This window comes from Heterodontus francisci, chromosome 19 (genome assembly GCF_036365525.1).
Source record: "Heterodontus francisci isolate sHetFra1 chromosome 19, sHetFra1.hap1, whole genome shotgun sequence".
Lineage (NCBI taxonomy): Eukaryota > Metazoa > Chordata > Chondrichthyes > Heterodontiformes > Heterodontidae > Heterodontus > Heterodontus francisci.
Window position 1 is genome coordinate 76208894 of NC_090389.1, and position 288358 is coordinate 76497251.

The 288358-nt window shown below is 43.8% G+C and overlaps 2 protein-coding genes across 2 annotated transcripts; one reads left to right on the forward strand and one right to left on the reverse strand.

The window, feature by feature from the left end:
• The first annotated feature begins 25369 nt into the window (after window positions 1-25369).
• LOC137380217 (monocarboxylate transporter 5-like) lies at window positions 25370-85668 on the forward strand. The gene is made up of 9 exons (XM_068052032.1): window positions 25370-25946; window positions 60401-60533; window positions 63815-63958; window positions 64992-65153; window positions 66256-66945; window positions 72793-73004; window positions 74273-74366; window positions 77409-77594; window positions 79581-85668. The coding sequence occupies exons 1-9, from the start codon at window positions 25857-25859 to the stop codon at window positions 79748-79750; spliced, it is 1881 nt and encodes a 626-aa protein (XP_067908133.1). The 5' UTR covers window positions 25370-25856; the 3' UTR covers window positions 79751-85668.
• A 3973-nt stretch (window positions 85669-89641) lies between these two features.
• On the reverse strand, window positions 89642-234123 carry slc38a3a (solute carrier family 38 member 3a). The gene is made up of 16 exons (XM_068052033.1): window positions 233888-234123; window positions 198184-198328; window positions 192109-192196; window positions 191802-191917; window positions 162716-162789; window positions 160871-160963; window positions 157169-157250; window positions 144654-144736; window positions 138923-138981; window positions 137958-138122; window positions 137519-137598; window positions 135773-135873; window positions 133373-133497; window positions 130844-130988; window positions 101762-101865; window positions 89642-94218 (listed from the first exon to the last, which is right to left on the reverse strand). Exons 2-16 carry the CDS (start codon window positions 198291-198293, stop codon window positions 94114-94116), a joined length of 1530 nt encoding a protein of 509 aa, XP_067908134.1. The 5' UTR covers window positions 198294-198328; window positions 233888-234123; the 3' UTR covers window positions 89642-94113.
• Window positions 234124-288358: the final 54235 nt, after the last annotated feature.

The window sequence follows — 288358 nt, forward strand, 5'->3', positions numbered from 1 at the left end:
TATATTCTGTGTAGGCCAGTGAACCATTGCAATTGAGCTGAGGCACTAGTGCAAATAAGAAAAACTCACTGCCTGTATTGCCAGGGAGATTACTTCCTCTGGAGCTATCTGCTTATGTGGACTTCAAAGCCAACAGCAGAAGCAGTTCTGTCTCAATACCATCACTGTAGCAGCAACAAGCTAAATGCAGCATAATTTATCAAGGTCCATTCAGATGAAGAGGTAATCCTACAGTCTTCTCATTTAAGCTTGTAGTTTTTCCTTGAATTAATCCAGAATGTTGACCTTCGTCATGTTCTGCCAACCTAATCTAGCTTCTTGACCTTCCTCTGGATAAAGAAATACTTCTAGATTTCGTCATTATTTGGGTGAGGAGCGGAAATATTTACCATGAGGGAGTGGAAGATTCTCTTTGGAGACAGGAATTAAGGTATATTGTTGCGGCAAAGCGACTTGACCTTGCACCTGATCTTGGACCCGTTGTTGCTAACGCTGCATGCCAAAATATAAAAGTTTTCCATTCCCCAATACTGACAATTATCACCTTGACACTTTCAAAAATGGCCAGAAAGGTATTTAAAAAGATGAATCTTTTCAGTAGAATAAAATAATGTACTGCATGATGCTTGCTTCTAAGGTCTTGGTGGAGGGCCACAGCTGGGTGTGGAAATTGTTGGCCATAAATGCTGAAGAAATGAACAATTAAAATAAAGATAAATTTTGGTACAAATAAACATAAAACCTTTTTCTAAGATATTTATAGCATCATAACGATGCATTACAATAATGAAACCAAATGTACACCCTTTTTCATGCGCTCTTGGCTTAATGTGAACACTGCAGTTGGTCATCCCTCTTTACAATGGCACCAAAGTCCGGTGTCATTCTCATTGTGGAAATCCGCAATAAGGAGCTGAGATGCTGGTCAGTTAGCTAATCACTGAGATGCCCCTCTCAAAATGTTAAATAATCTTTAAGTAATGCTTTAGGAACCATCAATTACACGACAGCCAAAACAGCATTTGAGTTCTAATCTAATCAAGTATTTGATTATGAATACTTAAAAGCTATTTGCTAAGGGGTATTTGATCACTTGAATTTTGGAAAATACCGGCAAACATTTCTTACTGCTACATTACAGTATTTATAAACAGACTTCCTCCAATGCCAGTTTAAGCATATTTTTCAAGCCAATTGGATTTTATGACATTCATGATATTTACAGCAATTTAGAAAATGATTGCATTTCAAATTTAACTTTAAAAAAACTCATATTACCTTGCAAATAGACCCATTTACTGATTATGATCCAGGAGAGCCCGGTTTTGATCTTTGAGGTCTAAAAATTGGATGTTTGTAAACCCTTGCCCTCCCCAAGTAATTCCAAAGGAGATCAGACTAAATTACCTTATAATGCAGGCCATCAAATCCAGTCCAGCTCTGTCACTTCCAGATCAACAATATGTCCTACCCTTGGACCATTGTCCTCGACAAACTGTACCAAGTCAGCAGAAATCAGAGGGTTTACTTACATCATACTGTTTAGTTTAGTTTAGTTTAGAGATACAGCACTGAAACAGGCCCTTCGGCCCACCGAGTCTGTGCCGACCATCAACCACCCATTTATACTAATCCTACACTAATCCCGTATTCCTATCACATCCCCACCTGTCGCTGTATATTTCCCTACCACCTACCTATACTAGGGTCAATTTATAATGGCCAATTAACCTATCAACCTGCAAGTCTTTGGCATGTGGGAGGAAACCGGAGCACCCGGAGGAAACCCACGCAGACACAGGGAGAACTTGCAAACTCCGCACAGGCAGTACCCAGAATCGAACCCGGGTCCCTGGAGCTGTGAGGCTGCAGTGCTAACCACTGCGCCACTGTGCCGCCCAGTGTTCCTCCACGTGCACCCCCTTCCTCTCACATGGCGGCCACACTCCTCTAGAAACACCCGCCCCTGTGCTAACTTAACCACTGAAAGGCCAGATCAGAATCAAATACATCTTTATACTGTTACCTTGGAAGCCATACAAGAATTGTCGGACATATTAAAATGGATATTGGATCTCTGCTAATTCATGTCAAACTAATCATGACGTCTAATAGAGCAACAGAAGGCAATTAACTAGGTAGATGTCCCTCCTTCCCTTCTACATCCCAATGAGGAAAACTCTTTCCATGAACTAGGGCTACAGGTGAATAGAGATTATACTATAATCATTGGCACTATGCCATCAACAGTGATTGTGTCCCCTGATTTAGATTTGAGGGGGGACAATCTTCTTGATGGTTGGCCCAAAAGCTCTCTTAATGCCATCATACATTCCTCTGATATTTCCTGTGTCAGAGGCCAGCTGGGTGGAACACTACCTAGAACTGTACTCCAGGGAGAATTTTTTATTTTTATTTATTTTATTTAGAGATACAGCACTGAAACAGGCCCTTTGGCCCACCAAGTCTGTGCCGACCAACAACCACCCATTTATACTAATCCTATAGGAATCTCATATTCCCTACCATCTACTAGGGGCAATTTACAATGGCCAATTTACCTATCACCTGCAAGTCTTTGGCTGTGGGAGGAAACCCACGCGGTCACAGGGAGAACTTGCAAACTCCCCACAGGCAGTACCCAGAATCGAATCCAGGTCCCTGGAGCTGTGAGGCTGCGGTGCTAACCACTGCGCCACTGTGCCGCCCTGTTGTCACTGAGACCACCCCTCAATGCAGCCCCGTCTTTGCCAGTCATGGATGAGCTGGTCGTACAGCCAACAAAATCGGAACTCTGTGATGCCATTGATTCTCTAGCCAGCGGAAAAGCCCCTGGGAAGGACGACATTACCCCTGAAATCATCAAGAGTGCCAAGCCTGCTATACTTTCAGCACTGCACTAACTGCTTTGCCTGTGCTGGGACGAAAGTGCAGTACCACAGGACATGCGCGATGCCAATATTATCACCCTCTATAAGAACGAGGGTGACCGCGGTGACTGCAACAACGACCGTGGAATCTCCCTGCTCAGCATAGTCTTCGCTCGTGTCGTTTTAAACAGGCTCCAGAAGCTGGCTGCGCGTGTCTATCCTGAGGCACAGTGTGGCTTTCGAGCAAAGAGATCCACCATTAACATGCCGTTCTCCCTTCGCCAGCTAAAGGAGAAATGCCATAAACAACAGATGCCCCTCTATGTTGCTTTCATTGATCTCACCAAAGCCTTTGACCTCGTCAGCAGATGTGGTCTCTTCAGACTACTAGAAAAGTTTGGATGCCCACCAAAGCTACTAAGTATCATCATCTCATTCCATGACAATATGAAAGGCACAATTCAGCATAGCGGCGCCTCATCAGACCCCTTTCCTATCCTGAGTGGCGTGAAACAGGGCTGTGTTCACGCACCTACACTGTTTGGGATCATCTTCTCACTGCTGCTCTCACATGCGTTCAAGTCTTCAGAAGAAGGAATTTTCCTCCACACAAGATCAGATGGCAGGTTGTTCAACCTTGCCCTTCTAAGAGCGAAGACCAAAGTACGGAAAGTCCTTATCAGGGAACTCCTCTTTGCTGATGATGCTGCATTAACATCCCACACTGAAGGGTGTCTGCAGAGACTCATCGACAGGTTTGCGGCTGCCTGCAATGAATTTGGCCTAACCATCAGCCTCAAGAAAATGAAATTCATGGGACAGGACGTCAGTGATGCCCCATCCATCAATATCGGCGACCACACTCTGGAAGTGGTTCAAGGGTTCACCTACCTAGGCTCAACTATCACCAGTAACCTGTCTCTCGATGCAGAATTAAAGAAGCGCTTGGGAAAGGCTTCCTCTGCTATGTCCAGACTGGCCAAGAGAGTGTGGGAAAATGGCGCACTGACACAGAACACAAAGGTCCAAGTGTATCAGGCCTGTGTCCTCAGTACCTTGCTCTATGGCAGCGAGGCCTGGACAATGTATGTCAGCCAAGAGCGACGTCTCAATTCATTCCATCTTCGCTGCATCCGGAGAATCCTTGGCATCAGGTGGCAGGACCATATCTCCAACACAGAAGTCCTCGAGGCAGCCAACATCCCCAGCATATACACCCTACTAAGCCAGCGGCGCCTGCGATGGCTTGGCCATGTGAGCCGCATGGAAGATGGCAGGATCCCCAAAGACAGCGAGCTCGCCACTGGTACCAGACCCACCGGTCGTCCATGTCTCTGCTTTAAAGATGTCTACAAACGCGACATGAAGTCCTGTGACATTGATCACAAGTCGTGGGAGTCAGTTGCCAGCGATCGCCAGAGCTGGCGGGCAACCATAAAGGCGGGGCTAAAGCATAGCGAGTCGAAGAGACTTAGCAGTTGGCAGGAAAAAAGACAGAAGCGCAAGGGGAGAGCCAACTGTGTAACAGCCCCGACAACCAATTTTATCTGCAGCACCTGTGGAAGAGTCTGTCACTCGAGAATTGACCTTTATAGCCACTCCAGGCGCTGCTTCACAAACCACTGACCACCTCCGGCGCTTACCCATTGTCTCTCGAGACAAGGAGGCCAAAGAAGAATACCATCAACAGCTCCTTTATCTCTGCCTTTCTCTTACCTTTCACTTGTGCCAGTCTACCTTTGAATCCTGAAGTCCAAACAGCAGACTTGAATCCATCACTGACTGCTCTCGTCAACCGCACCTGGCTGGACTGTCAAATATTATTGTGAGGGTTTCCTTACATTGTGATGGTCTCAGTACTCCTCCACGTATGCACTCCTCCCCTCATGTGGCGGCTGCACTTCTTGAGAAACATCCACCTCCGTCCACGTATCATTGGCTATCTTACCTTCAACTGTTTCCTGTGGTTGTTGGCCCCCCTGTACGGCCATGGGCTGCATCAAAAGCTCCTGCGGGCTGTAGTGTGCTCACCTCTGTTCTAAGGAGTGTCAACATCTGGATCACTTTTATCTCATAAATATATCAGAATCAAGATTTTTTTTTATATAGTGAATACAGCTACCAATATTAGGAATGAATAAGATCTAGAGACTGAGAAAGGTGAAAAATCACCAGGTTAATGACTATGGTATTGTTAACAGTTCTCACTCAAGTACTGTTCCCCTCCTCAAAAAAAAATTCATGACTTCCTCTATCCTTGCAAACTACTGCCTCACCTTTAACCTCCCGTTCCTCTCAAGTTCTTAAACGTGTTTTCACCTCCCAAATCCTTGCCCATGGTTCCTGGAACTCCATATTTAAATCCCTCCAATCAGGTTTCCATCCTGCAACAGTACCAAAAAGGCTCTTATCAATATCTCAAATGACACCCTATGTGATTGTGACAAAGATAAACTATTCCTTCTCATCCTTCTCGACCTGGCTGCAGCCTTTGACCCTGTTGTCCGCACCCTCCTCCAATGCAAGAGAGATGGGCACAGAGAGGGGATAGGGTTTGACACACTTCTAGCTGACTGGGTCTGCATTCTGCCGGTTCCATTCTTATCTATCCAGCTGTAGCCAGAGAATTACCCCCAATAGCTTCTCTTCCCGCTCCCACACTGTTACCTCTGGTGTCCCACAAGGATCTATTCTTGGGCCGCCTCCTATTTCTCATGTACAAGCTGTCCCTCGGAGACATCATCCGAAAAGACATCAGCTTCCATATGTACACTGTTGACACCAGCTCTACCTTGCCACCAACTGTCTCATGTCCCCACCCGCCCTCCCCCCGCCCCACCACTATCTCTAAATTGTCATACTGCTTGTCTGACATCCTATATACTGAATGAGCAGAAATTTCCTCCAACGAAGTACTGGGAAGACCGAAACCATTGCCTTCGGTACCTGCAGCAAACTCCGTTCCCTAGTCTGTCTCCCTGGCAACATGGTGTCATATTTGACCCTGAGATGAGCTTCTGATCCACATATCTGCACCATCACTAAGACCGCTTATTTCCAACTCCTTAACATCACCTGACTCTGCCTCTTCCTAAGCTCATCTGCTGCTGAAGCTCTCATCTAAGCCATTGTTATCTCTAGACTTGACTGTTTCAATGCTCTCCTGGCTGGCTTCCCACTTTCTACCCTCACAGATTCTCACAGGGAATCAAGGGATGTGGGGAACGGGCACGAAAATGCAATTGAAGTCCAAGATCAGCCATGAGCATATTGAATGGCGGGACAGGTTCGATGGCCATATGGTCTACTTCTGCTCCTAGTTCTTGTGTACCCTGTGAGGTCATCCAAAATGCTGCTGCCCTTGCCTTAACTCGCATCAAGCCCTGTTCACCTGTCACCCCTATGCTTACTGACCTACATTGGCTCCCAGTTAAGCAACACCTTGATTTAAAAATTCTCATCCTTGCTTTAAAATCCCGCCGTGGTCTTACCCCTTCCCATCTCTGTAATCTCCAGCCCTACAGCCCTCTAAGATATCATTGCTCCTCCAAATCTGGCTGCTTGAGCATCCCCAATTTTAATCGTTGGACCATTGAGAGCCAAGGCCCTGAACTCTTGAATTCCCTCTCTAAATGTCTCCTCCTCTTATCTCTCTTTGCTTCTTTATGATGCTTCTTAAAACTTACCTCTTTAACCATGCATTTGGTCAACTGCCCTAATATCTCCTTATGTGGTGTGGTGTCAAGTTTTGTTAATTTTTTGAAGTGTCTTGGGATGTTTTACGACATTAAAGGTGCTATGTAAACACAAGTTGTTATTGTGTGGCTGGGTTCTTCCCATGTACCATAGCATTTGTGTACTATTGGCACTCAACAGAAAAACATTTAGCTGTAAAATCTACTTTGAATGGGAGAATTCCTTGATGGCTGAGTTGGTAAGTGCACTGTCCAGTGCAGATCTGAATTAACTGATCTGAACTGGAGTGATTGCATTGATCTCAGTGCCCCTGGACTAGGGGGAAAGAAATCAGCTGAAGTTAGCTCATTGCTTGCCAGTAGGGCTCCCTGGTTTGCATAGATGACAGATAGGGTATGGGCTCGGCTGTGTTGCATCCCATTGACAGTCTGAGCTCACCCATCAAGATTGGCAGTTTATTTAAGTTACAGAGGATGGCTAGCAGCTGTGTAATTGTACCTGACCATGAGTCAGAGGAGGTGGGGGAAAACTGGAATTCAAAACAAAGAGTATTTGTTACCATTAATTTAGCACTGATTTAATCTTCACTATTAGGCATTGCAAGCTATACCATGTATTATCTTACATATGTAGGTGATACTTTGAAAAGAAAACTTTTCTTATTATATTTGAAAAACAAGAAGAGTGCTGATTAACTATAATGAGAATTACATAGAATATACAGTACAGAAACAGGCCATTTGGCCCAACTGATATTTATACCCCACACAAGTCTCCTCCCATTCCATCTGTCTCATCTCAGCCTCTCAGCTTATTCTTTTTATTCCTTATATCTCAAGTACTCATCTAGTTTCCTTTTGAAAGCATTAAGCCATTTGCCTCAACCACTTCCTGTGGTAGAAAGTTCCACATTCTAATCACTCTGAGTAAAGAAATTTCTCCTTATTTCCCTAATGAATTTATTAGTAATTTCCTTGTATTTATGGCCCGTAGTTTTGGATTCTCTCACAAGTGGGAAGGTTTTCTCCACATCTGCCCTGCCCAACACATTAATAATTTTAATGCCCTCTATCAGGTTATTTCTAAGCCATCTCTTTTCTAAAGAAAAAAGCCCCAACCTGTCCAATAGCTATAATCTCTCAATTCTGGTACCATGCTTGTAAATCCTTTTGCATTTTTTCCAGTGCTTCCATGTCCTTTTTGCAATGTGGAGATCTCCAAGCAAGTGTGTGCAGAATATTAAAATATGGTTGTAGAGATTGTGGATGCATTGGTTGGAATCTTCCAAAATTCCCTATATTCTGGAAAGATTCCAGTGGATTGGAAAACCGCAAGTGTAACACCTCCATTCAAGAAAGGCGGGCAACAGAAAGCAGGAAACTATAGGCCAGTTAGCCTAACATCTGTCATTGGGAAAATGCTAGATTTCATTATTGAGGAAGTAGTAGCGGGACATTTAGAAAAACATAACGCAATCAGGCAGAGTCAACATGGTTTTATGAAAGGAAAAACGTGTTTGACAAATTTATTAGAGTTCTTTGAGGATGTAACAAGCAGGATGGACAAAGGGGAACCAGTGGATGTAGTACATTTGGATTTCCAAAAATCATTCGATAAGGTGCCACATAAGGTTACTGCACAAGATAAGATGGTGTTGGGGTAATATATAAGCATGGATAGAGGATTGGCTAAACAACAGAAAACTGAGAGCTGGGATAAATGGGGCAATTTCAGGTTAGCAAACTGTAACTATTGGAATGCCATGGGATCAGTGCTGGGGCCTCAATCATTTATGATCTATATTAATGACCTGGATGAAGGGACTGAGTGTATTATAGCCAAATTTGTGGGTGATACAAAGTTAGGTAGGAAAGCAAGTTGTGAGGTCAACATAAAGTATCTGCAAAGAGATATAAGTAGGTTAAGTGAGTGGGCAAAAATTTGGCACATGCAGTATAATGTGGGACAATGTAAGGTTGTCCACTTTGGCAGGGAGAATAGAACAGCAGAATATTATTTACACAGAGAGAGATTGCAGAATACTGCGGTACAGAGGGATCTGGGTGTCCTTGTAAATTAATCACAAAAAGTTAGTTTGCAGGTACAGCAAGTAATTAGGAAGGCAAATTGAATGTTGGCATTTATTGCAAGAGGAATGAAGTATAAAAGTAGGGAAGTCTTGCTACAACTGTACAGGGCAGTGGTGAGACCGCACCTAGAGTACTGTGTACAGTATTGGTCTTCTTACTTAAGGAGGGATATATTTACATTGGAAGCAGAGAAGGTTCACTAGACTGATATAAAAGCAAAATACTGCGGATGCTGGAAATCTGAAATAAAAACAAGAAATACTGGAACCACTCAGCAGGTCTGGCAGCATCTGTGGAAAGAGAAGCAGAGTTAACGTTTCGGATCAGTGACCCTTCTTTGGAACTGACAAATACCTCACTTGCTTATAACCTGTGACATTTTTAATATTTGTCAGTTCCGAAGAAGGGTCACTGACCCGAAACGTTAACTCTGCTTCTCTTTCCACAGATGCTGCCAGACCTGCTGAGTGGTTCCAGCATTTCTTGTTTTTATTTCACTAGACTGATTCCTGGGATGAAGTCAAATTCTGCATGTCGATGGTGGAATACTGTTTTGTACAAGCTGCAGTGTTTCGTTGGACCACACACGGCGGGCAACGGCTCAGCACCACTTAGAGTCCGAAAGCCATTGCAACAGAAAGCGAGCATCCAACACTGCACTGCTGGAAAACGAACACACAAAAAAATAGCAACGATTTCATCTCTTTTTAAGAAATCCACCATCGACATGCAGAATCTGACTTCCAAATTCTTTCACTCGATGTGCTGCAGTAATGGTTGTGGCCATTTTTGATTTGCTCATTCTGGCATTCTCACTTGTCTGCTAATACTTGAGACTGCTTCTCTCAAAACTGCACCGGAAGGCGTCCCTCATCTACCAATCAGGGAGTTGAGCCTTGTGTCAATCAGACATGCAGAATTTGAGTCACCAGGGCAGCCTTACTGATTATCTGTTCAATGTTGGAAATAACATTGTGAGAAATATAACCTTTATAGTTAAATATGGAGTACTAATATTTTAAAAAACTGTAGCATTCCCTAGCCTTCACCTCCTCTGAGAAGTCACACATATGGTATTAATATGAAGAACTGTTGCAATCAATAACCTTCACCTCCATCCCAGCAACCGCCAGAAAGTCAACACAACCATACAAACAAAGTGAATGAAAAGATATTTTTCAGCTCTATTAGGAGAGACAACAACAGCAACTAGCATTTGTATACTAACATTAATGTAGATAAGATGTTCCAAGCCACTTCACAGAGTTGTGCATCCCCGACTTCCTTCACTACACCATTGTGGTCCTTGCCTTCAGATGCCGAGGCCCAAAGCTCCGGAATTTTCTTTCCAAACCTCTTTACCTCTCCACTTCTCTCCTCCATTAAGACACTATTTAAAACTGACCTCCTTGGCCAAGCTTTGGGCACCTGTCCAAATGTCTCCTTCTTTGGCTCGGTGTCCATCATAGAGTCATTACAGCACTGAAGGAGGCCATTTGGTCCATCCAGTCTATGCCAGTTCTCTGTAAGGCGACCCAGTCAGTCCCACTCCCCCACTCTAACCCCGTAGCCCTGCAAGTTTATTTCCTTCATGTGCCCATCCAATTTCCTTTTGAAATTATTGATCATGTCCTCTTCCGCCACCCTCATTAAAGGCACTATATAATGCAAATTGTTGTTGGTATAAGTGGAAAAATGATAGCCAAGGCAGAGAAAGAGATACTAGAAGTGGGGGAGGTGGGTGGGTCACCAAATACTTGGTCAATGAAGTGGATCTTAAGGATGGTCTTAAAGGAGAATAAGGAGGTTGAAGGGTTTAGACAGCAAATGCTATACAGCAGAATCCAGTGAACTTAAGGCATAGCCACCAATGGTGGGGAAAGAGGAAATGCATGCTGAAGAGACTGGAGTTGGAGATTCCCTTCCCTACTGAAGTTCTTTCCCTTCTTCCCTTTCCTATTACCCCCTTCCCCCCAAGCCCCAGTCCTCAACTCTCCCCACTCCCTGCCAGAGTTGATGATCTGGATAAAAAAGCAAAATATTGCGGATGCTGGAAATCTGAAATAAAAAGAGAAAATGCTGGAAATATTCAGCAGGTCTGGCAGCATCTGTGGAGAGAGAAACAGAAATAATGTTTCAGGTCTGTGACCCTTCATCAGAAATTCACAGATCACAGACCTGAAACATTAACTCCGTTTCTCTCTCTACAGATGCTGCCAGACCTGCTGAAAGTCAACAGAAAATGCTGGAAACAATCTGGATACATGCGTTAAAGGGCCATATGTGACTAGTGACGGTAAATGATGACTGTCTTGGACTTGTTTCAAATGGCATAAATTGGTGGGAGGTGAGAGTGACTGATTACTAGGTTGTGAAGTGGCAAGCTTGGTGTCATGCTGGAAAGCTGCTTCATCTGCTCCTGTTTGCTGATCACGCAGCTGCCTCAATCACCTGGATCGAGACTGTCCCCATTCAAGTAAGCTATTAACCTATAAACACTCTCTCCTGTTTAAGCAGCTTTCACTGCACTTTAATCCCTTTGTAAATGACAATGGTGTTTTTGCTTTTGTTTTAACACAGATACTGAAAGTGGCCTCTTCCAGTTCATTTAGATCCTCAATGCAGAGTGACAGTGACCTGCACGAAATTGAGCTCCATGTTGTGGAGTCCATTAATGACCTACATCGCACCAACTCCAACCTTGAGGTCACTAGGTCTTACTCAGGTAACTGCTGTGTTGACAGTCTGTGTATTAGATAAGTCTTCAGTTCAAATCAACATATCTGATTCTTCTTCTTCTTCTTTTGGGCCTCCTTATCTCGAGAGACAATGGATACGCGCCTGGAGGTGGTCAGTGGTTTGTATGGAGTGACCTCTCCATGGCGCATAAAGTGCTGCATAAAGGATTTGGTTCAAAGATTAAGACCCAAGTTAAGGTGACAACATGGATTGATGGTGACAGAGAGTAAAATTGACAAAATATAGCTAGGGGACATAGAAAACTGTGAGGGAGATTGCAAGCGGACATAGACGGGTTAGTGGAGTGGCCAGAGAAATGACAAATGTAGATACTTAGGTAGTACACTTTGCGGGGGGAAAAGAGAAATGAAGTATATCCAAAATGGTACTCAGATATTTCAATGGAGTGGTGGAATAAAGAGCTCTAAGGATACAGAAAACTATATTAAAAAGGGTAAATGACATTCTAACTTTTATGTACAATGGTACTGAGTACAAAAGCAAGGAAATGATGATGAAATTGTGTAAGCTATTTATGATAACACAGTTGGAGCACCAGATTATAGACAGGTTATTGGAACCAAGGGCAAGGTATAATATAGATTTATTAGGTGATACCAGGGATTAAAGGGTATAGTTATGGTAAAAGACCTGAAAACTGGGACTATATTTTCCAAAGCACAGAAGACTATTTGGGGCAGCAGGGCAGGGGATCTAATTGAAATATTCAAAGGCTTGAAATGGTTTGAGAGGGTAATCAGTGAAAGCCGAGGAGACATATCTTTCCCCCTTTCCCCTTTTGTATTTTATTAGCTATCCTGGAACATTTAAAAAAAAATAGATTATCTAATGCCAAACAGAATAGATTTTGAATGCCCATAAGGCAATTTCATAAAAGTAGTTGCTCATGTCTTCACACTAAACCATTTGCCTACATAAAAAAATCTATTTTTTAAAGATATTTTTCTTTCCAGTTTATGGGGAGTGAGAGCTTCCTTATGGATTTGAACTTTTGCATTGGACATGAGTAAAAAATGAATGGCCCCAAACGTGGCAGTGATACTAGGAATTGTTTTGCTTACTTTCCAATTTCATTTCAACCAAGACCCTTATAATCTTCCAAATGGTCTAGGTTGCATTTGAACTCAGGATAGTGGTAAAAGGACAGTATTGCAAACCCACTGACCACCCAGTTGTCTTTCATGACCTGTCTATTATTTTGTATCCACAGCCATGCCTCACTCAGCTTTGCAACCTACTTCAGAAATATATACCAGTATGTGAAAAAGAAAAAGACTTGCATTTAGATAGCACCTTTCATGAACTCAGGACATTCCAAATTGCTTTATGAAGGGTCTTTGAAGTGTAGGCACTGTTGTAATGCAGAAGCAAATTTATACACAGCAAGGTCCCACAAACAGCAATGTGCCAATGACCAGGACACCAGGAAGAACTTCACTGCTCTTTTTCAAGATAATGCAAAGGGTCTTTTGTGTCCACCTGAGAAGGCAGATGGTGCCTTGTTTAATGTCTCAACTGAAACACAGCACTTCCTCAGTGATGCACTGAAGTATCAGTCTAGATTATGTGCTCTGGACTAGGTCTTGAACCTACAACCATCTGACTCATGTGCCCTCTGTTTCGCTGACTCTGGACAACTGTGCACCTCCCTCCATTCCACTTCTGTATTGGAGCCTTTAGCTCTCTTGGCCCTATGATCTGGCTCTCTTGCCTCTGCCCTGTTAGCTTTCTCACTTTCAAAAGCCTGTCTTTCTGACCATGTCTCCAGTCACTTCCCCGGATGCTACTACTAAAGATCATTCCTTTGTTTAGAACCTTGGCAATGTTGAAGGAGCTATATAAAGGCAAGCTACCACTTTATGATTTCCACAGAAATTCCCAAAAAAGTCTATCGGAAAGCGTTTCATTCAACAGGCAGATTTCAGATCAATGCATCACGCAGCTGTTTAGAGAAGATGATCGCTACTCTTAAATTTTGTTGCAATATTCGCATTGCAGGTCGAATCCGTTCGCGGCCTTCAACCATCTTTATTGGTCAGGAAACCTCTGCTAATGGGCTGGTGACTGCTCCTTTGCTGGAACAGAGACAGTGTGAGCCAGCCTTCAGTCTTGCGGCTGATTCAGTCCAAGAAACCCGAGATCGATGTGAGTGCAGCTGCATCTGCTGCCAGCCGACTTGCTATGATAAAGTTTTCTATGTAGTATTAATCCTGCTGGTGCTGGCCAGCATTGCTATTGGCGTGTTCACTGTGTACTCCACAGGTAAGCTTGAATTGTCTAATCATTTTCTTTCAAACCTGATGCATGCCTTGACTATTATTGCAAGCTGTGTGTTGCCTTGCTTTGCCAACTTTATACACCTCTGGAGGATTGTGTTTGTTTTTGATGTGGCCTTCAAGGAGTCACGACTACTGCTCAGTTGTTGTCTCATATCAAATAATTAGCAGCTACAATGATCAAATTCAGAGAATTTATAAATATTTACATTAAACAGAAAGAAAGAACTTTCATTTGTATGTGCCTTTCCCATTATCAGGTGGTCCCAAATTGCTTAACAACCAATTAAGTACTTTCAAAGTGTAGTCACCATTGTTATGCAGGAAAACACAACAGCCAACTTAAGCACAAGGTCTCACAAACAGCAGAGATAAATGACCAGATAATCAGTGTTGGTAGTTTTGGTTGAGGGGTGCCAGCAGAGCTCCCCTGATATTCAAAAGTACCATGGGATCTTTTACACCTTGTACAGTGGGTAGATAGGGCTTGATTTAACATCCCATGCAAAATTCGGCATCTCTGACAGTACATCATTCCCTCAAGCACTTACTGTAATTAGACTGATGCTCTTGTTTTTTCTCCCCATGACTAAGTCCTCACCTACCCTCCCTCTCCCATCTCAGTGGCAGCTACTAGGTATCAAGAGAGTGTAAATAGTGTGAAGTCAAACATGTAACTTCAAGTCAGATGATGAGTATCGATGCTAACAAAAACAAGAAATGCTGGAATCACTCAGCAGGTCTGGCAGCATCTGTGGAAAGAGAAGCAGAGTTAACGTTTCGGGTCAGTGACCCTTCTTCGGAAGTATCGATGCTAAATTCAGTGACATAGAGCTCCTGGAACAAATAGTATGCTTCGGGTGGCTTTAAACGTATTCTGTGTGTAAAATAGAGTTTTTTTAAAAACTGGATACAAATTGCTTTGCTTTAAAAATTTGAAGACTTCATGAAAAAAAAGGTATTTCCCAAATTTGTATTTGAAGTCAAAACTACATAACCTGAATGGTGAAGAACATGGACAGCGGTGTTTGATGGTCACAAACTAATGACATGAAGAAAGTGTTCGGTTTCTGACATCCCCATGCCCTCTATCAGGAGCTGTTGGCACTCATGGTGAACACCGAGCCCTAGTCTTAAAATATGCTTCTCCAGTGAGAGTTGCACATTCATTTATGCTGATTTGAGATTGGAGCCTAATTAGTACTGCGGAATGCAACAGATGCTCACATCAGTAGCATATCCTGATTAGAAATAGATTTTCTTGGTGTCAGCACTTAGGTCTGAGTTGAAAGTGTTGCAGCCTCTGCAGGTAGATTTAGTCAAAAATGTTCTTATTGAGGGGTAGCATGTTGGGTTTGAAGTTTCAATGTGCTCTGGCCAGTGTGGTAGGATGTTGGGTTTGTGCTAGTAATCCCTTACAAGGCTCAGTTCCCAAACTCAGCTGTTGGCACGGGGGAAGAATTTAACAAGTGATTAGATACTTTCTCACAAGAAGGAAGGAAAAGTTCAAGAGGGGAGTGACTCTAGCCCACTCCCACGCATCCTCGGCCCAACAGTACCAAACAGCATTAGCAAAGTCTTGGGAACAGGTTGGCTAGTCCATCCTTTATGCCCAGGGATGGCACATCATGCAGGAGGACTCCAGACAGGAATGAAAGAACTTTTCTAATTTCCAAGAAGAAATTCTGAACGTGCATCTCAGTTGAGACCTATGCTAATATTTTTTATTAACCTTAACAGAAAAAATGAACAAAGAACTTGGGGAGATTTCCCATCGGCTGGGCTCCTTGGACCAGAGTGTGAGACAGATGAAATTTACAAGCTACATACTACAAAACCCGATGAACATCACAGAGAGCATGGACACACTCAACAATAATACATGAACAACCTTTCAAATGGGAGCAAACATCTCTTGGAAGCATGATTATGGTGTGTTTTGATTGCAGCAAGGGATTCTTTTAATGAATATTTTGGCTACGGCATGTGTGCTGGAGCTGCACATTAAACAAACAGAATCATTACACTGATGTTCATCCTGCTCTGCTTCAATCACGTGATGTCAGTGAGGTTGGTGAATATGAGCGAAACATAGAAGCATCGTAGGAAGACTTCAATAATAAAAACAAAGTGCTGGAATTACTCAGCCGGTCTGGCAGCATCTGCGGAGAGAGAAACAGAGTTAACGTTTCAGACCTGTGACATTTCATCAGAACTTCACTTCGTGACGTCACTTTGTTTTCCACTTAACATGGAAAGCAGGACCATCACTTGTTTCTGCACATGGCTCCAACAAGTGTAGATTATTAAAAATAAAAAAAAAAACAGAAAATGCTGGAAATACTCAGTAGGTCAGACAGCATCAATGAAGAGAGAAACTGGAGTTAATGCTTCAGATTGATGACCTTTCTTCAGAACTGGAAGACGTCAAAAGAGTAACAGTTTTTAAGCAAGTACAGAGCCAGGGATGGGGGTGTGTGGGGGGAGAACAAAGGGGGAGGTATGTGATAAGGTGGAGTGCAGAAGTGATTAAATGACAAAAGAGATCATAGTGTATGGCAAAAGTGGGTGATAATGGCACCTGTAAAGAAACAAATGATGGGTCCAGCAGAGGTATAAATGGTTATAGCAGAATAGCAGAAGCAAAGGGAGGGATGCAAGGGAAATCTGGCAAACATTGTTCTGCAACCAGCCTCATTCCCCCACCTCTCTCCTCTTTTTGCTGGCTGTTTACTTGCTTATAAACAGTTAAATCACGTACATCTTCCAATTCTGATGAAAGGCCACAGACCTGAAACGTTAACTCTGTTTCTCTCTTCATAGATGTTGCCTGACCTACTGAGTATTTCCAGCATTTTCTGTTTTTATTTCAGATTTCCAGCAATGCAGTATTTTGTTTCTGTTTCTAGATCATTAAACACGTGTATAATATCTTTTTAGAAATTATTACATTTTTTGTCAATGCAGTGCAGCTTTGTTACTGGTTAACAGGTTGATGTTCTGTAACCTTTAGTTAATGTAAAATAAAGTGCACAAATTGTGCTTCAGTGTGCACTTCTGAATCTTGTAAGAGCAAAAGCAATGTGACCCATGGGGCAGAGTCTTGTCCCTTTAAAGGGGATGGCATCCCAATGGTGGGCAGTTAATTGCCTGCCCATCATTGAATTTGCCCAGGGGTCCAATAAAGAGCTAAGACAGAGATTCCCCCCATCCCCCCCCCCCCCCCCCACCCCACCTTCCAATCCGTTGCCAGGACCCCTGCCACTGGTGGCATGCCCATTGGAGTTAGACTGTGTAGAAGCTCTGGAGGGTATAGACTTTTGTCATCTTCGTCCATAGAATCAATGTTGATGTATTCTTTTAGTTCACCTGACAGCTCATATATACCATTTTTCATTCAAGTCTAGTGAATCTTCATTATTAGCACAAAAAATAGCTTTCAAATAATAAGTTGTATCAAATAATTGTACCTGCCATTTTGCCACTGTGACGGAAACCACACCTGCCAAAATGAGACATACTGATTTCGTCATGTGGAACATTATTTTTGAACTGTTACTGGACATTGACATAACTTGTTTTAAAAGACCACAGAACAGTGACTGAAAACATGGCTGCACGTTTGCCTTCTAAAAGACAGTGACATGGAGAGACAATGGGAGTACTCTTGGGCTCAATTAGCCAGATGGGTTTTGTCAATAGTGATGATCAAAAGACATTGAAGGTCATTGAATGCGTAAGAGCCAGCATTCCAACAGCCAACCCCCCACCCATCCGCACTGAGAGTGTCTGGTAAGCTTGAAGGAATCCACAAATCTTGCAGGCGAGACTGCTCCAAACAGGGAGCTAGTCACGTGACTAACCTGCTGGCCAACTGGAGTTAATTGAATTGTGCTCACAGAACAGTTTTTGGAAGAGATTGCAATTGAACTTCAACAAGAGAGCACTCCCCCTCCGTGTCTCTCCCACTCTCACGCAAGTGCCAGGGACCCACGGAAGTAACTTAAGCCTCAAGACAGAAGACCAGTGAAACAAGTTTGAAAGTGTCCAACGAGAACTGCAAGACTTAACTTCAATCAAAGACTTTACATTCAACCCAAAACCAGTAACTGAATTTCCATCTACTACTTCAAACCCCACCCCCCCCCCCACCCCACCTTTTAATTCTTTCTCCTCCTCTGTATCTATTTGTGTATGTTTATCGCTTATGCATGCTACCATGGTCGTGTCACGTATTCTTATTAGTTTTAACAGAGTTAGAGATTTAAGGCTAATAAACTTGTTTAAAATCTGAGAAAACCTGTCTGGTTGATTTCTTTACATTTACAATTAGAGAGCAGTGAGCAAGGACTCACTGAGGGGAAGCTAAAAACACTGTGTTTTAGAAGTTAAACCCTGTTATGGCCAAACCAGGAAAAGGCTGAGAGGGGAGACCTAGACCCCTTCCTAAAGGCCTACTTGGGTCTGCAAATGAGACCCGACCCGAGCCCGACTGAACCCCATCCGAGCCTGAGGCCGACCCGGCCCGAGTCCTTCCATTTTTTTCCACACCCGACCTGACCCGACCCAACCATCAGTTTATCTACCTTCCGTTTTTCACTTTTTCCCTTACCTGCACAAGCGTAAAACAACTGTAACAAAACCACCTTTAAAGTCCAAAACGTAAATTAACATTAGAGTCACTGACCTGAAGTGGTGATAGAGCACGTCCGATCCGGCTTGGCCTGACCTGAACCCAAATGCTGGCCCCGGAAGTGCGCCCTGACCCGAACCCCACACATGTCGGGTCCCGTCGGGTTCGGGTCGGGTAGCAGGCCTTTACCCCTTCCTCACCTGGCTGTAATGCCACACTTAACCAATTCATCATCTCACCCACCCCTCCCATGCCACGCCTCCCATGCCATTCCATTCTTCCCATGCTAACCCCATCTCTTACGTCAATCCCATCCCCTCCCTCATGGAAACAATCTCTCTAGCCAGGGTAACTTGGTTGTTGGGCACCCCTTACCTTCCACTGTTTTTGTTCTCCACCAACACCCCCACCGTGCCACCACCAATTGTTGACAGCCGCACTTGTGTCACACGCTCCAGTCCTCCGTGTGCCCCACATGCCTCAGTGTGCGCTAGGCACCACCCACCAAATAAACACACCGACAGACGCACCCCTTAAACTGACAAATCAAAACAGTCAGGACAGAAAAAAACTGAACATTATTATTATAATTAGAAATTTTGAAAATGTAGGGTTTCTGGATGTTGATGTACATTGTTTGTCAGCAACAAAGTTACCTGGCTAGAGAGATTGTTTCCATGAGGGATGGGGATGGCATGGGAAGGGTGGAAATGGCATGGGCGGGGTGGATGGAATTGGTTAAGTGTGGCAAAATGGCAGGTACAATTATTTGATACAACATATTCGTTAACTATTCTTTGTGCTAATAATGAAGATTCACTAGACTTGAATGAAAAAAGTTTTAGAAAAACTGTCAGGTGAATTAAAAGAATACATCAGCATTGATTCTATAGATGAAGAAGATGACAACAGTCTATACCGTCCAGAGATTCTACATAGTCTAACTCCAATGGGCATGCCACTGCACAAACTTTGGGCTGGATTTTATTTCAGTGACGGGGGTCCCGACAACGGATTGGAAGGGCGGGTGGGGGGGATGGAAATCTCTGCCTCATATCTTTATCGGACCCCTGGCCGAATTCAACGGTGGTCTGGCAATTACCTGCCCGCTGTTGGGGATGCTATCCCCTTTAAAGGGACAGGATTCTGCCCCAAGAGCTGCTGGTCAATCATAGGGCCAGTAGCTCAGCAGTCCTACCAGGAGTGAAGAGGTCCTTGGGACCAAGGTAAGTGGGGTTGGGGTCACCAAGGCTGTCAGGCAGCCCTTAGCAAGGGTGTGGTTGGTGAGGGCAGGGGCCATGGATGTTCCCTAGAGGAGGGACTGCCCCCCCCCCCCCACTGAGCCCGCTAGGAAGCTGCAAGGTCTCACCTGACAGTGTCTCCATGTGGTGGAAGGCCCCCCTAATGTTGGCCAAATGCCAGTGGAGGCAGAAGGCAGCCCTTAATTGGCCATTTAAGTGGCTTAATTAGCCTCCCTGCGGACTTCCTGCCCACCACAGTGCCCGCTGTGGACAAAATGGAATGGGGGCAGGAGAATGGGGAGCACATCACCTGATGCCACCCCATGGCATTTTGTCTGCCCACCACCACCCCCACCCCCCCCCCCCCCCCAACCTCCCAGCCCATCTACAAGGGCCGGATAAAATCCAGCAAGAAAGGAGCAGTTATAATGTTGCCATGAAAGCTGAATCCTAAACAAAGACTTTGTCATGGAACAAGATTGGTTTCTTTGTTTTCTTTGATGACAGATGCTGAAATTATAATAGGCAAATTTCAAGGTAATAGTTTATTCCTTGAATAATGTTGAGCCCATCATTTGTAAATCTGCCTTTTCAACTCAAGAGAAAACAGTTCCCAATTAGACTTCCATATTCTAAGACTATAAACGAGTCACAGGGTTAGACACTTAAAATTTGTATTTATATTCCTAGGCCTGCTTTTACACATGAACTGCTTGATGTAGCTTTTTCTAGAGTGAGAAGTTTCTGTTAAAGTCTTTGGTGAAAGATGACTAGAAATCCTGTATTTAAAGACGTACAGTTGCAATAAAGATACTAATTTGACTGCAAATGTTGTGCAGGTCTCTGTTAGTTCAGATGTAACGCCCTGTGCCATGGAACTCTTCTGTACCAGTTTCTACATGGCATTTTCTCCATTTCATCCATGCCAGCTGAATGAAAGATGGGCACTTCTCCGAATATACAGCGATGAATTTAGCCAATAAGTAATCGTGGTATACAGCACCAGTGGTTGTGACATGGAGGTGAGTCTGGATTTTCTTTTTGATATTGGAAATCTGTTTCAGTTAGTTATGGTCTGAAATCTATTTCTGTATCTACTATTAAGATAGGAAATAGCTCAGTGTGTTTGGTACTGGTGCACTGCACCACACATAACAAGTTTCTAATCTCAGATTTGTCATTGAGAGAAGGCTGAAGGTGGGAACCAGGGGGTGTTTATACCTCATAGTTTGTAAGGGCGGTATGTTGACGCACCAAGTTGGAGCATGAATACAGTGATTGTGTGCCCCGATTTGGCTTTGCGCTCATAATCCTCCACATTTAAGATCCTGATCTCAATCATGACTGCAATAATAAATGTCAAGTCAATGTAGGGTTTTGCTACACATTGAGGGATGGGAGAAATTGTAGAGTCATCTCTGGGTTGTTTTCCGGTATGTGCTGGTTTATTAGACTCCTCCTGTCAACAAGGGATGAAGTTACTCAGTCACAGTCTTATGGAGTTGGTGTAATCTCACAAGAATGTAGAATAGGGCCAAAAATAAAAAATTTATCCTTGTATATTTATTTTTTGAAGTGGTATTGTAAAGGCCTTTTTAGTGGGTAGCCTGCCTATTCTCTGAGCATGAGAATGGTTAATTGACCAGAGAAGAAAGAATCATTGATTAGTTCTGAGGATAAATGTTCTCAGTCTACTATCACCGTGCTCACGTGACGTTATCTAGTCTGCTCTGCCCAGCTAGATGCAAAACAGCAACCTTGGTCTAATTGTGAAGGTATTAATCACAATATATAATTTAATTTAAAATAAATTAGCAGTTGTCCCATCAGCGCTGAAATTAACAATAGCACACATAATCCCTTTGATAGAGGTGCAGTAATATACATACAACAAAGATCTGAGTTCATTATATTTTAGTCACCAAGGGGCACTCTATTGTAAGTAAACATCTCCATACAAAACTGTGTTCTCTATCCTTTGTAAAAAGTGCACTTGTCAGTTTTAGTCCTTGTATCCTGGGTGAATCATTGCCTGCTTTTTCTTGCCAAATTTATTTGCCAGTTTTTCTCTGTTAATCTGAGGGCATTGTATATGCAATTACTTCTGACAATGAGTGAAATGTCATGTGCAGATTATGTTGGCTGCAGTTTTGCACCTCTAACGTAGGAAGTTTGTCTCCTGCATTTAATGTCTACAAGGTCCATTGTTGTTCGTGTAGAATTCATAATGGTGGAACTGGCAAACATTAAGCAAAGAATTCAGTGCAGCCTTCAGCAAAGCACAGAATTGAAAGTACAAAATATTTCCTACAAATATCCACTTTTCAATCCTAAATTTTCATTGAAGGACAAGGAAAAAGTATTCCATGAGTAAAATGTGAGGACAATTTGGTCTGGGTGTGTAATGTTATGTTATTGTAAACATATCATTTTTGAATCCAGTTACGATATTGCTGACAGAGGAAATCTTTCCCCAAGATTGGGAACATATTGCAGATGTGCGCTGAACTTAACCATTCAGCAAAGAAGGAAGCAGCACAAGCAGTAAACAAAAACTACACTCATCACACTAAAACCGTGTGTGGATTGCTGTGGGTATGGCAGTTAGTTGTCTTCTGCTTAACATTGACAACCAGGCTGAGGTCAAGATTGCAGAGAATGAGGATTCATGCAGCTCCAATGCACCATTTCACCTCAGTATCCATGATAATGTGTTATGAAACTATAGAAATTCAAAGGAGTTTTTGTCACCAGGTCATCAAGGGAAGGCGAACAAATAGCTGAAGCTCTTTACAGCTGACTTAATTGTATATTGTGGTGCTTCCACCACTGAGTTACGCTAAGAGTATTTGAGGAGGTAGGAGGCAGGGGCACTGATTAATAGTCAAAACTAGAATTTAGAAAGTTTGTGTGTGTGGAAAGAAGGTGCTTTTAGTAACTTAATAAGTGCACTGAATCACCATCAAACCATATAGAATGGGAAGGTCAAAATTAAAATACTGCAGATGCTGGAAATCTGAAACAAAAACCGAAAATGCTGGAAATACTCAGCAGGCCAGGCAGCATCTGTGGAGAGAAAAACCCAGTTAACGTTTCAGGTCTGTGCGACCTTTCATCAGAACCGGAATCCAAGAATAGGAAGGTTCTGGGTTCAATCCATGATCTATTGCCGATCTTAGTTAGGTAAATGATGGGCATGATACTATTTGCTTCAGCACTCACCATCAGGGAGGGGGAAATCAGCCAGGATTACTGCTCCTAATTTCTGCACATTGCTGGAAAATCTTAACATTAGGTGAGAAAAGAATTGAGCTGAGAATCTAATGTGCAGCATCATGTAAGTTTTAAAAACTTTGAGTTAGAGTCATAGAGTAATACAGCACAGAAACAGGCCCTTCAGCCCATCGTGCCTGTGCCGGCCATCAAGCACCTATCTATTCTAATCCCATTTTCCAGCACTTGGCCAAAGCCTTGTACGCTATGGCGTTTCAAGTGCTCATCTAAATACTTCTTAAATGTTATGAGGATTCCTGCCTCTACCACCTCTTCAGGCAGTGTGTTCCAGATTCCAACCACCCTCTGGGTGAAAACAGTTTTCCTCAAATCTACTCTAAATCTCCTACCCCTTACCTTAAATCTATGCCCCCTGGTTACTGATCCTTCTGCTAAGGGAAAAAGTTTCTTCCTATCTGTCCGATCAATGCCCTTCATAATTTTGTATACCTCAATCAGGTCCCATCTCAGCCTTCTCTGCTCTAAGGAAAACAACCCTAGCCTATCCAGACTCTCTTCATAGCTGAAATGCTCCAGCCCAAGCAACATCCTGGTGAATCTCCTCTGCATCCTCTCCAGTGCAATCACATCCTTCCTATAGTGTGGCGACCAGAACTGTTCACAATACTCCAGCTGTGGCCTAACTAGCATTTTATACCGCTCCATCATAACCTCCCTGCTCTTATATTCTGTGCCTCGGCTAATAAAGGCAAGTATCCCATATGCCTTTCTAACCACCTTATCTACCTGTGCTGCTGCCTTCAGTGATCTATGGACAAATACACCCAGGTCCATCTGACACTCTGTACTTCCTAGTGTCCTACCATCCATTGCATATTCCCTTGCCTTGTTACTCCTCCCAAAATGCATCACCTGACACTTCTCAGAATTAAATTCCATTTGCTACTGCTCTGCCCATCTTACCAGCCCATCTATATCGTCCTGTAATCTAAGGCTTTCCTCCTCACTATTTACAATACTTAATCCCATTTGTACTGTCAGGCATAAGTGGAGGAAGTGGTGGGAGGGATCGGATGTGTTTTCTTCCAATTTTTGGCATGGAGTCACGTTCCACTCTTCCACCCATGACAAATCTTTATATTTCCACTAATGTCCCACCCCCAACTCTTTAGCTAGATTGCATCTCTGCTGTCAAGTGAAATCATACAATTCACCAACAAGCAGGGAGGCTAAAATTGCCAAACTGATGAATCCAACCTGCTCTTAGAGGCCAAACGACTGTGCTGAGTGTGACATTGGGACACATCAAATTACCCATGCAACAGTGAGGAAATGGTGCATGCTAGACCTAAAAAAAAAAATGTTTTTAAATGCCAAGAATAGTTAGGGAGAGATGGAAAAGGCAGACAAAAAATATCTGTTATGACAAGACAGAGCAAGTGACTGATGTGTGAGCTAAGCAAGTTTTTATTGGGATTGATGGGCTAATAGTTACAGAAAGCTTTTCTGGAACAATAATTTAAGAATATAGGGTGCACCTTGTATGTTGTTCCCCAACTAGGCTCCGCCAACTCTGTTTGGTCATATTCTTGGAGCTGTTTTTTTCCTTCATTCGTTCATAGGATGTGGGCATCACTGGCAAGGCCAGCATTTGTTGCCCATCCCGAATTGCCCATGAGAAGGTGGTGGTGAGCTGCCTTCCTTAACTGCTGCAGTCCATGTGCTGCTAGGGAGGCAGTTCCAGGATTTTGACAAAGTAACAGTGAAGGAACGGCGATATATTTTCAAGTCAGGATGGTGTGTGACTTGGAGGGGAACTTGCAGATGGTGTTCCCATGCGCCTACAGTCTTTGTTCTTTTAGGTGGTAGAGGTCACAGTTATGAAAGGTGCTGTTGAGAAAACATTGGCGAGTTGCACTGCATCGTGCATATGGTACACACTGCTGCCACTTTGTGCCAGTGGTGGAGGGAATGAATGTTTAAGATGGTGGATGGGGCAACAATCAAGTGGGCTGTTTCGTCCTGGATGAAGTCGAGCTTCTTGAGCGTTGTTGGAGCTGCATTCATCCATCACACTCCTGACTTGTGCTTGTAGATGGTGGACAGGCTTTAGGGAGTCAGGAAGTGAGTTACTCAATGCAGAATACCCAGCCATTGACCTGCTCTTGTAGCCACAGTAGTTATGTGGCTGGTCCAGTTAATTTCTGGCAAACGATGACCCCCAGGATGTGATTGGTGGGGAATTCAGTGATGGTAATCCTGTTGAACGTCAAGGGGGGAGGTGGCTTGTTGGGAGATGGTCAGTGCCTGGCACTTGTGTGGTGTGAATGTGGCTTATCACTTATCAGTCCAAACCTGAATGCTGTTTTAGTTTGGCTGCATGCCAGCACAGACTGCTTTATCACATGACATTCCACCTCCAACTTCCCTGCCACCACACTCCTTCCATTGGTCAGCCAACAGGCCCATATTTGCATTACCCCACCTTCTTAGTCAAACAGAAAGCAAATAGACTCCATTGCCTATAATAAAAACAAGAAATGCTGGAACCACTCAGCAGGTCTGGCAGCATCTGTGAAAAGAGAAGCAGAGTTAACGTTTCGGGTCAGTGACCCTTCATCGGAACCATTGCCTAGTTGGATGATTCTTGACTGATAGTCAAAGAGCCTTTTCTTTCCGCCGCTAATATTTTAATAACTAATAAACAAAAATGTTAAAAGAAAATTTTAAAACTATAATATTTCTAATGCCCCTATGATTATTCTCCTGGGTTTTCTTATAGCAGTGTCCTGGAAATTAATAATTAGTTCCCAGAGACTCCAGGGCAAACCTGGATGGTAACTGTACACCCCAACTAGTATCCTGACAGTTTTAGGAAACCGAGTGATTTCCCATTTGGTTTGAGCTGGACTTGTCAACCTCAGCCACTAGGGGTGGTTTATGCCTGTGTAGAAGCTGGAGAAGTCATTCCGGAGAGGGACACGGAGGTGGAACAGAAAGAGAATCGGCGACACAGAGGAAAACAAATCAATCGACATTAAACAAGAACTAACACAATGTGCGGTCCAAGCAGAGTCCAACGTCGGATAGTGTCGGAATCTCCGGAGGGAGGCTGGGGCTGGGTTATCGTCTTCTTTCTGTTTGTGGTGAGTGAAAAGTTTCACAGCAAGAGAGGAAAACAAGGATGAATTGCAACAACTACCTGTTGCAATCTCAGCAGTGAGTTGCAAGGCAACTGTGTTAATGGGTTGAACAAGTCCATCAGTCAGTTTCTGCGCTAGTGGGCAGCCAATTGCCTTTGCGGAGAATTTATTCCAAGTCAGTGTGCCGGGAATAAATAGGAAAAGCCTGGTGGAGATTGCGGGAGTTTCCATATTTAACATAGTGAAAGTTTGAAAATAAGTAAGATTCCCGATTTTAGGGTCGGATTGGAGAATTACCAGAAGATGATGAATTCTAAAATGAGGGTTAGGGTAAAATTTCATCTGTGGTTTTTTCTGGGTTTGGGCTTTGTGAGTTTGGTGCACAGAGCAGATCGCTCCCTCACATTGATGTAGTTTCGGCTCCCATGTAGGAGGAGCAGAGGAAATACAATAATATAAATAATAATTAATGGTGCACATCCGTTCTTTTAGCATTATAGGTTGTAAAGACTGTTATGCGCGTTTTTTTAATTTGTTCTCTGGCGTGTAGAAAAATTGGCAAGGCCACACTTAATGTCTCTCCTTCAGTTACCTCCAGAAGGTGGTGGGCCTTCTTCTGGTGGTTGTTTTACAGCTGAGTGGTTTGTTAGGTGTTAAGAGGACATTAAGAGTTAATGGCCACAAAATCTGGCTCCGGAAGGCCCATTGTTTCAGTGCTACAGATAGCATTTGGTTCCAAAATGGTAAATCCGCTGCGCTGTATGTTCACACCGAACACCAAATTGGGAAGATCAGTCGCATAGGCATTAGGAAAGTACACCAGAATATACAGCTTGGGACCTCAGTCATTGTGTAACGCTGATTTGACTGTAGTCTTGCCATTTTCGACCTCGCCACTCCAGCTAATGTACCTCTCTTAAATGTGCACAATTGAACATGTGTTCAGCAGCAGGAAGGAAACCCCACCAGCGCTATTTGAAGGGATCATCAACCATTCTTGTAGTGGCTGATTATTTTCTGCTGACTCTGTCTGAGTTTGCAGAAGTGCTTGGTGATTGCAGAGCTGTTTCAAGTCGGTGAAGCCGACAGGGAGTGGTGCTGCACGTGGAGAGGACATGAGGGCATGGTTCCTACTTCAAGGATTCTGGTCAGACCGCTTGCTCCCCAGGCATGGGTGCTGTAGTTACCATCCCCCTTAGCCCGCAGCATGACAGGCAGACTGAGCAAAGGCAACCCAGAGGAGGACAAGCTGCTCACAGAGGGAGGAGGGGGAGAAGGACTGTCAGCAGAAGGCCTTATCCACCCAGCATCTTCCACAGGGGTTGGCAACGTGACGCCAGTCTCCATGGTAAAAGAGTTTGAGGTCCGCGACTGGTAATTTCAGGGACTTCTACTTTCCGAGCAGAGCCGCTGTAAAAAAAAAAATTACAGCTGTCAGTTTCACAGCTGACAGGCCTGGGAGCGGGAACAGCAGTTTCTGAACCTCGGACAGCTTTGGGGTTTTCCAGTTTTCCGGTGGCTTCCGATTTTTTTTAAAAAGTCCGCCAGAAAACCCTGAATCTGTCCGAAGTTCGGAAACTGCTGTTCCCGTTTGCAGCAACTGTTACAGAGGGGGGAGAAGTGGGGGGGGGGGGGGGGAGAGAGAGATGGGGGAGAAAGGAGGGTGAGAGAGGGAGAGAGATGGACACAGAGGGGAGAGAGAGAGGGGTAAGAGATGGACACAGAGGGAGAAAGATGGATACAAAGAGGGGACGGGGATTGACACAGAGAGGGAGAGAGAGCGAGAGGGGAGAGAAAGACATTACAATCACTCCTGACAGATGGACATCTATCCGGATCCTCTGCATTGCTACATCATGTGTGTGGGCAGACAGTGACTACTTGTGCAAGCAAAAACAATGCCAGGTATCTCACTAAATGGGGAGAAATGTGTTTTTAATCGGACTGTGTTTTGATGGCATTAGGTGGGCTATACACTTCATATACATTAATTGCCCCATGTCCATGGCTGAGTTAATAATTTTGTCAAATGTCCATGGTGTAACATGTTGGTGCCTATCCCTGGTCTTCTGCAAGCATTTCTCTGACCTTAACCTAAGCCAGGAGCAGTGAGTGCATTGTCTCCGTTTTATGCTCACGGGAATCTGCCACCTCTTGGAAGTCGATCTGCAGCCTCACAACAGGGCAAGTATAGCACTGCCAGTGGCTGTGAAGATGACTGCAGCCATGAATTTGTTCATGTCAGGATCCTTCCAGACTGGAGCAGGTGACATTGTAATAACTCCTAATTCACCGTCCACTGCTTCATAAGGGAGCTGACTGATACTCTTTATGACAGGAGAGGGGAATACATCCTTTTCTCTCTGACCAGAGAGAAGAAGGCAGAGCCTGCTTTCCCAGGATAGTGGGCTTCCCCATGGTATAGGATGCCATCAGTTGCACGCATGTAGCTTTGCGGGTGCTGCATCTAAATGTAGAGATGTACTGCAGCCACAAAGGGCTCCACTTCCTGAATGTTCAGTTGGTATGTGACCATGCTCAGCACGGCATACAGATGAATGCCCGCTATCCTGACAGCAGTCATGATTCATTTATTCTGCAGCAGTCCACTGTTCCCTCAGTATTTGAGTCACCATGCCAAACCAGAAGGTGGCTGCTGGACAACAAGGGCTATCCATCTGGTGAGCAATCCAACCACATGCATACAATGAGAGCCATGTTGACACACAAAGCATCATAAAGTAGACCATTGGGGTTTTCAAGCAACCATTCCCCTGGAGGAGACCTGTAATACTTGCCAAAGCACGTGTCCCAATTTGTCATGGTCTGTTGTGTCCTGGACAATCTCGCCATCGTGAGTGTACAGCCCTTTCCACCAGGTATACGGTGGGCAGCTGAGGAACAGGAGGAGGGAAAGGAAAAGGAGGAGCAGTGGGGAGGGAACTAACACATTCTGTTTCCAGCTGGGCTGTCTGTGTTTGCCTCATCAGACTACAATGCCACTGAACACAACCCCAAATCCCCATTCTACAACAGTCTTACACTTTAACTTCCCTCTTGCCCACAGTGTTGAAATAAAAGCCACTAGAAAAACAACCACTCCAAACCAACTTTATCAAGCAAACCATCCAATATTCCATACAAACTAATCACACATGCCTGTCTTGCGGGTGCTTTTGCCTGGCCTCGAGCTCCTACACAGTGCGACCTCAGTGACTGCAGCATAGCTGTTGGAAGGCTGCTGACTTTCACTGGAGGAGACTACAGATGGCTTTGCAGGACGACCTCGCACGACTCTGGGCCTAGAAGGCCCGCTTCTGACTACATCAGCTCAGAATAAGTTGCAGCAGTCTGGACTGGCTGGCTGACAAGCAACAGCAAGAGCACTGGCAGAGTGGCAGCGGTGGGAGGACAAATGCTATCATCCTGAGAGGGGACAGCTGGTTTGTGTTCAATGGACCCACTGCCACTCCCCTGCCTCAGCAATCCCAGTAATTTGCTGGAGGACAGATTGCTGGATTGCCCTGAGACCCTGCAAGCCCCTTTGAGCACTGTTGCTATGTTGGCAGCAGATTGATCCTGCATGGGAGCAAGCTGGGCTTGCATGGCAACTAGCTGAGATTTCACGTCCTCAGTCTGAGCTTCCACTGCAGCACTCAGACATTGCGTGGATTCTGCTTGTGGTGCAATGGATGCTGAGACATCGGCCATCACACAGTGCATCATGGTCAGGTTTGCAAGTGCTGTCTTGGAGTTGACCACTACTTCCATGCTGGAAAGGACGGACTTCAAGCTCTGTGCAAAGGGAAGGGGGGAAAGCAAGAGGTACATGCTGACATCGTCTGCAGCTTGTATATCAGAAGAGATTGTGGCATGAGGGGGAAATAGGATGTGAGAAGGTGGATTAGGGTAGGAACGTACCGTCATCTTTAATGGTTTCCCTGGCCTCAGTCATGGCCGTTTTAATATTAGTTTTAGTTTTAGCTTTAGAGATACAGCACTGAAACAGGCCCTTCGGCCCACCGAGTCTGTGCCGACCATCAACCACCCATTTATACTAATCCTACACTAATCCCATATTCCTACCACATCCCCACCTGTCCCTATATTTCCCTACCACCTACCTATACTAGGGGCAATTTATAATGGCCAATTTACCTACCAACCTGCAAGTCTTTTTGGCGTGGGAGAAAACCCACGCAGACACAGGGAGAACTTGCAAACTCCACACAGGCAGTACCGTCTCCTTCATGGGGGAAAGGGTATTCAACCATGCCTGACGTCACCAGTTAGGCACTGCTGCCTCCGGTTATGCGCCTCCGTGTCCTGCAAGAGACGGAAGTGTGTCAATGAGTGTAGTGCAGTGTGTTTGGGTAATGTGCCTGTCATAGTTGCTTAACTGGCAGTGTGTGTAAGCTGAGAGATTTGGGTATGAGGCTTGTAGCAGTGCTAAGCATGTGAGGGTGAGGTAAATCTATGAATATTAGGTATGAGTCCTCCTTGATAAACAATGCTGATAGATAAGTGATGGGTCGTGGTGCATTGAGCAGTGTGTGAGGCTAATGGTGCAGTTGGTGGGATGCGGCATTTGAAGATTCATTCACTGACCTTGATCATTTGTGTGAGGTCACTAAACTTCTTCCTGCATTCAGGTCTTCCGGGCTACACTGCTGGCATTGACAGTGATAGCTATCTCCTCCTACTGCCTTCCGAGTGTCTGTCTGGAGAGACTCCTTCCCTGAGGAAAGAGGACCTCTCTCCTCCTGTCTAATTCCTGCACCAAAGCCTCCAGTGCTGCCTCAGAGAACCTTGGAGCAACACTCTCTGCCCTTTTGAGCTATTTTCATTCTTCTTCTTGCTCAGAGACTTCTTCAGCCACTTCTAGGCCTGTTGCAGGCAGAATGCACCTTCTATTTAAGAGGTGCAGACTGGCTTTAGGTAGGTCAGGCTGGTTTTAAGTGATGGTAGCCTTGCATGAACCTGGACCCCCTGCTGAGGCGTTCAGCCACTCAGCAGGACACTTAGTGCTGGGCTGCACGCTAGGATCATATAAATTAGCAGGCAGCACAAAGTTTGCAGGCTGCCTGCACATCAATGAACGGGCACGGGTTAATCACGCATCACAATTCCCTGGGCCTTTTCGAACCTTATCCAAGTTTTCCCCCAATGTGTAGTACATCTGCAGCTTGTGATAATCCAGGCAATGTGTGCTTGAGCAGAGGTAGTTCCAGGACCAGTGTCAGGAGCCACTCCATTTTAGGAGACATGAAAAGCCACCATATAAATTCAAGTTCTGTTTTTTCTACTATATTATATGGGTTCTTGATGGTACCTTGTTGCTGAAGATTGATTGTGCACCTAATCTATGCTATATTTGGTCAGGGAGTGCTTGAAGCTGACAATGGATATAAAGTGGAGAAGCATTCCATTCCCTAGCATGCCCAGTCCGCAATATGATGAGTACATTTTGTTCTTGAACGACTTCAGCTTTGTGGGAAAAAAAACTGCAGAACAGAAGATATAAGGATAACCATGAATCTGTTTTAATTGCTTTGAAGTCATGTTGATAGCTCCACTGGTAACCAATGCAGAAGCAATGGGTTGATGGGCTTCCTTCTTTACTGAAATTCCTATGGCTTTATACCTTGTATATTTATAAGTTTGACCTTAGCTATGTAGTATTTTGAGTTTCACTCCAGTTGCATCACAATGGGCTCAGTTAAACCATTTTGAGAGCTTGACCATGATTCACAGGTTGGCCTCTTGCCTCACAAGTTGCTTAGCCAATCTCACCCATTGAAGCAGAAAACTTTCTGGGTGTGGTTTTTGGCATTCTCTATTACTCAGAATTATGGACATTTTACATTATATCAGTGTAGGAGGGAATATTACAGAGAGAGTGTATTAAAAAATAAGGCATAAATATGAGTCATCTCAGTGGAATGTTAGACTGTGTTTCATATGGTTTCCCTAGTGAAGAAAGATCCACAAACAGTGCATTTATATTGAACAGTGTTATCGTGAGGGATGTGTTGTTGAGACTGTTTTATGGTTCCAGGAATGTGTACTCCTAGGGTGAAAGGAGTTGAAGGATGCATATAGAAGAGGACATTGAACATTTTTATATGTTGCAATTTGCCATATTGCCTCCGTATAAAGTTAATGAACTACAAATAATGTGGAAATTTACATAAGGTGAATGATATAACTGAAGCTGAGGAGTCGGTGCCTGCAGTCGCCACTTGTCAAATCATTCCTATCCTTTGTTAAGTAGCAGTCTTTTTCTAGGTGTCAAATTTCCTACCTTATCCTTTTATTCTGAATTTATTGTGGACAAACTTTAACTGTATCATGTTTGGAGGCCATTCAGCTTTTTTTATGTTGCTTAGCAGCCTCATAATATGGAATAGATTTATTGTTCAGATTCTCTTAGCCAAGCCCCAGGGAATCCGAGATTGGATTTAGAGTCATAAATTGTTGGACCAATAAATGCAATTTTCTCTGTGGATAGCAGTGTTTTAAAAATTAAACCCTATTACGGTAAGACCAGGTGAAGGCTGCGAGGGAACCCTAGACACCTTTCTCACCTGGTCGTAACACTGAGGCAGAGTGTCTGCATTCTGTCACTGTGGGGTTATAGGGAGTTTTGTGAGATCCAGAGTGGCGCCAAAATATCTACAGCTTTGAGTTTAGACACTGCTTAATGGCAATTTTCTGCCTGTTTGGAACAAGTCAGATTTGTCAAGTGCATTCTGTCATAACTCATCATTTCACTGATGGTGGAAAATTTGCATGCATTATTTAAGGTTACAGATTGGTGGCAGTTATATACTGCAGTTAATATAAAATCTTATTTAAAAAACATACTCGAGATGATCTCAACCAGGCTTGAACAGCTAACTGAGAGAGTCAGTAACTTGTTTCGTGCTTCAGGGCATAAAAAGTTCCATATTTCTAAATGAGTTGATTCGCTGGGAAGATGCATCTTTGGATGAAACATTAGCTGTGTTAACTAAATTTCTGCTAAGCATTTCCAGTTGTAGCTGGGGTAAAAATAAAAGAGACTGTAGGTATTTTGGCGCCACTCTGGATCTCTCAATCCTCCCTATATCCCCGCAGTGACAGAATGCAAAGACACTGTGGCCCAGTGTTACGGCCAGGTGAGAAAGTTTTCTAGGGTTCCCTCTCAGTTCTTACCTGGTCTTACCGTAACAGGGTTTAATTTTTAAAACACTGTATTTTAGCTCCCCCTTGGTGAATCCTTGTTCACCGCTTTCCAATTATAAGGCAAAGAAACCAGTGCAAACAGGTTTTCTTAGGTTTAAAGAAGAAAGGTTGAAATTTATTAAACTTAAACTCTAATTCGGTTAACGCCTACAGATACATGACGTGCCCACCCTAGCATGCATACACGATACACACATGCAGATAGAGACAGAAAAGAGCGGAAGAAAAATAAAGTGGAAAAGTTTGAGGCAATCTCTGAAGAGGGTTTTTGCTACGGTTCTTCGAGCTCATTGTAGAATCCTTGATTGTAGGTAGATCTTGCTTTTCGTTGGGGCCCAGTATCCTATTAAACCTTGTTCGCTGTAGGAGACTTTTATCTTTTGGGGTTCATGTGTCTTCAGTGGATTTGGAGTTCTGTGAGAAAAAGATGGGGAGCAGCAAGAAGAGGCTGTGGCGAGCCAGCCAGGTGAAGTCTTTTCAGTCCAGGAAGTTCAAACTCTTTGTGCAGTTCGGAAAAGCCGGGTTGCCAAGCAGGCTAGTCACGTGACCAGCTGTTCTGGAAATCAATGGAATTGACAACAACTTCCACTTATATGCAGTCTCATTGCAAAATACCCTTAAAAAAGTTACGTCTTGTTGAATGAAGTATAACTGAGTTTTTAGCGGCTTACTAACTAATTACTGCTAAACACTCTCAGTGAAAAACCAATTTTATATTTGTGGAATGTTCAATTTCTCCATAATAAAATTCCACATATTGTAAAAAGAATTTAAAAAATCTTTTTTCTAAAGGTTTATTTGTCTTATTTTAAATTTAATCTCAATCAAATCATAATCATTTATTTTTCTATCTAAAAATATAAATTAAAAGTGAAGGATTTTAAGTGTTTTTCCCTTCCTGGTTGGCTGTGTGTGAATATTTCAATGTGATTGGCTGCCTGACTGCTTGCAGACGTCACTGCTGCTGCACACCAAGACATCCGCTTGACTTGGTGCCAGATTTAAACTGCTGGCAGGAAAGAGGGAAAACACACCACAGAGATTACTAAATCTTTGTGGGAAGCTTCCTTTGAGGACAGCAGCAAGCGCCCTTGCTTTGCCGCTGACCTTATTGGATGGGGTACTTAAGGAAAGTTTGAGTAACTGAGATCAAGCGATGTCATAGAGTCAGAGAGAGATACAGCACCGAAACAGGCCCTTCGGCCCACTGAGTCTGTGCTGACCATCTTTATCCACAACTGATAAGTGCCTGATAGTGGCTGCCTAGCCCACGGAGAAACTGTGCATAGTGTAACTGTGATGGTGTTCCTCAGCAGAAGTGAAAGCGGGTCATTCAGATGATTGGTCATCCACTGAAGGCTGTAGTTGTCAGTCTTATAGTAACACATACTCTTTGTATCTGTGCCATACCCGGTAGGATGATCTCTGATAGCCTCAGGCTACTCAGGGTTACAATTGCCTATGTACAGGACAGGAGGGTGGACACCTGCTTCATCAGCTTGGAACAGGAGAAGACCTTTAATAGAATATCGCACTTGTACATGATGCATGTCCTGTCCAAAATGGTGTTTGGGGAGGGAATCCGTAATTGGATCCAACTGCTCTACACAAATATCTGTAGTGCAGTTTTAATCAATGGGTGGGAATCGGAAAGCTTTTCTGATCAAATCTGGAGTCAGGCATGGCTGTTCTCTCTCTTATGAATTGTTTGTTTGTTATATTAAACCTTTTGCTGTGCCCATCAGGAAATATGTAGCGTAAGAGAGGTGATGATTCCAGGTAGCAGATGTGCTCAGGTCAAAGCTTCCCTGTAACATGGACATCGTCCCCGCCTTCTGCTCGGATTCGCTGTCAGTCTGCAGACTGATAGCATCTATGACCAGGTTGAACTGGCCTCAGGAGTTAAGCAGAGGCAAGAGTGAGGCCATGTACTTTGGGAACTGGGCTGACTGATCTTTTGTCTCCTTCACTGTCAGGTCAGGATAACTGAAGATGCTTGGAATATGGTTCAAAGGTAAAAAAAAACTGGAAAGAGTGAATATAGCCAAAGTAAACAGAAACTGGACATGTGGAAGTGATGCTTTTTTTTTATTCATTCATGGGATGTGGGCGTCGCTGGCCAGGCCAGCATTTATTGCCCATCCCTAATTGCCCTTGAGAAGGTGGTGGTGAGCTGCCTTCTTGAACCGCTGCAGTCCATGTGGGGTAGGTACACCCACAGTGCTGTTAGGAAGGGAATTCCAGGATTTTGACCCAGCGACAGCGAAGGAACGGCGATATAGTTCCAAGTCAGGATGGTGTGTGACTTGGAGGGAAAATTGCAGGTGGTGGTGTTCCCATGTATTTGCTACCCTTGTCCTAGTTGGTAGAGGTCGCGGGTTTGGAAAATGCCGTCTAAGGAGCCTTGGTGCGTTGTTGCAGTGCATCTTGTAGATGGTACACACTGCTGCCACTGTGCATCGGTGGTGGAGGGAGTGAATGTTTGTAGATGGGGTGCCAATCAAGCGGGCTGCTTTGTCCTGGATGGTGTCGAGCTTCTTGAGTGTTGTTGGAGCTGCACCCATCCAGGCAAGTGGAGAGTATTCCATCACACTCCCGACTTGTGCCTTGTAGATGGTGGACGGGCATTGGGGAATCAGAAGGTGAGTTACTCGCTGCAGGATTCCTAGCCTCTGACCTGCTGTTGTTGCCACGGTATTTATGTGGCTACTGCAGTTCAATTTCTGATCAATGGTAGCCCCTAGGGTGTTGATAGTGGGGGATTCAGCGATGGTAATGCCATTGAATGTCAAGGGGAGATGGTTAGATTCTCTCTTGTTGGAGATGGTCATTGCCTGGCACTTGTGTGGCACGAATGTTACTTGCCACTTCTGGCCCAATCCTGGATATTGTCCAAGTCTTGCTGCATTTCTCCACGGACTGCTTCAGTATCTGAGGAGTCACAAATGGTGCTGAACATTGTGCAATCATCAGCGAACATCCCCACTTCTGACCTTATGATTGAAGGAAGGTCATTGTTGAAGCAGCTGAAGATGGTTGGGCCTAGGACACTAGCCTGAGGAACTTCTGCAGTGATAACCTGGAGCTCAGTTGATTGACCTCCAACAACCACAACCATCTTCCTTTACGCTAGGTATGACTCCAACCAGCGGAGGGTATTCCCCCGATTCCCATTGACCTCAGTTTTGCTAGGGCTCCTTGATGCCATACTCAGTCAAATGCTGCCTTGATGTCAAGGGCAGTCACTCTCACCTCCCCTCTGGAGTTCACCTCTTTTGTCCATGTTTGAACCAAGGCTGTAATGAGGTCAGGAGCTGAGTGGCCCTGGCGGAACCCAAACTGAGTGTCACTGAGCAGGTTATTGCTAAGCAAGTGCCGCTTGATGGCACTGTTGTTGACACCTTCCATCATTTTACTGATGATTGAGAGTAAGCTGATGGGGCGGTAATTGGCCGGGTTGGACTTGTCCTGCTTTTTGTGTACAGGACATACCTGGGCAATTTTCCACATTGCAGGGTAGATGCCAGTGTTGTAGCTGTACTGGAACGGCTTGGCTAGGAACGCGGCAAGTTCTGGAGCACAGGTCTTCAGTATTATTGCTGGAATATTGTCAGGGCCCATAGCCTTTGCAGTATCCAGGGCCTTCAGTTGTTTCTTGATGTCACGTGGAGTGAATCGAATTGGCTGAAGTCTGGCATCTGTGATGCTGGGGACTTCAGGAGGAGGCCGAGATGGATCATCAACTTGGCACTTCTGGCTGAAGATTGTTGCAAATGCTTCAGTCTTACCTTTCACACTGATGTGCTGGGCTCCCCCATCATTGAGGATGGGGATATTTGTGGAGCTCCCTCTCCTTTATGGACAGAAACCTAGTCATCAGGTGCGAGGTACTTTCGATGTTGCTGCAGTCACCCGTGCCATTTTCCACTTTATCCGGAGATTGAAAATGAACCGTGTGGCAAAGGAAGCATCCGATGTACAAATCTCTAGATGAAGGGGGGAAACATACCCAATGTCACCCTTGTCCTGATGGCCACCTGTCTGTGTGGCTGCACCTGGCACACTCGGTACACAAACACCAAATGTTGAGTTTTTGTCTGTCCCCAGTGTTGTGAAGAATGGGTCTGGTCATGTTGCTGTGGAATATTCCATCCAGTTGGACTGTGTTGTACCACCAATTCCTCATGGAAATGTTTGTGTGGAAAAACACCTTTAACCACAGGTCCATCAGGCAGTGGACCACACAAAATGTATTCGAGGCTCTAGGGAATAGGAGATGGTGGATCCTGTTGGATGTTTCCCTGAGCGGAAAGTCATTTGGCAGAATGCCTCATTGCCAGAACTTTCAAACAAGCAACTTTCAAACAAGATGTAGGTTGGCTGGTGGTGAGAAGGGCCCTCTCTGTCAGATCCATCCTGCACCTTCCGGAGTTTCAGCACCATCACACACTGTTCTCGAGGTGGCTGTGGTGGAGAAGAGACTGTCGCTGACCTATTTTTGGAATGTGCCTTTGCAAAGACAGTCTGGAAAGAGATGCAGTGGTTTTTGATGAGGTTCATCCCGAGCAGCTCCTTAAAGCAGAACTCTGTACTGTATGGGCTGTTCCCAGGGACACACACCCCCGAGACAAACATCAACTACTGCCGAAGAACCATCAACTCGGCAAAAGATGCTCTTTGGTCTGCCCAAAACTTGTTGGTCTTCTGGTGCAAGGAACTGTCCATGACAGTGTTGTAGACTGGCCCATTCCAAGGTCCAGGACCACGTGTTGAGGGATGCAGTGACGCTTGGTGCAGCTGGCACAAAGACCCAATGAAGGCCACCGTTTTGGCCTTCCTATCATAGCATACTGAGGCTGGGAGCCTGTGTAAAATCCCTCCGGCTGCATGTATCAGGAAATATTTAAATGAAATGGAAATATAGATGCAATCAGCAATGTAAGTGGTGTAAGGCACCTGAAATTTCCATATACTGTATTTAGCCAAAGTGATCTGTATTGGACTTAATGTACAGAATTGATTTGCAAAGTACCTTTAGAAATTTTATGAATAACGTTTATTTTTGGGAAAAAATGCAGATACTCTCTGGAGAGGAATGCGGGAGGTGGAAAGAATCAAGAAATAGGACATGGAAATAATAATAACCGGAGTCTGAGTAGCTGTTCAGAGACAACCTGTCCGGAGTGATGATGTCTCAGACACCTCCTCCCGAGGTGTTCGGCAAAGGTCTGGTGGCAAGGGTTGCACCCTCAAGAGATTCAGGTTGTGTCATACGCAGCAGATCACCACAAAGTTGGAGACACGCTGTGGCAAGTGTTATCGGGCCCCCCCTCCCCCTTCCCCACTCCCGATTCCCAGTGGCCCAGAAAGCAGAACCACTGGTTAGAACACAAATGGTTTGCTTCATGATATTCCTGGAAGCAGCAAGGCTCTCGGTGTCGCGGGCTGCCCCCGTGTGGTCAGGTAGCGAAGGGGAGTCATGAGCCACGTGTCGAGCAGGTATCCCTTGTCACCAACCAGCCACCCTGTAGCTCATCATGGCAGCTTAGATACGGTTTGAATGGTTGGATGGCGCAAGATCAAGCTATTGGTATTCACTGACATAATGCAGTGTGCATGGTCACACACCAACTGCACGTTATGTGAGTGGAAGCCTTTATGGTTCTGGTGCAGCTCCCCGTGGAGATGCAGCACCCGCAGGTTCTCGTTCGAGCAGTCTGCACCATTGGGAATCCAGCTATCCTTGCAAAGCCACATGCCCACTCCTCCTGCTTCTCTCTGCTTAGAGAAAGCTATGAAGTCCCCTCTCTTTGTGTACAAGGCCTCTGTGACCTCCCAATATATGGCAAACTGTGAGATGTTGGCAATGTCTCACGCCTGAAGGGATCCTGACTTGGAGAAATTTAGGACGACGGTGACCTTGCCAACAGCTGGCAGTGCCACCCTGTCCCTGTTCTATGGCACCAGGTCCGGTTGGAGGTGGTGGCACAGTTCAGGGACAATCACTGCTACTTGCTGAGGTGGAGGTAGGAGATGTGCTCTCTGAAGACACTAGGTGTGTACAGCCTTCTGTTGAAAGCCCTCTTTCTCCTCCCTCTGCACGCAACTTCCCCCCTCTGCTGCCTGTGCTCCATCTCCCTGTCATGCTGCAGCCCAAGAGGGACTGCAGCTGTAGCTCCCACGAGTGATAGCAGGCTTTCTGCTTAGAGGCCTTCAAACTCCACTGAACTCCTTGGAATAGTTCAGCATCACTTCCTTCTAACTCCAACAACATTTGAAAGCATCTCTAACAGCACAGAACACAGTGCTTCTACTAACTCTGCAGTAGCAAAACAAAAGTCAAAAGCGCCTCACCTGAAAGTCTCACGCTGATGCCTTTAGTGTTAGTGGAGCATCCTCATGGGTTCAGCTTGGAGTGTGTAAAAGAGACTGTTGACAGCACCTGTGAGGTCAAAAATGTCATGTCTGCTGCCAACTCATCGTTAGACGCTGAGCGACATCACCATCTGCCCGCTCTGTGTGTTTCCAGTGCATATACAGCACTAAAGCCATTCCAAGCATGCAGGCTGTGCTGGAAGGGGATCGCCCACTATTTTCAGCACCTCCGGGCTCCCACCGTGCCAACACCTGCAGTGCTACAGAGCCCAACTTTATGACCCCTGTGCCTACCCCCAAACCACCACCCGCCCCCCAGGGTTAATCCTTTCTCATCAAATGCAAGCAATGGTTAACGTAACTGAATAATAACTAGTGATGGAACTGATTTATTAATTAGCAACCCAATGCCACAATTGCATTTTTTTTTGTAGGCAGTGTTTACTTTTTGACAGTACAGCGCAGATTGTTTAAAGCTCCATATGAACAATTTAGTAGCAGACCAGGAGGAGCTGGTGCCCAGCAGGAGACAAAACATCCACAGAGATCAGCACATCGACACAAAATTCATTGCAGTTTTGCCCTCTCTTAGACAGCAGCCTGGGGGCGGCCTGTTAATTGGCGACCGCTGGCAATATGCCACCCCAGGCCCTGCTGCCCACTGCAGCGGAGTCGCCTCCTGCTTTCAGCCCCAGTGGTGGGACTTGCCAGTATGTGACAAAATTCAGACCATTCTTTCTGTATCCATTCAAAACCTTTCATAGTTTAAAGACTTCTATTTAGTCACCCCTCAGCCTTCTTTTCTCACAAGAGATAATTGCTTTCTCTTCAGAGAGATATTGGTTATTTCCAAAGATTAAGTGAACTCTTCATTATAAATCGGTTTGATAGTGTGTAGCCAGACACAGGGAAGTGATTAATTTACCATTTAATTTTTTCATGTATAGCATTACATACATGGCATATAAACAGGCCATTCGGCCCAACCAATCCATGCCAGTTTTTATGCTCCATGAGCCTCTTTCTATCTTTCGTCACCTAAATCTATCAGTGTAACCCTCTCTTCCCTTTGCCTTCATACGTTTGTCTAGCTTCCCCTTAAATGCATCTATACTATTCACTTCAACCATTCGCTGTGATAGCGAGTTCCACATTCTCACCAGACTTTGATGAAAGAAGTTTCTTCTGAATTCCCTATTGGATTTCTTGGTCAATATCTTATATTGATGACCTCTAGTTCTACTGTTCCCCACAAGTGGAAACATTGGGCTGCATTTTCCCGGCCCATTGGCGACAGGCTGGGAAGCGGGAGGGCTGGCAAATTGCGGAGGAAGGCATTAGGAGGGGATCTCGACATCTTCTCACTGCCATACCATATTATCAGCAGCGGGAAAGTGGCAGCTCAGCTGTCCACCGGGTGGCCAGTTGAGCCACGTATGGCCAATTAGGGGCCACTTCCTGCCTCCATGGGCATTTTGCAGGCATCAAGAGGGCCCGTCGTCGTGTTGGGAGACCACCCAGTGAAACCTGGCAGCCTCCCAGTGGGCCCGGGTGAGGGGGTGCAGGGAGGGGAGGTTGGTGGGGGGCCCTCCTTTATGGAGACTCCACGGCCCACGGAGGGGCTCCCTCACAGCAATGGCACTGCCGGTGCTTCACAACCACACCCCCCACCGCCCCCACTGATTGCCAGGGCCTGATGTAAGGCCTGGGCTTCCCCCAACCTACCTCAGCTCCCTCGTGGCATCCTGCCATTGAGGCACCCTCTCCCTGGAACTGCACCCACTGCTAGTGGTGGAGCTGCTGAGCTGTCCGCTTTCTGATTGGGCCAGCTGCTGTTGAGGGAGGGCCGCTGTCCTTAATTGGACAGCAGCCTGGGGGCGGCCTGTTAATAGGCGACCGCTGGCAATATGCCACCCCAGGCCCTGCTGCCCACTGAAGCGGAGTCGCCTCCTGCTTTCGGCCCCAGTGTTGGGACTTGCCAGTATGTGACAAAATTCAGACCATTCTTTCTGTATCCACTCAAAACCTTTCATTGTTTAAAGACTTCTATTTAGTCACCCCTCAGCCTTCTTTTCTCACAAGAAAAGAGACACAGCCTGTTCATTCTTTTCTGATATGTATATCCACGCATTCCTGGCATCATTCTTGTAAATTGTCTCTGCACCCTCTCCACTGCCTCTATTTGCTTTATATAATATGGTGACCAGAACTGCAAGCAGTACTCTGGATGTACTTTAACCAAGGTTTGATGCAGGTTTAACATAACTTCCCTACTTTTCAATTCTATCCCTCTAAATATAAAACCTAGTGCTTGCTTTGCTTTTTTGCTAACCTGTGGTGCAACTTCTTGTGATTCCAGTACTCTGAGACCCCTTTGTTCCTCTACTTTCCCCCCCTGTGGGCGGCGCAGTGGTTAGCACTGCAGCCTCACAGCTCCAGCGACCGGGGTTCAGTTCTGGGTACTGCCTGTGCAGAGTTTGCACGTTCTCCCTGTGACCGCGTGGGTTTCTGCCAGGTGCTCTGGTTTCCTCCCACAGCCAAAGACTTGCAGGTTGATAGGTAAATTGGTCATTGTAAATTGCCCCTCGTGTAGCTAGGTGGTAGGAGAATGGTGAGGATGTGGTAGGGAATATGGGATTAATGTAGGATTAGTATAAATGGGTGGTTGTTGGTTGGCACAGACTTGGTGGGCCAAAGGGCCTGTTTCAGTGCTGTATCTCTAAATAAATAAGACTTGCACCTTCCAAGTAATAAGTGACCTCCCTATTCATCCTACCAAAATGTACTACCTCACATTTATCTGTGTTGCACTTCATTTACCAATAATTTGCCTATTCTGCAAGTTTATTAATATCCTTCTGCATTTTGTTGCAGTCCTCCTCAGTATTGACTGTCCCCATCCAATTTGGTGTCATCTGCAAATTTAGAAATAGTGTCTTTTTTTATTTGTTCAAGGGATGTGAGTGTCGCTGGCAAGGCCACATATATTGCCCATCCCTAATTGCCCTTGACAACTGAGTGGTTTGCTAGACCATTTCAGAGGACAGTTAAGAGTCAACCACATTGCTGTGGGTCTGGAGTCACATGTAGGCCAGAACAAGTCAGGACAGCAGATTTCCTTCCCTAAAGGACATGAGTGAACCAGATGGGTTTTTACAACAATCGACAAAGGCTTCATGGTCACTATTAGGACTAGTCCAGATTGTAAATGTAAATTGTGAACAGCAGTGGTTCCAGCACTAATCATTGTGGAACACCACTTACCACCTTCTGCCACTCTGAATAACCACCCTTTACTCCCATGCTCTGCTTTCTGTCTTGAAATCAACTAGCAATCCATTCTGCCACTTTTCCCCTGACTCTGCATTCTCTGACCTTATTCATTAGTCTATTATGGGGCGCCTTATCACAGACCTTTTGAAATTCCATATAAATTACATCTACTGCATTACCATTGTCTACTCTTTCTGTTACCTCCTTAAAAAATTCAACGTAGTTGGTCAAGCAAGATTTTCCCTTTTGAAATCCATGCTGACTATTCATTATTATATTCCCCCCTTCTTAAATATAGGAATTATGTTAGCTATCCACCACCTTTTTCTAATGAATTATTAAACATGTGTACTAATGCCTCTGCTATCTCTTCCCTAGATTCTTTTAAAATGTGTGGATGCAATCCATCCATACCAGGGGCTTTATCCTCTTTGAGTTTGATTAGTTTATTCAATACATCCCCTTTTTTATTTTAAATGTGCTTATCTCATTAGGCAACTCATCATTCCATGTCATATCTACCTGTTCTATCTCCCTGGTAAATACCAAAGCAAAATAATTATTTAATATTTATGCCATCTCTCAATCATTACCTGTGGTATTATTCTGACTGTCCCTTAATGGTTGTAATCCCACCCCGCCTCCCTTTGTTTTATTGAGGTGCCTGTAAAATATATTTTTCTATTTTATTTTATATTGCTTGATAATTTAATTTCATAGTTCATCTTTGCCTTCCTAATCTCTTTGTATTCTCTTTTATCATGCAATCCTCTGCTCCCTATGTACTTAATATATGTCTCTTTCCTAACTCTCAGTTGTTCCCTTATGTCTTTATTCATCCATGAAGTCTCACTCGTGTTTAGTTTGTTCTTTCCTTTTAGCCGAATATATTTTTCCTGCACCCTGTTGAACACCGTTTTAATGTTTCCCATTGTTGTTCTACATCATTGTTTGCCAATATTGTTGCCCATTTTATTTTCCCGAGTTCTATTACTGTTCAGGCTTATGTGACTTGAGAAAAGTGTATGGAAGGGAGCAGGCTGGAGGAGTCATTGTACATGAAAATAAGGGAAATTCTCCACCTCCTCAGGATCAAAGGAACAGTGAGGCATCCTTTCTTGCGGTCAGTGCTGAGCCTGTAATCATTAACTACTATAGACTGTATGATACTTGTTCATAGTAACAGTCATTCAATTAATTTGTTGATAAGTTCTACAGAGATGAGGCAGTAGTCATCATCAATGGCAACTGCATAATGAGGTAAATGTCTGGGATTGTCTTCTGTACTGGTTTAGTTAAAACATCTGGCTGTTGATGCAGAGTTATGTGACTAGGGGGAATAGAGGAGTTCAGAAAGTATGTGAGCTCTTCGTCTGCATGGCTTTGTTAGAATGGAGGAATGTTTCAGCTGGTCTCCTGCAAGAAAGAAAAGTAAAATCAAAGGGTTAATTAAACAGGATCACTCCTTTGCATCGCCTTAAGCCTGCTCTGGGAACATTGGCGGAGAAGCAAGTCTGTTCGCCAACTTGATTTATAGAGCAGTATGTAGAGAAAGTTTAAGGTAAAACACACAAGGAAATGGGAATGTGGCTCACCTGAATTAGTGATCAGGGGATCATAAGTTCAGCTTAGATGAAAATAGTGGCGTTACCTTTTTTATTTATTTGTTGGTAGCTATTTGAAGCCATGGCTGTTACTGTAGCTGGAGATAGAGTTTAATTGTGGTGAAAAAAAACATAAGCCTTGAAATTACAAAGAGTGGGAACCCTGAGCAGCAACAGTTTGAAAAGGGAACAGAGGCACTGAGCAGCTGTGAGCCTTTGTGAGCAGCATGGGAGAAACAAATCGCAAAGCGCTGTCACAGCACAAGGAGGGATAGCGGGGAATATAACGTAAATTCATCTATAACACAAGCAATGAGTTAAAAAAATTAAATATACACTAAGTTAATAAATGACTTATAAATAAATAAATAAAGCAAATCGATATAGGGATAACAGTGCTGGTAGTATGCTGGAACTGCAGCATCTGGGAGTTTATGGAGAACATTGTAATCCCGAATAATGACATCTGCAGTAAGTGATTACATCTCAAGGAACTTCATCTCAGAGTTGTTAAGCTGTGGTCTGAGGTGCAGATGTTGCAGGGCAATAGGGAGGGTGAGAGTTACTGGGACGCTTTTTTCCAGGAGGCATCACACCTCTTAGTGGTGCAGGTCTGGTTGGTGGTCAGGGGCAGGAGGATGAGTTTGTTCTGAAGAAGGGTCACTGACCTGAAACGTTAACTCTGCTTCTCTCTCCACAGATGCTGCCAGACCTGCTGAGTATTTCCAGCATTTCTTGTTTTTATTTCAGACTTCCAGCATCCGCAGTATTTTGCTTTTATTATTACAGGAGGATGTGACCATGAGTCAGGCAGGTAAGGGCACACGAGATGCAGTGCTGGAGGAGCGTCGGCTTTCGCCCTTATCCAACAAGTACGAGTTTTTGCTGCCTATGTGGATGAGGGCAAAGTCTGCAGGATAAATTTGCAAATTATCCATGCCACCATGGTACAGGAGGCCAATCAAGTGGGGGAGAGTGAATAGAAATGTGGTAATGATAGGGGACAGTATAGTCAGGGACTCACCAAAATTAATGTCAGCAAACTAGCAGTAATGAAGAAAATAATGGCACCAAAGAATGACAAGTCCCCAGGTCCAGATGGTTTCCATCTCAGGGTTCGAAAGGAAGTAGGTGTGAACATTGCAGGTGCCTAATTATAATCTTCCAAAGTTCTCTCAACTTGGGAACCCTTAAATTGGAAAATTGTGTACATTACTCCATTATTTAAGAAAGATGACAGAAACCAGGGAATTATAGACCAGTTAGCCTAATATCTGTCGTCAGAAAATTGCTTGAATCTATAATTAAAGGTAAGGTGACTGAACATGTGGAAAGTTTTCAGCTGATCAGAGAGAGCCAGCATGGATTTATAAAAGGTAGGTCATGCCTGACAAACCTGACTGAATTTTTGATGAGGTGACTAAAGTAGTGAATAGGGGAATGTATCTGGATGTTATTTAAATGCACTTCTAGAAGGCATTTGATAATGTCCCTTATAAGAAACTGTTTGCCAAAGTTGAAGCCCATGGAATTGAAAGCAAATTATTGACCTGCTTAGGAAATTGGATGAGTGGCAGGAGAGAGAGTAGGGATAATGGGTAGGTATTCTCATTGACAGGATGTGACTAATGGTGTTCTGCAAGGATCTGTGGTTGGGGCCTCAACTGTTCACTATATTTATTGAGAATTTCGATGATTTAGATGAAAGCCACATATCCAAATTTGACGATGGCATAAAAATAGATGGCATTGTAAGCAATGTAAATGGAAGGATAAAATTACAAAGAGATATTAGTAGATTAAGTAAGTGGGCAAAACTGTGGCAAATGGGTTTCAATGTAGGCAAATGTCAGGTCGTCAACTTTGGACCTAAAATGGATGGAACAGCATGCTTTCAAAATGGTGAAAAGCTAGAAACTGTGGATGTTCAAAGAGACTTGGTGGTCCAGGTACATAGATCATTAAAATGTTACGAACAGGTATAGAAAATAATCCAAAAGGCTGGCCTTTATATCTAGAGGATTAGAATACAAGGAGGCAGAAGTCATGCTTCAGCTACACAAAGCCTTGGTTAGACCACACCAGCTCGAGGGCTAAATGGTCTTCTCCTGCTCCTATATTCCTATGCTATGCAAATATGAACATTTTATGTTATTTTGAATTTTTTCCACTTTTCTAATGGAAGCATTAATCTATTTAAAATAAAATACAACAGAGAAACTTAGTGTAAGCTCATTGATGATTTGCATGATAATATCACACAGCATAATTTAGGTTAAATAGGTTAATGCTGCACTAAAATAGATAAATGAATTTCATACAAATTTGTTAAGGATTGGTAAGCTAATGTTACACAGTATAATTTCAAGGCCATAGAAACATACATTGAAAATAAGAAAGATTAAAACTGGAACATTATGTGTCATTATCTGGACTCTTGAGGTCCAGCATTCAACTTGATAACAAGGAGCACAAAACAATTCAGTGAAGCTTGTAGAACACCAAGGTCTACTAGTATAGATGTAGCACACTAGTGTGCCTTACGACAGAGCAGCATTCCAGTGTTACTTGGCTTACGATTTCTTCCTCCAGAGCAAAGCTATCCAAATTGCAATCTGAAAGCCACATGTAGATGCCATGACACTACAGAGAGCAGTTAAAAGTCAACCATGTTGGTGTGGGGCTGGAGTCACATATAGGACAGACTAAGTGAGAACAATGGGTTTCCTTCCCTAGACAAGGTTGACCATACCATCTCCTCCAACACCTCTCCACTGTCCTCCAGCTGTGGATGGGACTGCTCTAACCTGGTTCCATTTTTATCTATTTATCCTTGGCCCCCTCCTATTTCTCATCTACATGCTGCCCCTTGGCGATATCACCTGAAGGCGCAGTGTTAGTATTCACATATATGTGGATCATGCATATCTTCTTGTTGTATCTTCTTGTTCATAGAAGATGCAAATCTGCTTACGGAAATTAGCTCTTGACAGAGGATTGGTTAAAAGTGTTGAGAGAAAACCCGAACTTGTAATATTATGGATATATGACCTTAAATTTTGTAACATCCATGGCATTTTTTAAACTGTTTTACGTAAGACTTTAAACAATAACTTTGTTTTTAAGGCCTTTCGGATTGTATCATATTAGAAAAATAACTTACCATAATTTGAGGAGACAGTGGATATGGTTTCTTTCTCTCATTTATGAGATAGTTTCTGCATGACATCCAACTTGTATCAAGCTCTCAGTTTTGCCAATCTCTGTTACAGTTCATTTGTATAATTAGGTTCTTAGTTACAACATTATCTCTGTTATATATTCCATCCACATTATGAGGCCCTCAGTTAGAAGGATAATAGGCCTCACTCACAACTTTGCCATTACAACATGCTGTGGGAAGTTCCTAATTGTGCACACTTCATTATGTTAAATAAACTTACGACTTCTGAGGAAAGATTTTGCAATATCAACAGAGTGCACATTGTGTGATAGATGCAGCAAAGCGGGGAGGTGCAGTCCCAATATTTACTCTGGACTGACAGCTTTACAGTTCCATTATTGCAAAATCATTTTACTGTTAACATGGCACTGGATTTGTTTACTCATTTAAAAAAAAATGTAAAGCTAAAGGGCTGACACTATAAATCTTTAATATTTGCAGTGTTTCATAATACCATAGTGGGGTCATGTCATTGAGTCGTAGAGTCATTACAGCACAGCAGGAAGCTATTTGGCCCATGTTGAGACTTTTGAAACCCAGAGCTGTAAAAAAAAAATGCATGTCAAACTGATCAGTTAAGCATATAGAATAATTATTAGCAACAACACTTGTCCTAAGCATGACAGCTTGAGAGGGATGGCAACAAAAGAAATGGCAGAATAGGTTTGTGCTATCACCCTGGTGCAGTGTGCTTTATAAAAATTGAACAGTTGGAAGTATTACATATTTTTATACCATAAACACCATGCACAGTTTTGATGTAAAAAAATTTTTTCCCCCATTCTCTGCTGGCTTCATAGTCTGATGCAGTACTGAACTATACAGCCCAAAATTTCACAAATTATCGTTAAGGAAGAAAGACTTGCATTTATATAGCACCTTTCACGACTTCATGACATCCCAAAGACCTTATACCCAATGAAGTACTTTTTGAAGTGTAGTCACTGTTGTAATGTAGGAAACACAGCAGCCAATGTGTGTATAGCAAGCTCCCACAGCAGTGTGTTAATGACCAGATAATCTGTTTTAGTGATGTTGACTGAGGGATAAATGTTGGCCAGGACACTGGGACTAACTCCCTGCTCTGCTGTGAAATAGTGCTATGGGATTTTTTACATTCACCTGCGACAGCACCTTAGTTTAATGCCTCATCCAAACAACAGCACCTCTGACAGTGCAGAACTCCCTCAGTACTGCACTGGGTTGTCAGCCTAGATTTCTTTTGCTTAGGGACTTGAACCCACAATGGTGGCTGCCTGTGCGGGCCACATGTCGCAGAGCCGCTGTGATATTAAGCGCGGTGGCTCACTTAAATAGCTGGGGAGGACTGCCACTGCATCCTCCCTCCTCCCCCCCACCAATGACGTGGAGGGGGTGGGCTGTCTGTCCCCAGCAATGGCGTCAGCTGCCTGTGCGCAGGCGCTGATGCCATTTTTAAAGGGCTTCGAGCCCTACCATTCAATTTAAATATTTAAAGGAACATTTCATAAAAAATATTAAATACATTTATTCTGTCTCTCTCCCACCGCCAATAACAATTACATTAATTACTTTCCCTCTTCCCTCCCCCCCCCCCACAAAACACTTCCCTTGTCCACCTGACCTTCCCCCGCCCCCACAGTACATAAACTTTAAACTATAACTCTTCCCACCATCCCCTACACCAATGATATTACTTTGACCCCACTCCCCCACCCTCCGCACTGAGAAAGTTCCCTCCTTCCCCCCTCCCCACCAGTGTTACGCCTTGGTTCCCTGGACGGGGACCCGAAGGCACGGAAGTGCTGGCATGGGTATCTCACTGGGACAGACGGCGGGAACATAAAAGTAATTCATTCATTCATTTAAATTAATTGCAATATGTTAATGGTGGTCCCGTCGCCAGGGGGTTGGGGGGGGGTGGGGCCACCATGAGGCCTCGCCACCATGAGGCCTCGCCACTGTCGGCAATATTGGGCCGGGGCCCTCACGGCATCGGGGTGCGTGGCAGCCCTCTCCCGGAGGCATTTTCCGAACCCCCCCTCCCCCGCCATGACCCACGAAGTCGGGGTGGGGGGGGAGGTTGGTCTGTAAAATTCAGCTCAGAGACAAGAGTACTACCAACCATTTTTTTTGTGTGGTGGACCTGGGCTGCAGGAGGGGAATGAACCACGCTTCTTGCTCCTAGTTGCTAATGGAAAAGTGCATGTGCGTGGGCGTTGCATAATGACAGAACAATGTTATTAAATAATATTCTCAAGTTTAAGATCTAAACTTCCAATCTTCTCTATGCAACCGGGAGGTGTTCTAGATGCAGAGTTTCATATATGTGAAGTTTCTGCTTCTCTGTATTGACTTGATTGGAGATTTGCTCCATTGGATGGCAAAGTCACTGGGCTGACTATTTTCTGTTGTTTTCTTTCTAGTTTTGTTCAGCTGAATTCTCTGTTACCACAAGATGCTTCAGGAAATAAGGCAGCTGAGAATTTGCAGTACTCACTTGGAGAAATAGCCAGCCTCAAATGATACAGATGGGATTGGAATCAGATTCTGAATAAAAGTCCCCCTTGCGTATCACTAGAGTTAACAGTCGTGTGAATGGGAGCACATGGAGATTTCAACAATTCACACATTGATTAGGATGGGGAGAAAAGGAAATGGAATTGCTGAGAAGTGTACTGGACACCATCCTCAAGCAGTTTGTTCATAAGCCTACAAGGGGCTGGATTTTGTTCTCAGCCCGACGTGTGGTTTCATGTCAGTGATTGGGAGGTGTGTGGTGGCGGGTGGCGTAGCATCAGAGTAGTAGCAGCCACCACGGAGCCTGATGCTGGAAGTTTTGGTTCTGATCTTCCCGGCAAGGCTCCTTTACGGGGCGGCCGCCGTTTTCTGCACCCAGCGAGAAAACAAAATTCAGCCCAAGGACTCTACATAACATAACAATAATGATGAAGCGTCACTGACCTGAAACGTTAACTCTGTTTCTCTCTCCACGGATGCTGCCAGACCTGCTGAGTATTTCGAGCATTTTTTGTTTTTATCTCAGATTTCCAGCATCTGCAGTATTTTGCTTTTATTTTAGACTCTATGTAATAGGCAGCGGATCCAATATCAGCCGTTTTACAGTATCGCCATCACGTAAAATTACTGGCAGAGAGTGTATTTGTACTTTCGTTGGCAAGCTTATATCAGAAGTTAAAACAGTAACAAGACTTTACGTGGAACCCTTTATGCAACGTCACATTCCAGTTGCAGAGCTCACTTACAGAAGCTGGCCAAGAGTTTCCACTGTGGGTAAAATTGGTGATCCAGGCCCAAATTGTGCTCAAGATTGTTCTAGTTTTAAGATTTGTTTTGCTCCAGTTTCCATTCAAACTCATTTGCATATCGCCAAATGTAAACTCTTCCATGAATCAGCGCAATTGAGCAGTGTTTTGGAACATACTTTTTATTATTTTTGCATTAAAATCTATTCCTTGATTATATTTAGGAGTGGTAACCTGCGGCAGTTTGACGAATACAGCTGAAAACGGAGTTATCATTAAAAAAAAATGAGACTTTGTAATAAGTGTATCTATTCCACCTCCTTTAAATTTCCCGATTTTCAATAACTGAAAATGTCTTTTAAAAAAAAACTATATTTGCTAGTTATCTTCGTGTGCAGTAGTCAATTTCCTAGTAAATTAAAATTATAGGGCTGGATTTTTAATGCGGGGTTGGGAAACAGAAGTCGGGACCGGGTCCCGAACTCACCCCCCGGTGGGAAACAGAAATGAGCCCCGGGTTTCATGGGGACGACGAGTTGATTGATATGGAGATGGGTTTGACAGCCAATTAATGGCCGGGGGTGGGGGGGGGGCGGGTGAGGGAACGGAGGCGGGTCAACTTAAGTGTGGGCCTGATTTAAACTCACAAGCTGCCGTTACAATGCTGTAACTGCATGGTGAAGGATCCAAGATAACTTCATTTCCACAATGTCCCAGAGTGGTCTGGAACCTGGGGCAGGGCAGCCCCTCGATTTTCAAACGCAGACTTGGAGGTGATGCTGGAGGCCATGAGGGAGAGGAGGAAGGTCCTGTTCCTGGAGAGTGGCAGGAGGCGGCCACCCACACAGTCCAAGCAGGCGTGGATGGACTCTGCAGCCACTGTCAGTAGCAGAAGCATGGTGAGAAGAACCTGAATCCAGTGCAGGAAAAGATTCAATGATCTGATATGCTCTGGCAAGGTGAGTGCAGGACAGACGTCTGGGTATTCACCCTCCAGCAGACACACCAGCTGAGCAGCCTCAGGGCGCATGCTGCTTCTGAACTTGGGAAGGGTGTGTGCACAGACTACTTACTGACCCCTTAGAATGGTTCAAAGCCATAGCGCTGCTGAGGACCTGCTAACACTGAAATTTGCAAGCTACAAGGAATTGGATCAGATGCCATTGGTCAAAGAGGACAGCAGTTCCTCATTACATTTTGTTTTGTCCACGCAGAAGAAACGGGCACATTATACCCGAGAGAAGCCCAAACAGCTGGAGGCGTACCCCACCTTCAGATTGTCACAACAATGGAAGAGAGAGCAATGGAAATAGCCAGAATCGCAGACCATCAGGAATGTGGTCCTGGTGAAATGGGCACTCATGGTGGAGATGGTGATTGCAGAGGGCAATACGCTCATTAAGGGGGCTCAGTGCATTCCACCCCATCCGACAACATACCAAGCACTGAGTTGCATTGAGAAGCCTTAGCACTGCAGAAGCTTCTGTTCTCCCAGGTTAGCTCTCATGATCTCTTCTTGTGTCTCCCACAGGTGCAGATGCCCAAGGAGATCTTCTCCCTCACCATCACCCCGGTAAGATGATCAGCAAAGATCCGAAGAAGCACCATCCCACTTTACAAGTGCACTGTCCACTATCGCAGATACACTCATTTTGGTGGGTCCTCACGTACGTTTAGATAAGGTGGCACTGGATGAGGAGCACAGTGCTAGTGTGCAGGAGGAGGTGCCAGAGACAGGAGGGAGGACAGCCACAGCCCTACTCAGCTGGGCACAGACGCAGGGCCTCAGGAGTCGCCGGAAAGGAGGCTCTACCTAGATCAGCTGCAGCAGATGTGCTCCCACGTGTTGGAGTTCTCCAGCTCATATGCACAGTAATAGCTCAGCATGAGTTCCTCCATGGATAGAATGGCCAACCTCATGGACAGCCATATGTAGCAGCACTTGGAGTGCATGCAGGAACTAGGTACTGACGTGCACAGTATGCATTCCACACTATGTAGCCTGGACTGGTCAGTGGCGTTGTTGGAGCGAGCTGTTTGGAGGGGATTCCAGTTGCACCCCAGCTGGTGCTCCCCTCCAGCTATCTGGAGCACCAGCCAAGGTCTGAGGATGCCACTGAGGGAGATGAAGATGGCATCCTCCATGGAGTACCTTCATCATCTCGGCCTCCTTGGCTCCTGTGACAGAGGGAGCCTCTGTGCAGCAGGGCCCAGTGACAGAGGCTGCCTCTGCAATGATGCAGGTGCAACAGCCTCTGAAGATGTCGCTGAGCACCTCCACGATGAGGACAACAGCCACATGCATCTCAGCCACAAACTGAGACAAGTGAGCAGCTGCCTCCACCTCCTCCGAGGCCACAAGGGGGGCACCGCATAGAAGTGGCTGAACGCAGAAGCCATTATTGTGCGGAGCACTGACTAGCTCACTGGGGTGTCGCCTTGCTGTTTTCTTTTCCGAGCACTATGTAAATAATGACACTTGAAGTCACACGTGTGCGACTCCTTTTATTGATGGTACGACAAGAAGAGTATGAGGTGATGAAAGAGATAATGATGTTGGCAAAACCTCTACAACATTAAAATGGAGACACTGCTGTGTCTTAACATTTTGCAATAAGGATGTGGCACAATATCAAAAGTTGCATTTTGCATAATATATGCAAGTCATATGATGTTACAAGATCTGTGTCAGCATGTCATGGCACAGTAACAGCAAATCCATTACCTACCTGTGCTGCTCAACCTGTTGCAAAACTTCCAGGTAATTGTCATTCTTCATTGGTGGTAAGAGTTTACATGTCCCAGGCTGAATCTTCAATGGAAGTGTTAGCACAGGCACCTCAGAGTGAGTTCCAGACCATGCTGTTCCTCCTGAGTCAGAGGGGCTCAGTCAAAACGTTCCAGATCCCTGCCGTTCGTGGCATCCTGACGAAACCTTCGAACCTTGCGCCATGCCTGGCCACCTCCCTGTTAAGCTGCAGCACCTCGGTGTTCTGCATCCTTCCCCACCGCCCCCCCCATCTCCTCTTCCACATCCTGCTCCTCTTCCTCCTCCAATGAGCTGTCTCCTTCCAGGGCCTCACTGTCCTCAAGGTCCACGCCTCACTGGAGGGCCATGTTATGGAGAGCACAGCAGACCAACACAATGAGTGAGACCCTTACAGGAGTGTATTACCTGACCTGTTCAAGCACTGGAAACACATCTTGAGAAGCCCAATTGCCTGCTCAGTGGTGCTCCTGGTGAGCCGATGGCTTTGGCTGTATTGGCTCTGTGCCTCTGTCCATGGCTGCTGTAGCGGGGTGAGTAGCCATCTCTTCAAAGGATATCCCTTGCCCCCAGGATCCATCCACAGACTTTGGGGATTGGAGTGAAGTACCAAGGCAGCCTGGACTGGCGTAGGATGAAGAACTGATGGCAGCTGCCAGGAAAGCGAATGCAAACATAGAGGAAGCTCTTGTTATGGTCTCAGACCATCTGAATGCTGATAAATCTGAGTGGTCAGTCACTGGGTACCTTGAAGGCCACATGGGTGCAATCGATGATGCCCTGCACTGGGGGAATCCAGCAATGCTGGTGAAACCCACTGCCATCTGTGCCTGTGAGGCTGCATCTGTAGTGAACTGAATATATTGTCCAGTTCTGGCAAATAGGGCATCAATGACCTGCGAGATGCAGTGGTCTGCTGCCATTTGCAAGAAGCCACCAAGGTCCGCAGCTGATCCTTGGAAGGAGGCAGAAGCAAAAGAGGTCAAGGTCACAGTGACTTTGATGGCTACTGGCTGGGCATAGTGACCAGTGCTGCAAGGTGCAAGGTCTTCGGCGATGAGGGCACAGATGTCTGTGACCATCTGCCTGGAGAATCACAGTCTCCTGCGGCACTGGTTCTCAGTCATTTCAGGTAGCTCCATCTTTGCCGGTAGATTCTACACTGAGGGTATGGCCTCCATGTCCTTCCCGCCCCTCACTCCTCTCCTGTGCCCTCCTGATGCCCGGGGCTGTGCCATTCCTGCAGAGGGTGTTGCTCCTCTTCGCCATGGGCCCAAAATCTGAGAGTCATGCCTCCATTGCCAGCTGCTGTCTTCCCTGTGGTCAGATAGTACATTGCCCCCTTCTCTTATGCCCCCACAATGCCAGGAGGGTGATGACCACCTGCACTGCCTGATCGTGGGATCACCCCCCCACCCTGGTGAACGTGGCTGGCAGCAGGAATAGTGTCAGGAAACCAGCACGCTGATCGGTGCCAGTATTTTGGGCCCTTGGCTCCATCTGTTCCCGCCCATAGCGGGTCCCAAAAATTAAGTCCATAATATTTAAAAGCTTTTAAAATGTTCCTATTAGTGTCCTGGTACCTAAACAATGATTAAGAGCCTCCTTGAAGGCCCATAAATGCCATTAGTGGAAACTTGCAATGGTGATTAATTCAATCTGGGGGTGTGACCAGCTTTGTGGGCTGGGCCGGATTCCACTGCAATTTTTTTTTTAAACCAATGCAAAAGATTACGGAAACTCGAATTGTGTTGGATGCAATTTGCACGTAAAATTCCTTGTTTTTTTTGCACTGGTTTGACTGATTTCAGGAGCATTGCGCCAAAATAAAAACAGCCCAACTGAACAGAAACTACTGTATGTGGTGTTTATTGTACAACACAAGTGAACTATCTAAGTAAACCTGAAAAGCATAATGCCTGGCACTATATCTCTGGGATCCCTCTTTGCATCTCTACATCATGACTCCCAAGATTTTTCTTTCCAACTTGGATCATTGTCTCCATCAACTCCCTTTCCATTTCTAGCTTCTATTCCCCTCCCTGCCTGTTGTTTCACGTCTCTTGAGATTGCCTATCCTGTCCTCACCATGTCTTTACCTCAGATCACTGACTTTCTGTCTTGAACAGGTAGATTAAGGTGACCACTCTTAGGCAATCTCATCCTCATCCGAATGTGAGTGAAAGTATTCTCTGAGGTTAAATGAAGTTTGAGTGATTTACAGATGGAATCCTATATTACAGCAAAGCATTAAGTCTGCAGTTGTGGGAAGTCTGATCAGAAAGTTATTGGGGACTGGGAATGAACCAGAGAGGCCTGGAACTCTGCAACAGGTTGAGCAGCACAGGATTTGCTGTTACTGTACCATGACATGCTGACACAGATCTTGTAACATCATATGACTTGTATATGTTTCAATTTGATGCCAATATGCAAAATTTGATATTGTACCACATACTTATTGCAAAATGTTCAGACACAGCAGTGTCTCCATTTTAATTGTAATTTTTTTTTCTCCACTTGGGTTCTTATGTCACATACCATTCTATGGTCTATAAAAACTCTAAACAATTGGAGAAAATGATTTGGCCGGTATAATTTTGTACTTCAATCAGGCAGTATGAAGATGAATAACAAACTTTATACACCATAGGCGGAAACTTATTTTTAAACAAGAAATTATTTTTCTCTCAGTAACTCAGTAATGGTTCCTCAATTGCATTTAATTTGGAGATTTAAATAGACTAAATACATCCAATTGTGGTAATCTGAGAATTATTCTGGGAATTATGTGGATAGTGGGTACAGTAACATATTGGTTATGTTACTGGACCAGTGATCCAGAGGCCTGGACTAATTATGTGGCAAGTTCAAATCCCAGCATAGCACCTGGGAAATACAAATTCAGTTAATTAAATAAAACTAGAATAAAAATGTATATTTGTAATGGTGACTATGTAACTACCAGCTTGTTGTAAAAACCCATTTGGTTCATTAATGCCCTCTAGGAAAGGAAATCTGCTGTCCTCACCTAAATGTGACTCCAGACCCACAGCAATGTGATTGACTCTTAACTGCACTTGGAAATGGCTGAGCTAGTTAACTCAAGGGCATTTAGTGATGCACAAAAAATACTGGCCTTGCCAGCAATGCCCACATCCACGAATGAATTACAAATAAAAGAATTGCCATAACAACCAAACAGTATGAAGTCAAGGACAGATTTCTGTTCTCAAACAGCACAGTAATAAACTGGAACTTATGTAGCAACCTTTATTCTGTGACTCATCAAAAACTTAATAGACCTTTAGAAGTCATGGAGGTATTATGACACAAAAGGAGGACATTCAGCCTATCGAGTACATGAGGACTCTCTCTAGAGCAATCCAGTTGTCCCATTACCCCCGCTCTACCCCCATAGCTCTGCAAGTTTAGTTCCTTAAAGTGCCCATCCAATATCCTTTTGAAATCTTAATTGACTCTGTATTAAATTCCATCTGCCACTTGTCTGCGCATTCTACCAGCCAGTCTATGACCTGTTACAGTCGATTTGTATCATCCTCACTGTTTGCCACACCTCCATCATCAGCAAATTTTGAAATTCCAATCTGTATTCCAATATCCAAGTCATTTATATATATCTAAAAAAAGTAGTGGTCCTAATACGGACCCTTTGGGGAACATCACTGTCTCCCATCCTCCAGTCTGAAAAACAACCATTTATTACGACTTGCTGTTTTCTATCTTTAAACCAATTTTTAATTCAAGCTAACACTGACATTCCTATTCCATGAGCCTCAATTTTGTTAATCAGCCCTTTATGTGGTAATTTGTCAAACACTTTCTTTAAATCCATATTATTGCATTCCCTTCAACAAACTTCTCTGTTACTTCTTCAAAAAATTAGATTAGATTAGTCAAGCATCATCTGTCTTTTACAAATCCATGCTGGCTCTCCTTAATTAACTCAAACCTCTCCAAGTGTATGTTGACTTTTTTCCCCTGATTATTGTTTCTAATTCCTAACCCATCACTGATGTTAAGCTGACCAGCTTGTAGTTACTTGGAATGTCCTTACGCCCTTTCTTGAATAAGGTTGTCACATTTGCCACTCTCTAATCCTCTGGCACCTCCCCGTACCTAGGGAAAATTGGAAGATTATGGCAAGCTCTGCCATTATCTCCATTCCCACTCCCCTTAGTAACCTGAGATGCAAGCCATCCAGGCGAGTTGGATTAAGAATTGGCTAACTGATAGAAGGCAGAGAGTGGTCTTAGATGGTAAATACTCAGCCTGGAGCCCAGTTACCAGTGGCGTGCCGCAGGGATCAGTTCTGGGTCCTCTCCTGTTTGTGATTTTTATTAACGACTTGGATGAGGAAGTCGAAGGGTGGGTCAGTAAATTTGCAGATGATACAAAGGTTGGTGGAGTTGTGGATACCGAGGAGGGCTATTGTCGTCTGCAAAGGGACTTGGATAGGTTGCAGTGCTGGGCTGAAAAGTGGCAGATGGAGTTTAACCCTGAAAAGTGTGAGGTCGTTCATTTTGGAAGGACAAACATGAATGCAAAATACTGGGTTAACGGTAGGGTTCTTGGGCATGTGGAGGAGCAGAGAGACCTTGGGGTCTATGTGCATAGATCATTGAAAGTTGCAACTCAAGTGGATAGGGCTGTGAAGAAGGCATATGGGGTGTTAGCGTTCATTAGCAGAGGGATTGAATTTAAGAGCCGTGAGGTGATGATGCAGCTGTACAGGACCTTGGTAAGGCCTCATTTGGAGTACTGTGTGCAGTTCTGGTCGCCTCATTTTAGGAAGGATGTGGAAGCCTTGGAGAGGGTGCAGAGGAGATTTACCAGGATGTTGCCTGGAATGGAGAATAAGTCTTACGAGGAAAGGCTGAACATTCTAGGCCTCTTCTCATTAGAAAGGAGAAGGATGAGGGGTGACATGATAGAGGTTTATAAGATGATCAGGGGAATAGATAGGGTAGACAGTCAGAAACTTTTTCCCCGGGTGGAGCAAAGCGTTACAAGGGGTCATACATTTAAGGTGAAGGGTGGGAGATATAAGGGGGATGTCAGGGGAAGGTTCTTTACCCAGAGAGTGGTCGAGGCATGGAATGCCTTGCCCGGGGAAGTTGTTGAGTCAGAAACTTTAGGGACTTTCAAAAGGCTTTTGGATAGGTATATGGATAAAGGAGAATGATGGGGTATAGATTAAATTGTCCTTGACAGAGGACAAAGGATCGGCACAACATTGTGGGCCGAAGGGCCTGTTCTGTGCTGTATGTTCTATGTATACTATGTATGTATGTAACCCGTGTCCACATATCCATTTCATGCTTCCACTGGTTCTATGGTTCAGACTCTGAGAACGTCAGAGGATAATCATACCCCAACAATTTACACTTGCTTTCTGCAATGTCTCACAATGGCTACTAGGATTGTAGTCTTCCGTCGTAAAAAAAATAAAATATTTTCCTAGTTTCCTACCTTGTCCTTTAGGCAACCAGTCTCTGCTAGCACGTTAAACTCCAGAAAGCCAGTTGGTGAAGGATAATACTGGAGCCAATCTTTTCTTTAGTCTAACATTTATTTACAGAGTGAAACATTACAAGCATGCACCTCCAAACTTAACCATGCCCTCAGCCCCTCACATCCCCTACCCCCCACCACCCCCCACCAGTTTCAGTAAGTGTCTATTTATATGTGCTCAAGTGAAACCCTAATTAATCCTCGCTACCTGCAGATAATTAAACACAAAAGCTATACAATTAACACTGGCTGGCCTTCCACGTTCTACCCTCCATAAACTTCAGGTCATTCAAAGCTCTGCTGCCCATGTCCTAATTCGCACCAAGCCCCATTCACCCATCACCGATATGATAGCTGACCTATATTGGCTCCCAGTTAAGCAACAACTTGATTTTAGAATTCTCATCATCGTTTTCAAGTCTCTCCATGCCTTGCCGCTCCCTATCTCTGTAATCTCGTCCAGCCCCACAACCCTTGAAGATATCGACGCTTCTCTAATACTGTCTTCTTGAGCACCCCTGATTTTAATCACTCCACCATTGGTGGCCGTGCCTTCAGTTGCCAATCCCTAAACTCTGGATTATCCTCCCTACGCCTCACTTTGATCCTTTAAGGCCCTCCTTAAAACATACCTGTTTGACCTAGATTTTGGTCATCTAATATCTCCTTACGTGGCTTGGTGTCAAATTTTGTTTTATAATGCTCCTGGGAAGCGCCTTGGGACGCTTTATTACCTTAAAAGCGCTATATAAACACACGTTGTTGTTGTGAAGCACCTTGTGGCTTAAAGGTGCTATATAAAGAACATATGTTGTTGGTAGTAGTGGTTTTGTAATACCAGGTGAATGAACCAGATAGTTTTATGGAAGTCTGGCTGCCAGACCTGCTGAGTATTTCCAGCACTTTCTGTTTTAATTTCAGATTTCCAGCATCCGCAGTATTTTGCTTTTATTTCAATTTTATGGAAGTGTTGCAAAACATCAGTGAAGTGGAGCAACAGTAACACCAATGATAGCTGAAAGCAATGTTGCCCACATGTGAAATAGTAGTACAGCTTGTTGGGTTAACAACAGCTATGTGGGATCTTGATTTACAATCCTCCATTGATAACCACACGTGATATGTTGCTTAGCAGTGGGTCACCATGGAGAAGGTACCAGATTCAAGCTCTGAATGTAATTTTTGTTCTTACTCTTTGATTCTTGTAGATAAATGTGTTGGCAATGGGAATACTGAAATCATTTGGGATCTTATCTGCAGCATTTCAGGAAACGTTCCAGGCATCTATGGAACAGATCAGCTGGATTGGATCTATTATGTCTTGTGTACGTTTAACAGCAGGTACAATTAATATGTAAGGCATTCCTGTGTAGTATCGAAAAATGATATTTAACTATATATTTAAAATATTACATGTGCATGCACAGTCTGTCTACAAAACATGTTGGGTTTTCTTGCCACACTTGCATGTCAGACTTTCTCCATTACAAGTTGCTGTGTCCACATTTACAATGGAAATTGCTTATTCAGACTTATAAGTTTACCCTCCTGCCAGTGTTGGCAGTGCAGCACCTCAGTTCCGCGCCTCTGAGCCCCTCTGACTGTACTGCAAAGATACTTGAATGCTCCTTTATGAGGACGGTTTGATAACAGCAGTTATGAAAGGATTGATTCAGTGCATGTTCAAAAGTTGCTGTATATAATGCCAGTAATCACTGGAGCAAGGACAGGTAAATTGAGTGGTCAGAAATTGTGAATCTACCCGATTAGTAGTCCAAACAGACCTACTCAGATGAGCAAACCCACATCACCTACCTAGTTTAGAAACTGTAGCCCACCCAGCAAGATTAGCAATCAATCCTTCAACCAACATCACAAAAACAGATTTCTCTGGTCATTTTCACATTGCTGTTTGTGGGATCTTGTTCTGTGCAAATTGGCTGCCTCATTTCCTACATTACGACATCAGCTACATTTCAAAAGTGCCTCATTGGGGTAGAGCACTTTGAGACGTCCGGTGGCCGTGGAAAGTACTGTATAAATGCAAATCTTTCTTTTTGTTAGACTTGTAATCCCAGCCTATCTGCTTCAACAAGCTCGTGCAATTCAACCTATTCCAATAACTAATCCCGACCCTATTGCACTGACACGGAACACAAAAGTCCGAGTGTATCAAGCCTGAGTCCTCAGTACCTTGCTCTTTGGCAGCGAGGCCTGGACAACGTATGTCAGCCAAGAGCGATGTCTCAATTCATTCCATCTTCGCTGCCTCCGGAGAATACTTGGCATCAGGTGGCAGGACCGTATCTCCAACACAGAAGTTCTCGAGGCAGCCAACACCCCCAGCTTATACACACTACTGAGTCAGCGGCGCTTGAGATGGCTTGGCCATGTGAGCCGCATGGAAGATGGCAGGATCCCCATAGACACATTGTACAGCGAGCTCGCCACTGGTATCAGACCCACCAGCCGTCCATGTCTCCGCTTTAAAGACATCTGCAAACGCGACATGAAGTCCTGTGACATTGATCACAAGTCGTGGGAGTCAGTTGCCAGCGATCGCCAGAGCTGGCGGGCAGCCATAAAGGCGAGGCTAAAAAAAGTGTGGCGAGTCGAAGAGACTTAGCAGTTGGCAGGAAAAAAGACAGAGGCGCAAGGGGACAGCCAACTGTGTAACAGCCCAGACATACAAATTTTTCTGCAGCACCTGTGGAAGAGTCTGTCACTCTAGAATTGGCCTTTCTAGCCACTCCAGGCGCTGCTCCACACACCACTGACCACCTCCAGGCGCTTACCCATTGTCTCTCGAGATAAGGAGGCCCAAGAAGATTGGTAGATCTCACCTATCATCTGTTCTAATCAATAGAATTATTGTTATGAAACAAAAGGTATTTTAAAGTGTGATGTGAAAGTAATATCTAAATAAAATGAAAATAAAGAATGAACCCACAAGCCCAGAAAGTTCTTGGACCCACTCCAGTGCTGGTGACCTCTGCTCCTCAGCATACGGGGGTCAGCAGTCAGGGGTCAAGGGAAGGGCACCTAATTTAAAGGGCAGAGGCAGGCACCAGCGAGAATGGCACGGGATAAGCAGCGCTGCCAAGCTGCTCCTTTGGCTGCTGGCCTATCAGCCATCTGATATCCTTGCTGAGCAGAATATTGCCATCAGGATGTTTAGGAAGGTCCAGGACAGAGAGTCGCCTAGACCTTCAGGTGGAGGTGGCAAGTCACTCAGTTCCAACAAGCCCAGAGCTGTGGAAACTCGCTAGCTGGCCTGGGATCTGATGTGCCCTGGCCCTGGACAATTTTCTCTGTCCCCACATTGCTCTCTTAATCAACACCAGGAATGTTCTACTAATCCTATGGAAATTAAAGAGCACAGTTTCCATCTAGTGTCAGAAAAAATTACCTGTCATTAACCAGCCTTACTCAATGTCTAGTAATTTGTTCTGGTATGTGATGTTTTCCCTTAATGAACTATTTTACAGGGATTCATTTCAAAGCACTAATTTCAAGTAATTGGTTTTGCCTCTTTAATTAGATATAATGTTCATTTTACAAGTGATGCCAAAAGAGGTGAGACAGTCTCTGATTCCAACCTCACATTCAGTGTGAAAGTTACAAGATTTGTGTGTGTAGGAACTCATGCCAGTGGGCTGCTAAGTACCAATATGAATAATTAAAACAAAGGTAATTAAAGTCCAGCATTCCAGAATAAACCCTTTTGGGAGTCACTCACTCTCTCCATGTATTCATTGTCAAGAAGTCACAACCGTCATATCCCATTGTACAGGAGAGCAAAGCAGTTAACATCAGTCGTGGTAGAAGCTAACCTAAAGTTATCACATTAAACAGTTTATTTTTGGGCACAGTGGTAGTTTAAGTTTGCAGTGTCAATGTACAATTTTTCTTCATTTTTCTGCCATTTTTTTCATCGTACCGACTTCCTTTCTCTTGCTGGAGCTGTGTGCCTGGTGCTTAGTCATCCTCTGGTATGTTGTTCAAATAACCAACATTATTGGGGTAAATAAAAGCAAAATACTGCAGATGCTGGAAATCTGAAATAAAAACAAGAAATGTTGGAAATGCTCAGCAGGTCTGGCAGCATCTGTGGAGAGAGAAGCAGAGTTAACATTTCAGGTCAGTGACCCTTCATCAGAACATTATTAGGGGTTTGGTTATACATTGAGTGTTCCACCACGTGGTTGGGGAGGCAGGAGGAGGGGGTGGATTGAATCTGGCTAAATCATGTCCCTGCCCACTGCACACGGAGCAAGGATCAGCGGATAATGATCAGCAGCTGAACCATAGCTGATTTTCTGCTTGTTAGCCCAGGGCTGCTAATGGACCCCTACCCTTAAACTCAGACTGAAGTCCATTAACCCTGTACAGAACAGGTACCAAATGTAAAATCTTAATTGTCTGCATGACTCATCTATTCACTGCCTCAACAGGAGCCATTGGTGGGCTGAGAGGACAGTCAATGTATATTTAATAATAATTGCTGCCAATGGAAATAAATTTAAGCCATTATTAATAGGAGAATACCAAGTGATCATAGCTCAGTTGCTTTCTCCCCTAAGTAATATTGTTTTGGCATTTTTTTCGTGTTTCTGTTCCAGGTCCAATTGCTAGTATATTCTGTACAAAGATAGGCGAGAAGTGGACTGGAATTCTGGGAGGAGCCATGGTATCTACTGGATTGTTCTCAAGTTCGTATGTTGAAAGCATTGCCTTTCTGTATGTCACCCTTGGCTTATTGGCTGGTAAGGGAAATATTTACTCAAATGTACAGGAGAAAACGTCCGTTGTAGTAAGGCTTTACTAGCAGGAAGAGCTGGTGATGAACTCCATCCCTTTATTTTCCAGTTTGAGAGGCACAGGCCGGATGGGCTGCTTCCATGCTCTATGATTCTGCGATATTAAGGGAGGGAACAGGGACTCAGACTGGAAGACAAAGCTTTGAGTGAAGCAGAGCACACAGGGTATGGCCAAACTTGATCATTGAAGGTATCCCTATTCGTCCGCCCTCTATCCGCTATAGGAAGTCCCTCCATCACGCACAGACACCACTGGCTGGAGCACAGGGTGTTGAGTAACTGCAGTTCCATGGACACAACCCTTACTCAAGGGGATATTCAGTCATGTCACACTTCTGGTTGATTGGTCAGAAACACATCTGTGCTCCCGTCAATCGATGCTCTGCGCAAGAAGCACAGAATTACAGAGTTTACCCTTCCATTGTTTTTACATTTGGGAAGTTATTTTCCCCTCCCCATTCCCACCCCAGGAGTCTTTCTGTGCCATGTGCCATTCCTGGCCAAAGGAGATGCTGGAGATTCTGTATTATTCACCTAGTCTATGAGAGTCAGCAATCTAATATTCGTCTCTGTCATCCTACAACAGCAACTTGTATTTATATAGCACCTTTAGCGTAGTAAGATATCCTGAGGTGCTTCACAGGAGAGTTATCAAGCAAAATTTGGCATTGAGCTACATTAGGAGATATTAGGCAAAAGCTTTGTCAAAGAGGTAGGTTTTAAAGGATCAGAGAGACATGGGGAAGTGGAGATCAATATTGCTGATACTGGAAAGCTCGTGGGGAATTGCAATCTTGACCAATGCCCGCCCCCTGCTGTGGCTCACAGCATTAAACCTCCAACTTGCTGTGCCATAGCACTGCCTAATGATAACATTTTTGCTATTAAGAGAATCCCTATGATAAGAAATTGTCTTTAATCCCGCATTTTCTTGTTCTGCTGACCAATGGTAATGTATTTCTTCATATCTTTTTTGTAGGGTGTGGGTTTGCCTTCCTGACCCAGGCTGCAGCTCTTAACACAACCAAGTACTTCTGCAGGAAGCTTAGCACCGCCTGTGCCATTTCCCGCTCAGGGACAGGGCTAACTTTTGCCCTGGCTCCATTCATTCAGTACCTTCTCAATGAATATAGCTGGCGAGGTAGGTAACCAACTAAATTTCCATCACAATTGAATCGCTTTATTTAGTGTACCACTTAATTAGATACACATACAGCAATTGTCAAGTGGGTTTTTAATCCTATGTAGACTGATTGATAGTTGTATTACCCCTGCTGCCTTTATTAGCTTGATCCAATCTCAAACACATGACACGTGGGACTGCAGCACTGTCTTTTTACCTCAGGACTTGGATACAAATCCATTGATGGAAGTAAAACTCCATTTACCTGATGGTTGTAATGGTTTGAAGTGAAGTAAGGGGGCAGTTACAGCCGAATGTCTGGTAACATACTGTCAGATGTCCATTATTCTACAGGGGTAATTTTGCGAAATGAAGCTCCTGAGATAAACCTTCACCAGACAGGAGTGCAGGATTAGATGGAGCTGAAATACTATAGGGGTAATTATGCAACTTAGTCTCCTTTGTAGCAAGGCTGCACACTGGGTTTGGGCCTTACAAAGTTATACCTTATATAGAAAGCCAACTCTAAACCCCTCAATTAGTTCATAACTTGTCCCTCACTCCCACATATCCATAATTTAACATATAGAGTCATAGAGAGGGATACAGCACTGAAACAGGCCCTTCGGCCCACCGAGTCTGTACTGACCAACAACCACCCATTTATACTAATCCTACATTAATCTCATCCCCACCATTCTCCTACCACCTACCTACACTAGGGGCAATTTACAATGGCCAATTTATCTATCAACCTGCAAGTCTTTGGCTGTGGGAGGAAACTGGAGCACCCGGCAGAAGCCCACACGGTCACAGGGAGAACTTGCAAACTCCACACAGGTGGTACCCAGAACCGAACCCGGGCCGCTGGAGCTGTGAGGCTGCGGTGCTAACCACTGCGCCGCCCCGTGTTTAATTGGCTTACTGCTTGTAACTCACTGTTAAGTATGTTATCTCTGTCCAATTGTTCACTTCACACTACAAAATGTGGATATCGTCAACTTTACATATTTCCAATATTGTTTTATTTCAATTGGCAAATGAAAAGAGGCATTTAACATTGTACTTTTTAAAGTGATTGCTCATCAAGTTAATGATTTCTGCTGCTTGTACTGTGCAGGTGCAATACTCATTCTGTGTGGATTAACACTGCACCTGATTCCACTGGGAATGCTGAATCGTCCAATTTATTTAAAGCAAGTCGTGGCCAAGGATAGTGACCGGAGCAAATACCACCAGAACAATCTGCAGCTGCTTGAAGATGAAAAGGACATGGTCACTGGTGGAGTGTCAAGGATAGAGCTTCCGATCAATAACCATCCGAAACTTGTTCAAGGATCACCTCTCTCAAGTCAGAATGATCTGGAGAAATCTAATTCTCTACAACTTCATGAAAAGCAGGCCGGTGAGCAAAGTCATCGTGCCGCTGATAACTTGTCAATTTTGCAGCCTAAGGAGCTCTCTTTATCTCATGAACCAATTTTATTAAGACAATTGCATTTCAATACCCAACCAGGCTGCAAAGTCCAAAATGGAAGTTCAAGCCAATCGGTGGCCACAGTTACCATGCCAACTGACACAAGACACAAAGGCTTCTGCGGGGAGTTTGGTGCCCAGCTGAAGTCTGTTTACGTCAGTGTGAAAAACCTCATTGACTTTACTCTGCTGAATAACCCACTCTTTATTATTTACGCTATTTGCGCCTTCTTCAGCCAATTGGCCTACTTCATACCGTATTTTCATGTGGTAGCCAAGGCCAAGGCTTTGGGCATTGAACCGTTCCAAGCCACCTTACTCATTTCTGTTGCTGGTAAGTGCTTTACTGTGTAGTTATGTACATATACAATTATTCACCCACACAAATAATTCCTTCTATTCTCCTCCTGTTACTCAATTGGACTTGATCACAGTGGTAAAAAGGTAACAATACACTATAATAGGCAAGCACAGAGATCAACTTGCTGTGACCTATTGTTTGGATATAAAAAGCCCAGAATTTGATTGGCAGCAGAAAAAAAATCAAAACTGAAGGTATTTTTATTCTGCCGTGCTGAATTATTTGTTTCGTAGAATCATAGAATGGTTACAGCACAGAAGAAGGCCAATAGGCCCATCTTGTCCATGCCAGCCCTTTCCCAATAGCCCTGCTAAATGTTTCTCTTCAGTTGCTTATCCAACTCCGTTTTGAAAGGCCCGATTGTATCTGTCTCCACCACACTCTCAGGTATTGCGTTCCAAATTCTAGCCACTTGCTTTGTAAAAAAAAATTTTTTCCTCATGTTGCCCTTGGCTCTTTTGCCAATCACCTTGTATCAGTGTCCTTTGGTTCTTGACCCTTCCGCCAATGGGAACAGTTTCTATCTACTCGGACTAGACTGCTCATGGTTTTCACAGAATTGTTACAGTGCAGAAGGTGGCCCATCTTGTCCCCGCCTTCTCCCCGTAACCCTGCACATTTTCCCTTTTCATATAACCGTCTAATTCCCTTCTGAATGCTTCAATTGAACCTGCTTCCACCACACCCTCAGGCAGTGCATTCCAGACCTTAACCACTCGCTGCGTGAAAAAGTTTTTCCTCATGTCACTTTTGCTTCTCTTACCAAATACTTTAAATCTGTGCCCTCTCGTTCTTGATCCTTTCCCGGCTCCCTATCTACTCTGTCCAGACCCCTCATGATTTTGAATACCTTTATCAAATCACCTCTCAGCCTTCTCTTCTCCAAGGAAAACAGTCCTAACTTCTCCAATCTATCTTCTTATAGAATCTATCTCCATTCATTAGGTTATAACACATAGTTAAATCAGAAAAAAATTGATGGGTTCTGTCTCATTTGAATTTATCTGCTGGGAATTGGCTTGGATCCAAAAATCCTGCACTGAAGAGCTAACTTAGACAAAGAAGTGAGGAGGCGCCAACACACAGACAAAATGAACAGTCACCCACTCCCAGACTCATACTATTTTGGTTTCCGCTTATAGAACACTTACACTATAATAGGCAAGCACAGAGGTCAACTTGCTGTGACCACCACACAGTAGCATTGTGTAGCTGAAATGTATTACTGTGTGGTGGTCACAGCAAGTTGACCTCTGTGCTTGCCTATTATAGTGTAAGTGTTCTATAAGCGGAAACCAAAATAGTGCGAGTCTGGGAGTGGGTGACTGTTCATTTTGTCTGTGGGTTGGCGCCTCCTCCCTTCTTTGTCTAAGTTAGCTCTTCAGAGCAGGATTTTTGGATCCAAGCCAATTCCCAACCAGATAAATTTAAATGAGACAGAACCCATCAATTTTTTTTTGCTTTAACTATGTGTTATGATGACCTAATGAATAGAGACAGATTCACAACGGAACAATTTTCTCTGTCTGAAGAAACATTATTTTGATTGTTGCAAAGTATGTGCTGCTCTAAGGTGTAAATTAAATTAATTATCAATTGCCAGTGAGGTGTTTAATAATACATCATAGCACGGAGTATGCTGTGGAGTGGGATTTTTGTAACTGTTTTGATCATGATCGTTATAACTTTTGGCAACAAATCTGGATTCTACTACAGAAATAATTATTCAGTTTTGTTGCTCTAGCCCATTTTTAGGGTTTTCTTCGAAGCCGATCTTTGGGATCTCCCTGCCATACCCTGGAGGGTGAGTGAGATAGCTGCGCTCAGACATCTTCCAGTATTGCTTTATAATTGAACTTTAGGGGACCTTCAAGCAATAGGCATACAGCACCCCACAGTGGTAGGAAAGGAGAGAGGACTTGCATTGATATCCAGCACTTTCATAACTTCAAAACATTCCAAATTACTTCACGGTTTCCAAAGTACTTTTGAAGTGTAGTTATTGTTGTGATAAAGGGAAGCAAAGCACACAACAAGCTCCCACAAGGAGTAGTGAAGTAAATGGCCAGGTAATGTTTTTGTGATATTGGGTGAGGAAAATATGTTAACCAGGAAAACGCCTCAATGACCAATGCCATGGGATCTTTTATATCCACCCAAGAAAGCAGGTGAACATTTCGTCTGTGATATCCAACTGTACAGCACTCTCTCAGTACTGCACTGAAGTGTCAGCCGAGATTATATGCTCAGTTTGCTGGGGTAGGGGCTTGAGGCCACAACCTTTTGACTGCCAGCCTCGTGTGCTACCACTGAGCCAAGGCTGACAGTGTGCAATCGGCTATGCTGCGGTTCAGCTGGCCTTGCCTGTGGAGGGAGAGACACCAAATAGAAGTTAACCACTAAGCCCTTCCTGTTGATGAATCACAGGGGCTGGTCACTTGGTGCCTTGGTAGCCACATGTAGAGGCCTACTTTAGGTCGGGAAAACGAACCCGATCGAACCACCGTGGACCCGAGCCAGAGTCCCTCCGCTTTCGCCCCAGGCCCGACCCGACCCGAGCCTGCCCTGACTCCACCCGTCCCAAGCCCGACCCGTCCATCCGTTTACTTACCTCCCAACTCGGAACCTCCACGAAGCTGCCGCGCATGCGTGATGACGTCATAGTGACGTCACTCGCTCACTGCGCAGACTCAGTTTCATCCCGGACTCCCAGCTCGGGTAAGTTTTTTATTTTTATTTGTAATACTTACCGGCACAGCACTGACCCTGTGTGTCCTGCCCGACCCGACCCGACCCGAGCCTGAAGGCCGGAGCCTGAGGATGGGCCTGACCCGACCCCGACACGTGTTGTTGGGTCCTGTCGGGTTCAGGTCGGATAGCAGGCCTCTAGCCACATGGGTGCAATCGGTGATGCCTTGAACCTGGGGGAATCCAGTGATGCAAGCAAATCCTGCTGCTCTCTGCCTTGGAGACTGCGTCTGTCTGGAATTGGATGTAATGCCCAGCTATCGCAAAAAGGGCATCAGTGACCTATGAGATGCAGTGGTGTGCAGCCTCTTGCGAGATGCCATCAAGGCTCACTGCTGATACTTGGAAGGAACCAGAGGTGAAGAGGTACAAGGCCACAGTGACTTTGACAGCTACTGGTGGGGCATGGCGAGCAGTGCTGCGAGGTGTGAGGTCTTCGGCGATGAGGGCAGAAATCTCTCTGACCATCTGCCTGGAGAATTGCAGTCTCCTGTGGCTCTAGTTTTCTGACATCTCCAGGTAGCTCTGTCTTTGCCATTGGATCCAGTGCTGAGGGTATGGCCTGCCTTTCCTTCCTGTCCCTTGCCCCTTTCTCCTGCCCTCCTCATACTGGGGACTCTGTCTCTACTGCTGAGGATGTTGGTCCTCAACGTCACTGGACCCAATATCTGAAAAGCGTGCTCCCATTACCAGCTGCTGCTTTCCTTGCTGAACTCCCAATTATGTTTGGAAGCCTAATCATTTCTTCTTATTCCCCAACGATACCAGGAGGGTCACACCCTGTTGCACTGCCCGAGCGCGCACAGACCACTCTCATTTCTGCATCTACATACCCGATGGCACCTTTGTGCCAATGGCTGAGTGTCTCTGTCAGCTGTGCTCGCTCTTATGGACCGACCTAATGTCATGGTGCGACCATGACTGGGTCCCCACTGGGTTCCCTCCTCCATGCACCTGGTCTGTTCCTGATCCACCAAAATCCCAAACTGGCCCTAAACAAGCTCACAATGAGTTCATTAACCACATTAATTGGCCTCATTCCCAAATCAGGTGGGTTTCCGGGGTCTGCCTTGCCCCCTCCTGAGGAAAATCGCTGGCAGCAGGAATGGTGACATGAAACCAGCATGCCAGCTGGCAGCACCATTTTTAGCGTGTACCCACCTCCGTTCCCTCTCCCAGCCGGACCTAAAAATCCTGCCCATGTTTCAACTGTGAATTGCTTTGGGAAATCCTGAGGTCTTGAGAGGTGCTATTGTTATGACCAAGGCGGGAGCAGTGCACTGTCTTTCTCTAGTTCCACTTCTCCATGGGTCACAACATGTACTGAAATGTTTTACCCAGTTACTGATACAGCCAATTATATACTTGATCTATTTTAGTTTCAGAATAAAATCGCCCAACCAGGTTTCGTTAATAAACAACAAGATTATTAATTTATTATAAAACAAGATTTACTCAATAAAGATGCAAAGCTTATTAACACACAGGTTGGAATATAAAAGTTCCCTTCTAAATACCCAACACACACGCACGCACGTACACACACAGCTTTCTCTGCAGAGATAAACTTTACAAAAAAGGAAACAAATACTTTGGCCAAATACTTGTTAATTCTTGAAGAGAAAGGATAAAATATGGAATGTTCCCAGCTGGCCCTTTGGCCTGGTGTCCAGGTACATGTAGACGGCTGTTACTGGGATCTTTCTGGGGAAGTTCTTTTCAGGCGACGTTGAGGACTAGTCTGGCAGGCTTTCCAGGAGAAATGCTGCATCAGTTTCTCCAGTTCCCACACAGGATTCTCAGGGTTCCTCAAACAGGTGGAAAAGGATGAGCTGGTGCCTTCTCTCCCTTAGCAGGTTTACATCCCAAGTGAACTCAAACAATATCCAAAAACAAAACCAAAACTCCTGAGCCATAAACCCAGACATGTGACTTCTCTGTAAACAACTCCAATAGCCAGCAAGGCTCTTTAGCTTTATTTAGCCTTCATTGTCTCTTCCAGTAAGTGCTTTAAAGAAAATCCAAAGTGTCCTTCCAGTGACCCTTTTAAAAAAAAAAACAAGTCCAGCATCTATGGAATCTCTTCAGTCTTTCAGATGAATCAATTTACACAATCTTTTAAACACAAGTCTTAAAACATATTGGTAAGGAAGCACCTTCATAACACTAAATCAATCAAAGTGCTTTCTTTCATCTTCGGGAGTACTTGTTCAGTGCATTATAAAGTTGGGTGAAAACTAATGGGTGCCTTATTTTCTTCAGGCCTATACAATAACAATTGGTTTAGTTTGTATTTTAACCCACAGATGCTGTTACATTATAATTGTGATTAACTGCAAAATGGAAGTTAATATGAATTGTTTCAAATACAAGGTTAATGACAAAATAATCTGTTTTGAGTACATATATACTTGAAGGGGGCATAATTGTAGGGCTATGGGGAAAGAGCAGGTGAGTGCAGACTAGGCTTATATTCCCTGGAGTTTAGAAGAATGAGCGGTGAATGAATTGAAACATATAAAATTCTTAAGGGGCTTGACAGGGTAGATGCTCAGGAAATGTTTCCCCCTGGCTGGGAATCTAGAACATGGGGTCACAGTCTCAGAATAAAGGTTGGGCCATTTAGGACAGAGATGAGAAATTTCTTCACTCGAAGGATTGTGAGCCTTTGGAATTCTGTACCCCAGAGAGCTGTGCATGCTCAGATGTTCAGATTCAAAACAGAGGTTGATAGATTTTTGGGTACTCAGGGAGTTAACGGACATGGGGATAATGTGGAAAGGTGTAGCTGAGGTAGAAGATCGGCCATGATCTTATTGAATGGTGGAGCAGGCTTGAAGGGACAAATGGGTCTACTCCTGCTCCAACTTCTTATGTTCTTATGAGTGGGACTGATTGGTTAACTGGTGCTGGGCCAAATGGCCTCCTTCTGTGCCGTATGATTCCGTAATTTGACAAAAAAGTAACCTTATTGCCACGGTCATTACAATTCTAACTTACATATTTTCATTGCCAACTTACAGTGTGTTACAGTCACAGATAGTTCTCCTAAAATGCAAGTTTTTGTTGCAGGAATCGTTGAGATTGTGGCTCAACTCATCTCTGGCTATGTCGCTGACCGTAACTTGATGGCAAAGTATCATTACCACAAAGTCTACCTTCTGTTTTGTGGAGCTGTCAATCTTTTGGCACCCCTAGCAAAAACTTTCCCAACACTAATGGTGTACATGGTTTTCTTCGCCATGTTCTGTGGGGGTTATATGACCTTGTTGCTTCCTGTCCTGGTGAGAGGGAATTTATTCATCATTTTACTTTTATTATTCTTACCCCATTTAAGCTCTTCCCACCACTTACTACACATAGTTCACCCGCAACCTTCCAGCCCTCTGCCTCAGCTTCCCAGTTAGAAGCCACTAGGAGGTATGTCTGAATCACCTAGGGTGATTTTCCCTCCTTTTAGGCTTTCCAACATCCAACTGGCCACTCTAGCATTAAAAGTAGCAACACAAATGGATGAGGCCATGATGAGTGCAGAAGGGTTCATTTCTAGTAGAATAGAATTCAAAAACCAGGAAGTAATGTTAAATTTATAGAGAACTTTGGTTAGACCACACCTTAGAGTACTGTATCCAGTTCCGGTCTCCATACTGCAGAAAGGATATGGAAGCATTGGAAAAAGGGTCGAAAAGGTTTACAAGGATGTTACCAGAATTGAAAGGGTGCAACTATGAGGAGAGATTGAACAGGGTGAAGCTTTAAAATTTGTGAAGGGGTTTGCTGGGGGTGGGGTGGGAGGGGGGCGTGGTGGCGGTGTGTGGAGCAAGTGTTTGTACTTGTGGGCAAGTCCATAACAAACAGGGCACACATATAAGATAGCCACTAACTAAGATAGCCAAATTTTAAGAGGATTTTCTTTATACAGAGAGTGATGAGAATGTGGAACTCGCTGTCACATGGAGTGGTTGTGGCAGGTGGTATTGAAGGGGAGGCTTGATGCAAACATGAGGGAGCAAGGAATAAGGGATATTGAGGGAGAAGGGAGGTTGCAGGCAAGGTGGGAAGAGGTAATTAAGATTGGGAGAAGGTTCATGTAGAGTATATACACTGGCTTAGACCAGTTGAGCTGAATGACCTGTTCCTGTGCTATTCTATATAATTCTGTATAATTCTATTTCACGTAAAGAAACTTGCAGAAAATTGTCTCGTGAATATTTGCGTCTCCAAATTCACATCTTACTATTCTGTGCCTCAGTAAGTTGCAATAAGCTTAAGTTAAGGATATTTTACAATAGACTGCAAGGTAAATCTGTTTAACTCATGATAGGTAAATCATTTCAGTCAGAGGGCATCTTAGCTACAACTCTGCAGAATAATTTTATCCAGTGAAGTACGGCAAGTTTAAATCTCAGATTTTCCAGGAATCTCAGGAACTAGTGGACCTTGCCTCCTCCCTTATTCATAAATGTTTTTAAAATGTATTCATTATCCTGGCTTCAGAATGATGTAAATTCTGCTTTAATTCTGCTTTAATTGAAATTTCTTTTTTTTTTAGGTTGACTTTATTGGAATCCATAGATTACAGAAAGGATTGGGCCTCTTCCAGTTCTTTGTGGGGATTGGCTGCTTGATAGGACCACCAGCAGCAGGTAAGCAGAATCTCCTGGTGTACTCCTACCCCCACCGAAAGTATTATCAGACACACAAAGTTAGACACAAAACCAGTAGCTTAGGAGTGTGAGAAAAGGTTGAGAAGTGGACGTTTCAGTGACTGTTGAAATTATTTAAACATGATACTTACAACTCGCTGATTGGGCAAGGTGTCTCACCAGCCCCAAGTGGGTGCCCTTTCCTTAATGTGAAAGTGCTGAAAAATGTAAATATTTACATGTTTTTTAAAGCAATTGCTGAAAAGAATTTAAATCAGTTCTGTGCATGGCTCAGCTGATTAAGACGGTGGTTTGGTTGATGCTCAGAGAACAAGAAGATCCCAGGTTTGCTCTGTCTATGCTAGTTATTCAGTCTCAGTTGGGCTGATGGTAGTGGCACTAAAATTGGCCTCAGTCCTTTAGTTAAAGAGGAAAAAATCAAGCCAGGGTGTCAACCCTGTTATCCAGTTACCTCACCTGCTGCCCCCTCCCACCCCCACAAAGTGCCTGCGAGTGGATGTCCGATGAGAATAGAATTAGACTCTGTTGAGACACTCCCTAAAACTGTCATACATGAAGAATGGGCACTTAGGCGAGATACACGACGACATCTGGCAACCATGGAACTGTAAGCCAGCACGTTGGAACATACCTTCAGGAGAAGGAAAGCATAGGGTCAAAAAGAAGAAGAAAGTTATATTTTAGCCACAAAGAAGTGATAGTGAAAGTGTCTGACCAGCTGCCATGCTATAACATATGGGCAAATATTAGAGTGGCCTAAGAACCATTCTATTAAAGCCATACTGGAGTGAATTTCACAACTTAACACAAAACTGACTGTTATGTAAGCTATAAACGTGGGAGTGGCCTAGAGTCTGAAGCAGCTGAGCATCCGACTCCTAACTAGGCAGTGAGTCACAGGGCTCACATGTTAATAGAACGAGTTTCTTCAGTGCTAAAGCTGCCTGTAACTCCAGTCTGCCTACCTCAATTTTCTCTTCCCTATTTTCAGTCTGCATGACATTCAGACTGATTCCCTCAAATGGGTGAGCTTCCTCATTGCAAAGCTAAGGGCTCCTTATCACTCCTCCATGTTGCTTCAGTTGCCTCAGCTACCATAGTTTCAAGCCCAGGACTCCTCGTGACCTTGCTCTCTACCTTGGTGATATGGGTGGGTGAATTTTCTCTGTTCTCTGCTTGGTTTATAGAAGCAAAGTTGCATTGGGTGTAGTAAAATGTAGAGCCACCTCACAGATACCAGGGATTAAAGGGTTAAATCATGAGGGCAGGTTGCTTGTGTTGTATTCCCTTGAGTGTAGAAGATTGTCAGAGGATGATTTAGTCGAGGTGTTGAAAAGGTTAAAACTATTTTCTAGATTTAGATTAAAAGAAAATACTTCTTCTGGTGGGGGAATCAAGAACAAGAGGACACAATGGGCTGAATCTTGTTCTCCTCCTGATGGTGGGTTTGGTGGTGTGGGGGGGGGGGGTTGCTGGAGAATTGGAGCGGCCGCCGTGGAACCCGATATTGGGATTGCCGGTTCTGATTCTCCCGGAGGTGAGATTGGGCGGCAAGGCCGTCGTCAGCCTGTGGCCAAAGAAAGGCCACTTCCCACCGCTGTGGGGATCTTACGAGTGGCGCCACTTCCCACCTCTGCCACGTGGGGAGGATGCCTTGGGAAATGAGGCGCCCTCCCTGTGGGCTTGGGGGGGAGGAGGGGTGTCCCTCCTTCGTGGGTGATTTTTGGCCCACGGAGGACCCCCCACCAGGAACCAATTCCGGACTGGCCCCGGCGACCCCAACTCACCTACCTGTTTTCTGGGGTTCCACCGTGGGCTCAGTCTAAGGCCTCTGCAGTACCCCCAGCTGCCACCACTCCCAGTGGCGCTGCCAATACTGCTGAGCTGCAGGCTCTGTGATTGGCTGGCAGCTCTTGAGTGCCGGATCTTGATCCCTATTAAGTCTTTAAAGGGACAGGCGTCCCGCCTCCTTAAACTTTCACCACAAAAGATATCGCTCCAGGGGGCTGAAAAAATGCAGAGGCAGGGTTCCCCCGCCTTTTCGGCCCCGAGCCAGGAGTCCCGCCTCCTGCATAAATTCCAGCTCAATCAAGGTAAATGGGGTCAGATTTTCTGGGGCTAGCCTGAATGACCCTGGCGGGTGGGGTGGGATGGTGGTTGGTGAGGGTGTTGCTGCAGGGGTGGCCATTGCCGCCGAGGTGGGGAGCTCTCTGTGAAAATCAGAGTGCCCATTCAGGAGGGCCCCCCTCCCCAAGCCCGCAGGGAGGCTGCCAGTGGCAGCAGGGAGAGGACCTTAATTGGCCACTTAAGGTCCTCAATTGGCCTCTGGGTGGGAAGACCGTCCGCCACTTTCCCTTTCGCTGGCAAAACGCCATGGAAGTGGAAAGGCGGCGGGCACACCACCTCCACCCTGCCTCTCGATTTTCCATCCCCCCCCCCCCCATCCCCTCACAACTCCCTGACCTCCCAGCCCACTCCTGAAGGCCCCATTAAATTCCACCTCACATTTTGAAAGCTGCAAAATCGTACTCCAAATAGGTGTAGGGGTACAGTCACATACTGATTATGTTACTGTACTAGCAATCCAGAGGCCTGCACTAATGATCTGAAGACATGTGTTCAAATCCCACCATAGCAGTTGAAGAATTTAAATCAATGAATTACATAAAATATGGAATAAAAAGCCAGTTTCAGTAATGGTGGCCATGAAACTACTGGGTCACTAATGATCCATCTGGCTCACTGATGTCCTTCACGGAAGGATTTCTGCCGTCCTTACCTGGTCTGACGTTTACGTGACTCCAGACCCACAGCAATGTGGTTCACTCTTAACTGCCCCCTGAAATGGCCTAGCAAGACACTTATTTGTAAGGAAGAAAGCAGCTCACCACCACCCTCTCAAGGGCAATTAGGGATGGCCAATGCCCATTCCTATGAATTAATAAAATAAAAGGTTCTGATTTGTTTAGAAGTTTTTAAAATTCCTGTTATTTAGCTAAAGTCCATTTCTCGTGTTCTTAGGTGCTCTTCATGACTTCACCAAAAATTACGATGCTTCATTCCAGCTGGCTGGCTCTTGTTACTTCGTCTCAAGCCTAGTTTTATTTTTTGTTCCACTGGCTGAGAGAAAACTGTCCAAAGAGGCTAAGAAAAAAGTATTGGAAGACTGCAAAAACTTGGCTCAGGAGAGCATTCGCCCTCCATCTCGTGAGTGTTCCCCTGTGCAGAAAGAGTATCTAGAGCTGGAAAGCATGGTCTGAGGGTTGCCCTGGCCAACAGTGCTTTAACGAGCTTGGGTGTTGGGAGTAGCAGGCCCTGGATTTTACCCAGTACTGGTGTCTTCAATTGTATAGATTTTTAGCGGTAACAGAATAATAAATGAATGAAACCACTTCTGTCCAACAGAAAAGAAGAGGTGGTTGGCTGTCAGATATTTTCACCTATCAAATTGAGGAGAAACTGGAAGTTTGATGGATCTTTATGGCTTTAACATTTTATACCAATTTCAGGCCAATGAAAGTTGGAAAGAAAGAGAGCAGCACTTTATTTGAACATTCATATTGAATACTGAAGAGTGTAATAATTTCAACAGAGCAATATTTATGATGTTTTCAAATTATAGGTTTTCAATATACAAAACAGAACCCAGAGACTGATACAAATGAGAGCATCAGTGTTGTCAGGGAGTTGTAGAGGAAGTGTTAGTGGATTGGCAATATTAGAATATTTTCAGTAAAGACCATTTTGTGGAGTTCAAAATGAATTCCAATATTCCTGTTAGCCACATTGTAGAATTATCATATTATCAACACTGGGAAAGCTCTGAGGGCATATAACCTCATTTCCTGGCTCGGAAGTAGCCAAAGTGATATCTAAAAGAAATCAGGGGCAAATGCACGTTAAGTAAAGAACAAATATAAAATTTCATAAAATGTCATTGAATGGATGAGTATTGATTCAGAGCCAAATCTAGTTCTATATTGACTATAGTTGGAGTCATACCTAGCACAAAGAAGATGATTATATCTGGTGGAGGCCAATAATTTCAGCTCCAGGACATCGCTGCATGAGTTCCTCAGGGTAGTGTCCTAAGCCCACTCTTAACTGCCCCCTGAAATGGCCTAGCCAGTTTGGACAGTTTTCTCTCAGCCAGTGGAACAAAAAATAAATAGCTGCTTCATCAATGACCTGCCCTCCATCAGAAGATCAGAAGTGGGGATGTGCGCTGATGATTGCACCGTGTTCAGTACCATTCGTGACTGCTCAGATACTGAAGCAGTCTGTGCCGGCATACAGCAAGACCTGGACAACATTCATGCTTGGGCTGATAAATGGCAAGTAACATTCGCGCCAACAGAAATGCCAGGAAATGAAATGCCATCTCCAACAAGAAAGAATCTTACCATCTCCCCTTGACATTCAACAGCATTACCATCGCTTAATCCCCCACTAGCAACATCCTGGGGGTTACCATTGACCTGAAACTTAACTGGACCAGCCATATAGATACCCGTGACTTCAAGACCAGGTCAGAGACTGGTAATTCTGCGACGAGTAACTCACCTCCTGACTCCTCAAAGCCTGTCCACCACCTACAAGGCACAAGTCATGAGTGTGATGGAATATTTTCCACTTGCCTGAATAAGCGCAGCTCCAACAACACTGAAGAAGTTTGACATCATCCAAAGCAAAGCAGCCCACTTGATCGGCATCCCATCCATGACCTTAAACATTCACTTCCTCCAGCACTGGCACACAGTTGCAGCAGGGTGTGCCATTTACAAGATGCACTGCAACAACTTGCCAGGCTCTTTTGACAGCACCTTACAAACCTGCAACCTCCACTACCTCGAAGGACAAGGGCAGCAGATACATGGGAACACCATCACCTGCAAGTTCTCCTCCAAGTTACCATCCTGACTTGGAAATACATCGTTGTTTCTTCACTGTTGCTGGGTTAAAATCTGGAACTCCCTGCCTGTCAGTGTACCTATCCCACATGGACTGCTGCAGTTCAGGAATGTGGCTCACCGCCACCTTCTCAAGGGCAATTAGGGATGGACAACCAATGCTGGCCTGGCCAGCAATGCTTACATTCCATGAAAGAATTTTTTTTTAAACTGCATGATACACTGCAGTGTTGCTCACTAATTAATATAGCATCTGTTCCTTTTTATCCTTCCTTCTGTATAGTGCCTTGGAAAAATTTTTCTACATTAAAGCTGCTATACAAAGGTAAGTGGTTATTGATTGGACTCTTGTCCTTTCCCTGTCTGTGTTATGACTTGATCTGCTGTACACTTGTACTTGTCCTGGCCTGGTTGTTATCCTGCTCTGCTTTCCATTTTCTCTCTCTCATCTAAATGGTTGAAAAAGTAAGGTTTGAAATTCAATTGAAGCTGTATGTAATCCGGACATTGTTTAATTATGTTTCTTCAGAAAATGCCTATCTTTGTTAGTCTTCATCAAATGGTCTCTTTTGTTTAATTATATGCCCTCAAAGACCTTCCATGCTGTTTTAAATAGTTTGGGAGATGAAGGTATTTTTCTGATAACTAAGTTGTTCAGATCAGACTAGTGGGACAGGCTAGGTCATAAAGTATTGAGAGAGAGTCCACCTGAGGACAGAGGTGTTCAAAAGGCCCACGAGGATATGCGGGCTTTGTGGGGGAAAGCGAACAGAGTGATTCAAGCCTTGGATTGGTTCATTTGTGATTTTCTTTTGTTGGAATTGTAAACTTTTGCATTTATTTATTATGATATACATTTTAGTTTTGGGGATACAAAGTTTATGAAGAACAGTCACGGTGTCCATGTCTAGGGGAAAAAAATTTTTTTTTGCTCATATATAACCAGGTAAAACATGATTGTAGAGATAGATAACAAAAATAGAAGATATCCAATTAGAAAGGATAATACATACAGACACTTGATAAACTGACAGAGATTCCTAATTGTGGTGTGAACAATTAGACACACTATACACAACAGGGAATTTTATCATAAATTATAAAATGTTAATTGTACTGCCACTGATGGTTTTCTAACTTGCATAGTCTAGTTGATAGAAATATTGAAGTCACCATTTTTCCAGATGTTGTATTTGGCTTGAGCAGTTTGCTTAACTATTTGTACCCTGGTACATTTTCAGCAAACGCACAATTAACAGGCTCAAATCATTGTTAGATAATAAGCAGCAGGCAGTCAGTGGGAATGGTACATCTGAATTCTGTTTTACAATATGTTCACTTTTTTTTCCAGCAAGCCCTCAGCTTTACTACTTCAACAAAAATACTGAGTTGCTTGGTGCAGTGATTTTGAATCCAATTTGAATATAGCCTTGGATACGTTGATAGGAATCTGTCCTCTACAGGATGCTGTTGCTGCTTTAGAACCCTTTCATAGAGTCTGGTCTTCAGTCTGGTGTGTGCTCATTTTCTGTCAGATATAGCAGCATGGACTCTGGACATCAATATGGGTGATGTCTCGCATTGATGTGGTAGATTCCTGCCATTGTATGGTAGCTCTCCAGCCATGCATCTCTTTGACAATTGGTCAGGGCTAGAAAAAGCTTTTTTTTTAAAGAGGAAAATCTCTCCAGTTTTCCCCCAGTCTCCCTGGCCATATGCCAGGTGACCTACTGTCAGGCCCATCTGTCCTCCAAGCCACGGCAGTAAAACTTAGCTTTTTTGCAGCATTGATTTAAAATTAGAAATTTTTCTCTTAGATGATGCTATATACTAATAATGAAACTGGTGTCCATGTTTATAGCTCTTAATGCATATACCTCAGGATTTCCATTTGTCCTGAATATTCCTTTTCAAGGTTAATTAAAGTGTCTGATCAGCAGAGTAGGCTGGCAGTGTAACAAGCACTAATGTGCATGAGAGGGAGAGATAATATTTGAAAGCTCATTAACCGCTGACCTCCCTTGATATGCATGGCTTCCTGCACAGTGAATTCCAAATTTCGGTTGGACCATTGGCACTTGTACAGTGCCTTTTAATGACCTCAGGATGTTCCAAAGCATTTTACAACCAAAAACACAGTCGCTAGTATACACTCACCATAAACAGCAATATAATAATGACCAGATAATCTGTTGTAGTGATGTCAGTTGAGGTAAATAATGTCGGTAAATATTGGCCAGGACCTCTGCGGGAATTCCCTTGCTCTTCAAAAGGGTGCCCTGGGATCTTTTACGTCCATGTGAGAAAGCAGACTGTTTAATGCCTCATCCAAAAGACAGCACCTTCGACAGTGCAGCACTCCCTCAGTGCTTCACTGGAGTGTCAGTCTAAATGTTGCACTCAAGTCTCTGGAGTGGGACTTGAACCCACAACCTTCTGTCTCAGGTGCAAGTATTACCAACTGAGCCACAGCTTTTTTTTTATTCGTTCAGGGGATGTGGATGTTGCTGACTAGACCAGCATTTGTTGCCCATCTCTAATTTCCATTGAGAAGGTGGTGGTGGGCTGCCTTCTTGAACTGCTGCGGTCCTTGGGGTGTTGGTACACCAACAGTGCTGTTAGGAGAGGAGTTCCAGGATTTTGACCCAGCAACAGTGAAGGAACAGTGATATAGTTCCAAGTCAGGATGGTGTTTAGCTTGGAGGGGATCTTACAGGTGGTGTTCCCATGCATCTGCTGCCCTTGTCCTTTGAGTTGGTAGAGGTCGCGGGCTTGGAAGGTGCTGTCGAAGGAGCCTTGGTGAGTTGCTACAGTGCATCTTGTAGATCATACACACTGCTGCCACTGTGCGTCTGTGGTGGAGGGACTGAATGTTGAAGGTGGTGGATGGGGTGCCAATCAAGTGGACTGCTTTGTCCTGGATGGTGTTGAGCTTCTTGAGTGTTGTTGGAGCTGCACTCGTCCAGGCAAGTGGAGAGTATCCCATAACACTCCTGACTTGTGCCTTGTAGATGGTGGACAGGCATTGAAGAGTCAGGTGGTGAGTGACTCGCTGCAGAATTCCCAGCCTCTGACCTGCTCTTGTAGGCAGGGTATTTATGTGGCTGGTCCAGTTCAATTTCTGGTCAATGGTAGCCCCTAGGATGTTGATACGGGAATTCAACGATGGTAATGCCATTGAATGTCAAGGGAGATGGTTAGATTCTCTCTTGTTTGAGATGGCCATTGCCTGGCACTTGTGTGGCACGAATGTTACTTGCTACTTCTGGCCCAAGCCTGCATGTTGTCCAGGTCTTGCTGCATATGGACATGGGTTGCTTCAGTATCTGAGGAGTTGCGAATGGTGCTGAACATTATGCAATCATCAGCAAACATCCCAACTTCTGACCTTATGATTGAAGGAAGGTCATTGATGAAGCAGCTGAAGATGGTTGGGCCTAGGACACTACCCTGAGGAACTCCTGCAGTGATGTACTGGGACTGAGATGATTGACATCCAATAACCACATCATCTTCCTTTCTGCTAGGTATGACTCCACCCAGCAGAGAGCTTTCCCCCGATTCCCATTGACTCCAGTTTTGCTAGTGATCCTTGCTGCCATACTCGGTCAAGTGCTGCCTTGATGGCAAGGGCAGTCACTCTCACCTCACCTCTGCAGTTTAGCTCTTTTGTCAATGTTTGGACCAAGTCTGTGATGAGGTCAGGAACTGAGTGGTCCTGATGGAAGCCTAACTGAGTGTCAGTGAACAGGTTATTGTGAGCAAATGCCGCTTGATAGCAATGTCGACGACCTCTTCCATCACTTTAATGATGATTGAGTAGACTGATAGGGTGGTAATTGGCTGGGTTGGATTTGTCCTGCTTTTAGTGCACAGGACATACCTGGGCAATTTTCCACATTGCCGGGTAGATGTCACTGTTGTAGCTGTACTGCAACAGCTTGGCTCGGGGTGCGCCTAGTTCTGGAGCACAGGCCTTCAGTACTATTGCCGGAATATTGTCAGTATGTTCTAACCTTTGCAGTATCTGGTGCCTTTAGTCGTTTCTTGATATCACATGGAGTGAATTGGATTGGCTGACGACTGGCACTGTGATGCTGGGGACTTCAGGAGGAGGCTGAGATGAATCACCCACTCGGCACTTCTGGCTGAAGATGGATGCAAATACTTCAGCCTTGTCTTTTGCACTGATGTGCTGTGCTCCCCCATCGTTGAGGATGGGGATATTTGTGGAGCCTCCTCCTCCTGTCAGTTGTTTAATTTTCCTCCACCATTATGTTGATGTTGGAAGAAGAATGAGAGAAAATGAGTAACAAGCATTGATTTAAATAAACAAAGTGTGCTTGTCTTGGTTATTCTGGTTCCCATTCTGTCTTGCTCCATTGTTATGAAGCACTCTAAGTGAATAATGAATCAAACAATCAGATTGTTGTTAATTTATCTGTGCCAAGCAATGTCTGGGAAATTCAGCACCATTCTTTCCCAGTACTGAGCTCTCAGGGGAACAGGCCTATGCCTGGCAGTACGGATCATGAAAGTTTTGCCATCATACTTATTTTTAGTGGAAATTTATTCATAAAATAACTTTCATTATTTTAAAGAGAACATTGCATATTTATAATATTTCTTTAGCTAAAAAACCTGCGAAGAGATTGTGATTTCTGTTCAAAGGTGCTCGGCATAGACACTTCGAATGAAAAAGCTGTATCATTATCACTGAAGTCTGCTGTAATAATATTGGTGTATCTGTCCAGTTACATGTTTGTTACTATCAAGCCTAACATCTCACCTCCTTGGACTGTCAATCTGACTGTCACTGGCTGCGTCTTTCTTGCAGATTGCTAAAATCAGTATATCTCACCTGCAGGGCTGAAATCTAAGAAAGAAAGGAATTTGATTTAAAAGCTTTGGATGAACTTCAGACAGTTCTGATAACAAAAGCATTATCATGGTCATATTCGGAGACCTCCTGCAGTATTGAATTTAACAGCAATTTTCTCATTAAATTGGCAGTAATCCTTAAGGCTTTAGATAGCTCCCTACACCTTCCCACCCCAGCCTTCAAACTTAGGCTATTAATTCAAGGTTTTATTTTCCCCTCGAGGCCTTGCCTACTCATGACATTCTTTAAATGCGATCTTGGGGTATTAAAGCTGCAGTCAGCTCCATACTCCAAGCACTGAGGTTCTGTGAATGGCAGTGGGCAGGCATATTTACACCAGGATAGATTGGCAGAGTCGATCCATCCACAAAACCAATGTTGTCGCTCCACCCCCAGGGTAGTGCAGTGGTTATATTACTGGCCTAGTAACCGAGGCCTGAGCTAATAACGTAGCAACTTGAATTCAAATCCCATGGCAGTGCTGGGATTTAAATTTAATTAAATAAAAATCTTGAATGAAAAGTTGCCATCAATAATGGTGACTAAAAAAACTCTGAATTGTTACAAAAACCCATCTGGTTTAGTGATGCCCTTTTTGGAAGGATATCTGCAGTCCTGACCTGATCTGGTCTATATGTGACTCCAGACCCACAGCCATGTGGTTGTCCTTTAACTGCCAGTCAGTTGTTTCAAACTTGCTACAAAAAATTATAATCTTCACAGACTGTAGTTGTTCAAGGTGGGGGAGCTCACCACCTCCTCAAGGGCAATTAGGGATGGGCAATAAATTCTGGCCTTGCCAGTGACAGCCACATCCTGTGAATGAATATTAAAAAAATGCGTAAAATGCTGTTGTGAGGGATGACAGTTTTACATGCTTGACCTAGCAGCCTGACCAAGAGAACACTCCTTTCAGCTGCAGGAGGGAAAGGGTGGGGGGTGGGGGGGGTAGGGGAGGAGGAGAAATGGTTTCACGCCAGACCAACCTCAAAGATCTAGCAAAGGTATGACAGAAAACCCCTTGAACTTCCCTTGTTCCACGGGCAGGTTTTTCACAGACTGTTGCGTGAGGTTCAAAGGCAGGTTGAAGGCACATCACACTGAGCCTTTGAAAACATTTCTCTTCAAAATGCACTGAAGAAATTATGGGCTGGATTTTACATTGGGCGGATGGGAGCTGGCCACCGACGTAAAAGTCGGTGGCAAACCTGCTTCCGCCTCGCATGGGGATCCATCCCACATTTTATGGGTCCCCAGGCTTTAATTGTTCCGAGGCGGGACTCCCTCAAGGGGGGAGGAAGTCCCGCCTCATTGAGCTGTCGGCCAATCAGTGGGCTGGCAGCTCTTATTCCCTGCAGTGCCACCGGGAGCGGTGATCACTGATGGCACTGCAGCCCAGCCGAGGACATGGAGCCAGGAGTCCAGGTATGTTTGGGTTGCCTCGCCGGGGGTAATCCGTCAGGCCCCGGCGAAGGCAAGGGTGGTCGTTTGGGGGGAATGGGGGGTGTCTTGGGTGGCTGGGGAAGCGGGGTAGGGGAGGAGTCAGGGCCCACCCTCGGGGCGCGGACCAGGCGGTCTTTCCCGGCTCCAGGACACCCTCGTAAAATCTGCATGGAGGCGGCGAAGGCCCTTAAGTGGCCGTTAATTGGCAACTTGATTGGCCTGGGATGGGTGGCGCGTTGTTGCCTTCCCCCTCCCCGCCCTGCATAAAGTGGAGCGGAGGCGGGAGTGGGTCGGGAGGTGCTCCTGGAGCCTCCCGCTCCATTTTACGCCACCCACCTGCATTCCCTCGCCCCACCCCCCCACCCCCCCCCCCGGCCACCATCTGGCTCGTTGGGTGGCGTAAAATTCCGGCCTGTGTGTTAGGTATTTTAAATATTGCAATATTTTTGCATTAGTTTTTAAAGACTTTTGTAAATAATGTTCCATGGTAATTTTTTGGTCATATATTAAAGCAAGTATTTATTGAAAAGAAATATTGAGGAAATGTCTCTCAGTCATTTGCAATGGTATTTAAGTTTTACTTATAGCAGTTGGGACCCGTATTTCTGCCATTTTAGTAGTTACTAAAAGTTAATAAGTTGATTTATTAAGGAAAAGTTAATAAAATATCATGTTCCTAGCTCTCTAGGAGGCCAAACGCACCGCATCACACAGAATATAAGAACAGTTAGGGAAAAGGAAAGGGCAATTGGCTTAGACGGTGTGTCTCTCCAGTACCTGAACTCCCTTCGCCCAGCATTTGCTGCAGTTTGAATGCCCTAGTGTCTCTGGGGAATAGTATTGACTTTGTAGCAGAAGACGAGCGACAGTGAATCGGCTGTCCCTTTCGCATCTTTCCTGATTTTTGTTTCCATTAACTTTATGATTGTATTATTTCAGTTTTGATGACAGCAATAATTACTAATAAATAAATAAATGATGGTCTTTCTCTTTTAACTTTAAACTGCTTTACAGTCCTTTGGTTAGGCAAATGTTACCAGCAGAGGGTGCTCACAATCTATTAGAAAGGGCATGCAAAGCCAAAGGCAAATGTATAAAACTTCTGGATTTCAATCAAAGCAGTTAAGATTGAAAACTGAAAATGCTGGAAATACTCAGCAGATCTGGCAGCATCTGTGGAGAGAGAAACAGAGTTAACGGTTCAGAATGGAACAGCAGTTGGGCCTCCCTTTACCACAGAAGATTTTTCAACTAAATTAGTGACTGGGTGTCTGACTCCCAGGTCTCTGCTGATGTTGGGAGGTTCAAAATTCCTCTGGTTGTTATGTGCAGTAACATCATGACTGTATCTGTGAACATTTCCTGTTTAGTATTTCCAGCTAGAAATTTACACTAAACTTATATAAATCCATGCTTAGGCTTCAGCTGGTGTATTGTGTCTGGGCACTATACGTTCAGAAGGATGTCAATGCCTTGGGGTTGTTGCCGAGGGGATTTATGAGAATGATACCAGGGATGAAGAACATCAGTTATGTGGAAAGGGAAGTGAAGTTGGGATTGTTCTTCTAAAAGCAGAGAAGGCCCAGGGGAGATTTAATAGAAGTGTTCAAAAATTATGAGGGATTTTGATAGAATTAAAAAAAAAGAAATGGTTTACAGTGGCAGGTGGAGTGGTAAACAGGTTTAAGATCATTGGCAAAAGAACCAGAGGAAAGATGTGAATTTTTTTACACAGTGAGTTGTTACGATCTATAATGCGCTGCCTGAAAGGGTGGTGGAAGCAGATTCAATAGTAACTTTAAAAAAGGAAATTGCATAAATACGTGGATAGGAAAGGTTTGCAGGGCTATAGGGAAAAAAGCTGGAGGAATGTGACTAATTGGATAGCTCTTACAAGGAGCCAGCACAGGCTTAAAGGGCTGCATGGCCTCCTTCTATGCTGTTAAGATTCAATGATTCTAATAAATGTGCTGTTTTTGTTGACCAAAGGAATTCGTAACCCGAGATGTCCCAAACGCAACAGTTCCAGTACCTGAGACTTGCAGCTCACTTACTGCATAAACAACAAATCTCCAATTTCTCTCTGCTTTCCCTACTTATTAATGAACATTGTTGCACTCTTGTTATTGCTGTTTGATAACCATCGCTACAAGGTGCTTCAAAGTGGCTGAGAGAGACTCAGCCTCTTTGTTCTCTCATTAAAAACAGTTTCTCAAGGTGCAGTTGGATTGAGTTTGTACCATGTTGTACCTGGTTAGGGAGAGTCACTCTTTTCAATTTAAAACGTTTAATCGGGTAATTGGGTTAGTCCAAATGATTTGATTGGATAATTTATAGATTTGGATGTATGGTCAAATTACAAGATTTTCACATATGTCGGCATTGTTATAGAATAACATAGGATAATAGAAATTGAGTTATTCCCAAGGGAATCAATGCTTTAATAATTTATCCAGAAAGGAATTTTCAGTTGCTGGGTTGTACATTGCAGAATATTCACCTCCAATAGCTTCACAGCACCAGTAGACTGAAATATGTTTCACAAGAATGTTAATTTGAGGAAACCTAACTGTTGAGAAAATTAATGGCACGAGATCATTGACAACAATAAGCTGTGTTTATATAAGAAAAAAGACTTTCATTTCTGTAGCATCTTCCACAATGCCAGGGCATTCCAAAATATTTTACAGCTAAGTACTTTTGAAGTGTATTCACTGTTTTAAAGTTGTCATCATGCTATCTCCCATTCATGCTGAACATTTGGTCAGCAGCAAGACAAAAAAAATTATATAAAAACAAGTTGTTGTGGCTATTTACAAATGTTAATTGAAATGGTTGAAAACAACAACTATTAATTGGTAATTGTGGCGACAGACAGGCAGGTAGGCTGAATGTCCATAATCATTGCTTTGCTGATTTCAGGCCTGTACTGGACTAAAGTGTCCTGTCTCTACAGGTAAAAAGGAAAAAGAGAGGAGGGTTCTTCGTGCTTTACTGTTACATATTGCTTAGACAGCTCAAAGAGTAAGTCACTGACACACTTATTGCCTAGTTCCAAAGAGGATTGGCAAGTTTGGAAACAGGTCACCTTGCCTGATTCTTTTACTGGGTCTGCTGTGTGTGATGCCATGAAAACTTTGAGAGGTGAAGTAGGGAGTTAAAAAATGTACAGACCTAGACATAGTCCTTCGGCAGGGGCAGTCAAAGCTTTTCTATGATGGAAGTTAATTTAATTGTCTATTTTTAATTCGAAGGTTAGCAATTCTACTGTGAGCAATATCTAACTTAGGAATACAGCTTTTCTTAATAATTGCCAATGTGCCTAAGGAAAAAAAAACTCTTTTCCAAAGCTTTGGCTGAATCAACGTTCAACAGACATTTTGTGCAGACAGAAGCCATGATTGCACTTGTCAGTGTGGAGAGCCTCGGCTACAGATCCAGCACAGTTTACAATGCATTCCATCGTGCCCTGTGGAACTGAATTATATTTTAGGAGACCGAGGAGATTTTATCTCCCTGCTTCTACAGAGTGTTTATTATTTTCCGCCACTGCACCAAATGCTGTCAAAGCAACGGAATGAGTCCAAAAAAAAACCCACAAAAGGGTTACAAACAGGGGCCAGTTTGAATGAAGAGTCATATTTAAAACATTCTTTTTCTTTTAAATGGATTTCTAAAGGTTTCCGTTTGACATTTTCAGCGTTGAGAGGTTTTTCTTTTTACCTATACCATAAATGTTGGGATATTGGGGAGTACAAACCCCTTCCGTGTATAGGCATCAAGGTGGTAATCATCTGCTTTCTTCTGTATATGATTTTTCCAACCATTAATTAGCGATACAAAGTTAGTAAATTGATCCCAATAGTACACTTAAGTCGGGATATTCCTTGGGATTCTTATGTTTGGTCCTTTGTAACTTTAGCGGGAGATCAGCATAAGCTCCAGACGCAGTGCTAAAAGTTAGTTTCTGGACAGGTTGGTTTGTTTCAGTCAATTAAGACAACTCCCTTTGACATGTATCAGATTTAAAATTGTTTAATATTTATGGTTTTTTTTATTTATATACGATACAGATCCACTCAACACCGACAGTTACAGAACGCCCAGGTCTCAAAAAACACAATTAACCAAAGCTCAAGACTTAAGGAGATGATAAAATACATGTTAGAAGACTTTTCCTTCTCCACCTTCTACCACAAAATAGTAACCTTTTTATGAAACACATAAATCAACATTATCCCATCAGTGTGGCAAAAAGTCAAGGAAGTAATTTTTAAAAATAAACTACTTTTTGTTCTAGCATACGGTAACAAATCAACACACAAGCCACTTTTACCAAATTCCCATCCTCTTTGCCCTTCCCAGTTCAGAACAAAAACAACAGACGATTAATCTCTCATATTAATGCACGATTACCAAACGCAACAACTGGTGTATCAGTCATAATTTCCATTCCCAAAAATTGGGATTCTGATGTTGTATCAACGGACTAACACTGTCTCTATGATCCTCTAGCAAGAGCTATTTCTCCTCAATGTCCATTTTGACTTCACCAGCTGGAAAACCTCTTTGCAGCTCCTGGTCCCTCAGAGTAGCAGCTGTGCACTGTCATGCTGAAATCCCAACAGGAGGGATGTAAGTTGAAGATTCAAATAAAAATATGGACGGTTACAGCCCCAAGCACAATAATGAGGTGACCACTGAGTAACTGAGAGTCTCTGGCTCCATGAGGGAACAGAATGAAAGGATCTCCAGCTCAAAAGGGAAGCCAATTGGAGGAATGGTGTGAGGAAAACAGAGAGCAGGGTAGTGACCACTAGAGGCTCCCTTGGCTCAAAGCAGGTCATTAAAAAATTTTTTTTTGATGAACTTGAGCCAGAGGCAATAAATCAAAAATAGAACGAGAAGCTGGTTGGCAGGATAGAGAACAGTTACAGGTGCAAATAATCAAATTTAGTATTGGAGACTAAACCAACACACTGGACAGCAAGTGGTGGAGGGAGTGATGCACTGAAGGATTAGAGACTGACAGCATGGAGGAAGAAGTATACTTTAAGGATTGCAACTAACTGAGACCCTAAACAGCAGAGGGTGGAAGAATAACAGGAATAACTTAGATTTGTATAGTTCCTTGCACAAGCTCATGATCTTATACAACCTCAAGAGCTTTACAGCCAATTAAGTATGTTTGACGTGTAGTGATTGTTGTAATCTAAGAAACGCAACAGCCAATTTGCACATGGCAAGGTTCCACAAACAGCAATGTGATAATGACCAGATAATCTTTTTTTATTAGTGATGCTAGCTGAGCAATAAGTATTGACCAGGAAAACTTCCCTGCTCCTCTTCAAAATAGTGACCTAGGATTTTTCTACATCCACCCAACAGGGCAGTTGGGACTTTATATAATGTCTCATCCAAAAGACAGCACCTCCGACAGTGCAGTACACCCTCAATAATGCACTGAGTTGTTAGCCTAGATTACGTGACAGTGAGACTTTAATCCACAACCTTCTGACTCAGAGGTAGGAGTATTACCCACTGAAGTAAGGCTAAATATACTTATGGACTAGAGCCTGACTAACACATAAGAGGAAAAAGCAACATGCTTAAGAATCAAGACTAACAAACAGCAGAAGTGGAGGGAGTGATGATTGACTGATTGAGCAACGGGTAGAGGGATAGAAGGGCTGGCACACTGAAGAAAAGGAGACAAATGCCCTGACACATCGCAGGATTAAAGAATGAGGGCTCGACACCCTGGTGGATCAGAAACAGAGGACCTAAGGCATATTTGCAAGCAAATGAGTTGGATCTCTTGTGTGCCATCCAAAAGCTGAACAAGGTTGAGGTGAGATGGATAAGTTGAACATGCCAGTCTTGACCCCATCATATATGTTAGTTTCCCCCCAACTGTACATTCAAAAAGATTTAGCATTACAGTTTACAGGGTAATGCACAGGATTAATTTAGCAAACAGTCAACTACAAAAACATACAGAGGTTTTTTCACACACTCAGGTACAGCTCTATAAGGCTTTTCCACAGCTACACAAAGTAAAATATTAAAAATCTTTAATCCTTATTTTCTATTAAATTAATATTTAATTACACATTTAATAAAATATAAATATTGTGTAATAGAATCTGACAAATGAGCTTCATTTCTAAACATGACTAATGCAATCTAACAAAAATAAATCTATGAAGCTTCAGAGCAAAGGTTACTGGAGATTTCCACTAGCTATCAATATTGCATAGGACGATGAGTCAAAAATAAAATCCAACCTTTATTTAACCATTATTGACATTATTGTCATAAAATAATTTATATTCTTTGCCCCCAGAGTTATTATTTTATACAAATGCTGGGATGTTTCCAAACCAGCACACAAGATCTATACTGATTGACATTTTGCTGCAATGTACACCCACTGTGTTAAAAGTTCACAGCTAAGTTCCCTGTGAAGAATGATTCATTTTATTTACTCATTATAACACAGACATTGGACTAAATCATTAAAAGTATTAGAGGATGACTTTTTTGCTTCTGTGTTTTCATTTAAAAAAAATTTTGTTTAATAAAAAGAAATAATTTGTATAAATCTATTTTTACTTTGTTACAGTAATTGTTTAATCCCTCCTCTACCATCTCTATATCCTACTCCACCATTGGGAAGGCGCAATGGGTAGGCCCACCTTCCAAATGGGTAGGTCTGCCTACCTGATGGACTGGCCCACCAGCGCTATCAGTGGCACACAGGGTAAGGAACGTATTTGCTCTGCTCATTGTTTTTTTTTAGCAGATTACTGCCTTCATAGTGGCAGTAATACGTAGTGACTGCAGGAAATCAGCCTCCCCCTTTTCTCCTCCATCTTGTTTGCCAATTAAATGGATCTAAAGAGGCTTGATCTTTCTTTTCTATCCCAGTATCTTTCCTCTTCTGGGTACTGCACCGGATATATATCAGTAATTCATTGTTTAGGGGATGTGTTAGGGTAGCAAGAAAGACATGGGTGAGACGATCTGCATTTCATCCTGAGTCACTCAGCTTGAGAAATGGTACAAACAGTTCAAGTGTATGCTGCGCAACTAGCTCACCTTTGCAGGAGTAGTCTTAAGGATCCCAACTCTGGTTTCCCAACCCAGTGCACAGTGCGGCAGCAAACTTCACCAGGTTAGGTTACGGGCAAGTTTTACAAATTGCGTAAAGCAGCCTCACAGACTCGGAAACCGCGTGTCTGCTGGCTAGGAAACGTCTCCTATTGTCAGAACGGCTCATGGAAAAGAGCCCTTTTGTTTTCCAAACTTTACCGTGACATTGTTACGACTGAACGTTCCACAAGCACTGCTGAGCTCGGAATTTCAGTGAGATAAAGGCTAAAAGATATGATTTTAATCAGGACCATTTTCATATCAAAGAACAACCTGCCCACCACTGTGTATTCCGCGCGAGCAGAATCTATGTGTTCCATTCATCTGGTAAACATCCATCTCTGAATCATTAAAAAAAATGCTTAACATGTGACATGTTAAGGTTCAATTTGATAGGTAATGTCAGTCCTCTCACAGATCACCCAAGAGGCCATCCTTCATATGCGAGTGGCAAGCTATTTAACCACGGAGCCATAACAGTTGAGTTTGAGCATAACTTGATTCAGCATCGACAACATTCACTCTCCAAGCAGATGTTCTGGATAGTGGCAGCCCGGCTGATTTTTGTTCCCCTCACTAACCTAGGAAACCCTCTTCCCACAATCTGGCTGAGACCAGCTCACTCAGCACAGGCAGAGCCCAGCACCGGGGAACTTCCAGGCATGTATTGCTCGTGATTACACCGCACAATGCATTTACCTACCGAGACAGCAAAGTTTTTTTTAAAATTAAATAATCAGGCATTGAAACTGCTGCCATCTACAATGAAAAGTGCACACAGCATTTAGTAGGGCGATTGAAAGTGGGAACAGTGAATGGCAGTTTTAAAAATCTTATTTTGTTTTTTTTTAATGCTCCTAACCATCTTGAAAAATGCTTCTGTATAGTGTTTAATTGTGTCAAAAGATCACAATGTAAAATATATATTATAGAAACAAAACTTAGACTCCAGTATACCCAAGGTGCTAAATTCAGGCCCCAGGCTACCATACCTGGGCCCTTACACTATACTAGGTCAGTTATTTCACAGCCTATAATACTGACAATGCCACCTCTGTCCTAGCTCTATACAAAATAACTTAGAAATGTTGCAGTTTTATAAAATCTCATGCAACGTATTTGCATCAATTCATTACTATACAGTTACATGGTATAAAAATTGCTGGTGTGCAAAACTATATATATGTACAGTACTAGCAGTGTGTGTTTCATTACAGAGGGGTCAGGGTGGGCATTGGGTTTGTCGGCAGTTTTCTACAGCGATTATCTTGCTTGTTGAGGGTGAGGGTGTGCAAAGGGGGGCACTTGGCTCTCTGTGGATGAGGCACTCTGTTGTCTAGTGGCCTCCATTTATGTTGCCGCCTCCTGTGGCCCAGTCCCTGATGATGAAGCTCAGGCTCATGATCATGAAGCTAAAGCCCAGGCCCGCAAAACAAACAGCCTGTAAAATAAGAAAGAAATGATAAACATAGGAAGAAAGGGTTAAGCTCTCGAACTACTATGAGGCCTGCAGGAAACTGATGTGTGTAAAGGGTGGGAAAGCTGTCAGTTGGGTAAGGAACTTGGGCATATACCAGTGCATCTCCTTCAATCCAACACTACCAGCACAGACTAGTTAAGCCAAATGGCTTCTTTCTGTGCTATATATTCTATGTCCGAGTTGTCCAACATAAGACCCGCAGACCAGGATCCGGCCTGCCAAAGATTTCCATCTGGCCCACTGGTGTAAACTGTACCCGGGGCCATTCCGCATCTTTGCCAGGGCTCCATGAGAAATTTCCCATTGTCTTCTTCTTGCAGACCGGCCTTTTTAAAAACATCGCTCTGTCAATTTCACACCTGACTGAAGCAGGAACATGCTTCCCAACTTTGACAGATTTGGGGTTTTCTGACTCTTTTTAAAAGCTCATTGGAAAATCCCGAATCTGTCCAATGTTGGGAAGTGCGTTCCTGCTCCAGCAGCTGTCAGCTGTGAAACTCAGTGCGATGTTTTCAAACAAACCGACCAACCACAAAGCTGCTGTGCTGAGCGCTCCCACTCCCTGCAACTGTCAGAGAGAGAGAGGGGGGAAGAGAGAGAGGGAGGGGGTCAGAGAGAGAGAGGGGGAAACCAGAGAGGGAAAACAGAGAGAGAGGGGGGAACAGAGTCAAGAGAGGGGGGGGGGGGGGGGAACGGGACAAAGAAAGAAGGGACAGAGAGAGAGAGAGAGAGGGAGGACAGAGAGGGGAAACAGAGAGAGGGGAGGACAGAGAGAGAGGGGGGAACAGAGCAAGAGAGAGGGGGGAAACAAAGAAGGGGACAGAGAGAGAGTGGGAGGACACAAAGGGGGGAGAGTGGGGAACACAGAGAGTGAGGACGACACGGGGGAGGGGGGAAACAACTGAGGGGGATACACAGGGAGAGAGAGAGGGACAGAGAGAGAGCTCAAGATCACTTCTGACAGATGGAAATCTATCCAGAATACTCTGCATCACTACATCAAGTATGCGGGCAGAGATCGACTACTTATGCAAGGAAAAATAATGCCAGGTATGTCACTAAATCAGTTTTCAACATAGTGAGGAGGAAGTAAATCAATAAATTAGATGTCTCATTTAAAGCTTCTTCACAAAAATGCACATTTGTTGTTGTTTTTATTAATAAGATAATAAGCACAGAAAGATGCCATTCGCTCCATCGTGACTATGCTGGCTCTTTGAAAGAACTACCAATTAATCTCACTCCCCTGCTCTTTCCCTATAGCTCTACACATTTTTCCTTTTTAAGTAGATATCCAATGCCCTTTTGAAAGCTGCTACTGAATCTGCTTCCACCAACCCTTTCAGGCAGTGAATTCCAGATCATAACAAATTGCTGTGTCAAAATCAGTTCTCCTCATCTACTCGCCCAGCCTTTTGGCCAATTGTTTTAAATGTGTGTTCTTTGGTTACTGACTCTTCTGCCAGTGGAAACAGTTTCTCCCTTTCTACTCTATCAAAACCCCTCATCGTTTTCAACAACTGTAATATGGGGCTGCCCTTCAGCTAAGGATTACCCTTGATGCAGCACCTTTGGATTTAACACACCATTTTGCCCAAAATGTATCAACCAAGTTTCACCAATATAGTTAGACATTACAAGAAGGTTTTTCCTCCTTAGTACACTGACTCTTTGGTGTAACCTGGGAGGATGCAGGCTGAAAATCAGGCAAGGTGCTATTCTGCTGGCATCTAGCCGATTTACCAGCAGTTCCAGGGTTGGACATTGAATATGTCTCCACCCCTCCCAAATATGGGCAGACTTAATCAAGGTGTTGGGATCATATTCCTGCCAGTTCCGGCGTAGCAACGCTGGATAGAAGTAACATGCCATGTTATCGATAGCTTGTATCATTTAGGACTAGCAGAAAACTGGTTAAATTCGCTAACGACTATTGTGAACACAAGTTTGGGGCCAAAGAATCTTTTCTTGCCCTGCTCAACTATTGCATTTGTCCAAGTTCTGCAGCAGCCCTTTAAACCCCCTACTCCTCCTTCCCACCTCTGAGGTAGGCCTTCCTACACAGTCAGAAAACTCCCTGGGAGCTCACCAAATGTAATTAAAATAGGATGACCCCGGGAAATTCAATGGGTTCAGTGGCACATTCATTGGCACTGGCTGGCAACAAATACAGTTACCAAAGAGGAAAATCTCACCCTACACATCTTACCAACCTCACAGACACCCAACGATTGACAGACTGACAGTCCATGTCTGTGAGATGATATAGCTGTTGCCAGTCGCATATGCACAAAGTAACATCGACAATCCAGATAAGTGAGACACTTTAATAGTGAACTATTTCAGTCCTCTGATGAAGACTGGAGAAACAAACATCACATGGCAAAAAAAAAATTAAAACAGTAAAATACACATGAGCAGAATAACACAATAGTCTCATTATCAGGACCTCCCTAGTAACTAAACTCCATCCACATCTGCCATGCAACTATCTCTTGGTGTAAATCCCAAAAGGTAATATTGTTCAAATGTACATTTTGAAATCAGCCCTTCTAATGACAGCCATATTCTGTGTCAGTACAATGTGTGCTTACATTTCCGTTCCTCAGTCGCTGCCAGGTGAGATGAAGGACAGCGGAATCAAAAAGGTTGGCTCCTTGTTTGAGGGCATGTATCTGTGTTGGATTGCACAGTTGCTCCAATAAATAAGCTGCGTTCTGTTCATACTGCCCTTTCGCTTTGACTTGAACAGTGTACAGAAAACAACAAACATTTACTCTGTCCTAAGAGTGGCGTCTGACAGTCGCCCAGTCATTCCAGCAGATGTGGCTTGTCACTGCATCTAGGCTTTGAGTCCATTTGTAAACATGTTTTCCCTCCAACTGCCGCTGACCAAAATCCAATAAATTTGTCCTTAAACTGTATCTCTCTGCCTGGTTGAATATGAGCCTATCTGGTGTTGTTACTACTTCCTGGGAATGGCTGTAGCCTACATTGCACTACACACTGCCTAAACAGCATAACATCATAACATAAAGCACTGCACAGGAGACGTAAGACTCACAGACATTACATATTGCAGTTAAAAGTCGGTAGATCACCTGCTTTCAGGGATAGGCACCGACATGTGGCACAACAGACATTTGACAAAATTATTGACTCAGCCATGGACATGGGGGCAATTAATCTGTATATAAAGTGTACAGCCAATCTAATGCCATCAAAACACAGTCCTATTTAAAACACATTTCTCCTTATAAATAAAGTAACTAAGCACACAAACATCAATGGAGCGCAGCACAACTGTAGCAAGCTAGCAAGCAAGCAAAACAGTATGCAATGCCAATCCGAATTACTTTTTTTGACAGAATCGAGATAGCTACACCATGTCACAGGGTGGTAGATGGACCTTATCAGAATCTGTGGATTCGAATTGACTCAGGAGCGCAAATTCATGCAATGAACCATAAAACTCAAGGAAAAGATTGTTATTGTGGTTCTTGAGGTAAGGCAGTAGAAAAATCAACAAAGGAGGACAGACCATTCCTAAAACTGCTGTTGTCACAAGACAATTTAACCCATGGTCAATGTTTGTGCAACTTCCATCTGCTTGTAATATGTGTCTGAAGACAGAGCAGTCAGGAAAAGGGCAGTGATTTCCAAATCAGGAAAATTTTATAGGATGGAGCAGATCGTACTTCAGAAGAGACATGTAAAACAGAAAAGCAAAGTGGGACAGGAGGGGGCTGAGAGATTAACAATAGGTAGCCAAGACTAATTTATTCATCTTGACAGGGTGCTAAACTAGGTCCTGGATTCTAAAATACAGAAACAACAGAATCTATCATGGACAAAATGTCATTTGCTCACCAAAGCTACTGACAAAATTAGATAAACACAATTACAAATAAAGAGCGCCCTCCAGTTCCACCAATAAAGCGATTCCCTTAAATTCACTATACCTACATCTCAGTCTATCACTGTGGAATCCTATTCAGCTCTGACAAGATAATTACGAACAAAAGGTTTTTCTGCAAAAGGTTGAGCGGTTGTTACTGTATGCATTATTCAATTACAAAATGTTTAGTCACTATCTGTAAGATTGTACTTCAGCCTAACCAATTTGTGTCCAAGCCAAATCTCTTACCTGTTAGCAAAGGTGCACTTATAACGTAATGTAAATTATACAATACAGACAACTTTCAAATGACATTGGCCACTCAGGTTATCTGCCCTCAAACTGGATAGTAAATGATGCACATTGCAGTTACTGATCTTTGATATACCTGTAAAACCTGTCCTTTAAACCAATTCACAGCAAAAAAGAAATCAGTTAATGACTGTTTCTAACATGGTCATTGAAATATCATAAGTTATTACTATGTCTTCCCTGACAGTTTTAAAAACTGCAAATGCAGCATGGATTTGGTAAGGGAATTGTAGACAGTTCATCATAGATTAAGGTTTATTAATGCTATCCATTATATTGTATTTACTAACTATTAGCTATGGGTCAGCAGCATCCTGTTTTCACCAATGTCACTCAGCCCCAATACACTGTACTCTTATCTGCATGAGGAACATACAGTGCTGACTTATGGAGACTCCTTGGATTTTCTTGCCTGTTTTCCTCTTAATACAAGTTCTGGAACAACGTGATTTCAAATGGATAGCAGCGGAATTGTGACATTTTTATAGCAATAAAAGTCCAGTAACTTTCAACATGTCACTGAGCTTGTGTCCCAAGTGAAAGTAATGCATTCCAGAGAGTAGAAATCGAGATATTTCCAAAGTGACTTTTGCTATTTTAAAATGAGATTGCATAACATAAGCCTTGAAACTTTTGTTTTCAAATAACCTAGCTGATAACTTATTTTAAAACACAAGGGTTAAGGCTTGAATCAGGGGTGTCCAACCTTTTATGTGGGGGGGCCACATTACAATTTTTGTCTTACATAGGGGGGGCGGTGAGACAATTTCAGAAAGAAAAAGACATAATATTACTATTAATCAAAGCAACAACCAATGTGCATTTTTGTGAAGAAGCTTTAAATGAGAAGACTTACTTATTGACTTACTTCCTCGTCACTATGTTGGACACTGATATAGTGAGATACCTGGCATTTTTTTGTTTGCACAAGTAGTCAATGTCTGCACACACTAGCGTAATGATGTGGAGTATTCCGGATAGACGTTCAACTGTCAGGAGTGATCTTGATTGCTCTCTCTCCCTCCTTGCTCTCTATGTCTATCCATCTCTCTCTTCTGTCTCTCTCCCCTCCCTCTCTGTGTCCTCTTCTCTGTGTTCCCACCCCCCCCCATGTTGCTCCCTCCCCTCTCTGTGTTGCTTCCTCCCCTTGTGTCATCCCTCTGTGCTTCTTTCCCCAACGTCACTTCCCCCTTGTCATCCCCCCCTCTCTGTGTGGTCCCTGTGCTCTCTCTCCCCCTCCCTCTCTCTCTCTCTCTCACTGTCCCCCACCTCTCTCTCTGTCCCCATCTCTCTGCCCCCTCTCTCTCTACCACTCTGTCTCTCTATACCACCCACCCACTCTGTCTCTCTCCCCCACCCCCACGACTCTCTCTGTACTACCCTGACTCTCTTTCTCTCCCTCCCCTTTGTCTCTCTCCCACTCTCTCTCTCTTTTCTCCCCTCTCCCACTCTCTCTCTGTCCCCCCCACTCTCACTCTCACCCCCACTCTCTGTAACTCAGCCCCCCTACTTTCTCTCAGTACCTCTCCCCACCACCCCCATTCTCTCTCTTTCTCCCCCCACTCTCTCTCTCCCCCTACTCTCTCTCTCCCCCTTCCCTTCTCACTTTCTCTTTGACCGTTGCTGAAAGTTGGAATAGTGCTTTAGAACTTCAGACAGTTTCGTGGTTTTCCATTGGACTTTTTAAAAAAGAAAATCGGAACCCACCGGAAAACTAAAAATCTGTCCGAAGTTTCAAAGTGCTGTTCTGCTTCAGCACCTGTCAGCTATGAAACTGACACTTGCGATTTTTTTTCAAAAGCCAGTCTGAAGAAGCCAATGGGGAAGTTCTCATACGTGAAATTACTAGTCACGGACTCCAAAATTGTTTACCACACACACTGGTGTCAGCATACGGACACATTGCCGACCCCTGGAAGAATTATATGTGTATCAGTGTTAGATCTGTGGTACCAAGTGTAAGACAGCAGTTCACTCATGTCTGATTAGTAAAGCTGGTCTATTTTACAGTGCCAATTCCTGTTCACAGGCAATATGGATATTGTTTGCCTACATAACAGAGACTGCAGTTCAGTATTATTCTGGTGTGAAGCGCTGCAGGTCATTTTGAGGATATCCTGGGCAGGATTTTCCCTGTGAGCTTCAGGGTCAAATGGGGGTCAGAAGCCCGCACTATGTCGCTCACCTTTGATTTTCCCTGAATTGGCCAATTAATGGCCAGAGGGTGGGCTTGCCATCCAACTAAGGATGGGTGGGGGGAGGGGGGGGGGCGGCATTCGAAATTGGAGGGCCAATAGGAGGCTCTCCAGCTTGCAAGCAGCAGCAGGATGCTGTGACAGGTAAGTAGAAAAGGCTCCCAAAATGGAGGCACCCTCTCTCCAACTTTTTTAAATGTAAAAGAAAAAATTGATCTAGCCATTGTTGTTGGGGGTGACGGGGGAAGCCCCTTCACAGGGCGGCCTGCAGCTGCAGCTGAACCCAGGCAGGGAGGGGTGTCCTCTTAGCCTGCCTAGAGTGCTAGTCCACCCAGTCTGCTGCCTGCAGGGACCTGCAGGCCGATTGGAAAATCCCAGTCGGCCTCTGATAATTGGTCTCAAGTGGCCATTAACAGGGTCAACTGGCTATCTGCAGCTTACGGGCAGGTAGCCCTGCCAGCCCCCAATCCGGCCTTTGGGGAAATGGCCGGGAGCAGGATGGAGCCAGTGAACCGGCACAGTGGACAGTGCTATTTTTAGCACTCGCCCACCTCCGTGCCCGCCCTTGGCGGGGCCTAAAAACTCAGACCCCTAAACTACTATCTAACTGCAAGTTTGTTCTTCCTTATGAAACAGACAAAGGGCACAGCTTACTTAAATCTGGTAGTGTGTGGATTTCTGTCTATCTCATGCCAACATGTGTAGGATCTATTGATTAAAAATTTCAAAGAACCTACAAGGCGTATCTTCCACCTTCTCCTGTTCGGCGTTGCAGTGCCACCATTTTGCGAGTCCCCGGTAGTATTGGGCTCCCTCTGCGTGCTGGCCACCCTTCACTATTAATGAATCCCAGTCTAGGGAAATGGGTCAGAGTCATGACAATGGCCGCCTGAACTGACCTCCAGCAGTGAAACACCCTGAGGAAAATTCAGCCCTAACTGCACAATATCAACCAAGCTTCTGGTGTCTATCATATCAGTAAATTCTTGGAAAAAAAAGTCCAGAAGATTAGTTTAACATGATGATTGTTGTTTAACAAGTAATGCTGTGGAACTGATTATTCCATACAGAATAGCTTCTGCATCTTTGGGAAACGTACCAGGATTTTTGGAAGTGACTTCATTGGCTCTTCTTCCTTTGGCATTATCCGTATGTAGAACACAGCCGGGAAGATGAAAATTAAACATGGGGCAGAGGTAGCACCTGAACAAAGAGAAAAGAAACCAATGGTTATTAATATCCAGACTGGCCTTTTAACACACAAGCATTTTAGAATTAATACAAATTATACTTTTTCTCAAACACATTTCTTCTTCAAAAATTTATATTTTTTGTTGTTTTTTTCTCTACAAGTGTTCCACAGGGTGGCACAGTGGTTAGCACTGCAGCCTCACAGCTCCAGCGACCCAGGTTTGGTTCTGGGTACTGCCTGTGTGGAGTTTGCAAGCTCTCCCTGTGACCGCGTGATTTCCCTCCAGGTACTCTGGTTTCCTCCCACATGTCAAAGACTTGCAGGTTGATAGGTAAATTGGCCATTGTAAAAATTGCCCCTCATGTAGGTAGGTGGTAGGAGAATTGAGGGAGGGTGGGGATGTGATAGGGAAAATGGGATCAATATAGGATTGGTATAAATGGGTGGTTGATGGTCAGTGCGGACTCGGTGGGCCAAAGGGCCTGTTTCGGTGCTGTATGGCTCTAAAGAAAGTGTCAACTCTGGGGAATGAGATGCTTGGCCACTTCCTGCCCCTTTGTGTTAGCGCCAATTACCCCCAGTTCAGGTGAAGCTCAAATTCAATGCTGAGTAAATCTCTCCCTCTCTCTGCCAAATAGTCAATCTCCATGTTGAACCATTGGAGGGGCAACACAGTTGACCCCAGTCCTGTTCTTGCCTTACTTTCCTTCGACAGCACCTTCCAAACCTGCAACCTCTATCACCTAGAAGGACTAGGGCAGCAGACACATGGGAACACCACCACCTGCAAGTTCCCCTCCAGGTCACACACCATCCTGACTTGAAGCTATATTACTGTTTCTTCACTGTCACTGGGTCAAAATCCTGGAACTCTCTCCCCAACAGCGCTGCAGGTGTATCTTCACCAGATGGACTGCAACAGTTCAAGAAGGCAACTCACCACCTTCACAAGGGCAATTAGGGATGGGCAACAAATGTGATGCTCAAAAACAAAAGTGATGCTCTCAACTTGTGCACAAATAAAAAGAAAACATGCATTTTCCAGTTTGGCTCAATGGATATCAGTGAGAGTAAGAATCCTGGCTAAATTTCTCCCCTCTGGTGACTAGTTGTTACTTCCTTACTACCTCCTGAGCTGAGAGTAGTATAGACCATGAGTCTGGGACCTTATGGTCTGTGTTGCACAGTACCACACTAGGTGGCTCACTTGCCCACATCATTTGGGACCTTATATATGGATCAAACATCTCCTATCATATTGCGACAGGCATGGGACCTAGAATGCTGCTTCTGTTAGTTACCATAGTCCCAATGCAGCCTTAACCAGACAGCAGTCCACCCATCACTGTAAACTGGCAAATTTACTGAAGCAATACAGCATACAATTGATTCAAGATTAAATTATTCCATATCGTACTGATAACAAAAGATAGAAGCCTCACAGAAATGATGGGCTGAATTTTATCTACCCTCTCGGGATGGGCAGGGAGGTGGGGGGGCCCCATAAAATGGCGAGGGAAAGTGGGGGGGGAGGGGTGGGGGGACAACAAAAAGTCAGCCCTATCACTCCCGTGTAGCATCTTTCTTACACACATAGTGTTTCTCCAGAGGAGTTAGAACAACCTAGTTATTTCCTATGCCTTGTCACGAACATATGAATTAGGAGCAGGAGTAGGCCACTCGGCCCCTCGAGCCTGCTCCACCATTCAACAAGCTCATGGCTGATCTGATTGTAACCTCAACTCCACATTCCCGCCTACCCCCGATAACATTTCATCTTCTCTCTTATCAAGAATCTATCTACCTCTGTCTTAAAAATATTTAAAGACTTTGCTTCCACTGCCTTTTGAGGAAGAGAATTCCAAAGACTCACAACCCTCTGACAGAAAAAATTTCTCTTCATCTCTGTCTTAAATGGGCGACCCCTTTTTTTAAATAGTGACCCCTAGTTCTAGATTCTCCCACAAGAGGAAACATCCTTTCCACATCCACCTTTTCAAGACCCCTCAGGATCTTATATGTTCCAATCAAGTCGCCTCTTATTCTCCTAAACTCCAGCGGATACAAGCCTAGCCCATTCCAGGTATTAGTCTAGTAAGCCTTCTCTGAACCCCCTTCCAACATATTTACATCCTTCCTTAAATAAGGAGACCAACACTGTACACAGTACTCCAGATGTGGCCTCGCCAATGCCCCGTGTAACGAAAGCATAACCTCCCTACTTTTGTATTCAATTCTCCTCGCAATAAATGATAACATTCTATTAGCTCTCCTAATTACTTGCTGTACCTGCATACTAACCTTTTGCAATTCATGTACTTGGACACCCAGATCCCTCAGAGCTCTGCAATCTCTCACCATGCAGATAATATGCTTCTTTTTTATTCTTCCTGCCAAAGTGGACAATTCCACATTTTCCCACATTATACTCCATTTGCCAGATCTTTGCCCACTCACTTAACTTATCTATATCCCTTTGTAGCCTCCTATGTCCTCTTCACAACTTACTTTCCTACCTATTTTTGTGTTATCAGCAAATTTAGCAACCATACCTTTGGTCCCTTGAGCACCTGTAGATATTATAAAAGCATGGTTTCAGGGTTAGCTAGGTGTCTGATGTGTATGGAATTGAGTCACTATAATTAAAATTCTTCAAGTTACACAGTTTCCATTTGCCCAATACAGTGTGCAAACTGTCTCCCTGCAGGGACATCTCTAACTTTCCCAAGTGCAGAGAATTTTGGTGCAGCTGGGCAGCGCCCAGGCTTTGAGATCAGCACCCAGGCCCAAGTGACATTTCTGACTCATGCTCTAAGTTTCAGACAGAAGGACAGGCATTCAAGTAGCCAATTTTACAGGTAATTGGAGGTTCCTTTTAATGCTATGTTATAAATATTTTTCTAGCTCTGCACTGACCTGAGTGAGGGATAAAAATGGTGGCTGAAAATAGTGTGGAGGAATGGTTTGAGTAATTTGATTAGTTCGTTTTGTGGTATTAGCATTTATGTAAATGGAAATCTTGAAGAAAACAGAGATTTGGTTGCTCAGTTTTCTGTAGACAACCCTTCAGTCATTGGTTCTTTTTTGCTCCTATACATTTGCATACTGGATAGATCAAATAACTGCTTATAGTTAACTGTTACCAATCCAATCTCTTTGCTTTGCTGAGATCTGACACCCGAGTGTGTGGTGCACTATGAGGCCATACATTCAGATGCAACATCTTCGAAAGCTGTGACAGGATAAGCATACATGAGATGCAAGAGTTCAACGATGTAGATGGATTTTTGGGTTTGCACACAGCTAACGTTATCCATTGAGATTATGAACCACAAAAGGCAAGATTTAAAGAAATGAAACTTCACAAAGCATTATTAGACTGAAGTGCTTCAAAATGAACAGGAATAGTTGAGAGGCATCACAAACAGGACAGTCCGTCACCACACAAAACAATCCATCACCATACAAGACAGTCCATCATTACAAAGGACAATCCATCATCACACAGGACAATCCATCAACACACAAGACAATCCATCACCACCCAAGACAATCCATCAAGACACAAGACAATCCATCACCACACAAGACAATCGATAATCACACAAGACAATCCATCACCATAAAGGACAATGCATCTCCATAAAGGACAATCCATCACCATAGAGGACAATCCATCACCACACAGGACAATCCATCACCACACAGGACAATCCATCAACACACAAGACAATCCATCACCACCCAAGACAATCCATCAAGACACAAGACAATCCATCACCACACAAGACAATCCATCGCCACACAAGACAATCCATCACCACCCAAGACAATCCATCAAGACACAAGACAACCGATCATCACACAAGACAATCCATCATCACACAAGACAATCCATCATCACACAAGACAATCCATCGCCACACAAGACAATCCATCACCACACAAGACAATCCATCGCCACACAAGACAATCCATCACCACCCAAGACAATCCATCAAGACACAAGACAACCGATCATCACACAAGTCAATCCATCATCACACAAGAAAATCCATCATCACACAAGAAAATCCATCATCACACAAGACAATCGATAATCACACAAGACAATCCATCACCATAAAGGACAATCCATCACCATAAAGGACAATCCATCACCATAGAGGACAATCCATCACCACACAGGACAATCCATCACCACACAGGACAATCCATCACAACACAAGACAATCCATCGCCACACAAGACAATCCATCACCACACAAGACAATCCATCGCCACACAAGACAATCCATCCCCACACAAGACAAGCCATCGCCACACAAGACAATCCATCACCACACAAGACAATCCATCACCACCCAAGACAATCCATCAAGACACAAGACAATCCATCACCACACAAGACAATCCATCACCACACAAGACAATCCATCACCACCCAAGACAATCCATCAAGACACAAGACAACCGTTCATCACACAAGACAATCCATCATCACACAAGAAAATCCATGACCACACAAGACAATCCATCAAGTCACAAGACAATCCATGACCACACAAGACAATCCATCGCCACACAAGACAATCCATCACCACACAAGACAATCCATCACCACCCAAGACAATCCATCAAGACACAAGACAACCAATCATCACACAAGTCAATCCATCATCACACAAGAAAATCCATCATCACACAAGAAAATCCATCATCACACAAGACAATCGATAATCACACAAGACAATCCATCACCATAAAGGACAATCCATCACCATAGAGGACAATCCATCACCACACAGGACAATCCATCACCACACAAGACAATCCATCAAGACACTAGACAATCCATCACCACACAGGACAATCCATCACCACGCAAGACAATCCATCAAGACACTAGACAATCCATCACCACACAAGACAATCCATCGCCACACAAGACAATCCATCGCCACACAAGACAATCCATTGCCACACAAGACAATCCATCATCACACAAGACAATCCATCACCATACAAGACAATCCATCTCCATAAAGACAACCCATCACCACAAAAGACAATCGATCATCACAGAAGACAATCCATCACCATACAAGACAATCTATCACCATACAAGAAAATCCATCACCATACAAGAAAATTCATCACCACACAAGAAAATTCATCACCACACAAGACAATCGATCATCACACATGACAATCCATCACCATACAAGAAAATTCATCACCACACAAGACAATCGATCATCACACATGACAATCCATCACCATACAAGAAAATCCATCACCACACAAGACAATCGATCATCACACAAGACAATCCATCACCATACAAGAAAATTCATCACCACACAAGAAAATCCATTACCACACAAGACAATCGATCATCACACATGACAATCCATCACCATACAAGAAAATTTATCACCACACAAGAAAATCCATCACCACACAAGACAATCGATCATCACACAAGACAATCCCGCCCCACAAAGGACAATCCATCATCACACAAGACAATCCAGCACCACAAAGGACAATCCATCATCACACAAGACAATCGAAAATCACACAAGACAATCGATCATCACACAAGACAATCCATCACCATAAAGACAACCCATCACCACACAAGACAATCCATTGCCACACAAGACAATCTATCATCATCAGGCAAGACAATTGATCATCACAGAAGACAACCCATCACCACAAAAAACAATCAATCACCACACAACACAATCCATCGCCACACAAGACAATCCATCGCCACACAAGACAATACATTGCCACACAAGCCAATCCATCACCACACAAGACAATCGATCATCACAGAAGACAATCCATCACCATACAAGAATATCCATTACCACACAAGACAATCAATCATCACATAGGACAATCCATCGCCACACAAGACAATCCATCGCCACACAAGACAATCCATTGCCACACAAGCCAATCCATCACCACACAAGACAATCGATCATCACACATGACAATCCATCACCATACAAGAAAATTCATCACCACACAAGACAATCCATTACCACACAAGACAATCTATCATCACACATGACAATCCATCACCATACAAGAAAATTCATCACCACACAAGACAATCGATCATCACACATGACAATCCATAACCATACAAGAAAATTCATCACCACACAAGAAAATCCATTACCACACAAGAAAATCCATCATCACACAAGACAATCGATCATCACAGAAGACAATCCATCACCATACAAGAAAATTCATCATCACACAAGACAATCCATCATCACAGAAGACAATCCCTCACCATAAAGACAACCCATCACCACAAAGGTCAATCGATCACCACACAACACAATCCATCGCCACACAAGACAATCCATCATCATACAAGAAAATTCATCACCACACAAGACAATGCATCATCATACAAGAAAATTCATCACCATAAAGACAACCCATCACCACAAAAGTCAATCAATCACCACACAACACAATCCATCGCCACACAAGACAATCGATCATCATCACACAAGACAATCCATCACCACAATGGACAACCGACAATAACACAAGACAATCCATCACCATAAAGACAACCCATCACCACAAAAGACAACCGATCACCACACAACACAATCCTTCACCACACAAGACAATCGATCGCCAAACAAGACAATCCATCATCAAACAAGACAATCCATCGCCACAAAGGATCATGCATCACCACAAAGGACAATCCATCTCCACACAAGACAATACATCACAACACAGGACAATTCATTAACACAGAAGACAATCCATCACCACACAGGACAATCCATCACCACACAGGACAATCCATCACCACACAAGGCAATCCATCACCACCAAAGGCAATCCATCACCAAGCAAGTCAATCCATCATCACACAAGACAAATCATCACCACACAAGACAATCCATCACCAAGCAAGTCAATCCATCATCACATAAGTCAATCCATCATCACACAAGGCAATCCCTCAGCACAGAAGACAATCCATCACCAAGCAAGTCAATCCATCATCACACAAGTCAATCCATCACCACACAAGACAATCCATCACCACACAAGGCAATCCCTCAGCACACAAGACAATGCATCACCATAAAGGACAATCCATCACCACAGAAGACAATCAATTATCAAACAAAATAATCCATCACCACACAAGACAATCCATCACCACACAAGACAATCGATCATCACAAAAGACGATGGATCATCACCACACAAGACAATCGATCATCACACAGGACAATCTATCACCACACAAGACAATCCATCACCGCACAAGACAATCCATCACCACACAAGACAATCCATCACCACACAAGACAATCCATCACCGCACATGACAATCCATCACCAGACAAGACAATCCATCACCACACAAGACAATCCATCACCACAAAGGACAATCCCATTGTGACACAGGTGAATCCATCACCACGTAAGACAATCCATCATCACACAAGACAATCCATCTCCACACAAGACAATCCATCACCACACAAGACAATCTGTCACCACACCAGATAATCCGTCACCACAAAGGACAATCCATCACCACACAGGCCAATCCATCACCACACGGGACAATCCATCACCAAACAAGACAATCCATCACCTGACAAGACAATCCTTTAGCACACAAGACAATCTATCACCACACAGGACAATCCATCACCATACAAGAAAATTCATTACCACACAAGAACATCCATCACCACACAGGACAATCCATCACCACACGGGACAATCCATCACCACACGGGACAATCCATCACCACACAAGACAATCCATCACCACACAAGACAATCCATCACCTGACAAGACAATCCATTAGCACACAAGACAATCGATCATCACACAGGACAATCTATCACCACACAAGACAATCCATCACCGCACAAGACAATCCATCACCACACAAGACAATCCATCACCAGACAAGACAATCCATCACCGCACATGACAATCCATCACCACACATGACAATCCATCACCACACAAGACAATCCATCACCACAAAGGACAATCCCATTGTGACACAGGTGAATCCATCACCACATTAGACAATCCATCATCACACAAGACAATCCATCACCACACAAGACAATCCATCACCACGTAAGACAATCTGTCACCACACCAGATAATCCGTCACCAGAAAGGACAATCCATCACCACACAGGACAATCCATCACCACACGGGACAATCCATCACCACACAAGACAATCCATCACCTGACAAGACAATCCCTTAGCACACAAGACAATCTATCACCACACAAGACAATCGATCGTCACAAAAGACGATGGATCATCACCACACAAGACAATCGATCATCACACAGGACAATCTATCACCATACAAGAAAATCCATTACCACACAAGACAATCGATCATCACACATGACAATCCATCACCATACAAGAAAATTCATCATCACACAAGACAATTCATCACCACACAAGAAAATCTATCACCACACAAGACAATCGATCGTCACAAAAGACGATGGATCATCACCACACAAGACAATCGATCATCACACATGACAATCCATCACCATACAAGAAAATTCATCACCACACAACACAATCCATCGCCACACAACACAATCCATTGCCACACAAGACAATCCATCATCATACAAGAAAATTCATTACCACACAAGAAAATCCATCACCACACAAGACAATCCATCATCACACATGACAAACCATCACCATACAAGAAAATTCATTACCACACAACACAATCCATCGCCACACAACACAATCCATCATCATACAAGAAAATTCATCACCACACAACACAATCCATCATCACACAAGACAATCGATCATCATCACACAAGACAATCCATCACCACAATGGACAACCGACAATAACACAAGACAATCCATCACCATAAAGACAACCTATCACCACAAAAGACATTCGATCACCACACAACACAATCCTTCACCACATAAGACAATCGATCGCCAAACAAGACAATCCATCATCAAACAAGACAATCCATCGCCACAAAGGATCATGCATCACCACAAAGGACAATCCATCTCCACACAAGACAATACATCACAACACAAGACAATTCATCACCACACAAGACAATTCATTAACACAGAAGACAATCCATCACCACACAGGACAATCCATCACCACACAGGACAATCCATCATCACACAAGACAAATCATCACCACACAAGACAATTCATTAACACAGAAGACAATCCATCACCACACAGGAAAATCCATCACCACACAGGACAATCCATCACCACACAGGACAATCCATCACCACACAAGGCAATCCATCATCACACAAGGCAATCCATCATCACACAAGACAATCCATCACCACACAGGACAATCCATCACCACACAGGACAATCCATCACCACACAAGGCAAATCATCACCACACAAGACAATCGATCATCACACAGGACAATCTATCACCACACAAGACAATCCATCATCGCACAGGACAATCTATCACCACACAAGACAATCCATCACCGCACAAGACAATCCATCACCACACAAGACAATCCATCACCGCACATGACAATCAATCACCAGACAAGACAATCCATCACCACACAAGACAATCCATCACCACAAAGGACAATCCCATTGTGACACAGGTGAATCCATCACCACGTAAGACAATCCATCATCACATAAGACAATCCATCACCACACAAGACAATCCATCTCCACACAAGACAATCCATCACCACGCAAGACAATCTGTCACCACACCAGATAATCCGTCACCACAAAGGACAATCCATCACCACACAGGACAATCCATCACCACACGGGACAATACATCACAACACAAGACAATTCATCACCACACAAGACAATTCATTAACACAGAAGACAATCCATCACCACAAAGGACAATCCCATTGTGACACAGGTGAATCCATCACCACGTAAGACAATCCATCATCACACAAGACAATCCATCACCGCACATGACAATCAATCACCAGACAAGACAATCCATCACCACACAAGACAATCCATCACCACAAAGGACAATCCCATTGTGACACAGGTGAATCCATCACCACGTAAGACAATCCATCATCACATAAGACAATCCATCACCACACAAGACAATCCATCTCCACACAAGACAATCCATCTCCATGCAAGACAATCTGTCACCACACCAGATAATCCGTCACCACAAAGGACAATCCATCACCACACAGGACAATCCATCACCACACAAGACAATCGATCGTCACACAAGACAGTGGATCATCACCACACAAGACAATCTATCACCACACAAGACAATCCATCACCACACAAGACAATCCATCACCGCACAAGACAATCCATCACCACACAAAACAATCCATCACCACACAAGACAATCCATCACCACACAAGGCAATGCATCACCATAAAGGACAATCCATCACCACAGAAGACAATCCATCACTGCACAAGACAATCCATCACCGCACAAGACAATCCATCACCACACAAGACAATCTATCACCACACAAGACAATCCATCACTGCACAAGACAATCCATCACTGCACAAGACAATCCATCACCGCACAAGACAATCCATCACCACACAAGACAATCCATCACCACACAAGACAATTCATCACGACAAACGATCATGCATCACCTCAAAGGACAATCCATCACCACACAAGGCAATCTATCACCACAAAAGGCAATCCATCACCAAGCAAGTCAATCCATCATCACACAAGTCAATCCATCACCACACAAGACAATCCATCACTACACAAGGCAATCCCTCAGCACACAAGACAATCCATCATCAAACAAAATAATCCATCACCACACAAGACAATCCATCACCACACAAGACAATCTATCACCACACAAGACAATCCATCACCAGACAAGACAATCCATCACCACACAAGACAATCCATCACCAAGCAAGTCAATCCATCATCACACAAGACAATCCCTCACCACACAAGACAATGCATCACCATAAAGGACAATCCATCACCACAGAAGACAATCCATCATCGAACAAAATAATCCATCACCATACAAGACAATCCATCACCACAACGGATCATGCATCACCACAAAGACAATCCATCACCACACAAGACAATCTATCACCACACAAGACAGTGGATCATCACCACACAAGACAATCTATCACCACACAAGACAATCCATCACTGCACAAGACAATCCATCACCGCACAAGACAATCCATCACCACACAAAACCATCCATCACCACACAAGACAATCCATCACCACACAAGGCAATGCATCACCATAAAGGACAATCCATCACCACAGAAGACAATCCATCACTGCACAAGACAATCCATCACCGCACAAGACAATCCATCACCACACAAGACAATCTATCACCACACAAGACAATCCATCACTGCACAAGACAATCCATCACCGCACAAGACAATCCATCACCACACAAGACAATCCATCACCACACAAGACAATCCATCACCACACAAGACAATCCATCACCACACAAGACAATCTATCACCACACAAGACAATCCATCACCACACAAGACAATCCATCACCACACAAGACAATCCATCACCACACAAGACAATCCATCACCGCACATGACAATCCATCACCACGCAAGACAATCCATCACCACACAAGACAATCCATCACCACGCAAGACAATCCATCACCACACAAGACAATCCATCACCACACAAGACAATCTATCACCACACAAGACAATCCATCACCACACAAGACAATCCATCACCACACAAGACAATCCATCACCACACAAGACAATCCATCACCACACAAGACAATCTATCACCACACAAGACAATCCATCACCACACAAGACAATCCATCACCGCACAAGACAATCTATCACCACACAAGACAATCCATCACCACACAAGACAATCCATCACCGCACAAGACAATCCATCACCACACAAGACAATTCATCACGACAAACGATCATGCATCACCTCAAAGGACAATCCATCACTGCACAAGACAATCCATCACCACACAAGGCAATCCATCACCAAGCAAGTCAATCCATCATCACACAAGTCAATCCATCACCGCACAAGACAATCCATCACCACACAAGACAATCCATCACCACACAAGACAATCCATCACCGCACAAGACAATCCATCACCACACAAGCCAATTCATCACGACAAACGATCATGCATCACCTCAAAGGACAATCTATCACCACAAAAGGCAATCCATCACCACACAAGACAATCCATCACCACACAAGGCAATCCCTCAGCACACAAGACAATGCATCACCATAAAGGACAATCCATCACCACAGAAGACAATCCATCATCAAACAAAATAATCCATCACCACACAAGACAATCCATCACCACACAAGACAATCCATCACCACACAAGACAATCCATCACCACACATGACAATCCATCACCAGACAAGACAATCCATCACCACACAAGACAATCCATCACCACACAGGACAATCAGGGGTGGCACAGTGGGTAGCACCACAGTCTCACAGCTCCAGCAAACCGGGTTCGGTTCTGGGTACTGCCTGTGTGGAGTTTGCAAGTTCTCCCTGTGACTGTGTGGGTTTCTGCCGGGTGCTCTGGTTTCCTCCCACTGCCAAAGACTTGCAGGTTGATTGGTATATTGGCTATTGTAACTTGCCCTTAGTTTAGGTAGGGAATATTGGATTAATGTAGGAAGGGATTTGGGAGGCAATATGGGATTAATGTAGGATTAGTAGAAATGGGTGGTTGATGGTCAGCACAGACTTGGTGGGCCAAAGGGTCTGTTTCAGTGCTGTATCTCTCTATAATCCATCATTACACAGGACAAACTGTCATCACACAGGTCTATCCATCACCACACAAGACAGTCCATCACCACACAGGACTACTTATCACTGCTCACTACCATTTATTGACCATCATTACCATTTGTCAATTCATCACCACACAAGAACTTTTATCAGCCCACAAGACGATCTGTCACCACAGAAGACCTTTATTCACCAGGCAAAGCCATTTATCACTGAATAAGAGCATGTATTGACTATCTATCACCATACAGGACCATTTAGCACCACACACCAGACATTATCATACAATAACACCATTTGCTACACAACACGTACAAGCCAATATCACCCATACACATGTCAGGCTGAATTTTACCTGCCCCTCATTTTACCCATGACATCGAGAAGGGCCCACTACATATTACCGGCGGCGGGGGGACCTCAGTGCGGCCCACTCTGCCACCGCACCCCCCCGCCCCCACTGGCCGCCTGGCGGCAGGCACTTCATCTTAATATTCAAATTAACAATAAAGATATGTTAATGAACTTACCTGCAGGCGGTGTCTGTCCCATGTCGATTTTATGGCCTCCGTTCGTACTTCGAGCGCCTTTGGAACTCTGGATAGAGTTCCAAAGTGAGAACCTGATGGGGAGGGGTGAGTAACAAAAGTTTTTGGGTGGGAGGGGTGGGGTAGCAGGGAAAACACTGCTTATTGGCTGTGGGGATGGTGGGAATGGGTTGAAGGGCAAAAGTTAGAAGGTTGGGGGGATAAGTTCGGGTCGGGAAAAAGGCAAGTATTGGCAAAATTGGGCAATGAAATGACCATTACAGGGTTGGGGAAGAGCCTCCATATCTTGATTATTTGCTAATAAAAAATAACGAATACGGCACCTTCAAAAATTTAAATTACTTCTAAGGGTTTAAAGCCCTTTAAAAATGGCGCCTGCACGGTGGCATCTGACGTCGTTGCCAGGGACATGGCAGCTGCCCCCGATGAAGTCATCTATTTAAATCAGCATAATATCATGGGGGCTGTGCGGCGGCATTTCCATGTCGGAAGGCCGCCGCTCTCAGTGCGCTGGCGTGGGGCACGGTGCACTAATAAAATCCAGTCCGTTGAAACCACCTCAGACAAATTGGCCTACAATAGGCAACATCAATACAAACCAACACAACAACTGCACATCATATTGCAATACAATCAATACAAACCAAACAATAACATACCTCTGAGACAACACAATTGAAAAAGATATATTGCCACTAACTGTTGGTTTTGCTAAATGAAAATCATATGTTGTACAGCACCTAGCACTGTTACTGTTTGAGCAGCTAAAAGCACAATAATGCGATGCTCAGCTATATGGAAGTATATAAGATATATAAAAATATAATGTCTGTGCTCATTTCTTTACAACTTTTTCTTTATAATGGCAACTGCTACACTTGGGAGATGGCTAACACCCACATTACTTTTATTACAAATTGCACTGATGAGGTACTTTTCAGGGGTGGGAGCAAGCATCAGGTAATGAATTCATATCCCTCATGACAAGTTGAATTCAAGTCAATGCATCTAGTGCTTTATAGGAAAAATCAACCACAGATTGATTCATGTCATGGAGCCATACAGTAATTTACAGCACAGAAGGAGGCCCTTTGGCCCATCAAGTCCATGCCGGCTCTCCACAGAGCAATCCAGTCAGTCCCACTTCCCCGCTTGATCCCCATCGTGGATTGTTTCAAAATCTACTGACTCTAATGCTACACAAAATGGTTCATTCTCAATACCTTCCGAAGTGGCTTAGCAAGCTACTCTGCTGTAAAAACAATTACTTCAGCAAGGTTGTTTGAATAGGTTGATCCTTAGTCTTTATAATAGGTCCCTTCTTTAAAGAAGAGTTGAAATGTTGAGATCCTCATTAATGTATGAATGCTTTAACTATATTAACACTGATAAATTCACATTTTGCTTTATCCCTACAGGACATGTGATATTTAGGCCAGGAATTCTGGAGTCTGTTTATGTGTTTAGGCAGGGTTTCTACTGCAATTCTGCTGGCTGAGAAGGAGCAGCTTCAAGGAAATCTCTGGCATTATGCTTTTAAAAAAATTGTCTTCCATCCTTGAAAGTACCTCATCTTTGCAATTTGTAATAAAGGTCACCTTTTCATTAAAATAAAAGCAAAATACTGTGGATGCTGGAAATCTGAAACAAAAACAGGAAATGCTGGAATCACTCAGCAGGTCTGGCTGAGGAAGGAGATGTGGCCGAAGAAGGGTCACTGACCCGAAACGTTAACTCTGCTTCTCTTTCCACAGATGCTGCCAGACCTGCTGAGTGATTCCAGCATTTCTTGTTTTTGTGTCACCTTTTCATTGTTGGTACTGTTGTACACATTTCACAAAGATCTCTATGATGAGTTGTAGTTATCTTATCCAAACCAGGGCACTGTACTTCTTTAAAGAAAAAACACTGTTGGCAAACAAAACAGAGGGGGAGGAAGGGTCACTTACCTCTCCCTGGTTCATATGACTGGGAGATAAACTCGCACTTCCTCTACAGACTGTATTTTTAAATCCAAAGCCACATTGAAAAGTGATATAAGGGGAGATTTTCCACTTTGGGCATTCTAGCTACATACCAGGAGCACATATTAAATAGGGTGCACCATCGGCCCATGACTTTCCGTTCCTTACAAGTGGAAAATCTCATCTTTCATTTCCCATTGACGAACTCTGAACAAAGTTTGATTTCCTTTTTCTCAAACTCCTCTACAATATTATAATTCAACCGTTCGCAAGCAAGTATCTGTAGGTGATTGGTCACTTTGGATGGTGGGATTCTGAGATAATTGAAATGGCAGGGATACTAACAATCAATTGAAACACAAAGCAGCTCTTTGTTACCTTGCATTGAAACAGTTACTCATACAGAGGGTTCATTTTGACCCGTTAAGTTTGTTTTTGTTTGGGAATGATTAACTGAATACAAGCCCTCACTCATGGTGCTCGCTACTGAGAAGCCGTATTCTATCTCTAGTGCAGTGTGCAGTCTGATGACTAAAGAAAACTTGCATTCATATCATGCCTTTCACAACATCAAAACATCCCAGTGTCTTACAGCTAATGAAGTATTTTTGAAATGTAGGGGTAGATTTTGAAATTGTTTTACATCTCTCCCCATTTTATTCACATTGACTTTAATAAGAGATGTAAAATCAACTGTTAATTTGCTATAACCAGGTTTACACTTCTCTGACAAAGTCAAAATTGATCCCACAGCCACTGTTGTATTGTACATTACTGTTGTAATGTAGAAAATGCAGCAGACAAATTGCACACAGCCCCACAACTGCACTGAACGAAGTGATCAGATCATCTGTTTTTGGTGTTGGTTGAGGAATGACTGGATCAGAACTTCAGGAGTACTCCCTGCTCTTATTCAAATTGTGCCATGAGATTTTTTTGTACTCCTAAATGGATAGATTGAAGTCCAATTTAACAACTCATTCGAAAGATGGTACCTTTGACAGTGCAGCATTCCCCCAGAATTGCACTGAAGTGCTCAAGACTCTGGAGTGGGGTTTGAACACAAAATGTTCTAACTCCGAATTGAGAGTGCTACCACTGAACCATGGCTGACACCATGTAATAGCATATAAATCAAGTGTCAACTGATTTCAAAGCGAAATGGAGAGACTACTTTCTCTAAGAAATCTCATTTCTCTTTGCTCCTTTGTCAGGTTGGGCTCTGACTCCAGACTTAGGTTGTAATTATATTATAAAACCAGTATTAATGTGAATCCAAAACACTTTGCTATGTTATATTGTAGCTCCCTAAGAGACTTAGACATTGAACTGTTGCTCTGAGTATGTAAAAGAAAAGAGGTGATAACTACAAGACATGCACGATGCCAATATCATCACCCTCTATAAAAACAAAGGTGACCGCGGTGACGGCAACAACTACCGTGGAATCTCCCTGCTCAGCATAGTGGGGAAAGTCTTTGCTCGAGTCGCTCTGAACAGGCTCCAGAAGCTGGCCGAGCGCGTCTACCCTGAGGCACACTGTGGCTTTCGTGCAGAGAGATCGACCGTTGACATGCTGTTCTCCCTTCGTCAGATACAGGAGAAATGCCGTGAACAACAGATGCCCCTCTACATTGCTTTCATTGATCTCACCAAAGCCTTTGACCTCGTCAGCAGACGTGGTCTCTTCAGACTACTAGAAAAGATTGGATGCCCACCAAAGCTACTAAGTATCATCACCTCATTCCATGACAATATGAAAGGCACAATTCAACATGGTGGCTCCTCCTCAGAGCCCTTTCCTATCCTGAGTGGCGTGAAACAGGGCTGTGTCCTCGCACCCACACTTTTTGGGATTTTCTTCTCCCTGCTGCTTTCACATGCGTTCAAGTCCTCTGAAGAAGGAATTTTCCTCCACACAAGATCAGGGGGCAGGTTGTTCAACCTTGCCCGTCTAAGAGCGAAGTCCAAAGTACGGAAAGTCCTCATCAGGGAACTCCTCTTTGCTGATGATGCTGCTTTAACATCTAACACTGAAGAGTGCCTGCAGAGTCTAATCGACAGGTTTGCGGCTGCCTGCAATGAATTTGGCCTAACCATCAGCCTCAAGAAAACAAAAATCATGGGGCAGGATGTCAGAAATGCTCCATCCATCAATATTGGCGACCACGCTCTGGAAGTGGTTCAAGAGTTCACCTACCTAGGCTCAACTATCACCAGTAACCTGTCTCTAAATGCAGAAATCAACAAGCGCATGGGAAAGGCTTCCACTGCTATGTCCAGACTGGCCAAGAGAGTGCGGGAAAATGGCGCACTGACACGGAACACAAAAGTCCGAGTGTATCAGGCCTGTGTCCTCAGTACCTTGCTCTATGGCAGCGAGGCCTGGACAACGTATGTCAGCCAAGAGCGACGTCTCAATTCATTCCATCTTCGCTGCCTCCGGAGAATACTTGGCATCAGGTGGCAGGACCGTATCTCCAACACAGAAGTTCTCGAGGCGGCCAACATCCCCAGCTTGTACACACTACTGAGTCAGCGGCGCTTGAGATGGCTTGGCCATGTGAGCCGCATGGAAGATGGCAGGATCCCCAAAGACACAATGTACAGCGAGCTCGCCACTGGTATCAGACCCACCGGCCGTCCATGTCTCCGCTATAAAGACGTCTGCAAACGCGACATGAAGTCCTGTGACATTGATCACAAGTCGTGGGAGTCAGTTGCCAGCGTTCGCCAGAGCTGGCGGGCAGCCATAAAGACGGGGCTAAAATGTGGCGAGTCGAAGAGACTTAGTAGTTGGCAGGAAAAAAGACAGAGGCGCAAGGGGAGAGCCAACTGTGCAACAGCCCCGACAAACAAATTTCTCTGCAGCACCTGTGGAAAAGCCTGTCACTCTAGAATTGGCCTTTATAGCCACTCCAGGCGCTGCTTCACAAACCACTGACCACCTCCAGGCGCGTATCCATTGTCTCTCGAGATAAGGAGGCCCAAAAGAGAACTGTTAACTACCAATTGGTCTAGAAATGTCAAGTTTTAGTTTTGAGAGACTGAACAATTCAACAACAACACCAATTTATATTGCTATAGTATCTTTAATGTAATAAAACATACCATGGTGCTGCCCAGGAGTATTATAAAACAAAATATGACACCGAGCCACGTATTAGCTCAGATGACTAAAGGCTTAATTGAACAGTAGGTTTGAAGGAGTGTCTTCAAGGAAGAAAGTGAGGTAGAGAGGTGTAGGGAGGACAGTCCAGAGCTTCGGTCCTAGGCAGTTTAAGGCACGGCTGCTGATGGTGGAGTGATTAAAATCAGAGATGCTCAAGAGGCCAGAATTAGAGGAGTGCAGATATCTTGGAGGGTTCTGGGGCTGGAGGAGATTACAGAGATAGGGAGGAGTGAGGACATGGAGGGATTTGAAAACAAAGGTGAGAATTTTAAAATCAAGTCTTGGAGCCAATGTAGCTCAGTGAGCACAGGGGTGATAGGGCAAACAGGACTTGGTGCAATTTAAGACACGCGGCAGAGTTTTGGATGACCTCAAGTTTACAAAGGGTTAAATGTGGGAGACCAGCCAGGAGTGCATTGAAATGGTCAAATCTAGAGGTAACAAAGGCATGAATGAGGGTTTCAGCAGCAGATGAGCTGAGACAGGGGCGAAGTCGGGTGATGTTACGGAGGTGGAAATAGGCGGTCTTAGTGATGGCGTGAATACGAGGTTGGAAGCTCATATCGGGGTCAATTATGACAGAAAGATTGTGAACAGTCTGGTTTAGTCTCAGACTGTTGCCAGTGGGAGGGATGGAGTTGGTGACTAGGGAATGAAATTAAAATCACAGTGGATTAATATACTTCTTCAAGTTTGACATTAGCTCTGTCCACAGCATTGTCTTCTAAGCTGACAAAGCCAGAAACACAAACAGCACCTGACTGATGGTTTTGTGTTTGATCAAATTGGAAAGTGTTGGAAATGTACAACAGTTTGCTCAGCCTCTGAAAGATAGTAATGGGTAAACGTTTCAGGTACACCTCTGATCTAATGGAGGGTCCCACCCAAGAATATTAAACGACCTGTTTCTTTCAGATGTTACCACTCATGACATTTTCTGTTTTTTATTTTGGATCGTGCAGCATCTGTAGTTTTTCATAATCTCTCCTTTGAGGTTTTTGTTTGACAGAAAACTGTTAAGTGTTAGGCTTGTTTAGCCAGTGATCAGAGGGACTGGCTCAGAACAGAGTCCGAGGGAAACAGTATGAGAGAGCTGCACTAAGGAAAACCCAGATGAAATGTTGGAACACCCACCTCCTGGGTTTATGACTGTATTACTAGGCAACGTTAATTGAGCTCCACCGGACTCCATTGCCAAGCTTGGTAACCCTCAGTCCACCGATGACATCTTCACAACTCTGTTGAATCAAAATATTGTTTTGAAAGGGCAGACTAAGTTTTGGAAAAGGTGAGGTTATGTCTTCGGAGGGTCAAGTGGGGGTGGGGGGGGGGTGGGGGGAGTCTGCGTCTTACACAGATCTTGTGTTGTCCAAGCCTTTCCCAAAATTCCCTGGAACAGAATTCCTCCTTGATGTCATGCTGCTGCGCCAATACATTAACTAACCTGACTTTTCTCTCTAGATTTAGACAATTGGACATTAATATAATCCAGATGTAGCTCCCGATTGATGTACTCTCTCAGTGAAACACTTTCTAACTCTGTTACAAATGTAGCTTTCATTAAAAGCAGAAATGGTGTTTTACTATTGTATTTAAAGGAATATATACATCAGACTCACCGGCCGTCCATGTCTCCGTTATAAAGACGTCTGCAAACGTGACATGAAATCGTGTGACATTGATCACAAGTCGTGGGAGTCAGTTGCCAGCATTCGCCAGAGCTGGCGGGCAGCCATAAAGACAGGGCTAAATTGTGGCGAGTCGAAGAGACTTAGTAGTTGGCAGGAAAAAAGACAGAGGCGCAAGGGGAGAGCCAACTGTGCAACAGCCCCAACAAACAAATTTCTCTGCAGCACCTGTGGAAGAGCCTGTCACTCCAGAATTGGCCTTTATAGCCACTCCAGGCGCTGCTTCACAAACCACTGACCACCTCCAGGCGCGTATCCATTGTCTCTCGAGATAAGGAGGCCCAAAGAAAAAGAATATACAATACCACACATCCAGTGCTATACACTATCAGCCCCTCTTGGCATTGCTCACAGTGAGTTAGGGGATATGTTTAAAAACAATAGTGGTGTATTCAGCGAAGTGTGATGGTGAAAATGTTACAGGAAGTAAATGCGACATCAACAGGAATGTGCATTGTCTGCAAGACCTTTAATTGAAAAATATATACATAGATTTTTTAAAATCCACCATGAGGTGATAGTCTTTCCACTGAAGCAGCCATCATCTTCATTCTTTGGGCCTGGTCAGAGAATCATAGAATAGTTCGGAACAGAAGCAGGCCATTCGGCATCACAGAGTCTGCGCAAGCTCTTTCGAAGAGCAATCCAGCTAGTCCCAATCCCCCATGAAAAGACACCATGTCTGCCTCAAACTGTCTTCCATCACCCCCATCTGTCACTGCTCATTGTGGCACATCAAAGGGGAAAAGGGGGTTTTGTAGCTTGAGGATAGTTCGCCCCATCATTGCAGACAGCTTTGAAACATGCTTCACCATGAGATGGGGACAGGATTTTGAGCTGCCAGAATTCCCCCAGCCCTGACCCTGTCCCAAATCCCAGGAATGGGGTTATCTGCATAAAAGGCAGCAGGCACCCCTGTCATTTATGGTGATCCATGTTGGCTGCACCTTGCCACTCCATGGGGACAGTGGCACCATTATGGCCAATGATGACAGAAACCATCACAGAATAGATCAATTTTTCTGCAGCCACATTCCGAATACCATTCAATCACTCCGTGTTCGAATGCCCTGAGGAAATTGGCGTAATGGGCCTAATTTCCACCAGGATCTTAGCCAGGCAACCAAGTATGTCATTAGGAGGCTAAATGAGCAGGATTTCTGGACGGAGATGGCATCCCACCAGTAAGGCCCCCCTTCTGATGGTGCCAGGAAGGTGGGCAGGCACAAGACACATCCACCCCACTGGAATGTCACATTGTTTACGAAAAGGGGTGGAACTGGTTTGCAACCCAGAATTCACCCTCACCGCCCAGTTTACACTTGAAGGAATTTCAGGACCGTGGATTTTCTTTGAGGCCAATATTCCAGGGAGACGGGATGGCTTTCCAATGGGGACTTTTGTCAGACTAATTTTGGGTGCTACAACAATTGATTTGCGTTGAACTGCCAGCTTTAGTAATTCTGCTAGGACATTGAGAATGGAGGAATAAAACATGCATAAATGACACATTTGGTTTGCCTCTGTGGTAACTTCAATGGAAAGCCTGGGCTCAGATCATATAGATATGAAGGCTGCTCTACTTCATGGTAAACTGGTAATGCTCATTCACATCAGAAGATACCACATAAAATCAAGATTACACATTAAAGAACCGTCACTGGTTTCATTCCATTCATTTGCTGACGTTTTACCTTTCTGTGCTTAATGGCACCTGTTTCACAGTTAGATATTTAGCAGATGCTGGGTGGAGGAAGGAGAGACAGAATTTCTTTACCTTAAGAAACACAGAAAATGTCACACTCCTCAGGGCTGTCTCAGTATGTTGCTATGAAAACACAAAGGTAACAGGAAATGACGTTTTGTCCAGCTTGGGAAAATGCTGGAGAAGGAATTCACCAGTCTACTGAAGGGCTGGAGAATACATTGGTGCTGGTTTTAATCTTTGTTTGCCTCAGGGAGATATAATCTGCTCCCCACTCCTCTTGCCTTCCCCTACTGTGTCTAGTTCCATTTTCAGAATGCTGCAAACAGACTGAACAAAGATCCCATAAATTACACATTAAGGAATAAAATAAGAAGCAAGCAACAATTTTGTTTCAGTGCAATTTTCTTGTTTCTTTAAAATCAAAGGCGTATCTGACAAAGGGTCACAGATCTGAAATGTTGGGCAGGGTTTTCATCCTGAGGCACAGGCAGGTTTGGAGGTGGCATGCCGACAATTTTTCGCTACCAGCCGGCATGCCGGTCTGCTGGCATGATCCCGCCTCCAGCCCATTTTCAGGGAGGCGGTTTCTGGGGAGGTGATGGCTACCCACCCACCAGAAGCGGGTAGCCAATTAAAATGTCAATTGAGGGCACTCTTCACATGCCGTCTGGATTTTCTAGACAACAGATGGGCCTCCAGATGTGGCTAGAGTCCGTAGACTGAATGGTGGTGGCTTCCTGGCACCATACTGGGGGCACCAGAGGATGTTCCTGCAAAGCAGCCCAGCATGGATCTGCAGGGCTGCAAGGGCCACAGCCTCGGCCGCAGGCCATCCTGCGGCTGGTTCCCCCTCCACAATGACAGCCTGGTAGCAGTGGTCACAATATATTTTGTACCATTTACAAGTCTTCAGAAGGCAGCTCCATCTTGAGGTGTCCTCATGCTCCCCGTCTACAGTGGCAGCGCCCACCTCTCCTAGTAGGGCTCCCAGCTGCCCAGAGCCTCGGGTGCTCCCATTGGCCTTCCCGGCTGCGGAGCCCGCCTGCCGTCCTTAATTGGACAGGGCTCCCAGAGGCAGCTTCTTAATTGGACACCTCCTCGAAAGACCCCTCCAGGGTCCCACCATGGCTACTTCTGGGTTCCTGACCCGGAATTCAGCTGGCGTTGAGATCAGGACCCTGAAACTAAAATTCAGGTAAATTGACTCTGTTTCTCGCTCCGCAGATGCTGGCTGACCTGCTGCGTATTGCCAAGACTTCCTGTTATATTTAAGATTTACAGCATCTGCTGTGTATTGTGTTTTATATATAACAGATTAGGCTAAAAATATGATTTTGTAAATCAGCAAGAAATATTTGAAAATCAACTTCTTTACCATCATAATAAAGTAACATCTTCATGGTCTGCTACAATGGGAGGGACACTGCCAAGTTGTTAACTGAATTGTAGTTCACTCCTATAGAATCATAGAATGGTTACAGCACAGAAGGAAGCCATTCAGCCCGTTGAGTCCATGCTGATGCTCTGCAAGGGCAATTCAGCTAGTCCCACCCCCTGGCTGTTTCCCCATAACCCTGCACAGTTTTTTTTATTTTCAGTTGCTTATCCAATTCCCCTGGGAAAGACACAGTGAATGTGCCTCCACCACACTCTCAGACAGAGCATTCCAGATCCTAGCCACTCACTGCATAAAAAAATGTTTTCCCCAATGTCATCTTTGCTTCTTTTGCCAATCACTTTAAATCTGTGTCCTCTGATTCTTGACCCTACCGCTAATAGGAAAAGTTTCTATCCACTCTGTCTGGACACTCATGATTTTGAACTCCTCTATCAAATCACCTCTCAACCTTCTAGGCTCTAAGGAGAACAACCCCAGTTTTTCTAATCTGTTCATGTAACTGAAGTCCCTCATATTTGAGGGGAGGCGGTGGCATAGTGGTAATTTCACTAGACTAGTAATGTCATTTGACTAGTAAACCAGAGGCCCAGGCAAATACTCTAAGGACATGGGTCCAAATCCCACCACAGCAGATAGTGAAATTTGAATTCAATTAATAAATCTGGAATAAAATGTCTAATGGTGACCATGAAACCATTGTCAATTGTTGTAAAAACCCATCTGGTTCACCAATGTCCTTTAGGGAAGGAAATCTGCTGTCCTTACCTGATCTGGCCAACATGTGACTCCAGACCCACAGCAATGTGGTTGACTCTTAAATGCCTTCTGAAATGGCCCAGCAAGCCACTCAGTTATATCAAAAGGCTACAGCAGATCAAGAAGGCAGCTCACCACCAACTTCTCAAGAGCAATGAGGGATGGGCAATAAATGTTGGCCTAGCCAGCGACATTCATGAACAAAAACAAAACCTGGAACCATTTTCATAAATCTTTTCTGCACCCTCTCTAAAGCCTTCACATCCTTCCTAAAGTGTGATGCTCAGAATTGGACACAAAGTTGAGGCTGAACTACAGATTTATAAAGGTTCATCATTACTTCCTTGCTTTTGTCCTTCATGGCGCGATTTATAAAGCCCAGGATCCTGCATGCTTATTAACCACTTTCTCAACCTCCCCTGCCATCTTCAATAATTTATGCACATATACCCCCCGCCCCCACCCCAGGTCTCTTTGTTCCTGCACCCCTGAAGAATTGTATGCTTTAGTTTATATTGCCTCTCCTCATTCTTCAAAATGTATCACTTCACTCTTCTCTGCATTGAATTTCATCCGCCAGTGTCCACCCATTCCACCAGCCTGACTGTGTCCTCTTGAAGTCTAACACTACACTCCTCACAGTTCACAATACTTCAAAGTTTTGTGTCAACTGCAAATTTTGAAATTATGCCTTGTACACCTAAATCTAGGTCATTAATATTGATCAAGAAAAGCAGTGGTCCTAGAACCGACCCCTGGGGACCCCCACTGTATACCTTCTTGATAAAAGATCAACCCAAATCCCTGAGTTGATCTGAAATGTTTACCCAGCAATAAAAAGGAGCATAGCAAAAGACCAAGTCAGCACTATCCTGAATCTCTAATCTGACACCGATGCTTGACTCCACTTAACCTATCCTGAAAGAGTCTGTAAAGCGTGCTTTCTTCCGAGTTGGGTTTTGTACAAGCTTGCAGAAGAAACAACTTGACCTGAATCCTTGCTCTGAACAGCGTAAAACTTTACCGAAGTGCGTGTAAAACCTGACCCAACATTGCAGCCCAGCAGTTGAAAGACACAGCACAGTTTGACCTGAAGCTCTGACTCCCACTGGTCCAACTGGCAAATAATTGTGGACTTGTGTAACAGGAAATTGAATAATTAGGGTTCTATCGTAAACCTCCGAGCTTTTAGCCACAGTTTTTTTTAAAATTAGCAATAAGGCCTGGGTTTCAGGGGAGTGCTTGGTGTCTTAAATAGAAGTTGCTCCTGGCTTGCAGTTTTACTTCCAAATAAATTTCAGGGAACCTGGGGACAAGGGATGTGCGCTAAATAAATATAACAAGTCACACTGCAATAGTATGTAAATTGATCTTCACTGCGATTGCTGCCTCAAGGCTCTGGCCTCAGATTGGCCCGATCCACTTTCACTAATAATAAACATGCTGACACTTGCTTCACTATCAGCCTGTGAATTCAATGGCATGTTACCCTGGTCAAGGTCACACAGTACACAAGCAGACGTTCAGAGAATGTCAGGGATAGTGAACATAGTTTGGATGTGTTTGGAAAGGCACGGCCTAACTCTGATAGTGTGGACTAAAATGGCCCCACTCTCTCTCCTCCAAGTAAAAAACCTCATCTGTTTCAGACAAAAACATGAAGGATAGTGGATAGTGGATGCGCTGGTTATGATTTTCCAGAATTCCTTAGATTCAGGAATGGTCCTGTCAGATTGGAAGTTGGCAACTGTTATGCTGCTTTTCAAGAAAGGAGGTAGAGAGAAAACAGGGAACTACAGGCCTGTTAGCCTAACATCAGTCATTCGGAAGATGCTGGAAACTATTATTAAAGAAGTCTTAACATTGCACTTGGAAAAGCATAGTGTGATTAGAACAAGTCAGCAAGGTTTTACTGAAGGGTGATCCTGTTTGACAAATTCATTAGTTTTTTGAGGATGTAACTAGTAGGGTAGATAAAGGGGAACTGGTAGATGTAGTGTACCTGGATTTTCAAAAGTGCCACATAAAAGATTAATAGGCTAGATAAGGGCTCATAGTGTTGAGGTAATATATTAGCATGGATAGAGGATTGGTTAACAGACAAGAAGCAGAGAGTAGGCAGAAATGGGGCATTTTCAAGTTGGCAGGCAGTGAATAGTGGGGTGCCGCAAGGATCAGTGCTGGGGCCTCAGCTATTTACACTCTATATTAATGACTTGGATGAAGAGAAAGAGTTTAATGTATCTAAGTTTGCTGATGATACAAAGTTCAGTGGAAAGATAAGCTGCAGGGGGGATGTAGAGGGGCTGCAAAGAGATATAAACAGGTTAAGTGAGTGGGCAACAAGATGGCAAATGGAGTATAATGTAGGGAAGTGTGAAGTTGTTCACTTTGGTCGTAAAAATAGAAGTTAACAGGTGCAGCAGGCTATTAGGAAGACAAATGGCATGTTGGCCTTTATTGCAAGGGGATTGGAGTACAGGAATAAAGAAGACCTACTAAAATTTTATAGGGCTTTGATGAGACCGCACCTGGAATATTGTGTGTAGTTTTGGTCTCCACATTTAAGAAAGGATATACTTGCACTGGAGACAGTGCAGCCAAGATTTACTAAATTGGTCCCTGGGATGAGGGGGTTGTCCTCTGATGAGAGGCTGAGTAAATTGGGTCTATATTCTCTGGAGTTTAGAAGAATGAGAGGTGACTAATTGAGACATACATGATTCTGAAAGGGCTTAATAGGGTAGATGCTGAGAGATTGTTCCCACTGGTCAGGGAATCTAGAACATGGGGACACAGTCTCAGGATAAGGGGTCAATCATTCAGGACTGAGATGAGGAGAAATTACTTCACTCAAAGGGTTGTGAATCTTTGGAATTCTCTGCCCCAAGGGGTTGTGGATGCTCCATCATTGAATACATTTAAGGCTGGGATAGATAGATTTTTGGTCTTGCAGGGAATCAATGGGTATGGGGAGCAGGCAGGAAAGTGGAATTGAAGCCCAAGATCAACCAAGATTGTATTGAATGGCAGAGCAGGCTCAATGGGCCACATGGTTTACATCAGTTCCTATTTCTTGCGTTCTTGTGCGCAAAAGGTAAAGTGCGTACCACCTGCATGTGGATTTACTTACATTGTAAAATTTGTGGTATCAAAAGAGTTGCTCCAAGGACTGGCTTACAATCAAGTCATGACAAATATTGCTTCATACAGTTCTTATGCAGGGAAGAGATGCATCAATGTGAGCAAGCACAGTTACAAAGACATGCTACACAATAATGTAGTGATGGGAAGACACAGCTTATTACAGTAGGATAGGAGGAGTACGATTTGTCAAGTTGCTGAAATAAATTTAAGTAAAACTAGAGGTTAAAGTGGACGTCTCCCATCCCTCCCTCCACTCCCCCGCGCCCCCCTCCCCCCACCCACACCCCTACACACTTTGTCCTATTTCCCCACCCCACTAATTAATTCTGCCTTGAAGTAAGGCTGGACCTCCTGTGTTGAGCCATCAACTGGCCAGGAGCTGCTCCAGGACAAAGGAAAGTGAGATAAGTATTTGGTTAGAAAGGGCCTCGAGATGCCTGCAAGCTGGACGGTTCCAGATCAATGCAGTACATTGTCTACTTCAATGAACCTATGGCCCACAGAAAGAGAAAAGAAAGAAATTGCATTTATATAGCACCTTTCACAACCTCAGGACATTCCAAAGCGGTTTACAGCCAATGAAGTACTGTTGAAGTGTAGTCACTGTTGCAATGTAGAAAATGCAGCAGCCAATTTGTGCACAGCAAGGTACCACTACAGCGCTGTTTTAGTGATGTTGGTTGTCAGGTACATATTGGCCAGAACACTGGGGTGAACCCCCTGCTTGACTTCGGAATAGTGCCATGGAATTGTTTATGTCTACCTAACAGGGCAGAATAGGCCTCGGTTTACCGTCTCATCTGAAAGACAGCACTCCCTCATTACTGCACTGAAGTGCCAGCTTGAGTTATGCTTATCAACTCTCTAGAACAGAATTTTTAATCCGCAACCTGCTGCCTCAGAGGTGAGAATGCTACCACTGTGTGAAGCATATAGCTGAACCAAATTTTTTAACTGTGAATTTATGGAGATAAGGAAACAGTTATCCACTGTGCCACAGAGTAGATAGAGCACCCCAACAACAAAGAGGCTTCCACTGCTTCCCCATAAAAAATACTGAACACCAGGCCAAATTAGCACACCAAGTAGCTGATCTGCTCCCAGGCCTTTGCCAATGCTAATCTGAATCATGAGCATACAAGTTAATTCTCCTGGTTTTCATTCTCTGCTCAGTTCGCCTTCTCATGGACTTCACTATGATAGAGGACTCAGCATGCAGGACTTTGCAGATATTAAACCATGAGCTCCCCTCCATTCCATGGCAAGGCATTTGAGGCTCCACACCAACTGTGCTACTGCCCAGCCCTCTCATTGTTTCATCCACAGAGTTCTCTGACTGAACAAAGAGTATTTTTCATTTGGTGGCAAGCTCCTCTACTGTTCTTAAAGGACTCAGACAAATCGCTCTTTTGATGGGAGTCAATACGGATATCATCACATGTGCACATCATACAGTTCCTTTATTAGCTAGAAACCAGTAGCATTATATATTATATAGCATAGTGTCTACTTTATCAGCATTTACATGGTTTATAAAGGGAACTATAATAAAGGGAGTGAAATCAGTTAGCACTGTTGAGGTGTTAAAGAGAGCCTTTTATATGGTATTTTAGATTAGATATCCTCCGAATTGTTTGATTTTATGACAGGATCACAACACCCCATCACCTAAGTAGCTGCTTCCCACTTACCAATAACTCCAAAGATATCAAGTATGTTTGGTGCAAAGATAACCAGTAAGTTGATCAAGCAAAGGAGACTGATGGCAATGATGATGTGTCTCAACCAGCCAAAGGGTTTGTTATGGAATAGTATTTGCTGGATAGCACGACGCACCTGCAAACAAGCAAAATTACAGAAAGGATTTCAAAAAACTGTAGAAATATATCTTCCAGCATATTCCTTGTCCCTTTTATCCCCGCTCCCCCAGCCTCTCATTTCTGCCTCTGGTCATCATGCCTTCCACCAGTTGTGATGGTGGAACATTGAAGACTGTTGCACTCGCCATGACCATTATGAAATCCATGCCAACCCAGTTCAACTTCCTACCTGGTTTGATTGTATCTACATGTTAAAAATGGTCCCTCTGATGCCAGTCCATTACCAGTCTGGCCCCAGGTTGTTACTAAGGTAGTTGCAATATGGGAAATTCTTCAAGAGTTGTTCTGTGTTTAGTTGCATGTGCTTACCCCAGTGCACAAATTCCCCAAATTTAATAACAATAGTAATTTGGCATGGCGTTGTCTTATATTTCCCATTGAAGCTCTAACACCCTGCACCACAAGGTGCTAGGACATTAGTTTGCTATACTAAGATGTGAAGTTCTTAAAAACTATGCTGACCACAGTTCTCATATCCTTAACCTTTAAACAGTAAATATTTCAATGGTTTGACCATTGTCCTGAATTGTGTACCAATGTATTATCCAGAATGATAGCTTGGAATACAAGCACAGTGACATTTTCACCTTTTCCTGCTTGGCTTCATTGTAGAAAGGGTTTTCCACCAAAACAAATTCCCAATGAGCCTTAAGTTACCTGGCATTACCTAGGAAAATCTAAGGAGCAGAAGATGGAATCAGATTCAGGCATTCCACAGCCTTATTCCCAGTCTTCAAGATTAATCCTACAAGACTAAGACTAAACTTGCATCTCCAGCTGCAATGGTTTGAAAGATGGAACTTGAGCTGGTACTTGGGGTGTGAGTATGGTTTTCGGCAGAACCAGCTGAAGGGGTGATTTTTGCAGGAGTCTTGTGCATTATTACTGATTTTCTCAACACTTAATGTTGGGATCAAAATAAGACACTTGTATGATGAAAGATTAATTACCTTAAACATGAGCTCATTTTCCTCTCTCTGCAGGTTCAATCATACACACCATCAATCCTTGGTGCAGGGCTATGAAGCTGCACCACTGCCTTGTCAATGTGATGAAGGCACCCTCAGGTAGTTATGACCAGTTAGTGCAACCTTATTGCTTCGAATTTGTATAACCAGTTCACTTATTTACCTGTGATGTACTACAATAGAAGTTACTGTTGGCAATATATCTCAATTAACTTAAAAATTATTATCAGAGATTTGGGCAATGCTGGCAATGCCAGATTTATTGCTCATCTCTAGTTGCCTGTGATGTGGTTCTTACCATTTGGCTTCTATCCTGTATGAAGACAGGGATAGAGGCTTGATGGCTGTCCTTCCTCTGGAACTGCTTGGAATTGTTTGTACAACTGAGAAGCTTGCTAAGCCATATTAGAGGGCACTAGAAGTCAACTAGGGAGTGTGGGACTGGAGTCATGTGTAGGCCACACTGGGCAGAGATGGTAACGGTTCTCGTCCCTGAAGGACATAAATGAACCTGTTGAGTTTCTACTCTTGAGCTGGTTGCTTTCATGGTCAATTGTTTCTCTATTAACAAAAGCAGAAATGAGGAATTCGGTGCGAGTACACTTAATAATTTTCTGATAACATTACCAGCAATAATTTCTACCCTTGTATAGTATTGCTTAGCTTTGCTATTCACCAAAGGAAATTGGTCCTCAATGGGATATGTCCCCAAGGTAAATTACAGTATCTTTGCAATAAACTACTCAACTGCAACAACAACTTGTATTTCTATAGCACCTAAACATAATAAAACATCCCAAGAAGCTTCACAGGAGCATTATAAAACAAAATTTGACAGCAAATCACATAAGGAAGTGTTAGGGCAGATGGCCAAAAGCTAAGTTAAAGAGGTTGGTTTTAAGGGGTGTCTAAAAGGAGGAATAACGTGATCACCAGGGATTATCATTATTATATTTAAAAGCTGAAAATTCCAGTGATCCATCTCTTCTGCCAGCATTATATTTCCTTTCGATATTCAGAGACCTAAACAGAGCGTATTACTTTGCTGTGATACATGATAACTGCAGTTTGGATTCTGTGCTGTATAAAGATTGAGAAATGCAATTGTTAACCTTACAGGGAGAACAAAAAAGATCGAAAGTCCAACAGGAAACAAAATGGAGAGTATGAAAGAAACATTTAAAAAAGGAAATAACAAAATGAAAGAGAGAAAAAGTAGTTGCGTTCAGTACCTGGACCACAGATTTTATAGTATGGACCATCAGCTTACAGAAGCCCTTGATCAGTAAATCTACAACTTCACTAACCCCCTATTCTGGTAATGTAAAATAAAACTCTCTGTCTGTCTGCACATACAGATCCTTGCTCTTACCGGGAAGAGTACGATAGGCACAGTGAGGGTTACAGCAATCAGCACAGCTACACGGACACACAGAATCAGAGTATCGAAAGGGTCAATCTTACTGTACGTGTGCAGCATCTCTGGCTCAACTCTGTCTGTAAGGAAGAAACAGAGCATCATACCTGCTGTTCTGTGACAGGAATAGATATATGTGTCAATAGTCGCAGTGAACATCATGTCAATGGAAACAGGCAGTGAACATCTGGTCCTCATTTTTGAATGGGCTCAATGCACTTAATGAAGCTCCAGCTCTAATTTACATATACTTGCAGGAAAAAGCATACTTGCATTTACATAGCGCCTTTCTTGACCTCAGGACGTCCCAAAGCAATTTATAGCCAATGAAGTACTTCTGAAATGTAGGAAATATGGCAGCTAATCAATTTTAGTGATGTTGGTTGAGAGATAAATGTTGGCCAGGATACTGGGGAGAACAATCCTGCTCTTCTTCAAAATATGCCAGGTGATCTTTTGCATCCACCTCTGAGGGGAGACAGGGCCTTGGTTTAATATCTTCTCTGAAAGACAGTACCTCCAACAGTGCAGCACTCCCTCAGTACTGCACTGGGAGTGCCAGCCTGGATTGGTCAAATCCCTGAAGTGGGACCTTGAGCCAGAGGTGAGAGTGCTACCACCTGAGACACAGCTAGCACTGTATAACCTCCCTGCATGAATCAAGTCTTAGAAATTGATAGATTTTTTGTAAAATCAGCTTTGGCACCAACTTAAAATTATAAATTATGGCACAGTTTCAACGGCATAAACTTAAAAATGTTCCCCACATCAATTTTGACTCCAAGCTTCCTACTCATCCCCATGAGTTCTCCACCAGCTGACAGGGCAGGATGGTCCGGATAATGGATTCCTTCACGGTTACTCTCCTGCAGAGAGACCAATCAGCTGATTTTCTTTCCCACCTTTTTGAGACAAAATTCTTGCTTCCATTTGTTGGGTTTGTTTGATGGTCAAGACAAGAGCTATCAGAAATCTGCAAACTACATGAAATGAGTGAGTGTAGGTAACTGACAGCCACGTAACTAAAACTCACTGGAAGTGAGTGAGTACAGGACACAACTATCCTCTGATTGGAAACACAACTGGGGTAAGAATGAGAAAAGGACTGGGAGCTACTTTGGGTCCTCAAAGATGATGAATTGAAGAGGTAGACAGCCATCCTGGGGCTCAAATCTAACTGAGTCACGCATGATCAAGAGATAGAATGTGACTACAGGTCAGCTGAGGCCAGGAGTACAGGAAGTTGTACTGGGATCTCAAATCCAACTGAAATGTGTGCATGAGACAATTGCGCTGGCATTGGCACAAAAGTCAGACATGTCAATGCATGAGGCGACAAGCTGTCCTGCGACCTTGTCAAATGCTCAGACCTGTATTGACAGTGGTCTCAAATTTCATCATCTGCCTTATCACTACTGAAATAAGTTTTAAGAACTTTTGGCTCTGCCAATATGCAGATCCTTTCCTCTTGGCAGAAAGCTCCATTTTGCACACCTCAGTTTAGCCACTGCTTTGGCTCCAAAAATGTGTTAGGAATATATAGCTCGAGTGTAAAAATTCTCACCTAGTTGCCACCGTTCCTCATCTCCTACCATCCTCTGCCAATATAGCCTGGCTGCTGAAATGAATAGCCAAGTACTGTGCAGTAGCTCTGTGGGTTTTGAAGAACAGAGAAACTGCTGTTGTCTATCTCACTCGCCCTGACTAAAAATCACACCTCTGGTGAACTACACAGTCTGAACCACCCAATATAGTCCAAGAGTCAGTGTTGAGCTAAAATGATTGTGGGATAAAGAAACAATCAAAACAGGCAATAAATGAGTCCATACAACACTTTGTGGGAAATTGGAAAATTCTGAGGCAAGGGATGTAACCTGAAGCCTACAGAATCTTAGCCACTGGATCGATGAATATCAAGTTATATTTAATACTGTGAAATTTAAGGTGTTGTTAGAAATAGCAAATATGAATACACATGAGGGACACATAGTTAAATAAATTGCAGTACAAAAGAGGTGGCATGATTCCTAATATTGAATGTTAAGATGTATAAAGATCAGCAGATTACAATATTGGTGAGAGCACTGTTAAATATTTGGTCTAATTTTGATCAGGATATTGATGAAAAGATTTACAAAGATTAAAAATGGTTCAAACAGGCAACAAGAATAACTAATTGATGAGTTATAAAAAGAGACCAAGAAACCCACCCCTGGGAAAACTGGGCAAAAATGATGTGGGGGAAGCTTCATTAACTCTTTATGCTAACTGAGTTAACTTTAATTGCCCTTGTGTTGTTCCTACCTTCATACTTGAGAAGAAATGAGCAAAAGATCTGTACATTTTTGAACTCACCATAAAACGTCAAGTATCCAAAGAGTGCTGCCAGGAAATACATGAGATACATGACCATGATTGAGATGTTGGACACATGCTGCATTTTTTTCTTGGATGGGCTGAAATACAAGTTGTACATTTCAGGCATAAAATACCAAAAAGCATGTGGAATTGTCATTAAAGAAGAAAACTTCTCATATCCCCTCATATGACATCTTACAAGGGAGGTTTAAAAATTTGGGTCTGCCGGAGATACGTTCCTATGTTTAGCAGTAAATGGTCTGAGCATTTCATCTTTCTGACAGTTGATTCACACTAGCCTATGTTTACATATATTTATGTAGCCCAGAGATGTAACAGAAGATCCCCATAGTGATCTGAATCGGATAGTTATGCCGTTCACCTGTTCAAAGGGGGACTTGAGGGATCATTGGTGACATTTTTGATACAAACAGATAAACTGCCAGATTTCACAGTAAGGTGAACATGCAAAATAGCAGTTATGACCAGACTCACTTAATGCAAACAGTTCAACTTATTTTTGATAATGATAGAAAATAAAGAGCAGACCACATTGCTCCGCTTCCGTGGCTTGTCTCACTTAACTTAAAAAAGATGATTTCTTACTTGTTCCTGCAGCATTTCTGATCTCTTAATGTTGGCAAAATCCATCATAGCTTTCTCTTTAAAAATTTGACTGCCTGCACAGAATTGTGTTTTAAAACACCTTCCTTGCCAGCTTATATCCCTGTGAGTGTCCTTTAGGTCTTGTGACTTACAGTCCGACAAAAGGATTCAAAGACTCTCCAAATCAATGAGTACAGTATTTTTGTTAAATTGCTGGGACAGGCCAATGTATTGCTTATTTACAGTCTATGGGAAAATAGCACTGGAGTTAGCTAATTAACATCTTAGCTATCTATTGCCTCAGACTCCATTTATCTCCTTGCATGAATACGCTAAGCGTTAAAACATAACATTAAAAGTAACTCTTATTCCAATTCCTTTCTATGGTAAAATCAAAAAATCCTGACCTGCGACATTTTTATCATGTTCTCTCTTCCATCTCCTTTTAAAAGGGGTAATTAATTTTAGTTTCACTCTTCAAAAATCAGTTATAAAGGGAGCTTTGTTTCTTTTCTCCCTCCCTTCACTTCAAAGACTCATGAAAAAGTGTCTTACACTTTGCCCTTTTTCCCCCAGGATTCCCAGGAAAAAACAGAGCTGTGTCCACTCTCTCTCACCCTTTTGCCCCTAATTCTTGGCTACTGTTCTTTATATTTCAGAGCCCTCCCTACTTCCTGTGTCTTGTATGCCAGGCACCCCATTCTTTGAACTCTCTGTGCCACTAAATTTCTCCATGCAGCCAACTTTCCAGGATTGTAGTAGACTCAACTGCAAGGAAGGCTGTAATAAGCTCACTTCCTGCCATAATTCCTGGCTAGGGCATTCCCCTTGCATGCTCAACAGCTGTGATTTTACTCCCCATTTATTTTATTGGAGTGGGAAATCGCATTCTGACAAGTGGAAAACCCCTAGCCCCTAAGTCTCTCTGCCTGCAAAACCTGCTTTTCTTGTCAAATGCAGATGAAGTTTGAGATGAACCTGAGAAACAGGTCTCAACTGAATCCACACAATGTCATAAACCATGGAAACAAAGCTGGATCATTGAATTTACAATGGCTTCAAAATTCAAAATGCTGGTAGCTCAGCTCCCAAGCAAACATGCCCATTTGCCCAATCAAAAATCCTATTCATACATACTTTTTCAGCTCTGTGTAGATCGGCAGGACCTCTGGATGACAGACAAAGGCAAAGGCCAAGATGGGAATGGTGTATGCAGTCTGCAAATGAGAGTGACAGAACACTGAATTTAAATGAATGAATAAAGAAAATGGGAGATAGATATCTGCAACAGTAGAATCGAATCTATAGATTCCAGCTTAGTTACTCTTTCTCAATTAAGGAAATAAACATTCATTGCCATTATTAAACAATGTATTCTCCACCTTCCTGTGAACAATACTATGGGAAATCCTGTAGCATGTATTAAAAATGCCCTATTCTGTAACAGGGGTTCTTCTCGACTAGGACCTCAAACATGTTCAAAAAAGAAATTTTGAAATGCCTTACACATCAATCCTCTGCATTACAGATTCACAATCTCAAAATATTTTCTTCAGTGGTTTTGCTGATATATTACCTGCGGGTTCATGGTAAACAGCCGTGAGGAGCACTGCTCTTCCGTGATTTTATGAATGTCGCTGATGTTGCAGCTGGCATTCTCGTAGCTGACACTGCCCAAAAAGGAACTGTTTGTATGGACGTTAGTAAATGGGCAGGGAATCCGGAACTTCTTGTAGATCACCTAAAACATCCGCATAAGGATTGAAATTACTATCAGCAACATTAACATATGCACATTTAGAGGATTTGCATTGAATTCTTCTCTGCCATTTTAAGAGAGGTGAATCTGATTAAAGTAAATCTGTTAGATTAACTCACTGAAACATCTGAGAGAGGAATTTAATACAACCACATTAACAATTCACACATCAACCCTATCATGAAATGATTGAAACTCTCTGCTGTAATTGAACCGCAGAGTTCTATTCGACACCTAACGGTTTTGCTTTGAACCACCCAATATTTTCTCCTGGATTAGTCGAGATACTCTCTGTCCCTCCTCAACTTCTACCCGCAATCTTTGTACAAATTGCTTGACCTGCGCTCTTGTGATTTGAGATGTCACCAGAACCCATTTGACTGACTTACAGTTTCTCATATTTATTGCAAATTGCTGGAGGGAATAGGCACTCCATTATTAAATGGTGCAAATTTACAACACTAACAATTGTAAACATGATGAAAACTGACAACTTATTTTAACAATGACTTGTCTCATAATGCTGCTGAAGTTTTTAAGACTGAGATCAATAGATTTTTGTTAAAGGTCTCAAGGGTCTATAGATCAAAGCATGTAAATGGAGTTGAGGTACCAATCAGAATGGCCTAATCCTGTTCCATGAGCCACTTGTGCATTGTCAGATTATCACTGTTCATAGAATAAAATTCTGCATATGCAAAGTCTACTCACTGAGTATTCTCTTTAGATGGAGTTTAGTTCCTGACTTCCATCTACCAAGATGCTGATGTTAGTACACTTACCGCAATTAGAAAGAAAATCATGCAGCTCAGGGAGAAACCACTGGTGTATCCCAGGTAACCTACAATTAAAAGATGCATAGAAAACATTATTCTTCTGAGTGCTAAAACAAACTCGATAGAATTTCATCTGATTTGCCCAGTTAAAATACAGGAAATGAGATGATGGAGTTCTGTTGGGGAATTTTGTTTACCTGAATTGCTACATAAGCTGAAAACATGTGAAAGGCTAGATTTTGTGCACTTGAATGCCCCTCTCAGTAGTCTCTTGGTTCTGTGCTTTTCACTTGAAAATGGTTGGCCACAAACTGCCTGACAGCAGCCATTTCATGTTGAATCTTCCCCCCACATTGTAGCATAAGGCACTGTAGTGACATCACAGGTTCTGTTCCAATTACACTACAAAATGGGGCATTGACTTCACTAAGCAGACTGTTGCCTGAGAGAGAGCAAAGGATAGAGGAAGGAGAAGTGAGGAGGGGGAGAAGGGGAGGAGGAAGGAAGGTCCTACAGATTGTGTCTTTTCCCAGTAGTTTCCCTGGGAACAAGGGAAGCTTGTGAGGAATTGGTCACTCAGCAGATAGCTCCTCTTTATAATATAAAGGATTTGTGGCAATGCAAATAATTCCTATTTATCTTTCAGTGCTTGATCCAGTTTCAGCATCAGAGTACAAAAACCATGGTCAATGAAGAAATAAAAAACTCTTGAGAAATACGGCAGACCAAAAATCAATTGGAATGAAAGATTTATGGCATTAATTCTTGGATCCATTGCAGTCCTTTGATAATTATGTAAAATACTTTAGATTGATGTTCACAATACTGCTGCAACCAAAAGAATTCTGGGGCCAATTTTGGTTTCACAACCAGCCCATTTCTTAATGGCAAACAGGAGAACAACGAAACCAAATTCACAATGATGAACTTTCCGCTCTATTCACACCGTAGTCCCGCCAGCTAGGAGTTGGAGTGAGCCATGGAACAGGCCTTCATGGCTTTCCACTGAAGACATACAGGAGCCTCATTACTTTATGCAGATCAGGGTCCTATGGAGCATAAGGGATCCCAATGTAATTCTTGAATGAAAATGAGCAGTGCCTGCACTGTGTGAAGGTCATGTGCACTCAGCAATGGCAAAGCGGTCCTTAAAGTCCGCTTGTCTTCTCAGACACACAAAGAAAACTGAGGAAATAAGCTTTGTGATGTCTGTCAATCCAGTTTCTTTTGATCAAGCTGGAGGACCAAGGACTATAGTGGAGACCATGTCACAACCAAGGTTGTAGGGTAGATTGGAAGACATGGTAAATCAGGAAGTAGTCATTGGGTGGCATCAGCCTTGGGCCTCAAAACCCTGCAGACTATAGAAGGCAGGGAAGACTGAAGGAGGGAAGGGGTTCCACAATGTTGAAGTCCTGGGAAAGAATGAGTTCATGTAACAGATTCCATTGAATTAATTGTTTCAAAAGAAACAATCTAGTTCCAGTGTTAGATGCTCACAGCACAGGACAATTGTGCTAACATGCAATTTTGTAGGGGCTCGGGGGAGGGGGGGGGGGGGAGTCTACAAATACAGCAGCTACTAATTAAATGTTCTTGTTCACGTTAGTTTTCCTTGCTATTAGCTATGATGCAGACAGCAGAACAAGCATCCTCTTTCATTGGATACAGTTTAGAAATCATTTGAAACAACACACAATTCAGATGACAAAACAGAACTTGATTTTTTTTTAAAGACTACTTAATAAAAGGCTCCAAAAGCCATGAGAGGATTATTGAAAAATCACTGTGACCTATTTCTTCAGTCCATCTCATTATTAGGCATTTAAGTTGAACCTGATTCAATCTTTTACATTTCTGCAGTACATCAATAATTAACAAGCATTCGTTTTAACAGACAAAGGTCGGACTGTTCACTGTGATGCAATTACACCTCCTGTGGCTAAGAATTCCTCTTTTCAAATTAGATGCAAGTACTTTGGAGTTAGCAGCCAATGCTGCTAATGTCACTTTTCACTAACATTTTAAAAATAATTCTCCGCATGTGAGATTAGAGATTAGAGAGAAACAGCACTGAAACAGGCCCTTCGGCCCACCGAGTCTGTGCCGACCAACAACCACCCATTTATACTAATCCTACATTAATCCCATATTCCCTACCACATCCCCACCATTCTCCTACCATCTAGCTACACTAGAGGCAATTTACAATGGCCAATTTACCTATCAACCTGCAAGTCTTTGGCTGTGGGAGGAAACCGGAGCACCCAGCGGAAACCCACGCGGTCACAGGGAGAACTTGCAAACTCCGCACGGGCAGAACCCAGAACCGAACCCGGGTCGCTTGAGCTGTGAGGCTGCGGTGCTAACCACTGTGCCACCCAGTGTATTTGGATTTCCAAAAGACATTCTATTAGGTGCCACATAAAAGGTTACCACATGAGATAAGAGCTCATGGTGTTGGGGGTAATACATTAGCATGGATAAAGGATTGGCTAACTAAGAGGAAACAGAGTGTTGGGATAAATGGAGCATTTTCAGGCTAACAAACTCTAACTAGTGGAGTGCCACAGGGATCAGTGCTGGGGCCTCAACTATTTACGATCTATATTAGTGACTGGGATGAAGGGGCTGAGTGTATTGTAGTCAAATTTGCCAACGATACGAAGATAGGTAGGAAGGCAAGTTGGCAGGAGGACACATAGTGTCTGCAAAGACATATAGATAGGTTAATTAAGTGGGCAAAAATTTGGCAAATGGAGTATATTGTGGGAAAATGAGGTTGTCCATTTTGGCAGGAAGAATAGAAAAGCAGATTATTTACATGGAGAGAGACTGCAGAATTCTGCTGTACAGAGGGATCTGGGTGCCCTTGTACATCAGTGTTTGTGTGTGGGCCGTTGGGGGCTATGGTGGGCAGTTGCAGAACAATTTGACGTTCCATTGCACTGGGGGCATGTTTGTGGCAATGGTCTGGAAGAGATTGTGTAGTGGCTTTTGATTTTATTTGCCATGTTCCAGTTCTGGATACAGACTCCTTTCAGACAATAACTATGATTTTGCATATAGTTTACAGCTGTTCGTGAATTCAATAATTTACTTAGATATTAGTCAATTCATTCTAAATTAGGTTACCTTTCCTGAGAGGTTATAAATATCAGCAATAAGCTATAGCTATAGAGGGAATGCAGCAAAGGTTTACCAGACTGATTCCTGGGATGGCGGGACTGACGTATGAGGAGAGATTGAGTCGGTTAGGATTATATTCGCTGGAGTTCAGAAGAGTGAGGGGGGATCTCATAGAAACCTATAAAATTCTAACAGGACTTGACAGGGTAGATGCAGGAAGGATGTTCCCAATGGTGGGGGAGTCCAGAACCAGGGGTCATAGTCTAAGGATGCGGGGGAAACCTTTCAGGACTGAGATGCGGAGAAATTTCTTCACCCATAGAGTGGTGAGCCTGTGGAATTCGCTACCACAGAAAGCAGTTGAGGCCAAAACATTGTATGTTTTCAAGAAGGTGTTAGATATAGCTCTTGAGTCTAAAGGGATAAAAGGATATGGGGGGAAAGCGGAAACAGGTTCCTGAGTTGGATGATCAGCCATGATCATAATGAATGGCGGAACAGGCTCGAAGGGCTGAATAGCCTACTCCTGCTCCTATTTTCTATGTTTCTATCAGGAAAGTCTAAACAGACTGGGGCTCTTTTCTCAAGAAAAGACAAGGGGTGACCTAATTGAGGTCTTTAAAATTATGATCGGGTTTGATGAGGTAGACATAGGGCTGGATATTGTGCTGGAGGAGGTGCTCCAGGCACCGGCCCGACAAGGCGGGGGGAACCCCGCCTCTGCATTTGGCCCCCTGGAGCAACCCTCTGGTCTTTTTGTGTCAAGGTTTGCGGAGGTGGGATCCCTGTACTTTTAAAGACTCTAAAGGGACAGGGATCCCACCTCCAAGAGCTGCTGGCCAATCAGAGGACCGGCAGCTCATCAATATCGGCAGCACCATCAGGAGTAGTGGCCACTGCCAGTATTGCAGAGGCCTCAGACCCAGGCCCAGCACTGGAACCCCAGACAAGAGGTAGGTGAGGCAGGCTTGCTGGGGCCAGTCCGGAACGCCATGGTGAGGGAGGGCTGGGGGTGGTCTTGCAGTCCAGGGGGAGGGGAGTCCCGGGGGGTGAATTGGTTCCTGATGGGGGTCCTCCGTGGGTCACAAATTGCCCATGGAGAGACCCCCCCCTCAAGCCTACAGGGAGGGCACCTCATTTTACAAGGTGTCCTCCCTGCGCAGCGGAGGTTACCCCCACTGCTGGTAAGATCCCAGCGGAGCCAGGAAGGGCCCCTAATTGGCCATTATTAGGCCACTTAAGGGCCTCAATTGGCCTCTGGGCGGGAAGGTCTTTGTTGGCCTATCCCACCCCTCAGAAAGATCGCTGAGTGAAGGGGAGGCGACGGGGCCCTCTGCCGTGCTGCCCCCGCCCCCGCGTCACCATCGTGATACCCTGTGCCCCTCTGCCTCTGATCCCGCCTTGGGGGAGCCCGTAAAATCCAGCCCATAGTTTCGACTTGTGGGGTAGACCAAAACTATGGGTCATAGATATGATAATCACCAATAACTGCAAAAGGAATTCAGGAAAAACTTCTTTACCCAGAGAATGATTAGAATGTGGAACTTGCAACCACATGGAGTAGTTGAGACGAATACCATAGATGCATTTAAGGGGAAGCTTGGTAAGTTAGGGTGAGATGAAGTAGGGTGGAAAGATCACAGAAGCTGGCATAGACCAGTTGGGCCAAATGTCCTATTTCTGTGCTGTTATTTGTATGTAATTCTATATAATTCTTGAAAAAATTTATTATTTCAGCAAACGTCTTCATTTAAACACAACCGTGATGGGAAAAAGGGTCCACTAATAATCTTAAGTGCACAATGGTCGCAGTCACATGCCACCAGCCAGTGTATTAACATGAGCACTGGTGCAATGCATTTGGTGCCCATAGGCTCGAAGATCCAGGTTATGTGTCTCAACCAACATTCGCAATCATGCTTTGCTCATGTGACCGAGCTGTTGGTCTTATACCACATTATCCAGAACTGCTTGGAGCAGAGACAAGATATTCAGCTAAAAGCACAGCAGAAATGTGTTCAAGGTTCACAATGCCACTGGATGCACTTCAGTCACTTTTACTTGCTAACTGGTAGCCTGGATCTGGAATCCAGTTGTCAGAGAGAATGAGGCAGCTCTCCTTAAACCTTTATGTATATGTGCACTATTCTTTGCCCAAGAACAGCACTCGGCTGGCGACCATCTGGCCCTCCATACTTAGCCAATATCACGCTAGGGCTGACTGGTAGGTGATGCCCCAATGTGGTCTACAGGGAATCTCCTTCCAAGATATCCTTTCCGCCATATTAGGATTTTACCACACAGGGAACTGCAAGAGCAAACTCATGCTTTCCGGATCTTTAAAGTAAGGCCCATCCTCTCGTATGCTTCAGGGAAGCAGTCAAACTCTACCAAATGGACTACTTGTTCCAATTTTTTTGTGTTCTAAAGATGTGCTGTTACACAGCTCTTAAACTATATAATTGTCTTTACTGGAAAAATTATGAAAATTTTTATGCCTATCTACTATCTCAAGGTGATGCACTAATCAAAGGCATTGAAAGCTGATCTTGTCACACTGTTTCACAGAAATATTACACATGCACAAGATTCTGTAATTGAGACTCACCGAGTTGTTTCATTAACGACAGAGGCAAAACGACCGTGGCTGTTGCCATGATCACCAGGTAGTTTCCATTCAGATACCACTCGCTGAAACAGAAAATTAAAATGAAAGTTGACACAGATAACACAAGTGAGAAATTAATATCACAAATTATGAGTCAAGTGCAGATTTTTTTTAAAAATGTGTGCTGGGAATCTGAAATTACAACAGAGACTGCTGCAAATATACAGTATAGACAACTTGAAAAGAGAAAAGAAAGGAGTTTTTTGGGATAGTGACTCTTCATCAGGACTCGGGCTGCCAGTGAAGTAAAACTCTGATCAACTCAGAAACTGTTTTGAGAAATACAAGCTCCATCTTAACTGTGACAATTAGGGATGTGCAATAAATGTTGGCCTTGCCAGTGACACTCACATCCAAGAATGAATTTTAAAAATTAAGTTTTTGAATAATGTCAAATTTTTCTTTTACTAATATATTCCCCGCTCTCCCTTCTTTAAAGAACACTAATTAGGCCTAGAGAAATGTGAGTGGCATTTTGATATGTTGTGTAGGACCCCGATTTACATATCTAAAAAGCCTCCTACCTGTTTTGAGCATGAGTGCTGGGTGTCCTTTTAAAGTCCTGCCTAAAAGTTAACTTAAGTGGACAACTGGGAGCACAAGTCCCCACTAGACTTTCAAATGCTGGTTGCTCATTTTTCAGGCCAGAAACAGTTGGCCAGGTGCTGCAAATCCCTCCCATGGTTTGATGACCTGATTCAACACATTTTGTCAATACAATTAATATCCTTGTACTCATTGCAACTTAAACAGTTCTCACTAAAGGTTTCTTCCCCGAGTTCCTTGGGTTGACCTGTGGCCAAGTGACTTCTGACAGTGGAGCTCTTCTGCTGTGTGGACTCAGGGATGAATCGTATGGTGATTTTCACTCTGTCCGTGACAGCATCTCTCCTTTCTTAGGCTCCATCCAGTTGTTGCTTTGACTCAGTTTGTCATACTCTTGCCTTTGAGTTAGAAGCTCATGGATTCAAGTCCCAATCCAACAGTTGCAGGCTTAAGCTAGGCTAACACTTCAGTGCAGTAGATGAGAAGTTAAACTGACACTTCATCTGTTGTTCATATGTTTCAGGAACAAATTGACAATCTTTTGTTAAATTTTTCTTTCAAACAACACCAGCAAAAAATAGATTAACTGGTCATTTAGCCACTTGTTGTTTATAGGAATCAACTGTGCACAAATTCATTAAGTCTCTCTACTTCAAATTAATTAATTGTCTGTGAGGCACTTTGAAACATTTTGGAGAGATGTGATAAAGTATTACGTAAATGTGATGTGTCTCTTTCTCTGTGCAATGGCCTGGTGAGGATTGGGAACACAAATGTTGTGTTCTACGGCTCTACACTTGCATGTGCTGGAGAACCAACACAATGAGCGAACCTTCATCTTCCTGTAGGAAGAGCAGTCCTCAATAGGCTAATCCCAAAATAAATCTCATGTGAGAATATTAATAAATCATTGGCAATAAATATCCCCTTCATGAAAAGCACCAATGTCAATACCAAACTCTCTTTATTTCCTAGTCACTAGAGTACCTCCTGGAGTACAGAAGACTGATGCAGCTAAAGGCTGTCTACAGGTGGCTGTGTCTGCAGACGGGCACTGCACAAATGTTTTAAAAGTTACTCGCCACTTGGTAAACAGGGTTTTACTCCCAACATGCCTGAGTAACAATTCATTGCCCCTAAAAAAAGTAATTTCATTCTTTTTCTTTTGATAAATTGGACTCATAAGCCTGCTTCATAACAGTCAAATCATTTAATAGAATAGTTCAGTACGGTGAGATTGGTTTCCATTTTATATCGATTTTCAGTGAAAGAGTAATCAACACTTGGAATGGAATATATGACCTTTCATAACCTCAGGATGCCCCAAAGTGCTTTACAGCAATGAAGTACTTTTGAAGTGTAGTCACTGTTGAAATACAGGAAAAAATTTGTGCACAGCAAATTCCCACAATCAGCAATGAGTTTATTGGCCAGATAATCTGTTTTATTGATATTGGTTAAGGAATAAATATTGGCTATAGCACTATTTTTCTTCAAATAGTGCCATAGATCTTTTATAGCCACATGAGAAGGCAGCCTGTGTTTAATGGCTCATCCAAAAGACAGCAGCTCCAACAATGCAGCATTCCCTCAGCGATGAATTGAAGTGCCAGCCTAGATTATGAGCTTAAGTCCCTGGAGTGAGACTTGAACCCATAATTTACCAACTCAGAGGCAAAAGTGCTGCCACTGAACCACCTCATACAGCACCCAAGTCAAAAAACCATAGATTTTTCAAGAATCAGTTGATGATGTGAGGTAGCTGTTAGCTTGTCTTTTTGGATGGATGAGATAAGATGGGCCAAAAAAAAACATTTTCGCATCTGTATTTATTTTGTGATCTTGTGAAATCTAGACTGCTAAATTTTCATACGTAAAATCACTTAGAGTTTGCACACATAATTGCTAAATAATGGTGTCAGCCATGGCTCAGTTGGTAGCACACTCACCTCTGAGTCAGAATGGGGGTTCAAGTTCCACTCCACTCCAATGCAGTAGTGAGGAAGTGCTGCACGGTCAGAGGTGCCATCTTTCAGATGAATCATTAAACTGAGGCCCCACCTGTCCTCTCAAATGGACATAAATATCCCATGGTACTATTTGAAGAAGAGCAGAGGAGCTATCCCTGGTGTCCTGGCCATTATGTATCCCTCCATCAACATTACAAAAACAGATTATCTGGTCATTATCATATTGCTGTTGTTGGCTGAACCTTGCTATGTGCAAATTGGCTGTCACATTTCCTAGATTCCAACAGTGACTACACTTCAAAAGTATTTAATTGGCTGTAAAATGCTTTGGGGTGTCCCAAAATTGTGAAAGGTGCTAAATAAATGCAAGATCTTTGTTCCTTTTCACTAGCTGAAAAAAACTAAGCTCAAAAAATTCTTCTTGTTTTCTTTCCTTTTTCTTATAGTTCTTTACAAAAGTAATTTTGTTGAATTGTTTTCTTCCAAATTTGCCAGGTCCACCATTTTGGATACTGACTGTAAGCAGTCTGAATATCACAGCATGCAGCTGGGTGAGTGTTGTACTAACCTATATATTTTTAAATTGTTGGCAAAAAAATATATAAAATTACTAGCAAAATGCTTTTGCTGGAAATGCTAAGGGCAAATATTCCAGCAATTCCTTCAGGATTAAAAGGCCTTTAATAATTTTTATTAATGGCATAGATACCACTTTAAAAAAAATACTAGCAAAATGAAGCAGTTCCTTCGAAAAGCAAGGGAGCTGGATTGCACTCGTTTATTGGAGTGATAGGATTGTGGGGCATGCTTGTGATTCACTACAATCTGGATTCCCAATCTCAGCCATGTCTTGGCAGTGAGTGGAGTGGCTCTGAGCTGACCATCTGCCCACATCACAGACCAGTGAGATCAGAGAATGGGAAGGGGGAGAAAATGGAGCACTTGAAATATCTCATGAAAATTTATCTTTGAAGCATAGCTGGAAATCATTTTTTGTTTCTGTTCAGAAGTAGTTATCTATTTATCAATAAATAATAGAAACATAAATCCTGAAGAAAATATGCTTTCATGGCATCTATGACTTCTAGCCACCATTGACAAACTTAGCAACCAGTCATAGGTAACAGGACTTTAAAATAAATAAGTTGCCAGGAGAGTCACTTGGGGCTATTTCTTCGTGTCTCCTAGCAACTAGATCAAAACAGCATTAAGTGGAGATGTGAGCCTCCACCTAGAGAAAGGGGAAGAAAGCTAAACATTGTGAAGGAAATTATGAATCATAGCAGAGGCAATAAAAAAATCTACAAAAAATCATTTCCTATTTCACAAAGGTGTCTGTTGAGTACAGGTTGTGGAAACCAAATATGGTTTGCAGTGATATTATCAGAAGTGGTCCAATTTGATTGTTAGTAAAGTACATTTCTAAAATTAATATTTACTTGTACCTTTTACTATTTATTTTTAATTACTCACCCGACATGTTGTTTGAACAGAATTACTGGTGACTGCGGATGCAATATTAATTATATCCTACATGAGGCACTGACCAAATTCACAAATGACATACAGGCTTCCTTGGGAGTTATCAGGTTAACCCACTCACACGATAAAAAATGTATCCCACAGCCCCTCACTGTACAGCAACTATGTGATTTTGTGTTAAATGGGTGGGATTATTTATTCCTCCTGGGAAAGGAAGGAAACAGTTTGAGTTTTGTCCCTTGACGACTATCCAATAATTCCTGCTGAAAAGGGAGAGTGTGTGTGCGCATGTGTTTATGTCTACACATCGGGTTAGAACAGCATCAGGCTTGACTGTGTTGACACTCCCCCAACTTTTTTTTTCCAAAAATATACTTTATTCATAAAATTAATTAAAAAAATTACAAAACAATTCAAATTGGATATTACATAAAGTGCAGTACAATTAGTTTCTTTCAATACAGTACATGAGGTGCTTCACTACACTTGCCATGACAAGTTATATTTACAATGTACATTTGCATTACATACCAAAAACATTCTCTGGTGCATACAGCCCGAGGGGTTTTACACAAGCTGCAGCCCCCCTGTTCACTATGGTGGGAGGACCTTACACAGTGGTCTTTCCCCATTGAGCCTTTGCGGCGGCTGCCCCAAGCTTTAGTGCGTCCTTCAGCATGTAGTCATGGCCCTTGGAATGTGCCAGTCTGCAACACTCGGTCACAAACAGCTCTTTGCACTGGAAGACCAGCAAGTTTCGGGCAGAACAAAGTGCGTCTTTCACCGAGTTGATGGTCCTCCAGCAGGAGTTGATGTTTATCTTGGTGTGCGTCCCTGGGAACAACCTGTCGAGCATAGAGTCCTGCGTTACGGAGCTGCTCAGGATGAACCTGGAGAAAAACCACTGCATTTCTTTTCAGACTTGCTTTGCAAAGGCATAACCAGCTAATGTCCCTATGAAAAATAGCCACTTGGTTAAGGTACCAGAATTGATTGGCTATTGACATGATGTAGCATCTTTAGGAAAGGATAAGAAAAAATTGGAATGGGATATTTGAAAAATCCAATTGTCAATTGTTTTGTAGCAATTAATTATGGGCTTGTCAGGTTAGAAATTGACATGCACTGCCCCCATTGTTCTGGAGTCAAAAGGGCACAAAGCTGACAAATTTAGCAATGGGGCAGCACGCGCCCAATACATGTGAGCGCTCGGGCCACTGCTAAATTCATCGGGGCCAGTTTTGAGACGTGTCAGGCAGCCGCCTTAAGCAGGTGTTAGACTTCCTGCATATGCAAATTGTAGTTCATGCCTGTTTAAGAATCCCTCTGGAAATTTGTTTCCGATGAGCAGAGCAGGAGTTGGAACAATATTGTCCCCCCTCAACTAACATGATCAAAGCAGATTTACCGATCATTTGCCTCATGCCTGTTTGCCAACAAAGCAACAATCACTGCAATTCAAAGCAAGTAATTAATTGAGTGAAGCACTTTGAAGATATTTTGATGTAGAAAGGTGTTTTACAAGTGCAAGTACTGTCTTTAATAGATAGCACTCTCAGACGACTGTAGTGCTAGGGTCAGCCATGGTTGTGATGTTATAGCTCAGTGGCCAGTGATTTTCCATCAAGCACGTCTGAATGAGCCTTCTCAGAAAGCAGCAGCCATCCGCTATGTGCCAGGATCCAGTGGTCATGGACCTGGCCTCCCAGGTTAAGCCTGCCTGCCACTGATGAGACCATGTAGCTGAGCTGAAGCACAGTGGTATGATAGAGATCGAACTGAAAATAAATAAGTGACTGAAGCTGTAAGTCACACACTTCAGCTGTTGCAGTGTGCAATTTTATTAGATTTGATAGGAAGCACAAATTGGGCTGCATTGAAGTTTTTAATTTAAAATAATAACTTTGTAAAGACTGATCCAACTGCTTTAGTGCCATTTTCCACAATTTTCTTCTCTTCTTTGCTCATCTCTGCTCCTACTTTAGCCTCGTATCATCATGGGAGGCCATTTCCTCCCTGGCATCTTGCCAGCCACTGAGACGCCACACAAAAGCATGTAGAAATGAATTCACATATGCTTCTCGGTATTTACTCCCCAGCATCAGACTCCACCTGTTTAGAATACATTTGGGCACAATTTTATTCTGTGCAAGTGGATGGGTTTTGAATGGGTTAAAATCTTGCCCATTCTGTTCAATGCTCAGTAGGACTGTGCTTTCTTTTTCAGACAACGCCCAGGTTGGAAAGAGTGAAAGGGAAGAGAAGGTAAATTAGTGAATAGTGATGAGGTGATGCCAAGTTTGGGTTTTAAACAGGAGTGTATACCTACAAACCCACAGCCCAAAAAATGAAATTAAATCTACCTTTCACTTCTCTAACAGTGTTACCAACAGAACTCCTGATTCATTCAATCGGAGTTCCAACTCAGCATCCAAATGAGTTACTTAATGTAGTAGCATTTGAATCACAGCTCCTTATACATAGAAATACATAGTGTCAGGCAAACCCTCCATCTGCCAAGACTGAGGCACACATGATTTCGCCACATGAACAAAAACTTAAAATTGCAAGCCCTGACTGGAAGGATATTTGCATAGTCCCAGACAATGTTGAAACAATGGCCACAAACTGTTCCACCTATCTTTTTCTCTGCTCTTTTCTGTCCCTATTTGCATGTGTGTATCTTGTGTGCATGCTAGCATGGGCACGTCGTATATCCATAGGTGTGAACCGTATTAGAGTTTAAGTTTAAGGTTTAATAAATTTCATCTTTCTTCTTTAAATCACAGAAAGCCTGTTTGTGCTCATTTCTTTGTCTTATAATTGGAAAGTTGTGAACCAGGACTCATACAGGGGGAGCTCAAAACACAGTGTGTTTAAAATTAAATTCTGTTACAATAAGACCAGGTAAAGATAGTAACAGACCCCTAGACACATTGCTCACCTGGTCTTAACGACAGAATTTACAACATGGAGGCAGGCCATTCGGCCAAACTAGTCTGTGTTGGTGTTTGCTTTCCTTGTGCTGTGCTACTGTGCAACCTCTGGATGAGTACAGAAAGTGCTGTGAAATGTAACACTGTTAGAGAAGTGAAAGGTAGATTTAATTTCATTTTTTGGGCTCTGGATTTGTAGGTATGTGAATACACTCCTGTTTAAAGTGCTGTGAAAGTGCTGGATAGACATTTATATTTGCCTCTGTCTACCTAAGATGTAAAAAAAAAACTATCTTGACTGATACTGGACTGTTGTAAAAATCCAGCTGGTTCACTGACATCATTTATGGAGGGCAACCCGCTGTACTTACCCATCTGGCCTCTATGTGACTCCAGTCCAAAGCCAATGTGGTTGATGCTTACCTGTCCTCTGAAGCGGCTGAGCAAGCCATTATGTTGCATCAAACTGCCACAGTGGTGCAAGAAGAACATCCACCACCACCTTCTGGGGGCAACTAGGGATGGACAATAAATGCTGACCTTGTCAGTGATGCCCACATCCCGAGACTGAATTTTTAAGAAGTTTTATTGGCACCGGTTAATGCGCTGCTGCATCAGGCTGAGGACGTTGTGCCTGTTCTCTGCGTAGTTTGAAAATTGCAGACAGTTAAATAACATTCCAGAGGTAAAATGCAGTGACACAGACTTCCAAAGGCAGCTCTTGCCTTGCAGCTTCAAGTTCCATTGCCCCTGCGGTGAAGGATTCATTTGTGTGAATCTTGTTTTTTTAAGTGCACTCCATTGCATTGTGTCAGTGAGATGCCAACCAGAGCTCGAATACTGGTTCAGTTTTTCCCAGTGATTTCCATGGGCCTTATCCTGAAGATAGGGCAGGATTGAGACACCAATATTACACTCATTCCCGATGCCATTTTGCCTGAAAGAACCCAGTGTTTTCACTTTGGCCCAGACACTAGTAGCAGTCTTTGGTCTGGGCCTCGTAATCCTGTTACAGACAGCCTGTTTACAGTTAAAGGTCTGAATGGGTGATGCTGTTACCGAACTGCTTAACACCTCAGAATAGAGCCTGTAATGGGATTCTGAAGCCAGGCCAGGTTAATCTCTTAACCCCTTGATTCCTAGCATGAAGTACATTCATTTCATGGGTTACTAAGATTACAGGGCGGATATCGTCTGTGCACTCCGCATAATAAAATTGATGTCCCTTTTATAAAGTACAGATTTATGATTTCATGACACATAACACAGAGGAACTGTTTCATTTACATCAGGACCTCTTTAAACATCTGCTTTAGATCTAAGAATCAGTGCAGTGCTTAAATAACAGCTTTGATAGGACATACAAACACTGTACACTTTTCATTGCAGAACATACCAAGCAAGTTCCAAACCTGCGATCGCTTCCTTCTCAGATATTCAAAACCCGAGAAGACGTGAAAAAAAAATTAGAGAAGAAAGTTTTGCATTGTGCTGCAGCTCTCTTGTAAAAGCATCAGTATCTTAAATTACCTCACAGAAAGAGAGATTCACACAGCAGCAGCAGTGATTAGCAAATTGTACTCTGCAGTTTCAGCTATTTTTCTGTGAAAAAGCACAAATCAGTGCTGTTGGTTATGGCTGGCCCTTTCATTCTATGATTCTATGAATTGTACAAATCAAGGATATTACATGGATGTACGTGTTTTTAAATCTATTTTAAATCTTATTTGTATACAAATATTTAAGCATTATTTTTCCAGTTTTGCGGTAATTCCCACCTACAATATTTTTAACATCTTAGCTACGTTACAGAAGGAGGCCATCTGGCTCATTGTACCTGTGCCAGCTCTCTGAATGAGCTACGAATTAGTTCCACTACCTACTCTTTCCCCATATCTCTGCAAAATTTTCCTTTTTAAGTATATAGCTAATTGCCCCTTTGAAAGTTACAATTGAATCTGCTTCCACCATCCTTTCAGGCAGCGCATTTTGGATCATAACTTGTTGAGTAAAGAAAATGTTCTCCTCTCTCCACTGGCTTTTTTTGTCCATTATCTTAAATCTGTGTCCTCTGGTTACTGACCCTCCTGTCATCGGAAACAATTTCTCCCTATCTACACTATCAAAACCCCTCATAATTTTGAACATCTCTATTAAATCTCCCCTTAAACTTCTCTGCTCTAAGGAGAATGATCCAGCTTCTCCAGGCTCTCTGCATTCCATCCTTCATACCATCTTCTCCCTTTTGCTATTTTGAGTCAGGATGCACCATTCTAGTTGGCAGCCAATTTGCCCTCACTGTGAGTATTTACTCATCCTTTGCTCGACAGCTGAACCCCAGCCCTCTAATAAATCCTGGTTTAGTTTAAACAGGAGGCCCTATAAACTGTGAATGAAGCCACTCCTTTTTGTTAGTATTATGGCCTGTATCACAGATTTTATGCCATGACTGCATGCTTTCACAGTACCCCTCCCTTGCCTGGGGAAGCTGATGCAAACACTGCTGACAGTTGCATTTGCTTTCACCAAATATGGGCTAAGGGCAGTATTAGTATTCTGTAGACTGTTCTTTGTGCAGTGCTTCTGGCTGCTTTAAGTACTACGGATGTTAACTCGCTGGGGGCTTTCTTGTAGTTCTACAGTGCAATGCGCTTAGCGGCTATGACAGGTTCCAGCTCTTCAATATGAGATTGAAACCAGTCTGCATTTCTCTTCGCACGTTTGCCGTAGGTGGTCAAAGCTGACTCATAGATGGCGTCTCTGATGTGGGCCCACTTGGTCTCAGCATCCCCTGTGGGAGTGTTTTGAAAGGCTATTACAAGTGAATTTAGAAATTTTTGTAACAGCTGTGGATGAGAAATTCCGCTCGTGTTGATGCGCGGGTGGCCCTGCTGCTTAGAATGATGCAACTTCTTTGGTCTGAGTCTAGCCTTGCTGCACACCAGGGAGTGGTCGGTGTCACAGTCCGCACTGTGGAAGCTGCATGTGATTTGAACACTGTTTAAGGAGGCTCGCCTTGTGACGATGAGGTCTAGCCGGTGCCAACAACACGAGCTTGGGTGCCTCCATGAAACCTGGTGACAGGGTTTAGTGTGAAAGAACGAGTTGGTGATGCAGAGGTTATGATAGGTACACAACTCAAGCTGTCTCTGTCCATTCTCATTCATCCTTCCAACGCCATAATGCCCAAGGCAGGAGGGCCATGAGTCATGGTTGGCCCCAACCCTGGCATTAAAGTCCCCCAGCAGGAATAGGTGTTTGGTGTTGGGGATGCTGCTAATGATATTATGGAGTTCCTCGTAGAACTGGTCTTTAGCTTCAGGTGGGGAGCAGAGTGTTGGAGCATAGATGCTGAGTAGGTGTACTGGACCAGAGGTGGTGAGCAGTCGGATGGACAGTATGCGTTCCGAGCCATTTGGGGGAGGCTCTATCATGCTGAGCAAGGAGTTTCTGATGGTGACGCCCACTCCATTCTGGCTTGGTTCTTCAGGATCCCTGCCCTGCCAGAAGAAGGTGTAGTCTTGCTCTGTGAGAGATCCACTCGCAGGGAGGCGTGTCTCCTGAAGTGCTGCAATGTCTACGTTGAGTCTACTGAGCTCGTTGTTAATGATGGCGGGCTTCCGAGAATCGTTGATTTGTGTAAGGTCTTCCGACAGACCAGGACACATAGTTCTGACATTCCAGCTTGAAATGCGAAGGGCTGGTACCTTCTTTCCTTTTTTCATGTTGTTTGGTGTGGTGTTGCAGTCCACTTTTCGGGCAATGACCCTGAGCTCCAAGCACCCATTGAAGCAGGTGGACTGAGGCGGGACAGAACCTTATTGACCGGGGGCTGCCCGGTTTGAGGTGGGCAGTAGCTGTCCAGTGAGGTGCGATGACCTCTCCCACTGACAAAGGCAACCCGTGGCGCCCAATCTCTAGGCCAATTGAGCTGGACTTATAACCCGTAACTGCTGCCTTTCGTGTTGTTTCAGTCGCTGTGAGGCAACTATGGAGTGACCTCTCCATGGCGCATGACTGGGCGAATGTATGGGGGTTGAGAGTTGCCCAATTGTCAAAGCCCCCCTCTCGGCCTTTCTGGTAGGGTCCAAAGGAGTGCAGAGCACGACGTTTGGCACCGGTATGGCTGCAAGAACTGCCGGAAACATGCCAAAGGTGACACATGACCGCCTACGGGGTTCCGCTCTGGATTTTCTGTTAGGGTTTACTCCCTTAGCCTTAGTCTCTCCCGAGACGCCCACAAGGCAGTGGGGTTGTTAGGGCCCCTACACAGGTGTAGGATGATGCCAGTGGGAGGAGGGGGTGCGAGGGGGAGCTGGGAAGGGGGCTGTAAGGGGGTGGGGGGGTTGCAGGCAAAGGGGGTGCAGGGGGAAGATGGTGCTGGGGGGGTGGCTGGGAAGGGGTTGTGAGGGGGGAGGGGGGGCACGGCGGGGGGGGGTGGGGAGCTGAGAGAGTGGAGCTGGGAAGGGGAAGGGGGGGGTGGAAGGTGGGAAGGGGGGGGAAAGGGGGTGCAGGTAATAAGCCATTTCCTCAGTTCCCACCATCGACGCCTGGAAGTCTCGTCCGCGTCCTTCGGGGGGTGAGCGACATCCTCGGGCGCCGGTACCAGCATTGCCGACAGTGCGCTGCAGATGCTCTCCGAGCCATCTCCCGTGGGCACTTTGAAGTTGCGGCCGAGGAGCCGTTGGTGACTTTTTGGGTGTTCGGGACACCTTTTCGCAAAGCTTCCCTAGGGTCCCGCTGCTCCTTCTTCTCTTCAATGGCAACACCTATGCAGTCATATTCAGCTGGCCTCAGACACCGGAAACATCAGAGGAATGTATGATGGCATTAAGAGAGCTTTTGGGCCAACCATCAAGAAGATCGCCCCCCTCAAATCTAAATCAGGGGACATAATCACTGACCGATGCAAACAAATGGACCGCTGGGTTGAGCACTACCTGGAACTGTACTCCAGGGAGAATGTTGTCACTGAGACTGCCCTCAGTGCAGCCCAGTCTCTGTCAGTCATGGATGAGCTGGACATATAGCCAACAAAATCGGAACTCAGTGATGCCATTGATTCTCTAGCCAGCGGAAAAGTCCCTGGGAAGGACAGCATTACCCCTGAAATAATCAAGAATGCCAAGCCTGCTATACTCTCAGCACTACATGAACTGCTATGTCTGTGCTGGGACGAGGGAGCAGTACCTCAGGATACGCGCAAGGCCAATATCATCACCTTCTCAACTGAAGCATTGCTGAAGCCCTCAATTATCCTCAGTGCCCAGGCTCAGTAATATAATTTATGGGCATTTAATATTCTGGAGCTTAAAGGAAGAGCAAAGGTCAGAACATCCTTGGGGCTTCTCCTGCTCTACTGGCGGAAGTTTGATGAAACCCCGTTTACACGAATAAAAGGGGGATTCTGCTGAGCTGCTGCTGAAGTAACGGTTGAGGGATGGGAGAAGGTCCAAGGAAATTTACAACCTACCCTGAATATTTATTCCACCCTTTCTATCTTTCAGGAGCTTCTACTCACCCAGCTTTCTCCTCAACGTTCAGAAAGGCCTGTATCACCAGGGGAAGTTCATACTTCACAATGTAGAGATAACTGGACATGGCTGAAAGCAAACAAAGAGCATTAGGTTGGGCTTTCTGCTTAAACCCCAACAATGAACCGCAGCAGAAGACACATCTCTGTCTGAGGAACTGGGCCTCCAGAGATTTCAGACATGTTGTTCCGGAGGAATGCATTATTGGGGTAATGTTTCCTAAATTACAACAGTGACTACACTTCAAAAGCACTTAATTGGCTGTAAAGCACTTTGGGATGCTCTGAGGTCGTGAAAAGTGCTATATAAATGCAAGTCTTTCTTTTTTCTCTTAAAAATGTATGTGGATAAGTCAATTCTGGGCATGCTCACACCCTTTCTGTAGATGATTACAAGGTGGAATTGACAGAGGCTGAGTTCATAGATAACCTACCAGCATTCTCAAACATGAAATAGCTAATTGCTCATGGGGGACTCAATAAAGAGAACAGCGTCAACAGGGGATGTGTGTCAGAGACCCATATGGTATTATAGTATTTATCCAGCAGCAGAATTAATTGAATTATAAACATATATGAAAGTCACAGATTCTGTATGATGCTGGACCTACCCACTGAATAAATATTACGTGCAATGGATCACTATTACATGATATAATTAGAAAGAGTCAACTTTAGGTCAGTTTGAAAGGTGTAGGCACACATGCAGTAGATGCAGCTGTTACAATGGATACTGATATCAGTGAATACATGCTATCAATGCAATAATGAGACTCTATGTTGTAATATCCTGGCAGTGATTATACAGCTGGTTTTCACTGGGTAGTGTATGGAGCAGGGCTATAGCACATCAGCCGGTGGAACTATAGGAGGTGGGGAGTGGGAGAGGAGAGGTTGAAATCCCTCTATTAATGAAAAATGAGACAATGCCCATTTTTCTCTGTAATAACAAAATCAAGGGAATGCATGCAAATAAAGCAGGCAATTTCTGAAAAGCAGACCTTTTCCCATTTTATCATAAAAACAATGCTAACGCTTCTATGGAAACAGTTCTTTGCAGTCTATGGATAAAAAGGAAAACCAGCTGATTTGAGTTTTAAAATTCAGTATGCTCTGAGATGCCCATTTAAGGAATGGAAGTAGTTCTATGAACATCATGCAGAGTGGTCGTAACCCCTTTGGCTGAACTAAGATTATTTATTTCTCTGAGGTGAGGAGTTAATGGTCTGAGAAAGGTCTGCCTTTCCCTACACTCACCAAAAATAATTCTAATCTTGATATCTCTTAACTAATGCATCAATGATAGAGGGATAAACGCAGACAATGAATCCATTTTAGAACATAAGAAAATAGGAGCAGGAGTAGACAATACAGCCCCTCAAGCCTGCTCCACCATTTCTGATCTCCTGCATTAACAGGGCGGCACAGTGGCGCAGTGGTTAGCACCGCAACCTCACAGCTCCAGCGACCCGGGTTCAATTCTGGGTACTGCCTGTGTGGACTTTGCAAGTTCTCCCTGTGACCGTGTGGGTTTTCGCCGGGTGCTCTGGTTTCATCCCACAGCCAAAGACTTGCAGGTTGATAGGTAAATTGGCTATTATAAATTGCCCCTAGTATAGATAGGTAGGTGGGAGGGGATGTGGTAGGAATATGGGATTAATGTAGAATTAGTATAAATGGGTGGTTGATGGTCGGCACAGACTTGGTGGGCTGAAGGGCCTGTTTCAATGCTGTATCTCTAAATAAAAAAACTACACTTTCCCCTCGCTATCCCCGATTCCCTTTGTGCCCAAAAATCTATTGATCTTAGTCTTGAATATACTCAATGACTGAGCATCCATAGTTCTCTGGGGTAGGGAATTCCATAGATCCCCAGGCTCAATTGGTTCACAGCAGAGAACAGCCAGATTTTTCCCTGGGGTATTGTTTATGGTGTTACCAAGTAGTGTATTGTCCCAGTACTGGCATTCTGCACTTAGAGGTCCTCAATGAGCAACAGAAATATTGGAGCATCTTAAATATGACACTATATTGGCAACAAAAGAGGACATCAAAAAGCAGGACAAATCCAACCCAGCCAATTACCACCCCACAAGTCTACTCTCGATCATCAACAAAATGATGGAAGGGGTCATCGACAGTGTTATCAAGTGGCACTTGCTCAGCAATAACCTGCTCACTGACGCTTAGTTGGGATTCCACCAAGGCCACTCAGTTCCTGACCTTATTACAGCCTTTTTCCAAACATGGACAAAAGAGCTGAACTCCAGAGGTGAGGTGAGAGTGACCGTTCTTGAAAGCAAGACAGCATTTGACCAAGTATGGCATCAAGGAGCCCTAACAAAACTGAATTCAATGGGAATCAGGGAGAAACTCTCCGCTGGTTGGAGTCATACCCAGCGTAAAGGAAGATGGTTGTGGTTGTTGGAGGTCAATCATCTCAGTCCCAGGACATCACTGCAGGAGTTCCGCAAGGTAGTGTTCTAGGCCCAACCATCTTTGGCTGCTTCATCAATGACCTTCCCTCCATCATAAGGTCAGAATGGGGATGTTTGCTGATAATTGCACAATGTTCAGCATCATTCGCGACTCCTCAGCTACTGAAGAAGCCCGTGTCCAGATGCAGCAAGACCTGGACAACATCCAGGCTGAAGCGTTAAGTTTGTTTCTCTCTCCACAGATGCTGCCAGACCTGCTGAGTATTTCCAGCACTTTCTGCTTTTATTTCAGATTTCCAGCATCCACAGTATTTTGCTTTTGTAACATCCAGGCTTGGGCTGATAAATAACAAGTAACATTCGTGCCACACACAAGTGCCAGGCAATGACCATCTCAAACAAGAGAGAATCTAACCATCTCCCCTTGATGTTCAATGACATTACGATTGCTGAATCCCCCACTATCAACATCCTGGGGTTACCATTGACCAGAAACTGAACTGAACCAGCCACATAAATACTGTGGCTACAACAGCAGATCAGGGGTTGGGAATTCTGCAGCGAGTAACTCACCTCCTGTCTCCTCAATGCCTGCCCACTATCTACAAGGCACAAGTCAGGAGTGTGATGGAATTCTCTCCATTTGCCTGGATGGGTGCAGCTCTAACAACACTCAACATGCTCGACACCATCCAGGACAAAGCAGCCTGCTTGATTGGCACCCCATCCACCACCTTCAGCATTCACTCCCTTCTCCACTGACACAGAGTTGCAGCTGTGTGTACCATCTACAAGATGCACTGCAGCAACTCACCAAGGCTTCTTCGACAGCACTTTCCAAACCGGCGACCTCTACCACCTAGAAGGACAAGGGCAGCAGATGCATGGGAACACCAACATCTGCAAGTTCCCCTCTAAGCCACCTGACTTGGAACAATATTGCCGTGCCTTCACTGTCACTGGGTCAAAATCCTGGAACTACCTTCCTAACAGTACAGTGGATGTACCAACGCCCCAAGGACTGCAGCGGTTCAAGAAGGCAGCTCACCACCACCTTATAAAGGGCAATTAGGATGGGTAATAAATGCTGGCCTAGCCAGTGATGCCCACATCCCATGAACAAATAAAAAAATAAATAATTTAAGTTTCCTCCACAGGTCTACATTGATGTTCTTTGTCCTCTTGCTCACACCATAAAAAAAACTTGATTTCAAACCTGGGGAATTTTCAAATCATTGTTTTGACTTCTTACCTCCAATATTCTGCAGGGTGATTGCTAAAGCAGCTGCTAACTTTCCAGGAGTCCCAAATGCCCGATAACCAAGCTGTTCGTATGCACGGATTCCTGAAGGAATGAAGAAACGGTGATTGAGTCATTCAAAATAAGGTCCAGACTTTTCAGGTAAATACTTGGATACTTCAAAAGCATTTGTTGAGACCAAAAGGCACTGAGATCTGTTCTACCACATCGGTCCAGGTGAAGGAGGTGCAGCTGGTCACATGGAGCGGATGGGTATGAGGGAAATGGATAATCTGTGGTAAAGGTTTTATAGAGAAGATATCTGAACTGAAAATTCACTGCATTCTGCTGTTACCCCACCATAACATGGGCTGGACTGTGACGGATCAGTCAAAATCTAAACGATTCTCAGTTACATGAACTTTCCAAATGGCCTTGTGTGGTCCCTTGCGATACCATTGTTGCTAAAGATAGCACAGGGCTGATTCCCATACTCCAGCCTTCAGACAAACCCAGTATATGGTCAGAATGAGCATTTATGGCAAAGCTGGAGGCCTGCAAGGCCGTTGTTTGGCATCCCTCTCAGTCTATTGATGGTGCGTGATGTGTGGGAACTAAAGAAGGGCACGGGGCAAAACTACCTAGCAGACGGTCAGAGGCCGCAGGCAGAAGTCTCAATCATAGGCCTCCATTGGTGCCAGGGTTGCCAACAATAGTTGGACATATTCCTGGAGGTTTCATCAGGGGCAATTTTCTGTTCTTCCCCACATTGGGTTTGGAGGTGGGGTGAGCGTATAATCAGTTGATATAGTGCTGGTGGGGGGGAGCTCCACCACCATCCCGCCTCCACCCATATTAAATCTGTGGTGGAAAGGCCTGTGAATGGCCTTCCCGCCCTGCTGCCAGTTGAGGCCCTTTAGTGAGCAATTAATGCCCAATTATGGGCCTCATCCCGCTGCCGGTGGAATTAACCCAGTGGTGGATGGGCCTGTTGCCACATGGGGAGCACGCCAAGCAAACCTGTGCAAGTTGCTTGCCAGCTCCGGGGGTGGTCCCTCATTAAAAGGCACTTGGTGCCTGAATGACGGACCCGGCATCAGGAAGGTGGGTGGGAGTCCACAGAGAGCCAACCCTTGCTGCTGACACCCCTATACCCCACTTCCCCATGATCCCCACCTCGAGACCCCTCCCATGTTGACTTCTCTGTAACCTGGGCCCAACGCCGCTCCTGGGCCTCAGGTGGGTGCTCCACCGGCAGTAGCCACCACCTCCGCGGTGGTGCTGCTCAAAGAGCTGCCAGCCTGTGATTGGCCAACAGCTCTCAGCATGCGGGATATCCATTGTCGGGGTCCTTGATCCCAGGGAAGGCCTGCCGCTGTCCAGTTAAGTGCCTAATTGGCACGTGATTTGGCGAACCTTCCCCAGAGGAGGCGGTGCGGGGCTCTTGCTGACGTTTTGTCGGTGGTCGAGACTCCTGTCGCCAAGACAAAATCTCAGCTATCATGTGACCTTGCACCTCCAATTGCCCCGCCTTGTATTCAAAGTAAAATGAAAAAAAAATTGAATACCCATTTGATTTTTCTCCCAGATTGCCGACAGCGTTCAGGAAATTAATCCTGGATTCCTGGAGCGTTGGATACCCTAGTTCATGCCAATGGGATGTGTGGGAGACCTTTCTGTAACCTTCCTTTGGAAAATTACCATATAAGCATGCCATGGTATAGAAGTAACATCAAAGGACATTAATAACACAGATGCATTTGTGTTCAATGAGTTCTTCAGTAAATTAACGGTAGGCGATTTGTTCCCCCTTAGCACAAAGCATAGAACAGAGAGGATCCATGTTAAGTCACTTACCAACTACACCAGAAGCTTTCAGAAGCAAGTGGATGGAATAGGAGGAGAGTAAGGCCACGGTCGTCAACAGAAAACTAAAAGAAAACAGGATGAAAGGAAAGACACAAGATCATGTTCAACATCAGGCCTTTGGTCAAATCATACATATTGGCTGTGCACTGTAGATTCTATGCATTAGGGTTAAATTATTAACTACCAGCTTCTCCATTTCTGTTGAGACTTTTAATATTCTGGCAACATTTTATTGAACATAGTTCACCAAGAATTGTGTTTTGCAGCATGGGCTTGACCCAGGATGGTGTGCGATTTTTGAATGAGCCCCTTGTTGAGTTTGTCCTTCAAAATCATGGCAATAATGACTGGTAATTCAAGCACACTTGTAAGTTCCATTTCTTGCAGTCCCATCCTTGAATTCTTTTTGAATTGTAGCCCTCAAGCAGACTAAGGAGGAGATTCTGGAAGAGGATAAGAAAGTGTCACTAGAGATAAGGAAGCACTGTGGAGACTCCCATTCCAATGTGCACTCTCCTTCACAAGAAGATGCCCTGAACTTGGCCAGTGCAGGATTAGAATCTGCAATCCCTCCCTCTGTGACACTGCTTGTTGGTGCTGTACTGCACCAATCCCATGTTCTGCCTCTTCTTTATTGCCTTTCCTCATGAGGGTAGGCAGGCCACTGATTTCAGGGTTTCGGACAACAGCACACTGTGGCCGGTCACTCAAACGTATAAGAGCATTGGATGGGCTGAATCATCCTTCCTCTCTGCTCCCATTTTCCAATGGGGAGTGTTTCGCTTACAGCAGTCAGCAATTCAATCGATTGGGAATCACAGGCCCAAATGTTTCCTTTGTGGCACAGTGGGGTGGTGCTTCCTGTAGTATAACAAAAACAGATAGATTTCTCACTGTCTAATTGAATTGAAGCTTCACTTTCAATTTCTCATTATTGAGGGTGAAAAAAAAAGCCTTTCCACATGCTCAAGGCTCCATCCACCACAGGCCTGTTTTTAACGAACGGAGGTAGCAGCTGTGGGATCATGAAATGGGAAAGGTTTGTTTTTCAGAGTTAATGTCCATGAACAGTCTCCTAATCACAGAAATTTCCCTACCGGGGTATCATTGCCCAGCACTCTGAATCCTGATCATAAAGCTGATGTCATTAGAATGTTCTCTGATTTAGAATCGCTTGCTCCACATGTTTTGAAACATAAGGAATGCACTCGTCATGCATTCCAGCGTTAAAATTGGATGAAAAAGTCTCTGCAACTGGGAAGATTACTGGAGGTTACTGATGGGATTGACAGAGAAACTAGGATTAAGAGGCTGTAGCCAATGGGCTTTTCCCTTTCTAATAACTAGTCTATAGCCTGCATTCCATTTTGACCACTTTCCCCACCAGTGATCAGTCACATAAGTTCAACCTGCCCTTGCCATTCTGGAACCCTCTCAAATTATCATCAAAGTGTGTGGGAGATTGGGCAGTGGGGAAATTTCACACAAGATATCTGGTCTCCGGCTGTCTACTAGCAGCTCTACATAATAACCCATAGAACAAGGTACAGTAATTGGGCAGATAGTATTTAGTATTATGTGGCAGTTCAGATGGATTTAGTTTAAATCCCTTAACCCTGTCCTTCAATTTACCAACAGGAGGTGTTATTTAATCAGCACAGTTATTGCTTATTCATAGAATCATACAACACAGGAGGCCATGCGGCCCACAGTGCCTGTGCTGGCCCTTTGAAAGAACAATCCAATTGGCCCCAATCCCCAGTTCTTTCCCCATGGCCCCGCAAAACTTTTCCTTTTAAAGTATACATCCAATTCCCTTCTGAAAGTTACTAATGAATCTGCTTCAACCACCCTTTAAAGCAATGCATTCATTTAAATTTTTGTTTAGTTCTTTGAGGTTTCTACTTAACTTTCTACCTGATTTTAGTTCCATGTGTCAAAGTAAATGCTACACTTCAATGGCTGGGGAGGTGGGAGACAGTAGCGTCCAGTGTAAGTAATCTCCTGAATTTCAGTCCCTCCTTCTCAGGGAGGAGTAATGGGGATTCTTCCCTGTTTGTTTCCACTCACAATACCATAGTTTTAATTTTAAAGCAACAAAGTTGGAGAATATTCTTCTCTCCCGCCCACCAATCCTCTTTCATCGTTTTCTCTCCTACCCTCTCTGGGGGGAGGTTGGGAACCGGCAGTGAAGTGGAAGAGGGTTGTGGGGGGAGGAGGTGGCAAAGGAGTCACAGGGCAAATCCTTATTCAACAGCGACTGCTGAATATTCCCATTCCTGCTCTCCTGAAGGACCCTGACTCTTCCCTGGGTTTGATATGGTTCCACCAGTGGTCACAATCATCTGGACAATCACATGTGAACATAGTGGAGGCTATGAACTGGCTGTTAAATCAGTGGGGATTATCATGGTAATCACCCAACAACCGCACTCATGGGCTTTCTGGCGGGGACAGTGAATGGCAATCAGGGTGAGAAACACGCTGGATGTCTTCCTTGATCATTTGTGGAGCGCTGGGAATAACTGTGGTAATTCTCCTGCTGAGCCAGGCATGATCAGGTATCTCAGCAAAGGCCCAATTTCAGCAGTAAATTGAGAATCTTGCTCAGAGGGGTCCCATGTGGGAAATGGGAAAATGTCAAGGCTAATGGAGTAGGGGATGTCTTCTGAGGTTGGAACTGAGGCACACTGGGGGCAATTTTAACCTAACCCACCCAGGTTTTACACACTGCTCAATTTTACTCTATTAAAGACATTGGAGGCTAATATTGGGCAGGTTGTGAAACCAACATTACACCCGATCCTGTGGGAATTCCACACAGCGAGTTAAAATAGAAGGACGCCCTTTTTTGAGCTTCACTCCCATCTAACCTTACCTAAGAGTGTTTGACCCCAGCATGGACTGGGAGGGTTGGAAAGTGCGTCCATTCCCCAATACTAATACCCTCACTCTGCAGGGCTACAGGGAAAGGGTGGGGGAGTGGGACTAGCTAAATTGCTTGTGCAGAGAGCCGGCATGGGCTTGACGGGCTGAATGGCTTCCTTTTGTGCTAGAACCATTCTATGATTCTATGCTAAGCACAAACATCACAAAACAGGGAATTGACTTCGAGACTTATCTAATCCCAGTACAGTACATTTATCCAGTGAGAACCGGATGGAACTGAATATTTCACTTTTATAAAAGAAGGTGATAACAATGACATGTTTTATGAGTTTCATAGTTTAAGAAAGAACGCATTTTCTAAAAATTGTTCTTTCCCCCAGCAACAGTAGCCAGACGTTTCACAAATTATTCACAAGTAACTGCACTGTCTGTAACATGGTTGTTGCTGAACATACAAATCAGGGTATTCTACTGTCTGGCACCAGCATGATTGCCAAAAAAGGTTCGATTGCCAAAAGCCCTGTTCTCACAGAAAAAAAAACCCTTCAGTGTAGGAACATATTCATCATAATTTCAGACACCAGCACATTCCAACAACACTTTTTTTTTGTTAAAGCACTTTTCTTTTTCAAGCCTCTGTAAAATTTTAATTCCGATCCTCTTTTGTGAATTTTGACCTCAACAGAGTGAGGGAATGTGACACTTTCTGATCCTTAGTGCTCTGTGTTGGGAACAAGCACTCCTAGGTAAGGCAAGATGCAGAGTAAAGTTCCCTCTGCTCTGCACTCCCTCGTATGGTTGCCAACTCTGAATGGGCGTGCTCTGGAGATTTTATCACATGACCTCTCATTATTCGCGTTCAGTCATAAAGCCTTTTTCTCCTCATATTCAATTTTTTTTAATAACAAGTGTCATGCAGGCCCCCACCTGCCATGAATGAGGCATATTAATTTTGCCACATGGACATTAAATTTCAAATTGTTGCTGGGAAGAAGCGAAGGCCTGTTACAAAGGGTTGCCAGGCCCCTGGCTGGAAAGACATTTTTGCATATTAACAGACAAAGGAGCTACTCCTTGCTCCAATACAATTCACAAACAGATGTAGTCAAACCAGTTGGTCACATGACTAACCTGCTTGGCAGTCTGGTTTTTTTCTGAATTATAGAGTTTGAACTGAGAGCTTGCGCAGATTGAAAAGATCTCTTGTGGCTGGCTCGCCACTCCTGTCTGCTCCCATCTCTTTCTCACAGAACTCCAAAAACCCACTGAAGACACATGAATCCCAAGATAGAAAAAATTTCCTACAGTGAACAAGGTTTAAGAAGAATACTGGGCCCCAATGAAAAGCAAGAATCTACCTACAATCAAGGACCCTACAGTGAGCTCGAAGAACCATAACAACAACTCTTCAGATATTTCCTCAAACCTTTCCACTTTATTTTTCTTCTGCTCTTTTCTGTCTCCATTTGCATGTGTGTATTGCATATGTATGCCAGCGTGGACACGTCGCATATCCGTCGGCATCAACCGAATTAGAGTTTAAGCTTAAGTTTAATAAAATTTCACCTTTCTTCTTGAGACCTAAGAAAGCCTGTTTGTGCTCGTTTCTTTGCCTTATAATTGGAAAGCGGTGAACAAGGATTCACCAAGGGGGAGCTAAAAAACAATGTGTTTAAAAATAAAACCCTGTTACAGTAAGACCAGGTGAAGGCTGACAGGGAACCCTAGACCTCTTTCTCACCTGGTCATAACACGAGTGAATGAAAATGTTCAAAGGAAGTGAAATAAGCACATTTTTTTTAAGAATCCCCATATGACTTTCCTCGAAGAAAATGTCCAGGAAATTAATCTCCAATTCCTAGAGACTTCAGGAAAATCCTCCTCCCTCACTAATGTGTCTCAGCCCCAATCTCAAAAGAACGTTCCCCTATGGCAGCAGCCTGATATTCTTCACCTCTCTGCGAGAAACTGCCAGTTTATGACTGAACTTGGGCCAATTTTATGTTGAGTGACTATGCCATTAAGACTGTATAAAATTATTCCAACTCTTCAGCTAGGTGCCCTGTGTAAACTTAGACTCACTTGCCATTTTAAGAAGGCTTAAAGATCAGCCATTAATCAAATGTGGTGCCATTTTATTATTTAGCTTCTAAGCTGATTACTTGCTTGAAGTCTCCCCCTCCTCCATCACTGCCACATTAAGTCCTACCCCACACTCATTGCTGCTCTGCTGTTCAGCAAAGCATGAACACCATGCAGCACAGTGCATTCCATCAGACGAGATTGACTGGAACATCTGGGAGAATGAGTGCCATGGATTAGTGGAGGAGAAAAAGAATCATTAAATCCTCCTTCATTTATCAAAGAGCTAAAATGAGGAATTAAATCCCAGTAGCTTTAACATGCCAAATCTCCATCACACCCTTATAAAAAAGCTACATGCGTAATAAAACATTTCGTACAGTGTGTCGAAGCAGCCAACTCAATCATAACTATACCTGCGTCCTGTATAAAATCTGGTTTATGCACGTGGTGTGAACTGAGTAGGTTATATTGCCATCAGATTACAGATTATCAGACTGTCTCTGTGATGGAAGAGCTAGTATTTGTTATACAATAATAAATAAACATCCTATTCTCATATCTGTCGAATAAAATTTCATAGGATTTCAGTTGGAAACACAGGTCTCCAAATCCCTTTCTCTGCTAGATATTTTGACTAGCCCTATATTACAAAGGATTCTTAAATCCAATACACGGAACAAAGTTTCAGGGTAGCTCGAGATTCATAGCCAGCTCTGAGTTTGAACTCCTTGATGTATAAATCCCACCCTTCTGTTTCCATTAGACTCTATTAATATTCCTGCTCAGTAACTCTGAGAATTATTTAAGAGTAACAATGGACTGAGTTCTGCAGTTTGCAGTCCAGCCTGAGTCCCAAATTCTCCTCAGTATCAATGATTTAGTGTGCAGAAAATAAGATAACGATTAATACTGTACATTTACAGTTTACATTTACATGGGGAGGCAATCAGGCTTAAATTAGGAACAATGTTCCCTCTAAGTTCTGTTTGCTATGCACAACTGGCTTATTGCACTGCGTGGTCCCTTTAAGATTGAAGTGCAGCCATTCATGACCACATCTTAAAGGGAATGCACCTCGAGCCTGGTCTGTCATTCAATGAGATCATGGCTGAGCTGTGATCTAACTCCAATAATTAATTTGGTGCTTGGAGCAACTGTCAATAGCAGTGGAGACTCTTGATGTGATTTATGTTGTTGAAACACAAAAATGTTCACATAATAGAATTAAGAATTGACACCATTAATTATTTTTATTCGTCCCTTGGATGCAGACAACACTGGCAAGGCTGGCAATGGCAAAACTGCCCAACTGTAGTTGAAAGTCAAACATATAGTGTGGTACTGGAGTCACATGTAGACCAAACCAGTGAGGGTGGAAAGTTCCTTTCCCCAAAAAAACATTAGTGAACCAGATAGATGCTTTTTTGTGGTCATTTTACCCGCTGGCACCCTAAAATGACCAGGTTTCATTGATTCAGGTCAAACACTGGCAAGGAAACTTCTTGCTGACTACCACCTAATGCCCTCCTTCAGCTGCTAAATTAGTGCTCTGCCAAGCTGCAACAGCACTCAAGCAGTTCAACACTACCCAGGGCACACAGTCCACTTGATTAGCAGTCTGTCTACATCCACCTCTTCCACTACCACCAGTGCAGTTTGGCTGCAGTGTATACTACAGGATTTTTAAAAAATTCATTCATGGGATGTGAGTGTCGCAGCATTTATTGCCCATCCCTAATTGCCGTTGAGAAGGTGGTGGTGAGCTGCCTTCTTGAACTGCTGCAGCCCATGTGGTGTAGGCACGCCCACAGTGCTGTTAGGAAGGGAGTTCCAGGATTTTGACCCAACTCGCCAAAATATCTATGACAGTACCTCCCAAACCTGCAAGCTCCACCACCTAGAAGGACAAGGGCAGCAGACACATGGGAACACCATCACCTCCAAGTTCACGTCCAAGTCACATATCAGGCTCAATTGGACATATAATCACTGTTCCTTCATTGTTTCTGGGTCAAAATCCTGGAACTCCCTCCCCAACAGCATTGTGGGAGCAACTTTGCCACATGGATTGCAGAGGTTCAGGTGGCTCACCCCCAGCTTAAGGGATGGACAATAAATGCCAGCCTTTCCAGCGAAGCCTATGTCCCAAAGAATGATTTCTAAAAAAATCATTTTGAATTTCAGCATTAGGTGAAGGGGCATAAGTATGACGATGATATCTTGTCAATTATGTCTATTAGAACAAAAGGTTGTAGGTGGAGTGAAGGAAATGAAGCAAATCGCAAAAAGCACACTGCAGACATTTATCATTCCGAAGATAAGTCTCAAATATGACATTCCACTCGAAAGACTTGAACACAAAATCCAGGCTGACACGACAGTGCTGTGCAGAGGGAGCGCTGCAAACATCAAACGTGACGTCTTTTGGATGAGATGTTAAATTAAGGCCCCGTCTGCTCTCTAAGGTAGCTGTAAAACTTCCCATGGCACTATTTTGGAGAAGAACAGAAAAGTTCTTCCTAGTATTCTGGCCAATATTAATTCCTTAATCAACAGGCTGGCTTTTCTGCTGGAGGTGGGTCTCCCAGCTCTGGGCTGAAAAGGCAGGGGGAACACCACCTCTGCCTTTTCGTGCCCCCACCCACCCCACCGGAGTGATCCTCCATTTTTTTAAAATCGAAGTTTCAGGAGATGGGATCCCTGTCCCTTTAAAGTCTTTAAAGGGACAGGATCCCGCCTCCAAGAGCTGTCGGCCAATCAGAGAGCCAGCAGCTCAGCAGTATCGGCAGCGCCACTGGGAGCGGTGGCCACTGCCAGTACTGCAGAGGCCTCAGACCCAGGCCTAGTGTTGGAACTCTGGAACAGTGGCACGTGAGGCAGGGTCGCCAGGGTCGCCAGGGTCGCCAGGGCCAGTCCGGAAGGCCCAAATGGGCGGGGGGGGGGGGGGGGGGGTGGTGGGAGTGTGATTGTGCAGTCCAGGGGGAAGGGGGGTTCTGGGTGGTAAAGTTGTTCCCGGTGGGGGTCCTTTGTGGGCCACAGATTACCCATGAAGGAGGGATCCCCCCACAAAATCCCAGCGGCGGTGGGAAGACACCCTTAACTGGCCATTAATAGGCCACTTAAGGGCCTAATTGGCCTCTGGGTGGGAAGGCTGCCGTTGGCCTATCCCACCCCGGGAAGATCGCTGGGCAACAGGCCCTCTGATTCGCCGCCGCCCCCCACCTCCCACCACCTGTCACAATATTCCGTGCCCCCCCCCCAAGCCCCACCTCTATTCCCGCCTCAGGTGGCCTCACAAAATCCCAGCTAATATCTCAAAAAACAATTATCTTTACATTATCCCATTGTTGTTTGTGGGAGCTTGCTGTGTACAAATTGACTGTTGCATTTCCTACATTCCAACAGGGACTACATTTTCAAAGTACCTCATTAGCTGTAAAGTGCTTTTAGACATCCTGAGATCATAAAAGCGGCTGTCTTTCTTTGTCTCATTAGCACTGAACCCAGGCCTGGTATTAAGCCCAGCCAGAAATGTCCTAAAACGGCTACTTTAAAAGATCAGCTAATTCGGCAAATATTTAAGGACAAAGTGGGGTGGGGAAGGGGTCTGTCACCCAAACAGTATTTTCTAAAATAAGTTCATTATACATATTAAAATATAGTGTTGCTATACAAGGCTGGCTCCTACAGGTGACTGCTCAACCAATTAACACTGCCCAAGCAGAGCATTTGTACTTTAAATTATAGGTAGCAAATTTCTCTTCATTTAAAGTTTCACTTTGTAATGGTTTTGGCAGTGCTCATAAACTCATAAACCAGCACTTGAGGCAACATCACATGTTCACAGATCAGGGTCTTTTCAGCACTTTGTTGACACCACCACATACAAATGGACGTCTGTCAGTAAATATTGGGATAATCAAGTACTATGTTGCAAATTTGTGGGAGGACTCCAGGATTAGTCAGAGGAGGAGGGGAAAGCACGGGTATTCACAACCTGAAGGCTAAGATTTGAACCCTGACAAGTGCTGCTGGGAAGAACCACTCTCACCCTCTTCCACCTGATTAGTCACTGCCGTTATTTGAAGAGAGTTGTACTATGCAAGATGACTAATTGAGGACGACAGTTCAGACTTCATGACGTGGTTCAATATTTTATTTGAATCCCTGCCCATTCCTGTTGCAGACACACACAAGCACAAGCCAAATGCGTAGAAACAACCGAGGGCAAGTTTTTTAAAAAAGAGGACCTGGAGAAAACAATTTTCATCTGTGCAACTCGGCATCCTTGCCATTGGCAAACTCACAAATGTATTTTTATCCTTTTCAGAGACCCGTATTACAAATGGGACTTGATTTCTTTTTTCTGCTGTTGGCTTGCCTGCGGGAACTTGCAGGACATGACTGCATAGATCAATGTTGTCCCGCTACTCCTGATCAACTGATAGTCTGTGGAACTCGATTCACCCAGGTCCTACTTGGGCACTGGTGAGCATCATGCTGACAAGGCCACTTGAATCTTGTTGCCAACGCATGCAGTATGGGAGCAGGATGCTTTAGCTTAACCTACAGATCAAATGAAAAGATAGCTCTATAAGGGAGGAACTAAGCGGTATCAGGAGAGGTTATACTGTTTCCATTTCTCTCCCGGCATTAACTGTTAGAATCCTTGAATGTCCATACATCTCCAATTTTATTTTTGAAAGCTTTTATTTTCTCCCTTCTGTCAGCACCCATGGCCCCAGCCAAAAACATGGGCAGGTGACCTACCCACCCTCCTGGAGTTCTGCCAAGGCTGCTCTATCACTGCCAAAAAAGGGCTGTAAAGTGACCTTCTCTCTCATCTCGTGGATTGAAGCAGCTGGCTCAAACTCTGCATGTTCCATCCAACAGCATCGCTGGGGGTAGAGAACTTAACTTGTGCGTAATTATAGTCTCAAATCAGTATCTTGCCACTTTGTGACCTACCATACTGGCATTTCAATGTGCCATGCAACTGTGCAACCACTCACATTTCTATCTTATTTAAATGTGTGAAGCAGATTAACATATACTGAATTTGTCAACTGTACCCAATGCAAAGTTTGCCTCATCCAAATATGGGCATATGCCCAGAGTAACAATGAATTACATGTCATGACCACATCCTTATTGAAGCCATCGATTAGAATTATCATTATTTTTGGATTAAGGCACCTTGGTTTGGTAAAACAATTACATTAAATATTTAAGATTTCAAAAATTCAAAGTGACTGCTCTGGTAATGTATTTCTCCACATGAATTTGTCTGAGAAGGCTGCAATCTTTTTAATTATTGTGGTAACTCAGGTAAGATTAATGTCATGTACTCAATAACAACAACATGCAATTGCATTCACGTAGATAAAATGTTCCAAAGTGCTTTACAGAAGCATAACTGAAGCAGACGTTGAGCCAAATGTCAGATTAGAAGGGATGACCGACATTTTGATGAAACATGGATTTTAAGCAAGATCGTAAAGGAAAGGCAAGGACTTGCATTTGTAAAGTGCCTTTCATGTCTTCAGGACAACTCAGGATGTCCCAACTTACTTTACAGCCATTGTAGTACTTTTGAAGTGTAATCATTGTTGACATGTAGTCAAATGCAGCAGACAACTTGTACACAGCCAACACCCACACGATAATGTGCTTTCTTTAGTGGTATTGGCTGAGGGATAAAATGTTGGCTAGGGCATTAGGATAAATTCCTCTGCTTTGCTTCAGATAGTGCCATAGGATCTTTTACATCCACCTGAGCACGATGACAGGCCTCAGTGTAACAACAGTTCAGCACTCCCTTGGTATTACACTAAGCCGATTGTGCGCTCGTCTCTGAAATGGGGCTTGAGCACATGACCTCTGACTCAGAAATGAGAATATTATCACTGAGCCAAGGCTAACACTTAAAGTAGAACAGGAAGGTGGAGATTTGGGAAGGGTTAGGGAGAGTATTCCAGAGAGCGGGGTGAAGGGTTGGGGGTGGGGATGCATGAGAGGAGTCAGTAGGTGAGATACAGCACAAGCTTTGTAAGAACTAACAACCGTATATTGCTAGCTTACACTGGAGCTTGAGGCACATACTGTACAGGAAATAGGTACCATTTGTATTATTGTAGTACCCAGCAAAGACGCCAAGCAACTAAGATCATAAGAACTAGGAGCAGGAGTAGGCCGTCCAGCCCCTCGAGCCTGCTCCGCCATTCAATTAGATCATGGCTGATCTTTTCATGGACTCAGATCCACTTACCCGCGCTCTCACCGTATCCCTTAATTCCTTTATTGTTCATAAAGATATCTACCTTAGCTTTAAAAACGTTTACTGAAGAAGCGTCAACTACTTCACTGGGCAAGGAATTCCATAGATTAACAACCCTCTGGGTGAAGAAGTTCCTTCTTAATTCAGTCCTAAATCTGCTCCCTCTAATCTTGAGGCTATGCCCTCTTGTCCTAGCTTCACCTGCCAGTGGAAACATCCTCTCTACTTGTATCTTATCTATTCCCTTCATAATTTTATATGTTTCTATAAGATCCCCCCTCATTCTTCTGAATTCCAATGAATATAATCCCAATCTACTCAGTCTCTCCTCATAAGCCAACCCCCTCAACTCCGGAATCAACCTAGTGAACCTCCTCTGCACCCTCTCCAGTGCCAGTACATCCTTTCTCAAGTAAGGAGACCAAAACTGCACACAGTACTCCAGGTGCGGCCTCACCAGTACCTTATACAGCTGCAACATAACCTCTCTGCTTTTAAACTCAATCCCTTTAGCAATGAAGGACAAAATTCCATTTGCCTTCCTAATTACTTGCTGTACCTGCAGACCAACCTTCTGCGATTCATGCACAAGGACACCCAGGTCCCTCTGCATAGCAGCATGCTGCAACTTTTTACAATTCAAGTAATAATCCTTTTTACTGTTACTTCTACCGAAATGAATGACTTCACATTTATTAACACTGTATTCCATCTGCCAGACCTTTGCCCACTCACTCAATGTATCTATGTTCCTCTGCAAAGTTTCACAGTCATCTGCACACTTTGCTCTGCCACTCATCTTAGTGTCATCTGCAAACTTGGACACCCTACACGTGGTCCCCAACTCCAAATCATCTATATAAATTGTAAATAATTGCGGTCCCCACACCGATCCCTGAGGCACACCACTAGTGACTGATTGCCAACCAGAATAGCACTCATTTATCCCCACTCTCTGCTTCCTGTTAGTCAACAGAGTCTATTCAGCACTACCGCACATATTCTGCTTCTTAAATATCAGTTATTCTGCTTTGGTGAGCATACTAATTGTTCATGGCCCCACAATGTGCCAGACATGAGTATGTTGTTCCTTTTCACCCATTCTGTCCAAACATACTCGATGACAACCTTCCATACTATTGCTAGCATATGTCTTCCTTTTCCCTCAAAGAAGGATTCCCCTCCACCGGGCTTGACAGAGCCCTTGATCGTGCCCGTCCCATTTCCAACACTACTCCTCTCACCCCTTACCCTCCCTTCCAGAACCATGATAGGGTTCCCCTTGTCCTCACCTTCCACCCACCAGCCTCCGTATTCAGCGGATCATCCTCTGCCATTTCTGCTATCTCCAGTGTGATGCTACCACCAAACACATCTTCCCCTCCCCTTTCAGCTTTCCGAAGGGACCGTTCCCTCCACAACATCCTAGTCCACTCTACAATTCCCTCTCCTTCCCATGGCACCATTCTACACAAGTGCAGTGGATGCAACACCTGCCCTCTTACCTCCTCCTATCTCGCTGTCCAGGGCCCCAAACACTCCTTCCAGGTGAAACAGCGATTTACATGTACTTCTTTCAATTTAGTGTACGGTATAAGCTTTCCTATCCTGAGTGGTGTGAAACAGGGCTGTGTTCTCGCACCCACACTTTTTGGGATTTTCTTCTCCCTGCTGCTTTCACATGCGTTCAAATCCTCTGAAGAAGGAATTTTCCTCCACACAAGATCAGGGGGCAGGTTGTTCAACCTTGCCCGTCTAAGAGCGAAGTCCAAAGTACGGAAAGTCCTCATCAGAGAACTCCTCTTTGCTGACGATGCTGCTTTAACATCTCACACTGAAGAGTGCCTGCAGAGTCTCATCGACAGGTTTGCGGCTGCCTGCAATGAATTTGGCCTAACCATCAGCCTCAAGAAAACGAACATCATGGGGCAGGACGTCAGAAATGCTCCATCCATCAATATTGGCGACCACGCTCTGGAAGTGGTTCAAGAGTTCACCTACCTAGGCTCAACTATCACCAGTAACCTGTCTCTAGATGCAGAAATCAACAAGCGCATGGGTAAGGCTTCCACTGCTATGTCCAGACTGGCCAAGAGAGTGTGGGAAAATGGCGCACTGACACGGAACACAAAAGTCCGAGTGTATCAGGCCTGTGTCCTCAGTACCTTGCTCTACGGCAGCGAGGCCTGGACAACGTATGCCAGCCAAGAGCGACGTCTCAATTCATTCCATCTTCGCTGCCTTCGGAGAATACTTGGCATCAGGTGGCAGGACTATATCTCCAACACAGAAGTCCTTGAAGCGGCCAACACCCCCAGCTTATACACACTACTGAGTCAGCGGCGCTTGAGATGGCTTGGCCATGTGAGCCGCATGGAAGATGGCAGGATCCCCAAAGACACATTGTACAGCGAGCTCGCCACTGGTATCAGACCCACCGGCCGTCCATGTCTCCGCTATAAAGACGTCTGCAAACGCGACATGAAATCGTGTGACATTGATCACAAGTCGTGGGAGTCAGTTGCCAGCATTCGCCAGAGCTGGCGGGCAGCCATAAAGACAGGGCTAAATTGTCGCGAGTCGAGGAGACTTAGTAGTTGGCAGGAAAAAAGACAGAGGCGCAAGGGGAGAGCCAACTGTGCAACAGCCCCGACAAACAAATTTCTCTGCAGCACCTGTGGAAGAGCCTGTCACTCCAGAATTGGCCTTTATAGCCACTCCAGGCGCTGCTTCACAAACCACTGACCACCTCCAGGTGCGTATCCATTGTCTCTCGAGATAAGGAGGCCCAAAAGAATAAGCTGCTCACAATGCAGTCGGCTCTACACTGGGGAGACCAAATGCAGACTGAGTGCCGTTTTGCGGAATACCTCCATTCAGTCCACAAGCATGACCCTGAGTTTCCGGTTGCCTGTCATTTTAATTCTTCACCTTGCTTCCATTCTAACCTCTCTGTACTTTGCCTCCGGCAGTCTTCCAATTGACCTCAACGTAAGCTCGAGGAACAACACCTCATCTTTTGACTGGGCACTTTACAGCCTTCTGGGCTCAACATTGAGTTCAACAATTTCCAATCATAACCTCTGCCACCATTTTGTTTCATTTTTCTTTGCAGATTTTGGTTTTACTCTCTTTTATTGTTTGCTTTCAGATGACAGCTATTCATGATTCTGCCATTCACATCTCCTCTCGACACATCTTTTGTCTCTTTACTTGTCCCATTACCACTCCCTTTGGCCCTGCTCCACCAAATATTTTGTCATTTAATCTCTCCTGCCCTCCACCCATCACAGATCTTCCCTTTTGTTCTTTTTCCCACCCTCCCCACTTTCACTTGCTTAAAACCTGCTGCCAGACCTGTTAAGTATTTCCAGCATTTTCTCTTTTTATTTCAGGCCAAGTTGACCAAGTGTCTGTGGGGAAACGCTTGGGTAAGAGTGATCATTGTATCATAAGGTTTAGACTAGTAACGCAGAAAAGCAAGGAACAAATAAGGTAGAATGTCCAGATTGGAAGAGGGCTAATTTCAACGCAACGAGAAAGGATCTAGCCAGGGTAGAATGGAACCGAAATAAAAGCAAAATACTGCAGGTCCTGGAATTCTGAAACAAAAACTAGAAATGCTGGAAATACTCAGCAGGTCTGACAGGAAGAGCTGTATCAGAACAATGGGCTATCTTTAAGGAAGAGATGCTTCAGGTATAGGCTAGGAACATTCCAATTAGGGTAAAAGGTAGGGGAACCAAGTACAGGCTCCTCCATTGACGAGGGAGATAGAAATGATGATGAAACAAAAAAGAGGCATGGGGCATGTCAGGTGAACTCATCAACTCATCAAGCGAGAACCAGACCATATACAATAAGTTTAGAGAGGAGGTGAAGAGGAAAATAAGACCGGCAAAGAGAGAATATGAAAATGGAATGCCAGTCAACATAAAATGGAAGCCAAAAATCTTCTGTCGGCAAGTAAATAGTAAGCAAGTTGTGTTACGACCCAGGTGAGAAAGAGGTCTAGGGTTCCCTTTCAGCCTTCACCTGGTCTTACTGTAACAGGGTTTAATTTTAAATGCACCATGTTTTTAGCTCCCCCTTGGTGAATCTGTGTTCATCGCTTTCCAATTATAAGGCAAAGAAACCAGCACAAACAAGTTTTCTTAGGTCTAAAGAAGAAAGATTTAAATTTATTAAACTTAAACTCTAATTCGGTTGATGCCTACAGATACACGATGTGCCCACACTAGCATGCATACGTGATACACCACATGCAAATAGAGACAGAAAAGAGCAGAAGAAAAATAAAGTGAAAAGTTTGAGGCAATATCTGTTTTTGTTACGGTTCTTTGAGCTTACTGTAGGGTCCTTGATTGTAGGTAGTTCTTGCTTTTCGTTAGGGCCCAGTATTATTCTTACACCTTGTTCACGGTAGGAGACTTTTCTCTCTTGGGGTTCATGCGTCTTCAATGGATTCAGAGGCTTGTGAGAAAGAGATGGGAACAGACAAGAGAGATCTTCTCAGTCCAGGAGCAAACAGACACTCTGAGTACAAACTGTTTGTACAATTCAGAAAAACCCAGGTTGCACAGCAGGTTAGTCATGTGACTAACTGGTCTGACCACATCTTGGATTGTATCACCTTAGCAGTCTCTGGATTGCTTCTCTTACACACAATACCCGGTGATCAAGGTCCATTGTGGGTTGAATGTGTCAGGGAATGGTCCTTTGTCCTTCTAATCACCATCTGTTAATATGCAAATGTCTTTTCCAGCCACGGCTGATCTGTTTAACAAGTTCTTTCTTCACTCCAGTAACAGTTTAAAATCAATGTTCATGGCAAAATGAACGTGCCTCATTCTTGGCAGGTGGGGGCTTAGCATGACAGTAGTAAAAGGTGGAGTGGGGCCTATTAGAGACAGAGAGGGTAATATATGCTTAGAGGTGCAGGGCAAGGCTAATATACTTAATGAGTACTTTGTATCAGTGTTCACTAAGAAAATGGAGGCTGACAAAATATCAGTAGAAGCAGAGAGAGGCAATGGATAGCATAAAGATTGAGAGGGGGAGGTACTAAAAAGGGTAGATAAGTCAGCGGGTCCAGATGGCTTGCATCCCAGGTTACTAAAAGAAGTGGGTATGGAGATAGTGGAAGGGCTTGCCATAATCCTTCAATATTCCCTGGATATGGGAGATGTGCCAGAGGATTGGAGAGCAGCAAATGTGACACCCTTATTCAAGAAAGGGTGTAAGGACAGCCCGGGCAAATACAGGCCAGTTAGTTTAACTTTGGTGGGTAAGGTTTTAGAAATAATAATCAGGGAAAATATCAATGGACACTTGGAGAGGTTTGAGTTAATTAAAGATAGCCATCATGGATTTGTAAAAGGCAGTTCATGCTTGACTAATCCAGTTGAATATTTTGATGAAGTAACAGAGAAGGTTGATGAAGGGAATGCGGTGGATGTTTATATGGATCTTAAGAAAGCATTTGATAAGGTACTTCATAAAAGGCTGGTTAACAAAATTGAAGCTCATGGAATAGGAATGTCCAATTGAATAAAAAATTGATTTAAGAGTGAAGAAAGGACTTGTGAAACAGATCAGCCATGGCTGGAAAAGACATTTGCATACTAACAGCGAGTTGTAGTAAATGGTTGCTTTTCAGACTGGAGCATGGTAGACAGTGATGTTCCCCAAGAGTCAGTGCTGGGATCACTGCTTTTTTGCAAGACTTGGATCTTGGAATACAGAGTAGAATCTCAAAATTTGCTGACAACACCAAACTTAGAGGTGCAGCAATCAGTGAGGATGATATGAACTGCGTGCAACAGGACATAGATAGGCTAGCAGAATGGGCAGACAGGTGACAGATGGAATTTACTACTGACAAGTATGAGGTGATGCATTTTGGCAGAGGGATAGGGTGAGGCAATATATACTTAATGGCACAGTTCTAAAGAGTGTGCAGGAACAGATGGACCTGAGGGTACATGTGCATCAATCTTTGAAGGTGGCAGCACATATTGAGAGAGTGGTTAGTAAAGCATACGGGATCTTGGGTTCAATAATAGAGACATTGAGTGCAAAAGCAGGGAAGTCATTCTGAATCTCTATAAAACTCTGGTTAGGCCCCAACTGGAGTCTTGCGTCCAGTTCTGGTCACCGCACTGCAGGAAGGTTGTGAGGGTCCTTGAGAGGGAGCAGAGGAAATTTACCAGAATGGCTCCTGGGATGGTTAGTTTGGAAAAACTGGGTTTGTTCTCCTTAGAACAAAGGAGATTGAGGGGAGTTTTAATAGAAGTATACAAGATTATGACAGGCTTAGATAAGTTAGACAAAGAAACACTGTTCCCATTAACTGATGATACATGGACTAGGGGACACAGATTAAAAGCTTTGGGCAAATGGTACAGGGGGAATATGAGGCAGCACTTTTTTACACAGTGAGTGGTAATGACCTGGAACTCACTGTCCACAAGAGTGGTGGAGACGGAAACAATCAATGACTTCAAGAGGAAGTTGGATGACTGCCTGAGAGAAATAGACTTGCAGGGCTACGGGGATCGAGCCGGGGAGTGGGACTGACTGCATAGCTCTGTGGAGAACCAGCATGGACTCCATGGGCTGAATGACATCCTTCTGTGCCGTAAATGACACGATGACCATTCAGTTATATTTGATACTGTTGAGTTCACATCCAGCTCCTGTATAGACCAGTTTAATAGGGAACTGTTCTCTCCTGCCAGGTGCTTTTTAAACAACAATTCAGAGTACATGGGCTGAAATTTTGGCCCTAGAGGTTGGGAACTGAAGTGGGGTGGGGTGGGGGGGGGGGGGGGTGTTGGTGGGTGGCTGAGAATATCATGCCGGCCACATGTCAGTTTCAAGAGTTTCCGGCACTGACAATGATCACCAGGGCGGGGGGAGAACGGGACAGCAATCCAGCTCACCTCCCTATTGAGGCAAATTATATTAGTTAAAAAGCTCTTTAACAGCTTGTTGGAGGGGCAGGGTGGAATTTTGAAAGCGGCGCATGGGTTTCAGGAGCTGTCCATTTCTGACCAGCTGAACGGAGGCAGGTACAGAGTGAGGAGCCAGTCATGGCTGCCCAAGAGCATCACCATGGCCCCACAAGAGGGTCAGCGGGGCAAAGGGGGACTCGGAATTTGCAAAGGGGGTACCCTTGGCGCTGCACAGGTGGCGGGGACAGTGGGCACAGAGCACTCAGGCATTGAACAGGGTCATCAATCCCATGGCATCATGGAGGCAGGAGGAAGGGGCAAGGCTGCCAATCACAATAGGGCAGCTGCCTGTCCAACATGAAAGCTGTAGCAATGAGGGGCAACACCCTCCACAGGAAGGGTGGAACCCCAAGCAGCAGGAGAGCACAGGAGAGGAAAGAGGGGCAGGAAGGACATGGAGGCCATACCCTCAACACAGGCCAAAGACGGAGCTAACTGGAGATTAACGAGACTCAGGAGACTGCAACGCTTGCAGCACTGCTTGCCATACCCTGCCAGTACCTGTTAACGTCACTATGGCCTTACACCTCTTCACTTCTGGCTCCTTCCAAGGATCAGCTGTGGACTTTAGTGGCATCTCATTTATGGCTGTACACCACTGCATCTCGCTGGTCATTGATGCCCTTTTTGCCAGAGCTCAACAGTACATTAATTTCACGATGGCTTCGCAGGGACAGAGGTCATAGTGTTTCGGCTCCATCACAGGATTCCACAAGGTACAGGGCATTATCGATTGCGCCCATGTAGCCATCAAGGCACTGCGTAACCAGCCGGTGAGATCTATCAACAGGAAGGGCTTCCTGTCTCTCAATGTTCAACTGGTCTGTGACCACAACAAGAGTTTCCTACATGTGTGTGTTCACTTTCCTGGCAGCTGCCATGACTTCTTCATCCTCCAGCAGTCCACGCTGCTTCAGATCTTCACTCCAACCTCCAAAGTGTGTGGATGGATCCTAGGGGACAAGGGGTATCCCTTGAAGATATGGTTACTTACCCCTCTATGGAAGCCCCAGGCAGAGACACAGAGGCAATACAACCAATACCATCTGCTCAGTAGGACAACCATTGAGTGGGCTTCGGGCTTCTGAAGATGAACTTCCAATGCCTGGACCGGTCGGGTACTGCCCTCCAATACCCTCCTGCATGGATCTCGGTCATTGTGGTGATGTGTTGTATTCTCCATAACATGGCCCTCCAGAGAGGTGTGGACCTTGTGGATGGTGAGGTCCTGGAAGGAATCAACTCCCCTGGAAGTGGGAAGAGTAGGAGAAGGAGGTGAGGGAGGAGAAGGAAGTGGAGGCGGAGAGAGATGACATTGAAGAGAGAGGTGGCCCAGCTGCACAGTGAGGTGGCTGAGCACGGCTTGGGGATCGAAGGGCTTATGAGAATGCCATGAATGTCAGGGATCTCCTAATCCAGGAATGTTTCAACTGAACCTTTCTCACCAGGTTGAGAGACTTGGCATGGAAGGGGTCTGAGATATTTACGTTATCAGGTGCATGGAAGACATAGCATGGAACATTTAATCACTTACCGCCAATGAAGGAACAGTGGCGGTGCAGTGGTTAGCACCATAGCCTCACAGCTCCAACGACCCGGGTTCAATTCTGGGTACTGCCTGTGCGGAGTTTGCAAGCTCTCCCTGTGTCTGCATGGGTTTCTGCCGGGTGCTCCGGTTTCCTCCCACAGTCAAAGACTTACAGGTTGATAGGTAAATTGGCCATTGTAAATTGCCCCTAGTGTAGGTAGGTGGTAGGAGAATGGTGGGGATGTGGTAGGGAATATGGGATTAATGTAGGATTAGTATAAAATGGGTGGTTGTTGGTCGGCACAGACTCGGTGGGCCGAAGGGCCTGTTTCAGTGCTGTATCTCTCTATGTCTCTCTCTATGTCTAAGGAAGTACATCTGCAAGGCTTTGCCCTCACCGTGAAGGATCCTGTAACCTCTTTCACCACCTCATACCACTTTTCCTGCAAGGGCAGCAATAATGCGGCACAGTGGCGCAGTGGTTAGCACCGCAGCCTCACAGCTCCAGGGACCCGGGTTCGATTCCGGGTACTGCCTGTGTGGAGTTTGCAAGTTCTCCCTGTGTCTGCGTGGGTTTTCTCCGGGTGCTCCGGTTTCCTCCCACAAGCCAAAAGACTTGCAGGTTGATAGGTAAATTGGCCATTATAAATTGTCACTAGTATAGGTAGGTGGTAGGGAAATATAGGGACAGGTGGGGATGTTTGGTAGGAATATGGGATTAGTGTAGGATTAGTATAAATGGGTGGTTGATGTTCGGCACAGACTCGGTGGGCCGAAGGGCCTGTTTCAGTGCTGTATCTCTAATCTAATCTAATCTAAATGGAGTCCCAGATGTATGGCTTACAGTCCAAATAGAGGAAAACTGTAGACAGAGACAGTAAGAAGACACCCCCATGACCCACTCAGTGCTCCATGTGACCTCCCTCTGGTGCTGTGGAAGGCTTTGGCACGAGCAGCAGATTTCTCCTTTCAGACAACCAGTAGTTTCAGGATTGGCTGCCGTGGGGAATCTAAATCAGTCCCCCAGTTCATCTGATCTGCCCCTGTTCCCGCCCCCAGCAGCTCTTATTGGACAGGATACCCGTCTCCATATCAATTAAGGGCTCACTCCCGTGAAAATCAGGAATTTAATGAGTTTCCTACTGGAGGTGGATTTCTGACTTGAAAACAAACCCGGCTCCTGTTTCTTGCCTCTGGGGCGAAAATTCAGCCCAAAATGTACGTTTTCCCCTCAATCATATGGACTTCTCAAACTCCTGAGAAGTGAAAGTAGTGTACAATAATAAAGAAAATCAGTGTAAAACTAAAAATTAAAAGGGTGCAGTATCTAAATGTGTGTCATGCAACATCCTATCACTTTAATAGGGGATCACAGCACAGACAACCCAGTCCCACACTACTGTGCTCAGGCTGACAACTGTTCCCTCTTTCCACAATCCATTCTGCTCAGCTCTAGTATGCTGCTCACTCAGGTATTCCTACCATCAAAGTGACTCAGGTTAGGATGAACACGTACCACAGAAGCCCCTCAGCGAAATTTCTACAAGTCTTGCATGTAAAACTAACCATAATGGGCAGTGTTTTACAGCTGCAATACAACCAAGGAGCTCAGACGATATCACAGACTCCTGCAGTTTTGGTTCTTATTGCTTAAATCACTGGAAGGCCTCTGGAAAAACAAATTAGATGCGCATCCCAGTAAGTAACACATTCCTAGGTGTCTACGTATAGAACTAAATTCCTGAAAATAGGCACAGATCACCCTACTTCATGCATCTTGATGAAATATCTCGCATAATTGAACTGGCTCTCAGTGTATTTTCTTACACCCCCCAGAATCCATTCTTCAAACCTCAAGCATTCAAACAGTACAGTACGTGTATTGTTCACACATATAGGCTACGTGCATAAACCCCCGTCCACAGCACTGACACCATTACTGTACAAGTCAACAGCACCTCTTTATGCTAAACGTATTTTCCAAGTCAAAGCAGTCTCAGATTCAACATAAACATGAAGTCTTGCAAAGGTCTGACGCGCTGTCAGATTTAATTTTGGCGTGTATTGGTCAAAATGGGAAAAGATCATCTCCTTGCCAAGGACTGCTGCAGATAGCAAATTAAGTGACTGCTGGAGATCTCAGTCCAAATGATAGGCCAGTTAATACCATGTTCCTATCTCTATAACCTCCTGCAGCTCCACAACTCTCTGCACTCCTCCAATTCTGGCCTCTTGAGCATCCTCGATTTCCTTCCCCCACCCCTGGCAGCCATGCCTGTAGCTACCTAGGCCCTGAGCTCTGGAATTCCTTCCCTTAACCTCCCTGCCTCTCTAACTGTCTTTCCTCCTTTAAGACACTCCTTAAAATCTACCTTTTTGACCAAGCTTTTGGTCATCTGTCCTAATATCGCCTTGGGTGGCTCGATGCCAAATTTTGTTTGTAACACTCTTTGGGATGTTTTACTATGTTAAATGAGCTATATAAATGAAAGTTGTTGTTACGTTACAAAGAGAAATACTATACACGGCTTCCTTTCTGATATTTCACTGATTCTCATTCACCTGCACCCTCCTCCCCAGTATTTCCAAGTTAAAACATTTCCTCAAAGATTACAGGGGAGGAATGAGAATGAGAGGAAATTGCAATCGGTAAGAACATGTCACAAATAAGCTTGTGCATACTGTTCAATGTGGCTCCATTCTTAATAGCCTTCTTCTACAAATGCACAGAACTATGGTAAATCTGTCTTTGGCGGGTTATGCACATCCTAAATATTGTGTAACTAATTTCTCTATGATCATTACAGTTGAGACATGCCTATTACCACAGGTGATTTAGCAGTCTGTATTTTTGGCCATATCTGGCATTCAGCCTACGTTTGCTTCCTTTTAGAGGGTTATTTGCTCTATACCCCATCTCTTGTCTTCTTGGGAAGTGCAAAAGATCCATCATTAATTTAGTGCACATCTTGTTTGTTCTTTCCTTGGAAGCAAGCGCTCGGCATAATTTCAAATGCCAGCCCTCTCTCCAATAGGTTAGAATCGATTAGGCACACCTGAACTCTGCTACAATCGGTGATACAACATCGTATGACCACTAAGTTTTGATGACTTACTTTCTCTGTACTCCATTCATCCTCATTGTGTTGAAGTGAAGATTCATCACAGCATATCTTTTCAAAATTGAATTACTCACCTTTCGGAATCTTCCCTTTCTGATACATCCTTCAGGGTTTTACACTCCAAGCTAGATGTCACCACATTGCTGCTCTTTTATTTACCTGATCTCCTCTCCTACTCTTTTCAACCTTGACGCTATCATTCCAGTGATGGGGAAGATTATCTCCTTCCGCCTCCTCACTGCACCCAGCAATATATCAAGTGATGTGTTGTTAAACTGGGGCGTATCCCCTGACTGTCCTGAGTCCATTTTTAAACTTTGCTATCTCCTTGCATATGCTCCTAACCCTTCCAAATGCCATTTATGAATTGGCCCTTTAAATAATCAAGTTGAGATTGCAACATGCAGCCACACATTAGAGACATGAAACAAAAGAAATCAGTAGTGTTTGAATACAGCCAGGTGAAAACTAACCCAACAAGAAAACATGTTCCATAGAAAATGAACGATGCATCCGCCGTTGCATTGTGAAAGATAAAAGGCTTTATGTTTTTTTTGCGGTTTGCAGCCCAAAATTATCTTTAAATCTATCTCCCCTTTTACAATTACACAGTATTGTAATCCAGTATAAGGACCAAACAGGTCTTGGGAACATCTTGTCACAAAATCGTGCTTTATGTCAAATGATGATTTTTAATCCACTGGCTGAAAATCCAAATTGAATTTTTAAAGAAACAGAGATTAAAAGTGACTCAATGCTTGCAGCTAAAGATGGCTACCCCTGTTTGCATCACTGTACCTTGCACATTCCAATACATTGAGATGGAGACAGCATGTCTGCACAGACCCATATGGACAAAGACCTGGGGAATCTGAGTGAACCATATATCCTGTCCCCATTAGAAAGTCGTCAAGGCCATCACCTGAGGTATTCAACTGGAAGAGGCACGCCACTCAAACCTAATCACTTGACAACGGGATCCTAGCTGTGAGAAGGCGATCCCTAGACATGGACTAATTAAGTTGCAAGAGGGAATACACTAGTAATGACCATGCTTGAATCACTGGGAGATGGTCATGTGACAGGCCTACCCTTTGTGTGCTTAAGCTTCTATTTTCTCTGCAGTAAGGGGACAAGCAGCTAGATGCTGAAGAGATAAGACCCAAGTGGGATCCCTCCTTCCTCCTTCTCTCTCTGTCTCTCCAACCCACCTTGCTTCGAACCCTGTTTGCTGACTGTGACCACCCAGACATGCCCCTGCTGCAGACAGAGACTCCTTGAAGGAAATAAGCTGCACTACTGTCTCCGGGAGAACCACTAAATCATCGTCAACATCTTCAAATCAGAAACCTCAGGATCAGCAAAGGAAAGTTACGCAACCACTGAATTCAACCTGAAGCCAGCCAAGTCGCCAACCTCCACAGACTGTGTACCCCTTGTATTTCCCTGGACTCTAATTTGACCAATCTATCCTTCCCCATTCTGAAACCTATTTGTGTGTGTGTGTGTGTGAAAGTCAGGGTGTATTTTATTATTTTACTTACATCGGTTTAAATACAATAAAGATAATCGCTTTCTTTGTTAAACTCAAGAAAACCTGTCCAATTGGTTCTTTTTATGATCACAGCATGTAAACAGTAACATATTCACTGAATTGGCAAGTATATCCTTTTCAAATAAGAAGAAAACCTGTGGCAGTTAAACAAGGAGAGGGAAAAAAGGGGAAACCATTCAACCCTCCTCAGCTGATGGTAACAATCTACATAATGCCTCAAACACAGCAGTAAATAGGTCAGGTGACCTGCAGTTGCACTTGGCCAATAGAGAAGGGGATCATCTGTTCCTGGTTAATTCTCCCACTTTTCCCCAGACATCCAGCCAGATCCTCCCTCGAAGTAGAAGCCTGAGTGCGGCTGCCAACTAAGGCTGGGATTTCAACCCAGGAAGCTATATCCAGTTGCCAGTCTAAAGCCTAGGATCTGCTCCAGTATCCCTCCCAATAGCTGGAACCTTTTGAGAACGTGGCAACATTCGAAAAGCTGTCACTGATTTAGAAGCTGACAACATGTGTGTCTCTATAACTTTGAAAGTAATGCTATCTTGAGCAGTGTTTCAAAATCAAACTTAAGGTCCCCTGTTTGACCCAGGCCAAGTACTGCACTCACTTACACTTGGAAGAATAGATTTTTGGGAGTGGAGCTACAAGACTTTAAACTAATCTCAAAGGATTCAACTGATGTCCAAAGTCATGTGATTAAAAACCGCACATGTCCTCTGAAATCTTTCCTTACTTAATATAGGCTTTAGTGTTGGTGGGGAGGGAAGAGTTAAAATATTTGACTGGTTTTTGAATGCACCAGGGTTTCTGTGAAACGTTGAGCGATATAAATAGAATGGTACAAGGCTTCACAGTGATACTGTCACTGAGAGTTTACAGGAAAATAACCTACAACATATTCGAAGAAATATCCTTGTACAAAATGTATATTATTATACAGAATAAAGGATAAGTGAATGAGCTATAGGCAATATTTTAATATAGGGGTTCAGGTGATCGATATGAGTGATGATGCTTGGAAATTACAAGGAATTGTGCTAATTGAGGGAGCAGGTGTCATTTTATATTCTTGGGCCTGGTACATGCCTGTCACACTTCACCTCATCAAAACAGAAACAGGCACAACTTTTCCTGCTGGTTTTTCAGAGCTTGATGACCTGGCCTCTCCCTAAGCTCAGAAGCCAGGGATTTACAAACAGCTGTCAATCGACAGAAAGCTCTCTCAGTAATCAGTTTCTCAGGATAGCTATATTTGGACCACTTCCAAACTGTGAGCCTGCATCTTATTCCCTCAAAGCAAACATGCCTGCTTTCCTTTAGTAATATGTTAACGCTTGAGTATACTTCCCCTTTAAGAGGCTAACCATAATAGGCCTAGCTGCCCAGTGAAGCCTCCTTAAAAATGTGACTGCATGGGCAATTTCTCAGCTCATGTTAGTATAGCCCAACTCCAAAGAGAGGCTCTCCTGGAAAAAATAACCTTTGCACTAATATGCCACATGGTCACGTGGACAGTGGGAGAGGCATCAATAGCCGGTATATTCAGGCATAACTGATTACTTGGATTAGCAGCCCCTTCCCATTGCATAAGATCATAAGAAATAGGAGCAGGAATAGGCCATTCGGCCCCTCGAGCCTGCTGCATCATTCAATACGATCATGGCTGATCGGATTGTGGTCTTAACTCCACCTTCCTGCATAGTCCTCGACTCCCTTGTAGATCAAAAATCTGCCGAACTCAGCCTTGAATATGTTCAGTGACTCAGCCTCCACTGCTCTCTGGGGAAGAGAATTTTAAAGAGTAACAACCCTCTAAGAGAGGAAATTTCTCCTCATTTCCATCTTAAATGGAAGACTCCTTATTTTTACACTGTGCCTCCTAGTTCCAGATTCTCCCATGAGGGAAACATCCTCTTAGCATCTACCTTGTCAAGCCCCCTCAGAATCTTATATATTTCAATAAGATCACCTCTCATTCTTCTCAACGCCAATGAATGTAAGACCAACCTGTTCAATCTTGCCTCATAAGGCAACCCCTTCATTCCAGGAATCAGCCTAGTAAACCTTCTCTGAACTGCTTCCATTGCTCGTTTATCTCTTCTGAGGTAAGGTGACCAAAACTGTACACAGTATTCTAGGTGCTGTCCCTGCAATGCCCTGTACAGTTGTAGCAAGACTTCCCTACTATTATACTCCATCCCCTTTGTAATAAAGGCTAGTGATGCTTATTTTAAATTCTGTTGAGTACTTCTGCTAGCCACATTTCTATAAATACAAGCAAAAATGCTTCTAAACAGGTTTTTTACTCTTTCTGCTTAGAAGTACATTGAATGGATACCTTAATATGAGGACAAAAGGAGACATGACTTGGTTCCAGATGGATTTTTATATACCAGGCCAAAAGGCCAAATTTCAATCTTAATGGATAATCCAAGTTTGCCTTTGTTATACAGCCAGCTAATAGGGTTCACCTAGCATATCTTCTTCTTTGGCCTCCTTGTCTCGAGAGACAATGGGTAAGCGCCTAGAGGTGGTTAGTGGTTTGTGAAGCAGTGCCTGGAATGGCTATAAAGGCCAATTCTAGAATGACAGACTCTTCCACAGGCGCTGCAGTTAAAATTGGTTGTCAGGACTGTTACATGGTTGGCTCTCTTGTGGTCAATGTCACAGGACTTCATGTCGCGTTTGCAGATGTCTTTAAAGCGGAGACATGGACAGCCGGTGGGTCTGATGCCAGTGACGAGCTCGCTGTACAATGTGTGTTTGGGGATCCTGCCATCTTCTATGCGGCTCACATGGCCAAGCCATCTCAAGCGTCGTTGGTTCAGTAGGGTGTATATGCTGCGGATGTTGGCCGCCTCGAGGACTTCTGCATTGGAGATATGGTCCTGCCACCTGATGCCAAGGATTCTCCGGAGGCAGCTAAGATGGAATGAATTGAGACGTCACTCTTGGCTGACATACGTTGTCCGGGCCTCGCTGTCGTAGACCAAGGTACTGAGGACAGGGGCTTGATACACTCGGACTTTTGTGTTCCATGTCAGCACGCCATTTTCCCACACTCTCTTGGCCAGTCTGGACATAGCAGCGGATGCCTTTCCCATGCACTTGTTGATTTCTGCATCGAGAGACAGGTTACTGGTGATAGTTGAGCCTAGGTAGGTGAACTCTTGAATCACTTCCAGAGCGTGGTCACCGATATTGATGGATGGAGCATTTCTGATGTCCTGTCTCATGGTATTCGTTTTCTTGAGGCTGATGGTTAGGCCAAATTCGTTGCAGGCAGCCGCAATCTTCTCAATGAGTCTCTGCAGACACTCTTCTGTGTGGGATGTTAATGCAGCGTCGTCAGCAAAGAGGAGTTCCCTGGTGAGGACCTTCCGTACTTTCGTCTTCGCTCTAAGATGGGCAAGGTTGAACAACCTGCCATCTGATCTTGTGTGGAGGGAAATTCCTTCTTCTGAAGACTTGAACGCATGTGAGAGCAGCAGGGAGAAGAAGATCCCAAACAGTGTAGGTGCGAGAACACAGCCCTGTTTCACGCCACTCAGGATAGGAAAGAGGTCTGATGAGGCACCACTATGCTGAATTGTGCCTTTCATATTGTCATGGAATGAGGTGATGATACTTAGTAGCTTTGGTGGACATCTGATCTTTGCTAGTACTCTGAAGAGACCACGTCTGCTGACGAGGTCAAAGGCTTTGGTGAGATCAATGAAAGCAACGTAGAGGGGCATCTATTGTTCGCGGCATTTCTCCTGTAGCTGGCGAAGGGAGAACAGCATGTCAATGGTGGATCTCTCTGCTCGAAAGCCACACTGTGCCTCAGGGTACACATGCTCAGCCAGCTTCTGGAGCCTGTTTAAAACGACTCGAGCAAAGACTTTCCCCACTATGCTGAGCAGGGAGATTCCACGTAGTTGTTGCAGTCACTGCGGTCACCCTTGTTCTTATAGAAGGCATATAAGGGTTGCACAATATCACAGAACTTGGGGCTGGGAATGTACTGGGATTGGGAGAATGTCTGTGGAAGATATTTTTTAACTTTAGCTTTGTGGTGTGTAGCATGGCCAGTCCAGAGATGAACAAGTGAGTGAAAGGCCAAATTTTAACAGTAATGATCAATCAGTGTTTGCCTGGGTTCTCCCAGTTGTCAACCCCAAGTGGTCGTACAGACAAAGCAATGGCATCATCTCTGTACAGCCCTCATCATCCACAACTGAGTTGGAGCAAAGGTGTCCAAACTGCAACCCATGGACTGTTTCTAGCCCTCAATCTCTTGCAATTAGACAGCTCCAAATATTGGGTTACACATTGGTGGAGTACAGACTTGTGCCTGTGATGTACAGAAAAGTGACTTGTTGACTGTAGTTGAAAGTGTTGAGGAAAATCAGGGTCTTCTCCGTAAAGGAGGGAGGGGATAAAGCAAGAGGAAGTCACTCCAGGCTATCATGACACTAATAGCCAATTAAAGCATAGTCCAGACAAAGGCCTAAGAGTAGGCTACCTGCCTGTTCTCTCAGTCCGGGATGCTGTGTGATCCAAGCATTGAAGAGGAGAGAAAGGTAACTGATTAAAACTGATAAAAGGTGTACTTACAGGAAAAGGACAATGCCTGTGTTGGCCATCGCATACGCCAGACCCAGGATGCCACTGCCCATGATAGCATTGCTCAAGTTGAATACTGACATTCCAAACGAGGTTTTCCCTTCAAACTGCAATGAGAAAAGTCTTTAAACAAGCAAAACCAGGGAGGAGAATAAAGATCTACTGACTGACTCTCAGAATTGTCAATCATTCACTCAAAGGACCTACATTCTGCTCAGGGGTTCCAATTGACTAAACTCATCACTTTCTCCAATTGAGGAGGAACAAATCTTTCTTCACAAATAGCAAAACAACTTACATCTGTGAATCGAGTAGGCTTCTTCTCAGTATCTGAATGAGGCAGGAATTCATCACACTCAGCTGAGTTTCCTTCGTTATCTTCATACCTATAGGTTGGATGGAGAGAAATAAGATTAAAATGTACATAAAGTATCAGCAAATGGTTATTTAATCTTAGCTCCACCTCGCCGTTCCCCCTCCATTGCTTTTCACCCCTCCCCCCCATGTAATGGAGGGGTTATCTGACTCTTTATTTTAAAAAATAGAAGGGGAAATAAATTAAATGAGAGACATACTTTACTTTTAGTAATATGACATTGCTCCAATAAAGATCTTGAGAAGAAGAGCACAAGCCTTTACAGATACAATACCATTGATGGTGTATTGAACAGTTACATAGCCTCCTGAGATGCTTTATCCCACTGTTTTATCCCACTCTACCTTCATTGTTGAATGACCAAAATGACTGTCAGACTGGGCCATCCCCATTCTTACCCTGAATCCTACACCTGAATGTTTAGCAACCATGTCTGATGAGGAACATCAGGTGTGCCTGTTGTGGGAGGGGTTGTACTTTGCTGGAAAGTAAACTGCTCCGTCAAGTGACACCTCTAACTGAATATTCCCTGTGCCTAAAGTGGAAGGGATAATGCAACGCCAACCGTAAGGGGAGGGGAGCATTTTCTACCACACCTCCAATTGTTTTGAAACTTTACATACTTGCAAGTTCTAAATGAGAAGCTAAGACCCTACAATGGCCATATATACTCACCTGTCTGTCTGATAAATATATCCCCAATCTAACTTTAAATTACTCAGAAGTGAAATTTCAAAAAGAACTTGCCACATGATGGCATTTGACAAAGCTGTAGACAAAAGACTATGGCCGGGATTTTACAAAGCTCCTGACGTCGGGCTCTGTGGCGGGGGGTGGTGGGGGGGGAGGGGGCTGGAAGATTGTTCTGGAAGCAACCTGCATTGGGGCCCGATGCTGGGAGGGCTCGGCCCGATCTTCCCAGTGGCGGCGAGGCTCCATGGCAGCCGCGACAGGACCTGGATTAGAATATTCAAATTAGCAGAATGCGTACATCAAAATAAAATTGACTGCAATCTTACCATCGGGCCACGATCTTCTGAGCGGCAGCCAGCATTCAAGCGCCTTCCACTTTCCCGTCTGGGGAAAGCAGGCCCCGCAGTGGCGGGGAAGGGGGGATCTTAAGATTTTTACTGCGGGCGGGGTGAAAAACGGGGTCAAATTTACATCACTAGTGTAGGGGATGGTGGGAAGAGGTGACCTGTGCACTTTGTTCAGTTTTAGGGGGGAAAAGTCAAGTGTGGAAGGTAAGTGCTATGGGGAGGGGAGAGGGCAAGTAATGAATTTTATTGTTATTGGGGGTTGGGAAAGAGGTGGTTCCCAACTGGCATATTATTGTGGGTCACCGCGAGGAAGATCGCGACGGCATGGCAGCACGCGGCCTGCACATGCGGCGGCCATTTCTTCGCCCAAGCCACTCCCGCAGGTGCATAAAATCGAACCCTATGGGGTAGTTTTGACTTTGGACTATAGTATAAAACACACATCGGCTCTGTCACCCATTAAGCACCTCTCCCGCTTTCTGTTTCCATGCTGAGTTACTGATAGTGGTTGTGCCAGGAGCAAAGGCACCAACAACCACTCTGCTGCACTTCTGCCACTGGGAACCAGCCTGTGTGTTATGAGGGTCAAACTGAATAAGCTGCTGATCCCAATCCATGGTCCAGCTATAAACCTCCTTTTGTTACTTCTTTGGGGATAGGTGGGGAAAAGTGAAGATCTATGGGAAACACTATCATCTTGAAGTTACATCATCGGATACGAGCTTATGACTGCTTACTCTGAAATTCCTCTCTGCATTATCTGTTATTTAATCTGTTTATTTTAAATGGTTTAATACCTCCAATGGACAGAATATAAAAAAACAGCAAATAATGACTAAAAGATTAATAAGGAGGGAAATATTAGAGTACGAGAGAACACTAGCTAGAAATATAAAGACATTTAGTAAAAGTTTATATAGATATTTAAAAAAGAAAAGAGTTAACGAAGTGAGTGTTGGTCCTATAGCAAGTGAGTCTGGGGAATTAATAATGGATAATAAGGAGATGGCAGATAAAATGAACAGGTATTTTGCATTGGTCTTCACTATAGAGGATACAAGTAACAGCCCAGTGTCAGCTGTAAGTCAGGAAATGGAAGGGAGGGAGGAACTCAAGAAAATTACAATCACCAGGGAAGTGGTACTGAACAAATTGTTGGAGCTGTGGGCTGACAAGTCCCCAGGTCCTGATGGACTTCATCCTAGGGTCTTAAAAGAAGTGGCTAGTGAGAGAGTTGATGCGTGGTTTTAATGTTCCAAAATTCCTTAGATTCAGGGAAGGTTCCATTAGATTGGAAAATAGCAAATGTAACTCCTTTATTCAAAAAGGGAGGGAAACAGAAAGCAGGAAACTACAGGCCATTTAAGGTAATCAGGCAGAGTCAACATGGCTTGTGAAAGGGAAATCATGTTTAACCAATTTATTGGAGTTCTCTGAGGGAGTTACATGTGCTGTGGATAAAGGGAAATGGGTGGATGTATTGCACTTAGATTTCCAGAAGGCATTTGATATGGTGCCACATCAAAGGTTATTGTGGAAAATAAAAGCTCATGGTGTAGGGGGTAACATATTAGCTAATTTTCTTGATAGAAGATTGGCTAGCTAACAGGAAACAGAGAGTGGGCATAAATGGGTCATTTTCTGGTTGGCAAGATGTAACGAGTGGTGTGCCACAGCGATCTGTGCTGCGGCCTCAACTTTTTACAATTTATATAAATGACTTGCATGAAGGGACCGAAGGTATGGTTGCTAAATTTGCTGAAGGCACAAAGATAGATAGGAAAGAGGTTGTGAAGAGGACATAAGGAGGCTACAAAGGGATATAGATAGATTAAGTGAGTGGCCAAAGATCTGGCAAATGTGGGAAAATGTGAAATTGTCCATTTTGGCAGGAAGAATAAAAAGGAAGCATATTATCTAAATGGTGAGAGATTGCAGAGCTCTGAGATGCAGAGGGATCTGGGTGTCCCAGTGCAGGAATCGTAAAAGGTTAGTATGCAGGTACAGCACGTAATTAGGAAAGTTAATAGAATGTTATCGTTTATTGTGAGAGGAATTGAATACAAAAGTAGGGAGGTTATGCTTCAGTTATACAGAGCATTGGTGAGACCACATCTGGAGTTCTGTGTACAGTACTGGTCTCCTTATTTAAGGAAGGATGTAAATGTGTTGGAAGCAGTTCAGAGAAGGTTTACTATACTAATACCTGGAATGGGCGGGTTGCCTTATGAGGACAGGTTGGACAGGCTAGGCTTGTATCTGCTGGTGTTTAGAAGAGTAAGAAGCGACTTGATTGAAACATAGGGGTCTTGACAGGGTGGATGTGAAAAGGATGTTTCCTCTTGTGGGAGAATCTAGAACTAGGTGTCTCTGTTTAAAAATAAGGGGTCACCCATTTAAGACAGAGATGAGGAGAAATTTTTTCTCACAGAAAGTCGTGAATCTTTGGAACTCTCTTCCTCAAAAGGTGGTGGAAGCAGAGTCTTTGAATATTTTTAAGGCAGAGGTAGATAGATTCTTCATAAGCAAGGGGGTGGAAGGTTATCGGGGGTAGGTGGGAATGTGGAGTAATCAGTTCAGCCATGAACTTATTGAATGGCAGAGCAGGCTCGAGGGGCTGAGTGGCCTACTCCTGCCTCTAATTCATATGTTCATATGTAATAAAGAAAAAATGCATTCATACAGCAACTTTCAGACCCTAGGATATCCCAAATCACTTTACTGCAAATGAAGTACTTCTGAAGTGAAATCACTGTTGCAATGGAGGGAATTTGTGCACAGTCAGGCCTCACAAACAGTACTATGTTAATGACCAGATAATCTGTTTTAATGATGTTGTGGGATAAATGTTGACCAGGACACCAGGAAGAATTTCCCTACTCTTCTTCAATTAGTACTGCAGAATTTTTTACGTACACCTAGAAGACCTTGGTTTAACATCTCATTTGAAAGATGGCACCTCTGACAATGCAGCACTTTCAGTGTTGCACTGGAGTGTCAGCCTACATTTTATGCTCAAGTCTCTGGAGCAGGACTTCAACCCTCAACCTTCTGACTCAGGTGAGAGAGCTACCATTGAGTCACGGCTGAACCTAACAAGGGAAGAGGGGAAGGAAGACACACAAATGTGATAGGGAATTCCCTGCTGTGTAATTTGAGGGCCAATATATTTTGGCTCAGGGCTGAGAACTTTTGAGTTGTGGGAAGAAAAATTAATAGGACTCCATAACCAAACCCTCAGACATTTTCCAATTTCTTTCTTGTATCTTTCTCAGACACACTCTGGAAGGGTTGCAACAGCAATTAAAATCAAGAATCCTTGGACCCTGAGTCAAATTAACAGAAGCAGAATTGATTCCTTTTAAAAACGAGCTTATTGGGGCGTGACATTTCCACAAGAGCACCTTTTCTGAGAGCAGGAATAAATGTTTATGTCGGGAACTTAAAAATAGAGCAGCAAAATCCACTGATATGTCAATTTTAGCTTTGGCTCATTTACTGTATTTATAATAATACCTTCCAAAATAAATACGCCAAAGGATTTTCTGGAGCAAAAGCAACAAAAATGTAATTTTCAAGAAGGAAATGAAATGACTGGCATGTTCCACTATTACTAAATGATTTCAGAAATGATCCATGGGAATAAATTGTTTCTAAACCAACTGACTCTAATTAAAGAAATCCTTAAAGGCCAGTGCAGCAGAGATCTTATCAGATCTCACATGGAGATCCTAAAATAATGACAAAGCCAAGCATATCAGAGGCTGATTGAGTGCTTGGGGCTTGCAGAGCAATACTCAAAGGATTCTAGAACAGACTGGTTCAATTACTACTCATCTGAAAAATATATCTCTAAATCAAAAAGGGAAGATGAGAATTCCAGGCATGACATGGGCAGGCAGTATGCAGAATGCCTCTCCGTTCCTGCTGGCAGCAGGCCAGGTCCACTCCATGTTTGCGAGCTATAAGGTCTGAACGGACACCCCACTGTAGCTCACCGGGCAGCCTGGAACCAGACTGCGATGGAAGGAGGTAGATGTGGGCAGCGGGTTAACTGATGCCAAGGAGGCAGGTAGGGAAGACAGTTCAGGGCAGCGGGGGCACACATTACTCCGGTGGAGCTCGTAGGAGGACTTCTGCTCCGCAAAGAGAATTATTTACATACTTGTTTGGAGCCATTTCCTCTTTAAGGCATGCTCCCTCTGAATTGCATCAGGCTCCTCTATACATCACAGGATACAGTAATGAGGCTTCCTCCTGATTCGGGAAGGTCCCAGTAAATATGGTGGCGAAGCTAGAACGGGCAGTAAGTGGTCCATAGCAATTTTAACTTTAGAGCTCCTCCATTTTCACTGGGCAGACCAAATTAAAATCAGGTCTAAATGATCAAAAACAAAAATTAATCCTGTGTTGGCTGCATGTCAGCAAGAGCCAACATCCATCTACCTCTGTGTTTCTGGGCTGGCATTAAAACATGATGTAACTTTGTTTAGCTTAGGCTGCCAGCACCAGCCTGCTCCTCTCCCGACTGAAAGAACGAAGCAGGGGCAGAGCAGTGAGGCGAGTCATTCCACGATGCCACCCTGCTCTCTGGATGACTTCATGAGGGGGCAGAGTAGCTTCCATGGTTGCCTCACCTTCCATGGGAGCAAGCTACACTCTCAGCTAGGCATGATGCTTGACATGGGGAAAGCTAGAGAAAACAGCAAGTCGAGATTATATATAGAATAACTTCCATTTTTTTTTAATTGGGCAGAAAGGCCACTGGGTTGCTATGGCAACCATGCCCACTGCCCCATCACCAGCAATAAGAACTTTTAGAACCCGTGACCACTTTTTGCAAGAACAGAATCACAAAATCACAGAATTGTTATAGCACAGAAGGAGGCCATTTGGCCTGTCATGTCTGCATTGGCAGATCTATTTGAGCCACAAATATTCAGTTGTCATCACTTACCTGTCCTCCTCAGGTGGCACTTTGATCGGCACAGTCAGATCTTCCACGTGATTGCCATTTGGAATAATTTCCACCATCTCGGCCTCTTTGGCCACCTGTACACACTCCATGTTACCCCACTTGTTGTCAACACACGTGGAAATTACTACAAATACAAAACATTATAAAAATATATGTCAAACATGATCTATATTTCTCATTGGGCCATATTTTGCTCTCAGCAGTGAACCTACGGCGCCAGAAATATCTGACACTTACATTTGCCAAAGACTTGCTATGGGTTTTGTACTGGAACGTACTGTGATTAGAAAGCCATCTTAATGCAGCACCATCTACAGGGTATCAGGAATCTGTGTGAACAGGGCAGGGTATCGCCTTAACCAATGAGATTGAAGTATTGTTACTGAGCAGCACTGAGTCTAAACTGGGAAGTGTCAGTTATCATATTGAATTAAATGTTAGGTACAGAAAGTGAAATAAAGAGAGGAAAGGAAAGATAGGATTAAGAGAGAGAAATAAAAGAGACAGAAAGAAAAAGAATTGGATTGTTTTAAACCTCCAACAAGAATTATAATCCAGAGGGATGAGACTATACACATATAAAAGTTAATTTTCAGTGCCAGAGAGATTGTTTGGTCATAATTAAGAATTACTACATCATTAACAAATTACTTACATTGGAATGGATAAGCCCTAACCTTTTTTTGGCAAGTTTAGTGGATAACCATCACAGAAGTACAGCAGCTTCACACTGTTCCATGTGTTTCAATGCAGAGGGTTTCGTCGAGATACTGGTAAATTGGAGCTTCAGAGGAGCAGGGGAACTCAGGCGGCAGCTTCCTGGTCTCCATGTTTAATTGCACATGTGCAGCCCCCAAAAGTCACTCTCCAATTCAGATTTTAATAACAATAAGCGCCGATAGCTTCACCATTATTTTAAAATCCAGGCTATTATTTTCTCAGCCTCTTCTGGCATCCACTTTTTATTTGTTTCTGTGGGATGTGGGCGTTGCTGGCCAGGCCAGCATTTATTGCCCAACCCTAACTGCCCTTGAGAAGATGGTGGTAAGCTGCCTTCTTGAACCGCTGTACCATCTACAAGATGCATTGCAGCAACACACCAAGGCTCCTTAGACAGCACCTTCCAAACCCGTTACCTCTACCACCAAGAAGGACAAGGGCAGCAAATGCATGGCAACACCACCACCTGCAAGTTCCCCTCCCAGCCACATACCATCCTGACTTGGAACTATATCGCCGTTCTTTCACTGTCGATGGGTCAAAATCCTGGAACTTCCTCCCTAATAGTACGGTGGGTGTACCTACCCCTCATGAGCTGCAGCACTTCAAGAAGGCGGCTCACCACCACCTTCTCAAGGGCAATGAGGGATGGGCAATAAATGCTGTCCTAGCCAGTGACGCTTACATCCCATGAACGAATAAAAAAGTTTTAGGGAGGGAGTTCCAAGATTTTGACACAGCGACAGTGAAGGAACAGCGCTATATTTCCAAGTCAGGCTGGTGTGTGGCTTGGAGGGGAACTTGCAGATGGTATTCTCACGTGACTGCTGCCCTTGTTCTTCCAGGTGCAAGAAGTTTGGAAGGTGCTGTTGAAGAAGACTTGGTAAGTTGCTGCAGTGCATCTTATATATGGTACACACAGCTGCCACTGTGCATTGGTGGTGGAGGGACTAGATGTTTAAGACGGTAAATGGAGTGCCGATCAAGCAGGCTGCTTTGGCCTGGATGGTGTCAAACTTCCCGAGTGTTGTTCAAGCTGCACTCCTCCAGGCAAGTGGAGAGTATTCCATTGCACTCCTGACTTGTACCTTGTAGATGTTAGACAGGCTTTGGAGAGTCAGGAGATGGGTTGCCCGCCTCAGAATTACCAGCCTCTGACCTGCTCTTGTAGCCATAGTATTTATGTGGCTGCTGCAGTTCAGTTTCTGGTCAATGGTAACGCCCAGGATGTTGATAGTGGGGGATTCAGTGATGGTAATGCCATTGAATGTCAAGGGGAGATTGTTAGATTCTCTTTTGTTGGAGATGGTCATTGCCTGGCACTTGTGCGGCGTGAATGTTATGAAGTGGATTATAATCCTAGCCCTTTTCTGGGACCATCCCGGATCAGGGGTACTCCCCAGATGATCATTGTCACTTAAGGTTGAGAAAGACAGATCTCACAGACAGTTGAATGCAGCTGAAGAACTGATCTAACTCTTCCCAAAGGAAAGGAACCAACTGAGAATATTACCATCCTCAGATAGCCTTTTTAATGCGTTTTAGCCAAATTATAACAACACCGATTATTATAAGGATCCGGGCATCTCTCTTCAATAATGTACCTCCCCACCGAAGAGTGTACGGAGATGGGTTCTTTATTTTGTAATACAGAAGATTGTATGAGACAATATATTTTCTAAATTATATAAGAGTTTATTAAAGAACCAAACAAGCAATTCACGTGATGGGAAGTCAATCGCAAAGTTAATAATTCTCAGAAAAAAAGTATCATCTTATTTCTAATAGAAAATCCAAGTTTCAAGTTTAAATATTGTTGCAGTAAAATATTTAAGATATCCATTAATATTTAAAGCAGCTTAGTAAGAGACCTCTATCCTAATTAAGAGGAGAACTATTGTCACCGCACCACAGTAGTGCCAATAAAGTGCCTTTACTGTGAGAAATGCTAGAGTGAATCCAACGAATCTATAGATCCACTGTCTGGTTCCAATATATATACTGTTTCTAAGCTGCAAAACAATTTTTTTTACGTTATGGGGTGTTACCTCTCTTGCAAGTCGGTTCGTCCCCTTCTATTTTCCAAATAGGCTGTATAACTGTTAATCTCTGGTTAAGATCCACCTTCTTTGATTTCTAGGGAAGGCTAGGCCAGTAGCAAGTGGGAGCCTCGCATGGTGGTTAATTTCCTTAGTGATCTAACTGTGTTTCAAGATTATAATTCAGTTCCTTGAGTTTGGCAAAATTTCAGTTGACTGGTTTAGGGCTGTCCACACCAGACCATCCAATCAACTATTACACTGTGGTAGCTTAAGCGATCATCTGCAAATTGTTTTAGCAATGTTTACCATGTGACGAGGATTGTGACTTTTAGGAGTGAATCCCTCTTATCAGAAGCTGTCTCTATGCTCTAAGATGAGGCAAGCCCTTCACCATAGGGGCATGTCAGAGGCATGCCTATGACTTTCTTTTAAACTTTTAGGAAGATGAACCCTGCTTTTAATTTTTAATCCCTAATTCAATGGAAAAAAACTCTTTTCACTTTATAACCCTTTATTTGGGCCAGATTCTTTCGTAGTTACTTGCCACTTAATAGCCCAAGCCTAAATGTTGTCCAGGTCTTGTTGCATATGGACACGAGCTACTTCAGTATCTGAGGAGTTGCAAATGTTACTGAACATTGTATAATCATCAGCGAATATCACCACTTCTGATCTTATGATGGAAGGCCATTGATGAAGCAGCTGAAGATGGTTGGGCCTATGTCACTACCCTGAGGAACTCCTGCAGCAATGTCCTGGGCTGAGGTGATAGGCTTCCAACAACCACAACCATCTTCCTTTGTGCAATGTCCAATGACTCCAATCAGTGGAGATCTTTCCCCCTGATTCCCATTGACTTCAGTTTAGCTAGGGTTCCTTGATGCCACACTCAGTCAAATGCTGCTTCAATATCAAGGGCAGTCACTCTCACCTCACCTCTTGTGTTCAGCTCTTTTGTCCATGTTTGGACCAAGGCTGCAATGAGGTCAGGCGCCAGGTGGCCCTGGCAGAACCCAAACTGAGCATCACTGAGCAGGTTGTTGCTGTTTAAGTGGCGCTTGATAGCACTGTCGACAACAGATTCCGTCACTTTACTGATGATCGAGAGTACACTGATAGAGCAGTAATTGTCCGGATTGGATTTGTCCTGCTTTTTGTGGATAGGACATACTTGGGTAATTTTCCACATTGCTGGGTAGATGCCAGCGTTGTAGCTGTCCTGGAACAGCTTGGCTAGGGGCGCGGCTAGCTCTGCAGCACAAGTCTTCAGTACAAGAACTGAGATGTTGTCAGGATCCACAGCCTTTTCAGTATCCAGTGCTTTCAGGTATTTCTTGATATCACGTGGAGTCAATCAAATTGGCTGAAGACTAACATCTGTGATGCTGGGGACTTCAGGAGGAGGCTGAGACAGGAATAAGCACCATCATGTTACCCCACAGACATTTGACAAAATTATTGACTCAGACACAGACATGGGGGCAATTAATCTGTATATAAAGTGTACAACCAATCTAATGCCCTCAAAACACAGTCCTATTTAAAACACATTTCTCCCTATAAATAAAGTAGCTAAGCATGAAAACATCAATGGAGAGCAGTACAATTGTATTAGCTAGCTAGCAAGCAAAATAGTATGCAATGCCAATGCAAATTACTTTTGTTGACAGAACAGAGTTAGCTACACCATGTCACAGGGTGGTAGATGGACCGTATCGGATGACCTCTGGTTATTTGTTTAATTGTCCACCACCACTCACGACTGGATGTGGCAGGACTGCAGAAATTAGATCTGATCCGTTGGTTGTGGGATTGTTTATCTCTGTCTATTGCATGCTGCTTCCTCTGTTTGGCATGCAAGTAGTCCTGTGTTGTAGTTTCACCACAGTGACACCTCATTTTTAGGTAACCCTGGTGCTGCTTGTGGCATGCTCTCCTGCACTTTTTATTGAACCAGGTTTATCCCTTGGCTTGATGATAATGGTAGAGTGAGGAATATGACAGGTCATGAGGTTTCAGATTGTGGTTGGATTCAATTCTGTTGCTGCTGATGTCCCACAGTGCCTCATGGATTCACAGCTTTGAGCTGCTAGATCTGTTCTGAATCTATCCCATTTAGCATGGTGGCCCTTTGAGCCGCATGGAAGATGGCAGGATCCCCAAAGACACATTGTACAGCGAGCTCGCCACTGGTATCAGACCCACCGGACGTCCGTGACTCCGCTTTAAAGACGTCTGCAAACGCGACATGAAGTCCTGTGACATTGATCACAAGTCGTGGGAGTCAGTAGCCAGCGTTCGCCAGAGCTGGCGGGCAGCCATAAAGGCGGGGCTAAAGTATGGCGAGTTGAAGAGACTTAGTAGTTGGCAGGAAAAAAGACAGAGGCACAAGGGGAGAGCCAACTGTGTAACAGCCCCGACAAACAAATTTTTCTGCAGCACCTGTGGAAGAGCCTGTCACTCTAGAATTGGCCTTTATAGCCACTCCAGGCGCTGCTCCACACACCACTGACCACCTCCAGGCGCTTACCCATTGTCGCTCGAGATAAGGAGGCCAAAGAAGTGCCACACAACACGATGGAGGGTATCCTCAGTATGAAGACTGAACTTTGTTTTCACAAGGATTGTGCAATGGTCACTCCTACCAATACTATCATGGACAGATGCATCGGCAACAGGTAGATTGGTGAGGAGAAGGTCTATTAGATTTTTCCCTCTTGTTGGCTCCCTCACCACCTGCTGCAGGCCCAATCTGTCAGATATGTCCTTCAGTACTTGGCCAGTTCAGTCAATAGTGGTGCAGCTGAGCCACTCTTGTTGATGGACATTGAAGTTCCAACCCAGAGAACATTCTGTGCCCTTGCCATCCTCAGTGTTTCTTCCAATTGGAGAAGCACTGATTCATCAGCTGAGGGAAGGCAGTAGGTGGTAATCAGCAGGAGGTTTCCTTGCCCATGTTTGACCTGATGTCATGAGACTTCATGAGTCCGAAATCAATGTTGAGGACTCCCAGAGCAACTCTCTCCCGACTGTATACCACTGTGCCGCCACCTCTGGTGAGTCTGTCCTACCGGTAGGACAGGACATACCCAGAAATGGTGATGATGATGTCTGTGACATTGGATGTAAGGTATGTTTTCGTGAGTATGATTATGTCAGGCTGTTGCTGGCGGGGGGATTAAATTGTTTGAGTTTGAATCTGTTTAGATTTCACATACTACATTTCAATTAGGTAATGGAGGTGAAATCAGCTGATAGCACTGAATGGATTGATAGATCATCCAGATCAGTAACTGCCCTACATCATCATAGGATGAGTGTTTACATCTCTTAAGTTCTGCTTAAGGTCTGTAATATGCCCTGACTGAGCATTTCAAATTGAGTGAAAAATCAAAAGGAAAAGAAGGGTGAGTCGCCACATTTTTCTTTCAGCAGTCAGTTCCAAAGTGGCATTGGCAGGATCCAGAGAGCAGCTGGTACAGGAACCTGGAGGCCAACAGGGAAATTCCAGTTAGCCTCCTTTAATTGGCCTCAGTTAGCTCTTAATTAGCCTGACTGGCTACCCACCACATTCGGGCGGATAACCCCGCCAGCCCCTGATCCTGCCTCTGCAAAAATAGCCCGGAGGTGGGATGAAACTGGGGAACCAGTACACCGGCTGGTGGGGATAATTTCCAGCCCTGCCCAGCTCTGATCCAGGCCCCAGTGGGGACCAAAATTCCTGTCCCTGTTTTTCAGATTATTCAAGGAGTCAATCGTGGTGTCTCACAGTATTCGGTTCTGGGCCACTTCTGTACTCTAAATATAGTAGAGAGAGTGGTGCTGAAATTCGCAAATGATAACAAAATAGGAAGTATAGTTAATTACTTTGGAAGATCAAAGGAAGCTGCAAAAGATGGGGAAATTACTATAAAATGGCAGGTGGAATTCAAAGTCACTAAGTATGAGGTAAAAATAATAACAGTGTGATTATATTCTGAATGGAAGTAGACTCAGTGCTGTAGAAGAGCAGAGGGGTTTGTGGATACAACTTCACAGAACATTAAAGGCAGCATCTCAGCTTAATAATATCATTAAAAAGTCTAATGGAATTCTAATTTTTATCGCAAGACATCTAGAATATAAAAGACATAAGGTAATGATATAAAACCCAAATAAGACCTCAATTAGAGTACTGTGTGCAGTATTGAGATCCACACTATAGGAAGGATATTGAGAGAAGTTATTGTGCATATTCAATAGTATGTTGCCTGGGGTATGAGGAAATACAAATACAAAGAAAGACATGATAAGTTGAGGATTTTTCATTAGAACAGTGGAGATTGTAGAGTGATATGATAGAGGTGTTTAAAATTATGGAAGGATGGAACTGGGAAGATGGAAGTAGACTAGCACTTGAGAGGGCTAGAATGAGAGGCCATAAATATAAGATTAAACATAAGAGAATTAGCATAGAAGGCAGTGTTTGAGGCAGTTGAATACACATCCAGGGTAGAGGCAGAAATCATGTTAGCACTGAAGATCAGTATTGTAGGAGACGTAGATAAAGCAAAAGGAGATGAAGGGATGCGAGAACTAGGCGGGTAAATGTGATTAGGAATATTTGTTCATTTGCAGAGTAAATGATGACATGGAGCGGTTGGGAAGATTGGCCTGTTCCTTCTTGTATTTCTATGTATCATATGAGTACAAGGCCAGCCAAAGTTGTTTCAGCTGGAGACCTGAGGATTCACATTGCTGGTGGGAAACCTCACTGATTTTGGGACAAGAAACCTTCAGCAACACGTCCACAATTTCTCAAAATATATGGCTGGTAAGTCAAGTAGCCTGGCAGCAACACAAATTCGGAAAACCATCCCTAAGTTGTAGAGTACTGGGTTTGATTGCATATAACATCACAATGTAGCAAATAAAGCAAGGCCCTTCTTCTCTCCTTCTCTGAACCCAAACAAAAGTGCATCACTTTTTTTTAACAAAAGGCATTGTCTCTTTCAAATACTACACAGGAGCTACTTTACAATAGCAGTTATGTTTCTGAGCTTGTACAAGAGAGGTGGGACAGTAGCATGTAAGTATGGGGAGATAATGTGTTACTGGGTGACAGGCATCTCTCTCCCACTTTATTCTAATCATTGTCTGCTTTGTCATCCAGTAAAGGTCCTTTTGGACCCCAACATGAGTTGAAATACAGACTTGTTCCTCTTTGACACAAGATGGCATATCACTGTCCTATGATAGCAAGTGGGTCTTCCATTGCATAAAACTTGGGTCTGTGCACTGTGGGGAATTCCTCAGTTCAAGAAGCTTACATAGTCTCTCCAACTGGATCAACCAAAATGTTTTCAGCTGCAGTCCCTCTTTATTGCATGCTACCATGGGAGGCCTTAGATTTAGAGTCCAACAACCCCTTTGGGCCTCACACTCACACTTATGTTTCAGAATAACCTGTAATAACAAGCACGGTCAATAGACAACTACTTTTAATCTGCATTTGGCTGTTGTCTTAAGGTTTTCTTGCCTTCTAATCTACTTTAGTGTATGATACCTACTTCTGATAGATTGTATAACTTATAAAATTCATAACACAAATTGTTTTCAAAAGTACTGCATCATGATGAAAAATACACAAGTTAGATTTGGTAGTTGGACAACGCATTCAATCCTATTTAAATCCCATTCAACTCAAAACTTACCACGAAGCATAGAGAATGATAAATGGCTGGGTGTTCATTACAAGGCTGCAAGATTCAGCATAGGCTGAGAAGTTAATAAGTTAAAGATGTGCTATTGTGTAGATTTGTCATTAACCAACATTGTCACAGAGTCTTACATTGGTGCCATGTTGGGAAAGGTGAAACTTCAATAGTAGGTGCCATGGAGCGTTAACGTATGTATCTGACATGTTGCTACAGGCCAGAGCTGAAGCAAGGCCATCTTGACCAATATAAAGTTGAGTTACAAAAGCAAAATACTGTAGATGCTGGAAATTTGAAATAAAAACAGAAAATGCTGGAAATGCTCAGCAGGTCTGGCAGCATCTGTGGAAAGAGAAACCGAGTTAATGTGTCAGGTTGATGACCTTTCATCAGAACTCGGAAAAGCCAGAGATGTAGTAGGTATTAAGCAAGTGAAAGGGGGCACTCAATGTAAGCTCAAGGAATGGCAACTCATCTTTCGATTAGGTATTTAAAGCCTTCCTTACTCAACATTGAGTTCAACAATTTCGGATCATAACTTCTTCCCCCCATTTTGCTTCCTTTTTCATTGCTGGTTTTGGTTATTCTCTCTTGTTTTTCTCTTTATTTTGCTTTCAGACGGCAGCTGTTCATGATTCTGCCATTCACAGCTCCCCTAGACACATATTTTGTTTTTTTACTTGTCCCATTACCACTCCCTTTGGCCTTGCACCACCAACTCTTTTGTCATTTAATCTCTCCTGTCTTCCACCCTATCACTGACCTTCCCTTGTGTTCTTTTTCCCACCTTCCTGCCTTTCTCTTACTTAAAAGCCATTATATTTCTAACTTTTCCCAGTTCTGATGAAAGGTCATTGACCTGAAATGTTAACTCTGTTTCTCACTCCACAGATGCTGCCTGACCTGCTGAGTACTTCCAGTATTTTCTGTTTTGATTAAGAGTTGAATTTACTGGTGCCAAAATGACACTTTCAACCTCAGGAATTCTCAGCTTCTTTTGGTTTCTTATCAACCCATGGTTACCATCTCAGCAGCTATTGCCAGATCAAAAATGCCTCCCTTTTTCCTTTCCCATCCCCAACTTTGTAGCTTGTTAAGGTCTCATAGTGGAAGCAGCGTGTAAAGGAATCTTAAAATTGGACTCCCAATAAGACAGAGACCTTCTTCCAAGAATGTGATCAAATTGTGGGAAGTGAAAATTGCAAAAGAATTTACATTCCTCTGTAAGGTTATGTATCCCTCTATTTTCAGGTTTTATCTCCTCCTTTTCCAGAATTTCCTGGACCACATACTAACTGTGTGTAAGAATGCACATTGTTAATATCTCTAGTATTTCTGCTCTTCAGCTACCCTCTGTTGGATGTCAGCGAGTATTCTGTATTAACACTGCTGATCTTCCCCCACCTGCTCCCCCCTCAAATGGTGAACTATCCAGTCCTGCCTCAGCAGTATTGGAATCAGTATCTTAACAGTCCATGGAATCAACTGCTGAAGTTTCAACTCAGCTGCTATTCCACCATTATAAACCTGTGGGGAATAAGCATGGTTATCAGTGTAATGAGAAGCTTTTTATGCTGTCGGATACAACATAAATGAGATGCGTGCAGGTCAGTTGATCAAAGATCTCAAACAGGTTTATTAAACAGCTAACAAGTATATACCAGTGTAGAACTATCTATTTATAGGACCTGCCTCTTGGTGTTACAGTTACAGAGTGCCTCTGGCTCTGAGTCACATGACTACATACTTGACTCATTAGCATTGTGACGGAAACCACACCTGTCAAATGGAAACATATTAATTTTGTTATATGGAACACTATTTGAACTTTTACTGGACATTGAACATAACTTGTTTAAAAAGACCACAGAGCTGAATGGCTGAAAACATGGCTGCACATTTGCATTCTGAAAGACAGTTGCATAGAGAGAGAATGGGAGTGCTCCCTGATTCAATTAGCCAGATCGGTTTTATCAATAGTGATGATCAAACGACATAGAGAGTCATTATCTGTCTAAGAGCCAGCACTCCACCGCCCCCACCAAGTGTGTCTAGTAAGCTGTGAAAAATCAACAGTCCCTGCAGGCAATGCTGTTTCAAACAAAGAGCTGGTAACATGACTAACCTGCTGGCCAACCTGGGAACTGATTGAATTGTGCCTCACAGAAAAGTTTTGGGCAGACTGCAATTTTGAAGACCAAAGAGAAGCAACGTCACTCTCTCTCTCTGTCTCTCTCTAGCAAAGTTCCAAGGACCCACGGAAGCAACTTAAGCCTCAAGACAGAGGACCCCTGCAGCCTTCTGGTACCAGCAAAACAAGTTGAAAGTGTGCACTGGGCCCCAACGAGAACTGCAAGACTTAACTTCAATCAAAGGCTTTAAAGCAAAACTAAAACCAGTAACTGAATTCCATCTACTACTCCAAACCCTCCCCCTTTAATTCTTTCTTCCCCTCTATCTATTTGTGTGTGTGTGTGTTTATCGCATATGCATGCTAGCGTGGTTGCATCGCATCTTCTAGTAATATTAGTGGTTAGCACTGCAGCCTCACAGCTCCAGGGACCCGGGTTCGATTCTGGGTACTGCTTGTGTGGAGTTTGCAAGTTCTCCCTGTGTCTGCGTGGGTTTTCTCCGGGTGCTCCGGTTTCCTCCCACAGTCCAAAAGACTTGCAGGTTGATAGGTAAATTGGCCATTATAAATTGTCACTAGTTTAAGTAGGTGATAGGGACAGGTGGGGATGTTTGGTAGGAATATGGGATTAGTGTAGGATTAGTATAAATGGGTGGTTGATGGTCGGCACAGACTCGGTGGGCCGAAGGGCCTGTTTCAGTGCTGTATCTCTAATCTAATCTAACTGAGTTATAGAGTGTTAAGGTTGATAAACTTACACCTTTCTTGTTTAAACCTGAGGAAGCCTGTCTGACTGGATCATTTACAATTACAATTAGAGAGCAGTGAGTAAGGACTCACTGAGGTGAAGCTAAAACACTGTGTTTTTAAAAGTTAAACCCTATTACGGCCAAACCAGGAAAGGGGCGAGAGGGGAGCCTGAGACCCCTTCCTCACCCAGTTGTAACAGCATAATAAGATCTTAAAGGGACAACACTCTTAAAGGCAATCACACAACAATCGGATGCATTATTGCAACTTGTAACAGCTGGAAATGTTGGAAAACGAAGCATGAAGGGTTAAATGCAAATATGCTGCCAACAGGTTTTTCAGTAGCAGTTGAGGAAGTGTTAGCAAAAACTATACAAACAGCAGGTTTTTGTAAAGCTTGATCTCATCCCACAGCAAAATAATTAACAAAACAAAATACTTTAGGTCAAAGTTGCCTTCATTCAAAGATGGCTTTTGTTACATTCCTTTGCTTAATTTATGGCTGTTGTGTTTGAGAATATAAATTATGAAATTGTTCAAACATGGTGAGACGGGGGAGTGGGAGAACTGCAATTCCACAGACAATGAATTCCTGATCTCAACAATGCTATCATAGAGAGTTAAGAGTCATGACCCTGATTGTATGATCCATTGCTTTGGAGCACCTATCCTCCACACCATCTACTGTATATAGTATAAACAAATGCTAAGGGTTGATTTAAGGGCTCTTGTCTAGTCAAGGGTTTCATGCAATGTTTAGAACTTTCTTGAGCTTCTCTTTCAGTTTTCTGACATCAGAAGTGTAGAATAAAGCTACCGCATTTGAACTGTTCCCAGATACCATTATCCCATCTACCAATTAGATGATATTAAGATAAGTTAAAGACAGTATAAGATTAAAGACCGAGGCTTATAATGTTGTCAAAAAGAGTGGTAAGCCTGAGGATAGGAAGGAATTTAGAATTCAGCAAAGGATGACCAAGAAATTGATAAAGAGAGAGAATATAGATGAGAGTAAGCTAGCAAGAGATATAAGCACAGATATCAAACGTTTCTGTAATTATGTAAAAAGGAAGGGATCAGTGAAAGTCAATGTGGGTCCTTTACAGGCAGAGACAGGAGAAATTATAATGGGAAATAAGGAAATGGCAGAAGCATTAAACAAATACTTTGTATCTGTCTTCATTGTCAAAAACACAAAAATAAAATTCCAGAAATAATGGGGAATCAAAGGTCTAGTGGAAATGAGGAATTTAGGGATATTATTATCAGTAAAGAAATAGTACAAGAGAAATTAACCAGATTTAATATCAACAAATCCCCTGGACCTGATGGCCTGCATCCTAAGGTTTTAAAAGAGGTAGCTGCAGAGATAGTGGATGCACTGGTTTTGATCTTCCAGAATTCCCTAGATTCCAGAACGGTCCCCATGGATTGAAAGGTAATAGACATAAGCCTGCTATTCAAGAAAGGATGGAAAGAGCAAACAGGGAATGATAGGCCAGTTAGCCTGATAGCAATAGTAGGGAAAATGCTAGAATCTATTATTAGGGATGTGGTAACAGAGCATTTAAAGAATCATATGATTATGTAGAGTCAACATGGATTTATGAAAGGGAAATCATGTTTGACAAACCTGTCAGTTTCTTGATTTTGTAACTAACAGGGTAAATAAGAGGGAATCAGTTGATGTAGTATATTTGGATTTTCAAAAAGCATTTTGTGCCATACACAAAATTAGGTTCATGGGATTGGGGGTAATATGGGTTGATGATTGGTCAACAGTCAGAAAACAGAGAGTATGAGTAAATGGTCATTTTCAGTTTGGTAGGCTGCAACTAGCAGGGTATCGCAAGGATCAGTGCTGGGGCCTCGGCTATTTACAATCTATATTAATGACTAAGGTGAAGAGACCAAGTGCAACATACCCAAGTTTGCTGATGAAACAAAGTTAGGTGGGAAAGTAAGATGTGAGGATGCAAGGAGGCTGCAAAGGGACGTAGACAGGTTAAATGAGACGGGCAAGAACTTGGCGGATGGAATATAATGTGGGGAAATGTGAAGATATTGACTTTAGAAGGAAAATAGAAAAGCAGAATATTTTTAAATGATGAGAGACTGGGAATCATTGGTTTTCAGAAGGACCTGGATTTCCTTGTACAATAATCACAGAAAGTTAACATGCAAGCATTTACAAAAGCAAATGGTATGTTAGCCTTTAAGCCTTTATTACAAAGGGATTGGAGCAAAAAAGTGAAGAGGTCTTGCTGCAATTGTATAGGGCCTAGGTGAGACCACACCTGGAGTATTGCGCGCAGTTTGGTCTCCTTACCTAAGGAGTGCAATGAAGGTTCACTAGACTGATTCCTGGGATGAGGGGATTGTACTTTGAGTAGAGACTGAGTAGAATGGGCTGATATTCCCAGGAATTTAAATGAATGGGAGGTGATCTCATTGAAACATATAAAATTCTTGAGGGGCTTGATAGGGTAGATACTGGGATGATGTTTCCCCTGGCTGGAGTCTAGAACTAACTGTCATAGTCTCAGAATAAGGGGTCGACCATTTAGGACTGTGATGAGGGGAGATTCTTCACTGAAAGGGTTATTTCTCTTTGGAGTTCTGTACCCCAGAGAGCTGTGAATGCTCAGTTCATTGTATATATTCAAGACAGCGATCAATAGATTTCTGGATACTAAGGGAATTAAGGGATATGGGGATAGTGTAAGAAGGTGGAATTGAGGTAGAAGATTGGCATGATTGTATTGAATGACACAGCAGGCTTGAAGGGCTGAACATTCTATGCCTGCTCCTATTTCTCATGTTCTTATATATAATCAATACTATGAGATTAATCCCTCCAACTCATTCACAGGTTTCCATTATTGTATATGGTAAAATATGTTAACCTTACATAGAACCTTGGTTAGACCACACTTGGAGTAATGTGCACAGCTCTGGTCTCCATATTACAATAAGTATATAGATGCACTGGAAAGGTTTACAAGGACAATACCAGAACTGTGATGTTATAACTGTCAGGGAAGAGTGAACAGGCTCGGGCCCTTTCTCTATTAGACAGATGGCTGACAGTTAACCTAAGAGAGGTCTTTAATATCTTGGAGAGGTTTGACAGGGTCGACGTAAATAAGGCGTGTCCACTTGTGTGGGGTTCAAAACTAGGTGTCATAAATATAAGATAGTTAGTAATAAATCCAATAAGGAATTCAGGAAGAACTTCTTTATCCAGAGAGTGGTTAGGATTTGGAACTTGCATGGAGCAATTGAGGTGAGCAGCATATATTTAAGGGAAGGCTAGAGAAACACCTGAGGGAGAAATGGATATAAAATTATGCTGTTAGGGTAGATGAAGTAAGTTGGGAGGAGGCTCATGTGGAGATAAACACTGGTATAGACCAGTTGGGCCAAATGGCCTGTTCTGTGATGTAATTTTTATGAAGCTCTATGTAAAGTCAGTAATCCTATATTCTGCGTGGAGAGCCACACTTGCTCAAAGCAACAGTTAGAGAATCAATGGCTCTGTCTCCAATCAAAGCTCTCTTTGCTTTCTTCTTCCCTGCTGGAAAGGCAGGATTGCTGGGCTTCCCAATTAAACCCCTCAATTAAGTTTCAGCCTTTGACTCGCACTCCCTCACGTCCAATATTCTGTCCGCAGATTTAAGCTTTGGGAACAGAGACCACTGTGTGTGACTGAATATTTGAACAGCATAGTGCTGACATTTCCTTCCCCCTATTTTCCTCTGGAATGCTAACTGACACCAGCTTTGAGCTGAACTGGCGCTTGCTTATGGACCTTTGCCTGAAGTTGTTTGTTTACTTGCATTTCTCCTTCAAAATACGTTAAACATAAAATAGTTTTTTCCTACCTATGCCAACAAAAGCCTTGACCTTCACTATGACCTCGAGCAGCCTATCATCATTTGGAGACTTTCCATTAATGTTGCAAGGTTTTTTTTTGCATTTTATCTGTCAGGTTCTGGACTGGACTAAGTCTTGAGACTTCTTAGGTGTTTCCCATTCCACTCGGTCGCTCCTTTGCATCTCCACAAAAAAAAAGTTGCTGCAACTTATGCCTGCTGATTACTTTTATCAAAATACAAGTTTCCTCTCCAAATACTTGCAGATTAATTCTCGATCAAGCCTTGCAAGTTTCTTCCCACTCCAAGTGTTTCCAATAATCACTTCTGGACGTGAAGGTGGATGGCAGCATGGTGGGCAATGAGAAACTTCATAAAAGCTTCCCCTCCTACAATGTGTTGTCTGAGGTCATTCACATGGGGGTAAATCCAGGGATCTAGTATTCTCCGTGGGCAGCCATAATTCACGGGAGCATGGGTTAGGAATGGGATCATAGGAACAGGAGCAGGCCATTTAGCCCCTCAAACCTGTTTCATCATTCAATTAGATCAAGGCCGATCTGTACCTCAACTCCCCTTTTTAAAAACTCTTTCATGGGATGTAGGTGTCGCTGGCAAGGCCAGCATTTGTTGCCCATCCCTAATTGCCCTTGATCTGCCTTTGCTCCAAATCCCTTACTACCCTTACCTTACAAAAATCTAGTCTCAACATCTTTTTGGGGAAGAAAGTTCCAGATTTCCACCTGCCTTTGCGAGATGAAGTGCTTCCTGATATTATCCCTGAACAGCCTAGCACTAACTTTAAGGCTATGCCCCCTCGTTCTGGACTCCCCCAACCAGAGGAAATTGTTTTTCTCTATCTACCCCATCAGTTAATCGTGTAGGAAGTGGGGGGTACATTTAGAAGTAAACAGGGCTGAATACGTGACACATGCCATTGTGCATGTGCAGCTGCTAATAGAGATATTAAACTTGCATGGCTGAATCTCTGACCCATGCTCCTTCCTCACTGGGAGTGAATTTACCCTATAATAAGTTAGGCAGCATCTGTGACAATGCCAATTACCCATGATAATTCAGAAGGAGCAGGGCTAATGGGCTAAGTCCATAGTTTAGTGATGGAAATGGCTTGGAAATTTTGCTACATTGGCCGAGGCTCCTTATCCCCTTTCCCTTCACCCAACAGTCTCCCTTAAAGTGACCCATTGGATTGTCAGCGTTCCTTATTGAAACAGCAAAAAAAAAGGCAACTGCCACTCCACTCTCGTTAAGCCACCCACTAGTCAGCAAAGCCTCCTTATACCATCCCGTGAATTACAGGTAATTGTTACTTGTGCACTGGGGGGGTGGCTTAAACAGCTATTACATAAGTTTGTTATTGTCGCTTCTAATTGCTGGTAACACTTGTCTTGCAGTGCCAATTCTCAGCTGCTGCACACAGATTAAGACATGTGTCACATATTCAGTTTGTTTCCTTCTAAAATGTACCACAAACTTTCCACAAGACTAGTTCTTAAGCCTCAGTGGACCAACAAAAACAACTTGACAGTTATACAGCATCTTAGCACACAACGAAGGGCCTGTTTCAGTGCTGTATCTCTATGACTATGACTATGACTATAACAAGGCATCCCAGGAAGCTGTGATGACAGAGGCAACTACTGCACAGATGTAGGTGGCCCCACCCATGTGCCAGAGCCCTCAAGGCCTCAGCCACTCAGAGGACGCACACCGCGGTCATCTAATGCACCAGAGCAGAAAGGCAAGCAGTCTGCATCCACCTCAGCTGCATGTGCCGGGATAGTACAATGCAGGAGCACCCACAAGTGTTCATGTAAAACCAGCTAGTTGCATTTGTGTCTCACCAGGTGATAGTTTATTGTGTAATGGCAAAGAATCGGATCGATGTGTAAAATGACAGGGGATATTTTGCTTCAACTAAGGTCTTGCGTGCTCATTTCTACATCACTGGGCCGTCACCAGCTGGTAAACTCTTGAGAAGGAGGTAAGGAGAAGGTCTGCATTGCATGAAGCAATGGTGAGTGTATCCCTGGTATCCTGTCATGACAAGCCAACTGAGATGGTAAGAGCATTCAAGGAAGGGCAAACAAGGCTCTGTGAATGAGAGAGGTGAAGCACTTAAACAGGCATTTAAGGTAGGCCCAGGAGAATCGAGTCAGTATGTGATTTGTGTGTCTCCCTGGCATGAATGTCAATGCCTGTTGGCATCAGCCCCATTGCAATTGGCTGCCTGTTAGCTTTGAAGAGGCTTTTGAAGAAGGGGTAGGAGGTGGTGAGGCAAAGAGATTCAGAAAGAAAATTCCAGAGTGCAGAGGCAGCAACCATATAAGGCGATATCACATGTAGGTTCAGAAGCTTCACCACAGGAAAACGGTCAGATATAAAAATATTATAACTAAGGATCTAGCCATATGGAATGCTCTTTGGTACCTCACAAAGTCCGGTTCAGAAATGTCATTAATGTGGGTCTAAAACAAGTTATCTGTTCGGACTCTAAGCCTGAAATGGCTAGAGAGAATGAAGATAAGAATTCTTTTCTGAAAAATAAAAAATCCCCATTTTATTAACAGTGTGTGGGCTAACAGTGATCTGTGCACTGACCCAGCATGAAGATGAAAAACATTTCCTACCCAGCACAGGCTACAGTTGGCTCATGCGTAGAGATTTCTGTTTTCAAAAAAATTGTGTGCTCTCTGCAAATACGCCATTCACAGTGTTGAATGAAACAGGTTGGGAGGCTAGAATGGTTCATAATGATTTTAAGGCTCCAGTAAAAACAATGAATGTATTTAAAATGGAGAAAAAGTGTAAAACAGCTGCATTTAGTCCTGTAACCTTTAAACAGTAGGCTCTATTCATAAGTTTCTATACCAAGTAACACAGGACTAAAGACCTAAAGACTAATTGAATCTTTTCAGACAGGTTCAATTCTTTGAAGTATCCTGCACTGAAATCTCCTTTCAAAATGTTGCCTGATTTGGCAAAAGGAAAGCCTGTGCCACACTTCCCTAAAACAAAGGGCTTTCATCTTATTAATCTTTATGCTTAATATAATGCTAATTTCTAGTTAAAGACCCAATTAGTGATGTACTGACACCATTACATCAGCACTGAACAGGTCACTGCACCCTTCGCCATATAAATCTGGCAAAGTACCTCACGTGATGTGACATTGTGATGGAGAAAGAAAGATATTGTATTTATGTACAAACCGTTTTACAGCCAATGAAGTACTTTTGAAGTTGAGTCACTATTGCTAAGTAGGAAATGCGGCAGGCAAAATGCGCATAGCAAGCTCCCAAAAACAGCAACATCATCATGATCAGATAATCTGCTTTTGTGATGTTAATTGAGGCATAAGTATTGGACAGGACACCTTGGGATTGGGGGGGTGGGGGGGGGAGATGAGAAAGGGGGGTTGGGGAGTCAGGGAGGAGCTCCGCTGTTCTTCTTCAATATAATGTCATGGGATCTTTCATCTTTTACGTCCATCTGAGAGTGCAGCCTCTGTTTAACGTCTCATCGGAAAGACAGCACCTCTGACAGTGCAGCATTCCCACAGTACTGCACCGGAGTGTGCCCCAGACCATGTGCTCAAGTAATGGAGTTGGACTTGAACTCACACTTTCGAGTATCATTATAATTTATACAATTGAACTGGCATGTTGCAAAGAACCGCAAATTCACTTAAATGGAAAACTGTAAATTTTGTTTCCATTTTACTTTTGTGCTCAAAATTCTGCTTAAATCTCCAATGGGTTAAGCTATCCATGGTGAGTCTTTTTTTATTCAATGAGTTTGATTTTTAGAGAGCTAGACTATTTAATTGACTATTTTGATGGCATAATGCTCTCTATTTGATTGTTCCCTAATGACTTTCCAAGGTCACGTACCATCTGCAATTGAGTACCTTTCGACAGTAACATATTTGAGCTGAGGGTTTCAACTGAGTAGGCAGGTTGCAAGCCACTACTCCATAGTATGGTGAAAGTACAGTAGAGTAGTGGTTATATTACTGGATGAGTAATCTAAAGACCTCAACTAATTGATTAAGAGAATGTGAGTTCAAATCCCACCATAGCAGCTTGTGAAACTGAATTAAGTTTTTAATATAATCTATAAATAAATAGTTGATACAACCAAACGTGACCATGAAGCTGTCAGAATGGTATTAAAACAAAACAATTGGTTCACCAACCTACTTGCGGGTTGCCAAAGACTTGCGGGTTGATAGGCAAATTGGCCATTGTAAATTGGCCCTAGTGTAGGTAGGTGGTATGAGGTTTGAGGGAAGGTGGGGATGTGAGAGGGAAATGGGATTAATGTAGGATTAGTATAAATGGGAGGTTGATGGTCGGCACGGACTCGTTGGGCTGAAGGGCATGTTTCGGTGCTGTATCTCTCTATGACTCTACTGTATTTTCCTAGTCTGGCCAAATGTGACTCCAGTCCCACACAATGTGTTGTGACTCTTAACTGCCCTCAGAAATTGCCTAACAAGCCACTGAAAGGCAACTAGGGGTGGGGGCAATAAATGCTGGTCTTGGAGCGAAAGCCACACACTCCAGTGCACTGCACCACTTAATTGTACATTTTATTAATAGTTGTGAATCAGAACTATCCATTCAGATGAATAGATTTTCACACAATCCCTGCCAAGTGACGTTGTTACAGGACATAAAGAGTTAAAGAAAGACTACATCTGAAACAATCAACCATTTGAATGTTATCCATATTTTACATTAGATTCAAATGGCACAACTGAGACCCCAACACAGGGAAATTCTGATTGTGCTTTATATAACTGTATCCTATTCCAAGTCATTTTACAGAAAAAACTGAGGGAATTGCCACTAATTTTAAAATGAGTCTATAAAATCCCTCCTGAGTTTGACCTCTTCTCTGCTAAAGGTTCATCACTTGCAGATCAGCTTGATATGGCAAACATGCAGGGTGCAGGAAGCACCAAGGAGAGGAGGGAGACAGAGCAAAGATCTGTGTAAGCACTAAACAGGACACTCTGCACCCTTCGCCATATAAACCTGGCAAGGTACCTCACGTGATGTGACATTGTAATGGAAAAAGATATTGTATTTATATACAAATCGTTTTACAGCCACTAATTTTAAAATGGGTCTGTAAAATCCCCCAAGGTTTTATCTTCTTCATCGTTATAGGTTCATCACCTGCAGATCACTTTGATATGACCAATATGCAGGGCATAGGAAGTACCAAGGAGAGAAGGGAAGCAGAGCAAAGCCTTGTGTAAGATGGAAAAATGAACAAACAAATTGTGAATCAAACCATGCAATTTCCTGGTTTCCGGAGTATCTCCGTTAGTCCTTGTTATACTAAAGAGGAGATAGGATTGGGGACACAGGGTAGGCATCCCACATACACTATACATGTAAAAGGATCTACTTTCATCAAATTTGCAATTTACTTCATTATATTGCTATCAATGTAACAGAAAAAGCTGCATCTTGCACAGAAATACACCATAACATCTCTGTACTGTAAATTCAGAAATAACGATTGTTCCATACTATGCCCCTATACTTCCATGTGCCAATTTAGGCATCAGAGTTTAGGCTACCCCACATAGTTAATGTACTGTGTTATTGTCAAAGGCTGAAAAGCAGTGTAATCCTGCTTAACGCACTATATACTGATACGTGTCATTCTTTTCTTTAAATGAAATCTTAATTTATGCCCAATCCCTCCTTGCTTCATTTGCTCCAGTGCGTTCTCAACGCAGCCAGTGCCAGCTCCTCATGCCCCCTCAACCTGCCTGTGCTTCAAATAAAGCATCAGACATGTCACTGGGCTGAGTTCTCACGTCTGTGTGCCTGGGAAACTGGGTCAATCTATAAGCGGATGCGATGCAGCAATAATCTGTTCATTTGATGCTCTTCCATTGTAATGGCTGTGCCAGAGATCCTAAACAGAAGGAATTTTCCATTAATTAGTTGAATGTTCAATTCAATATCATAAGAATATTACCGATATAAAAGCAAACTATTAGAACGTTAGTTGCTCTGCTGTCAACAACACAAATATAAAGATGGTTCTGTGCACATACAGAGTTTACTATATTAAAAGGGGAGAGGGGTTTTGTTTGTTTTCCATCTTGTCTTTTCATTCCTGAAATGCTTCCCCAGTTAGGAAAACAGAAATATACCTAACCTAACCTCTGCCAATAATGCTCCACAGTCAGCTGCTGGGATTCACTCAGACACCGACCACTCCAGCTTTCCCTTCCACCAGTGCTTTGCACCTCACAGTTTTTTTTAGAGATACAGCACTGATCGTAAACTCACCACAAGGAAAGTTTTGGACAAGGTCTTACGTTATGTCATTGAGTGCTATCCCTTGGCTGGGAGATTTTGGGCTGAATTTTGTCGTGAGCGTGAAAATCCCGCCATCGGGATGAATTCCGGGTCAGGAACCCAGAAGTGCAAGTAGCAGGACATCAGGCGCAATCTTCACGGAGGCAGCCAATTAAGAAGCCACCTCTGGGTGCGCCATCCAATTAGGGTGATGGGCTGGCGCCAGTGGAAGGAGGGTCAATCAAAGTGGTCGAAGGGAAGGGCAGCCAGCAGCCCCACTATAAACGGTGTGTGCTGTTTAGGTGAACGGAGAGGGGGAGAATGCCACCAGATGGAGGTGCACTACTAATACTGGAACCAGCAGACTAATCCTCATGCTCAGAACTAAGGTGGATTGGTCTGCAGGGGAAAGGCTCCTACTTTAATTTTCCTGCGCGTGTACTGAATGAAATCTAACTGCTCGTTTAAAGATAATTTTGCATTTTCATGACACGGTGCTCTGACCTCCTGCTGTGCTCTCGCCTCCTGTGAGGAGATAAGCTGCAGACACAGCAGGGATCCCATGCACATCTGACAAACTGCTGTTGCCCTAGGAAAATGCTGGTTAATTGGTGCAATAATGGCCTTGATTGGCTTCCTGCCACCACCGGGCGGGTTGCCATCTGGGCACGCAGCCCGCCCCTGGGAAAAGCAGGCCAAGGCAGGGAAACTCTAGCGAACCGGCTCCATGCACTTTATAAACATTTTCCTGGCCCCTCCCCCAAACCCACCTCTAGTGGCTGGGAAAATTCCCCATTTTTTCTCCGAACAATGTAAGGTATCAAGCCACATATGATACCTTAAGTGGGACAAATTTTAACCTAACTCACCCAGGTGGGAAACCCATGAGATTGGATGGAATGACAGTTTTATACCACAAACATTATTACTCTCTGTTAACTTGAATGGAGAGTAAGATCTGCAGGGAGTTCAAACCAGCATTGTTCCCAATCCTGTCAAATTCCCAATGGGTAGGCTAGGTACTCCAGTGCTCGTACTAGTCACTCAGAGCCACTCAGAAAAGGAAGCCATGTTTGGTGCATTTGCACACTGTCTCCATTGTAAACCAAAATTAAAAGCTAATTACATACAGAAGTTTAGAAAATAGTTTGAATGAAGCAATGCTTGTTATTTACACTGGTCTGCTCTTCACTGAAAGGTCCATTTAGCTATTGGCCACAGGACGTGTGACAACTTGAAAGGATATACATAAACATATTTCAACTCAAATGTTGAAGTGATGCAGTGAGTTCTCAGACACAAGAAGCATGTTGCAACGGTTTTACACCTGGTGTTCACAGCTAACAGCGATCCACTTTTTGTAACAATCCTATGGGGCTTGGCTATGGGAAGGTGGAGATGTGGCCCCTTTCACCTCTGGAGATGAGAAAGGGGAAGTTGGGTATATAAGGCAAGTATCAAAAGATTTTGAGTGGAATGGGTGGAGTGAATGACCATGGATTATTTGATGTTTGCTGTTGACCTGGAGCACAGTTACCTTTTATTATTAAACACACTGTTCTGCATTTAACTGGGTCTGGCACTTATTTGGAAGAAGCTGAAGACTCCACCATCAGGTACTGTAGGTGGAACCTCACATTATCAATAACGCACAAGTCAACTTTTAATATGGGTGGACCAATATTTTTCACTGTCAGATGTCTTCTGCCAGGTACTGTCCAAATATCAATTAGCATCAGACAGAAGTTCAAGCCCTATGAAAGCTTCACTATATTGATATTTTGAGGAAACACTATCTTCATGAGAACTTCTGTAACTTTAATTTGAAGAAGGAAAATGCCCAAAAAAAGCTGCGCAGTATTTATGTCAAATATTATGACGATATACATGCTGAGTTTCAGATGGCACAGCTTCCTAGGAAAAGATTCCAGAAGCTGGGAAAGAAACGTACACAAACTTATCACTGGCATTCCAGTAAAGTATTCTATCCTGTCATTTATTTTTTTCACTATGAAGCATTTAAAAGAACTGTCACTATTAATTTGGTAATGTTGGTAAGATATAATTACAAATTTTCTGATTCTGCTGTCAAGATATAAGTACATTAAGAATTTCATGTAAAATCTGTTATATTGGTTAGACATAGGGCAAAAGTCACACCTAAAGGCACATCCTGCAAAAATGTTAAGGCTTGTACAAATCGCAGTTCCAGTTTGCAGGGCAAAAAATCTGCATGAAGGTAGGTTGTATAGCAGATTCAATGATACATTTAACACATTAGACATATCAACACTTTCAGAATTTAGGGGAGGGTGCCAGCTGCTTACACCAAGCTCTTGAGATCCTGGTAGGTACCTGGGAGAACCTTCCAGTCCATTTCTAGCCCCTCGCTCCTCTTGGACTTCCTAGAGTACCAGACCTTGTGAGTCTACTGAACATGGCAGCAACTACCCAGCTGCTTAAGTGAATATTGGAGATTCGTGGAGGATAAAAGCTCTACAAACAGAAATGGCCGCATGTTCCAATAAGCCCTTAGGATGCACTGCTGCAGACCCCAGAATGCCAAGATAGATCTGCTAGTATTTTAAATGATGCTGGAATAGCATATACTTATATACTTGGGGCTACCGGATATCAGAGAGATTCCAACATGCCTAAAAGGAAAATTAAATCTGGCTCTTATAATCTTGTCCTCACTCTGGTCTTTGTCAGTCCACTCTCAGTAAATGCAAGTACTCAAACTCAGGAGCATTAGGCTGTACATGGTGGATCTTTAGTGTAAAATAATCAGACACAGCTATCAACTATATTTATAACCAGTAGAAGTGACAAATTGTAAACACATTTAAATATATATAGTTTTGTTTATTTTTAAGAGTGCTTAAAATATATTATATTTTTGAACCAAAATGAATGACTGTCACTGCTAAAAGTGACATTTGGCAAGCACTGTAAAACATATTTAATTATAATAACACTGTTTTTGCAATGCTTCCATACTTTTTAGATTGTGTTTAGCTTTTAACAGTATATGGAAAGATGTTTATAATGTTACGACTGAGGTGGGAGGAGTGTACTGTTTATTCTAGTTCCACTTCTCCACTGGTCACAACATTTATTTAAATTTCCGAAGAAGGGTCCGAAGAAGAGTTCCGAAGAAGGGTCACTGACCCGAAACGTTAACTCTGCTTCTCTTTTCACAGATGCTGCCAGACCTGCTGAGTGGTTCCAGCATTTCTTGTTTTTATTTCAAATTTCCAGCATCCGCAGTATTTTGCTTTTATTTTAGTGCATATATTTAAATTTTCCTACTTACCGATACGGTCAATCATACACTCTATTTTTCCCAGAATAAAACACACTAACCAGGTTTTTTTTAATGAACAACTAAATTATCAGTTTATTATAAATCAAGTCTTAACCAGTAATGAAGTAAAGCATAAACACACAGATTGAAATTTTAAAGTTCCCTTTTTACCTTAGTGCGCACACACGCACGCACGCACACACACACACACCAGTTAATTGGAAAATAAAAAGGGATTTTTGTTTAGAGCTTGGTTACAGACCAAAAAAAAACTTGGGCTGAATACTTGCTCATTCTTGAAGAAAACAGCAGATGAGATATGTTGTGTTCCTAAAGTGGCATATAGTCTAGCCTCTGAGTACACATAGATGGGTCACTGGGATCTTTTAGAACAGTTCTTTTCAGGTGGCATTCAGAATTAATTTAGTAGGCTTTTCTTCAAAGACAGGAGACGAGATGAGTTGACAGAGTGGACTTCTCAGGGTCTTTTAGAGAGGTGCTGGAAAGCTGAGCTGGTTTGTGGTCTTCTCTCCTTCCTTGGGAATTCTCTTCTCCTTCTGCAGGCTTGACTCTTTAAACATTCAGCAAGAATCTGGTCCCTTCCGCCGTGACACTTCTTTAGCAGGTTTGTCCTGTCAAGGGGTGCACGACTGTCACTTCTCTGCCCACATCTTCCCCAGTTACCAGGGTTTCTTGTCTATTTTTAATGTGAGTCATGTGACAACCAGTAACCTTGTTGCCAAACTAGTTCTTTCAGTGTCCTCTTGATGACCCTCTTGTAAAAAATAACTGGTCCAACATTTCTTCAGTTTGACTATGAATTCCTCAAAAAATATTTTTAGTGAGAGTGACTGCCCTTGACATCAGGCAGCATTTCACCGAGTGTGGGATCAAGGAACCCTAGCAAAATTGAAGTAACTGGGAATCAGGGGAATACCCTTCAATGATTGGAGTCATACCTTGTACAAAGGAAGATGGTTGTGTTTTTGGAGGCCAAACATCTAAGCCCCAGGACATCATTGTAGGAGGTCCTCACGGTAGTGCCCTCGGCCAAACCATCTTTAGCTGCTTCATCAATGACCTTCCCTTCTTCATAAGGACAGACATAAGGGATGTTCGCTGATGATTGCACAATGTTCAGTACCATTCGCAACTCCTCAGCTACTGATGCAGTCCGTGTCCACATGCAGCAAGACCTGGACAATATTCAGACTTGCGCCGATAAGTGGCAAATAACATTCGTGCCACACAAGTGCCAGGCAATGACCGTGTCCAACAAGAGAATCTAACCATCTCTCCTTGACATTCAACAGCATTGCCATCGCTGAATTCCCCTACCATCAACATCCTGGCGGTTACCATTGACCAGGAACTTAACTGGACTAGCCATATAAATAATGTGGCTACAAGGCTGGGAAATCCGCAGGGAGTAACTCATCTCCTGACTCCCAAAAGCCTGTCCACCCTCTACGAGGCACAAGTTAGGAGTGTGATGGAATACTTTCCACTTCGCTGGATGGGTGTAGCTCCAACAATACTCAAGAAGTTCGACACCATCCAGGACAAAGCAGCCCACTTGATCGGCACCCCATACACCACCTTAAACACTCATTCCCTCCACCACCGGTGCACAGTGGCAACTGCGTGTGCCACCTACAAGATGCACTGCAGTAACTCTCCAAGCCTCCTTCAACAGCACCTTCCAAACCTATAACCTCTACCGCTTAGAAGCACAAGAGCAGGAAACGCGTGGGAACACCACTACCTGAAAGTTCCCCTTCAAGTCACACACCATCCTGACTTGGAAATAAATCACTGTTGCTGGGTCAAAAATCTGGAACTCACTCCCGAACAGCACTGTGGGTGTACCGACACCAAATGGACTGCAGTGGTTCAAGAAGGTATCTCACCACCACTTTCTCAAGGGCAATTAGGGATGGGCAACAAATCTGGCCTTGCCAGCGACGTTTACATCCCATGAAAGAATATTATCAAAACCAAGAGCAAGGTTCCTTGTATAATCCGCCCTTACAAGTATAGCTTGCTCAAGATTCAATATAAAATTATATTAACAAGCTGAGAAACTTTAGTGCCACCAAGCATCAAAACAGCCCCACTCAATACCAGACACTGCCTCAGACCATTTTACTCTTATCACATGTGCATTCTCTCAGCCATCATGTCCCTTTTCCAATTTTTTAAGTTTGTATAAGTTGAAGGCAATGTAAAGCTTCTGAATAAACATAACAATTATTAATCAACAATGCTCAGTTACGTTACTCCTTGAGTGTAATATGTCAAATTTAACTGCAGCTACAATGTTTGTGCATTCCAGACTAAGAAAATAGGGAACTGCATTTCGATCAGTACTAATTGATCATGGTCTTGTTACCTAAGTCTTTATTACATAAGCAGTATTCGGTCGCCCTTCCGCCGTCACAGCTGGGAGCCAGGAAAGAAGCTCCACCGTGGGCTGGATGGCGACCACGAGCGCAGCGTCAGCCTGGAGGACGCCGATATCGAGGAGGCCATGCAGGCCGTGGGCTGGCCCGCTCGCCAGGGTCGTGACCCCCGCCAGACGCCACCCCCTTCCCCCCACCCCCTCCCCCTTCGCACCCCCTTTCCCTGCACCCTGTCCCCTCCCCCCCTGCACCCACTTCCTAGCTCCCCCATGCACCCCCTACCCCCCACCCTCTCCCCCCGCATCCCTCCACCTCACATCCCCTCCTGCCTCGCACCCCCTTCCCCCGCACCCTCTCCCCCCGGCATCCCTCATACCCCCTTCCCCCCACACCCCGTCCCCCCTTCTCTCTCCCTCCATGCAATCGCACAACGTACTTGTTAGGGCCCCTGCTCAGGGATAGGAGCTAACAACCCCTCTGCCTTGTGGGCATCTAGGGCGAGACCAAGGCTAAGGGAGTAAACCCTAACAGAAAATCCGGAGCGAAATCCCGAAGGCAGTCATGTGTCACCTTTGGCATGTTTCCGGCAGTTCCTGGTGCCAAACATTGTGCACTCCTTTGGACCCCAGCAGGAAGGCCGAGAGGGGGGTTTTGACGCTTGGGCAACTCACAACCTCCATACATCTGCTCAGGCATGTGCCATGGAGAGGTTATCCATAGTTGCCTCACAGTGACCAAAGCATCACAGAAGGCAGCAGTTACGGGTTATAAGTCCAGCTCAACTGGCATCGAGATTGGACGCCACGGGTTGCCTTTGTCGGTGGGAGAGGTCATCGCATCTCACTGGACAGCTACCTCCCGCCTCAAACCGGGCAGCCACCAGTCAGTAAGGTTCTGTCCCGCCACAGTCCACCTGCTTCAATGGGTGCTTGGAGCTCAGGGTCATTGCCCGACAAGTGGACTGTAACACCGCATCAAACAGCACGAGAAAAAAAGGAAAGAAGGTACCAGCCCTTCATTTTGCAAGCTGGAATATCAGAACTATGTGTCCTGGCCTGTCGGAAGACCTTACACAAATCAACTCAGTAGACTCAATGTGGGCATTGCAGCACTTCAGGAGACACGCCTCCCTGCGAGCGGATCTCTAAGAGAGCAAGACTACACCTTCTTCTGGCAGGGTAGGGATCCTGAAGAACCAAGACAGCATGGAGTCATCAAAAACATTTTGCTCAGCATGATAGAGCCAACTTCAAATGGCTTGGAACGCATACTGTCCATCCGACTGCTCACCGCCTCTGGTCCAAGTACACCTACTCAGCATCTATGCTCCAACACTCTGCTCCCCACCTGAAGTTAAAGACCAGTTCTACGAGGAACTCCATATCATTAGTAGCATTCCTAATACCAAACATTTGTTCCTGCTGGGGGACTTTAACACCAGGGTTGGGGCCGACCATGACTCATGGCCCTCCTGCCTTGGGCGCTATGGCATTGGAAGGATGAATGAGAATGGACAGAGACTGCTGGAGTTGTGTACCTATCACAACCTCTGCATCACCAACTCATTCTTTCATACTAAACCCTGTCAAGTTTCATGGAGGCACCCAAGATCACGTCGTTGGCACCAGCTGGACCTCATCGTCACAAGGCGAGCCTCTATAAACAGTGTCCAAATCACACGCAGCTTCCACAGTGCAGACTACGACACCGACCACTCCCTGGTGTGCAGCAAAGTTAGACTCAAACCAAAGAAGCTACATCACTCCAAGCAGAAAGGCCGCCCGCGCATCAATACTAACAGAATTTTCTAACCACAGTTGTTACATAAGTTTCTAAATTCACTTGAAAAAGCCCTTCAAAACACTCCTGCAGGGGATGCAGAGACAAAGTGGGCCCACATCAGAGATGCCATCTATGACTCAGCAATGACCACCTTTGGCAAATGTGAGAAGCAGAATGCAGACTGGTTTCAATCTCACTTTGAAGAGCTGGAACCTGTCATAGCCGCTAAGCGCATTGCACTGTTGAACTACAAGAAAGCCCCCAGCGAGTTAACATCCGTAGCACTTAAAGTAGCCAGAAGCGCTGCACAAAGAACAGCCAGGCGATGCGCAAATGCCTACTGGCAACACCTATGCAGTCATATTCAGCTGGCCTCTGACACCGGAAACATCAGAGGAATGTATGATGGCATTAAGAGAGCTTTTGGGCCAACCATCAAGAAGATCGCCTCCCTCAAGTCTAATCAGGGGACACGATCACTGACCAACGCAAGCAAATGGACCGCTGGGTGGAGCACTAACTAGAACTGTACTCCAGGGAAAACGTTGTCACTGAGACTGCCCTCAATGCAGCCCAGTCTCTGCCAGTCATGGATGAGCTGGATGTACAGCCAACAAAATCGGAACTCAATGATGCCATTGGTTCTCTAGCCAGTGGAAAAGCCCCTGGGAAGGATGGCATTACCCCTGAAATAATCAAGAGTGCCAAGCCTGCTATACTCTCAGCACTCCATGAACTGCTTTGTCTGTGCTGGGATGAGGGAGCAGTACCACAGGACATGCACAATGCCAATATCATCGCCCTCTATAAGAACAAGGGTGACCACGGTGACTGCAACAACTACCGTGGAATCTCCCTGCTCAGCATAGTGGGGAAAGTCTTCGCTCGAGTCGTTTTAAACAGACTCCAGAAGCTGGCAGAGCTTGTCTACCCTGAGGCACAGTGTGGCTTTCGAGCAGAGAGATCCACCATTGACATGCTGTTCTCCCTTCACCAGCTACAGGAGAAATGTTGCAAACAACAGACGCCCCTCTACGTTGCTTTCATAGATCTCACCAAAGCCTTTGACCTCGTCAGCAGACGTGGTCTCTTCAGACTACTAGCAAAGAGCAGTTGTCCATCAAAGCTACTAAGTATCATCACCTCATATGAAAGGCACAATTCAGCATAGCGGCACCTCATCAGACCCCTTTCCTATCCTGAGTGGCGTGAAACAGGGCTGTGTTCTCGCACCTACACTGTTTGGGATTTTCTTCTCCCTGCTGCTCTCACATGCGTTCAAGTCTTCAGAAGAAGGAATTTTCCTCCCCTCAAGATCAGATGGCAGGTTGTTCAACCTTGCCCGTCTAAGAGCGAAGACCAAAGTACGGAAGGTCCTCATCAGGGAACTCCTCTTTGCTGACGATGCTGCATTAATATCCCACACAGAAGAGTGTCTGCAGAGACTTATCGACAGGATTGCGGCTGCCTGCAACGAATTTGGCCTAACCATCAGCCTCAAGAAAACGAACATCATGGGACAGGACGTCAGAAATGCTCCATCCATCAATATCGGCGACCACGCTCTGGAAGTGGTTCAAGAGTTCACCTACTTAGGCTCAACTATCACCAGTAACCTGTCTCTCGATGCAGAAATCAACAAGCGCATGGGAAAGGCTTCCACTGCTATATCCAGACTGGCCAAGAGAGTGTGGGAAAATGGCGCACTGACACAGAACACAAGAGTCTGAGTGTATCAAGCCTGTGTCCTCAGTACCTTGCTCTATGGCAGCAAGGCCTGGACCATGTATGTCAGCCAAGAGTGACGTCTCAATTCATTCCATCTTCGCTGTCTCTGGAGAAATCTTGGCATCGGGTAGCAGGACCGTATCGCCAATGCAGAAGTCCTCGAGGCAGCCAACGTCCCCAGCTTATACACACTACTTAGCCAGAGGCGCTTGAGATGGCTTGGCCATGTGAGCCGTATACAAGGCCACATGGTACAGCGAGCTCGTCACTGGTATCAGAACCACCGGCCGTCCATGTCTCCGCTTTAAAGACATCTGCAAACGCGACATGAAGTCCTGTGACATTGACCACAAGTCGTGGGAGTCAGTTGCCAGTGATCGCCAGAGCTGGCGGACAGCCATAAAGGCGGGGCTAAAGTGTGGCGAGTCGAAGAGACTTAGCTATTGGCAGGGAAAAAGACAGAAGTGCAAGGAGAGAGCCAACTGTGTAACAGCCCCAACAACCAATTTTATCTGCAGCGCCTGTGGAAGAGTCTGTCACTCTAGAATTGGCCTTTATAGCCACTCCAGGCGCTGCTTCACAATCCACTGACCACCTCCAGGTGCTTACCCATTGTCTCTCGAGACAAGGAGGCCAAAGAAGAAGAAGAAGAAGAAGAAGAAGAGTATCCATCAGCAGATTTCCAAGTGCTTTGTTTTATATCCATCGTTTTTATAAAGTGCTTAGGGCTGGAGAGACAAAATAACTTTGTACTATTCAATATAAGGCCTCAAGAGCAAATGCTTTGAAATCTGAATGTTCATTGATTTCCTGACCTGATGAAGCAGAATGTAACCAAACCCCATAAATATTCAACAAAACCTTACATTTATATAGTGCCTATAGTGTATTAAAATGCCTCATGGTGCTTAACAGTTGGAGTCAGACACCAGCAGGGATAGGAAGGAAATTAGGATAGGTGGTTGAAAACACTTTTGAAGAACTACATTTTAAGGAGACTTTAGAAAGTGGCGAGCAATGGAAGCACATAGAAGGGTTCAAGGTGGGAGGTCCTGAGTCTGCGAGTTCCAGTAAACAGCTGAAGCATCTACCAGTGGTAATACAGGGGGATGTAACACAGTGGAACAGAGTTGGAAAAGTAAAGCAAAATACTGCAGCTGCTGAAAATCTATAATGAAAACAGAAAAGACTGGAAATACTCAGCAGGTCAGGCACAATCTCTGGGGACAGAAACAGAGTTAACGTTTCAGGTCGATGACCTTTCGTCAGTACCTGCGCTCCTCTCTCATCTCTCTCCAGAGATGCTGCCAGACCTGCTGGGTATTTCCAGCATCTTCTGTTTTTAATGGTTGAGCAAAGGTTCAAAGGCAGATAGCCATGTAAACAAGTCTGTACATAAATGGCAGAATAAAGAGAGGCAAGAGAGAAACAGATATCTTGGGATGAATTTCCACTGGGAGTTTTTCTTATCTTCCATTACTCTGGAGGAAGAGCAGCAGAAACCCTGGGAAGATGGTTTAAGCAGTCTTTATGCCATCTGTCTGCGGGTTCTATCACTGTTCTGCTAAAGCTACGCCAGCCAAGCAAGCCAATATCCTTAGGAGCGTCCACCACCTGACCACAACCATACCACACCCCCATCCACAAGACACAAATATAAAGAATAGAGTGAGATGAAAAGTGACACAGAGACAGAAAACAAGAAAGGAAGACAGACAGAGTGAGATAAAGACCAGGGGCAGGATTTACCAGTCCTTTAGAAACTGGCTGGGAGGCAGAAGAGCTGGTAAAATGGCGGCGTAAGGTGTCAGAAGGGGAGTCTGATGTCCTCCCGCTGCCATGATATATTACCCAGTGGTGAGAAGCTCAGCGGTGTGGCCATCCCTGGGTGGCTAATCGCACCAATTAAGGGCCACCTCTCGCCCCCACCGGCACTTTACTGGCATTGGGGAGTGGGGAGACAACCGGCAGCTTCCCGGGAGGGGGCCCTCCTTTGTGGCCAATCATGGCCCACAGAAATGCCTCTCCACAGCCACAGCGCTGGTAGGTGCCCCCCACCCCCCCACAACCGATCACTGGGATCTGCCTAATGGTGGCACTGCCCTGGCTGCAGTGCTGCCAACCCTCTGATCGGGCCGGCAGCTCTGGGAGGCGGGCTGCCGGCCTCAATTGGACGGTGGTCCCAGCGGCTGGTAAAATGCTGGCTTTCCTCCATTATTAACAACACAGTAACTAAATCACATTCTCTGAAACTGTATGTTTCAAACCTACGCATTCCCATGATGTCACCAGCCAGCAGTTAGTCATAGAGAAAAGCAGGGCACATTTTTAATTTTTTTTCATTCTTAGGATGTGAATGTCACTGGCAAGGCCAGTATTTATTGCCCAACCCTAATTGCCCCTGAGGAGGTGATGGTGAGCCACCTTCTTCAACTACTGCAGTCCACTTGGTGTAAGTACACCAACAGTGCTGTTAGGGAAGGAGTTCCAGGATTTTGACCCAGCGAAGGAACAGCATTATAGTTCCAAATCATTAAGTGGAATTTCGTCCCAGGAATATATTGATAAAGAAACTAGAATCAAAGAATCATACAGCACAGAAGGAGGCCATTCAGTCCATCATGCCTTTGAATGAGTTAACCAATTAAACCTACTCTCCTGTTCCTTCCCAATAACCCTGCAAAACTTTCCATTTCAAGTATATATCCAATTCCCTTTTGAAAGTTATTATTGAATCTGCTTCCACTAAGCGTTCAGGCAATGCATTCCAGATTGTAAAAACACACAGCATAAAAATATTCTCCTCATCTTCTACTGGCTTTTTTTGCCAACTACATTAAATCTGATTCTTCTAGTTACTGATCCTCCTGCCAGTGAAACAGTTTCCCCTATCGACTCTATCAAACCCCTCATAACTTTGAACATCTCTATGAAATCTCCCCTTAAACTTCTCCGGTCTAAGGAGAACAATCCTGGTTTTTCTGATCTCTCCATTTTGATAAAACTCCTCTGTAACCTCTCCAAATTGAAAACTGAAGTGTGCTGCTCAACAGCTGTGCAATCCTCTGAATTCAGTCAGTGTCAGGAGCTTAGGCAATATGCACTTACAATTTGATATATCTGGAGCACACAACAACATGCCCCCGAGCCAAATTCGGAGATATTAGAGCACATGACCACTTGCTTGGTTAAAGAGGTAGGTTTTTAAGATTGTCTTAAGGTCTTAAGGAGGAAAGGTTGGTGGAGAGATTTCGTGAAATTGCCCGCTAAAAAGAGATAGAGCAAAAGGTAGAGATAGGTGGCAGGACAAATATGGGAATTATCTGGAGCAGAAAACGACCCAGGGCTCCCAGGAGATTCAGAGTGCAGTACACACAGAGAGAAGGGAAATGAAATGGTGAAAAAGAAGCAGACAGGCAGACAGAGAGTGGCAAGAGCAAAGCTACTTCTAGGATGCAAAGAATGAATTAAAACACAAATCAAGGTCGTTAGTCAAAGGAGCAGATGAAGGAAGCTGAGAAGTTGTGTGATAAGGGACATAGGAAAATCATGTGGAGGGAAGAAAAGAGACAGACTGAGGTGAAACAAGAAAGAAAGACAAAGGTGTTTATGCAGGCTGAGTGACAGAGCGTGAGACAAAAAAAGGGTAAAAAGTATATGATCAATGCCAACATAGAGTGAGGAAGACAGTAGGAAAGGGGGCAAAGTGGGGACAGACAGAGAGAGGCTTAGGGTAGCTAAATAAATTGACACATACATAGAAACTGCCATTATATGGCTGGCACTGAGACAGTACCAGCACCATCTGTGCAAATCTATGGGCAGAGAATAGTCAGTTATACTGTCTGCTTGCAATGCCACATATGCACTCAAACATGCATGCTCAAACACATGTACTCTAAGTGCAGTTTTACTGGCTTCCTATTCTGCATGTATATTCCTCTTAATCAAAAATATCTTACTGTCCTATCAACCCTTTTCAGATCAATAGAAATTAGAGGGACAATTTTAAAAATAGTAAATACAATGTGGGCTTCACACCAGTCACAATTGCTCCACAAAATCCACAGCACTTGGAGAACATTTCATTAACATCGGCACTGACCAGATTAAACTGGCACAGGCAGCATTACCCTCCGCTTTTGTCGCTGGCACACACACACATACAAATCTTAACATGATGATGACACTAAAAATACAGCTTAAGGGCAGAGTAAGACGTCACAGTAATCCTGCAATCCATGCAAAGGCCAAGAATTGTGAGCATAGCTTCTCCAGGCACTTTCGGAGTGCCAAGTGTCCCCAATTCTCCAAGTTCATGCCTGAATTTCAGTGCACATTTTGGAAGCAGGGATGCAAAATGCTTCATATCACTGGTTGTGAGGCAGAAAAACAGGTAGAGAAAGGGCAAAACTACACACACACACAGGGTCAGTCAGAAACCAGTGGAGTTAAATTCCTGGTTAGCATTTCAACACCCTCCCCAAGATAGCTGGTTACCCGAGCTCTGCGATGATTTCAGCCTTTAACTCAATGGGAATGTTCATATACCAGGCTCTTGTCTGTGACCATCATATTAACACATTTCTCCCCATTTTGTCATGGTTACCAAGCCCTTTCTGATTTCTCCGCTGATACAGCAAGCCCGTCAATGTTAATCTTACTCCCATTTCCATCACCCAGGGCAGAGCACAGACACCATCACAAAGCCTCACAAAAGCGAACTTGGAGGGAAAGCAGTTCCCCAAAGTAAAAGTTAACAGAAGCAGCTTGCGTGTAAACGCGCTCCTTTTTATTCAAGCAACAGAAATCGAATCCCATTTAATTCCCACCCCCATTCCCACCCCGGCTTTTTTGTTTGTTTTTGTTTCAGATCTGCCTCACATGTGCTGCTTACCCAGGCTCTGTGTGTCTGCTTGTTGTTCCAGGTTGGTGGAGGCTTCCCTGACTCTGGTGTTGTTTCTGGGTAGTCAGGGAATGTGGCTGACTGACTGCTACTGCTCAAGATGTCACGGTGCAGATGGATAAAGGTCTCAGTCCTGGAGCCGTCTGAGTAGCAATGAATCGCGGATGTGTCTGTCGGAACCCTCCCACCAATGTCTTGTCAGTGCGCTCCGGCTATGTTATGATGCTGGGATCCGCCCCCCTGGCCTCAACTCCCTGTCCAGCCGCTTTTACCCCACCTCCCAGCGTCACACAACTACACAGGGAACAGTAACATCATTCACTAACCATACAAACCTGATCACCAGACACAAGACTCTTTATATATATATATATATATATATATCAAGAGTTTATAGATATATTAGATATATCAAGTCTTTATGTAAATATATGTCTCAAGAGTATCTTCTTCTTTGGCCTCCTTGTCTCGAGAGACAATGGGTAAGCGACTGGAGGTGGTCAGTGGTTTGTGAAGCAGCGCCTTCCTCAAGAGTATATATATTGCATATATCAAGAATCGATATATGTTGTCTATCTCGAGCTTATATGTATATAGAATATTTATATAAATATTATGTATATATCTTGAGTCGATATATATTGTCTCGAGTTTACATATGTATCGAGTCTTATATAACTTGAGGTTATATATTATATATTAAGCGTCGATGTACATTATATCTCAAATTTATATATATCGAATTTTATATAAATAGTATGTAAATGTCTTAAGAGTTTCTATTATATATCAAGAATCTCTATTTTATACATATCAGGAATTTTTACATATATTATCGAGTCTATATATATATATCCGTTCTCCCTCTTTTAATGTCTTTACTTTGCCATTTTTTATTTCATAAGCTAGACGAAATGGTTGGTTAATGATATTTGTCTTTTCCAACCTTTTTTAATCTCTTAAAAAAAATTCAGGGTGTTTCAAGTCAGCGCCTCAATTCCAAGAACATCTTTGAAAATTCTCTATTCGAGTTCCCTGACTGGGCCGTTACATAGACGATGAACATCTGGCACAGTGTGAACTTTAACCGTGCCAAGTTTTAGACTTTTTTTTTTAATTAAAAGGTAGAAAATAATCCAGGAGGTTGATTTCATTTAGGAGGCGATCATCGTATCAGTACTGCCGAGTGAATTAAACAAGATTGAGACATTCTCACTGCATCGATTCTATGCCTGTTAAATCAGAAATGTACCCATCAGCTCAGACAGTAGAGTTTTCCTCGCTCGGTCTGGTGGTTTCAGAACTTCGCGAAAACGCAGAGTGACGGCTGCAGAATTTGGATGCGTGGGTAATGCAGGCGAGACACAGTCGCTGTTTTAGTTTTTCATTAAACTACAGTCCCACCATGTACTGATTGTACCCATGTACACATTTACCGATCTTTACGAAGTCTGCTGATGATTCTTCAGTCATTTTTCTGTTACCATGTGAAATGATCTAATAGGAACATCGGAGCAGGAGTAGGCCATTCAGCCCATCGAGCCTACCCCGTCATTCAATACGATCATGGCTGATCATCCATTTCAATGTCTTTGCCCCACACTATTCTCATGTCCCCTTATGTCATTTGTATTTAGAAATGTCAGTCTCTGATTTAAACATACTCAATGACTGAGCTTCCACAGCCCTCTGGGGTAGAGAATTCCAAAGATTCACAACCCTCTGAGTAAAGAAATTTCTGTCCTCATCTCTGTCCTAAGTGGCTTCCCCCTTATTTTGAAATTGTGTCCCCTGGTTCTAGACTCCCCAACCAGGGGAAAGGTCTTACCTGCATCTACCCTGTCTATCCCTTTAAGTATTTTGTAGGTTTCACTGCGATCACCTCTCATTCTTCGAAACTCTAGAGAATACAGTCCCAGTTTCCCCAATCTCTCTTCAGAGGACAGTCCGGGAACAAGTCTGGTTGCAATCCATCTATGGCAATAATATCCTTCCTAAGGTAACGGGACCAAACCTGCACACAGTACTCCAGGTACGGTCTAACCAAGGTTCTATACAATTGAAGAAGACTTCACTACTCCTGTACACAAATCCTCTTGTGATAAAGGCTAACATACCATTAGCCTTCTTAATTGCTTGCTGCACTTGCATGTTAGCTTTCAGTGACTTATTAACAAAGACACCCAAGTCCCTTTCTACATCTATACTTTCTAATCTCTTACAATTTAAGAAATACTCTGCACATCTATTCCTCCACATTATATTCCATCTGCCATGTTATTGCCCACTCACTAAGTCTGTCCAAATCCCCTTTGCATCTTCTTCACAACACACATTCCCACCTAGTTTAGTATAATCTGTGAACTTGGGAATAATACATTTGGTCCCCACATCCAAATCGTTGATATATATTGTGAACAGCTGGGGCCCAAGCACTGATCCTTCAGTACCCCATTAGTCACAGTCTGCCAATGCGAGAATGATCCATTTATTCCTACTCTCTGCTTTCTGCCTGTTACCAATCCTTAATCCATGCCAGTATATTACCTCCTATCCCATGTGCTTTAATTTTGCTAACCAACCTCCTGTGGGGGACTTTATCAAAGGCCTTCTGAAAATTCAAGTATACAACGTCCACCGACACCTTTATCAATTCTGTTAGTAGCATCCTCAAAAAATTCCAACAGGGTCATCAAACCATTCATAAATCCATTTTGACCATGCCCAATCAGATCATTATTATCCAAGTGTCCATTTATCACATCCTTTAGAATAGATTCTAGCATTTTCCCAATGACTGATGTAAGGCTAACAGGTCTGTAATTCCCTATTTTCTCACTCCCTCCCTTTTTAAATAGTGGGGTGGCATCTGCGACCTTCCAATCTGCAGGAACCACTCCAGAATCTAGAGAATTTTGGAAGATGATCAATGCATCCACTATCTCCATAGCTACCTCTTTCAACACTCTCGGATGTAGAATATCAGGTCCTGGGGTCTTATCAACCTTCAGCCCCATTAATTTCTCCAATACAACCTTCTTACTAATACAAACGTCCTTCAATTCCTCATTCCCCCTAATCCCTTGGATCTCTAATTCTGGGAGATTTCTTGTATCTTCCTCAGTGAAGACAGGCACAAAGTAATCATTTAGCTTCTCTGCCATTTCTCTGTTCCCCATTATAAATTCTTCTGTTTCTGCCTATAATGGACCCACATTTGTCTTAGCCAAATGTTTCCTTTTTATGCACTTGTAGAAGATTTTACAGTCTGTTTTTATATATTTTGCTAGTTTACATTCATATTCTATTCTCCCTTTCTTTATCAGTTTCTTCATCCGCCTTTGCTGTATTCTAAAATCCTCCTAATCCTCAGGTATACTACTATTTCTGGCAACTTTATAGGCCTTTTCTTTTAACCTTACACAATCCTTACTTCCTTTGTTATCCACGGTTGACTGCCTTTACTTTTGGGGTTTTTGTGCTTTGAAGGAATGTATAGTTGCTGTAAACTATGTAATATTTATTTAAAGATTATCCATTGCCTATGCACTGTCATACCGTTTAATGTATTTTCCCAATCCACCTCAGCCAATTTGCTCCTCAAACCTTCATAATTTCCTTTGTTCAAATTTAACACCCTAGCTTCAGATTGAACTACCTCACTTTCAAACATAATGAAAAGTTCTATCATATTATGGTCACTCATCCCTAAAGGTTCTTTGAATAATAATAATAATTTAAATTAAGACATTTAAATAACACAGGAAAATGGGAACTTAGTGGTAAAAAGGCATTATCATATAATTTGAATTAAATGATGCAAATCACACAGCAGTTTGAATTTAGTGCCAAAATGTTAATTGTCGTATGATTTGAATTAACCAACTTTAAATTAAAAGGAGTGGAATGTAATTCTTTGCAACTTTTTTCAACATAAAAGTACATTTTTTAATTATTCATGGGATGTGGGCGTCGCTTGCTAGGCCAGCACTTATTGCCCATCCCTCATTGCGCTTAAGAAGGTGGTGGTGAGCTGCCTTCTTGAACTGCTGCAGTCCATGTGGTGTAGGTACACTCACAATGATGTTAGGGAAGGAGTTCCAGGATTTTGGCCCAACGACAATGAAGTGTTTTGTGGGGGCTTATTTTAACAGAAGGATCCTGTAGGCATTGTGAATTACAGTTGTTGCTGTGATGTGATAATGGATATGCGTTCAATGTTGACTGGAGTTAGTTGCTGTGTGTATTGTAGAGGAGTGGAAATAATGAAGGAAGTCTTCTTAATTGTACTTTATAAATATAAGAATAACTACAATTCATTGAGAAATTCAGAAGACTCTTAACTTCAAAAGGTGAATTTTCCCATTTGAGTATGGGAAGAACCATGATACTAAATAGGAATGATTTTTTGTAATTCCAAGTGGCAAATAGCACCACTACTGACCCGAGTGCTGATGGACATATCTGCCAGACTGGGCCTGCAGCAAGTGATGAGAGAACCAACACAAGGGAAAAATCTACTTGCCCTCGTCCTCATCAGTCTTCCTATCGTAGATGCAGTTGTCCATGACAGTATTGGGAGGAGTGACTACAGCACAGTCCTGGTGGAGATGAAGTCCCATCTTCATACTGAGGACACAATTCATGGTGCTGTGTGGCACTACCACCATATAAAATGGGATAGATTTAGAACAATCTAGCAACTCAAATCTGGGCAACCATGAGGCACTGTGGACCATTAGCAGCCACAACATGTAACCTTATGGCTCGCCATAGGAACATAGGAGCAGGAATAGGCCATTCAGCCCATCAAGCCTGCTCTGCCATTCAATATGATCATGGCTGATCATCCACTTCAATGCTTTTTTCCCACATTATTCTCATATCCCCTTATGTCATTTGTATTTCGAAATCTGTCAATCTCTGCTTTAAACATACTCAGTGACTGAGCATCCACAGCCCTCCAGAGTAGAGAATTCTAAAGATTCACAACCCTCTGAATAAAGAAATTTCTCCTCATCTCTGTCCTAAGTGGCTTCCCCTTTATTTTGAAATTGTGTCCCCTGGTTCTAGACTCCCAAACCAGGGGAACCATCTTAGCTACATCTACCCTGTCTATCCCTTTAAGTATTTTGTAGGTTTCAATGAGATCACCTCTCATTCTTCGAAACTCTAGAAAATACATGCCCAGTTTCTCAAATCTCTCGTCATAGGTCAGTCCTGCCAACCTGGGAACAAGTCTGGTGAACCTTTGTTGCACTCTCTTTATGGCAATAATATCCTTCCTAAGGTAACGGGACCAAAACTGCACACAGTACTCCAAGTGTGGTCTAACCAAGGTTCTGATCCTTATGGTACCCCACTAGTCACAGCCTGCCAATGCGAGAATAACACAATTGAAGCAAGACTTCACTACTCCTGTACTCAAATCCTCTTACAATAAAGGCTAACATACATTTAGCCTTCTTAATTGCTTGCTGCACCTGCATGTTAGCTTTCAGTGACTTATTGACAAAGACATCCAAGTCCCTTTGTACATCTACACTTTCTAATCTTTTACCATTTAAGAAATACTCTGCACATCTATTCCTCCTACCAAAATGGATAACTTCACATTTTTCCACATTATATTCCATCTGCCATGTTATTGCCCACTCACTAAGTCTTTCCAAATCCCCTTGAAGCCGCTTTGCATCTTCCTCACAACACACATTTCCACCTAGTTTTGTGTCATCCGTGAACTTGAAAATATTACATTTGGTCCCCACATCCAAATCATTGATATATATTGTGAACAGCTGGGGTCCAAGCACTGATCCCTGCAGTACTCCACTAGTCACTGCCTGCCAATGCAAGAATGACCCGTTTATTTCTACTCTCTGTTTTCTGCCTGTTAACCAATCCTTAATCCATGCCAGTATATTACCTCCTATCCCATTTGCTTTAATATTGCTAATCAACCTCCTGTGGGGGACTTTATCAAAGGCCTTTTGAAAATCCAAGTATACCACATTTACTGACTGCCCTTTATCTATTCTGTGAGTAACATCGTCAAAAAACTCCAACAGGTTCATCAAACATGATTTCCCATTCATAAATGCATGTTGACTATGCCCAATCAGATCATTATTATCCAAGTATCCACTTATCACATCCTTTAAAATAGATTCTAGCATTTTCCCAATGACTGATCTAAGGCTAACAGGTCTGTAATTCCCTGTTTTCTCTTCCCCTCCCTTTTTAAATAGTGGGGTGACATCTGCGAGCTTCCAATTTGCAGGAACCACTCCAAATCTATAGAAGTTTGGAAGATGATCACCAATGTATCCACTATCACCATAGCTACCTCTTTCAACACTCTCGGATGTAGACTATCAGGTTCTGGGAACTTATCAACTTCAGCCCCATTATCCCTCACTGGCATATCCCTCACTCTACCATTACCATCGAACCAGAGGACCAACCCTGGTTCAATGAAGAGTGCAGGAGAGCATGCCAGAAGCAGCACCAGGCTGACCTAAAAATGAGGTGCCAACCTGGTGAAGTTACAACACAGGACTATATGCATGCTAAACAGCAGAAGCAGCATGCGATAGACAGAGCTAATCAATCCCACAACCAAGGGATCAGATCAAAGCTCTGTAGTCCTGCCACATCCAGTTGTGAATGGTGGTGGACAATTAAACAACTAACCTGATGAGGAGGTTCCACACACAATCCCGTTCTCAATGATGGGGGAGCCCAGCACATCAGTGCAAAACACAAGGTATTTGCAACCATCTTAGCCAAAGGTGGGGAGTGGATGATCCATCTTGGCCTCCTCTTGAGGTCCCCAGCATCACAGATGCCAGTCTTCAGCCAATTCAATTCACTCCACACATGGGCCCTGACAACATTTTAGCTGTAGTACTGAATACTTGTGCTCCAGAACTAGCCGCCCTCCCCCCCCTCAACCCCTAGCCAAGCTTTTCCAGTACAGCTACAACACTAGCATCTCCCTGACTAAGTGGAAACTTGCCCAGGTATGTCCTGTCCACAAAAGGTAGGACAAATCCAATCTGGCCAATTACTGCCCCATCAGTCTGTTCTCAATCATCAGCAAAATGATGGAAAGTGTCACTGAGAGTGCTATCAAGCAGCATTAACATAGCAATAACATGCTCACCGATGCTCAGTTTGGGTTCCACTGGGGCACTCAGCTCCAGACCTCATTAAAGCCTTGGTCCAAATGTGAACAAAAGAGCTGAATTCCAGAGCTAAGGTGAGAGCGACTGCCCTTGGCATCAAGGCAGCATTTGACCGAGTGTGGTATCAAAGAGCCTTAGCGAAATTGAAGTCCATGGGGTTCAGGGGGAAAGCTCTCCATGGATTGGAGTCATAGCCTGCACAAAAGAAGATGCTTGTGATTCTTGGAGGCCGACCATCCCAGCCCTGGGACATCACTTCAGGAGTTCTAGGCCTACCCAGCTTCAGCTGCTTCATCAATGACTTTCCCTCCATCATAAAAGTTCAGAAGTGGGGATGTTTGCTGATGATTGCACAATGTTCAGCACCAGAGAGTAGAGGCAATGGATAGAGTAAAAACTGAGAGGGTGGAGGTACTGGAAAGGGTGGCTATGCTTAGGGTAGATAAGTCACCTGGTCTGGATGGCTTGCATCCCAGATTGCTAAAGGAAGTAGGGATGGAGATAGCGGAAGGGCTTACAATCTTACTTAAATATCGGGGAGGTGCCAGAGAATTGGAGAGTGGCAAATGTGACACCCTTATTCAAGAAAGAGTGTAAGGATAGTCCTAGCAACTACACAGAAAAATCATCAGGCACTTGGAGAGGTTTTAGTTAATTAAAGATAGCTAGAATGGATTTGTAAAAGGCAGGTCATGCTTGACTAATCATAGAATCATAGAAAGTTTACGGCACATAAATAGGCCACTTGGCCCACTGTGTCTGCGCGAATGAAAAATGAAAAAAAGGAGCCCACCCAGCCTAATCCCACTTTCCATCGTTTGGTCCGTAGCCTGCAGGTAACGGCACTTCAGGTGCACATCCAGGCACCTTTTGAATGAGTTGAGGGCTTCTGCCTCTACCACCCTTTCAGGCAGTAATTCCCAGGCCTCCACCACCCTCTGGGTGAAAACATTTTTCCTCCTCTCCTTCCTCTAATCCTCCTACCAATCACTTTAAATCTACACCCCCTCGTCACTGACCTCTCTGCTAAGGTAAAAAGGCCCTTCTCAGCCATTCAATCCAGGCCCCTCACAATCTTGTGCATTTCAATCAGATCTCCCCTCAGACTTCTCTGTTCCAAGGAGAACAACCCCAGCCTATTCAATCTTTCCACATCGCTGAATTTTCCAGTCCTGGCAACATCCTCGTAAATCTCCTCTGTACCCTCTCTAGCGCAATTACATCTTTTCTGTAATGAGGTGACCAGAACTGCACACAGTACTCAAGTTGTGGCCTAACTAATGTTTTATTTAGTTCCAGCATAACCTCCCTACTCTTATATTCTATACCTCAGCTAATAAAGGGAAGAATTCCATTTGTCTTCTTAACCACCTTATCGACCTGTACTGCTACCTTCAGGGATCTGTGGACAATCACTCCAAGGTCCCTCACTTCCTCTACACTTCTCAGTAATCTAATCTAATTGAATTTTTTGATACAGTAACAGAGAAGGTTGATGAAGGAAATGTGGTGGATGTTGTCTATGTGGATTTAAAGAAAACGTTTGATAAAGTACCACATAAAAGGCTGTTTAACAAAACTGATGCTCATGGATAAGGAGGGTCAATGTCCAATTGGATATAAAATTGGCTTAAGGATAGAAAACAGGAAGCCGTGGTAAATGGTTATTTTTAAGACTGGAGGACAGTAGACAGTGGCGTTCCCCAAGGGTCAGTGCTAGGACTGCTGCTTTTGTTTGCTATATATAAATGACTTGGATCTTGGAATACAGAGTAGAATCTAAAAATTCGCTGATGATACGGCAGATGGAATTCAATACAGAGAAATGTGAGGTGAAGTATTTTGGAAGAAGGGATAGAGTGAGGCAATATTGACTTAATTACACAGTTCTAAAGAGTGTGCAGGAACAGAGGGATCTGGGGGTGTATGTGCATTGATCTTTGAAGGTGGCAGGACACAGTGAAAGAGTGGTTAGCAAAGCATATGGGATCTTGGGCTTCATAAATAGAGGCATAGAGTACAAAAGCAGGGATGTTATGCTGAACCATTATAAAGCTCTGGTTAGGCCCCAACTAGACTATTGCATCCAGTTTTGGTCACCATACTTTAGATTAGATTAGAGATACAGCACTGAAACAGGCCCTTCGGCCCACCGAGTCTGTGCCGAACATCAACCACCCATTTATACTAATCCCATATTCCTACCAAACATCCCCACCTGTCCCTATATTTCCCTACCACCTACCTATACTAGTGACAATTTATAATGGCCAATTTACCTATCAACCTGCAAGTCTTTTTGGCTTGTGGGAGGAAACCGGAGCACCCGGAGAAAACCCACGCAGACACAGGGAGAACTTGCAAACTCCACACAGGCAGTACCCAGAATCGAACCCGGGTCCCTGGAGCTGTGAGGCTGCGGTGCTAACCACTGCGCCACTGTGCCGCCCTTTAGAAAGGATGTAAGGGTCCTTGAGCGGGTGCAGAGGAGATTGACCAGAATGGTTTCAGGGATGGTGGATTTTAGTTACAAGGTTGGTTGAAAAGCTGTGGCTGTTCTCCTTGGAGCAAAGGAGATTGAGGGGGGATTTGGTAGAGGTGTACAAGATAATGACAGGCTTAGATAAGGTAGACAAGGAAAAACTGTTCCCATTAATTGATGTTACAAGGACTAGGGGATATAGATTTAAGGTTTTGGGCAAGAGATGCAGAGGGAATGTGAGGAAGAACTTTTTTTACACAGTGGGTGGTAATGACCTGGAACTCACTGACCACAAGGGTGGTGGAAGTGGAGACAAGCAATGATTTCAAAAAGAAATTGGATGGGCACTTGAAGGAAATAAACTTGTAGAGAAATGGGGATGCAGCGGGGGAGTGGGATTGACTTGCTTGCTCTGCAGAGAGTCGACATGGACTCAATGGGCCAAATGGTCTCTTTCTGTGCCATAAATGACTCTATGACTCATTCACAACTCCTCAGATACTGAAGCAGTCCATGCCCGCATGCAACAAGACCTGGACAGCATTCAGGCTTGGGCTGATAAGTCGTGTTTCGCCTTTATGTTGTTTCTGGTTCCCAGATGTTGGAAAGAATCACACTTTAATCTTGGAAAAGGCTGAAGTCAGTCTTGTTAAATTGAGCACAATGCTCTGTGCTGTGGAACCTGGTTGAACTGGTTCTTGTGTTACATATAACATGACTCCACAGTGCAGCCATGAATGAGGCCCCCCACTGGAACACTTACACATAACAATTAGTTCCTAGCCAATTAGTTCCTAGCTAATTAGTTCCTAACATTTTACAGATGGTATAAAAATATATACATATATAACAAGTAGCAAGTAACATTCGTGCCACACAAGTACCAGGCAATGGCCATCTCCAACAAAAGAGAATCTCCCCATCTCCCCTTGATGTTCAATGGCATTAATATCGCTGAATTCCCCCACCACCAACATCCTGGGGGTTGCCATTGACCAGAAATTGAATTGCAGCAACCACATAAATACTGTGGGGACGAGAGCAGGTCAGAGGCTGGGAATGCTGTGGCAAGTAACTCATCTCCTGACCCCCAGAGCCTATCCAACTTCTAAAAGGCACAAGTCAGGAGTGTGATGGAATTGCAGCTCCAATAACACTCAAGAAGCTTAACACTTTCTAGGAGAAAGCCGCCCACTTTTTCGGAAGCCCTTCAGCATTCCCTCCCTTCACCACCAGTGCACAGTGGCAGCAATCTATACCATATACAAGATACACTGCAGCAACTCACCAAGCCTCCTTCGACAGTACCTTCCAAACCCGTGACCTCTACCACCAGAAGGTCAAGGGCAGCAGATGCATGGGAACACCACCACCCGCAACTCACCATTCTGACTTGGAACTATATCTCTGTTTCTTCACTGTCACTGGGTCAAAAACCTGGAACTCCACTCCTAATGGCACTGTGGGCATACTTACACCAGATAAACTGCAGCAGTTCAAGAAGGTGGCTCACCAGCACCTTCGCAAGGCCAATTACGGATAGGCAAGAAATGCTGGTCTTGCCACCGATGCACATATCCCTTAAAAGAATTTTTTAAAATTCATATGCAAGTCATCTTGCTTCATGATGGGAAGTTTGGAGTGTTGTAGCAACTTGTCTAGTTACCAACTTGGAATATGTTCTATAGAGGTTAAATTACGCAAAGACTCAAGTAGGTAATGCTGCACAACTTTATTTTCTGTGCTCAGTAACTACCATTCTGTAAATTATTCTTTGCACTTTGGAAATGTGAGTTGTTTTCAAGCTTTTTTAAAAAATGATCCATGATATCCTTGAATCTTCACCATTTTGAATTGAAATGGTTGTATTTTGATGCAGACCAGAAGACCCTAGTAAGTTATATTGCATTATCTTAATTGTGTTTACATGGAACTTACTAATTGGCTTTGTATTGTGTACAGTATTATGTGGAGGACAGCAATTTGTTTCCTAACTTGTGAAAAAAAAGTACCTTGCCTATAGTTCTTGCTGTTGAAGAACTTATCTGTGCGAAAAAAAATAGTTCCAGGTCTTCTGGAGTGAAGTCAATTTTCTTTCGGAAGTCTGTGAGAGGATTGTTAATTTGGAGATTAAAAGACTGAGGTAATATCCAGCATGGACGTTTTGTTCTGCTGTCTTTCATTATGAACTTTGCCACTACCCTGGTGTTTTATGTTTTCAGGAGACCTGAGTTCTTCATCGCAAGCAATATTAAATGGATTTGATTGACTGGTGATGGGTGTTGCTATGGTGCTGTGAATGTGAAAAGTGTTACAGTGCTTTGTTGATAATTGGCATGAAAGAAGACAGTTGAAATTATGCCACCATTGTGTACAGATGTAGATGTGTAACATGCTCCATCGCACAATTTCAGGAGTCCAAATTGTGCTGAGTTTAGCAAATAAACCATCAAAATTCAACCCGCATGTGTGGTGAAAAAACAGGATACACAATATTGACCAATGGTTTGCATAAACTTAACCTCTGAGTGGTACCCCACATAACTCAGAAGTACCACCAGTAAACTGCCAGTAAGCAGGATGTATTCCTTACATAGAATTTGTTGATGTCCCATTGAGTTGCTCAGGGACAAAAAGTAGTTGGGTCTCTCTCTTATTTTAACTGTTTCTCTGCTTCTTGATCAGTCTCTAGCTCTTTCTGTTGCCCTCTGTCTTTCTTTGGGTCCCATTCTTTTTCTACCTACATGGCTGTCAGATATTTTTCTTACTGTACTGTACTTTCACATGCGTTCAAGTCCTCTGAATAAGGAATTTTCCTCCACACAAGATCAGGGGGCAGGTTGTTCAACCTTGCCCGTCTAAGAGCGAAGTCCAAAGTACGGAAAGTCCTCATCAGGGAACTCCTCTAAACATCAGCCTCAAGAAAATGAACATCATGCGGCAGGACGTCAGAAATGCTCCATCCATCAATATTGGCGACCACGCTCTGGAAGTGGTTCACGAGTTCACCTACCTAGGCTCAACTATCACCAGTAACCTGTCTCTAGATGCAAAAATCAACAAGCGCATGGGAAAGGCTTCCACTGCTATGTCCAGACTGGCCAAGAGAGTGTGGGAAAATGGCGCACTGACACGGAACACAAAAGTCCGAGTGTATCAGGCCTGTGTCCTCAGTACCTTGCTCTATGGCAGCGAGGCCTGGACAACGTATGTCAGCCAAGAGCGACGTCTCAATTCATTCCATCTTAGCTGCCTCCGGAGAATACTTGGCATCAGGTGGCAGGACTGTATCTCCAACACAGAAGTCCTCGAGGCGGCCAACATCCCCAGCTTATACACACTACTGAGTCAGCGGCGCTTGAGTTGGCTTGGCCATGTGAGCCGCATGGAAGATGGCAGGATCCCCAAAGACACATTGTACAGCGAGCTCGCCACTGGTATCAGACCCACCGGCCGTCCATGTCTCCGCTTTAAAGACATCTGCAAACGCGACATGAAATCCTGTGACATTGATCACAAGTCGTAGGAGTCAGTTTCCAGCGTTCGCCAGAGCTGGCGGGCAGCCATAAAGACGGGGCTAAAATGTGGCGAGTCGAAGAGACTTAGTAGTTGGCAGGAAAAAAGACAGAGGCGCAAGGGGAGAGCCAACTGTGTAACAGCACCGACAAACAAATTTCTCTGCAGCACCTGTGGAAGAGCCTGTCACTCTAGAATTGACCTTTATAGCCACTCCAGGCGCTGCTTCACAAACCACTGACCACCTCCAGGCGCTTATCCATTGTCTCTCGAGATAAGGAGGCCAAAGAAGAAGAAGAAGACTGTCTGTACCTTTGTTTTTGTCTCACCCTTCCTCTATCATATTTTTGGCAAGTCTCATCTTCGCATAGCTGCCTCTCTTCTGTATTTTGCCCGCGCCTGCCAATGTCTCCTTTGGCTATTATACATGCTCTTGTATTGCTATCCCCAATTTTAATGCCTTACCTTTGTTAAAGCCCATGCTTCAGACCAAACCAGGTTGTTCAAAGCTTGCAGGTGAAAGAGAAACTAGGGTGTTGGGCTAATAGCTGAGGATAGCATTTGAGGCAGAGTGGGCCAAGGCATTAGGTGTTGGGGGATTGAGAAGGTGTGGGTTTTGTCTGGCCTACATAACGGCTTGAGAATGCTTTGATTTCCATTTGATTGCTTACTTTTTTAAAAAGGCAACATTTACAAAGAGAATTACTGATTTTGCATTGATTGGCTTTTAGTCAATGAAGTAGTCAGCTTGCGTTACCGATTACCATCTACAGACATTATCATTTTCAATGAACATCAGTGCTTGACATTAACAGCTTGCTATATTTTGCTTTAAGCATTGCTGCTTAGGACACACCTGGGCCATGTTTTCCTGAATGTAGCCTCTATTAAACCTCCATTTAGCCATCATTATTACAGTGGAAAGAGGTCCAGTATCTCAAGCCTCTCCTCCTAACTACAGTTTCCCATCCAAGATATTATCCAGGTAACTCTACCCTCTACACTCTCTATGGCTTTCACTCTTTACTGAGATGTCCAAAACAGAAGAGTACTGTAACTGTGGCCTAACCAATGTTTTGCCTATATTAATCAGTACTTTTTTTTGCATGAAACCTAAAATGTTGTTGGCCTTTCTTATGGCTTTACTGAGCTGTACTCATGCTTTCAGGCAATAATGTATTTGAACTTCTTGGCCTTTCTGCTCATTGACACCCATCTGCACTTTTCCACTGAGTATATACCCTGATTCTTTGTTTTTCCCCCCAGAATATATTACCTCACATGTGTCCATAATAAGCCTGTGTCTTGGCCTCGAGCACCCCAGAATAATGCACCAAGAGAGAATCAAGCAAATTGTCCCCCATTTAGAGGGGCCTGATTGCCACATTTCTACTGATTTTGAGCTGTTCATGTTGGCTTCTTCTTCCAGCAGGTTGCTAGCACCGCATTTTCCAAACATTCAAAGATGTGCCCATACACTCTCTTGCAGAGAACCAGCAGGGACACAATGGGCTGAATGGCCTCCTTCTCTGATGTAACCATTCTGTGATTCCATACAGGCTTAGGTATCTGCCAAAATTAATGAAATTGGGTGATCCCACCCTAGATACTTCTGCAGGATCAAAAATTAGGTTAGCTGTGCATCAGGATTCACACTTTGCCACGCTTACAATAGCAGAAGGAAACAAGGAATCTCAGTCATGTGTTCCCTGCAATAATATCTAGGAGATTTATGGGCTGTTCCAATTCCCCATCCCATCTTCTTCCATTATTTTCATGATGAGCTCTATTGTACATCATTTTGTCTTTTTGCAAAACTTTTCTGCTCTCCCAAAATTGTTTCTCCATCTTTTTTACAGCCTCTGCTTCTAAACGCTGTGCTTTTCCTCAGCTGAATGGGCTGGCAAATGACTGTTTTTAAAACTTCTAGCAAAATCACAGCTGAGTAGGCCACAGGAGATCACACAAGTGTTCTCAGTTAATTTTCTTTCTCTCCTTCCCTCCATCCATGGTTGCAGTCTTGTGAACCTCTGCATGAGCTTTCCCTTAATTGCAAAGCTAAAGCTGTGGGACTCAGCACCATTCATGTTCAACGTATCTGTCGATGTGGCACATTAGAGTATATTGTGCCATTCATAAAATAAACCTCTTCAAAATCACCAGATAAATAAAGAATAAGTTTGTAAAGGAACTGAGATGAATGGCATGTCCAAAGACAAATCACAAACATTTATTGAAACTAAGGCGGTTTGTGCACATTTATTAAACAAATCAAAATAGATGAATCCTAACAAGGAATGCTGTAAAAGAACGAGAAGCAGGCAGGGAGATTGCCAAGATGTTATGGATAATACAGACATATTCATTCATAGTACGAAGTTAATTATTTGGCATGTATGAATGTCACAACATGCATCAAATGCAGGCATACTTGGTTTGTATAATAACTGTTTTAATTTTAAAAGTCAGCTGAATTAAAAAGTGAAAAGTGGCCACTGTAATAGCCACACACTGAACTCAATGACACGTTCGCAATATCTTTTTTCATTCATTTCATGGGATGTGGGCGTCGCTGGCCAGGCCAGCATTTAGTTTAGTGATACAGCACTGAAACAGGCCCTTCGACCCACCGAGTCTGTGCCGACCATCAACCACCCATTTATACTAATCCTACACTAATCTCATATTCCTACCACATCACCACCTGTCCCTATATTTCCCTACCACCTACCTATACTAGGGGCAATTTATAATGGCCAATTTACCTACCAACCTGCAAGTCTTTTGGCTGTGGGAGGAAACCGGAGCACCCGGAGAAAACCCACGCAGACACAGGGAGAATTTGCAAACTCCACACAGGCAGTACCCAGAATTGAACCCGGGTCGCTGGAGCTGTGAGGCTGCGGTGCTAACCACTGCGCCACTGTGCCGCCCATTCCTAATTGCCCTTGAGAAGGTGATGGTGAGCTTCCTTCTTGAACCGCAGCAGTATATGTGGGGTAGGTACACCCACAGTGCTGTTCAGAAGGGAGTTCCAGGATTTTGACCCAGCGACAGTGAAGGAATGGCAATATAGTTCCAAGACAGGATGGTGAGTGGCTTGGAGGAGAACTTGCATGTGGTGGTATTCCCATGTACCTGGTCCCCTTGTCCTTCTAGGTGGCAGAGGTCGCGGGTTTGGAAAGTGCTGCCTGAGTAGCCTTGGTGCGTTGCTGCAGTGCATCTTGTAGATGGTACACACTGCTGCCAGTGGGCGTCAGTGGTGGAATGTTTGTGTAGCCGGGTGCCAAGCAAGTGGGCTGCTGTGTCCTGGATGGTGTCGATCTTCTTGAGTGCTGTTAGAGCTGCACCCATCCAGGCAAGTGGAGAGTATTCCATCACATTCCTGACTTGCGCCTCGTAGATGGTGGACAGGCTTCGGGGAGTCAGGAGGTGAGTTATTCGCCGCAGGATTCCTAGCCTCTGACCTGCTCTTGTAGCCACGTTATTTATATGGCTACTCCAGTTCAGTTTCTGGTCAATGGTAACCCCTAGGATGTTGATAGTGGGGGATTCAGTGATCGTAATGTCGTTGGAATGTCAAGGGGAGATGGTTAGATTCTCTTTTTTTGGAGATGCTCATTGCCTGGCACTTGTGTGGTGTGAATGTTACTTGCTACTTATCAGCCCAAGCCTGGATATTGTCCAGGTCTTGCTGCATTTCTTGGAGCTTATTCAAGGAGCAGCTACTGCGTGTCCTTGATAAGTATGTACCTGTCAGGCAGGGAGGAAGTTGTCGAGCGAGGGAGCCGTGGTTTACTAAAGAAGTTGAAGAGCTTGTCAAGAGGAAGAAGAAGGCTTATGTTAGGATGAGACGTGAAGGCTCAGTTAGGGCGCTTGAGAGTTACAAGCTAGACAGGAAGGATCTAAAGGGAGAGATAAGAAGAGCAAGGAGAGGACACGAGAAGTCATTGGCGGATAGGATCAAAGAAAACCCTAAGGCTTTCTATAGGTATATCAGGAATAAAGGAATGACTAGAGATAGGTTAGGGCTAATCAAGGATAGTAGTGGGAAGTTGTGTGTGGAATCGGAGGAGATAGGGGAAGTGTTAAATGAATATTTTTCGTCAGTATTTACAGTGGAGAAAGAAAATGTTGTCGAGGAGAATACTGAGATACAGACTACTAGGCTAGATGGGATTGAGGTTCACAAGGAGGAGGTGTTAGCAATTTTGGAAAGTGTGAAAATAGATAAGTCCCCTGGGCCAGATGGGATTTATCCTAGGATTCTCTGGGAAGCCAGGGAGGAGATTGCAGAGCCTTTGTCCTTGATTTTTATGTCGTCATTGTCGACAGGAATTGTGCCGGAAGACTGGAGGATAGCAAATGTTGTCCCCTTGTTCAAGAAGGGGAGTAGAGACAGCCCTGGTAATTATAGACCTGTGAGCCTTACTTCGGTTGTGGGTAAAATGTTGGAAAAGATTATAAGAGATAGGATTTATAATCATCTTGAAAAGAATAAGTTCATTAGAGATAGTCAGCACGGTTTTGTGAAGGGTAGGTCGTGCCTCACAAACCTTATTGAGTTTTTTGAGAAGGTGACCAAACAGGTGGATGAGGGTAAAGCCGTGGATGTGGTCTATATGGATTTCAGTAAGGCGTTTGATAAAGTTCCCCACGGTAGGCTATTGCAGAAAATACAGAAGTATGGGATTGAAGGTGAATTAGTACTTTGGATCAGAAATTGGCTAGCTGAAAGAAGACAGAGGGTGGTGGTTGATGGTAAATGTTCATCCTGGAGTATAGTTTCTAGTGGTGTACCGCAAGGATCTGTTTTGGGGCCACTGCTGTTTGTCATTTTTATAAATGACCTGGATGAGGGTGTAGAAGGGTGGGTTAGTAAATTTGCGGATGACACGAAGGTCGGTGGAGTTGTGGATAGTGCCGAAGGATGTTGTAGGTTACAGAGGGACATAGATAGGCTGCAGAGCTGGGCTGAGAGATGGCAAATAGAGTTTAATGCGGAAAAGTGTGAGGTGATTCACTTCGGAAGGAGTAACAGGATTGCAGAATACTGGGCTAATGGGAAGATTCTTGGTAGTGTAGATGAGCAGAGAGATCTTGGTGTCCAGGTACATAAATCCCTGAAAGTTGCCACCCAGGTTAATAGAGCTGTTAAGAAGGCATATGGTGTGTTAGCTTTTATTAGTAGGGGGATTGAGTTTAGGAGCCACGAGGTCATGCTGCAGCTGCACAGAACTCTGGTGTGGCCGCACCTGGAGTATTGCGTGCAGTTCTGGTCACCGCATTATAGGAAGGATGTGGAAGCTTTGGAAAAGGTGCAGAGGAGATTTACGAGGATGTTGCCTGGTATGGAGGGAAGGTCTTACGAGGAAAGGCTGAGGGACTTGAGGTTGTTTTCGTTAGAGAGAAGGAGGAGAAGAGGTGACTTAATAGAGACATATAAGATAATCAGAGGGTTGGACAGGGTGGATAGTGAGAGCCTTTTTCCTCGGATGGTGATGGCAAACACGAGGGGACATAGCTTTAAGTTGAGGGGTGATAGATATAGGACAGATGTCAGAGGTAGTTTCTTTACACAGAGAGTAGTAGGGGCGTGGAACGCCCTGCCTGCAACAGTAGTAGACTCGTCAACTTTAAGGGCATTTAAATGGTCATTGGATAGACATATGGATGAAAATGGAATAGTGTAGGTCAGATGGTTTCACAGGTCGGCGCAACATCGAGGGCTGAAGGGCCTGTACTGCGCTGTAATGTTCTATGTTCTACACGGACTGCTTCAGTATCTCAGGAGTCGTGAATAGTGCTGAACATTGTGCAATCATCAGCGAACATCCCCACTTCTGACCTTATGATTGAAAGAAGGTTATTGATGAAGCAGCTGAAGATGGTTGGGCCTAGGACACTACTGTGAAGAACTCCTGCAGTCATACAGTCGTAGAGTCATAGAGTTATACAGCACAGAAACAGGCCCTTCGGCCCATCGAGTCTGTGCCGGCCATCAAGTACCTAACTATTCTAATCCCATTTTCCAGCACTTGGCAGCGATGTCCTGGAGCTGAGATAATTGACCTCCAACAACCACAACCATCTTCCTTTGTGCTAGGTATGATTCCAACCAGCAGAGAGCTTTCCCCCTGATTCCCATTGACTCCAATTTTGCTCGGGTGATTTGATGCCATACTCGGTCAAATGCTGCCTTGATGTCAAGGGCAGTCACTCTCACCTCACCTCTGGAGTTCAGCTCTTTTGTCCATGTTTGAACCAAGGCAATGAGGTCAGGAGCAGAGTGGCCCTGGCGGAACCCAAACTGAGCATCACTGAGCAGGTTATTGCTAAGCAGGTTGTGCTTGATAGCACTGTTGATGACACCTTCCATCACTTTACTGATGATTGAGTGTAGAGTGATGGGGCAGTAATTTGCTGGGTTGGATTTCTCCTGCTTTTTGTGCACAGGACATACCTGGGTAATTTTCCACATTGCAGGGTAGAAGCCAGGGTTGTAGCTGTACTGGAACAGCTTGGCTAGGGGCGCGGCAAGTTCTGGAGCACAGGTCTTCAGTACTATTGCCGGAATATTGTCAGGGCCCATAGCCTTTGCAGAATCCAATGCCTTCAGTTGTTTCTTGATATCACGCGGAGTGAATCGAATTGGCTGAAGATGCATCTGTGATACTGGGGACTTTAGGAGGAGGCAGAGATGGATCATCACTCGGCACTTCTGGCTGAAGATGGCTGCAAATGCTTCAGCCTTATCTTTCGCCCTGATGTGCTGGGCTCCCCCATCATTGAGGATGGGGATATTTGTGGCGCCACCTCCTCCTGTTAGTTGTTTAATTGTCCACCACCAATCATGACTGGATGTGGCAGGACTGCAGAGCTTAGATCTGTTCCGTTGGTTATGGGATCGCTTAGCGCTGTCTATCACATGCTGCTTACGCAGTTTGGTACGCAAGTAGTCCTGGGTTGTAACTTCACCAGGTTGACACCTCATTTTGAGGTATGCCTGGTGCTGCTCCTGGCATGCCCTCCTGCACTCTTCATTAAAACAATATTAATATTAAAAGAAAAAGATATGTATTGCAAGTGATCCTAGCCATAAGCAACTTGAATGTATAACTCAGTTTCAAGTCATGGAGCTCAATAGATGGTTCAGCAAGTTATATATTTCTTGGTTTACCCATTTTGCCAAGCAGGGACCCAGGTTCATTCTTACTCTAGGCTAAATTAACTGATCTCACCTGGAGCAGTGGCAAGGAATCTGCAATTGACTCGAGTGCCACAGACTAAGAGAGGGAAAATTACCCAGGGATCCCGCTTAATTGTTATCAGTGACCCCTGATAGAAGCACTGATGTGTGGACAGTGGATAAGAACAGGTACAGCTTGGTTGTGATTTACTGTTTAATTCTTTTTTGGCAGCTGTTAACTGTATGAATTTATATTTTCTTCTCAGGTAATATTTCCATGAAAATATTTATTTGGCAATTTCCAGATCAGACCACGATTGGAATGTTTATGTAATGAGAGAAGCAGGACAATCATTGTTATCAACATCAAAGTTATGGGGGAGTCTAAAACCCAGGGGCATAAATATAAAATGGTCACTAATAAATCCAATAAAGAATTCAGGAGAAATGTCTTAACTCAGAGAGCAGTGAGAATGTGGACCTTGCTACCACATGGAATGGTTGAGGTGAATGGTATAGATGCATTTAATGAGAAGTTAGATAAGCACATTAGAGTGAAAAGAATAGAAGGATATGCTGATAGGGTGGGATGAAATTAGGTGGAAAGATGGTCCTGTAATACATAAACACTGACATTGACCTCTTGGGCTGAATGGTATGTTATAATCACTAAGCAACTAATTGTACAGAAAATCTTTCCAAGAGTCTGTAGAACAGAAAAATCTTTACAGAAAACAGGGTCCATAAAGTGTCACCCCACAATATTATCATCCATCACAAGTACCTGTTAATGTACCCAGACCGATCACAGTCTTTCATACTTTATGTGATACAAGATGAAAGAAGGCATGACAGGGAGAATCACAAACACCACTGCCTCACTAACTGCACCTGCCATAATGTCACCAACTATAGGGAGTGCTATTCCTACCAAGCAAGGACTATGGGTGAATGGCTCCAGAGGCTACAGGTCATTAAGTTCTAGCAAGTTCTTCAAGCAATTAGCAATCTACACAAAACAAAAAGAAGTGTTTTGGTTAAAATGTGGTTCGTTATTTCCTGGAGTGACTTACTGTTCTGGTTAATTTTATCTTGAGCATTAATCACCCAGATAAAACAGGGTGGAATTTGAAGCATAATTGGGACAGAAGGTAATTAAAGAAGGACTTATATAGTATCACATAGTATTTACAGAAACAGGCCAATTGGCCCAAGAGGTCCATGTCTATGTTTATGGTTCACACAAGCCTCTTCCCACCCTTCTTCATCTAAACCCATCAACAGATCCTTCTATTCCTTTCTCCCTTTTGTGTTTATCTAGCTTCTCCTTTAAATGCATCTGTGCTAGTCACCTCACTACTCCTTGTGGTGGCGATTTCGACATTCACTGGGTAAATTTCCTAATTGGATTCATTTTATTCCGCTGGCCCTTTCTTCTGGTCTCCCTGCAAGTGGAAACATTTTCTCTATATCTAACATCCACCCTATCAAACCTTTCAATATTTAAAACAGCTCTCTCATTACCTCTCAGTCTTCTCTTTTCTACAGAAAAGAACCCTAGCCTTTCCTGATAGGTATAACCTCTCAGTTCTGGTATCATCCAAGTGAATATTTTTGCACATTCTCCAGTGTATCTACATCCTTTTTATAAATATGGAGATTGGAACTGTTCACAGTGTAGTCTATTTAACATAACTTCTCTGCCTTTTAGTTGTACACCTATTGAAATGAAGCCCAGTGCTTTGTTTGGTTTATTATGGCTGTATTAACCTACATCACTACTTTAGTGATTTATGTATCTGTACTCCCAGATCCCTCTGTTCTTCTATTCCAGTTGGACGGCTAGGCCTGAAGTTTCTGGTGGGCACTGGACCCTGACGTCAGGACCATATAGGGGCCCTGAGTCTGCCCATGTCATCAGCATGCCCGGCAACACAACCTTCCAGGAAACGACCTCTTAATTATCCTCTTCCACGCTCACTGTCCTATTAAGGATGGCAGGCAGGTTCCCGAAGCTGGATGCCCAATCAGACGGTCCACAGTGATGTCAGGCTGGCAGCCCCACTGGGAAAGGTAGGCATCGCTGAGGCAGGCAGGCGAGCGCAAAGGCGCCTCAACATGGAGATGCCCTTGGTTGCCTGCATTGAAGGCATTAAATAAAGAGGCCCAAAGACGTTAAGACTATCAGTGTGGAGGGGAAACCCCTCCACAGGAGCAGTGACGGACACAGTTGTGGCCTTTCATCCCTGCATACCCATCATTGAAGCATGGAGCCTCTGGCTCCAATAGTCAATGGCCTGCCGCCTGGAGGCTGTCTCAATTGAGCTGGTGGCCTTGGCACTCAGCCGGGGGACACTCCGTCAGTGGGAAAATACCACACTATCACAAATGGCCCCTAAGTAAGGCCTCAATTGCCATAATCAGTTTCCCGCTTCCGTGAGCAGGTAACCGACCCAGTTCCCAGGCCGCCTGTGGGAAAGTCCCCTGGAGGTGGGAATGTGTCAGGGAGCCGTCCCATCGTAGCTCCCTGCTATTTTCCCAACCCCTCGCCTCCAACCCTGTCTCACAGGGCCAGAATAATTCAGGCCTTATTTTCTAAGGAGTATCTTCCTACCAAAATATACCACCTCACTCTTATCTTTCTTGAAATTCATTTACCAATTATATGCCCATTCTGTAAGTTAATTAATGTCTTCCTGTATTTTGTCGCAGTCCTCATCTATATTGTATCAATTTGGTATTATCCTCAAATTTTGAAATTGCGGGCTGAATTTTATTTCAGCAACAGGGGTCCTGGCAACGGGCTGGAAGGCAGGGGGAGACGGCACCTCACCCGCTATTGGATATCGGGCCAAATTCAACAGCGGGCAGGTAATTAACTGCCTGCTGTCAGGGATACCATCCCTTTATTTATTTATTCATTTTGTGGGATGTGGGCGTCACTGGCTAAGCCAGCATTTGTTGCTTGCTAGGCCATTTCAGAGGGCATTTAAGAGTCAACCACATTGCTGTGGGTCTGGAGTCACATGTAGGCCAGACCAGGTAATGACAGCAGATTTCCTTCCCGAAAGAACATTAGTGAACCAGATGGGTTTTTACAACAATCGACAATGGTTTCATGGTCATCATTAGACTAGCTTTTTTAAAAATTCCAGATTTATTAATTGAATTCAAATTTCACCATCTGCCCTGATGGAAATCAAACCCATGTCCCCAGAGCATTAGCCTGGGCTCTGGATTACTGGTCCAATGACATTACCACTACGCCACTGTCTCCCCTTTAAGGGACAAGATCCCACCCCAAGAGCTGCCGGTCAATCAGAGGCCACTGCTGGTACTGCAGGAGGCCCAGAGCAGGGCAGATGGAGGAAATGGAGGTTGGGGTCGCTGGCATTGGTCAGGCAGCTTGATGAGGGCAGGGGTTGACTTGCTGCTGCCGGGGGGGCCCTCTCTGGGCCATGATTTGCCTCCAGGGGAGGGGCACCCCACACACCCCTGCCCCTGAGCCCGCTAAGAGGCTGCCAGGTCTCACCTGGCAGTGTCTCCATGTGGTGGCGGGCCCCTCCGATGTTGGCTAAATGCCAGCAGAGGGGAGAAGGGGCCCTTAATTGGCCTTCCAGCGGAATTCCCATCCACCATGGTCCCGCCTCAGACAAAATAATATGGGGGCAGAACGACATTGGGCACACTGCTTGACGCTATCGCACGCCATTTTTTGTGCCACCCTGCCTCCCAGCCCATCTCCAAAGCCCATATAAAATCCAGCCCTGCATTTTTGATTCACAAGTCCAAATCTTTTATATAAGTGGTGAACAACAGCGGTTCCTGCATTGATTCTTTTGGAACACTGCTCCCCAATTTCTGCCAGCCTGAATAACTACCTTTAACTCCAACTCTCTGTTTTCTGTTTTGTAACTAGCTTTCTATCCATTCTGCTACTTGTCCCCTGGCTCCATATTTTCTGACCTTACTTATGAGTCCACCATAAGGTGCCTTATCAAAGGCCTTTTGAAAGTCCAGGTGTATTACATCTATTATATTACCTGTGTCAACCTTTTCTGTTACTTCTACAAAGAACTCAATAAGGTTGGTCAAGCATGACCTTCCCTTTTGAAATCCATTCATTATTATATTTTCAGTCTCTGGATGTTTTTCTATTACATCTTTGAATAAGGATTCCATTACCTTTCCTACCTTAGGTGAATTGGTCTATAGTTCCTGGACTTGTTCTATCTCCCTTTTTAAATATAGGAATCACATTAGCTGTCCACCAGTCCTCTGTCACGATTCCCTTTTGTAATGAATTCTTACACATCTAGTCTGGGCACCAAATTTCAGGAAGGATGTGAGGGTCCTTGAGAGTGTGCAGAGCAGATTTACTAGAATGGGTCCAGGGATGGAGGATTTTAGCTACAAGGTTAGGTTGCAAAAGCTCGGGTTGTTCTCCTTAGAACAAAGGAATTTGAGGGGAGATTTAGTAGGAGTGTACAAGTTTATGACAGGCTTAGATAAGTTAGACAAGGAAACACTGTTCCCATTAACTAATGGTACAAGGATTAGGGGACACAGATTGAAGGTTTTGGGCAAGAGATGCAGGCGGAATGTGAGGAAGAACTTTTTTAAGCAGGTGATAATGACCTGGAACTCGCTGGTGGAAGCAGAGACAATCAATGTCTTCGAGTAAGCTGGATGGTCACTTGAGGGAAATAGACTTGCAGGGATACGGGGATGAAGGAGGGAAGTGGAACTGACTGGATAGCTCTGCGGAGAGCCGGCATGGACTGGATGGGCCGAATGACCTCCTTCTATGCCATAAGCGAATCTATGACTCTATATCATGCCTCTGCTAACAGTTCCCTGACTTCCTTTAGTATCTGTAGATACAATGCATCCAGACCAGGAGTTTTATCCTCTCCAGGTTTTATCAGTTTAGATATTTGAAAAAAAGTAGCGGCAGAGACAGAGAGAGAGAGAGAGTGAGCAGGACCAGCAGGCAGTTCAAAACAGCAGCAGCAGAGAGACAGTGAGCGGGACTGGAGGGCAGTTCAAAATAGCAGCGGCAGAGAGAGAGAGAGAGACAGAGAGAGAGACAGAGAGAGAGAGAGACCAACGAGCAGTTCAAAACAGCTATACAGTCCAGGCCACCAGAGAAACCTTGTTCTGAGGAGAGAAAAAAAAGTGTGACATCACAGGGAAGCAGGTAGGTGATTGGCTGGGTGAGACTTCGGAACTACAAACAGCGTGAGAGGGGAGAAAGAACAGCGAAGCACAGGGAGCTAGTAAGTGAGTATCTGGTGGGTATTTTTTCACTTTCTTATTTTCTTTATCTACCGATTTTTATTTTTTCTTTAACATTTAAGTCCATCTACTAAGTAGAAGCTAAAATACCAGTAGTCAGTGGGTGGTTGCTCCTTTGTTCTATTTATTCCCCTTTTATTGTGTTTATTTAACTTTCATTTTTAGTGCAGTCAATAAATAATTCGAGACATGGCAGGGCTGCTCACACCTGTCGAATGCATATCCTGTGCCATGTGGGGACTCCAGGACCCTACTTATGTCCTGGGCAACTATACGTGCAGAAAATGCCACCAAATGGAAAAACCTGAGTGCCAAATCTTGGAACTCAAGGAGCAGCTGGTGTCACTGAGGTGCATTCGTGAGGATGAGAGATACATGGATAGCACATTTCAGGAGGTGGTCAGTGGCAAACTAAGTGAGTGCAGGCAGAGAGGGACTGGGTGGCTGCCAGACAGTCAAGAAGGACAAGGCAGGTAGTGCAGGAGTCCCTAGAGGCCAACCCACTTTCTAACTGATATTCAGTTCTGAATACCGATGGGAGAGAAGGTTCCTCTGGATAGTGCAGCGAGAGTCATGACCAGGGCGCCATGGGTGGCTCAGATGTGCAGGGATGGAGGAGAAAAGACAGGAGAACAATAGTGGTAGGAGATTCTATAGTTAGGGGAACAGACAGGAGTTTCTGTGGTCGCAAACGTGATTCCAGGATGGTATGTTGTCTCCCTGGTGCAAGGGTCATCGATATCACCAAGCAGCTAGAGAGCATACTGGAGGGCGAGGGTGCATAGCCAGAGGTCATGGTCCACATTGGTACCAACAATATAGGTAGAAAAAGGGATGAGGTCCTGCAGGCTGAGTTTAGGGAGTTGGGAAAGAAATTAACAAGTTGGACCTCAAAGATCGTAATCTCCAGAATACTCCCCAGGCCACATGCTAGCGAGTATAGAAATAGGTAAATACACCAGATGAATGTGTAGCTGGAGAGATGGTGCAGGATGGAGGGCTTCAGATTTCTGGAGCATTGGGACCGGTTCTGGGGAAGGTGGGACCTGTACAAGCCAGACGGTCTACACCTGAACAGGACCAGGACGAATATCCTTACAGGAAGGTTTGCGAGTGCTGTTGGGGACGGTTTAAACTAGATTGGCAGGGGGATGGGAACCTGAGAACAGTTTCTGATGGGACAAATTCAGAGCAGGGATTGGGAGGCAGAAAATTAACGAGTGACTCTGAAAGACAGAAGAAGCAAAGGCTAAAATTGTACAGCACAGGAATTTGGCAGTGTTAATAGGTATTTATTTAAATGCAAGGAGTATAGCAAATAAAGCTGATGAGCTGAGGGCACAGATAGACACATGGCAGCATAATATCATTGCTATAATAGAAACTTGGCTTAAAGAAGGGCAAAAATGGCAGTTCAACATCCCTGAATATAGAGTTTTCAGGTTTGATAGAGAGGGGGGATAAAAAAGGAGGGGGTGTAGCATTATTGGTTAAGGAATCAATTACAGCTGTGAGGAGGGTTAATATGCTAAATGACTCATCAAATGAGGCCATAATGTTTGAGCTCAGAAATAAAAATGGGGCAGCCACACTACTAGGAATGTATTATAGACCCCCAAATCGTGAAAGGGAGATAGAAGAACAAATATGTGGGCAAAAACAAAAGGGAAATAATAGTTGGGGATTTTAACTACACTCATATCAACTGGGATACAAACAGTGAGAATGGCACAGAGAGCACAAAATTCTTAACTGCATTCAAGTGAACTTTTTTAGTATGTAACAAGCCCAAAGAGAGGGGACGGAATTCTAGATTTAGTCTTAGGTAATGAAGTTGGGCAAGTGGATGAAATAGCAGTAGGTGACCATTTTGGCAATAGTGGGCTCAATTTTACCCTTAGTGGACGGGAGCCGTCCACCAACTGAAAATTCAGTGGCGAACCCGCCTCCGCCTGGCCTGGGGATCCGGCCCGCATTTTACGGTCCCCAGGTCATTAAGTGCTCTGAGGTGCGACTTCCACCTCATTGTGGCAGGTAGTCCCGCCTAATGTAACTGTTGGCCAATCAGCTGGCCGGCAACTCTCTGTCCCAGCCATGCCACCGGGAGCAGTGGCCACTGCTGGGACTGCAACCCAGCCACCGGAAGGAAGATGAAGGACGGCTCCGGGAAAAGGTCAGTTTTTGGGGCCTCGTGGGGGTGATCGGACAGGCCCCAGCGAGGCAAGGGTGGTTGACTGGGGGGACAGGAGGTATGTTGGATGTTGGGGATGGTTGGGGCATAGGGGGCGGCCTGCTTTTATCAGGCTGCTTTTCCCGGGCCTGGGCCGCCCAAGGGTAAACTTCCTGTGGCAGTGGGCAGAGGCTACTTAACTGGCCACTTAAGGGCCTTTGTTGGCCTGGGGCGGGCGAGCTGATTTTCACCGCCGCCTTGCGTAAAGTGGCGGCGGAGGCGGGAGCAGGTCGGAAAGGGCCCCCCCCAGAGCTTCCCGCTCCATTTTACAACCCCCCCCTTCCCTCCCCCAGCTACCATCCTGCTATTTGGGAGAGTGTAAAATTCAGCCCAGTGACCATAATACAGCTAGATTTAACATTATTATGGAAAAGGACAAAGATAGAACAGGGGTAAAATTTCTAAATTGGGGGAAGGCAAATTTTACGAAGCTGAGAGGTTATCTGGTGCAAGTGGACTGGATACAGGTACTTGAAGGAAAATCAGTGGCAAACCAGGGGAGGCATTCAAAAGCGAGATTCTATGGGAAGAATGTAGACATGTCCCCAGAAAGAAAAATGGTGGTACTGCCAAATCTAGAGCCCCCTGGTTACTTAGAAGCATACAGGATAAGATAAAGCAGAAAAAGAAAGCTTCTGACATTGTTACAAGAATTTCCATATATTTTTGTGAAAACTTGGAATCTATATATTTTTAAACTGAAGAGACGGACCTTTGGGTGTGTTTCTGAAAGGAAATTCAACAAAAGTTAACCAGTAAACAAGTTTTTACTGGAAAACAGGTGACTTAAGAGCTATTTTGTGTTGTGACAAGAGAGAATTTATGATTAGCATGAGACTTGCCTGGAAAAAAGTTTTGGTTTCACTTTGAACTGTTAAAAGATGTTTTTGGACTAAAAGAAGGCAGTTGAAATCTGCATATGGACTTGCAGGAGATCAGAAGAAAAAACAGATAACCGTTAACTCTCTTTGAAGAATCTCTGCTATTGAAAAGCAAAAGCCTGTATGAAGTGGTACTTTTGCCTCCTGTATTTTTAAGAAACCCTGAATATTTGCAGAAACCTTGCATCTTCAAATGAACTTTGCATTGAATATGTGAGTACGGAAACCTCTGCTGCTGCACACCTGATGGAAGACTTATGTGAAGCCTTCTGCAGTTGAATTTTGTTGAATGTCTACCCAAACAGACTATTCATCAACCTCGCCTGGAAAGATTCCTAATGCAGCCAACTATTCGACTTTGGGACACATCGCCAAAACAAAGGACTTCCATCTCTTCTCTTCAGTGTGTTATTTTTTCATTCCTTCTATTTCTTTGTAACAGCTGTAAACAAAAATCCTTTTTTTCCCAGTTAACCGGTTTTGGATGCTTGTGCGTGTGTGTGAGGGCTAGGATAAAAATGCGGGGATTTAATATCTCAATTGGCGTATATATTTACTTCATTATTGGTTAAATATCAGTTTATAATAAACAGATAATTTTGTTGTTTATTAAATAAACCTGGTTGGTGTGCTTTTTTCTGGGGACAAATAGAGTATCTAATTGGCTGTTTCGGTAAGTGGGAAAATTTATTGATACGTTGTGACCTGAGGAGAAGTGGGACTGAATTAACAGTGCATTCCTCCCACCTCGGTCGTAACAACATCACAAAAAGCTTAATACTCTAGAAAGCCGAGAAGAGTTTAGAAAGTGCAGAGGTGAAGTAAGAAAGGAAATTCAGAAAGCAAAGAGAGGACGTGAAAAAATATTAGCAGATAAAATCAAGGAAAACCCAAAGATGTTTTATCAGTACATTAAGAGCAAGAGGATAGCTAAGGAAAGGGTAAGGCCTATCAGAAATGTACAAGGTAACTTATGTGTGGATGCAGAAGATGTGGGCAGGGTTCTTAATGAGTACTTTGTCTCTGTCTTCACAAAGGAGAGGGATGATGCATACATTGTAGTTGAAGAGGAGGAGTGTGAAATATTAGATACGGTAAGCGTAATATGAGAGGAAGTACTAGAGAGTCTGACGTCCTTGAAAGTGGATATATCACCAGCGCCAGATGGATTGTATCCCATGCTGTTAAAGGAAGCCAGGGAGGAAATAGTGGATGCTCTGAGGATCATTTTCAAATCCTCACTAGATACAAGTGAGGTACCAGAGGATTGGAGGTCTGTGAACGTTGTACCATCGTTAAAAAAGGGTGTGAGGGATAGGCCAAATAATTATCGGCCGATCAGTCTGACCTTGGTGTTGGGCAAATTATTAGAATCAATTCTGAGAGAAAGGATAAGCTGTCATTTAGAAAGGCACGGATTAATCAGGGATAGTCAGCACAGATTTGTTAAGGGAAGGTCGTGCCTTACAACTTAATTGAATTTTTTGAGGAAGGAACAAGGAGGATAGTGCAGTGGATGTTATCTACATGGATTTTAGTAAGGCATTTAACAAGGTTCCATATGGTAAACTGGTCAGAAAAATAAAAACCCATGGGATACGGGGGAATGTGGCAGGTTGGAACCAAAATTGGCTCAGTGACATGAAACAAAGTGTAATGTTTGACAGATCTTTTTGCGAATGGAAAGCAGTTTCCAGTGGTGTTCCACAGGGCTCATTGTTGGGTCCCTTGCTGTTTGTGGCATATGTTAATGATTTGGACATAAATGTGGGAGAGATGTTTGGGAAATTTGCCGATGACACAAAAATTGACCGTGTAGTTGATAGTGAAGAGGATAGCTGTAGACTCCAGAATGATATCAATGGTTTGGTTGAGTGGGTGGAAAAGTGGCAAATGGAATTCAGTCTGGAGAAGTGTGAGGTAATGCATTTGGGGAGGGCAAACAAAGCAAGGGAATACACAAAATAAACTGAGGATATTGAGAGAAATAGAGGAAGTGAGAGACCTTGGAGTGCATGTCCACAGGTCCCTGAAGGTGGCAGGACAGGTAGATAGAGTGGTGAAGAAGGCATATGGAATGCTTTTCTCTATTGGCCGAGGTATGGAATGCAAAAAGAGGGATGTGATGCTGGAACTGTATAAAACGCTTGTTAGGCCACAGCTGCAGTATTGTGCACAGTTCTGGTCACCACATTACTGAAAGGACATAATTGCTCTGGAGAGAGTACAGAGAAGATTTACAGGAATGTTGCCAGGGTTTGAAAATTGCAGCTATGAGGAAAGATTGGATTAGTTAGGGTTGTTTTCCTTCGAACAGGGGAGGCTAAGGGGTGACTTAATTGAGGTGTACAAAATTATGAGGGGCCTAGATAGAGTAGACAGGAAGGACCTGTTTTCCCTAGCAGAGAGGTCAATTACCAGTGGGTACAGATTTAAGGTGATTGTTGGAAGGATTAGAGGGGACATGAGGAAAAACCTTTTCACCCAGAGGGTGGTGGGTGTCTGGAATTCACTGCCTGGATCGGTGGTAGAGGCAGAAACCCTCAAATCATTTAAAAGGTACCTGGACCTGCACCTGAAGTGCCCTAACCTGCAAGGCCATGGACCAGGTGCTGGAAGGTGGAATTAGAATGGGTGGCAAGTTTTCTCAGCCAGTGCAGACACAATGGGCTGAATGGCCTCTTTCTGTACTATAACCTTTCCATGGTTTCTATGGTTTCTAATTACTTCTTGAGTGTTATTGTCCATTGGTCATCTGTCATAGAATCTTACAGCACGGAAAGAGCTATCCAATTAGTCAGATGCTCCGTCTCTTCCCCACAGCCCTGCAAATGTTTCCTTTGCAAAGTATATTTTGTTTTGAAAGTTGCTACTGAATCTGCTGCAACCACTTTCAGGCATATTCCAGATCATAACAATTTGCTACATAAAAACATTTCCCCTCATCTCCCCTCTGGTTCTTTTCCCACTATTGCTGCAAATTTAATTTTCCCCATCTATACTTGCCCAACACTACAACTGTTGTTAGGAGGCCTGTAAACTGCACCCATTGTTTCTTAGGCAACTATTACCAATATGCTGCCACAATGGACATCTGTAAGCTGACTACTCTAGGTTTTATACTGGCTGAACTGATTACTCCATATTTCCACCTACCCCCGATAACCTTCCAACCCCTTACTCATCAAGAATCTATCTACCTCTGCCTTAAAAATATTTAAAGACTCTGCTTCCACTCCCTTTTGAGAAAGAGAATTCCAAAGACTCACGACCCTCTGAGAGAAAGAATTTCTCCTCATCTCTGTCTTAACTGGACGAGCCTTTTTTTTTAAACAGTGACCCCTAGTTCTAGATTCTCCAACAAGGGGAAACATCCTTTCCACATCCACCCTGTCAAGACCCCTCAGGATCTTATATGTTTCATTCAAGTCGCCTCTTACTCTTCTAAATTCCAGCAGATACAAGCCTAGCCTGTCCAATCTTTCCAGCTATTAGTCTAGTAAACCTTCTCAGTACTGCCTCCAATGCATTTACATCCTTCCTTAAATAAGGAGACCGGTACTGTACACAATACTCCAGATGTAGTCTTACCAATGCCCTGTATAGCTGAAGCATAACCTCACTACTTTTGTATTCAATTCATCTTGCGATAAACACTAACATTCTATTAGCTTTCCTAATTATGTGCTGTACCTGCGGACTAACCTTTTGTGATTCATGCACTAGGACACCCAGATCCCTCTACATCTCAGAGCTCTGCAATCTCTCACCATTTAGATAATATGCTTCTTTTTTATTCTTCCTGCCAAAGTGGACAATTTCCCACTTTCCCACATTATGCTCCATTTGCCAGTTCTTTGCCCACTCACTTAACCTATCTATATCCCTTTGTAGCCTCCTTATCCCCTCTTCACAAGTCATGTTCCTACCTATCTTTGTGTCATCAGCAAATTTAGCAACCATACCTCCGGTCCCTTCATCTAAATCATTTATATAAATTGTAAAAAGTTGAGGCCCCAGCACAAATCCCTGGCACACTCCCTCCAAGATCTATATATCCTTCCTAAGGTGTGGTGCCCAGAACAGTATGGTGTGGTCTAACCCAGGCTGAAGCAGGAATAGAATCGAGAGTTCTGACATCTTACAAAAATGCAGCAAGACCTGGATAACATTTTCCTTTATAAATAGTACATGAGTTGGAAGTAATGGCCTTCAGGAGTGAATTACCTGATGAGTTTGGTCTATAATCGCCCTTGGAAATTTAATTGCTTACATCCTCTACTCCACATCATGTATCCAATACACATCCATTCTGTTCCCCTTTATGATCCAACCATGAGTTTCACAATGATACATTTGTCTGTAAATTCAAGCTCATAATAGATTTTGTTGCTTAGCTACCAATGAACACAGTCCTAACTCGTCGATATATTATGAATCACTAAATTAACACCTCGCAGTTGCATAGTATGGAGATTCTTAATTGATTTTTGCAACTTTGTAGCATGTAAGGAATAATTTAGCATCTGAGACTGTGATGGAGGGTCTTTAATATTAAAGCTCTGGTACTGAAACCAGATAAAGTTTAGATTAAAAAACGGAGGAAATTAAATGTTATCGACTGTCCTTTGGGGAAAACCAAGAAAACTTTAATATTTATGGAAGGGACAAATAATTTGGCACAATGTTCCATACTTGTATAGTGCGATTTACAGCCTGATATTTTGCATTAAAAACCCTGGAAGTTGGTAAAACGATGAATTCTAACTAAGAACAAAATGCTTGGCTGATTGCATTCTCAAGAAAAATTGTCAAATATAAACAAGTTTAATACAGGTGCATTCAGAAAAAAATGTATTTTCTCTGCTGAAGCATTGATTACAAATTGGGAATAAAGTTCAACCTGAAAATTGGTGTCTATTCATGGGGCAGAATGTGAGTTAAAAATGTTCTATCAGCTGGTTAATGTTTCTGAAGGAGCTGTGAAAGTTAATTAAAATAAGTTTACATTTGGATTCCTCTTGATTTTAAGCTATAGGAGCGATTCTGCATTTCCAACACAGAGCCACACTCCCAAGGATCTTGGGTTGCATAATCAGTGCTAAAGTGCTATGGACCTTTTTTTTTTACAGTAATTGCTCTCAGGATGTGGGCAATGTTGTTAAAGGCTCACTTTTCATTGCCCGTCCCCAGTTTCCCAGAGGAGATGGTGGTGAACCTTCTCCTTGGCTCACTGCAGTATTTGTGATGATGGTTTCCCCACAATAGTGTTTGGTAAGGAGTTCCAGCAATGATAAAGTGATGGTGATACTTGTCTGAGTCAGAATAGTGTGTGACTGAGAGGACAGATATGACGTGATGGTTTTGTCATAATATTACTACCCTTCTCCTTCTTAGTGTAAGAAATTAAGGAGGTGCTGTTAAAATAAGCTTGGTGAGTTGCTGCTGTGTATCTGAAGATAGAATATATTGCTGCCATACTATGCTGGTGGTGGAAGGCGATATTGGCCAAGATTTTCAAATGCTGGTGGGGTCGGGAAGGGGTAAGGACACAATATGAAAATTGTGTTCCTGGAGGAACTGGCTCCCGCTGCCTCTGGAAAGCATGGCAGTTTTCAAAGGGAGGGCAGTAAGGGAAAGGGGAACCCGCTCGCCTCCAATTCATGGCCCATTGAGCTCCTTGAGGAGCTTGTTAATGGGCCAGGGAGGACACGAGGTAATTTTCAAAGGTTGGATAACCAAAGCCGAATAGTCTGCTGCAAGTTAGTGCACAGCTGTCGGGTTCAAAGCGGGCAGAGGTTAAAGTTTTTTTTACTGGTGATGAAAAATTTCGGGAGCTGGGCGATCTTGCGTTGGATCATGCGCTTTACCTTCCATTTGGCCGTTTGACCACTTTTGTGCTCGTTGAGATTTCTGGCCCTCAAGATGCTGCCTGTTCTCTTCGGCAAGGCAGCGGCAGGCCCCGTCATGGCTGCCGTCTGCCTTTGCCGCTCGCACTCTGCAGGCTGCTCCTGATGATGCTCAGTGCCAATAATTGGGCGCTGAGCTTGCCTCCAGCCCATTTAGGGCATTTATATTTAAAGATAGCATCGCGTGAGTGACACAGTGGCAGTGCGATGTCAGGACCCCGAAATTATCCAGGTGTCAGGTTCCCGACTCTAATTTGAAAATCCAGCCGATTGAGTCCAGTGAACAAGTGAACTGCTCTGTCCTGTATGATGTTGAGCTTCTTACGTGTTATTACGGCTGCACACATCGTGCAAACAGTGAGTATTCCATCATACTCCTGCCTTGTGGAGAGGCTTTGAGGGATGAGGAGGAGAGCCCATTCATTGCAGAGTACCAAGCTACTGCCTTGATGTTGTAGCTACTTTGTTGATATGCCTGGTAAAGCCTGGCTTGGGTATAAAATTAAAACCCGACCCAGGCTCGACCCAACCACAGCCAACCTGAACCCGACCCGACCTTCGATTTTTTTTCATGCCCGACCCGAAAATATCAAACATGTTATTAGTACAGAAAAAAAAAATTGCGTCAAAATGTAGATTTGTTTGTCATATATATTAATGACTTGGATGTGAATGTAGGGGGCATGATTAGTAAATTTGCAGATGACACCAAAATTGGTGGTATAGTTGACAGTGAAGAAGGTTGTCTAAGGTTACAACAGGACATAGATCAACTGGGAAAGTGGGCAAGGGATTGGCCAATGGAATTTAACGCAGACAAGTGTGAAGTGATGCATTTTGGGAAGTTCAACCAGAGCAGGGCATATACAGTGAATGGCAGGGCCCTGGGGAGTGTTGCTGAGCAGAGAGACCTTAGGGTGCAAGTACATAGTTCCCTGAAAGTGGCAACACAGGTAGACAGGGTGGTGAAGGAGGCGTATGGCATGCTTGCCTTCATCGGCCGAGGCATTGAGTACAAGAGTTGGGACGTCATGTTACAGTTGTACATAACGTTGGTTAGGCTGCATTTGGAGTACTGTGTACAGTTCTGGTCGCCGCACTACAGGAAAGATGTGATTAAGCTAGAGAGGGTGCAGAAAAGATTCACAAGGATGTTGCCTGGTTTGGAGGGCTTGAGTTATAAAGAGAGGTTGGATAGTCTGGGTCCGTTTTCCCTGGAACGAAGGAGGCTGAGAGGGGACATGATAGAGGTATATAAAATTATGAGAGGCATAGATAGGGTAGATAGCCAGAGTCTGTTTCCCATGGTAGGGGTGACTAAAACAAGAGGGCATAGATTTAAAGTGAGAGGGAGGAGGTTTAAAGGGGATCAAAGGGGTAAATGTTTCACACAAAGAATAGTGGGTATCTGGAATGAGCTGCCAGAGGAGGTGGTGGAGGCAGGAACAGTGGCGACATTTAAGAGGCATCTGGACAAGTACTTGAATGAGCAAGGCATAGAGGGATGTGGAATTAATGCAGACAGGTGGGATTAGTATAGACAGGCATTATGGTCGGCATGGACGCGGTGGGCCGAAGGGCCTGTTTCTATGCTGTACGACTCTATGACTCTAAAAAGAAAACAATACAAAACAAAACCTGACCACAGCCAACCCGAACCCAACCCGACCCAAGCCCGAATGCTGCACTCAGAACACAGACCTGACCCGACCCGAACCCAACACATGTAGTCGTGTTTGGTCGGGAAGCCAGGCTTAAATGCCGGGGGAATGCTGACTGCTGGAATGTTGATGATGGCGTGTTCTAAGATGCTGATATCATTGAATGTCGTGTCTGCAGGCCTGGTGCCAGAGGACAGCTAATGTTGTACTATTGTTTAATAAAGGAGAAACAGATAGACCGAGCAATCACAGGCCAGTCAGCCTAACCTTGGTGGTGGAACAATTATTGGAAAAAATTCAGAGGGCCAGAATAGATCTTCGCTTAGAAAAGCATGGATTAATCAAAGACAGTCAACGCGGATTTATTGAAGGAAGGTCATGTCTGACTAATATGATTGAATTTTTTGAGGAAATAACATAGGAACATCGGAGCAGGAGTAGGCCATTCAGCCCTTCGAGCCTGCTCCACCATTCCAGATCATGGCTGATCATCTACCTCAACGCCATATTCCTGCACTGTTCCCATAACACTTGATGTCATTAGCAACTAGAAATCTATCGATCTCTGTCTTGAACTTACTCAGTGACTGAGCTTCCACCACCCTCTGGGTCAGAGAATTCCAAAGATTCACCACCCTCTGAGTGAAGAAGTTCCTCCTCATTTCATCCTAAATGGCTGGCCCTTTATTCTGAGATTGTGTCTCCAGGTTCCAGACCAACAGCCAGGGGAAGCATCCTTGTCTATCTCTTTAAGAATTTTGTAAGTTTCTATGAGATTGCCTCTCATTCCCCTAAACTCCAGAGAATACATGCCCAGTCTCCTCAATCTCTCCTCATAGGACGATCCCACCATCCCAGGAATCAGTTGGTGAACCTCCGCTGCACTCCCTCTATGGCAAGTATATCCTCCCGCAGGCAAGGGGACCAGGACTGCACACAATATTCCAAGTGCAGCCTCACCAATGCTCTATACAAATTGAAGCAAGACTTCTTTGCTCCTGTACTCAAATCCTCTTGCGATAAAGACTAACACATTATTTGCCTTCCTAATTGCTTGCTGCACCTGCATGTTAGCTTTCAGTGACTTCTGAACAAGGACACCCAGGTCCCTTTGGACATCAACCCTTTCCAATCTTTCACCATTTAAGAAATACTTTGCACTTCTATTCTCCTACCAAAGTGGATAATCTCACACTTATCCATATTATATTCCATCTGCCATGTTCTTGCCCACTCACTCAGCCTGTCCAAATCTCCTTGAAGCTTCTTTGCATCCTCCTCACAACTCACTTTCCCACCAAGTTTTGTGTCATCTGTAAACTTGGAAATCTACAATTGGTCCCCACATTCAAATCATTGCTATAGATTGTGAACATCTGGGGCCCAAGAACTGATCCTTGTGGTACCCACTGGTCACAGCCTGCCAACCTGAGAATGACCTATTTATTCCTACTCTCCGTTTTCTACCTGTTACCCAATCCTCAGTCCATGCTAGTATATTACCCCCAATCCCATACGCTTTGATTTTGCTTACTAACCTGCCATGTGGGACTTTATCAAAAGCCTTCTGAAAGTCCAAATATACCACATCTGCTGGTTCCCTTATCCACTCTGCTAGTAACATCCTCAAAAAGCTCAAAACAATTTTGTCAGACATGATTTCCCCTTCATAAATCCATGTTGACTCTGCCCAATCAGACCATTATTTTCTAAGTGTCCAGTAATCACATCTTTTATAATAGATTCTAATATTTTCCCTACTACCAACGTCAGGCTAACAGGTCTGTATTTCCCTGTTTTCTCTCTCCCTCCTTTCTAAAACAACGGGGCTACATTTTCAACCTTCCAATCTGCAGGCATCATTGCAGAATTTATGTATCCACTATCACTGTAGCCATCTCTTTCTACATTCTAGGGTGAAAATCATTGGGTCCCTGGGATTTGTCAACTTTCAGTCCCATTAATTTCTCCAATACTACTTTTTAGACTAATCTTAATTTCTTTCAGTTCCTCTTGACCCTTGGATCTCAATTATTTCAGGGAGACTTTTTGTATCTTCCTCTGTGAAGACAGACACAAAGTAATTATTTAGCTTCTCTGCTATTTCTCTATTTCCCATTATAAATTCTCCTATTTGTCTGTAATGGACCCAAATTTATCTTTGCCAATTTTTTCCTTTTTACATCCCTATAGAAGCTTTTACAATCTGTAATTATATTTCCTGCTTGTTTACATTCATTTTCTACTCTCTCTGCCTTATCAATTTCTTGGTCCGCCTTTGCTGGATTCTAAAATTCTCCCAATCCTCCGGCTTATGACTTTTTTGGCAACTTTATAAGCTTCCCCCTTTGATCTAATACTATCTTTAACTTCCTTTATTAGCTAGGGCTGACTTGCTTTCCCTATTGGGTTCTTTTGCCTTAAAGGAATGCATGTTTTCTGAAAACCATGCATTAATTCTTTAAATACCAGCCATTGTCTATCTACCGTCAAATCTTTCAATGTACTTTTCCAATCCACCACAGCCAACTTTCTCCTCAAACCTTCATAGTTGCCCTTGTTTAGATTTAAGACCCTAGATTCAGTTTGAACTACATCTTTTTCAAATGTAATGGAAAATTCTATCATCCTATGGTCACCTTTCCCTAAAGGTTCTTTTACCACCAGATTATTAATTAGCCCTTTCTCATTATGTAACACTAGATCCAAAATAGCCTGTTCCCTAGTTAGTTCCTCAACATCTTGCTCTAGAAAACATTTCGCACACATTCCAGGAATTCTTCTTTCACAGCATTGGTGCTCATTAGATTTACCCAGTCTATATGTAGATTGATGTCACCCATGATTACTGCATTGCCGTTGCTACATGCACTTCTAATTTCTTGATTTATACCATGACCTACATTATCACTACTGTTTGGCGGCCTGTAAACCACTCCTACCAATAATTGTTGCCCCTTGCTGTTGCTTAGCTCCACCCAAATAGATTCTCCATCCTGTTCTTCCGATTGAAGATCCTCGTTCACTAGTGCACTCATCCCATCCCTTATTATCAGTACTACCCCACCTCCTTTTCCTTTTTGCCTGTCCTTCCTAAATGTCGAATATCCTTTAATATTCAGTTCCCTGTCTTGGTCATCCTGCAGCTACAGCTGGCAATTAAATCATACCCGTTTACTTCTACTTGCGCCATCAACTCACGTGCGAGGATAAAGTCCAGAGCGGGAGACTATAAATCGGGACTGAGGCTCGAGGCCCACCCTTACCTGGGAGTCAGAGAGGCACACATCAGGAGCTCCTTGGAATCAATGCATGCTGGGTTTGAAAAAGATCCGTGACGTCACAGCAAAGTTGGAAGCTGGTTGGTTGGTGAGTATCTAATGTAAGTGACTGTTCGTAAAAATCTTGACACATTTGGTACTTTTAGGAAAGGTGGGTTAATAATTGGATCTTAGAAAAAAGGTAGAAGAAAGGTAAAAAAAAAAATTCTTGAACTCTTAAGTACCTACCTTATACACACAGGGGGAGCTGATTGGTGAGTAATTTTATTTTCTACTTTCTAGTCTCCAGTTTAAAGTAAATAATCTGAAAGCAAACCTAAGGCATGGCAGGACAGCTCAGCCACGTGGAATGCCCATCCTGTGACTAGTGCAGTCTAGAAAGACCAGGCAGGTACGACAGGAGTCCTCTGAGTCTACCTCACTCACTAACCAGTTTTCCATTTTGGATATTGGTGAGGGAAATTGTCCATCAGAGGAATGTAGCAAGAGCCAAGTTTGTGTCACCACAAGTGGCTCAGCTGCACAGGTGGTGGTGGGGGGGATGGGGGAGGGGGTGCGGGGGAAGAAGAGTGGAAGGACAATAGTGGTAGGTGATTCAATGGTTAGGGGAACAGACAGGTGTTTCCGTGGCTGGGGACTTGACTCCAGGATGGTATTTTGCCTCCCTGGTGCCAGGGTCAAGGATGTCACGGAATGGCTGCAGGACATTCTTTCGGGGGAGGGTGAACAGCCAAAAGTCATGGTCCACATTGGCACCAATGACATAGATAGAAAGAGGGATAAGGTCCTGAAAGCAGAATTTAGGGAGCTAGGAAGGAGATTGAAAAGCAGGACATCTAAGGCAGTAATCTCAGGATTACTCCCGGTACCATGTGCTATTGAGTCTAGAAATAGGAAGATTGAATGGATGAACACGTGACTGGAAAAATGGTGTAGAAGGGAGGGCTTTAGATTCCTGGGGCATTGGGACCGGTTCTGGGGCAGGTGGGACCTGTACAAGATGGACGGATTACACCTTAACAGGACCGGGACTAATATCGTTGCAGGGAGATTTGCTAGTGCTCTTGGGGAGGGTTTAAACTAGCTTGTCAGGGGGTTGGGAACCTGTGAGGGAAATCAGATCGGAGAAAAACAAAGCTAGTTATTGGAAGTAGAAAAGCTGTGAATGAAAGTGGAAAGCAGCAGAAACAAATGTTATAATCAACCAGGGTCAAAATACAGATTACTGTCAAAAAGGCAGAATTAAAGGCACTCTATCTGAATGCACACAGCATTTGCAATAAGGTAGGTGTGGGCCTCGGGCCTCAGTCCTGATTTATAGTCTCCCGCTCTGGGCTGTTTCCTCGCAGGTCCGATGCTTCTCTGACTCTCAGGTAACAAGGATGGCCCTTGAGGGTAGTGCATTTGATGTAGTCGATATGAATTTTAATAAAGTTTTTGATAAGGTCCAATATCGGCACAGTGGCGCAGTGGTTAGCACCGCAGCCTCACAGCTCCAGGGACCCGGGTTCGATTCTGGGTACTGCCTGTGCGGAGTTTGCAAGTTCTCCCTGTGACTGTCTGGGTTTTCACCGGGTGCTCCGGTTTCCTCCCACAGCCAAAGACTTGCAGGTGATAGGTAAATTGGCTGTTGTAAATTGCCCCTAGTGTAGGTAGGTGGTAGGGAATATGGGATTACTGTAGGGTTAGTATAAATGGGTGATTGCTGGTCGGCACAGACTCGGTGGGCCGAAGGGCCTGTTTCAGTGCTGTATCTCTAAAATAAAAAATAAATAAAAAAAAAATGGCAGACTGGTCATGAAAGTAAAAGCCCATGGGATTTTAGGTAAAGTGGCAAGATGGATCCAAAATTGGCTCCGAGGCAAGAAGCAAAGAGTAATGGTCAATGGGTGTTTTAGTGACTGTAAGGCTGTTTCCAATGGGCTCAGTACTAGGTCCCTTGCTTTTTGTGGTATATATCAATCATTTGGACTTGAATGTAAGGGGTATGATTAAGAAGTTTGCAGACGATACAAAAATTGGCCGTGTAGTTGATAATGACGAAGCTGTAGACTGCAGGAAGGTATCAAATGGACTTGGCAGTGGGTGGAACAGAGGCAAATGGAGTTCAATCTGGAGAAGGGTGAGGTAATGCCTTTGGGGAAGGCTAACAAGGCAAGGGAATACATAATAAATGGTAGAATTCTGAGAAGTGTAGGGGAACACCTTTGAGTGCATGTCCACAGATCCCTGAAGGTGGATGGACATCTAGATAAGGTGGTTATGAAGGCTTACGGGATACTTGCCTTTATTAGCCAAGGCATAAAATATAAGAGCAGGGAGGTTATGCTGGAACTGTATAAAACACTAGTTAGGCCACTGCTGGAGTACTGCGTACAGACTGGTCACCACATTATAGGCTAGGATTGTTTTCTTTGGAACAGAGGGGGCTGAGGGGAGACCTAACTGGTGTGTATAAAATTGAGGGGTCTAGATAGAGTGGATAGGAAGGCTGTATTTCCCTTGGTTGAGGGTCCATAACAGGGAGCATAGATTTAGAATAAGAGGTAGAAGTTTTAGAGGGGTTTGGAGAAGAAATTCTTTTCACCCAGAGGGTGGTGGGGATCTGGAACTCACTGCCTGAAAGGGTGGTAGAGGCAGAAGCCCTCATAACATTTAAAAAGTACTTGGATGTGCATTTAAAGTGCTGTAACCTACAAGGTCATGGACCAAGAGCTGGAAAGTAGGATTAGGCTTGTCACCCGCTGCGGACACAGTGAGCAAAATGACCTCCTTCCATGCTGAAAATTTATATGACTTTGATGATTCTATGATAATGGTTTGGCTTTCTCGTGTGGAGATGGCCATTAACTAGTACTTATTTGGAACAAATGTTACCTAACATTTGTCCACCTGAGCTAGCATATTGTCCAGCTGAAAGCTGGCATGGGTTGCTTCAGTCTTGGAAGAGTAAATGGAGCTGAACGCTGTCAAATTAAAAAAATCTGACATATTCCGACCTTATGATGGAGGAAAGATCATTGATGAAGGAGGTAAAGATATTTGGACTGCAGTTACCTTCCTGAGGAACTCCTACAGTGATATCCTGGGGTTCTGATGATTGGTTTGCAACAACCATGACCACCTTTCTTTACATAGAATTACATAGAGGCTTCAGCATAAAAAGAGGCCATTCAGCCTAACTGATCTATGCCAGCATTCATGATTCACATGAGCCTCCTCCCATCCCTCTTTATCTAACCCTGACAATATATCCTTCTATTCCTTTCTACCACATGAGATTATTTAGCTTCCTCTTCAATGTATCTGTGCTATATACTCTGCTCCTTGTAGTAACATGTTCCACATTCTTATCACTCTTTGGATAAGGAACTTTTTGAATTCGCTATTGGATTTATTAGTGACTATAAGCCAAGAGCGACGTCTCAATTCATTCCATCTTCGCTGCCTCCGGAGAATACTTGGCATCAGGTGGCAGGACCGTATCTCCAACACAGAAGTCCTCGAGGCAGCCAACGTCCCCAGCTTATACACACTACTGAGTCAGCGGCGCTTGAGAAGGCTTGGCCATGTGAGCCGCATGGAAGATGGCAGGATCCCCAAAGACACATTGTACAGCGAGCTCGCCACTGGTATCAGACCCACCGGCCGTCCATGTCTCCGCTTTAAAGACGTCTGCAAACGCGACATGAAATCCTGTGATATTGATCACAAGTCGTGGGAGTCAGTTGCCAGCGTTCGCCAGAGCTGGCGGGCAGCCATAAAGGCGGGGTTAAAGTGTGGCGAGTCGAAGAGACTTAGTAGTTGGCAGGAAAAAGACAGAGGCGAAAGGGGAGAGCCAACTGTGTAACAGCACCGACAAACAAATTTCTCTGCAGCACCTGTGGAAGAGCCTGTCATTCTAGAATTGGCCTTTATAGCCACTCCAGGCGCTGCTTCACAAACCACTGACCACCCCCAGGCGCTTACCCATTGTCTCTCGAGATAAGGAGGCCAAAGAGAATCTTACATTTACGACCTCTGGCTTTGGACTCACCATAAATGTCAAGATTTTCTCCACAACTATCCTGTCAAATTCTTCCTTAAACTCAAAGACCTCTGGTCACCTCTCAGTCCCAGGAAAGAGCCCCAACTCTTTGTATATCCTCTCTGCTCTGATATCATCCTTGGGAATCCTTTTTGCACCTTCTTCAGTGCCTTTATGCCCCTTTTCGAATATAGAGACGCAGAACTGTTCACAGTACTCCAAGTGTGGTCGACCCCATGTTCTATACAAGTTTAACATAATCTATCTGCTTTTCAATTCTGTCCTTACAGAAATGAAGCCCAATACTTGGTTTGCCTTATTATCCTGCAGCATTAATTTTAGTGATTTGTGTATTTGTACCCCTAAATCCCTTTGCTCCTCCATCCCATTTAGACACTTACAATCCAAGAAGTATGCAGCCTCGTATTCTTGCTATCAAAACTCACCACCACCCACTTAACTATACACATCCATTCTGCAAGTTTATTAATGACCTTTGGTATTCTGCTGCATTCTTCCTCAGTATTAATTATACCCCACCCCCAAGTATACATGTGCAATATATGGGTCTAGCTGCTCAAGATTTTTGTCTTTGCCCACCCCATCGCCACAGTTTTGCTAATTATGCTTAATACCATATTCATTTGAACGCCGCCTTGATTTTGAGGCCGACAACTTTCACCTCTCCTCTGGCATTCGCCTCTTGTACCCATGTCTGGATCAAGGCTGTGCTGGGATGTGAAGCTGGGTGCTTCTGGAAGAACGTGAACTGAATGTCAGCGAGCAGGTTCTTGGTGAACAGTGTTGCTTCATGACACTGTTCAAGGCTCCTTCCAATATTTTGCTGATGATTGAGAGGATGCTGAAAGTGTGACAATTAGCTGCTAGATTTCTCCTGTTTTTTGTGAATGTGGCTTATTTTGTCCCTGCAAGTGGACTGGCAGACTGCCAAACCACAAACTGCCACAAAATTTGAACTGACATGAAACACATTGATAATAAGGAAAGGTTTTCTTTCTACTCTATTTTAAATGACTTGCTGATACAGATAGAGAACAGAGGAAATCTTCTTGTTAGGTTTTAGTTCATTGTGTGTGTTACAGAGGAACAGTGTTGGTGCAGAGAAATATTAGCAGTTGCAACTGTATAACAAATAACTTCTTCGCCAATATGCTGTTTTAAACACAAATGTAAAGTGGCTGCTGGCTTGTGTAATTGCTCTGGTATCCATGCATCCAAGGGAGACAATCCAATATGCGGTGCTCTGGAGATTTGTTACTGCCCGTATGAGACATGGTATAACATCTCTGGTTACCTGCTCACTCTCAATACTTTTTAAAAAATATTCTTACATAATTATAGTTATTTAATTATTCAGTACCTTTTTTGAATGGCATAAGCAACAACGTTGATTGCCACTGTGCAAAGCAATCCATATTCTGATAACGCTGAAAAATATTCTTCTAATCTCCCCCTTTATGGATCTAATACTTAACTTGAGATTATGGCTCTTGCCTTCAACTTTACCTATCAATGAAAAGAATACATGTTTATCTTGTCTCTTCTATATGCACCACTTTGTATAAACCATTTTTTTCACCTTGTCCCTATATGTTATACTGGAATGTATATGTTTTACTGGGACTTAATAACCTCAGTTATCTCATTCGCCAGATCAGAAAGATACAGCTAGTGTTTACCTACACTTTCGTCAGTGTTTCAATGTTTCCTCAGAAAAACGACCCTGAGAGCACAGTATGTACTCTCTGGCAATATTGACAGTGATGACTAAAGAGTTTTTTTTTAAATGATATATTTGTCTATTGAAAGGTTTGTTACAAAATGGAAACATACGTGGTTATTCCAGTAATGCTTGATTTACCCATTGTGTCCTTTATTATTGCAGTTCGGTCTCCAGGAAGCTTCATGCTGGAACAGGGCCAATTCTATGTCATTGTCCACACTTGGCTCTACTCCTACTTGTCCCATTGCAACCAGCACATTTATTGGAATGGCTACTCCTCCCACTCACCTTGATTCCACCCTTGGACTCCTTCTACGACTCATTTAAATACTGTCCCCCTTGTCAACAGTTTTCTTATGGGTCAACTTTCACAGGTATGCTGATGGACACTGAGCTGTCATTCTCTACCACTACCTTTGACTCTACAGCCACCACTGTTCTGTATGACTGCTCATTAAATCCTGTACGAACAAGAACTTTCTCCAACTCAATAATCAACAAGACTGAAACCATCGTATTTGGCTGCCGCGAATTCTGAACCATACTCCATAATTCCTTGTCCTTGCTCAGGCCGAACCTGATGGTGACACTTTATAATTCTTCATTGCCTTCTTTCTCTCTCGTCTAAGTGATCTTCATACAGTTTCTCTCATCGTCTCTGCATTTCTTTGTGCCCAACTCTTATTTCGCACTCTTCCTCCCTTTTATTGTTCCTCCTTTCCTCTGTCTGGTCTTCTATTTGTTCCCCATTTCTTTTGAGTGTCACTCATGTATTCCTTTAGTTACTTACTCGATTCATATCTTTTACCTTTTTAAAGGCCTGGGTCTTTCATCACAGCTATGGCCTTCAGCTGCCTCGGCCCTAAGCTCTGTGTCTCTACCTTGCTCTCCTCCCTAAGGATGATTCTTAAAACCTACCACTATCACTTGTCCTAATATCTCCTTATGAGGCTCAGTGTCAAACCTGATTTGGCAACGCTCCTGTGAAGCATCTTAGGATATTGCACTTCATTAAAGGCACTATATAAATGCAAGGTGTTTTTGTTTTTGTGCTAAATAGAGAGTTGGCAACTTTGATGAACTGGGTTAGAAAAAATAGAAGGGCCACGGCAAGAGAGGACAACACTGGGGCGGTTGGGCCATGGTAGACTAGGAGCAGCTGAAATGCATGCAAGTGGGAGAGAAAGTGGGACCAGGGCGAGAGAACTGAGGTTTTTCACACCTCTTACCTACAAGTAAAGCAGCTTCTAAAAAAAAATTGTAAAACATAAAAACACATTTCCCCCCTCCTTACAACAGGGACTCTCCTCTGTAACAAGAACAGGTGGCATCTGTGGAGAAAGGATAGAGAGAGGAGGAAAGGACAAAGACAGAGAGAGACTCTCTATTTCTGTCACTCTCATACATAGCAGGGACTATCTTCCTCAATCTCTCTTTTCCTCCCAAACCAAACAAAACAGAATCACATACTTTTGCTTCTTCCATCCCTGCAACCCAAAACAAGTTCTTGGGATAGCTTGGATTAGAGAAGGAGGAAATAAAATGCAGTGGCATTATGTCCACAGTATATGTGAGGAGGTGGGCACACAGAAATCTCCATGGGGTCCCTAACCGTGTGCTTGTACTAGAACCTCTGCCTTTTGGGCTGGAACATCAGAACTACAATACAAAGTAGTGATTAATCTCACACTGCCTGTGCAAGATCTTCAATTTGAGCACTTTACTGTAATCCCTTTTCAATATGACGACAACATGTCTTTATATGTATAATATTTAGTTAGGAATCACGCAATTATGTAGATAGTAAGTGCGTCTCTTCCAATTTTCCATTACCTTCACAGCAGCAGTGGGACTGGCTAAAATAGAGAGCAATAACTTTCTTTTTGGAAGAATCATTAACAGGTGCTAGATTATTCTTTAAACCTCTGGATTTCTGCCAACATTCACTATCTCGAGTTGACTGCTGACAGTTGGTGGAAGGGGAGGGAAGTGGGTGTGATACAGGCTGGTTGTCTGCCATGCATTTATTTGACATACCACAAAGAATGAACTCCCGAAACTTCAAACAAAAAAGGGTCTCGGTTCTTAAAAAATATAATTATTATGTAAATTATTGCCTCACTATTCTTTTAGATTTCCACTTCCAAACATACCTCGAGAAAATACCAAGCACGCTGACCTGAAAACTAATCAGCCAGCACTTTAATCTTCCATCAGAGAATGAATAGTGGATCAACAATAGGGTGGATCAACTTATCCACCCATAATATTTTTCCTCCTAATTGCTCTTCTTGGAATTTTGTTTTTGATTACGCCTCTGTGAAGTGCTTTAGGACATTTTTCTCTATTCGCATGACACCATTTCAAAGAAGAGCAGGGGAGTTTTCCCTGATGTCCTGGTCAACGTTTATCTCTCAACCAATATCATTGGAACAGATTAAGTTCTTTACCAAGATCGTTACATTACAAGTTCTGGCAAAAGGTCATCAACCTGAAATGTTAACTTTGTCTCTCCACAGATACTGCCTGACCTAAGAGTATTTCCAGCATTTTCTGTTTTTATTTTGGATTTTCATTATCCACAGTATTTTGCTTTTGTGTCATTGAGGGGACAGTAGCATTGTGGTAATATTACTGGACTATTAATCCAGAGGCCCAGACCAATGTTCCAGAGACACGAGTTCAAATCCCACCGTGCTGGCTGGGGGAATTTAAATTCAATTAATAAATCTGGAATAAAATGCTGATCTCATTAATAGTGATCACAAAATTACCAGATTGTTGTAAAAACCCATCTGGTTCACTAATATCCTACAGGGCAGGAAATCTGCTATCCTTACCTGGTCTGGTCTACACGCGACTCCAAATCCACAGCAATGTTGCCAACTCTTAACTGTTCTCTGAAAGGGCCTAGCAAGCCACTCAGTTTTATCAAACTGCTACAGAAAGCACAGAAAGCACCACATGGACTGCAGGGGTTCATCAAGGCAGCTCACCACCACCTTCTCAAAGGCAATTAGGAATGGGAAATAAATGCTGGCCTTGCGAGCAATGCTCACGTCTCAAGAACGAATAAAAAAAAATTACAACATATTATCTGGTCAAAGATTGCTGTTTCTGGGAGCTTGCTGTGCTCAAATTGGCTGCTGCATTTCCTATTTTACAACAGTATCTACGCTTAAAGTACCTCATTGACTGTAAAAGTGCTTTGGGACTTCATAAAAGGAGCTATATAACTGCAAATTATTTATGAGATGCACTATATCAATACAAGTTGTGTTGTCTTTTCTTGACCCCCCCACCCCCGCCCTTGTACTTACTCCCTTCTCCAACTATGACCAGAAATTCACACAGGGGAAACCAGCTTCATGGTACCATACCTCCACAATGCACTGGAAAACACATCGGGCTTGCAATGTGGTTCACTTACGCTTGCTCGAAGCTACATATAGTCATACGCAGAGACTTTTGCAATGTTCCAACATAAAAATAAAAAGCATGACAGATCTCTAATGAGCAGCAACTGAGTCATAATTGAAATCTGAAACAGACCTCAGCTAACAGGCATTTAAATATGGAGGACCAAGCTCCGCTCCTGATATCACTTGATTTTTTTACTTACATAGACATACAAATATACTTAGACATAAGCTTTTTTCATGTCAAATTAAAATGCATTGGTTATTTTGCACATCAATTCAGCACATTTTAAAGACAAAACTGATTTCAGACTAACAAAATGCAAAACTTAGGGTGCTCTAAACTTTTCTTTTTATTTTAAAAGGTCAGTTGCAGCTTAGAAAGGAGACTTGCATTTATATAACATCTTTCACGACCTCAGGACATCCAAAGTGCTTCAAAGCCAATTAAGTACTTTTGAGTGTAGTCACTGTTGTAATGTAGGAAATGTGGCATCCAAGTTGCACGCAGAAAGATCCCACAAACTGCAATGTGGTAATGACCTGATCATCTGCTTTGACGAGTTGATTGAGGAATATGCAATGGTCTGCACACTGACACTCATCTGTTCTTCTTTGAAATAGTGCCATGGTAACCTTTAAACCAAGGATTTGTCAGCACCTCAGACAATGCAGCACTGCACTGGAGTGTCTGCCTGGATTACCTGCTTTCGTTTCCCATTTAACAGTCAACATTATGAAATGATCTAGAGACACCAGGTAAATTCTTCCATTGATATAATAAAATTAGGTGTTAGAGTTACAATTTCTCAGATGGCCATGATATTTGGTCATGATTTCATGAGAAATTATTCGCATCAGGATTTGATATCTGTTGATAGTGAAACTAAATCTTTGACTACTGGATTCTTTATACAGTTGCTACAATGATCACGGTTTCTTCATGTTTCCCTCTATGTTATAAGGATCACCATTTTGCAGATTAATTTTCCCCGTAATAGTTATATGGAACCAACTCTCAGCAAAATTAGTGGCTTAATTCTTTACAAATAGCTGTAAGATATGGTTGGAAACAGGATTGATTGTTAAAAGGATATATATGCTCTGAGATAATCAAATACTCTACAAATGCAACAGTCCAAGCCAATAATTGGCCAGCTTCAAGGCCCTTAGTTTAGCATATATGTTGTGTGTTTCTGATCATTAAACTGAGGGACATGCATCCTTCACAATGGCTCATGAAAGGGGAGCGAATGGGAATGTTTTTAAACATATACTAGATTATGTGTTACACCAAAAATTGCCAATGTTCCCAAGCCACTAAAGCTGTCCATGTGGGAGACAGATTCACTGGAGCATAGGCTGTCTACACAACCAGAATAGGCAGGTTCTACATGCCATTTGCCAATCTTTTGGAGAGCCACTGGTACCCATGACAGTAAAGTGTTCTCGTCATATGATGTTGTGGCATTTGTAGCATTTTAAGTTCCAGTACAGCTACAACACTGGCATCTACCCTGCAATGTGGAAAATTGCCCAGGTATGTCCTGTACACAAAAAGCAGGACAAGTCCAACCCGGCCAATTACCGCCCCAACAACCTACTCTCAATCATCAGTAAAGTGATGGAAGATGTCATCAACAGTGCCATCAAGCGGCACTTGCTTAGCAATCACTGGCTCAGTAACTCTGAGTTTGGGTTCTGCCAGGGCCACTCAGCTCCTGACCACATTACAGCTTTGCTTCAAACATGGACAAAAGAGCTGAACTCAAGAGGTGAGGTGAGAGTGACTGCCCTTGACATCAAGGCAGCATTTGACAGAGTATGGCATCAAGGAGCCCTACTCCCTACTGAGGTCAATGGGAATCAGGGGGAAAACCCTCTGCTGGCTGGAGTCATACCTAGCGCAAAGGAAGATGGTTGTGGTTGTTGGAGGTCAATCATCTGAGCTCCAGGACATCACTGCAGGAGTTCCTCAGGGTAGTGTCCTAGGCCCAACCATCTTCAGCTGCTTCATCAATGACCATCCTTCAATCTTAAGGTCAGAAGTGGGGATGTTCGCTGATGATTGCACAATGTTCAGCACCATTCGTGACTCCTCAAATACTGAAGCAGTCTGTGTAGATATGCAGCAAGACCTGGACAATATCCAGGCTTGGGCTGATAAGTAGCAAGTAACATTCGCGCCACACAAGTGCCAGGCAATGACCATTTCCAACAAGAGAGAATCCAACCATCTCCCCTTGACATTCAGTGGCATTACCATCGCTGAATCCCCCACTATCAACAGCCTAGGGGCTACCATTGACCAGAAACTGAACTGGAGTAGCCATATAAATACCGTGGCTACAAGAGCAGGTCAGAGGCAAGGAATCCTGCGGTGAGTAACTCACCTCCTGACTCCCCAAAGCCTATCGGCCATCTACAAGGCACAAGTGAGGAGTGTGATGGAATACTCTCCACTTGCCTGGATGGGTGCAGCTCCAACAACACTCAAGAAGCTCGACACCATCCAGGACAAAGCAGCCCGCTTGATTGGCACCCCATCTACAAACATTCACTCCCTCCACCACCGACACACAGTGGCAGCAGTGTGTACCATCTACAAGATGCACTGCAGCAATGCACCAAGGCTCCTTAGACAGCACCTTCCAAACCCGCGACCTCACCAACTAGATGGACAAGGGCAGCAAATGCATGGGAACACCACCACCTGCAAGTTCCCCTCCACACCACACACCATCCTGACTTGGAACTATAGCGCCGTTCCTTCACTGTTGCTGGGTCAAAATCCTGGAACTCCCTTCCTAACAGCACTGTGGGTGTACCTATCCCAAATGGACTGCAGCGGTTCAAGAAGGCAGCTCACCACCACCTTCTCAAGGGCAATGAGGGATGGGCAATAAATGCTGGCCTAGCCAGCGATGCTCAAATCCCATGAATGAATTAAAAAAAAAATTTAAATGCTAACTATATATTTATGAATCACAGAAACAGGTGATAATAATTGTTAACCAGGGGAATGAAGAGGCTTGAAGTACAGAATTCAACTCATTATTGAAAGCAGGTAACCCTCTTGTTCATCGTTGTGAGTTAGTCACTGTAGGACTTGCATGTAGAAAAGAAAGAACTTGCATTTATATTGCACCTTTCGCCATTTCAGGATATCTCAAAGCACTTTACAGCCAATGGAATACTTCTCAATTGTAGTCACTGCTGTAGGAAACACAGCAAGATCCCAATAACATCAATGAAATAAATGTGCAGTTTACCTGAGGTATAAATATTGGCCAGGACCCTGGGAAAATGCCTCTGCCCTCCTTCGAACAGTTCCACTGGATATTTTATGTCCATCTGAGATGGTTTAATATGTCTTAGAAAGGGTCATAATCTATGATGGCCCAGAATGCCGGATTATTCACCTATTTCCTTGATCTTATTGCTGCCATTTCACACTTGCAAAAATTCTTGTTTAATCACATTCCTTTCAGTCACACAATGCCATTAGAATAGTTTATTTAAACAAAACAAAAACAGAATATCTGGAGCATATTTTGTTCAAATTGGGCTCATAAAAGTAAAACTTGCAATCTAACTGCTCTTAATTTCAAATGTATGACCATGCAAATGTTTTTACTTAAATTCACACTTTGGTGCTATTTACATTGCTTATAATCCATATTATTTGGCAATTCAATTTTTTAGTGCAAAAATGAGGAAATAATCAGTAGACTAGCACCTTATGTCTCACAAACACGTTAAGATTATTCACTCACTATGAGCTATTTTTGAAGTGTAGTCATGGTTGCCATGCAGGCAAAGAAAACATCACAGCATGATCCCATTAAACAGCATCGAGAAGAATGTTCGGAGGTCTGTCTTTGGTTGGGAAGAGGAAGAAGAAATGTTTTGTTCATGTTGAAACTTAACGCCCACCTGAATAGCAGATGGACTGATATTTAACATCTCATCCACAGCATGTCACCTTCAGCAATGCTGCATTCTGCACCATCATAGATTACGACCCTTTGTATGAAACATTAAACCATCTCAGATGGACATAACATATCCCGTGGAAATATTCAAAGGAGGGCAGATGAATTTTCCCAGTGTTCTTGCCAATATTTATCCCTTAGGGATGCACTAAAAACAGGTAAATTGCATATTTATTTCATTGATATTAGTGGGATCTTGCTGTGTACAAATTGGCTGCGGTGTTTCCTGCAGTAGTGACTACAATTGTAAATTATTCAATTTGCTGTGAAGCGCTTTGAGACATCCTGAAATGGTGAAAGGCATTATATAAACGCAAGTTCTTTCTTTTTTTACATGCAAGTCCAACAGTGAGACTCAAACCCAGAACCTCTGCCTCAGGGTGGCACAGTGGCGCAGTGGTTAGCACCGCAGCCTCACAGCTCCAGGGACCTGGGTTCGATTCTGGGTACTGCCTGTGCGGAGTTTGCAAGTTCTCCCTGTGTCTGCGTGGGTTTCCTCCGGGTGCTCCGGTTTCCTCCCACATGCCAAAGACTTGCAGGTTGATAGGTTAATTGGCCATTATAAATTGCCCCTAGTATAGGTAGGTGGTAGGGAAATATATAGGGACAGGTGGGGATGTGATAGGAATATGGGATTAGTGTAGGATTAGTATAAATGGGTGGTTGATGGTCGGCACAGACTCGGTGGGCCGAAGGGCCTGTTTCAGTGCTGTATCTCTAAACTAAACTAAAATGCTACCGAGTGAACCAAGCTGACAAAGGGTTACTTTTGGTTTACACATTTCTGTTAAATATACTTCATATATACTTGTAACCCTATTACATATGGTGAAAACCAGGACACTGAAGTACTTACTTCTCTGAACACTCCCCACACCCCCAACCTCAGCACCACCCAACCATTATCAAACCGCTGCTGATAATTTTTTTGAGAAGGTTAACAATGAAATAGATGGGAGTATATTTTAATGCCAGCTTTGTTGCACATTAAGAATGTTCTGGGAAAAAGGGCAGACCAGATATGGTGATTAAATCCTAAGGCTACTCCACAATACTTTAAAGTTAAGTTCAAAAATATATATAATTTTACAGCTTAACCAGATAAACCTTAGAGGCCATCTGGAACTAAATTTACAGACAAAATTAGAAGACAGTCAAAGTGGATTCACTTTCCTGTAGTTCCTTACTTTTTAGCATACTAATTAATGAGTTTGCAAAAAATTCTATCTGTGTTATTTTAATATAGTTATTAGCCTGCTTATTTTAAACAGGTTGACGCTTGTGTAAAAACAATCGCCAAGCTAAAAAGTAACACTGCACAGAGAAATGTAGACCTGCAAATCTCTTGGCACAAATTGTACCCAGCACTTTTGGGTTAGGAACTATTTTTTGCTGAGGTCTGTTTTAAAGGGGACACAGCTTTTAATATTCAGAGACCCACAGCATTTCCCTCCTGCAGGAATGTTTAAAAACATTATCGATTGTTCTTGAAAAACTAAAGTTTTTTGTTTAAATTTCCCCCTTTCAATTCTGTCTGTAATTGCTTATGGGTTCCCATCTACATCATAATCTCTTTAACCTTCTTTTAAAATGGTGATATTTACCAACACAATTAACTTAACAGTAATTGTGTTCTTTCTGGA

Excerpts from the sequence above, each read along its gene's own strand:
- LOC137380217 (XM_068052032.1), top strand. The coding sequence starts at position 25,857 with ATGTGCGGTCCAAGCAGAGTCCAACGTCGGATAGTGTCGGAATCTCCG. Across the intron at positions 60,534-63,814 it reads TTGTGTACGTTTAACAGCAG|GTCCAATTGCTAGTATATTC; the intron begins GTACAATTAATA and ends TTTCTGTTCCAG. Across the intron at positions 65,154-66,255 it reads CAATGAATATAGCTGGCGAG|GTGCAATACTCATTCTGTGT; the intron begins GTAGGTAACCAA and ends TGTACTGTGCAG.
- slc38a3a (XM_068052033.1), bottom strand. The coding sequence starts at position 198,293 with ATGGAGTGTGTACAGGTGGCCAAAGAGGCCGAGATGGTGGAAATTATT. Across the intron at positions 138,982-144,653 it reads GTCGTTAATGAAACAACTCG|GTTACCTGGGATACACCAGT; the intron begins GTGAGTCTCAAT and ends TTTTAATTGTAG. Across the intron at positions 133,498-135,772 it reads TGGATACTTGACGTTTTATG|ACAGAGTTGAGCCAGAGATG; the intron begins GTGAGTTCAAAA and ends TCTTCCTTACAG.